The sequence below is a fragment of the Xenopus tropicalis genome, chromosome 5, assembly GCF_000004195.4.
Source record: "Xenopus tropicalis strain Nigerian chromosome 5, UCB_Xtro_10.0, whole genome shotgun sequence".
In the NCBI taxonomy this organism is placed as follows: domain Eukaryota; kingdom Metazoa; phylum Chordata; class Amphibia; order Anura; family Pipidae; genus Xenopus; species Xenopus tropicalis.
Window position 1 is genome coordinate 15,480,151 of NC_030681.2, and position 273,151 is coordinate 15,753,301.

At 42.9% G+C, this 273,151-nt stretch overlaps 1 protein-coding gene across 2 annotated transcripts; it reads left to right on the plus strand.

Moving 5' to 3' along the window:
• Positions 1-68,012: 68,012 nt before the first annotated feature.
• Positions 68,013-211,941, plus strand: hhat (hedgehog acyltransferase). Of its 2 annotated transcripts, none has more exons than XM_031902598.1 (12): positions 68,013-68,072; positions 75,450-75,569; positions 76,413-76,480; positions 80,874-80,987; positions 91,991-92,185; positions 95,627-95,842; positions 100,545-100,713; positions 114,547-114,697; positions 146,475-146,510; positions 159,670-159,871; positions 168,044-168,188; positions 210,664-211,941. In XM_031902598.1, the coding sequence occupies exons 1-12, from the start codon at positions 68,018-68,020 to the stop codon at positions 210,798-210,800; spliced, it is 1,608 nt and encodes a 535-aa protein (XP_031758458.1). In that variant the 5' UTR covers positions 68,013-68,017; the 3' UTR covers positions 210,801-211,941. The 2 variants fall into 2 exon arrangements, with proteins under 2 accessions (XP_031758458.1, XP_002934723.2); XM_002934677.5 differs by having other exon boundaries at positions 68,072-68,160.
• Positions 211,942-273,151: the final 61,210 nt, after the last annotated feature.

Below are 273,151 nucleotides of genomic sequence, written 5' to 3' on the forward strand. Positions count from 1 at the left end.
TACTATTATATGTTCTTTTGCATGATTATCTATAGGAGTCACTTACTGTGACCCTGGGTGGTTAGTGTTAGATCAGTAAGGGGCTCAAAAGCACACTCCTTAGTGCCCATTTGAAACTTGTGTTTTTGTCTGGGCTCTGGCTGCACTCTGAACCTGGCTCTCAATTGGAAATCTGGCACTGGGTGCAGCGCAGGCCCGGACTGGCAATCTGTGGGTTCCGGCAAATGCCAGAGGGGCTGCTGTAAGGTGCCATAGACCAGGGATCCCCAACCTTTTATCCTCGTGAGCCACATTCAAAGAAAAAGTGTTGGGGAGCAACACAAGCATGGAAAAAGTTCCTGGGGGTGCAAATAAGAGCTATAATTGACTATTTGGTAGCTCCTATGTGGACTGGCAGCCTATAGAAGGCTCTGTTTGGCTTTAAACTGGGTTTTATGCAACCAAAACTTGCCCCCAAGCCAGAAATTCAAAAATTGCACCTACTTTGAGGCCACTGGGAGCAACATCCAAGGGGGTTGGGGAGCAACATGTTACTCACAAACCACTGGTTGGGGATCACTGCCATAGACAGTCACTATTTATTGAGCCTTGGGGGGGGGGGGGGTTAGGGCCTCTGTGCATTGAAATGCCGGGGCCTATTTTATATCCCTCTCCGGACCTGACCTATTTTGAATTCCAGTCTGGGAATGGTGCATCATGCCATAGGGCAACCATTTTAGAGAAAAGACCAATGGCAATTCAGAAAAATGCATGGCACAAGTGTGCAAATACATGGCCATTATTGTACATTTTGCTCACTGCCCTTCTCCCCATGGGAGTTTCTTCTCACATGGCCTGTTGCTCTGATTTCAGGGGCCCAGACTAATCTCCTCTCTTTCCTACTCTAACAGCAAGCCTGATTACATTAGCATCCGAGGTTCCGACTAAAAGCACTAAATAGCTACATTCCTCTTGTTGTGCCCTCACATGCCCTGCCTAGCTCATTCCCGTCAAGCAAACACCAGGCCCCAACAACTGAACCTTAACTCTGACGGGGCGGCAAAGAGCCCGAGGCGCTGACAGTTCTATAGCCTGCTGTGACATCCCTGTGTATGCTTTCCTACCAAATAAAGCCAGCTCCAGGTTAGCCTTTTCCCGGTCTCGCATCCGTCTGGCATTGATTTGTGGCTTTTGGTATTTTTATTTACCTAATGATGTCCAGATGGACAGACCTGCTCTGTAAGCACGCACATAGACACACAAGCCCCTTTGTTACATGGAAACTGGCATTTAGTGATGATAAAATCCACATCTATTTTAAACCTGTTTGAACTGACCACAGGTCTCAAAAGGCCGGTTCTGAGCCGGCCTGGGCTTCTGGCTTTCATTTAATGCAAACTGTCTTCATTGGCACACTGGGAATTTGAATATAAAGCATCACAGAAGATAAAAGGAGTCTGACTGTTTTAGGTAGGATGGAGCGGCTGCAAAATATTGACCTGTAAGGTGTAATCCCCTCCTTAGGTGCCAGCACCAACTGTCGGCTACGCCACTTCATATCAGTTGTCTGCTGGCCTGGTGTATCCGGACAGAGCCATGTGGCTATCAAGTCAACAGTGAAGATGTGTATTTTCAGACAGAATCTTATCCTCAGCTGGCTTTAGGACACCAAGAATGTACCGAATCCAGGATTTAGTTTGGGATTCAGCCTTTCAGCAGATTTGGACGAATCCATGCCATGTAAAATCGAAATATAAACACGGAAGTTAAAAGTTTTTCACCACTCGCTTTGCTCACGGTTCCCTTTAACCCATTCGACTGAACCCCTGTATGTGGGAACATGAATTACACTATAAACCCCCTACAGCTATATCTGTTGACTGCAATGGCCATGACCAGGCCCTGCTACTTAATACACGTTAAGATGGCGAGGTCGCAAAGTGAGCGGATCTTCTTCTGATATCCCCACCTACAGGTGGGCGATATCGGGTGAATTTAGGCTAATTGGAATTAGAACTCCGGAAATAGGCACAGTCGGTTCAGGGGGCCCCATCAACGAGCCGATGCGATCTCCGATCCGGCTAAATTTTTTAACCTGCCCGATCGATATCTGGCTGATTTCAGGCCAGATATCGGTCGGGCATGCCCATCGTTAGTGCCCATACATGGGCCGATAAGCTGCCGAGTTGGTCTAAGGGACCGATATCGGCAGCTAGAATCGGCACGTGTATGGGGCACCTTTAGTCTGTCACTTTTAATAGCTGGACATGCTGGGTCCTCAAACCTTCTAGGCAGGCCTAGAACGCTAAGATGGCTGCTAACTTGGAGCTTTGGATTTTCAATGTTTCCTAATTTACAACCTGCATAGTCTTAAAGTATGCAATAAATTAAATCTTAACTAAAAGCAGAATTATCTTACGGCTGTCCCAAACTGCATAATAGGCCTCCCTCTTGGCAGGTGTGGAAGTGGGACTGCCATTCCAATTGCATTGACACGACAGGACTGGTGATACTGGAGATTTTCCGGTCAACATAATTTAAATGGCCACAGGTTGGACATTGCCAGTATATATATATATATGGGAAAATCTGATTTTAGCCAGTTTTTTACCCCAAGGGTCACACCTAGGGGAGAGGGGGGATGATCCAGGGAATATGCCCTCTCTGTCAGGTTCCAGTGTAGTTCAATCACCTTCTATGGAACGATACTTTATGCCTTGTGCTTTGTGAGAGGGAGCCGGCGGTTCCCATTAACAGAAACAGACTTACCTGCCAGATTGCTCAGCGAGCATGAAGGAAATGCAACAGATGATAAATGAGAAAACATGTGTTTGATTATCTTATCCTTCAGTACTAAGAGTATCTCCCAAAACCTGCTTTATTATTTATTATGCAGGTAACACGAGGTCGCCCCGTGCCAGCGCAGGAAAGGAGCTTTGAATAAGGCCCATAAGGTACATGTTATTCTAACAGAAAGGTATTTGTCAGCTCACAGAACATTCAAGAAATTGTTGAACTTTTGGTATTTTATCCTCTTATGTCTGCTCCTATCTTTAGCTCCTTCCGCCTCCACTTGTTTTTTTTTAATTTTTTTTTTTAAATTTTTGTTAGTTTCCCTTTATCCTACCTCTTCTATCTTTTTCTATATGTTTCATCTCCTCTGTATTTGCCACTCATCTTTCTAACCCATCTTTTTTCCTTTTTATTTTTTCGATATCGGCCCCTTACACTGATTCGGCAGCTTATTGGCCCATGTAGGGGCAGCAATGACGGCCCTACCCCACCGATATTTGGCCTGAAATCGGGCAGATATCAATCGGCAGGTTAAAAAATTTAGTCGGATCGGGGAGCACATCAGCTCGTTGATGTGGTCCCCGAACCCTCTGCACCCATTGGCGTTGTTATTATAATTCGATCATTTGGCCTCAGGGCCAATTAGCCTAAATTTGCCGATATCGCCCTCCCGTAGGTGGGGATATCGGGAGAAGATCTGCTCACTTTGCGACCTCACCAAGCGAGCGGATCTTAACATGTATGGCCACCTTAACACTCTACAAGTTACCATCATACTGAAAAAAACAGTGTTTAGCACTGACCAGAAATTCACAGGGGCCTGAATGTACATAGGGAAGGAGTGTCGGACTGGCCCATTAGGATACCAGGAAAGCTCCCAGTGGGCCTAGGTATCAGTGGGCCCTCCTGCTCACCCAACCATTTACCTTGTATGCCTACACCATGGCCATTACTCAACTCAATATGAGAAGAAACAGAATAAATAGAGGAAAGTGTAGATTATAGTATTTAATAAGAATTAATTAAGAAATTAAAGAGAGTGAGTGAACAGGGAAGCAAAGGTGGTCTGGTCTGGTCAAGGTCTAAGGTTTTCTGAAGGTCCCCTGGCACCCTATTTGACACTTTAGGGAGATTCAGTAATGATTCTGGCCTTCAAAGTTGTCCACAGATTCAGACAACAGTCCAGAGAATCTGCTGTGCAGAAAGAAGATGGGGGAGATACTGGTGCGTAGTAGTTGCATTTGGTTAGTAAGGAAGCCCAAAACATATGTGGCATATCTAGCCTACTTCTTTGTTAAGCTTTATTTGGCCTTTAAACTTCTATAGTGACCTATGGTAAGAGAAAAGGGCCATGGGAACCTCTTTAGATTAGAGCAGGGATCCCCAACTTTTCTTACTCGTGAGCCACAGTCAAATGTAAAAAGACTTGGAGAGCAAGACAAGCACCATAAAAGTTCATGGAGGTGCCAAATAAGGGCTGTGATTGGCTATTAGGGGTCTCTATGCACCCTATCAGCTTACAGGGGCTTTATTTGGTAGGAAATCTTGTTTTTATTCAACCAAAACTTGCCCCCAAGTCAGGAATTCAAAAATAACTCCCTGGTTTGGGGGCACTGAGAGCAACATCCAAGGGGTTGGGGAGCAACATGTTGCCCTGAGCCACTGGTTGGGGATCACTGGATTAGAGGGTGCACTGAAACCTGGTACCACCAGAAGATTTTTGCGGTCTAACCTTACTTTTAGAAGTTAAATAAACTTGTTTTATTTGTGTTTATTTAATTTCACTCTGGGCAGGTATGGTTGGATTGTGCCAAGTTCCTTTCTTCAGCATCAGGTTAAGATATACCAGTATGGGTTAATATCATAAGGGGTGCTGTCCCTGTATAGCCATCCATTTCTTTGGCCAATCGTCTCTAGTAACCTCACCAGAATGTACTTGTTCATAACCAATGAAAATTTACAAGTGAACTAAGCTTGAGTGGCTTCCTAGCATCCTGGAGATGATTGGGTAAGATCCATGATCCAGCCACAGAGGACTACTTTGGCAACGGAGATGTTTACTGCTATTTTACTGCTGTAACTTTAGGTTGAATTGGTTTCCCAGAAAATCTAATGCTAAGCATAAAAATGCGACGGAGTTATATTAAGTTAGTTGGGTGTTTGCTGATGCTGGATAGCAAACTAAACACCAGTCTGAATTTAAATGACAATATGGCTGAACTATGTAACTGCATAATGCTCTTTAACTGCCATCTTGTAGGTATGGTCAGCCTAGCAACCAGAAACAGGCCCAAAAACATATTGGAAGATGAACAAGGGATGGATTAAATAAGGTAAGTAAATAAGATTACACTAATACAGGTATGGGACCTGTTATCCAGAATGCTTGGGACCTGGGGTTTTCCGGATAAGGGATCTTTCTGTAATTTGGATCTCCATACCTTAAGTCTACTAAAAAAAGGAGTGTTCCGCATCCAATAAATATTAATTGTATCTTAGCTGGGATCAAGTAGAAGGTAAATCATTTTTAAAAATTAGAATTATTTGCTTATAATGGAGTGGCCTTCCCGTAATTCTGAACTTTCTGGATAACGGATCCCATAACTGTACTACATTTTTAGCTGTACAGTCCTCTTCCTGATTGCTTGGGTACAATTTAGCAAATGTCCCGTTACAAATTCAGACCAATACCTACATACACTGCAAGAAATGTCCTCTTTAAGGCAAAAGCATACAGGATTATTACGGCCACATTTAAAGCTGCTGCAGCTTTTCATAAATCATTTCCAGCAGTGAATGACTCTGTTTGGAAGACAAGAAGCCATAGAGAATTGAAGAGTCATAAACAAATTAAAATGGAATCTGCTCTGAGTGCCGGCCCAGAAGAATTGTCCGTGAGATAAACAAGCTGTCAGGTTTCCGAAAACTTTGGAGCGCAAGGCTACAAATCCAATTATTATCTTGGCCTGGAAAGTTTTAATAAAGTCAATAGATATGTGCCCCCCCCTAATATTATTTGCAGTCTTTGTTTCCCCTTTATTTGCCCACAAGCTGTGGCACGGAATTGACTTTTCGTATGTTATGTTTCAACCTGCATTTTGACTTAATAAACCAATAAATGTGCGTGATTGCTTTTCCAGAATACTGTAATAAATCCTGATGCCAGGACAATTCCACATCCAAACCCTTTATGTGCCTTATGAGCCCTCCTTTTTTTTTTGGTCTCAACGGATCTCAGAAGATTTATAATGCTTTTATTAAGTATAGAACTATTAAACTATTCATTCATGCCCAAAACTGGTTGGGCAGTTTGGCTAATTTTGACCATGCTTCCCAATTGGATATGGATAGTCAGTGCTTGAAATGGGCTAAACAAAAGGGGAGGGGTGCTATATATGAAGCCCCATCCACAATTACAAGCCACACCCACTGTTATAAACTCTGCCCACCAACACTTTCTGGTTTCACCCACTTTAAACCAAAGCCATTTTGCAATTTCTACGTTTATTCAAAACAACTCAGTCCAACAGCAACAGGTTACAAGTTCCAAACTGGAAAACGCTTCATGGTTTTACAACTGATACTGAGACACGGAGAAGTGCTTGAGACTCCCATGGTGCCTGCTGGGGTTTAATGTGCTGATAAGAAATGGCAGTTTTTTATATACATACATCCCTGGTTGGGAAAAATGTGACTTGTCGGTAACTAGTGGTCTTTTGTTTGATTTGCTAGATCAGCAACACCACTCATGTTAGTAGCCACTGTAGAAAATGAGTGTTATTACTATTATTATTATTATTATTATTATTATTAACATTTATTTATAAAGCGCCAACATATCCCGCAGCGCTGTACAATAAGTGGGTTTCATACATTGGACATACAGAGTAACATATAAAGCAATCAATAACCGATACAAGAGGTGAAGAGGGCCCTGCCCAAGAGAGCTTACAATCTACAAATGTTAGTAACCTTAATAGAATATGGATAAAAGTCATTAACCCCAGAAATACCAGTAATCACATTAGAAAATGGATAATCAGCATTAACTCCAGGCATCCCAGAAAACACTGCAGTAAATGAATATAGACATTAACCCCAGATATTCCAATAAGATTACTGCTGAAAAAAACATATGATATTATCCTGCCCAAATTCCAGCTCTGTGCATAGTTTCAACAGGTCATTCTGCCCCGACTGAATATGTTGATTATTCTTCTTGATGGTGGATGGTGCATCAGTGAACCTTCTTGTTGGGTGGATGGGGCATCAATGAAGCTTCTTGGTGGTTGGATGGGGCATAAATAAGCCTTCTTTATCAATGGTGCATCAGTGAACCTTCTTGGTGGGTTGATGGTGCATCAGTGAAATTTTTTGGTGGATGGGGGTTGCATCAATTGAACATTCTTAATGGGTGGATGGTGCAACAATGAACCTTCTTGTTGGGTGGATGGGGCATCAATGAAGCTTCTTTGTGGGTGGATGATGCATAAATAAGCCTTCTTAATCAATGGCGCATCAGTGAACCTTCTTGGTGGGTTGATGGTGCATTAGTGAACCTTCTCAGTAGGTTGATGGTGCATCAGTGACATTTTTTGGTGGGTGGGGGTTGCATCAATTGAACCTTGGTGATGGTTGGATGGTGCAACAACGAACCTGCTTGGTTGGTGGATTGTACAGCAATTATGCTTCTTCATCGAGGGTGCATCAATGAACCTTCTCGGTGTGCTGATGTTGCATCAATGTCGCCTGTGGATTTATAACCTTTACAAATGCCAGTAATAGGCATGGGCTTGTGACCTGGTGTCACTGGTGCTGAAGCAAGTTTAATGGGTATTAGTGCAACACTCTGTACACAGTACTAAGTCTAGCTTGCTTGCAGACTGTATGGAGAGATATAATAATACTATCCCAGCATACCTACGATGTACAGTTTATATAGCCCTCCTCAAAGAGGAGATCTACCCATATACACTATCTTGCTATGGGCACATGGGAGACATGATTACATATCTTACCTTTATCTTTCTAGCCACATTCTCTCTAACAACTTGGCCCATTATTTACTACTTACTACTCCCCCCTCTTAAATAGTGTAATATTTAATCTTTAATTTCTCCATTCATATTGCAGCCACTTGGTGGAAGGTAAAGTCAACCACATCACCATATCGGGTCAATTTCTAACCTACCTTTCTGCTGTGAGAACACAAGTTGGTGGACATTATTGAGGAGGATTCCACAAAGGTTTTGGTGCTCTTGCCATTTTTTGCCACGTCAGGGTATATACCCCTCCTACATAAGCCCATTCTAGACCAATAGCCCCTACAGCATGAAAGCCAGAACACCCACAACACTTATTTAATACATTGATTAAACATCGCTGTCCATTTACCAAGCAGAAGCTCACTTATCCCATTTGTGAAAAGATTACGTTTAGGGCACAACCAACTATCAGTCCATAGAGGTGCCTTGGAGACCACGTGAGTCCAATAGGCCACCATTTGGTCATTTGTAGGTTTGAAAGTCAACTACAATGATAACACAGGTCTTCGGTAACTAACTGGCTCCAAAAATATATTGAAGCCCAATCCCCTTCAAGGTGGATCAGTAATTGGCTCTCAGGCACCAGAGGAGCATTTGACTGACGTGACTTTATTAAAGGGCCACTATCTGAGGGTGATATATTTAGCCACGAAGTACTCAAGAATAGTTAAATCAAAAAAAATAATTGGAAAAAGTAAAATGACATTCCCGGAACTTGTTCCTAGTGAATCATCAGGGACACTCTGCGTTTCTCTTCCAATCTAATATGTATGGGAATTTCAAGTACACCACCCAAGTGACAGCAGCCAATTTCACATCCGTTAAAATAAACAGAGACAATTGCTTTCCCCCCTTTTAATCAGACTTTGTATTTCTTTGTATCTCTCCTCTGTGTATCTGATGCTCAATTGCTCTTGCGTTTTTTGAGTCCTCGGGAAAAAAAAAAGGGGGATTGATGGAACAACATAAAGCTGTCTAATATACATGTGCTCTCGGGGTCTCTATGGCAACTGGCAGTTGCTGGAGATTTTTTTTTTTTGTGTAATAAGCTTCCCATGCCAAGGGGTGCTCTCTGACTCTTATTTTGTTATTAACCCCTTGGCTGCTGGAGCGGTTGGCATCACATTGTTTCTCCTCCCCGCACATCCCTTGGACAAGGTATCCATTATCGTTGGAGATATTTAACTGGTGGGCATCGCTGTTAAACTACCATGTTGCGTAAGGGGTACAGCAGTAGGGGGGTCACTTATTTAATACTATTTGTGTTCAGAATTTTATTGGGGGGGGTGCACTGGAAAATGATGGTGGCCATGATTACCTTGACTTTCCTGGACCCTCCGGCAAATGTAGTTTGTGGGTCCCCTCAGCCGTGTGTATTACCCAGTCCCTTCCATGTAAACTGTGGGGTTAGCTACCCCTATTGCTAAGCCATTATATTTATACATACAAACTCTCAATGTTAGACTGGGTTAACCAGACCCACTAGAAACCTGAGCCAAGGGTCAAGCTTTAGACTGTATAACTTCAACCCTGCTCTATATATTCTCCGTCTTTGCACTGCTGTACCCCATGGGGGCTGGTCAAGGTGCAATTGCACCCCCAATAGTCATGTTACTGTTAAATCTTACCACACTGAACCCAATTCAGGGTTTAGAGAGTCGATGCCGAGTGATGGAACATGCGCACAAGGAGGCAATGCCCAGGACCAACTGCATAAATACAGAGGAAGCTGATCCCGCCGACATGGGGGGGTCCGGGTTAGCTTTCTCTGTAGGGGAACTGGTGAGTGACCTCTGATGCACATGAAATTGTAATTTCTTTGTGTGTTGTGGGTGCCTTGCAATTTTTTTCATGGTGCGTGCCATCCATGATTCAGTGGTTCGGGGGGGGGGGGTCGGACACAACTGTTGGGTAAATAACACTAAGGCACCATTTTGTGCTCTTGAACTTGGTAAATGCTCTGTGTATAAAGTTATATACATTACATAGTTACATAGGGTTGAAAAAAGACCAGAGTCCATCAAGTTCAACCCATCCAAGTAAACCCAGCACCCACAACCCACACCTACCAATCTATACACTCACATACATAAACTATATATACAACCACTAGTACTAACTGTAGATATTAGTATCACAATAGCCTTGGATATTCTGATTGTTCAAGAACTCATCCAGGCCCCTCTTATAGGCATTAACAGAGTCTGCCATTACCCCATCACTAGGAAGGACATTCCCCAACCCAACTGCCCTCACCGTGAGGAACCCCCTACCCAACATCCCCCGGCAGGGCATTCCCCAACCCCCTCACTGCCCTCACTGTGAGGAACCCCCTACCCAACATCCCCCGGCAGGGCATTCCCCAACCCCCTCACTGCCCTCACCGTGAGGAACCCCCTACGCTGCTTCAAATGGAAGCTCCTTTCCTCTAATCTAAAGGGGGGGCCTCTGGTGCGCTATCTGCCTATAATCCCCTCTAATGTACTTGTACAGAGTAATTATGTCCCCTCGCAAGCGCCTCTTTTCCAGAGAAAACAACCCCAACCCTGACAGTCTAACCTCATAGTTTAACCCTTCCATCCCCTTTACCAGTTTAGTTGCAGTCTCTGCACTCTCTCCAGCTCATTAATATCCTTCTTAAGGACTGGAGCCCAAAACTGCCCCCCATACTCAAGGTGAGGCCTTACCAGGAACCTTTAAAGAGGCAAAATTATGTTTTCATCCCTTGAGAAAATAACAAGATTTTTGTGGTTGTGTCTTTATTATTATATTGTTTATATAAAATAATACTGATTTCTTGCACAGTGCAATAAATATATGCGAGGAGGTGGAATAATAATGCGTAATGGCATTTAATTACTCGGGGCTGTCTCCAGCAGGCAGCTAGAATCATTATTTGTACTATTGTGGTTGGGCTGAGAGGCAAAGAAATCTGTAGGAAGGCACAAAACCCTAATGTACAGGCCAAATCATCCCTAAAAAGATAATATGCTTGTCTGTTTTATTTTCTTTTTATTTGCAACTAGGCCGAATAAACAAATGGATAAACAGACTTAAGACGCGCATTAAGGCAAACATGCTCCCTAATTACACAATGCTTTCCAATAACCACATTACATAAGTGAGTTATTAGCCGGCTGGGAAACACCTCTGTGTAATGACACCCATTCCTGCCTTACCAACCCCCAGCTTATATAACACCCGGCTTTCATATCGCATTTCTGCGACTGAATACAAGTCAATCATAGGAATATGGCAAGTACGCCTAAAAGCCTATGCCTTATTTATATTGCTGGCTGGCTATTGTATGAAGCTGTGTGATGTAAAACCTTCATTCCCAGGACTAAATTTGCTCCCAGCATTATAGAGGTCTTGTCAACACCGTATTTTCCATGTAAATAAAATATTTACAATTGTATTTTCCAGTCTGGCTGCAGTCGTCACGAATTCTCTGAATATTTGGCAGTGCCCATTTATACACATGGGGTTGGCCAGTTCAATAGCCAAGAATATCTTAGTTTGACGGGAAAATAAACAGTTTATAAGGATGGTTTATGTTCCATTAGTGTTTGCTGAAATAAGCATTAAGGCAAGAGGACTGTGAGCTCAGAACTAAGCATATTTACACCAGATAGAGTTTCTCTATCACTTGACTTGCATGAGGCTGCTTGCTATAATATAAAGCCTGTTTAAATATGGTGGAGGCGTCAATGGAGATAGGCAGAATAGCAGCGGCCTTTTATATCTTAATGGAAAGACATGACGTGACCTCATGTTTGTATTTATTAGTGGGATACAGGAATAGAACTCTTGTGTCTAAATGAGATAAAGATATACTGTATCCCCCCGTCATTTGAAGTTGTATAACCACCCAAAAATTATGAAAAGAGTTTTCCTAGTCATACTCTAACAGAGACACCAATGCAGGGGTTTTATAAGTTGGTTGCATGTTGGCCATGCCCTGTAATACCCCACTGCCCCAGTTTGAACTCCCAGTTCTGAGGAACTGGTGCCTGTTTACGGGCAGCAATGCAACCCCACCCTTATTGTGTTCCATTGTAAAGTGATGGATATTGGGACTTGAAGTCCTTTGATTTCCATAGTGGGTGGTGAACTGATTCTATGGAAAGCAGAAGGACTTCAAGTCCCAGAATGCATCACATCACAGTGGAGGAAGATAAAGCCTGTCTAATTAATGTCTTATAAGGAAGGCCTCAGTGGAGATAATGCAAAATGGCAGCACTTCCTACTATAATAATGAAAAGACATGCTGAATTTCATCATTTGAAGTTGTATCATCATCCTAAAATTGAAACGTTTGATAAGTTTCCCTTGTAAACCTCTGCCAATGTGGTGATCTTTTTTGACCACCCTCTGTTATGCCTGACCATCCCTTGTTACCTGGCCGGACTGGCAATCTGTGTATTCTGGCAAATGCCAGAGGGGCTGCTGTAAGATGCCATAGGCAGTCACAATTTATTGGACCTGTTGGGGCTGTTTGGGCCTCTGTGTACTTGAAATGCCAGGGCCTATTTTGGATCCCAGTCCAGGCCTGCCTATTACATCTTTGTCCACACCATAGTTTGAGCTCCCAGCTCCATGCAACGCTATCTGTTTCTGAGGTATATTTGGCTGCCTTTTCAATGGGCCTAGAATGAATTCAAGTGCAGAACTACAGGGAGTGGGAAACTAAGAGTGGGGCAAAAATAGACATCTAAAAAAATAATCTGCTGACATGTCTTCTATAAGTAAGTGTGTTGCAACGCAGGAAGCAGAACGAGAGAAGAAAGCCAGTTGGGGTGAGCTTGCATAGGGAACTTTAGGTCACTTGTCAGAATGTTGCAATAATAGAATCTCAGGTAAAAAAAAACAATGTATTGTTCTCCGTAATCTGTTGTAAAACAAGTTTGGGGAGTCTGTCTGATAACATGAACCGCTCCGGACATGTCGCACTCAAAGAAAGCTACCCACATGACTAGAGAAAAATGTAACCGTATATACAGGACAAAACTCTTCCATGAATGAGGCTAGAAATGCTGTATTTTATATATTACCTTTACTGTATCAGCCCAGAGGTTATTTACAACATTGGGCCCCAAGTACAACAATGTGTGCTAACTTGCAGTGGTGTTGGAATGCTGAAAAATAATACACGGAGATGGTGGGATTTGATTCCACTACAAGAGAATTAATGAGGTTGGGAACTGATGTTGGGGATCAGGCCTGCCTCACAGTTACATTATATGGGTGAGTTGGCTTAAGGTCAGGGCTATTGCAGGCCAATCAAGTTCTTCTACTCCCAACTCAGCAAAACCATTCAGTACAGGCCTTGTTTGTGCATGGGGGCATTAGGCCTAATTGTAGAAAAAAACACATAAAGCATAGAATTGTCAACAATGTTATTGCATCCTGAAGCCTTAAGGTTTGCTTTCAATGGAACCAGGGTGCCTTAACAATAAAAAATAGCCTCAGACTATTATTCCTCCTGCACCAAACTTTAGAGTAAGCAATACAGGTTCTGACAGATGGTGAACACAATTCATCTGACCAGAGAACATGTTTCCACTGTCCAATGGTGGCAACTTTTATTCCAGTTTAGCTAAAGCTTGGCATTGTATAAGGCATGGGTCCCCAATCTTTCTTACTCATGAGCCACAGTCAAATATAAAAAGGGCTGTGATTGGCTATTAGGCAGCCTCTATGCACACTATCAGCTTACAGGGGGCTTTATTTGGTAGGAAATCTTGTTTTTATTCAACCAAAACTTGCCCCCAAGTCAGGAATTCAAAAATAACTCCCTGGTTTGGGGGCAATGAGAGAAACATCCAAGGGGTTGGGGAACAACATGTTGCCCCCGAGGCACTGGTTGGGGATCACTGGTATAAGGTATATGGGGATATGAGGCTGCGGCTGGTCACCCATAAACAAATCATTGTTCTTGTGCTGACATTACTTCCGTAGCCAGGCTGAAACCCGGCAGTGAGTTTTATGCAAGGACATAGAATTCTAGAAGAAATTTCCAGAATATTTTTTTAGCTCAAAATTTGTCGAGGGTTGTTATGTAGCTCAACTACTTCATCTGTATGTTGCTAATTTCATCCAATTTCTCTTCCATATTTACCTTATTTTTAACTGCTCCACTGAAATGGCCCTTCCCCCTTTATTCCTTTCCAGATTTATGGCTAGTGTCCATATCAATCTAAATACTTCCATCACCACTATGTGACTTTTATTTCAGCTAATGCTTTGGATGAAGGTTGCAAAGTGACGAGCGAAACGTTGGATTTATCTAAAGGTCCCCATACACCTTCAGATCCACTCGCTTGGCGATGTCGCCAAGCAAGTGGATCTTCTCCCAATTTCCCCCACGTACAGGTGGGCGATATCGGGAGAATCCAGGCTAACTTGATCGTTAGCCTATGGGTATAGGCAAAGTTGGTCTGGGGACTGCATCAATGAGCTGACTAGATTTTATAACCTGCCTGAACGATATCTGGCCGATTTCAGGCCAGATATTGGTCGGGCAGGGCCGTTGGTAGTGCCCATACACAGACTGATAAGCTGCTGAATCAGTCTAAGGGACCAATATCGGCAGCTAGAATCGGCCCATGTATGGGGACCTTAACACTAGCATAAATGTGCATACACATTTTTAAGACCCGCCGAGCGCACCACTGTTTAAGTATAGCTCTATTCATCATATTGGGTGTAAACAAATAAACATTAAACCAGATGTTTTGTGGAAATACAAAGCTTTGTGCTGCTTTGCAGATAATCTATATAGAATAATGGGTAATTACAATGATTACTCAGAAGATTATAAATTAGCTGCCAAATAAACACAATTAACACAACTTTAATATTGTGTCATTGTTATTTGCAGGCACATCAGGAAAATCTATGATTATATTGTCTTTGGCATCGTCCAATTAATGGGACCCCAGCTGGCACGTAAAATGACTAATAATACAAGAAAACAATCGTGTGTTAGTGACTAATAAATGGTCACTAGGACAACGCCTTTGCCACTCAATGGGTACTACAGTACAAAGGACACTCTTATATTTATATGCAAGTTTAGTGTAACTATTATAGATCTAGAACACATTCCCAGGGTATCTTTTGCATGGAGGCCAAACATTGGGCAATCTTCTCCAGTATCCAAGTGATTGGCTGAAGTGACCATACACACATACTGTTTGCCCACTATCCTATTGTTCCATTCATTCTGGTCAACAACCGGCTAGACCTGGGAGAACTTTGCATGTTACCACCATCTACAGGATCCTTTTGGGAGCTATCCTACACACTTATCTTTATTCCCAAAGCCCAATACATGAGTGAGTAAGTGAGTGCGTCCTAAGGAGTGAGTATGTCTGGGAATTATGCACAACTCATTTTAAAAAAGGAGAGGCTGACCTCTACATTATTGTTGTGTCTTGTCATGTTCTAGACAGGCCTTGGTTCCAAGGTCTACACAGACCTTGGTTCCAAGGTCTACACAGACCTTGGTCCCAAGTTCTAGACAGGCCTTGGTTCCAAGTTCTAGACAGGCCTTGGTTCCAAGTTTTAGGCAGACCTTGGTTCTAAGTTCTAGACAGGCCTCTGTCCCAAGTTCTAGACAGGTCTTGGTCCCAACTTCTAGACAGGCCTTGGTTCCAAGTTCTCGACAGGCCTTGGTCCCAAGTTCTATACATGCCTTGGTCCCAAGTTCTAGACAGGCCTTGGTTCCAAGTTTTCGACAGGCCTTGGTCCCAAGTTCTATACATGCCTTGGTTCCAAGTTCTAGACAGGTCTTGGTCCCAAGTTCTAGACAGGTCTTGGTCCCAACTTCTAGACAGGCCTTGGTCCCAAGTTCTATACATGCCTTGGTTCCAAGTTCTAGACAGGTCTTGGTCCCAAGTTCTAGGCATGCCTTGGTCCCAAGTTCTAGACATGCCTTGGTTCCAAGTTCTAGACAGGCCTTGGTTCCAAGTTCTAGACAGGCCTTGGTTCCAAGTTCTAGAAAGGCCTTGGTCCCAAGTTCTAGACAGGTCTTGGTCCCAACTTTTAGACAGGCCTTGGTTCCAAGTTCTAGACATGCCTTGGTTCCAAGTTCTAGACAGACCTTGGTTCTAAGTTCTAGACAGGCCTTGGTCCCAAGTTCTAGACAGGCCTTGGCCCAAGTTCAAGACAGGTCTTAGTTGTAAAGGGACTCAGTTGGTGAGCTTGTCCATAGATGATCAATTGCACTATAGCACCGACAATTAAAATTTACCAAGAAGCCATACATGATAAGGTTGCAACAAGTAATGATAGATCCTTTAAGGACATAGACATCAAGTATAAATGCCATATAAACCTTAATTCTGAGCATAATAATAAGTATAACAATAGAGTAACACATCAGTATTACAGCAGATTGTGTAGTAGTGGGAGACGTTGGGTTTAAAGCACAAATCAGGTAACTGGATCCAGTGGGATAAGACTGCTATTTATGTCCAGTGTTCCAATGGATATGTGGTAAATATATATATTCTTTTCTAGGCAGACAAGATGCAGGGAGGGTAGCGTTAAACCACAAATTCATACACAGACAGGGCTGATGTGCAGACAGACCATATGGCACGCTATTAAATGTACAAAACCCCCCACTGGCTGGGGATGATAGGTATGTGCTGGAACTGCTCTCTGCCAACACTGGCAGCCGCCAAAGTAAAATATGCCCAATGTGTTTTGAATACAACCAGATCACTGAGCTGTGAGAGGGGTTGGCCGGGCTCCAGCTTATAATCACGGGTTTTATGGGGACTCGCCGATGATGGAACAGCTGTGCCAGCCGTGACACGACCACAATAATAATACGGGAATTAGCAGAATAGGGATGGGGCACTAAGTGTCTGCTTTACTGGAAAGTCCTTATAGCATGAAATGCATACGGGGATCAAGTTGTAAGGAGGAGCCACACCAACATGTGGGTCTGAAGCGCCCAATTCTACCTACTGCATCCACATGATATCAGCTCCTTTGGCAATGAATGCAGAGTAGGCCCTTAGAGCATTGATTGCCCCAACCAGCAGGATGGGCCTTGTCATGTCCAGCTCACCACACCTTGTAATAGGAGAATTGTGTTTGTATGTAACATAGGAATGTACAGGGTGTGAGCCTTCTTCCTGTAACAGCAGTGGGAATTCACTAAGGCGGCTCTGCCCTATTTACAGCTCAGACCTGTGTTCCCACAAATGCCTCTCTGGCTACTAACCGGGGAGAGTGGCAGCAAGTAGGATCTTGTAGGAGTAAGCCGCATCCTATTAACTCTTTCTTTGTACTTCACACTACTGTATTACCAGCTCACACGCCAACATTAATTAAAAGCGTAATTATTCTTCTATTCATGAACCCTAAATGGGTTTGAGATGTTTGGCATGTGTAGAGTTGACTGTGTGAATAGAGTATCCCTTTAGTTGTACTTGCATTTATACCTCTGGGAGGGCCACTTCTTAAGCTGCATGTTTGCATGACCACTAGGGGCGCTGTCCCTCTGATATATGGAAATATGTAGAGGTGGAATGTCCGCCCTTTGTAGTCTTACTGCTGTGTGGCTACATGGGCCTCGGACTGGAAGAAAGCAAGCAATCTGATATAGCAGTTTGAGGAGGTTATGTAGCCACATGGGCACAGTTTGCCCCCAAGTACTGTAAAGTGGTCCAGGGCAGTTAGAATAATAAAAGCAAACATCTGACTGAATGGATTTATACATTTGCCTAAGGTACATCATACAGCAGAACCTCAATGTAGGGTTGCCATCTTTTCTTCTGGCCTTTATGGTCAATGGGGGCAGGTCAGAGAATGGGTGGAGCTATGATGTCAGTGGGGTGGGGTTGTGACGTTGTTGGGGCGGGGAGAGACAAGGCCAGTCTCATTTCAGCATGTATTTTACAGGCTAGACCAATGAAATACTGGCCAGGTGGCAACCCTTCTGTAATGTCACATGTATTAGGGCATCAGAGTTAACTTGGGACAGTGGCGGACTGAGATGCCAGGGGCCCACCAGAAAACCTTGGACGTGGGCCCACTCTCTAAATTATTATTCCTATTTTGCTCAGTTAATATCTTTATTATCGTAGTCTCATTGTTCCTCTTTGTTCTCATACAGGAATAGGGAATGGCCATAAAATAGGCCACCAAGAGTTTTTCTGATATCCCCATGGACCAGTCCAACTCCGGCAAATAGAAGCAAGAGGGACTCCTGACACCTGGGCCCACCGGGAGTTTTCCTGGTATTCTGGTGGGCCAGTCTGACGCTGACTTGAGATAATTTTAATTTAGAAAGAAAATGAATTCTAAAAATAAACGCGGAATTTAATACAGGTATAGGACCTATTATCCAGAATGCTCATGACCTGGGATAAGGGGATTGGCAGACCTTAAGCCTACTAAAAAATCATTTAAACATTAAATAAACCCAGTAGGACTGTTCTGCCCCCAATAAGGGGTAATTATATCTTAGTTGGGATCAAGTACAGGTACTGTTTTATTATTACAGAGAAAAGGGAATCATTTAACCATTAAATAAACCCAATAGGGCTGTTCTGCCCCCAATAAGGGGTAATTATATCTTAGTTGGGATCAAGTACAGGTACTGTTTTATTATTACAGAGAAAAGGGAATCATTTAACCATTAAATAAACCCAATAGGGCTGTTCTGCCCCAATAAGGGGTAATTATATCTTAGTTGGGATCAAGTACAGGTACTGTTTTATTATTACAGAGAAAAGGGAATCATTTAACCATTAAATAAACCCAATAGGGCTGTTCTGCCCCCAATAAGGGGTAATTATATCTTAGTTGGGATCAAGTACAGGTACTGTTTTATTATTACAGAGAAAAGGGAATCATTTAACCATTAAATAAACCCAATAGGGCTGTTCTGCCCCAATAAGGGGTAATTATATCTTAGTTGGGATCAAGTACAGGTACTGTTTTATTATTACAGAGAAAAGGGAATCATTTAACCATGAAATAAACCCAATAGGACTGTTCTGCCCCCAATAAGGGGTAATTATATCTTAGTTGGGATCAAGTACAGGTACTGTTTTATTAATACAGAGAAAAAAAAGAATGTATTTTAAAAAAAATTGACTGATCCGATTGTTGCACATCCAGACATAAGGGCACATTCACATCAGGTTTTCCCAGAAATTGGACACTGAATTTGATGCAATTGCCCTGCGTCTGGCACAACTATGTCTGATTCACCAATATGCTTGCAATTGCATGTCTGCTTTACTGTACATCAGGTGCAGTTGTCTGGCGTCAGTTCTGTTGGTCACTCGCATCAGTTCTTGAGGTGTGTGAATGACGTCTGTGCTTTAGCTGCAAGTGTGCTGCGTCTATTGATTCATGGGGCCTAAGCAGCCCTGGTGCTACCGCCTAGGGAGGAGGTGACAGTAGCTCCAGGGTTTGCACGGTGCTGCGCATCAATAGCTGCAACAGGACACAAAGCAGGGAGGACTGATGGATGCTGAGCGGGACTGTATGGAAGTGTGCAGAGCGCATTGGGATGCAAGTACCTTAAATAAAAGTGCTTTCAGATGCCACTCACTGTTGGGAAAAGCGCACATTGCTCACTGCATCTGTGGATGTAAATGAGCCCTACAGTCTGGGTAACAACCTCCAGCAGTTGGGATCTCCCATGCCCTGCTTTATCTCTCCTCTGCATTGTTTACAGCCCCAGCAGCTGCATCTACTGAAGTCTCTGTGGCATCATTTACATCCCAGCACATCATTATTTCTTCGCCATGGAATCAAACTCTAGCCCATCCCTTTCCCCTCATCTTCTCTTATTTTACTTATTTTACAGTTGGACAGTTTCACTGATCATATTTTAAGCCTTGGTGCGGTTCCAGCTGGGGGATGGCTGAGACTGGTATAAGGGGGAATTTTAGGCTTGGGCAGGCAGACAGTAGCTCTTTTTTAGATTAGTAGAGGGGTTCTGGCTAGGAGACTGCTGAATGTCATCACTAAAGGTGGCCATACACGTGGCGATCTGACGATGTTTCGTATGACCATCGGTCGCACGAAACATCGTAAGATCCGCCACACACCATTCAGGGCTGAATCGGCAGGTAAGGAGGTAGAAACAATAGGATTTCTACCTCCTTCTGCCGATTCAGCTCTGAAGGGAGAATTTTGGTCAGGCGCCTTCTATGGCGCCCGATCAAAATTTTCAAACTTGTCCGATCGGCGAGTCGTCCGATATCGGCAGCTTCCTGCGATATCGGTCGACTCGCCGACATGCCATACACGCACCGATTATCGTACGAAACGAGGTTTCGTACGATAATATCGGTGCGTGTATGGCCACCTTAAGTCCTTCTTACTCCTGGTTAACCAGTTTAATATTTGGGCTCAGAACTTTAAGTTGCTAGAGCTTTGCCTTAGATGCAGTTAGGAATGTATGGGGCCCTGGTTGGCTGACCAGGCCATCCTTGTCTGGTAAACCCAAAAATGTAGTTTCAGACTTTTTACACTGCACAGAATCAGCTGGACATGCTCTGTAGAGACCAAAATGATTTGTAGGCAGAACTGTGGTACTTCCATGGTCAACAGATACTGCTTTTTCCAACTCCACCTCTTCCATACTATCAGCGGATAAGGAAAAACTCAACCTGAACCCAACCCTAAAGTGCAAAACCTTAACTTGCAGCCAACCCTACCCAATGTTATATTTATAGGCCCCGCACCCAATGCGTACCTGCGTCGTTCCACTCTGTATGCTTAGGTTCCAAGACTGGGAAGCTTCGGGATCCAAGGATCATGTGTCCCTCAAACAGTTTCCCTAAAGTGTCCTTAGAGTGTCCCTCTGCCATAAAGCAAGACAGGACTGCAGTACAAATAAAAATAACAATAATAATAATAATAATAATAATAGATACAAGCAAATTAATGCCACTAGTGCACATAGAACTCAAAAGGTATTTGTTTTCTGTAAAAATACAGTCTTAAGTAAGTTCTTCAGCATCCCTTTTAGCAGGTATGAATTATATAGGCTGTGAATTAAGACACTGAGGTTTATAATCTAAGGAACACAACTTTTTGCTCTGTGTTTTTTCCTTGCACCCATGCAGGAGTATAACTATAGAGGAGGCAGACCCTGCAACTGTTGGAGGCCCAGAAAGTATAGGGGGCTCAAATGGGCACTGACCTATAAGTAGTTTTTAATATATCTTATTGCCAAAGTTTACAGGGGCTTAAAAATATCTTTGCTCTGGGCCCAGAAACGTCCAGTTACATCTATGAGGGTGACCATTAACAGGGGGGTGGTGTAGGCCAATCAACCCCAACGACCCGAATTTTTCCCCTAAGTAGAAAAAAAGCTTTTTATTTGCTATTAATTTTTGTAATACAAAAGCAGATGTTGGAGATGTGCTGGAGATTGAGGTATGCGCCGTGGGACGCCAAGTTATATTTGCTTAAGGACTGGTAAAAATTCTTTTAAAAAAAGTTATTACTTTCCAAAAAAAAAAAAAAATGTTGGATCCTTTCCGAACATTGCCCGGAAAGCAGGGATCATTTTAATGTGCCTGTGTTTGCTTTTTCTGGACAAGAGGATTGTAAGAATGGATTTGATTAGAGAGCAAATACACAATGCACTTCAAAAGAACATGCAAGAAAGTCCTCAGCGAGCCAACGTGCACACACAGACGGTTACGCCGTGGAATTACAATCCCTCTCGCTCTGGATACTGAGGAATTTCTCATTTCATCAACGTTGGAGGCACAGTGTTTGCTAATTACAAGTCTGTACACTCTTTAATGCATGGATACCAACTGGGAACCTTACCCCCAGGGCCAGTCCCATGGTTTTCTCTTTCTGATCCTGGAAAAGTCCTGTTTTTAGAAACTGACCTATTGAACATTTCTTTTATGGCAGATGGACTTTAGGGAGATTAAAGTGATGGTCAGATTTAAAAAAATATATTTAACCCTACACATGACTATAGTCAATAACTCAGTTTGTCAGTTTTTTGAGTGTTTGGGGCTTAATAATAGGGGTCATTTATGAAGATCCCAGACAGAAGTGTACAGTGTTGGGCTGAAATGGCAGGGGCCCACCAGAAAACCCTGGACCATGGGCCCACTCTCAGAACTTTAATTCCTCCTCTCCTCCCTCAAACTCTTCATTATCCTAGTCTCTATTCCAGGGGTGGGCAAACTTTTTGGCTCATGGGCCACATTTACTCACCCCCGGGCCGGACCGGGCCAGGGCGGGCCCCCTTCTCTCTTTAATTCCAGCACGCCAATGACACCAAGTCTCGTTTGATGAGACTTGGCGTCGTCGGCGGGCCGGATTAAAAAGGCAAAGGGGCCGGATGTGGCCCGCGGGCCGTAGTTTGCCCACCCCTGCTCTATTCTCTACATACTATACTCTATTCTTCCATCTATCATGCTTCCATGTTCCCATACAGAAATAGGGAATGACCATGAAATAGGCTAAATAGTTAGAAGCAAGAAGCCCACTGACACCTGGGCCCACCGGGAGTTTGCCTGGTATCCTGGTGGGCCAGTCCGACACTGGAAGTGTAGGAGCACTAAGGGACGCAAAAGAGCCCTTCTGTCCAGGTCAGGCTGTCAACTACACATTGCGATGGATAAAGAATGAAGCACAAGGTGCAAAGTGCAATGTGGCAGTTAAGGACCAGTCCTGTCTTTTGTCCCACAGGGCAGGCAGAAAGTATAGGATCTCATTGTGTCCACTGCTGGTCCCTAACCTGAGCTTCTATATGATTCACAAGTTATATGACTGGTAGGGAAGCGCCAACGTGCCTCCTCTCATCTGCTCCCCATAAATACAGCAGGCAGCATTGTATTTATGGGGTGCCAGTAGCTCTCTGTGCTCAGAGTGCAGGGACAAATGGAGGGAATTTATATAGGGTAGATGGTAGGGTGCAAAATGCAGAAACATGGCGGATTGCATCTTTTTTTGTGGGTTTTGAACCTTGTCTTTCAAGTCATAAATTACCCCAATGCCAAATTAGCCAAATTTAATTGTGCTTTTTCCCTACCATGATGTAACTTTTTTGTGGGATAAGGGAACCAATGGCTGGGTCTCAAAGACGGGCTTGGCAATAAAGTCTGGAAACAATTGCTATAGGGGGACAATAATTCTGTTGGGACAAGGGAAATTACTAGAAGGTTGTTGTCAGTGAATTTGAGAAGAATGGCAGCTTATTCCAACCTAAAACTAAAAGTTAATTCAGCAAAACCTTATCAGAAGCTGGAAAAACCAAAGGGGAAAAAATATATTTTGTTAAAATGAGGTTAGCTGTAGAGATGATGAAATTTTAATTCTATGAAATCCACTTCGTAGCGTGATGCTATCATTCTCAGCTTGAAGTCGGTTAACAGCAAAAAGCACCGTGAAGCATCTAAATAACCTGAAAATCGTTGATATCAAAGGAGGAAAATTTTATAAAGACAAGTAAGTACTTGTTACTCTCGTCTCTCAAGTGTTAGGCTCGTGGGTTATGTAAGAATATGATTTCTGGATATAGTTTTCACATGTTCCTGCTTGAATAAAGATATCCACGGGGCAACAGACAGTAGACAATAAAGTATGAGGAACACGACAAACCTCTGAAAGATATAAGAGCAATAGGAGCTTATAGTAGCTGAGTAGTTTATGTTGGACTTAAGTTCCCAAACTGTGGGGCCCTCAGGGACCCAAAGCAGGGGAAAAGGCAAGTGCTTTTATCACTCACCAACCTTAGGGTAATGGTACATGGTACATTCTGTTGCCTGGGCTTAATCTCCTCCAATGCAGTCAACAAAAAATAAAAAAAACTTACCTCTGTATTAAGGATGCACCAAATCCAGGATTCGGTTTGGGATTCAGCCAAGATTCAGCCTTTTCCGGCAGGATTCAGATTCGGCCAAATCCATGTGCCTGCCTGCACCGAATCCATATCCGTAAAATCACTTGACTTTTGGTCATCTGAACACAGAAGTAAAAAAACATCGAAATGTGCGCTTTGTGCACGCTTCTGTTTCCGTTTTGTATTCAGCTGAATCTTTTTATGAAGGATTAGGGGTTCGGCTGAACCCAAAAATGGTGTTTTAGGTGCATCCCTAATTTTAGCCCAGGTTATTCACACTGACTCCTTCACAAAGGCATTTTTGGATGTTGGAAAAGATTAAGCGGGGGGCACCCGTGGCTGTGCTGTGTGACCTTGTATGTTGGCTGTTTTAATCTGGCCCCCTTAAAATAATTACGGGCCCTGATTAGTTGCGCCCCGTGCGTGCACATGATGTCAGCAAGTACTGGGCACAATCGTATAAAAGGATGCAGCGGGGGAGGCGGGGGACACATGCAGCCGAAGGAAGAAGCAGGAGGTTGCTGGAGGATGGAGCTGGGGCGGAGCCGCAGGGAGCTTTAGGTCGTTGGGGGGGGGAGATGGAGGGAGGATACTGGTGGGAGGATGTTGAGGCGGATGTTGAGGCGGATGTTGAGGCGGATGCTAGGAAGGATGCTGCGGGGGAGCTGGAGGATGCTGGGGTGGGGAGCTGCAGGATGCCGGGGAGTGGAGCTGGAGGATGCTTGGGGGGGGAGCTGAGAGGCCCAGTGATTTCTGATGGCAGCCCTGTGTGTAACGCTGGCCCGTCCCATCTGTAAGTTAATGTGACCCCTGAGCCGAAAAGTTTGCCCACCCCTGCTCTAAAGGTAGACAAGTGCTGGGTGACCCTTTGGGGATCCTATATATTAGCCTGCAGACTGGATTATCAAATGTCTTTTGACTGGTCATACATTTGGATAGGGCTTCCTATAAAGAAGGACAGGTCAAAGTTCTGTTAGGGCCCCTTTCTACTTAATAGACAGGGATTACCCTCCACAGGCTCTAATTAAGCCCTGGGTCTAATAACCCAGGCTCCTTGGGGGGAAAGGACATTCCAGCTAAAGATCACATTCTATTGTTTTAGAACTTCCTTGTCTACAGATGAACTACATACCCATCAGCAAGGTGCATCAGCAGACGTGCACCCAATTTAAAGGTCCTAAGTGCTAGAGGACTAAGTAGCTAAAAGTAACACCCCATAGTGGGTGGATATAGAGCATATCCAGGGCATAGTGGCACCTTGGCTGATGTAAAGAGTAGCACTGTGGGCACAACAGAACCCAGGAATGATAAATAATAGATCCTATAATTCTATATCAAATATAATTAGTGCCATGCATGTTAATTCATTGACAGCTAAACATGAAACCTTCTGTGGTTCAATCTAAAAAGGGGAAGAAAGTTCCTTATTGGCTTTCATCCTGGATCGGCCTGATTGTCATAATTATATATACATACATATAAAAAAAAATAAAAAAAGTTGCACAGTATCTGCCAATGTTGTGTCAACAGCCAAAGAGTTTCACCCCTTCCCAGCCCAAACAATGGAAAATTTATATTTTCTTTTGTTCATCTCACTGGTATGTTAACTACCCTCATGTCTTCTGTGCCTTTGGATGAAGACGTCTTTGTATGGGAAAAAGGAAAAGTTTCCCAGTAGAATAAAAACAAATAAAGAGAGGGTCTTTAACCTCAAAATGGTTTTCTTGTGAATTCACCTCCCTGGCTCTATATATACTAATGAGCCCCAATAAGGATATAACTGGTTTGTAGTCGAGATCTGATAAGCAATGGCCCTGGATAGGTATTAAAACCTATGTGTAATATAGAGCTATTATCCCACTGCTACTATAGGCACCATCTCTCCCTACTATACCTGCTATCCCACAGTCCCAGTCCCTTCCCAGAGGCTATTATCCCCCCACTGCTACTATAGGCACCATCTCTCCCTACTATACCTGCTATCCCACAGCCCCAGTCCCTTCCCAGAGGCTATTATCCCACTGCTACTATAGGCACCATCTCTCCCTACTATACCTGCTATCCCACAGTCCCAGTCCCTTCCCAGAGGCTATTATCCCCCCACTGCTACTATAGGCACCATCTCTCCCTACTATACCTGCTATCCCACAGCCCCAGTCCCTTCCCAGAGGCTATTATCCCCCACTGCTACTATAGGCACCATCTCTCCCTACTATACCTGCTATCCCACAGCCCCAGTCCCTTCCCAGAGGCTATTATCCCACTGCTACTATAGGCACCATCTCTCCCTACTATACCTGCTATCCCACAGCCCCAGTCCCTTCCCAGAGGCTATTATCCCCCCACTGCTACTATAGGCACCATCTCTCCCTACTATACCTGCTATCCCACAGCCCCAGTCCCTTCCCAGAGGCTATTATCCCACTGCTACTATAGGCACCATCTCTCCCTACTATACCTGCTATCCCACAGCCCCAGTCCCTTCCCAGAGGCTATTATCCCCCCACTGCTACTATAGGCACCATCTCTCCCTACTATACCTGCTATCCCACAGCCCCAGTCCCTTTCAGAAAGCCTATTAGTCACATTAATACAGCACAGTACATTAGTGACTGCCCAGTTGGTTGTGTATTTACAAACAGACAGCAGGAGCCTCTGATCCTTCAGTAGAAATCAAATTAGACAACTCAGGCAATAAACTAAAACCCTTTGATTTGTATTCTGTGCTCACTGGTCATTTATGTAACCAGCTGCCAGGAAATGTTGGGAGATTTAGTTGAACAGCAGCTTGCTGCCTGCCTGGCTAAGCATTGTATGTATGTAAACTTTGACTGGACTATTAAAGTCTGAAAAAGCAAAACAGCGTAACAACAGTTTTCCGTTAACTTAGCGCTGCATCGTCTGTGTATTATTAACACACCAAGTAGGCTGTCTCCCCCACTTAGAGCCACTTCACACTGCATAACAAGTACAATACGAATAAAGCCATTAATCTTTCCACATTGTGTATTTCTTCCTTACACTCGACATTTCCATTTACAGTATATTAACTTGGCATAGTGGCACATCCTTCACAATTTAGCCATTTAAAGGTTTGCCATCTGTTCAGCTTCTTCCGAGGTGTTGATGTGAGACAATTCGCTGCTCTTCCTACATTTGAGAATTTGTACAAAATTAAATATTGATGGAGAAAAAAAAGTCTCAAAGTACATTAAACATGGATTCTGATACTTGGGGCTTCCAGATATTTCTCTTGCTTATTGCCCAGTTTAATGAACTATGGAGCATTAACACATTTTATTGGAACTGCCCAGTATTACTTTTTTCTGCTTTTGCCTTCTGTGATGAATTAAATATTTATCCTTACCTTTTAAATAGTCAAAATGATCATCTCCTCCAGGACAATATCTGGATGGACCTTGCTGCTGCTGCAGACTAGCATTTGTTTGCTACAACTACAGGAGTATGGGCAATCCACGCACTCCCAGCCAATGGATAAACTGGATAACTGCTGGTCAGCCAACGTTAGTCTACTGTAGGGATCCCCAACCTTTTTTATTTGTGAGCTACATTCAAATGGAAAAAGTGATAGGGAGCAACACAGGTATAAAAAATGTACCTGGGGTGCCAAATAAGAGCTATGATTGGCTATTTGGTAGCCCCTATGTAGACTGGCAGCCTACAGGAGGCTCTATTTGGCAGTATACTGAACTTATATACAACCAAAACTTGCCACCAAGTCAGGAATTCAAAAGTAACTCCCTGGTTTGGGGGCACTGAGAGCAACACCCAAGGGGTTGGGGAGCAACATGTTGCCCCTGAGCCACTGGTTGGGGATCACTGCTCTACTGTCTACAACACTGTTCGTTAAACATTTTCAGTTCAAGCCCATCTTGAAGTCCAACCTTTGGCAAGGGCCACCTACAGTGTCGGCCTGGCCCACCAGGATACCAGGAAAACTCCTGGAGGGCCCAGGTGTCAGTGGACCCTCCTGCTCAGCCAAGCATTTGCCTTGTATGCCTATACCATGGCCATTACTTTATTCTGTATGAGAACAAATAGAAAAAACGGAGGAAAGGATAGATAATAGAATGCAAAGAGAAGTCATTAAGACTAAAGGAAGTAAGTGAACAGAGAAGGGGAGAGTGGATCTAAGGTTTTCTGGTGGCCCTTAGCACCCCCAGTCCGACACTGGCCACCTAAGCTCATGAAATGAGTACATATACAGGAAAATAGTGGTGTGTCATTGAGTTTCTAGAATATCTAGGACAACAAATACATATTCATCACCAGTTCCCTAACTGGCCTTCAACCTGGGCTTTCTGATGTATCTAGGAGAGCAAATGACCATCATCCCCAATTTTCACCCTAACTGCCCTTCATTCTGAGCTTCCCCTGCTAGTACTTCAAACTCCCCGGGGTGGGGGCAGCCTCACAGTTTGAGAGCCACTGGTCTACATGAACTCCTAGATAGTGATGAGCGAATTTTTTCAGTAGGCATGGATTCGCAGCGAATTTCTGCATTTCGCCATTGGTGAATTGTTTCGCGAAACCTCCGTGAAAATTTGCAGTGGAAAAATGGAAAAATTCGGAAATTTTTTTTTGTTGCGCGTCAAATTGGGCGCAGTCGTGCCAAAAAAAGGGCGTGGTCACATCAAATCAGGCTCGGTTGAGTCAAAAAAGGGCGCGGTGGCGTCAAAAAGTGCAGGCGACAAAAAAATAGACGCGGGCAACAAAAAAGACACGGGCGACAAAAAAAATCACGCGACAAATGCGTTTTGTGAATTTTCTTGCCGTTTTGTGAATTTTATGGCAAAGCGAAACGGGACAGATTCACTCATCACTCCTCCTAGATCCTTCTCCATTAAGCATTCACCTTAATTAATTATATATTAATTATTTAATTAAAACTGAGTCTAAAGGTGCCCATACATTATAAGATCTTCACCCAATAACCCCACCTACGGGTGGGCGATATCGGGTAGCAAGGGACTTAAAAAAAATAATAATCCGATCGTTTGGCCCTGGGGCCAAACGATCGGATTACATTTGAACTTATGGGGCAGTCGGATCGGGGACCGCATCGGCTCGTTGATGCGGTCCCCGATCCGACCGGATTTTCCAACCTGGCCGATCGAGATCTGGCCAATTTCAGGTCAGATATCGGTCGGCCAGGCCGCTCTGCTCTCCCCATACACGGGCCGATTAGCTGCCGAATCGGTCCAAGGGACCAATATCGCCAGCTATAGTCGGCCCGTGTATGGGGACCTTTAGGGAGATGGTCTTCCTGTAATTCTGGGTTGTGGATCTCCAGATAATTGAACAATTAATCTGTCTCTTGTATATTTTTCAGATGATTTTTGCTTTGGGCCCCTGGGATTTCAGGGCTCTATCAATCCTGGCTCTCCAGCTCTTTTTTTTCTCTCTCTCTTCCATCCAGTAATATAAATAATAAGAACCCTGGTGGCCTATCACCGAGTAGCCTTGCAGTTAGACAGAAGGTACCCCCCCCCCGGTTATGTGGTTAGGGCAGGGGCAGTTACACGGGCACACAGCTACCAGCTTTACAACTTTCTGGTGTCAGGAATCAGAGATGGAGGGGAAGGGGATACACAATGTAGCTTATCAAATGTATTTGATTTTAAAAGATTAATTGCAATCATTAATCCTCTTTTGTAATTTTTCACTCCATTTAACTGATCTTCAGTACATTAAATAAGCATTAACAGAGTAATTAGGCATTTCTCAATCTGGCAAAGCCTCCCAACTAAAATTATTTTACTGTTTCGCTTCTTTCTATTTTTCATTTTTTTTTTTCTCAAGCTCAGCGTGTACTTAATTTTGAGGGTTTGCTTTTTAATTATTCATCCATAACTGATTTAAATATAATTTAAATACAAATCAGTCTGTTGAGGTTCACTGCTTTTTTTTTTTTCAAGCTAAAATGAAATTTGGGAGTTTCATTTAATATTCTTCGGCTGCAACTACAAATCCCAGCTTCCCCTCTGGGGGGCAGTCTCAGCTGAGGGGCTATAGTGCTAATATTTATGGAAATCTCCCAAATTGGCACTAAACAAGAGCAGATCTTTCCTGATTGGCCACGCAGGTTGCCTGTGCAAAAGGACTGCATCAATGACCCAACAGAATATTTAAACCTAAGAGATATCCAGCCAATCACTGGCCTGATACCATCACTTTGGCACACACATAAGGCTGATTCTGAGTTGGCAGCCAGTTTCAATCTTTTGAAACTGGCTTTTCTTACTTGTTTGAGCTTCATTCATTTTTGACGTTGCCCATAGAAACCAGTCAGGTCTTTCCTTCAGTCTTCTAACATGCAGAAGACTTGGTTGCTATTGTCAACAGCACTTATGCAGTTTGCAGGGTCAGACTGGAGCACCAGGAAAAAACCTGGTGGGCCCTGGCCCTTGTGGCCCAGACTCAATCCCTGTTGCCGCTTCCCCAGACGCCGGTGTCCCGCCCCTGACGCACTGAAAGTAAGTTTTACTTATGAGCGTTCAGGGAAGGATGTCGGGCGGGTGGCATGGGCTCCTGCGGAGGGGGTTAGGGTGGCGAGGCGAGGCCCTGTGGGGGGCGCAGAAGATGCGGTGGGGGCACCTTACTTGTTGTAAGAAAATATATGGCCTTTAGATGTATTAAATGGCATGAATATGAGGGCTGAACCTCTAAACAAAGGATGCAAAGTTCTTCACTAGTGATGAGTGAATCTGTCCCGTTTCGCTTCGCCATAAATTTCGCCAAATGGCAAGTTAATTCGCAAAGCAACGACAAATTCTATTTTTTTATCGCCCATGTTTTTTTTTTTTACGTAACCGCGCCCTTTTTTGATGCGACTGCGCCCAATTTGAACTCTTTCCCGTTTCGCCTCGCCATAAATTTCGCCAAATGGCAAGTTAATTCGCAAAGCAACGACAAATTCTATTTTTTTATCGCCCATGTTTTTTTTTTTACGTAACCGCGCCCTTTTTTGATGCGACTGCGCCCAATTTGACGCACAAAACAAAAAATCTGTGCGACTAATTTTTTTGCGCCAAATTTTCATGGAAGTTTTGCAAAACAATGGCGAAATGCGGAAATTTGCTGTGAATCCATGCCTGGCGAAAAAAATTCTTCACTTTTTTCTGACTATCTCTATAAAAGAAGGGATATTTTGCTTTGACACATGGGTCAGACTGGCCTACTGAGAACCAGATGATCGCCTGGTGGGTAGAGATGTAGCGAACTGTTCGCCGGCGAACTAATTCGCGCGAACATCGGAAGTTCGTGAACTTTTCGCGATATTCGCAATTTGGGTTTGCCGCGTTTTTTTTCCGCTGCGTTTTTTCTCGGCCTAAAAACGCCGCACAAACCACACATGGCGTTTTTCAGCCTAGTACTGGTGTAAGCAAATCCCGTTTCCATGGTGCTAATAGTGCGAAATAGCAAAAAACGCTGCGTATTTCCGCTAGGCATGCCAGCTGCCTTTGTGGTTTTACGCAACGCTGTGTCAACAAAGTATTTTTTAGAGAAATTTTTGCCCTTGATCCCCCTCCTGCATGTCACTGTCCAGGTCGTGGCACCCTTTAAACAAATTTAAAATCAGTTTTCTGGCCAGAAATGGCTTTTCTAGATTTTAAAGTTCGCCTTCCCATTGAAGTCTATGGGGTTCGCAAAGTTCGCAAATATTCTCGCTTTTTGGCGTAAGTTCGCGAACGCGTTCGCAAACATTTTTTTGAGGTTCGCTACATCCCTACTGGTGGAATAGAAAATTTCCATTAGACCTTTCTAATTTCTTACATATTCTTATATAACCTCTACAACATGTAGCACTGTCTCCATCCAACTGATGTAAATCCTACATATTAGGTTTCCCCCTGGACCCTAAGGGGCCCAGTCGGACATTGTCTAAAGCAGCCATGTGGAATCTGTGAAAAATGAAAGTTTTTATTTAAGAATAGATGTGAGCCTTTTATTTAAACATCCAGCCAGCAGGGTACCAGTACTAAGGTTTTGAAATTATTCCCACCCCGAGCAGCTGTCGGTGGTTCCAAAGCCTGCCTTATAACAACCAATCAGGCATTAGCTTTCATTATTTTAAATGCAGGATGCTAGTGAAAGCTAATTGGTAATTGGTTGCTATGGGTAACTGTACTGGGGCTAATTTGCACCACGTTACTCCATAAGCCTATTTATATCCATTGTAAATTAAAACCTAAACATTCCACATTTAACCTCTTGAGAGAAAGAGACCCTTCAGGCAGCAATGGGAGTTGAAAATAAATTCTAATAAAAATAATCATCGGCTGCCTCGGCTTACGAGATTGACCTACATAATTGCAAAACAACTTCTATAAATGGCAAAGCCGCTCGTTTAAGTATCTAGACGGAGATTTTTTTTCCTTCTCTTCACAACATCTGCGTTCAGAAGAGAGGAAAAGCTATGTTTGGACTGGCTTTTTTCCATGGCTTTTTTTTCTAAACCTGTCTAAAGCAAAGCAAGTTACATAAACATTCCTCCTCCTTCCATAAATTGGCTGCAGTTCTCGAACAATAGGGTTACTGTGGAGAGAGAAACCGCAGACACATCCCACAAATGCTGGTCAAGCAGCCAAACTGAACTATGGAATCATTCTTTGAAAACCCCAGAAAGGAAATCCAGAGACTTAAGGCGAGACCTTTTATGTTATGCTTGGAAATGTTCCTCTCGTGCTTTCTCCTCACTGGTTTAACGTTAAAAGCCCTGGTGAATGACACATTGCAGGACCTTTGATCCGTCCCAAAAAGATTCAGTCTGTAGAGAGCCAGTAAATTGGAATCTCCATACAATGCAAGAGCACCATTCGTATGGAAATAAATAAGATAAAGGTGGAATGGCCCTTGATGGGGAGAAATAGCTTGTTAGTGGCATGAAAGAGACGAGAACTATTATATGAAAGATGTTGCAACTCTTCAGAGGGATTTGACTTAATGTGAGAAATTGGCAGCAAACTGGCAAATTAGGTGCAATGTTGATAATTGCAGGGTAGAAATAACACTAAACTGAAGTATGTTGGGGGACTCCCTTAACTGAGATGGATTTGGGGATTTTTGTGGAGAACAAACTGTGTAACTCTAGGCAGTGTCAGTCAGTGGTTACTAAAGCTAATAAAGTGCTGCCTTGCATAAAAAGGGAATTAACTTGAGGGCTGAAAATATAATTTTCCCTTTTAATAGATTCTAAGTAAGGCCTACTCTTTAGTATAGGGTCAGTTTTAGGCCACATACCTTAAGAAGGCGATAGATGAGCTAGAAAAAGAGCAGAGACAAAGGGTAATGGAATAACTGAACTACAGGAAAGTATCTAAGTTGAGGTTGTATTCCCTAGAGAAGAGGGGACATGACACATTCTTAACAAATACTTGAGACGATACTATAGAGAGATGGTTGGGGGTTGCCTTTCACATAGAAAGGATTAAAGAACTAGAGGTCCCACCTTTTGACTTGAGGAACAGAACTTCACTTAAAGCCAAAAATGTGGTGAGGGGAGCGAAGTTGAGAAACGCCCTCTCTGGAGAAGTTGTGATGGCAGATCCTATTAATGCCTTACAGAGTGGCTTGGATGGCTTCTTGGACATGAATATGTATAGCATTATATTTTTAAATATTTTGATGTTTGCACAGTGTCACCAAGGTCAGGGTACCAAACAAAAAACAAAATTGTTGCCTAGATATATTAGCAATGTTGCCAACATAGGTTTATATGGCAGAGATAGCTTTAAGTGGACCAAATAGAGTTTACTACCGAATTCCCTACATATTTCCAACCATGCCAAGCCACAGCTATAGTTAGGAAAAGTGGGGCATGGAGGGTAAAGTAAGTCAAGATAGTGACAGTAGAGCATGGCTGTGATGCTGTATAACTCATATTATCAGTGTTGCCCAGTCTGAGGCCTTCAGTTGTTGCTGGGGTCCAACAGCCAAAGGCCCTACTGTACATGACCAGAGCGATGTAAGTTTTGAAACAATCATCTTATGGCATATAATGATGTACATTGGTTTAAGGCAGTGTTCCCACTATTGGACAGTAATGATTAGGACCCTTATTTAATAAAAGGCACTAGTTTGTCTAGGTGCATGATTGTTTCGAAGCTTATAGCATCAACATAATGCTTCCTGCTGATTTGTTGCTATAAGTGTTAAGCCCGGTAGCAAACTTTGCACCTTTATTACATTTTTTCACAAGTATCTGAAAATGACTTTATATTTCACCAACACGAGGAACCTAACGCGGGTTTCCAGGGAAACTTGTTTAGTAAACAGCTCTACATTGAGTAAATAACCTGAAAGTCTGACAACAAGCTGTCATATAACTTTCTCCAGCACACCCCTTAGAAATAGGGTGTAAATGGCACCCCAAAGAGCAGGTATACTCAGTAGGAGGGAATAAAGGCAGCACATTGCCCATTAGTGTAAAATGTAACATGTATTTTTGAAATGTAACTGTGAACATTTTCTCTTTTATCAAGAGGGGAAAACAGGGGGCTTGCTGTTCAACATTCTGGTCAGGATCCAACATAGGGAACAAATAGCACTTAGCACCACCAGCAATACTTTCTTTCTGGCCTCCTAAAAGTAGGGCTTGTTGCCATATCCTATAGTGATCCTAAATCCCACAACATTTCTCATAAATTGTAAAAGAAAGAGCTTGTTTGGGTGCATTAGAGCCATTTTAGGAGTTTAATCAGGGTCTTTCGTCCACTTCTGGCTTGCATTAGTTCCCCCGTGTGCAAAATGAAAAACTGTACCACTGGAATGGCTCCAAATCCCTTCTCGGCTCCCAAACACACCCACTGTGTGACTCCGTGTCAGCAGCACTCCTTTTCAGAAAAAGCAGCTTGCTAAGGTGGCAAACACAAGGAGGGCTATGTGCCTTGGGAAATATGTCTAGACAGACATTAAACATACGTTCCAGTCCTTATTGGGTTAGAGCAGTGGCTGATAGACTATTTCAGATCAAGCCTCCTTTGTAGGCCCAACCTTTGGTCAAGTCCTCCTAGCTCAAACATGTTTACAGTGATTCAACCATTGTTACAAGAATATACAAAGCAGTAATTCATCTTGTCCTAGGTGTCAAGTGAGTCTGCAAGAGCTAATTGTTACGGACTGTAGTGTATAGGAGTTCGTAACTGCCAGGAGTAACCTCTTAGGCGAGACAGGAGAGCCCTGCCAACCCCAGTATTCACTGATGCCCTTTTGGGGCCCCTGACTTTCTGCGGCGGGACTGACAGGGATCCTACTGACGGCCAAGGTTATTTCCGGAAATGGCGTACAGAGGGGATCAGGAACAAGCAAGGTCAAAAATTTTAAATAGAATAAGGCAGGGGTCAGGAACCTTTTTGGCTGAGAGAGCCATAAACACCCCATATTTTAAAATGTAATTCCATGAGAGCCATACAATATGTTTGGCCGTGGACGCTGCGGGTTAAGGTAGGGCGGGTCCCAAGGATGCCAGATGCGGATGCGATGCAGAGGAGGGTGTGGCCTGCGCTCAGCGGATAGAAGACATTTTCTAAGGCTTATACACGTCTTATATCCGCCGAGCGCAGGCCACACCCCCCGTTATTTTTTTTATAAAAGATTTGGCAGCGAGCCAGATGCGGCCATCAAAAGAGCCACAACTGGCTCCCCAGCCATAGGTTCCCTACCCCTGGAATAAGGGTTTGCACACAGAAAACACAGACACAGTGGTAGTATTAAAAAAGTAGTCCTCCTTTATATAATATACAGAGGGTTTAACAACAATCAATTTTAATTTGCAAAATGACAGAAAATAACACATAAAATTGTAAGATAATACATACCACAGAATGTGCATAGGCAAAAAAGAAACACACAGGTTAGCGGATACACTTGCCAAAGATCAGAATTACCCCAACGTTTTGGCAAAGAGCTTTTCTCAGGGGGAATCCCTTTGCCGAAACATTGGGGTAATTCTCATCTTTGGCAAGTGTATCCGCTAACCTGTGTGTTTCTTTTTTGCCTATGCACATTCTGTGGTATGTATTATCTTACAATTTTATGTGTTATTTTCTGTCATTTTGCAAATTAAAATTGATTGTTGTTAAACCCTCTGTATATTATGTAAAGGATGACTTCCTCTGTGCTTGTGTTTTCTGTGTGCAAACTCTTATTCTATTTAAAATTGTCTTGGGTGCCCTATATGGGGGTACAATATTTGGGTTCTTTGCACCAAACACCTATATTGGTTTTTTTTTACTGTGAAGTGAGTGCCCTCCATTTATCTATATTTATTATATGTTTTACCCATAGAAACAAGGTCAAAGTTAGGCAAAGGTCAGTGGCAGGCAGTGAAGAATCGTAGGCAAAAAGTCAGGCAAAGGAGGGAAAACCAGGGAATCAATCAAGTGCAAAGCTTAGCGAGGATCTAGGAACACAAAACCATCTTGGGCAATTCAAAACAAACAGAGAACCAATTTTAAATAAAAATTTGGAGCCAAAAGTAATGTTGGTGCGTCTGCCAACGTCACAACGCAACGGTCTAGAGCTACGCTGGAACACAATGGAGATGGACGTGCCAGGGAGCACGCCTACACAAAGGAGCCCGGGGATCGGTGTGCATAGTAAGAAGGTAAGAACACGTGCCACCCCCCCCGGGACTTTTTACACTAATACAGTTAGGGGGTGATTTATCAATGTTCGAATTTAATTTTTCCCATGATTCCAATTTTTCTGCACTAAAACTCCCAATATTCGAATTATGGTTCAAAAACTTGAATGTTCGATAGTCATTAAGTGCAAAAAATCCGAAAACGCGAATGCAGAACCTTGCAAGTTTATGTAGAAGTCAATGGGAGTGGTCCAAGGTAAAATTCAAGCCATTTTCAGTTAGAGTTCTTCTATTCTTTTCGAGTTTGGAAACTCACAAATTCGAGGTATTCGAGTTAATTGTTTTTTGTTATTTGTTATGAGTTTTTCATATTCAGATTGTTTAATTAATAAGCAAACATTTGAGTTATTTTACAATGCGAGTTTATTCAAAGTAGGAAAAAAACTCACACACTTAAACTGGAATGGGGTTCCATTAGTATTTTTCCTAAATTTCATCTTAACTGGCCTTCAGGCTGAGCCCCCCGTGCCGCTGCTGTAGGCCCATCGGGAGGGCCACAGAGTTTGGGAACCCCGACATGTTAGGGGTAACGGGAATGCCTGTGTATCAAGCTAACAAATGAATGAAAAATGTTATCCGAAAAAATAAAACAATTGTACTTTTGCACAGGAATAGCTAGAGGAATAGCAAACAATATTACATTATTTTTAATGCATTATCAGCACTTTTCTCCTCAATGCGAAATAATGGTGGACAACTGTATCAAGCTTTTCTTACCATTCAACCGAGCTGAGCTGTAGAATTCACTGTTTTAGACTGACTATCCTATGGAGTGGGAAGGTCCATGGAAGGTACCATTCCCATTATAGATATCTTCTCATGGCCTATAGTTGATATTTAATGTCAGAGATGCTTGGAGTTTGTATGAGAACCTTTTTCAGATACTTAAAGTTTAATTGCATAGTCTGGAATTGTTTAAAGCTTTTCATTTTTCATGTCATATATGGAAGCAGCTTGTTTTGCTTAAGTATAAGTATAGAATAGATGGTTTGCCAGATTGGAAACAGCATTTTTCTGACCTCAACTGTCAGAGCTTGAACATGGGGGTCAGCATTTTCCACACATGTGGCTACAGTGCCATATTAATGGGTGCCTGGAATTGAAAGTGCTATTGTCTGAAAAGGGGGTTTAGAATTTTCCTTTTTATAACAATGTAAAGTGGTCTGACATCCCTACTATGGGTCCTGAGTTATACAAGAAATAGGATTATTCTATAAAGTCAACTTTGGGATCGAGTAGGAAACTGTCTCAAAGTTACTTTATGGCTATAGCAACAAGGGAATGGGCAATGGGAAAGCCCCTACACCAGCACACTTTCAGGTTCTTTTGCCATTAGATCTACAGGACCAGTTTTAAAGGAGAAGGAAAGGTAAAAACACAGTAAGCTTTTTTTTTTTTAGAAAGGTCTGTGTAAATACAGCCATAAGCACTCACAGAAACGCTGTACTGAGTCCTCTATCAAAAGAAACAGGACTTCTTATCTCCTTTTTTGTAAACATGTTCTTAGGGTATCTGATTTCCTCTCTCAAAATCCTTCATTGCCGGAGTCTGTACAGCTCTCTCCTCGCTCCCTTCTCCTGCTAATCTGAACTACCAGCAGCTAGAGCTGCAGCAGGAAGCTACAAAGACCAAGCTAAAATGGCAGCTGCTATCTTAAACAAAGGGAGGGAGCTTCTAGGGCTGTTTACTCAGGTATGGTAAAGCTTTCTGCAGAATAAATATAGTGTTCTAAGTGGCACTAATGTGTTTAATCTATTGGCAGTAAAATGGCAAAATGGCATTTCACCCCAGCTCCTACCTGAGCTTTTAGATTCTGAATTTTTATAGCCAAGTTTTTCGAGTTTTGTAATCTCGAATTTGAGATTTTTGCAGCAAACAAACTGGAATTGTGGTTAAAACCCATATTGAAATGTTGGTAAATATGCCCCTTAGACTGCTGAATCATATAGCCACAGTATGAGGATATTGCCAAATCATATTCCCAAAGCTACACTTTTTTTTTACAGACAGATCCTTTTAGAACTTTCAGGCATTTCCCACACAAATATTAAGAACAGAAGGTGCTAATTTTATCCATTGCAATAACAATGGATGAAATGAATGAATGCAATCTACGATTGGTCGCTGTGTGGTAGACATGTGCAGTCGAATGTTAATAAAGTTGGTGCCAAGTGCAACTGTCTAGATTCTGAATACCTTCATATAACTAGAAAAGGGTCCCAGTGTTGACCAACAAATAAAGATGACTGTCTGCTCCTTTCCCCCACCCCTGCATTCTATTTTCTGTCTCTTTACTTGGCCTTATCCCAAGTTTCTGCATTCCGATCCCCAAATATTCCCATCTACACTGCAACAATAAAATGGTGCTCCAGCCATTTGTGGGACAACTGTATAAAGCACTGCCATAATTCTTTTCACAAATAGGAAACATACACTCAGATATTTGAGAAAATTCTGCTTTAGGGCATTGGTCACATCAACCCCATGGCTTGGTAAATATAGGCCCCATTGTCCCTAGGGTGGTCAACTTCACTACCAGTTTTAGAGCCTGAGGTTTGCCCCATAGGAAAAAAATTAAACCTGTTTCTAGCCAGCCACAAGAGATGCATGTGGTTTAGTCTGTAAGAGCCTAAACATTTTTTCACCAATACACAAGCCCTGAGTAGCTCAGAAGAAAAAAGCAGATGTTATTAGTTACTTAGGCTTTGGTTTATGTTCTGCTATGAGTCTTACATATAATCTGCAGATATCTGTCCATCAGTGAATCCTATTCAAACTAAGAAAACTTGTTTGTTAATATCAGTAAAGCAAAAGAAAAGTATGCCATTATGAAAACTGTAATGGTTCTTCTGCCAAGTAGTGGTGGGGTGGAAAGATATGTTAGCTTATAGGTCCATGTTGGGTAGTGTTCTTGTTCCTACTGGTATTATTTTACAGGTCTGTTCTGTGTATGTCCATAAGGAGAACTGTCAGTGAGATGATAGGGTAAGACTACTGTTATGATATTGTCCTGTAGAAGGAAAAGGTATACCAAGATGGTTTTAGAGAAAGAAAGGTTCCTTGGGTTATAGAACTAAATTCTGATGAAAATCCTCGCCAGTATCAGAAATAATAAAATAACCTAACAATTGATCATGATGGCAGACACCCCAGTAAAGTCCATAAGAAAAGGGAATATCTACCTCAGTTAAGTAATGGTGAGGGTATGCAGTGGAGACCCTAGGATTTGTGAACCCTCCAAAGCCTTCCTGGTTTCTATCAGTTTCTAGACCTAGTGCAACCTGTGAGCCTTTTATTTTTTGTTGTTCTTATTAATGTCCCCTGGGGATTCAATGTTGCCATGCTCCTCTAAAACCCAAATAGAAATATATAGCTTCAATTCAGCCTTTTACTGGCATTGAAATAACTATGCCATAATAGAAGAAAAAAGTACCTGACGCATCCATAGACTTAGTATGATAATGTTGTCACTTATCTATTGATGATGTGACTTACTGACTTTATGTAGAAAGCAGGTCAACATTAATGGGTGTGCTTTAAAGAATGGGCATTTGATTTGACTTGCTTGTTGTGTGACTGAACTTTCCAATGGCCAATGCAGAAGGGATTTGAACAAAAGTGATTGGGCTGCAGCTTCACACACTTCCAGTGTTGGACTGGCCCACCAGGATACCAGGAAAACTCCTGGTGGGCCCAGGTGTCAGTGGGCCCTCCTGCTCCTAACCATTTGGCCTGCTTCATGGTCATTCCCTATTTCTGAATGGGAACAAAGAGGAGAAATAGATGGAAGAATAGATGCTAGCATGTAAATAAAAGAGACTAGAATAAAGAGGTTGGGTGAGGAAAGGAGGAAAAATAGTTTGGAATGTGGGCCTATGGTCTAAGGTTTTCTGGTGGGCCCCTGGGGTCCCAGTCCGACATTGCACCTTTCTAAAACTGTCCCTGCTCAATCTGATCTCTGGGATTAGATATTGGTCGATGAAATGTTCTCTCTAGACAGACTGAATGGGCATCAACGGGGCTGCAGGGCTCCATTGTCACCCCCACCTCATAGAATAGTCATACATGTCTGGCTAATTAGGCAGGGCGATTGAAATTGGCCGAAGCTTTCCATATATGGCCATTTTGATCTATTTTATCCAACCATACTGTTTACATTCACCTCCTATAAAAAAATATACAAATGCCAATAAAAAGATCCTAAAATTATCAGCCGATGTCTGGCATTTATTACAGATAAAGTCAAGCCGGCTCTTACTTTTAGTAATATCTGCAGAGGTCACTTTAGGCTTCTACATTTTTGCTGCCAAATTTCATGCCTGCCCACATCTTTAGTCCAACTTTCCGACCTCTGAGTCAGTGTCTGAAATCAAAACAAGCAGCTGGACCTTGCAGAGCTTTGCACTGTGGGAAAGTATGGATCAAAATGGCTCCCATTGTTCCAGAGAAATTTTATCCTGCGTGTTTAATATCCTCAACAATTCACAGAATTCTCAGAATTGTGTGCTGGCTGGTCAGCCTTGGGAAATACTAAACTGAATGTAAAATTATAAGGGAAAGTGTTGCCATGGCCGGAAGAATAAATGAATTGTCCATTGTATACACCAATACCTTAGAGAGTCGGAGGGATTTCTTTCAGCAAGAAGGCATTATAACTGCAACGTTTCATTGACGGATGATAATTTGGCCTATACATTTCTTAAATTGACAGTATTCTCATGGTTTCCTTTCAAATTGTTCACCAAGCAGCTAATAAAACTTAAATACTGGGCCAAAAAGTCTCTGAGAATGTAGCAAGTTGCATTTTTATAAAATGAACAAAAAGTGGAGCAAATAATTGCCGTCAGTGATGAGCAAAATTCCTCGCCAGGCATGGATTCGCTGTGAAATTCCGCAATTTGTCACTGGCAAATTTTTTTTTATTTACATACATAGTAACATAGTAAGTTGGGTTGAAAAAAGACATACGTCCATCAAGTTCAACCATAATGCCTATACCTAACCTGCCTAACTACAAGTTGATCCAGAGGAAGGCAAAAAACCCCATCTGAAGCCTCTCTAATTTGCCTCAGAGGGGAAAAAATTCCTTCCTGACTCCAAGATGGCAATCGGACCAGTCCCTGTATCAACTTGTACTAAGAGCTATCTCCCATAACCGTGTATTCCCTCACTTGCTAAGAATCCATCCAGCCCCTTCTTAAAGCTATATAATGTATCAGCCAGTACAACTGATTCGGGGAGGGAATTCCACAACTTCACAGCTCTCACTGTAAAAAATCCTTTCCGAATATTTAAATGGAACCTCCCTTCTTCTAAACGGAGTGGGTGCCCTCGTGTCCGTTGGAAGGACCTACTGGTAAATAAAACATTAGAGAGGTTATTATATGATCCCCTTATATATTTATACATAGTTATCATGTCACCTCTTAAGCGCCTCTTCTCCAGTGTAAACAGACCCAACTTGGCCAGTCTTTCTTCATAACCGAGACTTTCCATACCCTTTACCAGCTTAGTTGCCCTTCTCTGGACCCTCTCTAGCTCAATAATGTCCCGTTTGAGCACTGGAGACCAAAACTGAACAGCATATTCTAGATGGGGCCTTACCAGTGCTCTGTAAAGGGGAAGAATAACCCCCTCCTCCCGTGAATCTATACCCCTTTTAATACAGCTCAGAACCTTGTTTGCCCTTGCAGCTGCTGCCTGGCATTGCTTGCTACAGCCAAGTTTATTATCTACAAGGACTCCAAGGTCCTTCTCCATTATGGATTTGCCTAGTGCAGTCCCATTAAGGTTATACGGGGCTTGCATATTTTTACATCCCAGGTGCATGACCTTACATTTATCCACATTAAATCTCATCTGCCACTTAGCTGCCCAGATTGCCAGTTGGTCAAGATCCTGCTGCAGGGATGTCACATCCTGGATAGAATTGACTGGTCTGCAGAGTTTTGTGTCATCTGCAAACACTGATACATTACTCATAATACCCTCCCCTAAGTCATTTATGAACAAATTAAACAAAAGTGGACCCAGTACAGAACCCTGAGGGACCCCACTGAGAACCTTACTCCAAGTAGAGAATGTGCCATTAACAACCACCCTCTGTACCCGATCCTGTAGCCAGTTTTCTATCCATGTGCAAACGACTTCACTAAGACCAATAGACCTTAGCTTAGAAAGCAGTCGTTTGTGGGGAACGGTATCAAATGCTTTGGCAAAATCCAAATAGATTATATCTACTGCATCCCCACTGTCCAGCTTCTTACTTACCTCATCATAAAAAGCAATTAAATTGGTCTGACATGACCTGTCCTTCATAAAGCCATGCTGATTACTGCTCATAATGCCATTCTCCACTACATAATTTTGAATGTGATCCCTTAACAAGCCTTCAAATAACTTGCCCACCACGGATGTCAAACTTACAGGCCTATAATTGCCAGACTGAGATCTTATTCCCTTTTTAAATATGGGAGTGACATTCGCCTTCTTCCAATCACTAGGTACCATACCTGATGAAAGAGAGTCTGAGAATATCAGAAACAAGGGCCACTGCAATTCTGCCCCTAGCTCTCTCAGTACCCGAGGGTGTATTCCATCTGGCCCAGGTGCCTTGTTTACATTTATCGTGTGTAACCCTTTAAGCACCATATCCTGTGCCAACCACTGTGTAGTTGGAGCTGAGGCAACAGTGAAGCTATTGGGTGAGACTTGGCCCACTGGCTCCTCTACTGTATACACAGAAGAAAAGAACTGGTTAAGCACATCTGCCTTTTCTGTATCCGCTGTAACCATATTGTTATTATAACTCAATGGGGCCACACCCTCAACCTGCATCTTTTTACTATTAATATACTTAAAAAACTTTTTGGGGTTAGTCTTGGCCTCGGCCGCGATGCGCTCCTCATTTTCTATCTTTGCCTTCCGGATTGCTGTTTTACAACACTTGTTATAGTGTTTATATTCATTAAACGCAGCTACTGTCCCCTCTGACTTATATTTCTTAAAAGCTTTCCTTTTTTTCCCTATTAACTTCTTTACCTCAGAGTTAAGCCCCATAGGGTGATTCTTAACACTTCTACTTTTTCTTATTAATGGAATGAATTGAGAACAGTAATGATTTAATATCATTTTAAATGACAACCATTTCTGCTCTGTATTTTTATCAGAAAACATAATGCCCCAATCTATGCCCTGAAGCGCTGCCCTTAAGGAGCTAAAATTTGCCTTCCTAAAATTCAGTGTCTTTGTTGCCCCCGTGTAAATTTGTTTCCTGCACCAAACATCAAATGAAATAACATTATGGTCACTATTACCCAGGGGTTCAACCACTTGCACATTTGCTATACGTTCTGGGTCATTAGAGATCACTAGATCTAGTATAGCATTGTTCCTGGTTGGCTCCTCAACAACCTGTGACATAAAGTTGTCGTGCAGCAAGTTTATAAACTTGTTCCCATTTACTGTCCTGGCAGTACTATTGCCCCAGTCAATATCAGGGTAATTAAAATCCCCCATTATTATCACTTGCCCCAAACTAGCAGCCTTTTCTATTTGCAACAGGAGCTGGGCCTCCTCCTCTTCGCTTACATTAGGGGGTCTATAGCATACCCCTACAATTAGCTTGGTAGATTCTTTACTATCTGTGAGAAGCTCAACCCATAAGGATTCAGCTCCCTCTGTTACCCCCATCACTTCCTCCTTAATATTTGCTTTTAAGTCGTGCTTAATGAACAGACACACTCCTCCTCCTTTCCTATTGCCCCTGTCCCTCCGAAACAATGTATACCCCCCAATATTAACAGCCCAGTCATGAGACTCATTCAACCAAGTTTCAGCAACACCAATCACATCATATTTCCGCTCCAACGCCAGTACCTCCAGCTTGGGAGCCCAGTGTGGATTGACAGACTACAGAAGGCTCTGTTTGGCAGCACACATAGTTTTTATGCAACTAAAACTTGCCTCCAGGCCAGGAATTCAAAAATAAGCACCTTCTTTGAGGCCAATGGGAGCAACATCCAAGGGGTTGGGGAGCAACATGTTACTCGCAAGGCACTGGTTGGGGATCACTGACATAGAACAAGTATATTGGTGTTTACTAACATGGCACAATGCGCACAGTGAAGTTGTTAGACCCAATGAGCCACGAGGCAGCATGGACGCAATGGCGCTCAGTGTAACTATTCAGCAGTGCAAGTAGCGGGATTGAATGCTACTGGCAATTTTTGGTCCTAAAATGAAAGAAATGGTTGTACATAATTACATACACATTAGTGGTACAGGTATAGGACCCATTATCCAGAATGGTTGGGACCAAGGGTATTCCGGATAAGGGGTCTTTCTGTAATTTGGATCTCCATACCTTAAGTCTACTAAAAAATCAATAAACCATTAATTAAACTCAATAGGATTGTTTTACATCCAGTAAGGAAGACTTTCCGTAATTTGGAGCTTTTTGGGTAAGGGATCCAATACCTGTACTTGCTTGCAAGTATTTACAATACATCAAAAGGGGAAGGACAGCTGCAATGGTGCTAAGCCCAACTGTGTGGAAGTGACCACATTTGCACTTTTGGTTGCAAATTACTGTAAGGATCATTTATGAGAGCGAGTGCAAGTGCAGTCGCAGTAAAATGGATGCAATGGATAAATGTTGACCCTATATATTAAAGGTACTTAAGACTATGCTTTTGTGTCCATTGCACTCCGCACTTTGCACTTGAACTCAACTGCATGCAATTCATCAGAGCCGGCTGAACAGGTGCAGGTTGTAAGAAGCATGTATAGGAGCAAAATACCTTTGTAAATAGCAAGTCTGCATATTTTTGCTTCAATTTGAGCACTTGTTTTCATAAATGAACCACTATATTTCCACTCAGAACTAGTTCCCTTACTTAACTGGTCTTAGCTGGTCATCATACATGTATGATGAAAAGGGAGAGATGTTGCAGAACTATAGCTCTCCGCTGCACAAACAGGATTTGTGGATGCCAGAAGTTCTTAAATCAACTTAACAAATAGTTTTTTTCCATTGTTTAATGGACAAAGTACTCACAAAGGAGTGTGTTTACTGATAAATATCACTGGTGATGTTGCTCATAGCAACCAATCACATTTTTAACTTGTAGCTGACTCTTTAAATCTAATTGCTGGGGTAGGGGTGGGGGTTAATCCTACAATGAGAAAATGCCATTAATAGCCTTATTTGGCTAGACACGCCCCAATGACACACCCACTGGATTGTTAGGTAATGAGGTAATGAGCCCTTCTGTCATGTTGTAATAACACAGCAGTAAAGCAAAGGGGGGCTGTGATAAACTACTTGCATAGTATTGTGGGTACAGTAACTTCTGATTTGTTTATTTATTCCTGTCATGGAAGGTAGGACGAGGAAGTAGAGAAAAGAAAAGTAAACAATGGAGTGACAGGAACTGGCTGTTGTAATTTAGAGAAATGGCAAGGGAGCAGAAATATTATTCTCAATGAAAATGGCAACATAGGCAAGACTAAAGCTTGAAGCCTACCCAGTAACACCTCCATAGGCACTTGGAGGAAAAAGCATTAGAAAAATAGTATCTCCAGTGGCCCCAAATCCCAGGCCTAATAGGGGTGTGGCTTAGCTGGGGAAGTGGGTGGGATTTGGGCAGATCAGGGTAATGTCTGGATGTAACTGGGTGTGGTCAGTGCAAAATGGTGAGTGTTCTAATTTGTCCCTCAAAACCAGGACAAGCCTTTTCCAAAAGGTCCATCACTGTGAGACAAGACTGTGAGGTTACTGCTCATATTATTATTAATCTTCATTAGAAGAGTTGCCCTTGCTGCTGTTCATGCAGTTGGTGGCCTGTGATTTCATCATATAAATGCCACCCAGTTGGGCTACTACTTAAGAAGCAGACCCTGCAGGGGGGCCCAGGAGTGTTGAGGGACAAATAAGGCCCTAAATAATGAGCACTATCAGCTATTAACTTCCCAATGCTTTGGGGCCCTAAATAGAATTTGCTGTGGGGCTCAGTAACATCTAATTAGAACACTGGTGACACCAGAGCCATCCTGTGTCTGTTGAAATGCTATGGGGGGGGGGGGGCACACTTTGCTTCTCATAAAATACAAGGGGTCCTTACTGCGTTGGTTATGAAATGCAGGGACCAAAGCGTGTCATGAAATGCCTGGGGTTAGACTGTGCCACAAAATGCTTGTACCTAGTGCTTCCAAAAAATGTTTGGTATTCCCCCTCGGCATAGTTACAAAGTAGGAGTATTCCTACCTCTTTCCATTTTTCAGATGTTGGAGCCTATACCAATGCATGGCCCCTATAGCCACAGTCTGCCCCCTGGGGATTTAGAAACCCCCCTGGGTGCAGGGTCATTTTAATAAATGGGCAAAAGGGGCATTTGCTCAAGGCCCCAGGATAGGGGGCCTACTGGCACATATTTTATATGGGATAACTTTTGGCAGAAGCATCCTGAAGAAATGGCAGACCTCTAGTTCTACAACATGGTTATTCTTAATTCTTTGCCTTTTTTTCTTGGGTATCATGTCTGCTTCAGTAAACAGAGAACATTTCTTTATCGCCTGCCTTACTATATTGAACTTCACATGCTTGAGGGTTATTCTACCACAAATTTCTTAGGGCAGTGGGGGCCCAGAAATTAAATTTTGCCCAGGGCCCATTGGTACCTTAATGCGGCCTTGTCTGGGTGTCCCACAGAATGCTGCCTGCCAACCACACTATTTGCAGCACACACAACAACACATCACCACAACTTGGCATGAAGCAGATTGGGCAAAATGGTCGCAAAATATGGCACCGCTGCTGCATCAAAACAACCAAGACAAAGGCAGCAGTATCAGCTACAGCTCTTTAAGCCATCACACTGGAAGGAAGCTTTGCAGTAGTTTAAATGGGACTTGGCCTTTCATATTTCAATGCTGCTTGCCAAATAACTGTTGGCAGTTACAGCCTACTCATACACTAAATGGCTCTCAGGCTTAAGATGCTAATTATTCGTGGTATGTTGCTGAGAGATCCGACCAGATGAAACACTGAGATATGTCAAGCAAATGTGCTAAAGATGCCACGAGTGATTTAATGTGTGAATCCAAGGTGTGTGGGAAGGAAATGCTCATTAATAGCCCTGATTGATTTCCTCCTTGCCAAATGCTGCCATGTTGGGCCAAGCAACCCTGCGCTCAGCACTACTGCACAGTAAAAACAAAGGCTTTGCTTATGTATATGTCTGACTGCTAAGTGAGAAGTACACCATCCCGACCTGGGGGGTACATTCCACTTCACAGACAAAAAAATACATTTTTTTTTTTGAGAATAAAAGGGAACCATCACTCCAACAGTAATATCCAGCATGTTCTGCCTGGCTTAGACCTGCTCTGATCCCATGCAGGGTGTGGTTCAACGTTCCTGTGGTTTTACAAGCAACTGATGCTGTCCTCTGGACTGAGATTGTGCAAAACATATTCAGAAAAATCAAATCCTTCTCCTTATGTGAGTCTGTTTTCCTGCTCTTGGTCCAAATCCTTTAAATTGGTTATTTTCCCCCTAGGCCAGCCCTTCCGTACCACCGTGAATGCATAATGCCTAGTCTCATTGTTAGATATTACTCGTTAGCTTTTTGCATTCTTTTCACACTGTGAATAACTATTTCACAATTATGTTTGCACATTAAATGCACGAGTCTTGTTCAGCTTTATAAATATAAACACGGACAGGGCAAATATGTTCACTGTGCAAATAATTCTGTGCTGCACAAACTTTATAAATTAGCCCCTATGTCTAGAAATGTGCCCAGTGTGCTCTGGACTGTTGTCACTTCACCAGAAATTATCAGAACATTAGACAGACAAGTTAAAACTGTCCATGATCCATGAACCCCAAACACTTCTTGCCCCAACACTTCTTGCACTACACTGCATTATATGAGGGACATGTCAGACGCTTGCTGGGACTGAAAAATCAGCATTCTGTTTTGATTCTAATGAAACATGGAGGAACAAAAGTATTTTGTAAGTCTACCACTTTTTTGTAAATTCCAATAAGTTAGTAGTAATGTTAGGGTCTCCCTAAACTATACGAATAAGACATTATATTATAGTCAGTTCCCTAGTGGGTCCCCAGCATCCCCAACACCTTCACAGCAATCAAAGAGAATGCCGAATAGTTATACCGTTAAATGAATGCTTGTTGCACAAATGTATTTATAAGAAATGATGCACTCTGAAGTATGATACACATAGGAGTTCTGAAGACTTTACAGGTATGGGACCCGTTAACCAGAAACCTGTTATCCAAAAAGTTCCAAATTACATGAGGGTCCATAGACTCCATTTTGAAAAAACAATTCAAAATTTTTAAAATGATTTCCTTTTTCTCTGTAATAATAAAACAGTACCTGTACTTGATCCAAACTAAGATATAATTACCCCTTATTGGGGGCAGAACAGCCCTATTGGGTTTATTTCATGGTTAAATGATTCCCTTTTCTCTGTAATAATAAAACAGTACCTGTACTTGATCCCAACTAAGATATAATTACCCCTTATTGGGGGCAGAACAGCCCTATTGGGTTTATTTAATGGTTAAATGATTCCCTTTTCTCTGTAATAATAAAACAGTACCTGTACTTGATCCCAACTAAGATATAATTACCCCTTATTGGGGCAGAACAGCCCTATTGGGTTTATTTAATGGTTAAATGATTCCCTTTTCTCTGTAATAATAAAACAGTACCAGTACTTGATCCCAACTAAGATATAATTACCCCTTATTGGGGGCAGAACAGCCCTATTGGGTTTATTTAATGGTTAAATTATTCCCTTTTCTCTGTAATAATAAAACAGTACCTGTACTTGATCCCAACTAAGATATAATTACCCCTTATTGGGGGCAGAACAGTCCTATTGGGTTTATTTAATGGTTAAATTATTCCCTTTTCTCTGTAATAATAAAACAATACCTGTACTTGATCCCAACTAAGATATAATTACCCCTTATTGGGGGCAGAACAGCCCTATTGGGTTTATTTCATGGTTAAATGATTCCCTTTTCTCTGTAATAATAAAACAGTACCTGTACTTGAACCCAACCAATATATAATTATTCCTTATTTGAGACAAAAAGTTTTTTAACGTTTAAATAATTTTTTAGTAGACTTAAGACATGGTGATCCAAATTAGGGAGAGACCCCTGGATAACAGGTCCCATACCTGAATAATGATATATGGCTGAAGGCCTTATCATGGAATCCCTAGGTAATCTTATCATTACCAGCAGGGAATCCATCATACTATCTTGTATTGTTGGTCCAACTCTGGTGTCATATAAGATTACTGGGACATCCCACTCATTGGTTATGCTTGTTTTATGTTAAGGATTGGACTAGACCTCCAGACATCAAGCGAAACACATTCTGATGCTTCCCAGGCCCACTGTGTGTCTCGCTGGAAGCCAACCACGTTCAAAACAAGCTACGCAAAGCGCATGATATATTTTATTTTTCTTTCTGTTCTACCATTTCAGCATAATTGAAACCAGTTTACCTTTGTGAGCATAACAAGCTACCCTGGAAAGTGGTAATAGAATTAGCTTTTATGCTTTTCCAAGGGCATACATACCACATTTCCTGTCACCACTCTACACTAGTAATACAAAACAAATGTGAGAATGAAGAAAGCCTTTAGTGGTTACCAAAACCCAATGCATCTGGTTTATATCTTATAATCTCAAGAGGTAAATAGAAGCAGTATGCTAAATGTATATTAACCCTTTTCAGGGCTAGCAATAACAGCTTATTAAGCTTCCTGAGTCTACTGTAATGGCTTCAACAGAGTGTCCCAACACCAAGCCCCTGTGCCACACTCAGGACACCCATGCCGGGGTGCTATTTTCTTAAATATCTGCCATTTTTGTTAAAGTTGGTCCAAGGTGATACATACGTTGGAAGTAATTAATGGTAGGAAGTTTAATTAACTAAGCAAAACCCTTGTTCATTGTTCCAGAAAAATCTCATGACAGTTCCACATTACTTTCTTGGTCGTCCTTTCCTCTTTTGCAGTATCCAGCCATATTTGTGACCACTTCCAGACAATGAATGCAAGGGTGCTTGTGTTCTGGGAGCACAGCATTTGGGGAGGGAATTCCACAACTTCACAGCTCTCACAGTAACAAATCATTTCTGAATATTTAAATGGAACCTCCCTTCTTCTAAACGAAGTGGGTGCCCTCGTGTCCATTGGAAGGACCTACTGGTAAATAAAGCATTAGAGAGGTTATTATATGATCCCTTTATATATTTATACATAGTTATCATGTCACCTCTTAAGCGCCTCTTCTCCAGTGTAAACAGACCCAACTTGGCCAGTCTTTCTTCATAACGGAGACTTTCCATACCCTTTACCAGCTTAGTTGCCCTTCTCTGGACCCTCTCTAACTCAATAATGTCCCGTTTGAGCACTGGAGACCAAAACTGAACAGCATATTCTAGATGGGGACATATTCTGCCAACAGGTACCACTTTGGGGAAATAATTGATATGTTCCAATACAAGACTAGCTCTGCTCTCCACTCATTAGCAGAAACCATTAGAACATATTATATAAACCTCCATACTTGTGTAACCCCTTTTTAGCTCTAAAACAGGCCAGGACCCGCTAGAATGGCTATAGACTATAGGGACTCTAACACACAGGATGGGTCTTCGCTTTATGGAAGGTATGAGAATGGTACTGATACCATTCATACTGATCTGACCTAAAATGGTTTCTACATACAACCAATATCAAAGGCACCACAATATGGGTCACTATATTTTCCCCCAATATACTGTATAAAAGAGGCTTCAGTTCACACATTTATGATTATTAGAAATGCAAAGTCACTATATCAGTGTCAGGTGGGACCCAATATGGTGGTTCCCAATGGCTGACAGTGCGCACAGTAGGAGGCAAGGTGGCTGGCTGGGTTGCCTAAGCCCCCGGTTGGCTCAATGCCCACCCCTGCTGAGGGGATGCTATTTCAAAGAAATAAAGAAATGGAGGGATGGAATCTCTCCATATCCCACCCCAATTCCAGCATTAAAGTAACCAGAACATGAAGTAACCAGAATAGAAGTTTGTTTTGAGAGGCTTAGAAAGGCATTAAACTTATTTTACAGAAACCACAGATAGAAAAGCAATGGGATGAGGCACAGGCAGCTTGCAGAGATCGCTAAGATATGGAAATGATGTTTGCCAGTGCCAGTATCGCTTTAAACAGAGTTAACCATTCTTTCACTTATTATTTGACCAAATTCTTTATTTTAGCACAAAATTATTGTTCCATACTTGAGCCGTAACTGCCATTATTGTGGGCGACAAATTAAAAGTCTGAATGATTTTCCAGATGGGAGATTACAGCTTTTTTTGTGTTTTACTGGAAGAACAATCTTTTTGCAGTTTACAAACCCTGAACTAAACACCATGTTTGGAAATTGTGTGCAAAGAAACGGGGAGAAACAAAACAAAAAAACAAAATGAGGAGAGTCTTTTAGAAAAGGCATTGTCTGCCCAGGAATGGTCTGATGTGGAAAATTGTTGTACAGTGATCCGACTTGGCTTCTCTGCTTAGGAATTGTACCCGTTATGTAACAGCCTTCACGGAACAGGTTTCCAAATATTCAATTAGAATTAGAAGTAAAGACAATGATGTCTGATCAAATGAAAACGTGAAGGCTTAAAAAAGAATGATGAGTAGTCTTTAGAAAAAGGTATGAAAATGTCTAATTTAGCCCAATTTATACTGACCAGTTATACATTTAGAACACAGTCAAATATTGTGCTCAGAAATGTTTTCTTTTTTTTTAAAAGGAATTCCCTTTTTATTAAACTTTATAAAGGGACTTACATTGTAACATAGTAAGCTAGGTTGAAAAAAGACATACGTCCATCAAGTTTAACCATAATGCCTATATATAACCTGCCTAACTGCTAGTTGATCCAGAGGAAGGCAAAACCCCATCTGAAGCCTCTCTAATTTGCCTCAGGGGGGAAAAAATTCCTTCCTGACTCCAAGATGGCAATCGGACCAGTCCCTGGATCAACTAGTACTAAGAGCTATCCCCCATACCCCTGTATTCCCTCACTTTCTAAATACACACCCAGCCCCTTCTTAAAGCTATATAATGTATCAGCCAGTACGACTGATTCGGGGAGGGAATTCCACAACTTCAAAGCTCTCACAGTAAAAAATCCTTTCCAAATATTTAAATGGAACCTCCCTTCTTCTAAACGGAGTGGGTGCCCTCGTGTCCGTTGGAAGGACCTACTGGTAAATAAAGCATTAGAGAGGTTATTATATGATCCCCTTATATATTTATACATAGTTATCATGTCACCCCTTAAGCACCTCTTCTCCAGTATAAACAGACCCAACTTGGCCAGTCTTTCCCCATAACTGAGACTTTCCATACCCTTTACCAGCTTAGTTGCCCTTCTCTGGACCCTCTCTAATTCAATATTGTCCCTTTTGAGCACTGGAGACCAGAACTGAACAGCATATTCTAGATGGGGACATATTCTGCCAACAGGTACCACTTTGGGGAAATAATTGATATGTTCCAATACAAGACTAGCTTGCTCTTCACTCATTAGCAGAAACCATTAGAACATATTATATAAACCTCCATACTTGTGTAACCCCTTTTTAGCTCTAAAACAGACCAGGACCAGCTAGAATGGCTACAGAGCATAGGAACTCTAACACACAGGATGGGTCTTCGCTTTATAGAAGGATCAAGTGGGAGGTAGTGCAACTACAACTTACTTATGCTGTGTGAAAAAATAAGTAATAAATAATGCCAGAAGGTTATTGCAACAAAACCTAAACAGAACTTTATTGTCTGAGACAATAGATCTACAGGGATGGATGTAATACTCACAAATGCAGATGTTGATAAATAGAGACAGGTTCAATAACAGAGCAAGCAGAATAAGGATTCACCACTGTGTCCTTAATATTTCCACCTTAAGTGGTAAAGATCCTATAAAGCAGACCTGGATACCCCCTGATACCCTTGTCACTACTGCGGCCCTTTCACTAAGGCAGCAGTGCCTTTTATGAAATACTCCCTGCTATCTCTCCTTGTTGGAGCAAAGAAGCTGCTCTTGCTAGCTATTTCTGATCTGACTCACTTTCCTAAAAAGTGCTATAACATAAATCTATCCAGCACTATCTTATCCTTGTTCACGGGGTCCCTGTTCCCCAACTTCTCCAGTGGTAAAGTCCATCTGGGGCCAAACAGCTTTACTAGGGCCTTGTTGTACCCAGGCTCAATGAACATCCACCTGAGTCAACAGATGCAGGCCAAAGGGAAGGATCCACCCCCCATTATCCAGAATGCTCGGGACCAAGGGTATTCCGGGTAAGGGGTCTTTCCGTAATTTGGATCTTCATACCTTAAGTCTACTAAAAAAATCAATAAAACAGTAATTAAACCCAATAGGATTGTTTTGTATCCAGTAAGGATTACATCTTAGTTGGGATCAAATACAAGGCACTGTTTTATTTTTACAGAGAAAAAGGAAATCAATTTTAAAAATCTGAATTATTTGATTAAAATGGGGTCTATGGGAGACAGGCTTTCTGCAATTCGGAGCTTTCTGGATATCAGGTTTCCGGATAACACATCCCATACCTGTACCTGTGCAGGAAGTGGTCATAAGCTATGGGTCAATAATGTACAATATGTAAATAGCAACAGTAGCTACACAGGCACCTGCCCAGCAACAGGAAAACTAGGAAGTGCAGGGTTTAAAGCCATAGGGGAGAGTTAACCCTATGGGTCCCTACATTACTGTCAACACAGTCCCACAGTCTCTGGTAAGGTCACTAACCAACCCCATATTTCTAACCCCTGTCATTAACCCCAGATATGCTGGATCATCATGGATGTTCTTAAAGACCCGGTGGGCAGATGGCATTTCTATCAGCCAGGGAGAAGTCTGGGAAGAACAGGGTATCTGAATGTATTGTAAATGTGAAAGCGCCAGCAACGAAATCATTATACATCTAACATTCTTAAGGGCTCTGGCACATGGGGAGATTAGTCGCCCGTGACAAATCTCCCTGTTTGCGGGCAACTAATTTCCCCGAGTTGCCATCAGTTGCCATCCTACAGACGAACATGTAAGTTGCCGGTGGCATGGCACATGCGGTGGCGCGATTTCGGCAAATCGCCGAAAATGCCTCGCGAGGCAACTTCGCCTATTTGCCGAAATCGCCTGTGCAGGGTGTACCATCCCACTGGTGACTTACATGTTTGCTGGTGGGATGGTAGTTCGGGGAGATTAGTCGCCCGTGACAAGGGAGATTTGTCGCGGGCGACTAATCTCCCCGTGTGTCAGAGCCCTAAGACACAGTGGGCTACTAGTAGCAGCTTCTTTTTCATGGCTACTAAACTCCAGAAAATCCCCTGCCATAGACAATACTGAGAATTGCCTCCGCTTAAACACATGTAGAGACAATTATCAGTAAATGATCAGCATTGTCTGTTCCTGTAGCTGTGACAAGTAGCTGCTACTAGTAGCTCCGTGTGTCTTCACCCTAAAGCTACACTGATTGTAGGGCTGTCTGTAAAAGGTCTTTTTCACCTTTCAGGAAGACCTTGATTCCAAACATCACTCTTCCCCCTTAAAATAAAGGAATAGAGAAACAAGCAGAGGAATGGTGCAGAGATTCCCATTCGGCCTAAAGTAACCACCCATGGAGACAGCTGCTTCCAGCTCTGGGCATATCACGGAAATCAGATATGGGGCCGACATTCTGGTTTGTTGCCAGAAAAAAAAAAAAAGAGCTACTTTCATAGTCCCCACTGGGAGAGAATAAAAAGCCAGACCGCAGGGATATAATGGGAGAAAGAGCTATATTCAGTGTTAAAAATGCACTTACATAACCTTCACATCTTGAGAATCTGAAACCGCAAGAGTATTTTCCACTGCTCTCACGTGTTTATAATTTTTTTTCTTTAGCTGTGTTTTTTCCTTTGTTCATTAACCTCTTGGGGGCCACGAGTATTAAAGTATAACGTTACAATTGCCTCCTCTAAACATCAACGGTTATGGAGTAAATATCAAGGGATAACCATGCAATCCTCCCCTTTAGACATGTACAGGGCCTCTGACAATGTAGGAAGCTTTGGGCCCCATCTGAGCTTATATAGCAGGGATATGCTGCTTTTTGACCTCTGTTGTTGAATTGCAACTCCCATCACAGTCACAGCTGTCCAGAAGCTGAATGTTACAATGGGAATTGGGATGTCCAATTTATGGCTTTTCAGCTTTTGCTGACATCCTTTAGCAAGAAGATAAAGGCCATAGCAGAATATTTGGTCAAATGTAATCATTTCCTATTGAGACTGAGGGGTCCCAGTACTTAATTCACTGTTTGTCCTGGCTGGACACATTAAACATGGATAGGAAATAGGATAGTATAATCAGAGAGGACATGGTTGCTCTAACCTTCCTGTGCCCCTGCTTATGATTGCTCACATTACAGTTATCACAACTGTAGGATAGTATTGTTTTGCTCTGACTACAACCTTCCTTACAACTTACTGTAGCCCTCCTGTTGTGTTATAGCCCCATAACTGGAAGGTTAACTGCTCCAACAGGGACATACTGTAAATTGAACTTTTCTAGCAGCTTGTATGCAGAGATTCCATACATTTATTTCAGCACAGATATTCCCCTGCGCAATTCTGCAGGAAACTTGATTGAATAGAATGCACTTTTATTCTCTTATTATTCCCTATGGCTATCCTCCTCTTAAGAAATCTAATATTATGAATCTATATTCAGAAAACCACATATTGAAGGTGGAAAGTACAACTGTCAATTCCGCATCTTTGGCTCTCTGCAACTAGGCAAGGGGTGCCTTTAATATATTACACGCCTTTCTGCATGAAATTACCCAGAAAATTGAAGCCGAGGAATGAAATGTTAATAAATACGCCTAATTTTCCTTTCACCCCTTTGCTAAGCATTGGGATTCGGTTCCTTTGTGGAAGAATGAGCACTGTGTTTAGCCCTATTCATTAGCTGTTCAGTAATAACTGGGTTCAACGGGGTGGCAGCTCAGTTCCTTATACGCCAGTACAATAGAATACCCGTAGATTGGGGGTTTTACTGTGGTGCGCTTTGGTATTTTACTAGATTCTATACATTAATTAGCATGTGTCCCCGGATCAGCACTTACATGAGGTTTCATACGTTCCATTCATCTAATGGGTTACCTGTTCCTCCCATATCCAGCGACTCCCACTCTCTGTTGCTATATGGTTGCTATAAGGGGTAGTTATCTTAACACTGAATCTAATGCCAACTGCCCAGTCACAGTGCCACGTACCTTTGATGGAGAATGGAGTTTGATTCAGCTCTCTGATGCCCCATATAATTATCACAAGTCTCTTTAAATGAGAATATTGAAAGGGAACACCCTGCATAATTTGGATTTTATCATCTTGGAGAGGCACTGGCTGAGAGACAGGTCTGGCCTGGTTGATCTGATATAAACCCAATTCTAATGTGAAGTGCAATACTTAATGGGGCTATAATACAAATTTTGTGTTACAAATCAAAGGAGAGGGGTGTATGACCAAGAACCAGTTGAACCACTTATTGCTCTGGGAAACGTCTGGATTTCTACCATTTTCTTTTATTCAACCCTGGTGTTTGGAGACCCATCATTCAATGTTTTCTAGCACTGAACTGATTTGTGCTGAAGATTAATTTGTCTTGCATTCTACTGGTCCTGAGGCCGTATACCCCCTTCCTCTATGCTGGTGACAGAAAAGCCTCTGGTCTACTCTAAAGTCTAACCCTTTTGCTAATGTTGCATTGGACCATGTCTACATACTGTATAGTGGACCTCAATTTATATACTTTATTAGACCAAAACATGTACATAATATGCACACAATGTTATATTATAGGCAGTGCTTGTACCTTACTATATAGCATTTTCCTTGTACTTACAGATCTCACCCAGGATGTGCTGTACAGTCCATTCACAAGAACCCTGTGGGCTTATCAGTTTGCATGCTATAACAGATAATAAAACATAATACTTCCTATCACGTGGACAGTTCTGGAACTCATCACCCATATTCTGTTGTCCAGTAAGGGAAACATTTTGGACTCGATCTAGTGCATCCTGAACCTTTTATTCTGTGTGCTGTATCCAGGGCCAGAGTTAAATAGCAGGTTCCTGGCATTGGATGAAGGTGGGGAACATAACTAAGATGTCCCAAATAATAGCATAAATCAAAGATGTCCACTGTGCAGCTCTCCAGCTTGTTTTATACTTTATATCTTCAAGGGATCCCTCTGATGCTGCTGTTCAGCTTTAGCTGGTGGACGTTCCAGTACAACAACATCTGGGCAGTGCAGAATTGATTCAGTTGTTCAGTACAGGGCAGAGGCTGGTTACCTGCATACCAAGCCATTCACAGTCACCCCCAAGCAGTGCCTGTCGATTCCGCCATCTCAGAGCTGCTTTCATCATTGTACATTTCCCCATACAGCAAGCGTCTCAAGCCTATATTCCATCTCCCTTCTATTCTTTTCATGTATTTTGGGTCTCATTATATATAGTGCTACCGTTTCTAGTGACTTGATACTTCCATCCTTAAATCACTCTAAAAATACTCATCATTGTGATTGGTGCACGCCAATAAATAATGTAAGAGGCTAGAAAATGAAAAGCTCTGACAATCTTCTATGTGGCGTCTCCTGCTTTCATATGTCACAGATAACTTCAAGACAGTCACAGGCATAGCCATTAACCATTTGGTATGAAATTCCCGTGGTGATACAAGGGCCTGATTAGTCAAGTAACATTTTCAAGCCCTTCTTTTACTAAGGTCCTACACTGAGGGCTCCAGCCCCTGAAAGGATTCCCAGAGCATTTTATAGGGTGTCATTTAGGTCATTTTAGGTTAATTGTTGTTCTGGATTCTACTTATACCCACAACGTGTGTCTATATACAGTATCTAGTAGAATTAAGTCTAAAACAACTAGACTTTTCTGAGTTTTTCTTGAAAACGTTTCACCACTCATCCGAGTGGCTTCTTCAGTTCAACATAGGAATTCCCTACCAGTCAGAAAAGTCCAGTTGTTTTAGACTTAATTCTACTACATACTGTATTTCATGACCTGGATGAATGAGAATCTTCATAGACAACATGTGTCTATAGTCTTTATATGGGCTTTATAGACTATTACTGACATTCAGGTTATCCAAGTAGTATCATTTCATTTCAGGTGGACAAGGTTTCTGGGGAAAGAACCCCCTTCCTCAGGCACATAACATAGAAGGTTGGCTACCCAGATCTACCCAGCACACTGTCTTTGGTAAGATTCTTCTCTGTTAGCATCTAGGCTCACACTCTTGGCAGACATTATTACCTGTGGTATGAATCTTTTAGGGACGTTGAAGGGAAAATTAGGAAAGATGAACCAGGCTCTAGGGCCATCAAGTCTATGAGAGAGTGCAAACAGGTTTGCAATGAAGCCCAGAGACATTTTTAGGGCATGGAAGCTTTTTTTTAAATGAAAACCTTTTGAAGGGTGTGTTGGAGGGTTTGGCATTTGCCCTTGGCACCAACATATAAGAGCACCGTATTACTTTCGATCAGTCACGTGTGTGGGCAAAGCCTGTAAAAGCCTATGGCTGGCACTGAGGAACGAATGATCACTATAGGTGCCAAAACACACCTAAGAAAAATAAGGGATTAGACTGTACGTCAATAATCTATGGCAGACAGTTGGGTTGTGTAATGTTTATTTTTTCATGTCTTATCGCAGACGACATTTCATTTATTTTGTGATTAAGTCTATAGCTGATCTGAAAACCTACACACAAGCTGTTCTGAGCCAAGGTCTAGAGATATCCCCACTCTGTGTCCAACTCATGATCGGTACCTCAGAGCTGTGGCATTTTCTCAAGGTCAGTGTGGAACCAAGGTTTATTTCCTTCCCAGCCCTAGATGGAATCAGTAGAAAGAACCTAAGTAAATAGATGGTAGCTTTCCGCTGTCAGCTTTTAGCACACTTTGGATATTGGTATTCTAAGACAATGTACAGTTGATGGTACAATGTGCAGTGAAGGTTAGTGCTATGACAACCGTAGACCTTCACTCACTTTACCTCCTATGATTTTGACTCAGTTTGCAGTTTTAACCTAGTCTAAACCACCATTGCATTGGGCTGTCTGCCCACTTCCTTAGTTATCAATAGAAATGATGGTACTGAAGAGGAATTAGATCTAAAATAATCCAAGACTGGATCATTAACACCCTACTGAGATGGGGTCAGTTGAAATCTCGGTGAATGCAGTACAATATTAGTCGGTGGCACCTTTTGGTTCCTAAGAAGGAACAGAAAACACAGTGATCATTTAGATCAGCAGTTCTCAACCTTTTGGGGTCAAACGACCCTTTCACAGGGGTCGCCTAAGACCATCAGAAAACACATATTTCCGATGGTCTTACGAATAATTTTATGGTTGGGGGTCACCACGACATGAGGAACTGTATTAAAGGGTCGCGGCATTAGGAAGGTTGAGAAGCACTGATTTAGATGGTTTCGATGGTACCTAAATCATTTTTCTTGGCTGTTGTCAAGTTCAAAACTGGGCTTTTGTGCATTTGCCTTAAGGCCCTGTTAATAATAGTTATTTTAGTTGAATGGTGTCATTTCTCTCTTAAGAATTAGACTGTGTTTCTTTGCCATGGTGACAGATGAGAAATAATGTTGGGTTTTGGATATCATAGTTATTGAACATCTTACATTTCAATAATAATTCAGCAGAGATAGGAAAAAACTGCAATAGAAATCTATCATTTTACTTTCAGGCCTCGATGAGGTGAAGGGATAAATGCTGAAAGAGTCAGAGACGCTGATAGAATACACAAATAGGTGTCTGGTACCTCAGTGTCTTCACATGACCCAGTGTTCTAAATACAAGTTACCAGGCCACAGGGCAAAATCATTTTAGCAGTTATTTGATCGCTTTGTTCCCATGCTGGACAGGGAGGTCGCAGACCCTGTCCCTCAAGTAGGCAAGATCTCTCAATGTAGAAAAGCATGCCAAACACTGGTGTAGTGCCAGTTGACCAATAGATAATGAGAACGCAATTCTGTGCATAAGACAGTGAATGAGATAACTTGGTCCATTGCTCAAGTCCCATGACTCTAGCAGGAGATAAGAGGTTAAAAGTATTTTCCCTGGGCAACTCTATGTCAACACTTACTTGTATAGTCCCTCCCAACTGCTCCCATCAGAAGGATCCGACCCAAAGCTTTAAAAACCCAACCCTACCCCCAATCCTGGCTCACATTTTGTTTTGCTCCCATTGGAAGCAATTTTTTTTTCTTTTCAGCCTTGGGAAAGCATTGGTCTTGCATCCTAGGGACTGGGGATTTTTTGGTCCTTGTGATCTTTTTATCCCCCCAAGCACATTACCTCATTTGTTTGGAGTCTTTGATGTCTAATCTCTGGGATTAGGTAGGTCACTGTGGTGCTATGGTAGATGCCACTTGGTTGTCCTTGATCCATGTGCCCTCCCAGGATGCTGATAGTAGGTCTGGTAGCAAGTGCTTGTCCCCCCATATGTGTGCCTTACTGGGCTTGCTAACAAAGCGTTCGGTGGCAGTGATGTGTGTGGAGGTGGCAGTTAGCTAAGCATTAGGGGGTTTGGCTATCCTAACCCACTGGGGGACTCACTCCTGGCTGGGGAGTCCTGGGTTTGCCTTGGTGGCAGTGGGTTAGCACTTAGCAGATGAGGTTAGCAGGTGAGGCAGGCTTAATTAGGGGCCTTTCTTTTCCCTTATACAACATATATATATTATTTTACATGGAGGATTTTAGGTTTCAGAGCCAGCTGCCTCCCTCACAAGTCCTTTCCAAGGTTGAGGCAACTTACAAAAAGAAGGTGCATAGAGGTAATGCTCAAGATGCAAGCCTGATTTCCAGAGTCTCTTAACGCTTGGAACTGTTACCCTCCCAATTGGGGGTATTAGCCTGCTATGTCCTGGTACGTGTTGACATGGAGTTGGCCAGCGAAAAGGAAAAATTGTATCATGCTTTCCCTGATTTTCCTTTCCTGAACAACTCCATGTCAGCAGTTTCCCACCCTTTTCAGTAGTTTCTAGAAGCTTATTACTAGACACCGGATTGGGGGTAGGGTTGGGCTTTTAAAGCTTTGAGGAGGGTCCCTTTGATGGGAGCAGTGGGGTGGGGCTATCCCCGCAACATGGAGTTGTCCAGGAAAGGAAAATCATCATCAGTTTTATACAATATCCCTTTGTGTCTTGCATGAGAGGCATCTAAAAGGTATCAGTGTGATGTAATAGGCAAAGGTGAAAATCCCCGTTAATCCTTTTATTCCTTTGCTGGGGTCAAATTGATACATGTATTCAGATTATCCTTGTCTATATCATAAAGCACAACATTACATAAATGGGCATTTACTTACTGTTTCAGTTTGAATAAAATTGGAATTTTACTGAGGGGAATTTTTTTCTTCTTTTATGAAAAGTCAGATCAAAATGTTTTCACTGGTGTCCAGTAGATCCATTATCAAGAAACCTGTTGTCCAGAAAGACCTGAATTGCGGAAAGGCCGTCTCCCACAGACTCCATTTTAATCCAATAATTCAAATATTAAAAAATGATTTCCGTTTCCTGGTAATAATAAATCAGTACCTTGTACATGATGCAAACTAAAATATAATTACCCCTTATTGGGGGCAGAACAGCCCTATTGGGTTTATTTAATGGTTAAATGATTCCCTTTTCTCTGTAATAATAAAACAGTACCTGTACTTGATCCCAACTAAGATATAATTACCCCTTATTGGGGGCAGAACAGCCCTATTGGGTTTATTTAATGGTTAAATGATTCCCTTTTCTCTGTATTAATAAAACAGTACCTGTACTTGATCCCAACTAAGATATAATTACCCCTTATTGGGGGCAGAACAGCCCTATTGGGTTTATTTAATGGTTAAATTATTCCCTTTTCTCTGTAATAATAAAACAGTACCTGTACTTGATCCCAACTAAGATATAATTACCCCTTATTGGGGGCAGAACAGCCCTATTGGGTTTATTTAATGGTTAAATGATTCCCTTTTCTCTGTAATAATAAAACAGTACCTGTACTTGATCCCAACTAAGATATAATTACCCCTTATTGGGGGCAGAACAGCCCTATTGGGTTTATTTCATGGTTAAATGATTCCCTTTTCTCTGTAATAATAAAACAGTACCTGTACTTGATCCCAACTAAGATATAATTACCCCTTATTGGGGGCAGAACAGCCCTATTGGGTTTATTTAATGGTTAAATGATTCCCTTTTCTCTGTATTAATAAAACAGTACCTGTACTTGATCCCAACTAAGATATAATTACCCCTTATTGGGGGCAGAACAGCCCTATTGGGTTTATTTAATGGTTAAATTATTCCCTTTTCTCTGTAATAATAAAACAGTACCTGTACTTGATCCCAACTAAGATATAATTACCCCTTATTGGGGGCAGAACAGCCCTATTGGGTTTATTTAATGGTTAAATGATTCCCTTTTCTCTGTAATAATAAAACAGTACCTGTACTTGATCCCAACTAAGATATAATTACCCCTTATTGGGGGCAGAACAGCCCTATTGGGTTTATTTCATGGTTAAATGATTCCCTTTTCTCTGTAATAATAAAACAGTACCTGTACTTGATCCCAACTAAGATATAATTACCCCTTATTGGGGGCAGAACAGCCCTATTGGGTTTATTTAATGGTTAAATGATTCCCTTTTCTCTGTAATAATAAAACAGTACCTTGTACTTGATCCCAACTAAGATATAATTACCCCTTATTGGGGGCAGAACAGCCCTATTGGGTTTATTTAATGGTTAAATGAATCCCTTTTCCTGGTAATAATAAATCAGTACCTTGTACATGATGCAAACTAAAATATAATTAATCCCTTTTAGATTGGATTTAAATTATGTTCAAATGATTTTTTAGTAGGCTTAAGGTCTGGCGATCCAAATTACGGAAAGACCCCTTATCCGAAAACCCCCAGGTCCTGAGCATTCTGGATAACGGGTCCCATACCTGTATATGTTTTTATTCCAGGTATTAAAGCATTCTTGAAATGTCCTTATTGGTTTACCTTTGGTCTATATCTGGTCTAGATCTGGAGTGGGAAAGACCATTAAAAGCTACGGCCAAATTCAGAAATTGGTTTATGGTCGATTATCTACAGTTAGCCGAAAATTAATATAATGAGAAAAGGATCGTTTTGCCCTGTTTAGAAAGTGAAGTTTTTGAACACAGAAGAGTCATCTGTTTCTCCTGTCAGTTCTAAGCATGGCAACATCACATGACCTTGCTTGTCCCATTAAATTAATTTTCAGCTGATTGGCTATAATAAGCAGCAGGTGGCGCTGTTTATAGGTCTAGTTTCTAGTTAAGACTATAAAAAGACTATAAGAATATAAAAAAATAATTAATGTAAACTGTGCTTAGAAGAGTGCTCTGGGCAACGTTACAGTTAGGAGGGTTTACATTTTCTTTAACATAAAATATCTGGAAGTTGAGCTATAGTTAACCGTTCAAGGGCCTCTTGATACAAAAATAGCCAAGAATGCCTGGGGCAAACTCAACGTTTTTCTGTTTCTTTCCGTTGCTTTCATTAGTCCTAAAATGATCCAACTGTTAATTGTAGCCCAGAGGCAGGCAGACAATAACACCGCTAAGGTGGTTTTTCCCATATATGTTGGACTTGAATCAAGTCCTACCCAACCTGCTGAATCAGCTTTTTCCCCTCATTAGACTAAGAGCTGAAACTCTATCTATCTACACACAAGATAAAGACCCAGTGGTTTCTCAAAGGCATTGACTGAGCCTGCCAACACCACCTAAATCAACTGTGAATTCCATAGTTTCTATGCCCTTATTGTGAGGAACCATTTCCTATGCTGAAGGTGCAACTTCATTTCCTCTAGTTTTCAGGATAAGTCCATCTGTCAGCCATGTAGATTGTAGAGTATTATGAAACGTTTCCTTCAAGGTTCCTTAGAATCACTCTTATTTCTTATTGTGCCTTTCTTTTGGGTAAGGGTGAAGACACACGGAGCTTCTTAGTAGCAGCTACTTGTCGCGGCTACTAAACCCCAGATAATACCCTGCCATAGACAATACTGAGAATTTCCTCTGCTCAAACACATTAAGGGGCAAATTTATCAAAATGTGAGATAAGAGTTTAACATTTGCCTACTTTCTATTCATCCCTATGGGAAGTGTATTTATCAATGAGTGAAAGTTCCACATTTGATAAATACACTTCTAAAAATCCCATAGGAATGAATAGAAAGTAGGTAAATTTTTTATGGCAAGCTCTTATCTGACATTTTGATAAACGATCATCATTGTCTATTTTAGTGGCCATGACAAGTAGCTGCTACTAGTACTACTACTAGTAGTAGTGGCTACAAAAAAGACAATGCTGAACATTTAATGATACTTTTACTATTTTAGCAGAGGCAATTCTCAGTATTGTCTATGGCAGGGAATTTTCTGGCATTTAGTAGCCGTGACAAGTAGCTGCTACTTAGTAGCTCTGTGTGTTTTCATCGTAAGGGCTGTGGCAGACGGGGCCAAGGTCCTAAGGGCTCATTTTCGGCGATTTGCCGAAATCACGCCGCCGCGTGTGCCATCCCACCGGCGACTTACATGTTCACCGGTGGGATGGAAACTGATGGCAACTCGGGGAGATTAGTTGCCTGCGAACAGGGGGATTTGTCGTGGGCGACTAATCTCCCCGTGTGCCAGAGCCCTAAGTGAAGACACACAGAGCTACTAGTAGCAGCTACTTGTTGTGGCTACTAAAAAAGACAATGCTGATCATTTACTGATAACTGTCTCTACGTGTGTTTTAGCAGAGGCAATTCTCAGTATTGTCTATGGCAGGGGATTTTCTGGAGTCTAGTAGCTTTGAAAAAGTAGCTGCTACTAGTAGCTCAGTGTGTCTTCATTGTAAAAGTCCTTTCCAATCCTTGTTTTAATTTACTCAATGCCCATAATATACATGTGAACAGGTCCCTGTAACAATGCTGCATATTATTTATAGGATTAGAACCCAACACACAGATTAAAAGAACGCAGTGATCACATTTTCTGCTAAAATAAATAAACCAACCTTCTTTTGTCTGTTATATTTTCTGTTAATAACATTGCCATCAGGTTACATCCTTACAGGCTGGGTGGCAACCCAAGGGCCAGTGCTCATCATAGACTATAAAAAGGCAAAGTTACATTACAGAAACTACAGTAATAGGCCTGCCCAGACAGGATAGAGGCCTTACAAGAAGCAGTATTTGCATAACTATAACAAACACCAAAAAGACTAGCCCTAACAATTAAGGTGTAGGCAGAAAAGGCTTAATGTTTTCATGATTGACGTAGATTTCACGTCAAAAATGTTGTGTAGATTCAATGTCAGTCTTTGCTGGCCTCTTGTGGCCAAACTACCAATTGCACCCCATCATTTATGCAGTTTAGCGCCAGTAGTCCCATACATCTGTGTCTCTGTTTTTCATTAATAAACTTCCCCTTTAATTAGTTGCATGCATTTTATATTATTAGCAAATATATAAACCTGTCATTTCCACTGGGAACATGATTTCAGATGCTGTTTTTCCTTCTGTGACAGCGACTGATTTACAAGGACAGTTTGCTGGAAATGACTGCAATATTCCAGCTATACAAATCACAGCGGTGCTGGGCTATTGCACATCTGAGCTCTTTGTGGCTATTAAAGTAATATGTCATTCTGACACTAGGGAGGACAAAGTCTGTGTTGGAATTTATGAATGAAGGAGATAATCACAAAGCGGTGTAGCTTTCCACGTGACCATCAGGGTATTAACAAATGTGACCCCATACCAACAACCATGTAGCATTCAGTGTGCACTAAAGATGCATATTTCTACTTTCTAAATGCTGTATCTATAATGTGTGGCTGCCCCCTTGTGGGGCTTGGAGCAATGGCAGAAAGGTTCTACCTTGGAATGCCGACATAGTTACTCATTAAGCGGTCCCCAACCTTTTTTGCACCACAGACCAATTTTTAATTAAGAAAATGTTTCATTGTTGATGTGGGTGGGCTACATCATGTTAATATAATCATTTCACCCTAGGGCCACACAATCACACTGCAATGAAGGTGATAGGAACAAGGTTGGACTGGGCCGCCAGGGCACTGGGAAAAACCTGGTGGGCCCTGCTGGCCCAGACCCGATCCCTGCCGGACGGGCTAGATTTTTCGTTGGATCAGGGACTGCATTGGTTCACTGATATGAGCTTTCCTCCAACTTTTACTATCCAGGGTCAGACAGGTGGTGGGTGCCCCTGCGGGGGTGTGAAAGCCACAGCAGGGGCCCCTGAGGCAGCTACGTAGTAGCAGCTACTTGTCACAACTACTAAATGTCAGAAAATACCCTGCCATAGACAATACTGAGAATTGCCTCTGCTAAAACACACGTAGAAATAATTATCAATAAAGGATCAGCATTGTCTATATCTGTAGCCGTGACAAGTAGCTGCTACTAGTAGCTCTGTGTGTCTCCCTGTTTGCGGGCGACTAATCTCTCCGAGTTGCCATCAGTTGCCATCCCACCGGCGAACATGTAAGTCGCCGGTGGGATGGCACACACAGCGGTGCGATTTCGGCAAATCGCCGAAAATGCCTCGCAAGGCAACTTTGGCGATTTGCCGAAATCGCCTGCGCAGCGTGTACCATCCCACTGGCGACTTACATGTTCGCCGGTGGGATGGTAGTTCGGGGAGATTAGCAGGCCCGGATTTGTGGCGAGGCCACAAAGGCCCGGGCCTAAGGCTGCACAATTTTAGGGGCGGCATGTCGCCCCGCCACAGCGAAAATTTTACACTTTGCGGTCATACGGAGCAATGGGGACTTCTCCCCACTGCTCCGTATGGTAGTTTGAATGGCTGCGCATACGCACTTGCGTCTGCGCGGTGGTGTGGTCGCAAAAATTTCGATGCGCTACATGCTTTTTGTTTCTTTTTGTTCCGCTTTTCAAATGTTGGGAGACATGCCAGGGTACGGCCATCTTAATTGTTGATGACTTGGTTAGGAGGGGGTTAACTCCATGTGACTCCCTAATATTTTGAGTGAGTTGAGGTGTCTGCTATTTTTATAGGACAGGAGGGCTTAAACAATCCACACAGGATTTTATTGCAGGATTTGGATAGTTTGTGCCAATGGTATTAACACTGTAAGTGTGACTTTCTTGCAAGTCTAATTATGCAACCCCCGGTTTTTAGCTTCATAACTACTACTGCAAACTATTTCCACAGACCTTTGTCTCTTAATAAACCGAACGGAAGACTGCCCAATCGGAAAGCAGATTTCAACAGGCTTTCCACTTCAGGCCAATGAGAATAACTCACACACGGAATGGCATAGGCTGCTGTGATTTATAGGGCGGGGTCTCTCTCTTACACATGCACTACGAGTCATACGAGCTTGATGCATTGTTTACATAGTGGAGGGAGCGAAGAGTGACGGGTCTTACAGCGAATGAAATCCCTAGAAAAGCCCCTGATGTTCCTGACAACCAATGAGGCTACGGGGGATGGGCTGAGAACTCTTGTGCAAGGTAGGCAGGCTCAGCAGCAGAGCACTGAATATGAAATGAAAATGCAGGATGGATATACATGAATGAAAGGCGGAAGGAGAATAACAAGGTATCTGATCTAACTTATACACCTTTGATTCCACCTTGTTATCTTTCTTTTTACCTGTAAACATGAAATAAATTGATTCTGTGCCTTACCACTGAGTTTCTCATTTGCAGGGCTGGTATTAAAGGGGCTGTTTAGCTTTTACATTCACTTTTAGTTGAAGGGATATTCTTGAACTATTTGCAGTTGATCTTCATTTATTATATGTTGAGGTTTTGGAATTATTAAGCTTTTTGTTAAGCAGCTTTCCAGAATGTCAGCAGCTATATGGTTGCTAGGGTCCAGTTTACCCTAGCAACAAGGCAGTAGTTTGTATTTCTGTTGTGTATGGCCATCTTTATATGGATGGTCTCTCTCCTACATATGGTGCATATCTTTTGGTATACTGTTGAACCTGTGTTGTCTATTGCCTTAGTATTTGTTGTTCTCAAGTACCTCACTCAGTGTATGTGAGCTAGTGTTAATTGAAATCAGTGGCTATATACAGGATAGATGTGTGTATTTATTAATGATGTTGCTGAACTTGGTAAAAAGTGCCTGTCCATGGAACCAAAAGGAAGACTAACTCTCATATCAGCTGCAGTAAGAACAAAGTCAGACACAGGGAAAAAATTATTATTGTTACAGTTCAACAACACACAGGGGCTGTAACACAGGGGTTAAAATTTCTGAGTGCATTAATACCTGGACAAACAGTATACACATGGTAATGACTTTAATTAACCACAAACAATTAACAGTTTAATTTCAAGAACACAGAGAAAAGGGAATCATTTAACCATTAAATAAACCCAATAGGGCTGTTCTGCCCCAATAAGGGGTAATTATATCTTAGTTGGGATCAAGTACAGGTACTGTTTTATTATTACAGAGAAAAGGGAATCATTGAACCATTAAATAAACCCAATAGGGCTGTTCTGCCCCAATAAGGGGTAATTATATCTTAGTTGGGATCAAGTACAGGTACTGTTTTATTATTACAGAGAAAAGGGAATCATTTAACCATTAAATAAACCCAATAGGGCTGTTCTGCCCCCAATAAGGGGTAATTATATCTTAGTTGGGATCAAGTACAGGTACTGTTTTATTATTACAGAGAAAAGGGAATCATTTAACCATTAAATAAACCCAATAGGGCTGTTCTCCCCCAATAAGGGGTAATTATATCTTAGTTGGGATCAAGTACAGGTACTGTTTTATTATTACAGAGAAAAGGGAATCATTTAACCATTAAATAAACCCAATAGGGCTGTTCTGCCCCCAATAAGGGGTAATTATATCTTAGTTGGGATCAAGTACAGGTACTGTTTTATTATTACAGAGAAAAGGGAATCATTTAACCATTAAATAAACCCAATAGGGCTGTTCTCCCCCAATAAGGGGTAATTATGTCTTAGTTGGGATCAAGTACAGGTACTGTTTTATTATTACAGAGAAAAGGGAATCATTTAACCATTAAATAAACCCAATAGGGCTGTTCTGCCCCCAATAAGGGGTAATTATATCTTAGTTGGGATCAAGTACAGGTACTGTTTTATTATTACAGAGAAAAGGGAATCATTTAAACATGAAATAAACCCAATAGGACTGTTCTGCCCCAATAAGGGGTAATTATATCTTAGTTGGGATCAAGTACAAGGTTCTGTTTTATTATTACAGAGAAAAATGAAACCATTTTTAAAAGTGAATTATTTGATTAAAATGGAGTCTATGGGAGATGGCCTTTCTGTAATTCTGAACTTTCTGGATAATGGGTTTCCGGATAAGGGGGTCCGATACCTGTACTGTAAATAAGAAAAAGTGCATGACATTTTTGGGGGAAAGCAGGATTTACTTTCATTAATACTTTGCAGATCTAGGTTAATTACTTTGCCATCTAGAATCTGGCAAAATGGATTTGAGTGAAATGGGGAAGGAAGAGTAAAGTTCGGCCTTTAGTAAATTACCGAATTTTTATTTCTTCTCTGCAAAAATTCGCCAGCACCTGTTAATAAACAGACAAATGCTCAGCGAACTGTCTTTTTGGCAAATTTTCGCCAGAAAAAAAGACAATTCTCACTTTATTGAACAGGCAGTGTTAGGCAATGTTTTATCCAAGAGGGTGAGTGGGGGGAGGAAAGTAGACACATTGGGGCCATGTCCTTAAGGAATACTGTCATGGGTTGAACATGTTTTTTTTAAAACGCATAATTTAATAGAGCTTCTCCAGCAGAATCCTGCATTGTAATCTGTTTTTCAAAAATACAAACTTTTATGTATGTAATTTTGAAATTTCACATGGGCTAGCCATATTCTATATTTCCCAGGGTGCCACAGCCATGTGACCTGTTCTCTGATAAACTTCAGTCACACTTCACTGCTGCGCTGCAAGTTGGAGTGATATCTCCCCCCCCCCCCCCCCCCCCAGCAGCCGATCAGCAGAACAATGGGAAGGGAGCAAGATAGCAGCTCCCAGTAGGTATCAGAATAGCACTCAATAGTAACAAATCCAAGTCCGGCTTGGGACTCCTTCAGTTACATGGGAGTAGGAGAAACAATAGGTTAGCTGAAAGCAGTTCTAATGTGTAGCGCTGGCTCCTTCTGAAAGCTCAGACTCAGGCACAATGCACTGAGATGGTGCCTACACACCAATATTACAGCTACAAATACATTTGTTGGTTCAAGAATAAAATGTTTAATGGCAGAGGGAATTATTTGCTGTGTAATGGTGTAATTTAAAAATAAAAAGTATCCCATAAAAATCATGACAGTATCTCTTTAGCTTATCCTAAGAACCGGGCTCTGTTGTCTCTCCTGACACTTTTCTCTAAGCTAAAGACCAGATTTTTGATCTGTCACTTAGTGCAGAGAGCAGCAATCCCCTTGCTCTGTATATGAACACTAAGGGGCTGATTTACTAAGACACGAATTCCGACCGAATTGGAAAAATTCCGATTGGAAAACGAACATTTTGCGACTTTTTCGTATTTTTTGCGATTTTTTCGGCGCCTTTACGACTTTTCGGAAATTATCGTGACTTTTTTGTTACCAATACGATTTGCGCGAAAAAACGCGAGTTTTTCGTAGCCATTCCGAAAGTTGCGATTTTTTCGTAGCGTTAAAACTTGCACGAAAAGTTGCGCTTTTTTCGTAGCGTTAAAACTTAAAAGGCGCGACGTTTTGCGCAAGTTTTAACACTACGAAAAAATCGCAACTTTTTGCGCAAGTTTTAACGCTACGAAAAAATCGCAACTTTCGGAATGGCTACGAAAAACTCGCGTTTTTCCGCAAAAATCGTATTGGTAACGAAAAAGTTGCGTTAATTTTCCGAAAAAATCGCAAAATACCGATCATTACGAAAAAAACGCAATCGGACGCATTCGGCCCGTTCGTGAGTAAGTAAATGGGCCCCTTAGTGGTACGCTCTTGCACCCAGGGGATTAAATTATTACCCCTTTAATGCTTCTGGTTAGTTCATTTGCTATACTGATGTTTACTGGGCAAAATGTGTTAAAAATGAGTTAATGAATCAAAAAGACAAAGTGCAGTGTTTATAATCTATATAATATTTCTCTATAATGTCCTTTTGTTGTGATATTAAATGCAATGGTGTATGGATAATTAAAACACATCATCTCTCTAATCAGGTATCTAAACAGATTTTTTTTCTAAACAGATTTTTACGCTGCAGTGCCATTATGTGCACTAGATGGCATTATCTTCCTGTTGGAATATCTCTGATTAATTTGCATCAAAGAACTCTAGGGGGCAGTTTCAGAACATAAGATTATATTCATGTACTATAGCTGTGTAAAATTCTGTCCATGCTTGTAAACTATGGAAATGATCTAAACAGAGGTCAAGAGCATCTTTGGGGGTGTTGGTACATGGACAAAGGTATATTTGCAGTCACTACAGGCAGGTAGAGTGCTAGCAGTTATATTGCTGTTGCCATCTCTCCCTACTATACCTGCTTCCCACAGCCACAGTCCCTTCCAGAGGCTATTATCCCCCCACTGCTACTATAGGCACCATCTCTCCCTACTACACCTGCTATCCCACAGCCCCAGTCCCTTCCCAGAGGCTATTATCCCCCCACTTCTACTATAGGCACCATCTCTCCCTACTATACCTGCTATCCCACAGCCCCAGTCCCTTCCCAGAGGCTATTATCCCCCACTGCTACTATAGGCACCATCTCTCCCTACTATACCTGCTATCCCACAGCCCCAGTCCCTTCCCAGAGGCTATTATCCCCCACTGCTACTATAGGCACCATCTCTCCCTACTATACCTGCTATCCCACAGCCACAGTCCCTTCCCAGAGGCTATTATCCCCCCACTGCTACTATAGGCACCATCTATCCCTACTATACCTGCTATCCCACAGCCACAGTCCCTTCCCAGAGGCTATTATCCCCCCACTGATACTATAGGCACCATCTCTCCCTACTATACCTGCTTCCCACAGCCACAGACCCTTCCCAGAGGCTATTATCCCCCCACTGCTACTATAGGCACCATCTATCCCTACTATACCTGCTATCCCACAGCCCCAGTCCCTTCCCAGAGGCTATTATCCCCCCACTGCTACTATAGGCACCATCTCTCCCTACTATACCTGCTTCCCACAGCCACAGACCCTTCCCAGAGGCTATTATCCCCCCACTGCTACTATAGGCACCATCTATCCCTACTATACCTGCTATCCCACAGCCACAGAGGCTATTATCCCCCCACTGCTACTATAGGCACCATCTCTCCCTACTATACCTGCTTCCCACAGCCACAGACCCTTCCCAGAGGCTATTATCCCCCCACTGCTACTATAGGCACCATCTATCCCTACTATACCTGCTATCCCACAGCCCCAGTCCCTTCCAGAGGCTATTATCCCCCCACTGCTACTATAGGCACCATCTCTCCCTACTAAACCTGCTATCCACCAGCCCCAGTCCCTTCCCAGAGGCTATTATCCCCACTGCTACTATAGGCACCATCTCTCCCTACTATACCTGCTATCCCACAGCCCCAGTCCCTTCCCAGAGGCTATTATCCCACTGCTACTATAGGCACTATCTCTCCCTACTATACCTGCTATCCGACAGCCCCAGTCCCTTCCCAGAGGCTATTATCCCCCCACTGCTACTATAGGCACCATCTCTCCCTACTATACCTGCTATCCCACAGCCCCAGTCCCTTCCCAGAGGCTATTATCCCACTGCTACTATAGGCACCATCTCTCCCTACTATACCTGCTATCCCACAGCCCCAGTCCCTTCCCAGAGGCTATTATCCCCCCACTGCTACTATAGGCACCATCTCTCCCTACTATACCTGCTATCCCACAGCCCCAGTCCCTTCCCAGAGGCTATTATCCCCCCACTGTTACTATAGGCACCATCTCTCCCTACTATACCTGCTATCCCACAGCCCCAGTCCCTTCCCAGAGGCTATTATCCCACTGCTACTATAGGCACCATCTCTCCCTACTATACCTGCTATCCCACAGCCCCAGTCCCTTCCCAGAGGCTATTATCCCACTGCTACTATAGGCACCATCTCTCCCTACTATACCTGCTATCCCACAGCCCCAGTCCCTTCCCAGAGGCTATTATCCCCCCACTGCTACTATAGGCACCATCTCTCCCTACTATACCTGCTATCCCACAGCCCCTGTCCCTTCCCAGAGGCTATTATCCCCCCACTGCTACTATAGGCACCATCTCTCCCTGCTATACCTGCTATCCCACAGCCGGTGTTTAGTAAACCACTAACAGTGTTTCAGTTTGTTAATTCTGCTTTGTTTTTCAAGTTCTTAACTGGTATTGCTACCTTCCCTTGCCTTGATATCTGCACTCAGCTTGGCTGGTTTCCCCTGAATGCTCAGTCAGTATAAGACAATTATTATCCACTTGTCCGCTGATTATATATTTCCTGCCACATCTCTTAGTTACATTTCAGGCAGGCTAGCCTTCTCTCAAGTATTGTGCAGTATTAATAGTAATAATCAATAGTTTGTGCAGTTCAGAGCTCCCAAACCTCGTCATGGTAAGACGCAGCCGGGACTCAGGGAGAGTCAGTATCACTTTCCAGAGTCTGTCAGGGATAAGACATTCTGTTTTTATGCCGTTATGTTTTGCTGTTTATTTTCACTTATCCCTTGCTGCATTGTGTTTCCTACCCATCAGCCTTCCCGCTGTTTCCTCCCACTCATGTCACCCAACTGTTCCATTCTTTCTCACACCTACACATTTTTTCCACTTGATTCGTGTAAATCTATAAAGCTTTGCCTCGTTCCCCTCTCTGCGGAGCCCGCAGGCTGTTTCCAATCTTGCGAGGGAGATTCAATCACTTTCCATTGCCGTTTCATCACCCAGTGTGGCATCCCCATGCACAGAGTGTTTGTAACACCTGGTTTTCACTGACGTGAAATGTTGAGGTGGGACTCGGGCTCCATGTCGCTCTGGAAATGAAGTGTAACGCTTTAACAGGTACAGTGTTGATTGGACATAAAGGAGACGTACCGTATAGGATAAACAAAAAACTGGTTTGACTTTGGGCTAAAAGTTAATTATATTTGTAAAAATGGCCCCTTTGTCAGAGCTCCCTATAGATCCTTTCAGGTCCCTGTGTGTGTTTCAAATGAGGGGTGGGCGTGTTCCTGCCAGAAGCACAGTAGGAAAGAAGTAGCCAATCACAGCCATGCAGTCACACAGGCAAAGACACGCTTCAGTTCCCTATCAGGTCAGCCTAGCTGCTGATTGGCTCCCCGTGCTGCCCGTTCACCTGCACAGCCTGGAAAGCAGTAGGAAGTGGAACAGATGGGCGGGACTAGTGGGGTTTTTGGAGATATTTTCAATAAATCAGCCAGAAACACTACTTTTTAAGGGAGAACTAAAGCTTAAATAGGCTTAAAATGTTGTACTTTATGTTTTGCGCTTCCATACCAGCCCTAGGCGAACACAACTCTTTATAAGGGAAGATCTGTGCCTCCATAGATTCCCCCCAAATAACCCCCTATCTTCTTTTCTGCTGATTCCCTGCACTTACTCATGCTCTGTGGGAAGACCTATATCATTACTACTGTAGAGATGCTAAACCTGTAAGCCAGTGCAGTCAGTTCAGTATATAAAATAAGGCATTTCTAGCCAAATTCATCTTTAGGGTTTGGTTCTCCTTTAAATCATATCCCATCTATATTTTGCTGCTTCCATGTCTGCTTTGAGCCTTTCTTTCTTCATTTTTGAGTGCATTTTGGGAATCATAGAAATTTGTTTTGCCTAATTCTACCATATTCTACTTGCCCAAAGCCCTAGACTCCAGAACTATGAAAGAGGTTCCGCTGCCGCAATGGGAACTGGCCATTTACCTGCTCGTTTCGCTTGGTATCCATGTTTATTCATTTTATGAGGTCTACTTGGTTTCCAAAGGTAAGAACACATTTGCACTGCTTGATATTGGGCTACTGGACACAGACAGGGCCACACAGAATATTATATATTAAATATTTATAAACATTGTTTTAACCCACAGAGATAAAAAAACCATATCTCTCTCCTTTTTTTTAAGCAAACATATACAATAGCCAGTTCCAACAGCAGTACCTGTCATGCTGTTTATATTCTCTGCACTACCTGTTCTGGCTCCTAAACAGCACAACAGAAGCAGCCGTTAATAAAGGGGAACTCCACCCAAACATGACTTAAGATTTTTGAAAAGTAAACATAATTTCAGGCAACTTTGCAATATACATTTCTAAAAATATGCAGCCTTTTCATGACTTTTAATGTAATAATATGGTGTGGAACAGTTCCCTAAGCCCCGCCGCCTGTTCCCCTGCTGATCTGGCTGGCTACTTTGACTCAAATAAATATCACAGTAGTCAATTGTCCTCAGCCTGCCTTCAGCCTGCATCCTCCCAATCCCACAATTCCCAGCACATGTGATGTCAATAAGGAAATGAATATCACAGTGCACAATGCATTGTGGTTTATGTAGTTCCTGCTTGCTGTGGAGAAGTTGTTACAATTTCTAACATCAGTGTTTTAGTCCCTCCCCCCCGCCACAATTTCAAATGATGCAGAAAGAGAAGAACTGTTTTACAGCTGGATTTCAGCACATAAAAATTGCATTTATTCATACTTTTTGAATGAATAGATTACAGTGATATATTAGGGGTTTCTGTGTTGTGCGGAAAACCAGTAGTTACTAATATTGTTATCTAATGCCGTAGTGTCTCCCATTTACTAACCAGATATTTTCTCGTCTCACAGAGCATGAAGAGGAACTTACTCAGGAGTTTGGTCTTGAAGCAGATTCTTTATCCTTAGGCCTAAAAAAGGTAGGTTGGGGGTATGCTTTTTAACACATAGATGGCATAATGAGGATTAAAATGGTTGTTTTTTTTAGTAAATATTTTACTGCAAGAAATAAATAATAAAATGTATTGTTTAACAATCCTCTTATGATGCGAGTATTTATACTTTTGGTACACAGTGTGTGCATGTTATATTCATAAAACCTGCAGGTGTGAACCTACTGAGAGGCAAATCCGTCAGAGCCTTGTCACTATTTGTTTGTTACTAAGTCCTAGTCAGGGCCGGATCTATATTCAGGTACTCAAGGGCACGTGCCTAGGGTGACAGCTGCAACAACCAATTGCAGATTGCCATGTTATAACACCTTCCCTGACAACACAGGCCTCTCCACTGACGTTACCCATCCTGCCCCCAAAGTCACCCTGCCCAGTCTCATTAAAGGTGGCAACACTATGTACTGTGTATGCGCTAGGGGCATTTGGGGGTCTGGTGTCTGGGGCAACACCTTTCCTAATGTTTGGGATGAAAAGAGGACAAAAGAACCTTAGAGCTAATGCCGCACAGGGATGACTCTCGGCCTGTGGAAAAACGGAGGCCAAGAATCAGCCCCTGCGCCCTGGGTGATGGCACCCAGAACCATTGTGTTGGCCCGGGTACAGGCACCCATGGCGGATATCGACTCTGAAATGCAAACTCTTCACTGATATCAGCAATGTGAGCCTTTATCTGGTCCAATCATGATTCCAGGAGCAGGCAAAGAAGACCGCTGATGCTAGGGTAGGGGCTGATGAGAATAAGCCCTGTGTGGCAGCAGCCTAATGAAGTAAGGAGATCTAGCTAAGTAAAAACCTTCCCTTATGTACTAACAAAAGTGCAAATGTTCCCCAGTGTTTGAACCAATAGACTATATAGACCGGTAGACTAATAAAGGGATGGATCCTTTTTCACCAGAAATGAACATATGTAAATTTACATTAAAGAATTATAGGGCTGTATTTACTGTGCCACAAGCTGCTGCAGTGTTTAGGGGGGCAGATTTGAGCCTCATACACAAATGCACAAAAGGGCTATTCTGAGAATAATTTTGAATTATTTAACTTTTTGTTCAGCAGCTCTCCACTTTGAAATTCCAGTAGCTATCTGGTTGCTAGGGTCTAAATTAACCTAGTAACTAGGCAGTGGTTTGAAAGAGAGACTGAAATATGAATAAAGGAGGGCCTAAATAGAAAGATAAGTAATAATAAAAAGTTACAGTATAATAGTAAGCTCACAGAGCAATAGTTATTTTGGCTACTGGGGTCAGTGACCAGTAGATAATAAAAAATTAAGACCAACTGAACACTTGCTCGGAATATGCCATTCTGTAACATACTAAAAGTTAACCTGAAAGTGAACCACCCATTTAAACTTTACCTGTAGCCAGTACAAGGAGATAAAAATAGTGCACATTATTTTCATAATAAAAAAAGGTTTTGTCTAAGATAGTAAAAAAAAAAAAAATAGTTCTATTTCAATTAGGAGATTTAAAAAAAAATAAAAAAATAAAGTAAAATCTGCCCTGCGGTGTGTTCAGCACATCGTACCCTTCCCTGTACTTACCCTGCGGCTGTCCCTGATATTCAGAATTTCTTTTGCACGCTCTGTTTAATTCCAGGCACTTCTGCTGATTGCCGCAGCGCCCCGCGTGTACCGATAGAGGTCACGGGTTACTAAATTTCGCTGCTTCCGCTAATTAAATTAAACTACCTGAGCAATATGAAAAAGCTCATTACCCAGGTTAAATGGCCACAGAAGCATTGCTGCCCTGAGCATTTAAACAGCAAGAGGACAGATAAATTGCCCCAGTAATTGCCAGGTTGTAGTTGCTAAAAAGAAAGGTATATGAACACAAAATGACCATTTGGCATAAAGGACAAGTCAACCCAAAATATAATTTTTGGCCAATAAAAGAAAACAAAATTCTAAGCCACTTTGCAATATACAATACATTTATTACACATTTGCAGTGGTGTTTGACTTACTTGTATATAAAATTGCTATTAGGGTGAAGACGCACAGAGCTACTAGTAGCAGCTACTTGCCATGGCTACTTGAATAGACAATGCTGATTTTTTACTGATAATTGTCTCTATGTGTGTTTTAGCAGAGGCAATTCTCAGTTTTGTCTATGGCAGGGTATTTTCTGGAGTTTAGTAGCCATGAAAAAGTAGCTGCTACTAGTAGCTCTGTGTATCTTCACCCTTAGAAGCAGTGTTTGCCTGTCCTTTTCTATTCTCTGCCCCGGTGGCTCTGGCAGGATCTAGGAGTTCAGCAAATGCTGCTTTCAATGGCAATTACATTTACAAATAAAAAAACACGAAACATGCTCAATAAATTCAAGTTGCTTGGAATTATGTTTTCTTTTATTAGACAAAAAACTTATTTTTGGGGTTGACATGTCCACGATGCAGTTGACTTGATTATGCATTGTAAAGGCTATGTCAGGTACTAGTGCTGCTTGCTGAATATTGTAACGTGCAGAAGAATAGTGCCGTGATTGAGGAAGCAATCTATTTTCTTATTTTAGGTAATACATTTAATTTAAATAGAATTCTTATTCATCCCCTCTGAATATAGGACTTCTAGAAGACAAAACCTATACAGATATTATTGTTTCTATGTTACTTACTGCATATTAGGTAAACTGTCTGAGGGCATAACTGATGCCCAGATACTTGATATGCATGGCTAGGACTTGCTGCAAGTCATCCCTTGCCCGAGGCACTCTGCTTGGCTTCCATACAAACAGCACTGATGTACAATCTTCTTATATAAGAAGTGCTGTAAGGATAACCAACAATATTCTCAAGTGGATGACTGACTTACTGATGGCCCAGATGACTGGCTGATGGCCCAGATGACTGACTGATGGCTTAATGACTGACTGATGGCTCAGATGACTGGCTGATGGCCCAGATGAATGGCTGATGGCCCAGATGACTGACTGATGGCCCAGATGACTGACTGATGGCCCAGATGACTGACTGATGGCCCAGATGACTGACTGATGGCCCAGATGACTGGCTGATGGCCCAGATGACTGGCTGATGGCCCAGATGACTGACTGATGGCCCAGATGACTGACTGATGGCTCAGATGACTGACAGAGCGGGAGGGAGTCGCTCTGTTCAGTGAGAGAGTGAGTAAGTCTCATTTATAAACATTGGGCAAAGTTGCACCCTGGCAGTAACCCATAGCAACCAATCAGTGGTTAGTTTTTTCCAGCCAGCTGCAGTCTGAACACTGAAAGCAGTCATTTGATTAGTTGCTATGAGTTACTACCCAGGTGCAAATTTGCCCTGTGTTTATAAATGACCCACATTAATATCAGGTGGGTGTGAGCAAGTGACAGTTGTAAGGTGGCAGACAGTTTGGGGGAGGTGCAGCAGAGGTGGGAAGAGGTGAAGGTTTGAACAGTCAGGGGTGGGCTGATAGGATGCAGGGCTATGAGGAGATATTAACAGAGACCACAGACTCCATAGCGAGATCTTCTCCCGATATCCCCACCTACGGGTGGCCGATATTGGACGAATTTAGGCTAGGGCCAAACGATCAAATTAAGACGACGGTAATGGGTGCAGTCGGTTCAGGGCTGCATCAACGAGCCGATGTGGTCCCCGAACCAACTACATTTTTTAACCTGCTTGATCAATATCTGGCCAATTTCAGGCCAGATGTCAGTCGGGTAAGCCCGTCATTGGTGCCCCTACACGGGGCGATAAGCTGCCGAGTCGGTCTAAGGGGCTGATATCGGCAGCTAGAATGGGCCCGTGTATGGCCACCTTAAGGGGAACTATCGTGCCTTTATGGCTCATACTAAAAACACTTGTGTAGTAGGTTCTATTGCAGCCTAATTCTGTCAGTTCTCCCTAACTTGTTCATCAGAATGACTTGCAAGTTAGGGGAAGGGTAGAAGGCAGGAAGGGGGGGACACCTGTTTGCCTCACCCCATTCACCCTTCATCATAAGAGAGCTGCTGAATGCGTGCAGACCTGTATTCTTGAGGGGGTCGCAGGTCTCTGCACTTCCTTTTGGAGCTCAGAGACCTGTGACATTTTTGTTCCTGGGACAGGGCAAAAAAAATATGGCGGATTGCACCTGGTTTGTGCTTTGTACCATGCCCTGCAATTAATAAATGACTCCTGTGGTCTGCACAAGATGTTAGAATATGGCCTGACTTTTAAGGGTAAATAAATTACATTTACACCCTACTTATAAGTTGGGACAGTTCATTTGGAATGTGAATAGTTTAGTTACTGGATGAACTAGTATTTAGGAAAGTTTAGCTTGAATAAAAGGTTGAACTTGATTAAGTTTATGTATCATTGGTATTGTTTATTAATATTTGTTGATTAAATGTATTACTTTCTTATAAAGGATGCCACGGATTTTGAATGGAGCTTTTGGACAGAGTGGGCTCGTTGGCCTTTGCTTTATCTGCTGCTGGGTCATGTGTTGGTTTCACAGCTCTGCAGGCATTGCTTTCAACAGGTATGTCTTTATTAAAGGAATATATATATATAATATATATAAACCAATGCCTTTTAGTCAGGAAAATGACATTTTAAAACCATTTTATTCAGTACTAAATTTTGCAGTCTACTTTGTGGTGACATTACTCACGTATTTATTTACCAGCGGTGCCATCAGACACACAAAGGATACAACGTTAAAATAATAATAATAGTATTTCTGCATATACAGGTTGTGGTTTGACGTATTCAACTGTCTTTAGGTTTTCTATTGTTACTTCATGTCATTCCTAAATGTCACATTCTGCCATCAGATGCCTGTACTGTAGTTAAAGGAATACTGTCACAGGGAAAACATGTTTTTTTTCAAAACAAGTCAGTTAATAGAGCTTCTCCAGCAGAATCCTGCATTGATATCCATTTTTCATAAACACAAGCAGATTTTTTTACATTTCATTTTGAAATTTCACACAGGGCTAGCCATATTCTTCATTTCCCAGAGTGCACACATAGATCCATACTGACCTATCTATACACTCACATACATAAACTATATATACAACCACTAGTACTAACTGTAGATATTAGTATCACAATAGCCTTGGATATTCTGATTGTTCAAGAACCCATCCAGGCCCCTCTTATAGGCATTAACAGAATCTGCCATTACAGCATCACTAGGAAGGGCATTCCCCAACCCCCTCACTGCCCTCCCCGTGAGGAACCCCCTACGCTGCTTCAAATGGAAGCTCCGTTCCTCTAATCTAAAGGGGGGGCCTCTGGTGCGTTGATCGTTTTCATAGGAAAAAAGAACCCCCCTATCTGCCTATAATCCCCCCTAATGTACTTGTACAGAGTAATCATGTCCCCTCGCAAGCGCCTCTTTTCCAGAGAAAACAACCCCAACCCTGACCTCATAGTTTAACCCTTCCATCCCCTTTACCAGTTTAGTTGCAGTCTCTGCACTCTCTCCAGCTCATTAATATCCTTCTTAAGGACTGGAGCCCAAAACTGCCCCCCATACTCACGGTGAGGCCTTACCAGGGACCTATAAAGAGGCAAAATTATGTTAGCAGCTCCCAGTAGGTATCAGAATAGCACTCAATAGTAAGAAATCCAAGTCCGGCTTGGGACTCCTCCAGTTACATGGGAGTAGGAGAGACAATAGGTTAACTGAAAGCACAATGGCGCCTACACACCAATATTACAACTAAAAAAAAATACATTTGTTTGTTAAAGAATAAAATTTTAAATGGCAGAGTGAATTATTTGCTATGTAAGCAGTGTAATTTAGAAATAAATATTATACTATAAAAATCATGATATTATCCCTTTAAATGTATTTATAGAAAGCAGGGGTCATGTAAAATTCTAATAAGGTTTAGTTTTAATATTAACCTGTAATGCATAGCAGCCAGGAAAGAAGAGTTCCTGAGAAGTCCAACCACCCAGCAATAATATAAAGTCTCAATATGGGCATGTCCTGGTATATTATATGTGTAAATAAATGTTAGCATATCTTTAGTAAATACCCCTTGCACTAAGAGAGAGGAAAAAAATCAATGGTTGCAGGATATAGCGGTTCTGTAAGGCTATTTCCATTAAACACACAGCGCTTTGCTTTGGGCTTAAGTTCCCCTTTAATGGTTTGTAAGTGCATTGTTTCCAGTTACATTTTGCTCTCTCGGGGGCTCATTTCCACGCTTCATGCTAATTAAAGGCTGTCCGTCTCTACACAATCATGTAGTCTGTGTTTTATGAACCACATTACTCTCATCTCCTTCCCCAGTCATTTCCACTGTAGCTTTCAGTTGCGAACGTGTGTTGCAATTTCTTTTTGTCAGGGAAAGAGTCCCATCGGGATATTAATTTTCCAGTAAGCATGATGTCCTTTAAATAAATGCGTGCGGTTGGTTGCAGTGGGGTTTTAGTACTACTCATTTTGATTGATAACATTAGTTAAACCCAAATCCAAGTTAAAGGGAAACTGCCCCATTTTGAACTGACTTTTTTTCCTGAATGGAAATGTTAAAGGGGAAGCTCACCTTCAGTAAAGTCCTTCCAGTGCCAATATCGGTATAATTTTAAATAGCTGAGCATTCATTATATTTGCATTGAAACAAAGCCAATCTCAGTGCATATCTTATGTGCATATTGCCAGCCAATAGGATTAATTCTTTGCAGAGTAATAAAGATTTGGGCCAAGTGCAGTAGCATTGGAAGCTACACTGGCCTAAAGGTGGACATTACACGGGCCTATAAAAGCTGCCAAGGGACCGCGTCTGCAGCATATTGCCCCATGTATGGGGCCCTCCGATGGGCCTACCCGACCAATATCTGGCTGAACATCAGGCAGGTGTCAATTTGGCAGGTTTAAAATGGAGCGCATTGTCTCGTTGATGTGGTCCTCATCCTGACGTCCTGCATCCCATCAGTGGGATGCCATTATTTAAAAAGGGATCTCGTTCTCAGCCTGAAAACTATAGGCCTGTTAGTCTGACATCAGTAGTAGGAAAGCCTCTGGAAGGGGTAATAAGGGATAGGATAGTTGAATACATTGCAGTTCACAATACTATTAGTTTGTGCCAGCATGGTTTTATGCGTAACAGATCTTGCCAGACTAATTTAGTCGCCTTTTATGAGGAGGTGAGCAGGAACCTTGATGCTGGAATGGCAGTTGATGTCATCTACTTGGACTTTGCTAAAGCGTTTGATACAGTACCTCACAGAAGGTTAATGATCAAATTGAGGAATATTGTGCTAGAACATAATATTTGTAATTGGATAGAGAACTGGCTGAAGGATAGAGTACAAAGAGTGGGGGTAAATGGAACATTTTCTAATTGGGCCAGTGTGGTTAGTGGAGTACCGCAGGGGTCAGTCCTTGGTCCTTTGCTTTTTAACTTGTTTATTAATGACCTGGAGGGGGGCATAGATAGTACTGTTTCTATTTTTGCTGATGACACTAAATTGTGCAAAACTATAAGTTCCATGCAGGATGCTGCCGCTTTGCAGAGCGATTTGACAAAATTGGAAAACTGGGCAGCAAACTGGGAAATGAGGTTCAATGTTGACAAGTGCAAAGTTATGCATTTTGGTAGAAATAATATAAACGCAAACTATCTACTGAATGGTAGTGTGTTGGGGGCATCCTTAATGGAGAAGGATCTAGGGGTTTTTGTAGATCACAAGTTGTCTAATTCCAGGCAGTGTCATTCTGTGGCTACTAAAGCAAATAAAGTGCTGTCTTGTATAAAAAAGGGCATTGACTCAAGGGATGAAAACATAATTTTGCCCCTTTATAGGTCCCTGGTAAGGCCTCACCTTGAGTATGGGGGGCAGTTTTGGGCTCCAGTCCTTAAGAAGGATATTAATGAGCTGGAGAGAGTGCAGAGACTGCAACTAAACTGGTAAAGGGGATGGAAGGGTTAAACTATGAGGTTAGACTGTCGAGGTTGGGGTTGTTTTCTCTGGAAAAGAGGCGCTTGCGAGGGGACATGATTACTCTGTTCAAGTACATTAGAGGGGATTATAGGCAGTTGGGGGATGTTTGTTTTTATGGGAAAAAAGATCAGCGCACCAGAGGCCCCCCCTTTAGATTAGAGGAATGGAGCTTCCATTTGAAGCAGCGTAGGGGGTTCCTCACGGGGAGGGCAGTGAGGTTGGGGAATGCCCTTCCTAGTGATGTGGTAATGGCAGATTCTGTTAATGCCTATAAGAGGGGCCTGGATGAGTTCTTGAACAAGCAGAATATCCAAGGCTATTGTGATACTAATATCTACAGTTAGTATTACTGGTTGTATTTATAGTTTATGTATGTGAGTGTATAGATAGGTAAGTATAGGTTGTGTGCTGGGTTTACTCGGATGGGTTGAACTTGATGGACAATGGTCTTTTTTCAACCCTATGTAACTATGTAACTATGTAATGTGATCTGATATTGGCCGCCTCAGGGTGGGCATATCAGGGAAAGATCTGCCTGTTTGGTGACCTTGCCAAACAGATCTTTAAGTGTATGGCCAGCTTTACGTACCCCCCTCCAGTATTGATCAAAGCAGTGGAGCAGAGTGCACGGAAAGGGTGGAACAGAGCTGAGGCATGCCGCAGTAAGGTGGTGGGGCAGTTGTGGCCAAGATGCCCTTGGATAACTTAGGATCCAGGTTGGCATCTCTGTGTTCTCTGTTAGGCACATACATTTTTTGGAAAAGGGATTTTTAAAAAATTACTCCATGCTGGAGGAACCTTATTTAGACAAGGACAACCCAATTGCATGGACTTTATTCAAGGTGAACTTCCCCTTTAAGGAATGCAAATTTAATTATATGTTTGTTGCTTCTGCTAAAAGCTGCTCATTGGTTACTTTGGGTTAGTAAATGAGGGACAAATCTTACTGTTACTACATATCTCCCGCATAGGGTTGCCAACTCTGCCGGCTAAAAAAAACTGGCAGGGGTGATGTCATGGGGGGCGGGGAGGAGGTGGGGCTGTGACATCGCGGGGTGAGGCTATGACGTGGTGCTCGGCGATTGACCAATCGCCCTGCCCTGTTTCTTAATTAGGGAACCCGGGCAGGAGGTTTTGACCTGGTCTTTCCTGGTCAAAACCGGACAGGTGGCAACCCTACTCCCGTAGATATTACTGCTGTTTACACATTTGTGATTGGACTGCTCTAATGCTCCAATTTACTTGAATTTGCTTTGCCCCAACCACTTCCATACTAATCCCAAGAGTCAAAAAAAGTGAAAGATCCATGCTAGCTCTGACACAGTTTGGCTTAGCTATAAAGAGCATTTATAGGAAAGCTGCAGCTGATTAAATGGGCAGAGGGTATAATTTGGCTTGTTTTTACGAGCGCCGAAGCAGGAAGCCGTGGCTTTATTACGGACAGAAATGTGCCAGCGAGTAGGCAGATATTTCTATAATGTTTATGCGGCTGCGTCTTGAAATCACACGACTGGCGGAACAGGGAACAAAACAGAAAGAAAAGGTTAATTGAACATAAGAAAAGCAATTTCTGCAGCCGGACAAATGGAAAGCAAAGTAATTACCAATGAGGGCATGATTAGCTGGGAAAGAAAGTGTGTTGGTACCCCCTATAGTGATTGCACCGTACGGCATTTCAGGGCCAGTCATCTATGGAAATATTTTGTGTTCTGAGGAGTTAAGCATTTGCACCCTACAGGAGACAACTGTGCCAGCCTGGTGCCTCTTGCTCCCAGAAAAACTCCTTAATAGCTACTCATTCAGATGCATATACCCCAGGGGCGCTGGAACACAATGGCACCGCACACCTGTTTACAGTGGTGTGAAAAACTATTTGCCCCCTTCCTGATTTCTTATTCTTTTGCATGTTTGTCACACTTAAATGTTTCTGCTCATCAAAAACCGTTAACTATTAGTCAAAGATAACAAAATTGAACACAAAATGCAGTTTTTAAATGAAGGTTTACGTTATTAAGGGAGAAAAAAAACTCCAAATCTACATGGCCCTGTGTGAAAAAGTGATTATAAGTGAAAAAGTGATAAAAAATAACTTAACTGTGGTTTATCAATTTCAAATTTCAATATCAATTTCTGTAGTCACCCCCAGGCCTGATTACTGCCACACCTGTTTCAATCAAGAAATCACTTAAATAGGAGCTACCTGACACAGAGAAGTAGACCAAAAGCACCTCAAAAGCTAGACATCATGCGAAGATCCAAAGAAATTCAGGAACAAATGAGAACAAAAGTAATTGAGATCTATCAGTCTGGTAAAGGTTATAAAGCCATTTCTAAAGCTTTGGGACTCCAGGGAACCACAGTGAGAGCCATTATCCACAAATGGCAAAAACATGGAACAGTGGTGAACCTTCCCAGGAGTGGCCGGCCGACCAAAATTACCCCAAGAGCGCAGAGACAACTCATCCGAGAGGCAACAAAAGACCCCAGGACAACATCTAAAGAACTGCAGGCCTCACTTGCCTCAATTAAGGTCAGTGTTCACGACTCCACCATAAGAAAGAGACTGGGCAAAAACGGCCTGCATGGCAGATTTCCAAGGCGCAAACCACTTTTAAGCAAAAAGAACATTATGGCTCGTCTCAATTTTGCTAAAATACATCTCAATGATTGCCAAGACTTTTGGGAAAATATCTTGTGGACCGACGAGACAAAAGTTGAACTTTTTGGAAGGTGCGTGTCCCGTTACATCTGGCGTAAAAGTAACACAGCATTTCAGAAAAAGAACATCATACCAACAGTAAAATATGGTGGTGGTAGTGTGATGGTCTGGGGTTGTTTTGCTGCTTCAGGACCTGGAAGGCTTGCTGTGATAGATGGAACCATGAATTCTACTGTCTACCAAAAAATCCTGAAGGAGAATGTCCGGCCATCTGTTCGTCAACTCAAGCTGAAGCGATCTTGGGTGCTGCAGCAGGACAATGACCCAAAACACACCAGCAAATCCACCTCTGAATGGCTGAAGAAAAACAAAATGAAGACTTTGGAGTGGCCTAGTCAAAGTCCTGACCTGAATCCTATTGAGATGTTGTGGCATGACCTTAAAAAGGCGGTTCATGCTAGAAAACCCTCAAATAAAGCTGAATTACAACAATTCTGCAAAGATGAGTGGGCCAAAATTCCTCCAGAGCGCTGTAAAAGACTCGTTGCAAGTTATCGCAAACGCTTGATTGCAGTTATTGCTGCTAAGGGTGGCCCAACCAGTTATTAGGTTCAGGGGGCAATTACTTTTTCACACAGGGCCATGTAGGTTTGGATTTTTTTTCTCCCTAAATAATAAAAACCCTCATTTAAAAACTGCATTTTGTGTTTACTTGTGTTATCTTTGACTAATAGTTAAATGTGTTTGATGATCAGAAACATTTAAGTGTGACAAACATGAAAAGAATAAGAAATCAGGAAGGGGGCAAATAGTTTTTCACACCACTGTATTTAGAATTTGCGTCCTGTTGGCACAGAGCCACCCATATGTAGCATTTCTGGGGTTATTTCCTCTTCCTGAATCAAATGTGCTTCACTCTTTTACTGCCAAAATTCTATGCACAAGCAAATTGTGTTGGATAATTTTAATTTGCACCCCATTGCTATAGAGCAGCAATCCCCAAACTTTTTTTGCACCAGAGACCAGTTTCATGCAAGATAATAAACTAGTATGTTATATAATTTAATTATGACATAATGTAGATGTAGTTATTACATTTTATTTATATATACAATATAATACATAAGACACAATCAGTGGGAGACCTAAGCATGTTTCTCTGCAACTCGATGCGCCCAGCCCCTTGCTCTTCTTACTCCCACCTAAGTGGTAACATTCCCTGCTACTTAGAATGTATTTGGTCCTTGTTGCGATCAGTAGAAAGTTTCCTGGGATTTGCACCTGACTCTTCAGCACGACCCTCCAGTGGTTTGCGGCCCGGTGGTTGGAGACCGCGCCGCCGCGTGTGCCATCCCGCCGGCGACTTACATGTTCGACAGTGGGATGGCGGGTCATGGCAACTCGGGGAGATTAGTCGCCCGCGAACAGGGAGTTTTGTCGCGGGCGACTAATCTCCCCGTGTGCCAGAGCCCTAACAGGTAGAGGGGCTGCAGGTAGCGCAGTAATCATTAGAGGGGCAGGTATAGGTGCTGCAATTTGGAGCACAGGGATTTTTGTAAATTCTGCTTTGTGCAGGTATGCTTCTGCCCTCCACAGAATAAATGACCCCTAGGGAATCATGTAAGCTTCCTTTGTGGGTGCAATATGCAAAGTTCTAAGATCCCCATGTTTATCTTTAATACAACTGCTTCACCAGGGCTCCCCACTCCCCCCCAGGGGTCCCTGACTACCCGCGCAGCCAACTTCCCCTGCCCCATGGGCATATCTTATACTTCTCTGCAATCTGGAGAGGGAGGGCAGTGGAAAGTGGCAGGTCTGGGTCAGTGGGGCCCACAAGAGGCCCACCAGTTTTTTTCCCAGTGTTCTGTTGGCTCAGTCTGACCCTGGTAAGAGGTAAGTAAAGGGGATGTAGGGGGGCAAGTACATTACAAGAGAATAGCAGCGCTAGAGTTTATGTAGGCATCGTGACATGTTCCTGTTAAAATTGGAACTTGTCACTGTCACTTTAAGGAACGGATATAGCCACATTGACATTTGATATTAAGCTATGTGTGTTTTTTTTGCATTTTTTATATTAAACTTCCACTTTATTTCTGGAGTGTTTGGAATATTGCCAATATATCCATTCACACAAACACACCGGTGCAACCTGACTGTGATTCATTATCCTCCGCTCCTTATTCACTATATTCAGATGTTTGGCTGACACATAACAGCATCAGCTCAGCATGCCACAAGATTCACATTCATTATTTATTGTGTTCAATAGAACCTATGGGAAGGTTTTGTTACTACTTTACAAGAACCTGAGTCGTTTATACAATCTGTTAAAAAGCAAATCATTCATGGATTAATAACCACGCTACTCTGCTCTGCTTATCTCTTCCAAAAAGTCATTTGGTGATAAGATTATATTTTTGATTTATTTTAGGAAACGTATCAATTCCTTGCCACAAAATTAATCACGGCTGGTTTATTCTATGGGGGGGGGGTGTTACATAAATACAATGAACATGAATTCAAGCGTACAAATCAGGTACAAGTTACGACTGAGATAGAAAATGGAACAAGGAAAATGGATCACTCATGGGTTCTCATGGGGCAATGCAAAGAGACTGCTGGTGGAGCTCAGGGTATCAGCCGAGAGTCTCAGGTTTCCCATGGAGACAAATGGAGCCATTTACAAAGCGGGATGCAGTGTGCAAAAAAAGTCAGCAAGAAGCATTCTGTTTTGGGGTGCAGAGACCTGCAGATATCCCCTTGACTAGAGAGCTGGCTGTAACACTCTATCCATAACACTCTATCCAAGAGGGGCAGGTTGGAGTATGCACAGCGCTGGATTTCAAAACTGGGCTCCCAGAGGCTGCCCCTTTCCCCTGACAGCCACGTCCCTCCTCCCCGCTCCCCTCCCCATGATCGAGAGCAAGTGCATCCTTTCGGCTCACACACAGAGCCAAGGGACAAGGCAGATAGAAATTTCCAGTGCGCCTAGACTCTAGAGCTCAGAATGTGAGCAAAGTCCAGGTGCGGCTAAATTTGTGCCACCCTAGGCTTGGCCCTTTGTGGCCTTGCCACAAATCCGGGCCTAATTAGGCACGTAGGTGTCCCCCATCCTCACCCTCAACTTGTGAGTTTAAAAGTTGCACAAGTTAGGGATCAGCAGTACGCAGGCCTTTGGAGGGTCCAATGCAAGGAACAGAGTGCAGCTTTACCAGGGGTGCAAGTGCTTTTAATATGAACACTAAGGGAGTGCTCATGTGGAAAACATCCTACACAATGGGGCTGATTTACTAACCCACGAATCCGAATGGGAAAAATTCAGATTAGAAAACTCTGCAGCTCCAACCCGGCCCAAGGAAAGTCTCCCATAGGGCTCAATGGCACTCTGCAGCTCCAACCCGGCCCAAGGAAAGTCTCCCATAGGGCTCAATGGCACTCTGCAGCTCCAACCTGGCCCAAGGAAAGTCTCCCATAGGACTCAATGGCACTCTGCAGCTCCAACCTGGCCCAAGGAAAGTCTCCCATAGGACTCAATGGCACTCTGCAGCTCCAACCTGGCCGAAGGAAAATCTCCCATAGGACTCAATGGCACTCTGCAGCTCCAACCTGGCCGAAGGAAAGTCACGATACCGAAGCTTGAATGAATCCGAAACTTTCGTACTCGGCGCGATGGCTACGAAAAAGTCGCAACAATTCGCACAAGTCGTAACGCTACAAAAAAGTCGCAACAATTTCCGAAAAAGTCGTAACGGCTACAAAAAGTTGCGGCAATTTCCAAAGAAATCGCAAAATACCGATCATTATGAAAAAAACGCATTCGGACGCTTTTCGGACGTTCGTGGATTAGTAAATGTGCCACAATGTGTGTTATGACCCTTATGTCAACCAGTATTAGGGGAAATTTCAAGGATTAATAGTTAACATTTCTACATTGCAGCTCTGTGGTATCCTAGGTTTGGTCCCAGCCAGGACACTAGCTGCCATGACATTGTATGTTCTCATTGTGCTTGCAGTTTTTATCCTAGTCTCCAAACTCCTAGGGGTCCATTCATGAAACCATGAATTTTGGGTGGTTAAAAGCACAATTGGAAAAAATTCGGAGTAACAACGATAATTTCTGATGTACGGAAATGTCACAAAAATTATTTTCTTGGTCTTATGAAAAGATTGTGGTTGCGTTCTGAAAGTCACAACATTTTTGGATTGGAACGTTCGTAAACAGCACGAAACCCTTTCTGGATTTAAACCTTCAATGTATGAATTTGGAAGCCTTCCATAGGGCTCAATGGCACTGGCCAAAAGAAAGTCACAATACTAAAACTTAAATGAATTCCGAAATGGTCTTAGTCTTTGCGGAAAATACGACTTTTTCGTGGAAGTTACTGAAAACCACAAAACAGTTGTGGAATTTAACGATATTATCGTGGACATTACGAAGAGTTCTGTGCATTAGAAAAAATACGTTTTTTTTCTGAAAAAAAATTGTGCTTTCATGAATGGGCCCCCTAAGGTTATCTGGATCCTGATAAATGTACTATGGGTTTCCTTTGGATACTCTGGTTTTGTCCCACACTCTATGAGGAGTTAGTTAACTGGCTTCTAAAACAGTTGACCATTGTGTGTGTACAAATGTTGTAGGGACCTTATATTATAAGCTCAAAGCCCAGAAATTAGGGTCATGTTGTGTATGTTTTGTATGTTCATCTATGGCCAATGCACAGGAAATACTTGGGGCTGATCATCCTCACCATATTCTTGCCTTGTACCCGTAAATGTGATATTGTCCCAGTCAACATGGCAAATTCTGTGTATTTTATACAGTATATTTATATAGAACCAGAACAGTGGATCTATCCAATGCACTTTAATAACCCTTGCACAGTGAATCAGTCAGTCATTGTGGGCATTTTTCATTACAGATTCACCCTTGGTTCCTGATGGCGTATGGTATGTTTGCTTGCTGGCTGCTACTGGGAGCCAAAGGACTGGCACTTATATTCCTGAATATCTGTGTTTCATTCGCCGTAGCCCAGCTGAAAATTCCATTTTTAATATGGCTGAGTTCAGTAATTATGCTTTTAATGTTGCATGTCAGAGCTGTGGAAGATGTCCAGGTAATATATATGATGATTATTATTATTTATAAAGTACTATATGACTGATAAAAAATTAAAATGCTTTATTTAAACAAATTAAAGCTTCCAAACCAAAATTTGTTAAAGAGCCCCACACAACAGAGAAATCCCTTATATACCTGTATATATCACTGTAATCTGTTCCTTCAAAAAGTAGGAATAAATACCATTTTTATATGCTGAAATCCAGCTGCAAAACGGTTCCTCTCTTTCTGCATCATTTGAAATCCTGGCAGGGGAGGAGGGACTAAAACACTGATGTTACAAATTGTAACAACTTTTCCCCGGCTTACAGACAGCATACAGGGACTACATAACCCACAATGCATTGCACTGTAATGTTACTTTGCTTATTGACATCACGTATGCAGGGAATTGTGGGATTGGGAGGATGCAGTTATTCTTCTTCATAAGGCTAGCAGCTGCATACCTGTTATGTTAAAAGCATTCTGTCATGATTTTTATGGTATGCTTTTTATTTCTAAATGACACTGTTACATAGCAAATAATTCCCTCTGCCATTTAACATTTTATTCTTGAACCAGCAAATGTATTTGTAGCTGTAATATTGGTGTGTAGGCGCCATCTCAGTGCATTGTGCCTGAGTCTGAGCTTTCAGCCAGCGCTACACATTAGAACTGCTTTCAGCTAACCTATTGTTTCTCCTACTCCCATGTAACTGGAGGAGTCCCAAGCCGGACTTGGATTTCTTACTATTGAGTGCTATTCTGATACCTACTGGGAGCTGCTATCTTGCTCCCTTCCCATTGTTCTGCTGATCGGCTGCTGGGGGGGGGGGGGGGGAGATATCACTCCAACTTGCTGCGCAGCAGTAAAGTGAGATTAAAGTTTATCAGAGCACAGGTCACATGACTCTGGCACCCTGGGAAATGAAGAATATTGCAATTTCAAAATTAAATATAAAAAAATCTGTTTGTGTTTTTGAAAAACAGATTACAATGCAGGATTCTGCTGGAGAAGCTCCATTAACTGATGGGTTTTGAAAAAAACATGTTTTCCCATGACAGTATTCCTTTAATGCCCTCTGTGCATGCCTCATGTAAAATAATAAATGTTCCTTCCCACCTTTGCATATCGTTAAAGGGGTGGTTCACCATTAATATAACTTTTAGGATGTTATAGTATGTCCTATTCCTAGCGACTTTACAACTGGTCTTCATTTTTTTCTATAGTTTTTTTAATTATTTGCATTTCTCTTCTACATGTTTCCAGTTTTCAAACAGGGGTCACTGACCCCGGCAGCCATAACCTATTGCTCTGTGAGCTTACAATTTTATTATTATTGTTACTTTTTGTTTCTTCTATCTATTTATTTTTTTATTATTCTACCTATTTAGCCTCGCTGCTATTCTTCTTCCAGTCTCTCATTCAAACCACTGCCTGGTTTCTAAGGTAAACAAGACCCTAGCAACCGGATAGCTGCTGAAATTCCAAACTGGAGACCTTTTGAACAAAGAGCTAAATAATGGACAAGCAACAAAAAAAATAAAAAATGAAAACCAGTTGCAAATTCTCTCAGAATATCAATGTCTGTGCCAGACCAAAAGTTATTTAATAGGCTGTGGGGCAAAATATAGTCCTTGGTACCAACACCCCTAGTCATCATTTTATTATATGGTATTATATTATACTCTTTTGTGTTGATTTACATCAGGGCAAGTTATTACCATACTGAGCCCTTGAGGTTATGAAATCTACACAATATTTTCTGGATGCTTTGTGCTGCCGGTACATTTCCATAGCACGTTGCTCTTACTGGATAGTCCAATGGAAAGGGCTTTGTGCGGAACCTCAGGCTTTTAATGATAACCTGCCAGTCGCTGGCGCAGGATTTCCCGCCGTTACCTATTGTTCTGTCAGTGAGCCGTAGAACTGACTGCTTTGTGGGAACAAAACCCTGATCTGACATACACTGAACCGGCCCGATTCTTCCTTTGCAGAACAGATGGATAAAACAAGCTTTGTTCTTTATAGTGTCCCAATGTGCTATAGGGTTTGATGCAATAAACCGATGGACGGTGTGTTTATAAAGTCACTATATCCTAAAGGTGTTGGTACTAACCTAAGTCAGAACATTGCAGAATGTTTGTACAGGTATCGGACCCCTTATCCGGAAACCCGTTATCCAGAAAGCTCCGAAAGGCCGTCTCCCATAGACTCCATTTTAATCAAATAATTCAGAATTTTAAAACTGATTTCCTTTTTCTCTGTAGTAATAAAAAAGTACCATGTAATTGATCCCAACTAAGATATAAATAACCCTTATTGGATGCAAAACAATCCTGTTGGGTTTTATTGATTTTTTAGTAGGCTTAAGGTATGGAGATCCAAATTACGGAAAGACCCCTTATCCGGAATACCCTTGGTCCCAAGCATTCTGAATAATAGGTCCTATACCTGTATATGTAAACGTTAAAGGGGTGGTTTACCCCTTAGTTAGCTTTTAATATGTTGAAACTGGTCTTCATTATTATCTTTTCAGCTTTCAAGTGGGGGGGTCACTGACCCCGGCAGCCAAAAACTATTGCTCTGTGAGGCTACAATTTTATTGTGACTTTTTATTATTTATCTTTCTATTCAGCCACTCTGCTATTCATATATCAGTCACTCTCTCAAACAACTCCCTCGTTACTTAGTTAAATTGGACCCTAGCAACCAGAGCTGCGGAACAAAACGTTAAACAATGAAAAAACTACTAACAATAAAAAATGAAGACCAATTGCAAATTTTCTCTGAATAGCACTTTTCTACTTTTTTCATGCTAAAAGTTCATCCAAAAGTGAACAACCCCTTTACAAAAGTGCTGTTTTTTTAAGTTCAACTTCTTGCTGGACCTTGTGGCTTATTTACTAGCTTACTTTGGGTCAGTGGGCTGCTTTTGCCTTCCTAAGTTACAATCACTGGGGGTGGGGGGTGTCAAATATTAGTCACCCCCCCCCCCCAGTTATTGTAATCACTTACCTGATCCCTTGGGCCGGTGCTCCGTTAGGGGGAAACTGCACCGGCCTGTGGTACTTGTGAGCGAGTGTTCCTCTTCCTTCCATCTTTTTTCTTCACAGTAATGTGAAAAAGTCTTTTTTGTTAAAGTTCAGCTTTTCACTCATTTGCAGCTGGATTTCAGCATATAAAAATTGTATTTATTCTAGGGATGCACCGAATCCCGGATTCGGTTTGGGATTTGGGCGAATCCCGGCTTTTCGGTTTGGGTTTGGGCCGAATCGAATTTATTCATAGCTCTGTTGATGAACAGATTACAGTGATAGGTATATTAGGGGGTTCTTTGTTGTGTGGAGGCTCTTTAACTAATTTTGGTTTTGGAAGCTGGAGTTCCACTTTAATTAAAAAAAAAAAGTAGAAGCATATTTTATAATAGTGTAACACTATATGTATATTTTTCAGCGTGGCTGGTACGTGAGTGAAAATGAATATTACCTACTCGTGTTTACTATGACTGTGCGCTGCTTATTCTATACAAGCTTCGGCCTGGAATGGTGCTCTGAACAGAAGCTAAATCCAGCCAGCACCTACTCCTTCCCCGCTATGCTGGCTTATGTCTTTTACTACCCCGTGTTCCACAATGGCCCAGTTATAACATACAATCAGTTTGCCAAACAGGTATGTATTCTCACACTTCTGCCTTCTGTAGTGCTTTCAGAAAGGATCATTAAGATTTTGCTTTAAAGGGATGCTCTTTGGGTGCTCCTTATTGCATTCTCCTTAGAAATGTTGGATGATATTTTCAAATACTCTTATCTGAGAAACCACTATGGCTACCACTGCACGTTGCCATTGTCTTTAACGGTAATCCCAAAACCCAAAATATGCCCTGTGTCTGCAGTGACAGGTGGTTGCTAATAAGTTTAATGGCAGTCTGCAAGGGAAAGTCTAAGGCTAATGCCAAACGAGGCGTAGGGTGGATATTTTGCGCAAGCGGAAAAATGCTTGCAGAAAATTACGCCCAACGCCTCCTTATTGTGCCTTCACCCAAATGAATAGAATACGCTCGGGTGCAGGCACATGTAGTGGAAATACGCATAAAAACGCGAGAGTTTGAAAGTCTCGCGTTTTTATGCGTATTTTGGCTACATGGGCCTGCACCCGAGCGTATTCCATTTATTTGGGTGCAGGCACATGTCGGAGGCGTAGGGTGATATTTTTGGCAAGGGCTTTTCCACATGTCGAAAATATCCGCCCTATGCCTCGTCTGGCATTAGCCTAAGCAATATTAAATGGGCAGAAAAATGTAAAATAATGTATTATAGAGTATGTATGTGAAAAGAAAACTAATATAGATTCACTGTACATATAAGGCAGGGGTTCATATTAATCTGTTATGGAATTGTTTATCTTTGGGAGTGCTAAAATGCTCCTTTGGCTCCCAATATAACTTGTTAATTAAAATGATTTAGCAAGAGATAAAATGCCTTTCTAGTGTCCTAGAGACAGTACTCTACTGGAACGCAACTTTCTGTGATGAGACAGTGTGTAAATTGGGATTATAGCCTTTAGTAATAGCAAACAAAAAAAAAAACATTTCTGGGAGCTAAAGTTTTCTAATTAGAACAAATGAGCGTTAGAGTATATCTAAAACATATAACCAGATTGGTTTAATTTAGGAAAATTAGATCCAATCAGTGTGATTTCATTCTTAGGTTGAAGGACCATTATATGTTTATGTATTTATTTTTCTTTGGCCAAATCAGCAGACTATTTGCTAATGCAGTGACCCCAACCAGTGGCTCGGGGGCAACATGTTACTTACCAGCTTCTTGGATGTTGCTCCCAGTGGGGCATCAAAGCAGGTGCTTATTTTTAAATTTCTGGCTAGGAAGCAAGTTTTAATTGCATAAAACACAGTACAGGTATGGGACCGGTTCAGGATCGGACTGGGCCGACCCTTGCTGCGCTCCCTCTGCCCGACCGCTCCTCCCGATGCATTAAATTACGCATGCTCGGGGGAGGACGTTGGGTGGGGGGCGCTGCAGACTTAGGGGATGCGGCTGGCGGGAGTCCCGGTGGGCCCTTCACCCCCAAGTCCGACCCTGGACCATAATCCTGTTCTGAATTACAGAAAGGCAATCTTCCATAGATTCCATTTTAATCAAATAATTCACTTTTTTACAAAGTATTTCTTTTTTCTCTGTGCTTGATCCCAACTAAGATATAATTAATCCTTATTGGAGGCCAAATAATATCATTAATTTTAATTTAGTTTAATTACTGTTTAAATAATTTTTTTAGTAGACTTAAGGTATAAAGATCAAAATTATGGAAAGACCCCCTGTCCCGAGCATTCTGGATAACAGGTCCCATACCTGTATAATGCTTAGCAGAGCCTTCTGTAGGCTGCCAGTCCACATAAGGACTATCAAATAGCCCATTATAGTTCTTATCGGCACCCCCAGGAACTTTTTTCATGCTCCCCAACATTTTTCCCTTTGAATGTGGATTAGGGCTATAAAAGGTTGGGGATCCCCGTGCTAGTGTATGGGGCCAATGACCTCTCCACGTGATATTTGATCTGGACAGGCATTGGGATTGGGAAATCTAGTTGGCTGAGGACCCCTTAGTTGATTTTATTGTTGGTTCATGCTACAAACGCTAGTCATATTTATTAACTAACATGTATTTTTGATATCAGAATGCTGAAGTGTGCATCTGTTGTTGACTGTGAATCACATGAAAGCACCTAGGGGCACATTTACAAAAACATAATACATAATTTCTCAATTTTTTACATTTTCAAACTCAACTAAACTCATTTCCTCGAATGTTTAACATTTACTAAAAAAATCCAATAGGAAAAGTCTGTGTGAGAAAGAGTTGCAAAAAGCACTGAAACCGCAACATTTTTGAATTGTCGCACAAAAATCTGAAAACCATAGAGTTTCGAGACAAAAGAAACAACTTCTGCCAATGACTTCTACATGAACTTGGCAGGTTTTATGGATTTTTAGCCGTTTAGACACTAGACGCATAGTAAATCTACAAAAATAGTGGGAAAAAAAATCTGATGGTTCGTAAATGGGCCCCCTAATCTCTATGTGTGTCTTGATCTCCTTTCAAAAATATCCAGGAGGCATGGCTTAAGTAGAAAACCAAGAATATACTGTACGTTTGCCATTTAATCCCTGTAGTTAGATGTGCCGAATATACTGTATGTATTTCTGCATCAGTTCAGTGTAAGAGAATTACTTGCCCTCGCTGCCTTTATTTGGGTTACACGATGTGACATGCCAGTGACAGATACAATGAAGAACATTGCTCTCAGCGGTCATGCTGTTAAATGGAAAATGGCTTGGAAACAAATGAATAGTGACACTTAGGAGCTGCACTGCTGGCGGGGCACATACCTTGTCCTTAGTGACATATTCCTGCGTAACTGACGGCATTACTTTACCATATACAAATTCTATAGTTCCGCGAGTCAGTACTTAGTGACTGTCATAAAGTTCCACATTCATAAAGGCCCAGTAATCAAACATTCATATCACTGCAAAATTGATAATGGCATCATTGGATACTTATTGGACAGCATTGTCTCAGCCGTAAGACAAAAAAAAACGATGCCTATGACTGGCTGTCGGAAAGGTTATTAGGACAGGTATTGGACACTGTTTTCCTGATGGCAGTAGTGCAAGGGTTACACTTTTTTGGTAAATGCCAGACATTTGTGGAAACGAGTTTATTCGTGTTTTAAAATAAAAAAAGTAAAGCTGCGTCTTAGAGAGTTCTCCATCATGGAGCTGATTGGTCCCTGTCAATGTGTCAGAGAAGTCATCACATCACAATAGCACACAATATCCTAATGCCATATTTTTTTGGCACCAGAAGTCTTGGCTTTTTTCTTGGCACTTTGCCCATTTGTACTGTAAGCCTCTTGATAGTTCATGGTCAATTTCCAGGAATTGATGCTTGCTTCCCCCCTTGCTCTCTCTCCAAGCCTACAATCAGGCCTGCTCTAAGGAGACGCTCCTGAGCCTGCACCTTAGGATAATGGCACATATAATGCTTAGTATTTGTCTGAAAAAGTAACTATAAATTGGCTGAAAAGTGCACAGAATCATTTTCTTTGGCTCCCATTTATTTGAATAGAAAATGGCTAGAAGCTCCAATACTGGGGCTTTTCAGTCTGAGAACTATTTTTCTCTCTAAACAGTGCTAGGAGAGGACTAGGACAAGGACTAGGCAGTGGAAGTCAAGAAAACCATGTGTTTCAGTCCCAAAAGGAAAGGTGATGTTATAGGAGAAAGCACACAAAGGGGAGGAGGGCACCAAACCCTTGAGATCTGACTGTGGGCCGGTGGTCAAAAACCGCATCAGTCAGATTTTCTTAGTATGTGGTTTACTAAGTAGGCCAGGGGTCCCCAACCTTTCTTACTCGTGAGCCACAGACAAATGTAAAAAGGCTTGGAGAGCAACACAAGCACCATAAAAGTTCATGGAGGAGCCAAATAAGGGCTGTGATTGGCTATTAGGCAGCCTCTATGCACACTATCAGCTTACAGGGGCTTTATTTGGTAGGAAATCTTGTTTCTATTCAACCAAAACTTGCCCCCAAGTCAGGAATTCAAAAATAACTCCCTGGTTTGGGGGCACTGAGAGCAACATCCAAGGGGTTGGGGAGTAACATGTTGTCCCTGAGCCACTGGTTGGGGATCACTGAAGTAGGCCAATGTTTCTTTGTGTTGATCAGGTCACATAATAGTATGATGGTGATTCTGAAGTACTTCCTACTTATTTATAATTTAGATTTATAGTACAGTCAGTGGGAAATCGCCTCTGACAATCCGGGAGAAGAAAGGATACACCTTGTAAGTGCTGTGGATCCAGTGAGACCAAAGGAAGAAGATGTTTGTTATAATATAAAGACGCTCATACTTGAGCTTAACCTGGTCAGCCTGGTCACCCATTGAGCTTGTTTGACACACAGGCCCAGTGGATGGAAATAGTGCAAAGGGGCGGCACATAGTATGGCTGCCTTCCTATTGTTCTGAGCAGCAAGTGAATAGAAGGACTGCTGCTCCTCTTCCCTTCCTCATCTGCCAATACAACATCAGCTGGCCAACATGGTGCATCAGCAGCTGAAATATTTTAACCTGCCTGATTCTAGAACCTACTCTTATCTATTGTATAGGAATATGGGTCAGGCTCAATAGGGCATTTGCCAAAACTTTTTGGCACAATATTATTGGTACTGGCCAATGTAACAAGGATCCAACTGCAGCCGACATTGGTTTGTAGTTAGTTTCATTTTGCTTACTGATTTCTTTAGATTTAAATGTTTATTTTGATTTCTTTTTCTTTTTTTTTTTAGATGCAAAGCCAACAAAAAAGAAATTCCAGCCCATTGATCTATGTGTTACTAGACATGGCCCGGTTGTTCCTCTGGTGGGGGCTGGCAGAGCTCATGATCCACCTAATGTATATGCATGCATTATACAGCAGTCATTCTCTGTTGGAGACCGTATCCTGCTGGGCCTTAGGTTTGTATAAATTAAACATTATCTTCCAGTTGTCATCCTACCAGCGCTCGTTCTTATAGTCCTTAGTTTTCTTAGCATAATGGAATGGAGTGGAATTTTAGCATGTCCCTGTACAGGATGGAGGTTTTTACACTGGTGCCTATAAAAATTAAGTGTACAGAGTAATTCATGGGGTTGTTTACCTTTAAATTAAAACCCTGTTTCACTGCACTGCTCAGCCAAACTTTAGTTGTTGCTGGAATACAAATCCCAGAATAATGTAACATATAATGAAGGGTGAGGCATGCTGGGAGCTGTAGTCCAGCAACTTCAGGGTTGTATTTTTAAACCAATATTGCACAATAAAACGTATCGAAATCTTGTCCCCAATCCTCCACAGCCAGCACCTGTTTTAAAATGCAGAAAATCCTCCAATGACAGTGTAAGTCTGGCTCCATGTTCGTTGTTCCTGCAGTTGGAGTTGGGAGCAATAAGCAGTTTCCCAGCACTGAACAAGCCTGTCCTTTATCCCCATATTTGATTACAGTGTATAATAAAGATGAATACAAATGACATATTTCTCTGTATGAAAGATAACAGAAACATGGCTGACGTAGTGCTGGGAATCAGCATTCTCAGTGATGAATTCTTTTATCATTTTATTGAAGATTTTAATCTTTTGAATTCTCATTGGTGAATTTTTTTGCATCTATAATTTTTCAGCAACCTCTATAGATAACTAGGGGGCGCAGTGGGGCAGTTTTGCGGTTGGATTTATAAAACCAAGTGATATTTGTGTCTCCTGAACAGAATATATTTGTTGCAGACCATTATAGACATACTCAATCAATTGCAACTGACCCTTTAAAACAAGTAGCAGGTTGTAAACTAAGCAGGATCAAGCAAGACTGATGGATATCTTTAATTAAAGGACAGAGCCTACAGAGATGAGATAAACTGCTGACATTTCATGGTATTGCAATTAATGATTCTTTCTGAGACTGTACGTGAATTTGAATAGGAAGGGAACGGCTCTTATAAGGGGACACCTTATCATCCATACAGGTACAGTTTCAATTGCAGCATCTGGGGCACTTACTGTCATTTCCCCATTGGGTACATCAGAAGAATCACCAAATACTGTTTTATATTTAATACTTTTATGCACACCCCTTAGATCCCTGTGTGCTGAATTAGAAATGTTTACTAATCCTACTCTTTTTACCATGTTTCAAATAGCTATACGTAATGCTTAAATACGTCCCTTTCCAAGGAATGTGGAAATAGCTGTGAATTTCATTATTGTAACAGGAGTAAAATGTATCTAAGCTTTTAACACAGTTTATCATTGGATAGCAAAAACATTGATGATTTCCTCTCTCTTTTCGCTTTATTCTCCTACCAGAAATAATAGGATTATGGTAGGGCTGAGCTGGGATCAGATTTATTGATATTTTAGTTGAAGCGGAATTCAACACTGGTACAGACCAGAAAAAAAAAGCCAAAAAACAAAGTTGTACTAAAATGAAGCATTTCTGTTGAAATGTTATAAGTATACGTTTTCAAGCTTCACCTATTTTATCAGCTTAAACACTTTAGGGCTCATTTATGTACGTAAGGGCAGTGGGCAGTGTAAGCTTTTCCCCTCAGTCAGTTGTGTAAGGGTGCAGACACGGAGCTACTAGTAGCAGCTACTTTTTCACGGCTACTAAACACCAAAAAATCCCCTGCCATAGACAATACTGAGAATTGCCTCTGCTAAAACACATGTAGAGACAATTACCAGTAAATGATCAGCATAGTCTATTTTAGTAGCCAATACAAGTAGCTGCTACTAGTTCTACTAGCTCCATGTGTCTTCAGCCTAAAATCACTTTTATTAAATGTACTTCTATCAAAATGCACTCCTTGCAGTTATGTACAGTTCGGCACCGTTCAGTCCTTCCTGCCTTCCATTCCAAATTGGGCACTTTTATGCCTATTGATGCATGGAGCTATTGCCTTCTCCTACCTGATAGTAGCTCCAGGGTTTCCTCAGTGCCCTGCATCAATAGACACAGCACAATTGCACCTAAAGAGTAGGGGGCACACATCACCCATGCACCAAACACCAGAAGTATCACTAGGTATTGGGCATCTATTGATGCATTTGGTAAATTTGGTAAATCAAATGCAACTAGGCTAGGTGCAGCTCAATCATGTCAAGAAAATTGCCCATTTGCGTCCGTAATGATGCTGGAATTCTGGGAAAAAAATGGTCAAGAGAAGTGAATGTACTTTTCTATAAATTGGTCCCTTACTTTGGACCCTTTTTTTAAAAAATTTTTACGGGACCATATTCATTTCAAAATGGCCTATAGTTGTTCTTTCCAACTATACTTTAGTACTGTATACATTTTACCTTTGGGTGCATTAGATATTCAGGCCATGAACCAGTGGATTGTATTTGGTCGTTTTTGACTTTAGCAAACTGCTGTATTCAAAAATCCGGTTCTAGTAGGGTTGAAAAGGGGGAATGGTGCAGGCCCTATCCGTGCAGGTCATTAGTGCAAGTTTATTTAAGTAAAATTTCGAGTTTGGTTAAAGTCTCAGAATGCAACGTGACTTTTTACTTCTTTTGGGTTTTTTTTTTTAGCAAACAAATATGATTGTGTAGGTTTTTTAAGCTTTTGTTCCCCTTTATATTAACTTTTGGTATGCTATAGAAAATCTTATCCCTAGCAACTTAAAATAAAATTAAATTTTTTTTAAATATTTTTTGTATTATTTCTTCTGAATAACAGCTTTTAATTGGGTGGTCCTTGACCCCAGCAGCCAAAAACGTTTTCTCTGTGAATGTACAAGTTTATTAATACAGGTATAGGACCCATTATCCAGAATGCTCGGGACCAAGGGTATTCCGTATAAGGGATCTTTCCGTAATTTGGATCTCCATACCTTAAGGGGCTGATTTACTAACCCACGAATCCGACCCGAATTGGAAAAGTTAACTTAACGCTACGAAAAATGCGCAACTTTTCGCGTAAGTTTTAACGCTACGAAAAATGCGCAACTTTTTATGCAACTTTCGTAATGGATAGGAAAACTCGCGTTTTTACGCAAAAATCGTATTGGTAACGAAAAATTCGTAAAGAATCCGAAAAAATCGCAAAACATACGAAAAAATCGCAAAATACCGATCATTACGAAAAAAACGCAATCGGACTCCATTTGACCCGTTCGTGGGTAAGTAAATCAGCCCCTAAGTCTACTAAAAAATTAATAAAACATAAATTAAACCCAATAGGATTGTTTTGCATCCAATAAGGATTATTTATATCTTAGTTGGGATCAAGTACAGGTACTGTTTTATTTCTACAGAGAAAATTGAAATCAGTTTTAAAATTCTGAATTATTTGATTAAAATGGAGTCTATGGGAGACGGGCTTTCCGTAATTTGGAGCTTTCTGGATAACGGGTTTCTGGATAAGGGGTCCGATACCTGTATTGTAAATTTTTATCCCTTATTTTTCTGTTCATCGTTATTTTGTGTCATCGCATTGGATATTTTTAATTGGTGGGTGGGGCTAGTGCTCTTAAATACTGATGTGTATTGGAAATTCATTACTGCCAAAGGAGCACAAAATGCATAAGGCATAAGCAGCACAGGGCTGGTATGTTTTAGAAGATGATCAATTAATAAAGACTTTTTTCATTTTATTGTTTGCTGTGGTTCCCCTTTAATACTGGGGCCTTGTTTGCACTCCTTTGTTTATATTTTACAGTAGGAATATCCCCCAGCAACTCATTTTAGTACTATGGTCCTTAGTGCTTATCCAAACTCAATCCAAACCTTTAAAGTCCTGTGATTTTACTGGAGGAAAAATGATTCATTTCCAGAGGCTGAAGAACATTTTTTTTGGGCAAAATGACTTTTATACATCTCTGCATTACATTTCTCAGTGTAGTTTCCATTTTTAAAAATGGCCAACTCTATATTTTACTGTCTGTCAGTATTGACCGAATTCTATTTACTGTGAAAAGTCAATGTGCTGCATAATGTATTCCCTTCTATAAATAGCCTTAATGGCAAGTCAATTTCACTCTGTAACGATGGATTTATTTTTGAAATAATGGAGATTCAGCAATTATTTTCTAATCTAAGACTTAATGGTGCGGTGCCAGAAGGTGGCAGCAGGGACCTTACAGTGCCAAGTATTAATTTAGCAACTACAATTTATCTCGTTACTACTATTCATTCTGTACGAAGAACATACAGTGTCTTTGCTTTTCTTCAGTTATAATTTTGTTAAACTTGAGCTTTTAGCCTTTATAAATTTACTTTCCCCTTGTTCAACACTTAGAAGATGATCTTATAATATATGCATTACATTTATGCAGTAAATTAAATTTACTTTCCCCTTGTTCAACACTTAGAAGATGATCTTATAATATATGCATTACATTTATGCAGTAAATTAAGTAAAATAACTTTATCAAGATCTTTAAGCATAGGTATTAACAATAACAGCTTTTTCTATCCATGTTTATAAATATTGCAGTGATGAAGCATTATGTTTGTTTGCAGATTCTGGAAATTCTGGCTCAATTTGCTGAAAATGAGCATAATATGTGCTTAATATATTTCGGAGAGTGCGGCCAACTTGCTCTTGATCATTTGCCAGTACCAAAGAATTGGCCTTCGTGTAGCTTTATATCTAACCATAAAGTAATATCTAATCACAGCCATTCAAGCACGCATTCAAGTATTGTAGAGAGTAGTATTTGGCAGATGGGTAGGTGTAAGGGAAAGAAATGGGTGAGAAAGCTCTAAGCCAGCAGTTCATCTCCGTAGGACAAGTGCTGATGAAAGTGTTTAATGCAATACAGGCTGAATGTTGACCAAGGGTCAAAGAACTGATTGTGTGTACCTAATCTGTGTGTATACCAGGCTTATTTTGTAATAAAGGATTCATAAGCCCAGTGACTGTGGAAGAAAGATAGGGCTGTTCATTAAACTTTGTTTCATTTTGGTCGAAGGGGATGTGAGAAGTTGTTTTTATATTCCTTCTATTTAAGATATGGATTACATTGTGAGGGCAGTCAGAACTTGTGTTGATCTGAAGGATGAAAAAGGACAAGGTCAAAATAAGATGGAATGGTCATGGGATACATGAAGAGTAATGGTTTGTCGAGAGAATGAGGTTCTCAAAATGTAATTGAGAATGGGAGCAGGTTTCTGAGAAAAGAACAGAAATATCATTCTGCCTAAGAGTTGACTTTTGGGTTATTCAGGGAACTTTAAAGGTATTGTGTGTTATACAAATTGTACTTGTATTCAAGAACACAAGAGGGCAAAATGTTGGAAGTGACAGGGAAATTCTCTGTAGTATTTAGATTGAGACACACGTAGGATGTTTCGGTGGATTTTGCTTTGTTTTGCGGGAGAAGGACATGTAATAAAAGTAGCTGCCATTCAGTTGTTGAACAGTGCAATTATTACTGTATTAGGTCTCTGCAGATGTGGGCCCGTGTCTACCCTAGGAGTTGGAGGTCATCTAGGCTTATCCCTCACAGATCCTTACAAAATAAAATGTGATATGGCTTTTACCAGCATCACTGAATGGAAACCATATGACTCAATATAGATTCTATTTCAAATTAGGATTTTTTTTGAAATAGTTGAACTTGATAGGTCTTTTTTCAACCCTATGTAACTATGTTCAGTTATATGTCACATTTTTTAAATTGTTTGCAAAAAGGAAGAAAAAATAAGACTTTTACTTACCTGTGAATGGCTGGTTAAGTAAATAAAGAACTTTGATCATTTGCCCTTAAGTGTAGGAATGTTACAAAAGATTATCCAGCAGGAGAGGATCAGGCACAGGAACAGGTTACACTGGAATACTTAGGCTGAAATGCCCCGGTGGAATATATCTACAGAGCAGCCAGATGGAACATTTGTAAGTTTTTGAAGGCTCTAAGGACTGAATGTCCAATTCTTACAGTATGTGACTTTGAACAGATATCTTAAAAGGAGCTGTAGAAATAAGCTTGTTTTGTACAAAAGAACCACTAGTGCTATTCACAACTATATGTTCAAAGGTTCCAGGAGCTTAGCAGGGCTAAATATAGGCAGCGTTTCCATTTTTTTTCCATTAAATAACTTTTACAACCTCCTTTTTTTAATAAAACACTTATAAATTCTGGCTTGTGATGACACTGACTCTACGATCTTTGTGTGGAAGTGAGTATGAGCCGCTTATGCTTTATACCTATATGCCACATTGGCGTCCCCGGGCACAGTGCATGCATCAGCAGCGACACAGCGGGTGTTGGCCCCATAGTGTTTATTCTGGACATTCTTTTGATTAATATAAGGAATGTTGTACTGGAACCTCCAGTAAAAAGCTGTGTAATCAACATATGAGTAACATAAATTGTTGGAAACAATCAATGGTCGTATAGTGGACTGAATAAATGAGCAAATTGATATCTCTTACAAAAAGGCTTGCAGGCATTTTGACTTGATTACTGGCAAATGAAACAAGACTGTAATGAAAAGCCTTAGAGAGAGAATGACAAGGTGCTTCAAGGAAAGAAAATGGCTGGGAGCCTCTAGAACAAACGGGAGATTAGGCTCTATCATTAGATCTTGAGCTTGTGGCCAGTAGATCCTAGCAGAGCTAGAGTTGTCCATAAACAACTATTACAGGGTAATCTTGTTATAACAAGTCTTAAGTTTGCCTACATCTAGCAACCAATCACACGTTTGTTTTCAAACAGTCTGAACCAGCGGTTCTCAACTTGTGGTTCGGGACCCCTTTGGGGGTCGAACACCCCTTTCACAGGGGTCGCCTAAGACCATCAGAAAAACACATATTTCCAATGGTCTTAGCAATAATTTTATAGTTGGGGGTCACCAGAACATGAGGAACTGTATTAAAGGTTGAGAACCACTGGTCTGAATATTAAATGCTGTCTTCTGATTGGTTGCTATGGGTTACTAGATAAGTAGAAATGAAAGACCATTTATTATATTTCCTTCTAAGTTACTTAGCGATGTACTTCTCATTCAGATTAAAACAGCAAAAACTTTTGTAAGGGTTTTTTTTCAGTGTAATTTCAGTAAGCATTTTTTGGGGGGCAGATTTATTAAAATGGGAGATAAAACCTCTCCGCTGAAAAATTCACCCTCTTTCTATTTATTTCTATGGGATTTTTTGGAGTGAAATTATCAAAGGGTGAAAATGAAGGGGTCCATTCATGAAAGCACAAATTTTTTTTTTCAGAAAAAAATCTAATTTTTCTAATTTAAAGAACTTTTCATAATGACCACGTTAATATTGTTAAAATTACACAACTTTTTCGTGGTTTTCGTCAACTTCCACGGAAAAGTAGTATTTTCCGCAGAGACTACGACCATTTCGGAATTCATTCAAGCTTTGGTATTGTGATTTTTTGTACAGGTTGGAGTTACAGAGTGCCATTGAGTCCTATGGGAGACTTTCATTGGGCCGGGTTGGAGCTGCAGAGTGCCATTGAGCCCTATGGGAGACTTTCCTTGGGCCGGGTTGGAGCTGCAGAGTGCCATTGAGCCCTATGGGAGACTTTCCTTGGGCCGGGTTGGAGCTGCAGAGTGCCATTGAGCCCTATGGGAGACTTTCCTTGGGCCAGGTTGGAGCTGCAGAGTGCCATTGAGCCCTATGGGAGACTTTCCTTGGGCCGGGTTGGAGCTGCAGAGTGCCATTGAGTCCTATGGGAGACTTTCCTTGGGCCGGGTTGGAGCTGCAGGGTGCCATTGAGCCCTATGGGAGGCTTTCCTTGGGCCAGGTTGGAGCTGCAGAGTGCCATTGAGCCCTATGGGAGACTTTCCTTGGGCCGGGTTTGAGCTGCAGAGTGCCATTGAGCCCTATGGGAGACTTTCCTTGGGCCGGGTTGGAGCTACAGAGTGCCATTGAGCCCTATGGGAGGCTTTCCTTGGGCCGGGTTGGAGCTGCAGAGTGCCATTGAGCCCTATGGGAGACTTTCCTTGGGCCGGGTTGGAGCTGCAGAGTGCCATTGAGCCCTATATGAGGCTTTCCTTGGGCCGGGTTGGAGCTGCAGAGTGCCATTGAGCCCTATGGGAGGCTTTCCTTGGGCCGGGTTGGAGCTGCAGAGTGCCATTGAGCCCTATGGGAGGCTTTCCTTGGGCCGGGTTGGAGCTGCAGAGTGCCATTGAGCCCTATGGGAGACTTTCCTTGGGCCGGGTTGGAGCTGCAGAGTGCCATTGAGCCCTATGGGAGACTTTCCTTGGGCCAGGTTGGAGCTACAGAGTGCCATTGAGCCCTATGGAAGGCTTCCAAAATCATACATTGACGTTTCAAAGCCAGAAAGGTTTTCACGCCGTTTATGATCGTTCGGATCTGAAAATTTTGAGACTTCGGATCGCAACCACAATATTTTTGTATGACCAAGAAAATAATTTTCGGGACATTTTCGTACATCAGATATTATCGTGGTTACTCCGAATTTTTTCCAATCGTGCTTTTAACCACCCAAAATTCATGGTTTCATAAATGGCCCCCCTAAGAGTTCACCATTTGATACATATATTCTAAAACCCCATAGGAATGAATAGTTATTGGGTAAATTTTTCTGTTATGAGCTCTAATCTGACAGTTGGATAAATCTGTTCCTTGATGGGGTACACCCTGCTCCAATAACTTTAATGGTAAAGTCTGGGCACCCCTGCTTTAATACAGGGGAGTTTTGGGTAGTCATTTTCTCTGACCATCTGAAATATATTCTCTGTGGGGGAAAGAATTTATGGCTTTTCCAACAATTTTACAGGGCGGGTTTATGTCTCATTACAGACAGAGACTTACTGTCAGGATCAGCGGGATTCGAACCCCACTTGGGGTGTTCCTGACGGCATGCATTTGCCTCTATAGCCACTGGAGGCATTTGGGCTCTGTCTGTTTCTTCTCTTGTCTCCTACTTTCTGTCTGCTCCCTTTCCTCCGCCCACCTCATTAACCTCACGTGTTTCCCATCTCCTAATCTTCACCCTTTATAAGCCTTTCCCTGACCATTGCCCCTTGCTTAGTCATTAATTGTCTCTCGTGACCCTGCCTTCGTGTTCCCTGTTCCTGTGTCTTTTCTTGTTCCCACTGGTTCCAAGCTCCAGTTCCGTGTCCTGATCCTGCCTTCTGCCTTGTTCCTGAGTCCTTTCTAGTCCTGCCTTGATTTCCCGGTTTTGACCTTGGCCTGTCCTTGACTTCGCTTGACTGCCGCTTGCCCTGACCTTTTGCCTGTTTTTGGATTCTGCCTTTGCCTGCCGTTCTACATTCAGTTTGTATATTCGTTGTGTGTTCGGTTACATCGCTAAGTTTATTAAAGTTCTTCACTTTCAACATGGCCTCCGACACCAGTTTTGTGACTTATGGTTACACTCCGGGTTACCCAGTCTTCAGGCTCCCACCTTCCTGGTACTCCACAGTGTCTCCTCAGGGAGATCGTGACACTTACAAACAGTCAATACATGAAAACAAGTCAACAGACATTATAAGGGGTGTATATAAAGTATCACTCTAGAAGTTCTCTCTTAAATGAACTTTATTCTGCGTAAATGAACAAAACTGAAGCAACATTTTGATGAATCTTCTATTTTATTCTTCAAGTTTCATACTCTCTAGATGACTATAGGGTTCAGTGACCCTAGAGCAGATTGAGTGTAAGCCTAGATCTTTACTGTTAATATTATTTATTGATCGTCTTTGTGTTCTATTCCAGGGTTAGTGACCCTTGCAACCAGAATACAGTATAAATGCCAAAATAAAGAACTGTAGAGCAAAAAGATGACAAAAAGGCCACATTGCAGTGAACTTTTCCGATGATATAGGCATTTGTATATTGTTTCATTGTCTCTGTTTAGTGCATTTGAAAGGAAATTATGTTTCTTTGTTCTGCAGTCGTACAGTTGGAAAATGAAAACAAAACATAATGATGTTCACATCTGGGCAAAAACTTAACTCTCTACACATTTAGCAGTCATCTGTGCTTTACCTTGTCACTTTTTTGGTTTGAAAGGCTCTTATTTACTTTTCTAGGTAACTCAGTTTTGCTCTCTCCTCCCTTATGTTTGACCCTTATTCACTTTTCAGTGGCTATTCTATCCTCAACGGACTCCCAGGCTTTACTGCAGTCATGCTTCCCTTTACCACCCCTGGTAAAACTCGCAGTACAGTAGCAGGGTGCTATAGTCAGCTCATCAACAATAAGAAACACACTATTCTTGTTTTCTATATTTAGTACCCTTAATTATTTTCATAAAAATAGTAGTATGTGCTATTGGGTAATCGTAGATAAAAAACTGCCATTTTAAGTACTAATTGCCGCTTCCTGGGACCATTTGGTTCACAGTGCACACAAACAAGCCAAGGCACACTTAGTACATGGTAGGGCCCATCAGCCAATGAATGGACAGAGTTCTGCCTTTTACCCCCACACTACTTCCTGTTACAGTTAGAGCTGCATTATTTCCTGTCAGCTGATCTCTGAGGGAGCACACAGCCCATCACTAAATGGCGGCTCAAGGGAAAGGATGTAAAAGAGCAATATTTACTGATATATATATTCCAGTTCAGCAAGACTATCAATTGGCTAAGTATTCATTCTGGGGGTACAGTTTTCATTTACACCTTTCTCTTTTTCAGCTCCTTATCCTGCGAGTTTCATCCTTGATCCTTCTGAAGGAATTAGCAGTCAACCTTGTCAATATTTTTCAGATTGTACCTCCTAAGGCATTAACACGGTAACACAGTGGGGCTCATTTATAAACACTTGGCAGATTTGTGACAAATCGTAACCAATCAGTGATTAGATTTTTCCAGCCAGCTGCAGGAAGAACGATTAAATCAAACTTCTGATTGGTTGCTATGGGTTAGGGCCTAGGTGCAAATTTGCCCAGTGTTTATCAATGAGTGCAAGTTATTCTTCCCCCCTCATGTGTCAATGTATTTAAGTTACACATTACCTTTATTTTAATGTCTGTAACCTCTACAAGCCAAGGGCCCCTTTCCTCTAGTATCACTTAATGTTTGACTTTGAATCAGTAACAGGAAGGGAATTTAATAGAGAGAAAAATAATAAAGTCAAAGTCAATCTGCAGATAAAATCTAATTAAAAGGAAAAGTTCATTAGTGTGATGAACGGTGCACCCTTAAACTATAGGAAACACTTGTTCCATTTCATAGACAAAAGATCATTTTTATGGATTTGGCAAATCACGTAATTCACTAAGTGTTAATAAATATGTTTTAACAACTCCCTGGACAAAAATATATAAAAAAATCCAAAACATTGTTTGTATCCTGAGAGTTTAGTTCAGAGGCTATACTTGCCTTTGTCGTGTACTTTCTAATATCCCTCAGATATGAATTCATTGCTGTAGTCAATAGCAACATCCTCTCGGGCCTATGCCATATACTTGCACTAAATCCCTTTTGAGGTCACTGGCTATTTTTCTCCAAACTGATTAAATACTTGCTGCTGAGCATGAAGAAGGCAAAAAAAAAAAGAGGTGGACAAGAAACTGTAAATTGTAATGTTAAATGTAGGCATCAGCTCCGAAGGCCTTTTCTATTAGCTTATGATAAATTCATATACAGGGTATAATGGTATCATTTAAAGCTTTATGCTAGCGTTCGGAAAACAAAGCATGAAAAACAGCAAGACATTTCCCCAGTGCTGTGGATTATAAAGACATATAGGAGGCAGGCATTTAATTTGTGCTCAGGCCCCTTTACTGTCATGCAGCTCTAGTCAAACCCCTTATAACAAGGTTGCAAGTATATGACAAACATTGTCATTACTGTTCTGCACTGCCAAGAATATCTAGGAGATCTAATAAGCTCTCTTGCCAACTTTACCTTAAGTGACCTTCAGTCTTTCACAACTTTGAGGAACATCTGTTACAGAAAAAAAAACATTCTCCTTCCATCTCAACAAAGCCACTCTCAGGCTAACCCAAGGATTCTAGAACCGATTTATGGTTATGCAACTAGGCTACCCATTCCCAATGCTTTTTCCACTCCCAACCCTTCTGCTCACAATCCCTATGCCAAAGGCAGCAAAACTGGGGACAGGGCAGGTAGGAGGTTTAACAACTACTAGCCTGTTCCACAAACTCCCATGCAGATTCCATGTTTCTGTTAATTGAGACTGTCGATATTGTTGTTTTAAAATTAAGCCATAAACACTTATATATTAGTTATTATAATAGAACAAAGATTTAGAACAGGACACAGGCACAGAACATTGTAGGATGATTTTAGACATCAAGACCAACGGCCATTCGATTTGCTTGGGTCTTAGAATGTTTACATAGAACACGGAATGCATCTGTTGTCTCTTGTATTCATAGTTCGAGGCTAAGAAAGTCACAAATAGTCTCAGAAACACCAACTACACCAATAACATTTAGGACACTGCTGATGTAGATGATTTATTTTACCAGAGAGATACCTTTTGGGGCTATTGTGCTGAGACAGTTAAGCCTTTCCTAAAGATGGACACAGACACAGTTATGCTAAAACAAGGATGATGATTGGATGCTATAGGATCAGCCCCATGTAGGAAGAAATGGTTAAATGATAATTTTTTGGTGGCAGATTTATCAAAATGTGACTTTAGAGCTTTATACATAAAAACCCATCCATGTTCTATTCATAACTATGGGATTTTGAGAAATACATTTCTAAAAATCCCGTAGGAATGAATAGAACATGGGTTTTTCTGTAGTGAACTTTTATTTCACACTTTGATAAATCTGCCCTTTTGTATTGAGATTTATTCCTTTCACATTCTCACAAGCTTTCAGGACGTATGAGCTATTATTTAATACTCTGTATTAATGTATACCTCAAATGAAGCTGTTTCAATTCGAGTAAGAATTTATTTAAATCCAAGAGTGACAAGAATCATATATCACTAATGGAGAATCATATGGGAAGACGAGTACATATGAACCCGACATTTTGAGCATGAATACCACATTTTGGAACATTAGAATACGAGTCCACAGGTGGCATGCCATGTTTTATATTTTTGGCTGCTTAAATGCAAGTACCCTTTATAATTCTTAATATTCTGTAGGTCCAGACTGGGATTCAAAACAGGCCTTAGCATTTCAAGTACCCAGAGGCCCAAACAGCCCCCCCACAGGCCCACTAAACAATAACTGTCTATGGCATCTTACAGCAGCCCCTCTGGCATTTGCCAGAATCCACAGATTGCCAGTCTGGGCCTGGGTCCTGGCATTCCAAGTACCCAGAGGCCCAAACAGCCCCCACAGGCCCACTAAACAATAACTGTCTATGGCATCTTACAGCAGCCCCTTTGGCATTTGACAGAATCCACACATTGCCAGGCGGAGTCTTCCACTAAAATTTCATTAGAACACCAAAAATTAGTCCTACAGAGTATGAGGTTTCATAACAAGAACTGGTATTCTTAAGTCATTATCCTATCAAAACGTGTAGTTTTGTTGCCACTTTTGACTTGGTAACAGCGTCTTACTGCATAGCTTTTAATTGGCGTCTTTGTCTGGGTACAAGCCAGCAATGTAAATGATAAATTACAAGCTTTGTTCTTTAGAGTTCATTGATTTTTTAAGTTTTTCTATCAGACTCACAGCAAACACTTTTAAAAAAAAACTCCCCAGCAGGATGGATATTGAAAGCTTTGCCCATGGTGCAGCCTCTTTGCGGAGTCTTGTTATAGCAATTTGCAGTAACAGTGGTGCCACTTTTGGGACTGATATTGCCACCTGGACTAATTTAGGAAACCAGCTATTTTTGTGTTCTAGAGATAAACATTTTTTTTGTTCTTGCAGGTGGACTGGCCTTGGCTCAAGTGTTATTCTTTTATGTGAAATATCTGGTCCTGTATGGCCTCCCAGCCCTTATTGTACGATTGGATGGACTAGATCCTCCGGCTTTGCCCCGCTGTGTTAGCACTATGTACAGCTTCACGGGAATATGGAGGTCAGTTGGGTGTTTTATTCCAGGCAGTGATTTTTTATCATGGAATAATAATAATAATAGAATAAACCTGTAACTTTTTACTACATTTTTTCATGCTAATCAGTAAGGAGTAGTAGTATTTAACAAGCTTATACACCTTTACAGTGGATATTGTAAATTGGGTTTGCTTGACATGGCTATTGGCTTCTAAAGAGAAAGCAATAATTTAGTGTAAAAGGTTTTTTTCTTTTATAGAATAGGTACATACATTTTCTAAAGGGCTGGGCTAGTGGGACACCAGGAAAAAAACCCAAATTGGGCCCCGGTTTAAGTTTCTTCCTTCCAGAAACATAGTGGCCACAAATAAAAGGAACGAGACTTGGCATGCACGGTGAGGGCAGATGGAAGTAGAAGAAACACGACATGGCGTGCGTGTGGGTTTGTAGTGATTGGAGGAGTTCCCATCTGGGGTGGAGGTCCCCTGAGGTGGCAGCCCTGGTGGGACCTAGACACCACAGTCTTAATCTGCTAAGGGGAATGGTTCTACAGAGGTGGTTATTGTCCAGCTTGCCGTTTCAGCCTAGCATTACATGACCTAGTAGTCCAGTTGTGTGACCTCTTTTCTCATAGTGATATAGAGTGATGCCATGCTATACAAGCCCAATAAGAGGGTAATGGTGACCCTTTGACTTCAGAATCACCTTCTTCATATGTTGACTGGCCTGTATGGATTTCAGTATGAAAAACATGCCGAAACATAAGCACATAAGTGCTTATATAAAGGAAATCTGTCTTTAATTCATACACTACATAATTCATGTAGATTTATTTGTGGCATGATATTATGTGAAATAAGCATATAGATGTGAGTATAATATATATATTATTCATGCAACTTGTGGGGAATGCAAAGGTCATGTCTGTTTGGCAAGGCATTGGCACTCTTTGCATGGTGGACCTCTTTAAAAATATAGATGGACAACAGTTTTGGCACCCCATTCCTTTGAGTGGGAGAATAGTATATTTTTGTACATAAATGTTCTCACCAAACCTAAGATACACAGATTTAAAAGGCTTTTGTAGTATTTTAGGTAAACAAAAGTGCTAGTATACAAGTGTCATTGGAAACAGTGCAGCAAATACACCCATTTCTGGGGGTACATTCATGGGTCCCACGCTATTTGTGGCACTTCCTTCTTCACTTTATCCTTTATGTTTTGAAAATAATATTAATATGTATTATATATTTATATACATATATTCATCTCCGATCATATCATTTCCTTCCCCAAATAAGATATGTTCTTGTAGTTTTCACACTGAAAAAGATTTTCTGGATCAGAATTCTTGTACTTTGATTAGAACAACTCATTAGTCTATGAAATCCAGTCGGTAATAAATGTAGACTGTTGTTGCTGTCTGACCTTCGCTGACTTTAATTCTGCACTTCACACACTCCCAATTAATTCCTGACTTTAATGGCATAATCCTCTACGGACGGCAAGGTTGACAAGTGGGTGAGTGGGCAGCGATTCCGAATGTGAGGCAGAGACTGCAGAAACTTTATTGTGTATAGATCTTCCTTAGTGTCTGTATCAGGCCCACAAAAAAACATGTAAAGATAGACGTCCACAAACTAAGTAAATGTTTTGGAACAATGAAAATGTATAATGTATCTATATGGGCAGTAATCTTATGGGAATTGTAAAGTGGGGCATTAAGAACAACGTATATGGAGCTCAGAAGACCCAGAGAGGTCATTGTGTGCCCACTGAGCAGTGACATCGGCTTGTTATGGGAGCTCAGAACGGAACCAGGGTTGGTTTCCAGAATGGAACAAAAGATTGGAGGTCTGTGCCATGATCTTGCTTTTGGATGTGTGACTCTTAACTAATATAATAATAGTACGCTGTTTCATATTAGGTTTAGGACAAGCACTATCCTTCGCTTAAAGGAGAAGGAAAGGCTAGTAAAGAGTTAATCTCAAGCTGCAGGCATACCTTCAGTTCTCTCAATAGTGCCCTTAAGTCTCCCCATATTTCTCCCGTTCAGAAGCCAAACAGGAAGAAAAAAATGTGTAAAGAATGCTGAGCTGTGTAAAGAAAGTTCCCATAATGCCTTGCTCCTGCACAGACACCCAGACCAAGTGAACATGCTCAGTTAGTAAGACTATGGGGCAGATTTATCAAAACACGAGTTTGAATCCCGAATGGGAAAAATTCGGATTGGAAACGAAAATTTCTGATGATCGCAAATATCACGAAAATGCTTACGAAAAAATCGTATTAGTCACGATAATATCGTATTGGCGATCTGAAAGTCACGGAATTTTCGTACCGAACCATTGCAAACAGCGGCAGAGCCTTTCCGAATTTTTCGTGCGGGCGCTCGGAAAAATTGCACGTACGCGAAAAAATCGTCGCGAATACGCTCGGGTCATTGTAAATCTCCCCCTATGAGTCAACTTCCTGCTGATTGGCTCAGGCCCCCATTCCTAAGGAGGGGGGAGTGAGTTCTTAGCATTCTTTGCGTGTCTCTGGCAGAGGAAAATAGACACAACTAATCTTTAGACAGAGGTCTCTTACTCTTACTTACTTAGTTTTTACCTTTCTTTCTCCTTTAAAAGGTTCAGAACTAAAGCTGGCCATACATGTTACAATTACGATCTTTCCTGCGAGCACTGGTTGGTACCCTCCATTGACGTTCAGGGCTGAATCGTCACATATGGAGGTAGGAACAATAGAAATTCTCCCCCTATCTGACAATTCAGCCCTAAATGTAGCTTTTGCTCGGGCTCCTTCGACGACGCCCAAACAAAATCTTTTGTCTCGCCCGATTGGTGAGATGACGGATATCCAAGGCTTTTAGCAACATTGGTCATCTTGTCGATCCACCATACACACTTAAGCCTGTTTTTAGTTAATTTCGGGCCAGCCTATTATCAGTTATATACATTATATTATACATTTTCTTTAAATAAGTCAGAAGCGTGATTTCAGATTTCAAAGTGCTTAATGCTTTAAAATGAATGCACTTGAGATATGACAGATGTGATATTTTAATAATATACACAACCCTAATAAATTTCAAAGCTATGCAAATGTTTAATATTTTAGAACAGTACTTGTAAATTCTGTCTGAGACTTACAGTGTGTGGGAGTATCTTCCTTGTCTCTGTGCGCGCTCGTCAAACTCGTTAGGGCTTGTGTGCAGCCCGTGATCTTTAATGACAGTAGACTGGTGGGGGAAAAAGAATTTCATAGTACAGGATCTAGACATCTGTGATTTTTGACACTTATGGAGCTTTATACATGGAAGTTTTCTTTGTTTTAAAATTGAGATTTTATAGAGGGCTTCTGTAGATCTTTAAATGGGGCCACCATTGGGTTGCTCTGATGTAGATTTGGCAGGTCTGGGATGGAAATTGATTTAAAATAGGCTTTTAGACACATTAAAGCACTGATCTAGATTCCTGCATAGGATTTGTGACTCCTTCCTTCTGACCCCCTCTTGTTGAGGGTTACCTTAGGCTTCTGACTTTTGGACATATTTAAGTCTTGGTTCTTAAGCTGTGATTTCACCTTTTATTACTGGACTTTGACATGACTGGAAGCACTGATATACTAGAGAAGTGCTGTCCAAGTAGTAGGCCAATTATTTCTCATATAACATGTTCAGGGGCCGGATTGTATTATAATGATGATGTCATACAGAGAAGTCTATGGAGACTTGGGGGCCAGTCTGCTCTAAAGACTCATTGGCTCCATAATTTTCATATAAAGTAGATCAAGTAGACTTGAGTTACAGATCCAGGGTTGAACTCGGCTGGTGGGACACCAGGAGAAAACCCAGTAGGTCTTGCCGACCCAAATCCGATCTCTGCCTGTCCTCCCCCATCACTCCCTGCTGCACTTTCTCCCCCAGTTGTGGAAAGTAAGTATAAGGTGTGCACACAGGAATGGGGAGGTGCTGGTGGTGGGGGGCCCCAGAGGGAGTGTGGGTGCCGTGGGTTAGCACCTGCTCATTGTGAAAGGCACAAGAATAGGGCAATAGACTGGCATCTAAAGTGACCCTGCATTGGGGTTAGTAGGAAAGGAGAGAAATTATTTATCAATAGATAAAAAGATATACATTATATAGAGCTCAAATAATGTATGGTAGTTTCCCTTGCTTCAACTAGATGATATTGCTTGAAATGGTCCTTTTCATTGATGGATAAATTACTTTACATAAATTCTACATTAATTACAACAACTAAAGGACTTGGCCCCAGTGTAAATAGGTAACTCTACCGACAAAGACAAGACATGAATGTTGTGGTCATAGCCTCATTGCACCCCACCTGAAGGTTTCAAATTTAGGTAAAATTTTGCTGTATGTAAGTCTACTGCTTCAACAAATCCAAGCCGGTAAGAAATAACTGTTAGGAAACATCTCAGAAGAACAGAAGCTCAGCTAAACCAAAGGTATAAAATGAATGGTGCAATAAAGGCATTTGCGTATGAGAGTTCAAGGGAGAAGGGTCATGTAATTAATCAAGGTATTTTGAATATAAGGTCAGACCTCATTACACAACTTGATCAATCAATACATTAAAGTATGGTCTGTAAGAAGAAACCATTAATCTACCAGAGGTGAAAGTTGATGGTAACACAAGTTGGTTGGACACTAGAGAATTAGATAATGTGTAAATGTTATAACTCGATTTCACCGAGGAAAAGAGCTGGGTCATTTAGCTGTGACAACATGTTGCCGTATATATTCATACCTGTCAGTAAAATGGTAGCTAAAGGCTTCCTAATTTCATCAGGGATGTGCTCTAGTAAGTAGGTAATAAACTGGCTCTGACCTCTAACCTGAATGTGGAATTCTGTTACTTGGTGCTGACTCTGTAACATTGTAATCACTTTGCACCAATCGTCTTAATTGCATTTATAAGGGAGCCTTATACTTCTTTATAAATAAGGTCAATAATTGGCTTCTTCGAGACTGATTGGAAGCTGATCAGAAGGTTGGCTAAACAATAAACATAGCTGCATTTGGAACATCCAGGAATAGCCTGGTTTTAAGCCTTTATAAGTGAAGCATTTGGGTATGTTGCCTATATATACGCCTTTAATCAACATGAGCAAAATACAGAGATCTTATTGGGTTTTTTTTCACTATTTTCTTGTTTTTATTTTAAAAAGCAATAAGTAATTACTTTGTTTTTATTCTTCGTTTCTTCTGTATAAACAATCCCCTCCCCTCCACCCGTTGTTGTGTGTGCTTTGACATACTGTATAAGCAGAAGAATGTTACGTACGGAGGTCATCCTCCCAAATATTGTTTGCAAGGAACAGAGAGTAGCAACTAAAATGAGTTTAGTAATGTAATATTTTACTCAAGAAAAAACAAAAAAAATCCATAGGTTCTTCTTATGTAAAGCAAACGGCAAAAAGTACAGTAGAACCCTGATTTTACATACTTAAGTTTAATGGTTTCCCGGAACTGACACAGTTTTTGAAATTTTTTCCCAGATTTTACATTTTCCCCGAATTTACGCTGTTTTGGTGCCATATGCTGGGATTGTTAACATCAGGGTTATACTGTATGTTCAACACAAGTCCTATGTATTGTTGAACTAGATGATATACTATGTACTTTTGAACTTACCGTATATACTCGAGTATAAGCCGAGTTTTTCAGCACCAAAAATGTGCTGAAAAATTAACCCTCGGCTTATACTCGAGTCGGATTAAATAAAAGCAGGAGAGATCTCACTTGTAAAAGCCCCTGGCAGCCAGTTGTCCCAGGGGGGAGCTGGGGGATGTTGCGTGGAGCTGGGGGATGTTGGGGAGAACGCTGGGGGGAGCTGGAGGATGTTGGGGGGAGCCAGGGGATGTTGGGGAGAACGCTGGGGGGAGCTGGGGGATGTTGGGGAGAACACTGGGGGGATCTGGAGGATGTTGGGGGGAGCCAGGGGATGTTGGGGAGAACGCTGGGGGGAGCTGGGGGATGTTGGGGAGAACGCTGGGGGGATCTGGAGGATGTTGGTGAGAACGCTGGAGGATGTTGGGGAGAACACTGGGGGGAGCTGGAGGATGTTGGGGAGAATGCTGGAGGGAACTGGGGGATGTTGGGGGGAGATGGAGGATGTTGGGGAGGATGCTGAGGGGAGCTGGGGGATGTTGGGGAGAATGCTGGGGGGAGCTGGAGGATGTTGGGGAGAAAGCTGGGGGGAGCTGGAGGATGTTGGGGGGAGCCAGGGGATGTTGGGGAGAACGCTGGGGGGAGCTGGGGGATGTTGGGGAGAACGCTGGGGGGAGCTGGAGGATGTTGGGGAGAACGCTGGAGGATGTTGGGGAGAACACTGGGGGGAGCTGGAGGATGTTGGGGAGAATGCTGGAGGGAACTGGGGGATGTTGGGGGGAGCTGGAGGATGTTGGGGAGGATGCTGAGGGGAGCTTGGGGATGTTGGGGAGAATGCTGGGGGGAGCTGGAGGATGTTGGGGAGAACGCTGGGGGGAGCTGGAGGATGTTGGGGAGAACGCTGGGGGATGTTGGGGAGAATGCTGGGGGGAGCTGGGGGATGTTGGGGGGAGCTGGATGATGTTGGAGAGGACGCTGAGGGGAGCTGGGTGATGTTGGGGAGAATGCTGGAGGGAGCTGGAGGATGTTGGGGAGAATGCTGGGGGGAGCTGGGGGATGTTGCGGGAGCTGGATGATGTTGGGGAGGATGCTGGGGGGAGCTGGAGTATGTTGGGGAGGATGCTGAGGGGAGCTGGAGGATGTTGGGGAGGATGCTGAGGGGAGCTGTCATTTTATTGGTATCTATTTTGATTATTGAAACTTAGCAGTAGCGGCTGCATTTCCCACCCTAGGCTTATACTCGAGCCAATAAGTTTTTCCAGTTTTCTTAGGTAAAATTAGGTACCTCGGCTTATTCAGATTCAGATTCAGATCGGCTTATACTCGAGTATATACGGTAATAAATATCTAGCAGCCCATAAACTTTGCTCAGTGAGGCTACAGTTTTATAGTTATTTTCATATTGTATTACTTTTCCTTCTATTCAGGTCCTCTCCTACTCATATTCCAGTCTCTCATTTAAACCACTGTCTGGTTACTAGGGTAATTTACATTCTAGCAACCATCTGCTGAAATTCCCACCTATAGTTTCAATTGAGAACAATAAGCTATGGGGCAGATTTATCAAAATGTGGGTTTAGAGCTTATTACATAAAAACTCACTCACGTTTTATTCATTCCTATGGGATTTATACGAAAGTATTTATCAGTGGGTGAAAGTTAGAGTTCACCATTTTATAAATATGCTTCTACAAATCCCATAGGAATGGAATTCCAAATCTGCCCCTATATGTAATGGTAAATCAAGTCTGGGTTGATATTACATTACTAATTTTATTTGAATGGGTTACTAAAATATTTAGACCTTCACGTATTGATTGAGATGCCCAGAAATGCATAAATAAGTGAAAATTGATAACTTTCAGAATTGATTCATTCATTGCCAATCTATATTGAAACCCAGTCAATGTATAGGGAAGGCGATTGGTGAATTTACTAATGTTCACATTTCATTCTCAACATCAGATCACGTTCAATTGATTTGTTTTCTTGCTGTAAGAGCTCTGAAGTAATAGAATATCCTGCAGCTTGTAGGGAATTGTGGGTCAATTTCAATTATGTGAAAAAACAAACACACATTTACCTGTGCACCTTCTGAATTATGATCCCCTTCCCGCACTTACATTTTAAGCCTATGAATCACTGCTTCCCATAGGGCTTCTATCTTTTATCCGTGAAAAGTTATATATCGGAAAAAAACACTTGAGCCCAGGACAGAACAGTAGATTTTCTTTTAGAAGGGAAAAATGTCAGTCCCAGGAGTGACAAAGCTACCCATGGAACCTGTGGGATATTAGTCAGTCTCACCTGCCGAGACATAGGGACGCAATGGAAGCAGAATTATCCAGCCGGGGCTACGGAGTTCAATAGACTAATGGTTTTGTGGGGCAGCACAATGGCAAAATTATTGATAAATATTTAACATTATAAAATCCAACTGCAGCATATCCATTACCATTATGGATGCATGCACTGTTTTTATTGGAATAAATAAGGACAAATCCAGATTAAACCATGTCCTTATAATGCAATGGTTAATTTATTTCAGTGATCCCCAACCAGTGGCTCAGGGGCAACATGTTGCTCCCCAACCCCTTGGATGTTGCTCTCAGTGCCCCCAAACCAGGTAGTTATTTTTGAATTCCTGACTTGGGGGCAAGTTTTGGTTGAATAAAAACAAGATTTCCTACCAAATAAAGCCCCTGTAAGCTGATAGTGTGCATAGAGGCCCCTAATAGCCAATCACAGCCCTTATTTGGCACCTCCATGAACTTTTATGGTGCTTGTGTTGCTCCCCAAGTCTTTTTGGCTCATGACTGAGAAAGGTTGGGGACCCCTGATTTATTATAATGGTAATACCAGTAAAATGTGTCTTTACAATACTGTACAGCTTTTAATATATAGTGAAATTATTCTTTAATTTTGATGTCTAAAATCCTTGTATATGCCCCACTTTACACCAGAAGTCACCCTGGAGCAAGAAGCAACAGAGCCCTATACTTATTACCCCCATTCCCACAGCTTTGCCCCGGATGCAAATGCTCTGTAACTGAGCCCTTAGGGTTTTTAGTGGTTCCTCCACCACTCCCTGAAGTCTAGTTGCCAGTACTTTTGCTAATATTTTGAAGGCCACAGAGATAAACCTTTAGGATTTGCATTTATATGAGGGCTTCCCTGTTTTAAATAATTAATGAAATTGGGACCTATGCACTTGAATTGGGCAATTTTTTACCATCTATGAGAGAGTTGTAGGATAGGAGTCTGAATATCCATGTGCCATTTGACCATTTTGCCATCAGGGCATACAGACTTTCCATTTTCAAAGCTGCCTATTGCATTTTTTACTTCAGGGTTGGTATCCTGTGGTATTAGTTTGGCTACTTGAATGTTATCTAGGTAGTTGCATAGGTCTTGATATGTATAGCTGGCTTTGGAACTGTATAGAGCAGCGATCCCCAACCAGTGGCTCGGGGCAACATGTTGCTCCCCAACCCCTTGGATGTTGCTCTCAGTGCCCCCAAAACAGGGAGTTATTTTTGAATTCCTGACTTGGGGGCAAGTTTTGTCATGGGCGACTAATCTCCCCGTGTGCCAGAGCCCTAATAGTCAATCTTAGCCCTTATTTGACACCTCCATGACCTTTTATGGTGCTTGTGTTGCTCTCCAAGTCTTTTTACATTTTACTGTGGCTCATGAGTAAGAAAGGTTGGGGACCCTTGTAGTACTGGACATCTTCTATCACACACCAAGCTTGTTGCACAGTTTCATGTCATTCTCAGTTACCAGTCTAGGGAATACTGTGTGCTTGAGCTGCCCCCAAAACAAGGCAGCCAATAGATTATTGTGAGTATTTTTCTACATGTGTTAGATCACTGTCCTCTGGTCACAGTCTGGTTTTTACTTTCATGAGCACCATCTTGTTTATATTGTTCCTCAGCTACTATTCCTGAGGTTTAGGCCTTGTGGAATACTCTAACAGCCCTATTTCTAACTTCATTAATTATGCCAATGTAAGTAACCTATTTAAAGCCATGCAGGCCTCCCAGACCTCTAGGGTTGTGCTGGAGTTTTCCTGCCAGAAAAGTTTCAGCTTCTTAGGAAAGGCATTTGAAAAAAATGTGTCATTTGTTCTTGGTGGGGTCCTCCAAAATACTGATCTTGGTGTCTCAGGAATGGATTACTTAGCAGAAGAGGGCACGGTTAGAACAAATTCTGTGGAGGACATAGGATGTTTCTGTTTATTGAAGTCCTGTTAAGTTGGCAAGAATCGGGTCATAACAGAGAAAAAGGGAATAATTTTTAAAAATGTAAATTATTTAATTAAATTGAAATCTACGGGATATGGCCTTCTTGTGATTTCGGGTTTCTGGATAAAGAATCCCATACCAAATCTTATATCTTTCTTACACAGAATGGATAGGCATGGGTAGATTAATCAGCTTGGATTGTCTAGAGAGGACCCCCCACCAACCAAAATTGTTAAGCAGTAAGACCCAGCCGTGAGTGCTCCAAATGTGTTTTGGAGAGAAAGAGGGAGGAGGGAGAGATCAATTATGGCACATTTATGGTAAATGAATATACAGAATGGCCATTCCTGTAGGAACCTGCTGGGTGCCATTATCACATCAAAATGATTTACAGCCAAAATGTTCTCAGATGTATGGGCAGTGTTTTAAGCGGCGTTTTAAGAACACATAAGTATTATTTAACATGACAGACCTGCTTTAAGCTTCAATTAAACTTTCTGCTATGGGGAGAATGAAGTAGAGTGAATTAAAATTTAACATACGGTGAAATAGAATCGCAGTGCATTCCCGCAGCTCCTTACCCCCTTTGAAGAAATTTAGCAAAAGGCTAAATATTGTTATTACTCTGAGTTACAGAGCCATGAATGCAGAACAAATTGCCCTGTATTTCTGTTTGCTGGGAAAGAGTGTGGGAGGCTTCATAATGGCTGCTGATTAATTACAGTTTGGTTTTTGGTATATAGTACAGTCATCAGGAAATTCTCAGTCCGCTCATAACATTCGTAGCTTGTTTGAAAGGTATGGGAGAACTTGCTTCAAGTGAACCAGCCCCGCGTAGAGCGAAATCAATGTAATCATGGCTCAGTTGTGTGACATTTTCATCTCAATTCTTCAAGCCCGTGGGTAGTCACACAGTGCCGCTTTATAGAAAAGATCCTTTGTGGGAAATGCACTTCACACCGCACAAAGCCTCTCTAAATGACATTGTGTCGGAGGAGCCAGGGGTTGGTGTGTGTTTTACCCAAATCAAAAATTTCTTGCTTTTGAGTTCTGACTCCAAGGCAGAACATAAATGAAGGTGAAAAAAACAAATGCTAGAGCTTGCGTTGGCTCATTCCGTATGTCTAATGAGGAGGAACCGTCTTCCAACAGGTCCTGTTCTACCAGAACTTGACGGCAAGGGCACAGCGAAATCGAGTAAATTTCATTTTGGCAGAATGATTTGAATTTAATCTCATTTCAGCGGCTTTCAGTATGCATAACACTGCAAGCTTCGTCTGCGTCAAATGACTTCACTGATTGATAGTGAAATTGGGTCAGGCTGCATGAAAGTTCAACTTTAATATTTCATACTTATTTTCATAGGAATATTGGCTTTTTAAGGGGCACTCGTCGAAATAAAACTTTTAGTCTCAAAGCAATGGATGAGGAGGGGATATATATATTTGTATAAATAGTTAATGCAGTGTTAAGTTCCTCCAGTAGATGACAGTAACCCATAAGGTTGGCCATGCTTGGCTAGGAAGTTTGTAGAGTGTGGAAGGTCCAGAAACCTACAGTGTATAAGGCGGTTGGGTTAGAAGAAGAGTTTATTTGTACTAAGTAAGTTCTTATTAAAGTACATATCCTTTGTAGCCAGTGCATTCTGAGCTTATCCCCAGGTAGGAAGCTGTCCATGTTAAGGTGTTGGTAGGTGATATCCTTTAATAGTGTGCCTCAAAGTTGAGAGGCAGCTCAGTTAGATAGCAAGGGCATCTGACCCCATTGAGAGTGGTATAAATACTATACAGCAGATACTGCGACTGTGTGGGATGGGGGTGGACTGGGTCTTGGATTGGCTGTGGTAGTCTCTCTCCTCAGACTCTTCTACCTCTTTCATTTTGATGTACGCTGCAAATGAGTGGGCAGGCGGTTGAGTGAGTGGGGGGTGTTCAAAGAAAATGACTGTGCACATTGGGCCATTCGAAGGATTTTTTTGCAATTGGGGCCAGGCCTTTTAAGTGTAGGGTAAAACCCCAGAGACAATAGTGCACCAGCTAGGGATATCAAAGACAGCAGGTGTCATTTACTAAGTTCAGGGCTGGGTTGCACCTTGCCCACTGTCCTGCACATGGAAGAATAGCTGCAGCTCTTTGTCCTCCAAAGTGGAAGCCTGCATTGGCCACTTGAAATCAGCCCTGCCTGCATTGGCAGCACTGTATTCATGAGGGATGGGTCCCCAACCAGGGTCAGATTGGGCTGCTGTGACACCAGGAAAAAATGTGGTGGGCCTCGCTGACCCAAACCCGATCCCCAACTGTTGCTGACACTTTGCCATATCCCTCCCCCAATCACACAGAACAAAGTATAAGGTGTATGTACGGGGGGAATGGAGGGGCTGGCAGTGGGTGAGCCGGAGATAGGGCCAAGTTCTGCATGTCGCTCTGGATTTTTTATTGATCTGTTTTTAGGTTCAGAGCACAGCCAAACCCAGGCGCATTAAGGGGCACTTTTGTGTGTAGGTAAGTGGGACCCTACAGGCCTATGAGTGAGGGCGGGTGTAGCTGTGTACTGCTGTGGTGCCGGACAGGACTGAGCTGGGGAAAGAGCAAATGTTGGGTGGCTGCCTCTATCTGGCAACAATACTATGTAGTATCCAGGCCATAGACAGGCACTGGGAGTATGCTACATGTTCACAAATACGTTTTAAATACCTGGGCCACTAGTTCTGAGAGGCTGTACTGGTATGGGATCCCTTTTCGAAAACCCGTTATCCAGAAGCTTCGAATTACTGAAAGACCATCTCCCATAGACTCCATTATAAGCAAATAATTATAATTTTTAAAGATGATTTCCTTTTTCTCTGTAATAATAAAACAGTACCTGTACTTGATCCCAACTAAGATATAATTACCCCTTATTGGGGGCAGAACAGCCCTATTGGGTTTATTTAAGGGTTAAATGATTCCCTTTTCTCTGTAATAATAAAACAGTACCTGTACTTGATCCCAACTAAGATATAATTACCCCTTATTGGGGGCAGAACAGCCCTATTGGGTTTATTTAATGGTTAAATGATTCCCTTTTCTCTGTAATAATAAAACAGTACCTGTACTTGATCCCAACTAAGATATAATTACCCCTTATTGGGGCAGAACAGCCCTATTGGGTTTATTTAATGGTTAAATGATTCCCTTTTCTCTGTAATAATAAAACAGTACCTGTACTTGATCCGAACTAAGATATAATGAATGCTTATTGGAGGCAGAACAGTCCTGTTGGGTTTATTTAATGTTTATATGATTTTTAGTAGAGTTAGGATATGGAGATCCGAATTGTGGAAAGATCCCTTATCTGGAAAACCCCAGTTCCCAAGCATTCTGGATAACAGGTCCCATACCTGTACTATTCTTTATGTTGACGACTGTGACAATAAAGGATCCATGTTTGCTTCATTACATCTATGTGTGCTTTGTATCATTTCCACTGTAAAGGTCTTCTGCAACAACTTTAATGTGAGTGGAGTTCATCAGCTACAGACACATTTCTATTGAGATATGCCATGTATGTTATAGTGCTATAATGGAGCAAGTCAAGCCTAATCTTCTGTTGCATAGACTGCTAGAACCCTATGAAAAGAATATCCTAGATAAAATATATGCCCTAATGCAGCCATCTAATTAACTAAGCATCAGACATTGGTTTTAATAACATTTAATAAAATAATAGTTTCCTTTTAATAGTGTGTGCACGTCTTGCACTAAAGCATTCTGTCCTGGGGTTAAGTGGAATCCCATGGGGCAGGTTCTATTTCTGAGCATGGGGAGACAGCTATTCTCCAGACGGAATTTTTCATCCTGATACCAATTCTTATCTATGTGGGTAGGCCGGTGACTAGATCAGCTACATGCCTTGAGGTATTTTTATGCATGCTTGAGTGAAAGTTACAGGTGACAGGTAGCTCTATCATGTGGAACCCAGCCGCTGATTTAGAGAATCTTTACTTCCCATCCGGTCGGGATATTGCTGGCACGGTATGTGTTCGCCGTTTGCATTTTTACTCCTAAAATGACTGCAATAAATTGATTGAAAATGTTTTTTTTACACCCTAGGGATGAGCAAAACACACCAGCGACTTCTAAATCTCTATGGCTTTTAGTGCTTTCTTGGTGAAAAATGACTGACGGTTTCATGCGGCCAAAAAAAAGTGTTGCAGGCATTTTGTCTAGTCAAGTAGAAAAGTGCCGAATTCCTCAACAAACAGGGATTCATCATATAGTAACAGAGTATATTAAGAGGCCCCTTTATCAATTAAGAGGCCCGTTTAATTCCACTAAAACCATGAATGTCTAGTCATTTATTAAAAGATCCGAATTGAAAAGCCATGAACTTTAAAAATGCAAAAAAAGTGCAGAAAATATGCAAAACCCATGAATTTTTTGCACTTTTCAATGCATGGAGCGTCCAAAAAAATAAAAAACATTGCGTCCCCTAATACTATGAAGCAAAAGAAGATCTTCCAATTAGAAACAGGACAGCCGCTCATTGACTTGTATATGACCTCGACAGCTTTAAGATATATATTTTTTCTCAGTTGCAGTTTTTGCGCATAGTAAATGGTGAAAAAAAACAAATTTTCTACAAAAAATGTGCATGTTTTAGCACAAAAAAACATAAATTGTAAGAAAAATAAAATATGAATGTTTTGGAATGTTGGCTCTTTTTTAAAATTGGGGCTATGGCCGACAGTCAATGCAGTTGGGGGGATTAATTCAGGATGGGTGTAGGAACAGATGCTCTACATCAGGGATCCCTAATCTTTTATATGTGTGAGCCACATTCAAGTGGAAAAAGTGTTGGGGAGCAACACAAGCATGGAAAATGTTCATGGGGTGCAAATAAGAGCTATAATTGGCTATTTGGTAGCCCCTATGTAGACTGGCAGCCTATAGAAGGCTCTGTTTGGCTTTACATTGGGTTTTATGCAACTAAAACTTGCCACCAAGCCAGGAATTCAAAAATGAGCACCTACTTTGAGACCACTGGGAGCAACATCCAAGGGGTTGGGGAGCAACATGTTACTCCTGAGCCACTGGTTGGGGATCACTGTTGTACATAACCGCACCCCACAATAAAAATGTTTGTAAATGCCCCCTAAGTATACTTATTTTTTGAAGTCATGTCTGTTGAGGGTGGTGTGGGTAGGGAATGGAGTAATTTGTTTGTATTCTATCTGGTTGGCTTTTGGCCTTAGATATTGTCTTATATGGCCATCTACATGGATAGTCAGTCAACACCCATCTATTTTTTGTTGTCGGGAATCATGTCTGTTAGGGTAGTTATGGGGCAGGTATGGACTAGGTTGGGTAGGTTTGGGTTGGCAATAGAATCACTTGTTTGTAGTCTAACTGGTTGACCTGTGGCCTTATTAGATATTGTCTAATATGGCCATCTACATGGATAGTCAATCAGTCAACACCCATCTATTTGTTGGAACTGATGGTACCAAGAGCATAAGATAAGTCTATGCAAAGCCTGTGGAGAAACTTGCATGTAGTTCCTCAGCTACCAGGACCTGAGCTTCCTCCTTCCGACATTAAAACATAAAGGGGCATTTACGTGCAGTTTTTTTTCTCCCAGTACGTGTGAATCGCATGGTGTTAGAACTTTATTGGATGCGCCTATTGAGGCAGCTACTTGGGAACCCTGGAACTAGCTCCAGGGTTTCTAGTGCAAGTAGGTGTATTTGCTTATGGTTCATCAGGGGATGAATGGAGTCTGTACGTTAAACATGTATGGCCACAATCCGTCGGCGCGTCCTAACTTTAGAGCAAGGTGCAACTGTTTGATCTCCATTCGAGGATCGCACAGAGCTTCACCCAGAGGCACAAATCATCGGGAAAAGTGCAAAACATTTCATAAGTAAGAGCTATAATCCTTTCCCTGTTATTTGCATTTTATCCTTCAGTGGTTTGAATCTATATCTAATTACAAAATTGATAGCGGCAAATCAGAACTATCGATCTTCATCCCTGGAGGAGACCTTCTCCGGCGGCTGTAATTGTAAAGGGAAGCTGTTGTCTAAAAGGCAAAGTGCCACATAAATACATATTCATAAAAAAAGGATTCTGTTGCGGCATGTATTTCATATTAAATATTTTCCTGGTATACTATAGAGCATCATGACATTTGCTGCCCTGTTGCTCTGCTTATTTATAATGGAATCCTTTCCCTTATATTATTTTCTAGTGTGGATCTATATCTAATTACTAAATTGATAGGGGAAAGACAGAAATATAGATAATAAGAATATCCTTGGGGGAGAGCTGCTCCATCTACTGTAATTTCTATAGATATCTGATTTATAAAAGGGAAACAGGCAATTTCCAGATCTAGTTTATTCACTGAACATTTCATACTAACTTAATAAATGAATTGATAAACATCTCACCTTATTCTCAACACAGAATAAGGTTATACATGCTACACAATGCTACACCTTATGTTTTGGGCCTCTCTTCCAAAGATGCCCCAAGTAGCTCCCCATCTTATGAGCATATCAACTTCAGATGTGCTAGTAAAATCACTGCAGAAAATGGACAATATACACCTTAACACCAGACATGCCAGTAAGATCACTACAAAAATAGACAACACTTTAACCCTAGACATGCCAGTACAATCACTGCAGAAAATGTATAGCAAGCATATTTACTCTAGACATACATAGTAACATAGTAACATAGTAAGTTGGGTTGAAAAAAGACATACGTCCATCAAGTTCAACCATAATGCCTATATATAACCTGCCTAACTACTAGTTGATCCAGAGGAAGGCAAAAGACCCCATCTGAAGCCTCTCTAATTTGCCGCAGAGGGGAAAAAATTCCTTCCTGACTCCAAGATGGCAATCGGACCAGTCCCTGGATCAACTAGTAACATCACTACAGAACAACCAGTAACATCACTACAGAAAATTAACTATAAGCTCTTTAACTGGGACATGCCAGCTAGGTCACTATCAATAGATAATGAACATAGTTACCTCATACATGGCAGTAAGATCACTGCAGAAATGAACTATGAGCGCATTAACCCCAGACTTGGCACTAATTTTCCGGCTGAATGGATTATGACCATATTAACTCCAGATATGCCAGTAAGATCACTGCAGAAATGGATTATGAGTACATTATCTACATCCAGGCATGCCAGTTAGATCACTGCAAAATGGATAAAGTGCATATTAACCCCAGACATGCCAGTGAAATCACAGCAAAAAAAAAAAATGGACAATAAACACATTAACCGTAGACATTCAGTAAGATCACTGTAGAAAATGGCTATATTAAAAGCATTAACTGGTAGAATGCCACCAATTCAACTTTTCTTGTATCTTAGGCTCCCATGCTGCTTGCCCGCCTCCTGCAGCTGAAACTTTTGCATAATGATTAAAGATGGCTGTGTGTTTCACAGTGGAATGCACAGCCTTGTTTACTTTTTTTCATCTCATAAGAAAAGAGAGATTTTGGGTTGCATGACCGGAAAAAGTGGTAAGAGGACTAGGTCAGCTATCTAGTAGGGCAGCCAGTAAATGGGGCCTGACACTGACCCTGCTTAAGGGCAATATTCCAGAGTGGGGCAAGTGCTCCCCTCCGTCTTTATTTGTGGAAGCTCATGCCTCTGATGTACTATGACAGGATGTAAATTGGCTTCAATAAGATTTGGTACCTTATGGCTTGATCTTAGTCTCCTCTACCTCAGGCCCTATGGCAGATCCACCTCCTGATATGATCGAGTACAGAAAGAGACTGAGTACATAGGCCCTCCCCTATTATATACAAGGGAACCAGGAACTAAAACCGTGGGGCAAATGAGGAATATTTCCCTCCCACTGGGCATAAGTAAATGACTGGGACATTCTGGGCAGTAGGGCAAGTTAATCTAAGTTTGCCATATAGGCAAGTACCATGGCTCGAAGAAAAATTGTATAGGTCACACCCACTTTTCCACCACACCCACACAAGGTCATAGCCAGATATTTTTTTCTTATTATCTTAAAATGTAAATTCGCATTGTGCATATTTAATATTGAATTTGGCACCTAAGCATGACTTGATGACATCACACGTCAGCACGTTCCATCGCCGGGAAACCACGTGGCCGCCATCTTGGATGAGGTGCTCGATACAAGTGTTCCCTGTCCTTTTAAGACTTTAATTCTTATGGTTACTTCTAAGGGTCATTGGTGTTTTTGGGCATCTAGAACTGATGGCTCCATATTTATATGAACTTTATTACCTCTTGTGTTTCCCTGAAACAGTAACTCTGCTCTTCTAGCGCCAAAGCCTTGTCTCCATTATGGACAATAAACACATTAACCCCAGACATGTCAGTAAGATCACTGCAGAAAATACCAGATTGAAAGCATTACCTGGCTGCTATCATAAATAGACTCCTGGGAAATGCAGTAAAGATCCTCACATCGTCTTTTCTAAAATGCTTATCCCATCACAGGCTTACTTTGCATTAAGCAGCATAAAATATATGACTTTTTATAGCCTGGGAAATCCTTGATAGCAGTGTAACAGATCGACCCAATCTTTAACATAATTTACCTGCACGCTGGCCGGGCCTGCCTGACTCAAGCTAGCCATTTATTATTCATTAGACGCTTTCATCTGCCGCCGACTTGTCCAGCATTTTATATTACAATAAGTCTATTGTTCCCACCTTTATTGTGCTCCTGTCGGGCAAAGAACGCCGAGCCATTGAGTTATTTTATGATTTGTTTTAGATTATGCAGCAAACAGATGTGCGGAGCGCTCCGTGGCTATGTTTCTTCCTATCTGCGCAGAACACCATCGCTTCACAAGATGAATGAGCTCAAGATGAGCCATTTATTTTGGGGCCGAGAAATAAAAAAAAAAACAAAAACCGATTAAATAATACAAGTGCATTAAAGCCAAAGGAAATCAAACGTAATTTTTTCCCAACATTACTGTTCCGTGCTTATGAATGTTTAATGGAGGAATGAATAAAGGAACGCATTTTCCTGTCCCTAAATATTTCCTCACCTCAGTAATAGGAGTCTGCTGTCTATTTCTGTGCTTTGCAGGCAGGGCCAGCTGTCTAGGTCCTGGCTGGCACGTACGTACTATATATTTTGGGAAGAGGGTTATGCTCTTCATTCTGCATTTAGTGTATTTTTTATTACTACACTGGCAGATTGGATAATCATCATTTTATATTCCTCTAGTGCCTTCTGCCTTCAAGGCCATGCTTGTGCCCAATCTGTGGCAAACATCCTTCTTTGCATTGGCCACTGGGCATCTGCGGCCAGTACATGTTGTGGTGTCACTTTGACACCCTTTTTTTAAAGTATGGAGATGGAAATTACAGAAAGATCCCTTATCTGGAAAACCTCAGGTCCCAAGCATTCTGGATAATAGGTCTCATACCAGTACAGACAAGGGTATAGCCAAGTGTAGTTGGCAACAGAGATCAGGGCAGTCATAGAACAAAAACATAGTAACATAGTAATAAAGTAAGTTAGGTTCAAATTCAACCTTAATATAGGTATGCTCGGGACCTGGGGTGTTCCGAATAAGGGATCTTTCCATAATTTGGATCTCCATACCATAAGTCTGCTAAAAATCATTTAAATATTGAATACACCCAATAGGATTGTTCTGCCCCCAATAAGGGGTAATTATATCTTATTTGGGATCAAGTACTGTTTTATTATTACAGAGAAAATAAGGGGTAATTATATCTTAGTTGGGATCAAGTACAGGCAGGGCCGCCATCAGAAATCATGGGGCCCCTCACAACAACATTTTTGGGCCCCCCTCCTCCCACGTACCGCCCCCAATGGCCCCTCCCCCAGTGACCCCTCCCATCAGTACAAAGGACACACAGACATTGGTAGCAAGGGCCCCCTAAATGATTGGTAGCCAGGGGTTACGTTTTGCATTGGTGCCAGGCAGGGACCCCCTAAAACATTGCTAGCCAGCCCAGGGCCCCCTAAAACATTGTTGGTCTTTCCCCAGTGTCCTCATACTGTGGCCCGCTCCAACATGCTCCAACATCCTCCAGCCCCCCCAGCTCCCCCCTTGCAACCCCCAGTATCCTCCCCAACATCCTCCAGCTCCCAGACTAGTGTCCCCCAGCATCCTCCAGCTCCTCCCCCTAGCATCCCCCAACATCCTCCAGCTCCCCCTAGCATACCCCAGCATCCTCCCCAATATCCTCCAGCTCCCCCAGCATCTCATATATTGTAAAAAGGTGAAACTGTATCCAGCGTGTGAGCACTTAGAAAAGGCAATGGAACTTGCGTTACAAGAATAGGCCAAGAGGTGACTCGGGGGAGGGACATGGCAGGGCTTTGCTGCGGTAGCGGGAGGCGTGTTTTGAGCACCTGTTTTACGTTCCTTCACCTACTTCCTTCGGCTGCATCCTCTCGTCCCCCAGGTTCGCCGCTGCATCCAACCAATCAAATTACCCGCTGACCACCAATGATCCGAGGGCCCGTAATTCTTTAAAGGGGGCCCGTGCTTAAAGACTGTAGCACGGCCGGGCCCCCTTTAAAGCAACGCGATTGCCCGGGCCCGGGACAATTGTCCCCCCTGTGCCCCCCTGATGGCGGCCCTGAGTACAGGTACTGTTATATTATTACAGAGAAAAGGGAATTATTTAAACATGAAATAAACCCAATAGGGCTGTTTTGCCCCCAATAAGGGGTAATTATATCTTAGTTGGGATCAAGTACAGGTACTGTTTTATTATTACAGATAAAAGGGAATCATTTAACCATTAAATAAACCCAATAGGGCTGTTCTGCCCCAATAAGGGGTAATTATATCTTAGTTGGGATCAAGTACAGGTACTGTTTTATTATTACAGATAAAAGGGAATCATTTAACCATTAAATAAACCCAATAGGGCTGTTCTGTCCCCAATAAGGGGTAATTATATCTTAGTTGGGATCAAGTACAGGTACTGTTTTATTATTACAGAGAAAAGGGAATCATTTAACCATTAAATAAACCCAATAGGACTGTTCTGCCCCCAATAAGGGGTAATTATATCTTAGTTGGGATCAAGTACAGGTACTGTTTTATTATTACAGGGAAAAGGGAATCATTTAACCATTAAATAAACCCAATAGGACTGTTCTGCCCCCAATAAGGGGTAATTATATCTATATTTGTCTATACTTCATTTGCACATTTTCCCTTCGTCCTAACTCTAATTAATCTAACATTAGGAGGCAAACATTGATGACTCCTACCTGATTTGTATAACTGGTGTGGAAGGTGCAAGCTTTCCTTTTTTTTCTATTTTGTCTAATTATATCTTAGTTGGGATCAAGTACAGGTACTGTTTTATTATTACAGAGAAAAGGGAATCATTTAACCATGAAATAAACCCAATAGGGCTGTTCTGCCCCAATAAGGGGTAATTATATCTTAGTTGGGATCAAGTACAGGTACTGTTTTATTATTACAGAGAAAAGGGAATAATTTAAACATGAAATAAACCCAATAGGACTGGTCTGCCCCCAATAAGGGGTAATTAAGGAAATCATTTTTAAAAATTAGAATTATTTGATTAAAATTGAGTCTATGGGAGATGGCCTTCCTGTAATTTGGAGCTTTCTGGATAATGGGTTTCCAGATAATATATCCAATACCTGCATCTAAATTATGGCAGCATTAGTCACTCTCCTTTAGTTTCAGAGATAAATGTACATTTTCCCTTGAATTGAACCCTGACTGATCTTCATGGTGAGCCCCCTTCTAATCATTTGGGCCCCAGTTTGGAAACCACTGTCCTATACACTGGCAATAACCTAATAGACACAAGGCTCTATTTCCTATTCTCTGTATAGTCTATTTCCCCTTTAATGTGTATACTTCTAAATGGAATTCTTTAAAAATAATGTTTTTTCATAAGAAGAGCAATTTTTATTCTCAGGATGAACTTGCTGTCCTCACGTGGCATGATCAGAATGTTACGTAAGTCACAGCTCTTGCCTCGGGCTACAGTATCAAGAGACGCTGATCCGTGTGCAGAGTTACATAAAGCAATATTAATTATCCCGGGCCATGATTCTCCCTCTGTGCAATGAAAAAGTCAGTTAGGAAGAAATTATTCCAGTCATTCCTCTAGACATGTTCATTGACTTCAGGTTCCGATGCAGATATGTTCTTTAGATGATTTAGCTTCATAAGGAACCTCTAATTCACCTTACACATTCATGGATTCTCTCTGGTTACCTATAGTTATGTAATAAAGCTAATCTGCTTTAGTTTTGGGCTTTGAAATGTCTCCTCATTATTATGAGGGTTACTGGTCATGGCTAGAAGGAAATAGTCCTTTCTGTGTTCCTTTATTACAGAGATTATGTCATGATTTTTATGGTATACTTATTTCTAAATTAAACTGTTTACATAGCAAATAATTCACTCTGCCATTTAAAATGTTATTCTTGAACCAACAAATGTATTTGTAGCTGTAATATTGGTGTGTAGGCGCCATCTCAGTGCATTGTGCCTGAGTCTGAGCTTTCAGCCAGCGCTACACATTAGAACTGCTTTCAGCTAACCTATTGTTTCTCCTACTCCCATGTAACTGGAGGAGTCCCAAGCCGGACTTGGATTTCTTACTATTGAGTGCTATACTGATACCTACTGGGAGCTGCTATCTTGCTCCCTTCCCATTGTTTTGCTGATTGGCTGCTGGGAGGAGGGGCGGGATATCACTTCAACCTGCAGCGCAGCAGTAAAGTGTGCCTGAGTCTGAGCTTTCAGAAGGAGCCAGCGCTACACATTAGAACTGCTTTCAGCTAACCTATTGTTTCTCCTACTCCCATGTAACTGGAGGAGTCCCAAGCCGGACTTGGATTTCTTACTATTGAGTGCTATTCTGATACCTACTGGGAGCTGCTATCTTGCTCCCTTCCCATTGTTCTGCTGATCGGCTGCTGGGGGGGAGGGGGGGGGATATCACTCCAACTTGCAGCGTAGCAGTAAAGTGTGACTGAAGTTTATCAGAGCACAGGTCACATGACTGTGGCACCCTGGGAAATGAAGAATACGGCTAGCCCCATGTGAAATTTCAAAATGAAATATAAAAAAATCTGTTTGTGTTTTCAAAAAACAAGAACCTCCGCATCAAAACAGAATCTTATTGTGGGAAAAAAAAAAATTGAATTTTTTTTGTGATTTATTCAAAAATATTTCAGAGTGTTTGTTATGTTGAAAAAAAAACAAATCACTGTAAAAACTCGAATTTTGATAAATCTGCCTGGGCAACATTTAAGATTTTTGGAGGGAAAATATTGTGAAATGAAATTTGAGTTTTGAAAATTCAAGATTTATTAAGTATAAAATATGTAAAAAATATTTTACCAGCCAATGGTTGATTTTCAGAGTTTCAAGTCTTTAGATAAATAAGGGCCCATTCAAAATTTTGAAGTTTTCTAGCTTTTTTTTCAAAGCTAATGAAATCATTTTATTATGTATTTATTATAATTTATCATTTTATTATGTAGTATATACAGTATGTATGTATGTATATCTTTATTTATAAACTGCTACTTATGTACGCAGCGCTGTACAGTAGAATACATTAATACAAACAGGGGGTTATTAAGATAATAATAGATAAATACAAAGTATAACAATAAATACAGATAAATACAAGATACAGCTGCAATAAGTTAAGAGTCAAAGACACAAGAGGATGGAGGTCCCTGCCCCGTAGAGCTTACAATCTATATGGGAGGGTAAGAGCCAAAGACACAAGAGGATGGAGGTCCCTGACCCGTAGAGCTTACAATCTATATGGGAGGGTAAGAGCCAAAGGCACAAGAGGATGGAGGTCCCTGCCCCGTAGAGCTTACAATCTATATGGGAGGGTAAGAGCCAAAGACACAAGAGGATGGAGGTCCCTGCCCCGTAGAGCTTACAATCTATATGGGAGGGTAAGAGCCAAAGACACAAGAGGATGGAGGTCCCTGCCCCGTAGAGCTTACAATCTATATGGGAGGGTAAGAGCCAAAGACACAAGAGGATGGAGGTCCCTGCCCCGTAGAGCTTACAATCTATATGGGAGGGTAAGAGCCAAAGGCACAAGAGGATGGAGGTCCCTGCCCCGTAGAGCTTACAGTCTATATGGGAGGGTAAGAGCCAAAGACACAAGAGGATGGTGGTCCCTGCCCCGTAGAGCTTACAATCTATATGGGAGGGTAAGAGCCAAAGACACAAGAGGATGGAGGTCCCTGCCCCGTAGAGCTTACAATCTAATGTATGTATGTATATCTTTATTTATAAAGTGCTACTTATGTACGCAGCGCTGTACAGTAGGATACATTAATACAAACAGGGGGTTATTAAGATAATAATAGATAAATACACAGTATAACAATAAATACAGATAGATATGTTCATTTAGGAGTGTGTATATGTTTGAGGTATTAGCTAGAGCTGCAAATGAATGGTATGTAATGTGCTGATTAAACTCAGCTTTGTTACACAACAGTTGCTCGCTTTAATTGTATGAGGCTCAGCTATGTTTGTATAAGATATGACACAATTAGCGCTGCTTGACATCACACATCACAAAGCACTAGATCAAGTGATGATCGAGCAGAAAAACAGTGCTGGCGTGTCCTAGTTATTATAATTTGTATTATTATTTCTCTTTAAAGCCTAAATAAAGAGTCTAGGCATACACTAAATAATATATATATATACAGTATATGTACAGTCATATGAAAAAGTGCCATAGTGTCATTGTCTTGTTGGAATATCCAACCCCTGCGTAACTTCAACTTGTGACTGATGCTTGAACATTATCCTGAAGAATTAGTTGATATTGGGTTGAATTCATCCCAGCCTCGACTTTAACAAGGGCCCCAGTCCCTGAACTAGCCCCACAGCCCCACAGCATGAAGGAACCTCCACCAAATGTGACAGTAGGTAGCAGGTGTTTTTCTTGGAATGGGTGTTCTTCTTCCGCCATGCAAAGAGCTTTTTGTTATGACCAAATAACTCAATTTTTGTCTCATCAGTCCAAAGCACTGTTCCAAAATGACTGTGGCTTGTCTAAATAAGCTTTTGCATACAAATAGTGACTCTGTTTGTGGTGTGAGTGGAGAAAGGGCTTTTTTTCTCATCACCCTGCCATACAGATGTTCTTTGTGCAAATTGTGCTGAATTGTAGAACGATGTACAGATACACCATCTGCAGCAAGATGTTCTTGCAGATATTTGGGGGTGATCTTTGGCTTGTCTGTAACCATTCTCACAATCCTCCACTTATGCCACTCCTGTATTTTTCTTGGCCAGGCAGACCTCAGAAATGTGAGGCAGTAATACTAACCTCTGAGCCAATGTGCTACCACTGTGTAGCCTGTGGTACATGTAGTGTATGTTACATGGTTTGTCTATGCCCACTGGCCACCCCAGTAGAGTTACATTGAAATCACTAGAATATATAGACCAGCAATTAGCTGACAAACTGGCTTTTTCAGGGTTTTCCATCACTCAGCAACAGGAGGGAGGAGACTAAATTCAGCCATGGAAACTTACAACAAGATGGCTATTTTCTTTATTCATAATTATGCAAGGGGCAATATTTTTATGAAGAAAATGGAGAAAAATGGACCTTGACCTGTACGTCTTCACCCAAGTGCTCTTCACTTCAGTTTGGTGCCACAAAGAAACCCAGGGCTTTTGATTCTTTACTATGCTTGATCTATTCCAAAAAAGCTAAGGTTAACTTTCTTTTATTGGCAATCATAAGGAGGGCTTAAAGCCCACTGCACCAACCAGGGTGCTGACTAGGCATCCACTGATATTAGAAGGGCAATATAACCAAGGTCGGACTGGGGGGTGAAGGGCCCACCGGGGATCCCGCCCCAGGGGCCCTGCAGGTGCCCCCGCCGGGCACCTCCCCTATCCCCCCTACCTGTTCCCCCGCAGGGGCCCCCCTAACCCCCCTCGCAGGGCCCTCCACCCGACGTCCTCCACAGAGTGCATACATTTAACGCATCAGGGGAGGAGCAGTCGGGCAGGGGGAGCGCCGGCAAGGGTCGGGTCTGGGCCACCGGGGCCCACTAGAGCCGGGGCCCACCAGGATTTTTACTGGTGTCCCGGCGGCCCAGTCCGACCCTTAATATAACCCACTATATATTATATAACCACCATAACCAAATATAATTCACTATTTTCAGTCTATTGGCTTCTTTACTAGCTGCTAATAAATTCCAGTGCATGTACAGTGTTGATTGTCCCCTCTAGAGTTGTTTGGAACCTGTTTATTAAAATGCATGCAGGTTTGTGTTGTAATCCAGCAGACGGTAATCGTTGGCTCTTATTGGAATTCAGCGCTGTGATATCTAACCAGCCTGATGGTGATTGCATTCGTCTTCCTTTTAATTAGTTTTTATCTTTCAAACTTTGCTTTTAAGGCTTCTTTGTAGTAAGGCAATCAGCGACAGAGATCATTTATGTATCAATACAATACCACTAAGTATCCACGCTCCGTGCAATTACAGCCCTTAGGGTTTTATATTGTGTTTAATTTCTTTCAGTCTTCTCTTAAAGCAAAGTGATCGTTAAAGGGGATAAAAAGCCAAATGTAACATGCAGCATCATAAAAGTAAACGTCCCACACATAAACTGAATTTACTGTGAATTCAAAGGAAGTTTTGTTCAGAACATACAGTGAGTTGCATATGTATTCAGCCCATAAATTACAACCTACAATTAAAATTGATTTAGTTGGGATTGTTACCATTTAACCATTAAGTTTAGTGTGCTTCATCCAACTTACCTGAACAACATGGAGAAAACCTGCTGGAAGGAATGACCCAAAATCATTCCCATGTGCAAAACTGGTATGTACTTGCACTAAAATATAGCCATAATAACAAATGTCTGCCTTTTTAATGAGAAGAAAAGGTTTAATCACCAGGGTGGTGCCAATTTGTTAGGCATTGCCCATGGAGTATGTACCTTAGAGCAGTGTTTTTCAACCTTTTTTGGGCAAAGGCACACTTGTTTCATGAAAAAAATCACGAGGCACACCACCATTAGAAAATGTTAAAAAATTTAACTCTGTGCCCAGCAGCAGTGCCCCCCTAGTACATTGGTGCCAAGAGCAGTGCCCCCCTAGTACATTGGTGCCCAGCAGCAGTGCCCCCCTAGTACATTGGTGCCAAGAGCAGTGCCCCCCTAGTACATTGGTGCCCAGCAGCAGTGCCCCCCCAGTACATTGGTGCCAAGAGCCAGCCCCCCTAGTACATTGGTGCCCAGCAGCAGTGCCCCCCTAGTACATTGGTGCCAAGAGCAGTGCCCCCCTAGTACATTGGTGCCCAGCAGCAGTGCCCCCCAGTACATTGGTGCCAAGAGCCAGCCCCCCTAGTACATTGGTGCCCAGCAGCAGTGCCCCCATAAGTCAGTGTGCCCTGTGGCCCCCCCTAATACATTGGTGCCCAGCAGCATTTTACTCTTCGGCGGCTTCAGCAGCATCTTCCCCTCACGCGCGCCGCCTCTGCACTTCTGCCTACACGCGACCGCACACAGGCCCTTTTATAACGTTGCGCCCCGTGCGTACTGACGTCACCCGTACACACGGGGCGCAACCAATGACAGGGCCCGGATTTTTTTTTTAAAGTAAAAATTGCGGCCCTGCCTACGGCACACCAGGCAACATCTCGCGGCACACTAGTGTGCCGCGGAACAGTGGTTGAAAAACGCTGCCTTAGACTTTGGGTTGGCTATCCTCTTCAATGAAAAATGAGGTACTATTCTAGTAATGCCACCTTCTCCTCTGCACGTGTGCACAGCCTTTAGGCATCCCTGGGAGAGTCAACAAGATGGTGGCACAGCGCTTACTTTAATGGTACCCATACTGTGCAATCTGAACAAACTGGCAGCCCAGTTATTAAAGGAGAAGGAAAGTCATTTTGGCATTTTACTGCCAATAGATTTGCCACATTAGTGCCATCTAGAACACTATATTTATTCTGCAGAAAGCATTAGAAGCTCACTCTGTTTGTTTAAGATAGCAGCTGCCATTTTAAGTAGCTCCTTGCTTGCAGCTCTAGCCAGATTACACATTTCTAAGGGAGGGAGTTCTTAGCATTCTTGTGGGAGGAGAGGAGAGAGCTGCGCAGACTCTGCCCCAGGAATGAAGGATTTTTTTGAGAGAGGAATTCAGACACTGAAAAACATGTTTACAAAAAAGGAGACAAGAAATCCTGTTTTTCTTTTGATAGAGGACTCAGTGCAGTGTTTCTGTGAGTGCTTATGGCTGTATTTACATAGACCTTTTTGATAAAGCTTACTTAGTTCTTACCTTTCCTTCCCCTTTAAGATTAGTCCCTGGCCCGCCTCTGGTCCTCCCCCAAACCACCACTATCTGCCTAGATCTTACCTTTTTTCGTCCTGGATGTGGTAAAAACTCCCTAGAAATGTGGCAACCCTACTTATGTATTGAATTATAGTTTAACACCCAGATTTAAAAGCCCTTCAAGAGACAACCACATCGACCATATCGGTTATATTTTACATAGATGTTGAGTAGTTTGTTCAGCCTCAGGCATTGTTTGATTGCAAACTGGAATACAGTGAAGGAAGTGAAGGACATATAAGCCTAAAACCTGTTTTATTTTCCTTTTTGTTATTCTCTGCCACTCACTGTAAATATTTTTCATGCTCTAAACACAAATCTTTGCAGATAACTGTTATAATGTTTGGTAAATGGTTGCAGAGTGGGAATTTGGAGTTGTTACTGAATCAATGGAAAACAATTGAATTTTCAATTGTCTCTGAAAGCTGCGATGTATCTGGGGTGGAGCGGCCCTGATAACACCATTACTGATTTCCCTGCTTGGAATGTTGGCTCAGTGTGTCTTTGTAAATGAATGGGGAAAAAAAAATCAATGATGTGCAGAATGTGGAAAATCAATTGCTTTGCCTTATACAACATTATTTGCCTTTTTTACCCGCTGCCTTATGGTTTGGTTATGGTTATATACCTATTCTACTTCATATATTCTACTAATACATGGAGGAGAAATCTATTATGAGTTCTTAAGGCACACATTTCTCCTCTCTTGTGAGAAGCTTTCTTAGGTGCATTAGGGGTGGTCTTTGTTTAGTTTTTGAATTATTTGCCTTCTTCTGCTACATCCTTCCAGCTTTCAAATGGGGGTCTCTGACCCCGCCAACCATAGTTACATAGGGTTAAAAAAAAGACCAGAGTCCATCAAGTTCAACCCTTCCAAGTAAACCCAGCACACACAACCTATACTTACCAATCTATACACTCACATACATAAACTATATATACAACCAGTAATACTAACTGTAGATATTAGTATCACAATAGCCTTGGATATTCTGCTTGTTCAGAAACTCATCCAGGCCCCTCTTATAGGCATTAACAGAATCTGCCATTACCCCATCACTAGGAAGGGCATTCCCCAACCTCACTGCCCTCACCGTGAGGAACCCCCTACGCTGCTTCAAATGGAAGCTCCGTTCCTCTAATCTAAAGGGGGGGCCTCTGGTGCGTTGATTGTTTTTATGGGAAAAAAGAACCCCCCTATCTGCCTATAATCCCCTCTAATGTACTTGTACAGAGTAATCATGTCCCCTCGCAAGCGCCTCTTTTCCAGAGAAAACAACCCCAACCTCGACAGTCTCACCTCATAGTTTAACCCTTCCATCCCCTTTACCAGTTTAGTTGCAGTCTCTGCACTCTCTCCAGCTCATTAATATCCTTCTTAAGGACTGGAGCCCAAAACTGCACCAACCAAAAACTATTGCTCTGTGAGCTTACAATTTTATTGTTATTGTTTCATTTTATTCCCTGTCTTTCTATTCAGTCTCTCATTCAACCCGCTGCCTGGTTGCTATGGTTAACCCTAAAAACTACATTGCTGATGCAATTCCAAACTAGAAAGCCGCTGAACAAAAAGTTAAAAAACAGAAAAACACAAAAAAATGAAAATCAACTGATATTGTCTCAGAATATCAATGTCTATGTCATACTAAACATAGTCCACACAATCCATCTAATGCAAATGTACTTATTTTCAATGGGCAGGGCAGGGTGCAAAATGCCATGTTTTTGCCACGCCATGCCTTAAGGGTTGCACGCTAACTTTGCCCATTGTGCTCATAGAATAAAACTGTGCTACGAAACTGGCGAAAATTGCATTATATTCCCTTATTTGGCAGCAATGAGGAATTTTATTAAAACAATTGTTTCCTGTTGGGTGTTGGCCAGAAGCTAGAGGTGTTTTGTCATTGCATGAAGGGCAAAGGGAGGATAGACATATTGGAATATTAGACACAGAGGTAAAGTGCTCTATGTCACTTTCTCCTTCCTAACTGCCAACATTAAAGCTAATTCAGTTGCTACATATGGTGCTGTTCAGTGTACCATGATATTGGTACAGGCCCGTAATGACCATTTAAGCATCAATTTATTTATAAAAAAAAACCTGCTTTATTATGCAGGTTACTAGAGGCACATTGAGTGTTTTATTGCATTCAGATGGGCAGTGGACATTGCTTTATGTGCTTATGAGACTTCCAGTATATAGGCACGGCATGAGTTTGAGCCCCATTAAAAAAAAAAAAAATAATAATAATGATTTTTTGTGTAATAATGTGTAATAAAAATTACTAAGTTTGCCCAGAAGCAGTAACCTATGGCAAGCAATCAGCAGGCAGGTAGAATTTACTGGTCACCTGTTTAAAAGCAAACATCTTATTGGTTACTATGGGTTACTGCTTCGGGGCAAACATTTGCCTTTTATTACATGGGGGATAGTGCGTAACATTAGCAGGACTGACATGTATTCCTACAGCGGAAGTATTGCTCCCAACAAGACCAACAGCATTCAGCACCACAAGTAGCATACATAGTAACATAGTAAGTTGTGTTGAAAAAAGACATAATGCCTATATATAACCTGCCTAACTAGTAGTTGATCCAGTGATGCCCTGATCCAATATACAGATTGGCTGACTGTGTATATGTATACGTGGAAAGCACTGTCCCTAATGTAATTAACTATTGTAACAGGGCCCGACTGAGCCAGGATAAATCCCAGTAGGCTGGGCTTAGGGGTAATCAGTTTACAGTGACTGCAAGAGGAGGTAATTGGTGAGGGGTGAGGGTCAGCGACAGGGGTGTGGGCCTCTCTAACTGGAGTGGTGGGCTTTGGGTGGCGGCCTCCTTGTGGACCCCAAACACCCCAGTCTGACATTTTATTGAAATGACTCTGCTGGGCAGTGTCGGACTGGGACCCCAGGGACCCACCAGAAAACCTGCTTAGACCAAACTATTTTTGGTCCCCAAACTATTTTTCCTTGCCCAACCTCTTTATTCTCCTAGTCTCTTTATTTACATGCTAGCAACTATTCTTCCATCTATTTGTTCCCATTCAGAAATAGGGAATGACCATGAAGTAGGCCAAATGGTCAGGAGCAGGAGGGCCCACTGACCCCTGGGCCCACCGGGAGTTTTCCTGGTATCCTGGTGGGCCAGTCCGACACTGCTGCTGGGCATCTGTCATCCCCCTGTGCCTGCCACTGGCATGAGTGGCCTAATCAGGCAAGATGAATGTAGGCAAGGCCTGGGCTATAAATTCAACAAAACGAATGAGGATTGCAGTGTTATAGGGCTTTATACGAGGCCCCTCTTGCACAGACACTCATTATCAGGCTGTTTGCCTGTAGCTTTCTGCATTGTCAGAATCCAAGGGAATATAAGTATCTTTTTGCAAATCTATATTTTGCAGGAATTTCAATGTACTAATTCTAAAGAATCTAAATTCATTTCTAAACTTGTTTTCATTTGTTGTTCATTCTTATTTTATTTTAACTTTACTATTTTGTTTCCATCCTTAGGAGTTTTGATGTCGGGCTCCATCGTTTCCTTGTAAGGTAAGATTACTTTTTAGACAATAAGATTTAGGGTGCAGTGGGGTGCACATTGGAAAGCCCAGCTAGTCCTAAGGGGATATTGTATACATTGGATCTCATTTTTTTTCTAGAATTACAGGGGTTGTTCACCTTTATGTTAACTTTAAGTATGTTATGGAATGGCTAATTCTAAGCAACTTTTCAGTTTGTCTTCATTTTTTCTTTTTAATACATTTCTAATTATTTGCTTTCTTCTTCTGCCTCTTTCTAACTTTCAAGGGGGTCACTGACCCTAGCAGGCAAAAAAGTATTGCTCTGTATAATATCCCATGCTCCCATAATATCCCAAAAGTCCCTAGAGCAATCCCCCAAGCGGTATATATCACACATCAGTAAGAAGATAAAGGGCTTTTTGAAGACACAGGGTTTTACATATGAGCTGTTTATGCAATATATTTTTATAGAGACCTACATTCTTTGGTTGTATAGTTTTCCTTTAACCTATCGTATGATCCCAGGGAGTGGTCCTTCTTAAATGACAGATTTTTATTTAGGATTACCCAATGGCACATACCTGTAGTGGCATAACTACTCTGCCGCGGGCCCCCCTGCAAAAAAATCTTGAGAGGCTTGGTGCAGAGTAGCAAACTCACCCTGCACCCCAACACATCCACCCTATGCCCTAACGCGCCCCCCAACCCGGCCTGCCCACTTGCCTATACATCCCCGCTCCTTGCCCGCTCTCCTACCTGGGAGCAGCCGTGGAGTAAAGATTTACATGCAAAATGGAGAAAGCAGACCCCGCGGTCAGGGCCCCCTAGACCCAGGGGAGGGCCGAGCCGACTGGGTTGCCTAGGGCGCCACCTCGCCCCTGTACTTGCGCATCACTTTGTATCGCACCGCCCCCCCCGCTCCACTGTGTGTTGGCGCAGTTTTCGCGCCGGGGGGGGGGGGTGGTTTGGGGGTGCGATACGAATCGCAACGGAGCACAGACTAGAGAGGTGGACAGGAGAGGCTCCTGCCTGGCGCCCCCCCAATAGTTGCGCCCTAGGCAGCTGCCTCTTCTGCCTTCCCCTAGTTCCAGCCCTGCCTGGACCCCCCCTCTATTGGACATATTGGACTACACATATAACTAAAAAAAGTATATTTTTATGAAAATGGTTTATTTAGATGAAACAGGGTAATGCATATGAGTTATTTTATGAGGCCTCCATTGTTCAGGGGTATAATGAGTGACAAAGTGAGTCTTTTATACACAGGCAGGAAATCCTTTGCATTCTTTTCATGCTTTTTCCAGAAGCGGCACAATTTGCCCATAGGGTTCCTTTAAACAGATTTCGATTTTGTATAACCTGAAAAGGGTTCCCAGAGTCACGGTGCTGCTTGCCGGCTAAAACACATCCAACGGAAAAGGGACAATTTGCACCATGTGATGCTGGTACAACAGGTTCAATTGGAGAAATGTTCTGAAAGCTGCAATCTACCATATCATCAAGTGCGAGTGTGCTCCCCTGTATTTTCCCCCGGCTTTTCTTACAGTAGCGCTAGCCTTTCCCCCCAACGTGGCGCTCTGAAAGATGAGACTGCGATTTTAATGAACGTGCCAGTTGGGTGCCTGTTCTTTGCCGACATTAGCAGGTCTGCAATTTTCTGTCAAGGCATCGTGAAATTGGTGCTAATTACTATATTTAAAAGTGCTAAATCCTAAAAGAGTATTGGCGGTAAACAGCAGAAATAAAAAGACAGATATTTCTCTCAGTTATTGCTTTTATTTATTTTTAGTGATCAAAGGGAATTAATCTGCCTACTTGTAACGTATAGGTGTGTCCCCTTGCCTTCCATGGCTGTGTGTCCAGTACAGGTACATTTTATAGTGAATGTAATCTTTTTTGTTTTTGTTTTTTCTTGTTTTTGATGAGGTTAATATAATGTATTTGTTCAGCATCGAGTTGAACCAAATGTTTGTGGCATATGAAAACTGAAAAAGTCATTTAACGAGAATTATGTTTGGGGACATCGTTTAGAGAGTTTTACCTCCTGTATTGCATAAACCAGCTCATATGTCAAACCCTGCTTCATCTAAATAAGCCACATTTTAATAAAAAAGTATACTTTTTTAGTAGTTTGTGCCATGAGGTACAGGTATGGGACCTGTTATCCAGAATGCTCCGGACCTTGGGTTTTCCGGATAAGGGGTCTTTCCGTAATTCAGATCTCCTACCTTAAGTCTGCTAAATAAATTATTTAAACAGTAATTAAACCGAATAATTACCCCTTATTGGGGGCAGAACAGTCCTATTGGGTTTATTTCATGGTTAAATGATTCCCTTTTCTCTGTAATAATAAAACAGTACCTGTACTTGATCCCAACTAAGATATAATTACCCCTTATTGGGGGCAGAACAGCCCTATTGGGTTTATTTCATGGTTAAATGATTCCCTTTTCTCTGTAATAATAAAACAGTACCTGTAATTGATCCCAACTAAGATATAATTACCCCTTATTGGGGCAGAACAGCCCTATTGGGTTTATTTAATGGTTAAATGATTCCATTTTCTCTGTAATAATAAAACAGTACCTGTACTTGATCCCAACTAAGATATAATTACCCCTTATTGGGGGCAGAACAGCCCTATTGGGTTTATTTCATGGTTAAATGATTCCCTTTTCTCTGTAATAATAAAACAGTACCTGTACTTGATCCCAACTAAGATATAATTACCCCTTATTGGGGGCAGAACAGCCCTATTGGGTTTATTTAATGGTTAAATGATTCCCTTTTCTCTGTAATAATAAAACAGTACCTGTACTTGATCCCAACTAAGATATAATTAATCAAAACTATCCCATTGGGTTTATTTAATGATCACTTGGATTTCTTACTATTGAGTGCTATTCTGATACCTACTGGGAGCTGCTATCTTGCTCCCTTCCCATTGTTCTGCTGATCGACTGCTGGGAGGGGAGGGGATATCACTCCAACTTGCAGCGCAGCAGTAAAGTGTGACTGAAGTTTATCAGAGCACAGGTCCCATGATTGGGGCACCCTGGGAAATGAAGAATATGTGAAATTTTCAATGCAGGATTCTGCTGGAGAAGCTCTATTAACTGATGGGTTCTGAAAAAAAACATGTTTCCCCAGAGTATTGCTTTAAGTAAATATTCTTTTTGTTTGCATCTTTATAAATAAGCCCTTTAGTCATGAATGTAAACATCAGCAGTGATTATAGCAAAAAATCTAATAGCGACAGTTTCGTTTCTGCCTGATATAAACAGGGTTTCTACCTGTCTGATCTCTGGGAAAGCAACAATTTAATGAATTCTCAACATTTTTGTTACATTCTGTATAAAGCAGCTGCGACTGTGTGGAATACAGAATTTACATTCACCCTGGGAGTACATGATTTGACATTCTAACTAGGGGAATATTTCTAAATCTAGGCTGTGCTGTATAAAACATGAGCATTCCCATGGAACTCCCTTTATGGCTGTGTTTGTTCTATAAACCCCCAATTCAGCTTTTTTCCATCCGGCTATTATTGATCTACAACTTGCAACTAACTGCAATGATCATCGCATTGACTGGGGTTTTAGAAGAATAACTATTTAGGGGTCATATAGAAATGCAAGTGTAGTGTGCAAAGTGCAATCTTAGGGACAATTCAGCCTGTTTTGTTACCCTGATTTTTCTTACCCATTGACCCTGATTCCAGAATGCTGTTTTTTTCCCCTACAATGCCAGTGCAATCATTGCCATGAGTGGGAGTTGTGTCTGATTGCTCCCCATGCGTCAAAATGTGATAATTTGTGTTTTGATGTGAATTGAACACAGTTGCACTGAAAATTGTCGGCATGACAATTTTTCATTGGCGTTTCATTGGGGTTTCTAGAGTGTGCACTGATCCCCCCCCCCCACAAAAAAGTCTTCGGAGGGGCCTGGCACACAATCCAAGCACTACCTGCCTGCCCACCCAGTTCCACAAATGCCCGTCTTTCATGTTCCCCCTCGCTGCCAACCCCTCACTGCCAACCCCTCACATCCCAACTTGCTAACTGCCCCTCCCTCAAGTCTCCCTCCCGCCCCGTAGCTTTCAGGTAGGAGAGCAGTGGGGAGGGGGGATCGCTAAGGCCAGTGGCAGACAGGGAGATTAGTCGCCCCGCAACAAATCTTTGTTGTCACGGGCGACTAAATGCCATCCCACCGACTAGAATGTAAATCGCATGTGGGATGGCATACGTGTCACTGCGATGTCCTTAAGTCGCCCGAAGTTGTCTTGAGAGGAAACTTCTGGCGACTTTGGGACATCGCAGTGACACGTATGCCATCCCACCGACGATTTACATTCTAGCCGGGATGGCATTGCGGAGAGATTAGTCGCCCGCAACAACGAACACATGGAGCTACTAGTAGCAGCTACTTGTTGTGGCTAGTGCCAGAACATACACTGCCATAGACAATACTGAGAATTGCCTCTGGTAAAACACACGTAGAGACAGTTATAAGTAAGTGATCAGCATTGTCTGTTTCTGTAGCCACCACAAGTAGCTGCTACTAGTAGCTCCATGTGTCTTCACCCCGCGCCCCCAGGAACTGCAGGGTCTGCTTCCTCTATAGTTATGGGACAATGGGAAGTGAAGAAGAGGATGCAATTTTCAGATTTGTATAATCAACAAACCAACCATTACCCATAGTACACACCTTGCAGATGTAGTTTGACTATTAATTGTGGGTGTACCTCTGTGTATAGTCATTTTGCCAAGCACGGTACCTCTATATCCAGGCAACAGATGATTGGCATTCCAGGTATGAGTGGAGTCATTGATAATTCAAAAAAATTTGTCCCCTCATCAGTTGGCCATGTTACAAAATACCCCAAATCTCTAGGGCGTTTGATTCCTTTTTGCTCTCAGTCTCCCTTTCTTTTCCCTCCAGCCAATCAGTTTCAGCTTGAGCCAAGCTAGGGCCCACCTTCTAAACCCTTCATTATTTTGTTATACCCACTCATACTTAACACTTTACTATATTTGCCTTTTTAAAATGGTGCATTTGAATGTGTCGGCCAACAGGGATGAAAAATATGTTTAAAGAAGAAGGAAAGGCTAGTAAAGAGTTAATCTCAAGCTGCAGGCATACCTTCAGTTCTCTCAATAGTGCCCTTAAGTCTCCCCATATTTCTCCCGTTCAGATGATCAGAAGCCAAACAGGAAGAAAAAAACGCTGAGCTGTGTAAAGAAAGTTCCCATAATGCCTCACTCCTGCACCAAGAGCAAGACCGGTGTACATGCTCAGTGTGTAAGACTATGGGGCCGATTCATTAAAACACGATGTTGAATCCCGAATGGGAAAAATTCGAATTGGATACGATAATTTCTGAAGATCGCAAATATCGCGAAAATGCTTACAAAAAAAATTGTATTAGTCACGTTAATATCGTATTGGCGATCCGAAAGTCACGAAATTTTCGTACCGAACGATTGTAAACAGCGGCAGAAGCTTTCCGAATTTTTCGCGCAAGCGCAACAAAAACTGCGACAATACGCTCGGAGCGTTCATGTCTTAATAAATCTCCCCCTATGAGTCAGCTTCCTGCTGATTGGCTCAGATCCACATTCCTAAGGGGGGGAGTGAGTTCTTAGCATTCTTGAGGGAGGGGGGAGCAGGAGAGGGGAGAGAGGAGAGAGCTGAGTGTCTCTGGCACAGGAATACAGACACAACTAATCTTTTGACAGAGAACTCAGTGCAGCGTTTCTGTGAGTGCTTATGGCTGTATTTACAAAGACCTTTCTGATAAAGCTTACTTAGTTTTTACCTTTCCTTCTCCTTTAAAAATGTATTTTATATTAAAGCAACTTATCATATTTGATCTTTCCTATTATTTTAATATTATGCCTGATGATTAAATGTGCAACTTAGCAGATACCATTTATTAAATCATCTGAGACATATTCCTTAAATATTCATTCATCTTATGTGACATTTAATGCATTCATCCAGTGCAGGATATTTGGGGCTATTTATCACAGTCCACAAGCCCTTAATATGGAGCATAAAGTGTGACCACGTTTACAAGAAAAGTCTATACAGCTCAAACCAATGAGCTTTCCTAATGGATATTAAACCTTGAAGAATAGAATGGACTCTGATGGATGCAATCTCCTTCCAAAATTGAGTTTATTTTTGAAAATTGCAGGCATATAATTCAAACAGTTCTGGTGTACTTTCTACTATGACCTGCATATCCTTCCCCTGTTGGAAATGATATATAATTGGCAAAATAATATTCCGTTCAGTGCTTGGTTTGTACAGGGTAATTTATGTGCAAAAGCAGTTTCCAAGAACTTTCTTTTCTTAACATTGGTTCATTCAGAAAAGGTCATGCTACAGATTAAGTACAGGGTATTGCAAACCCTTACATGAAACAGAAGGCCAAGAAGAAACTTGGCCCATTGGGTATATCAGTGGTTCTCTGTCTATTTGCAAAGCTACGTGATGATCTAGGTCAGGGGTCGGGAACCTTTTTGGCTGAGCCATAAACACCACATATTTTAAAATGTAATTTCGTGAGAGCCATACAATATGTTTGGCCACGGATGCTGCGGGGCAAAGTAGGGTGGTCCCAAGGATTCCGGATGCGATGCGGAGGAGGGCGTGGCCTGTGCTCGGTGGATAGAAGACATGTTCTAAGGCTTAGAACACGTCTTCTATCCGCCAAGCGCAGGCCACGCCCCCCGGTATTTTTTTTATTAAAGATTTTGCAGCGAGCCAGATGCAGCCATCAAAAGAGCCACATCTGGCTCCTGAGCCATAGGTTCCCTACCCCTGATCTAGGTGCAGCTACTGATGTAACTGAGGTACAAAGAGGCCAGTTGATCCTTACCCGATTTAGATAGCATTGGCTTCACCAGGTGCCATTTTACTGAAGGGTTCTTGGCCTGTGGGGCATGGCAGGAAAAGGGTCACATGGACAATGACCCACTTTCCATTAACCAGGGATGGAGTACTTGGCTAACATTCAAAATTGTGTCTGTGTGTACAGTTTTTTTTGTGTCCACACAATTGTGCACAAATGAACGATTTGAATGTATGCACCCAATGGCCGTTTTGTCATGGGTGCAATTTATTAACTGGCACAGATGTCTAGGGAGAAACGTATAAAGCCTATATTTTCCTCTAATGTATATCAGTTGGGCACAACTCCCCCACCTAAAGGGCATCATTTGTACTGCATATATCCCCTCTGTTCGCCAGCGTCATCAAATTTTCCTAAAACAAATGGCAGATTTCATCCAGCAGCCATTTTCCCGCTCACACATCATCAGTGATATTTACATCTGCAACTAGCACATGTGCACTGTAAAGTTCATGCAATGCAGAATGCAGGCTTACACATGCAGAACTTACTTTGTTAAAAAGTTCTGCTTGGATTGAGCACCGTAATGGTAAAGCTGAGCTCAGGAGAGGAGGTTAGGAGAAAAACATGTTTCTCCAGCAGAGTGCACAGGTAGAGCAGAGTTTCTATGGAAAGGAACCAACAATGACATCTCTTCATTGGCTGCTAGACTAAAGGGTGTGTTAAGTGATCTGAGCTAAAAGGAACTGAGCATGCCCAGTAGCCAACATCCAAAGTAAATACCTGAGGGAGGGGGGTAGAGTAGGTTAGAGGAGGAGATGGAATCCTAAGTGATTTAGGGAATTCTGCAGCCTTAATATTAACCTTTGAACAACTGTAATTATACATTTCAGAGAGGTTGTTCAGTAATTAAATTTTTGTGTTTGGGATTTACATGTCGTTTAAGCTGAAATTCTGGGAAAATAAATGTATATATTTTGTGCCATTGAATCTCTGTAATTTATGGCATTTGTTTACACCACCCCAGACCTGGCCTAACCCATTCAAGTCAGGAGGAGTATCAATAAATGCAACTACTACAAGTTTTTCAGACTTTTTTCCAAAAGGGCAGAACTACGTCACACAATATTATGCGTTGTACTCAGCCATAAACATAAACATTATTTAACATTATATTCTTGGACTGGATTTACACAATTTTTTCACGATTCATCATACCTGCTTAACTAAGAACAGATATAGATGTTATGAATTTTGGGGCTTTTTATTGTAAAAGATCGGCGCTTCTATACTTAGTATGCAAACCCTACTGTCAAGGAACGCATTATGACAAAGAGTTATTCCTTACCATCCCTTTTCCTACAGTAGTTCTCCGCTCAGTGATGAATTCCCCCCCTATCTCCGTTAATACACTCCAAGCTGTTGTGTTTTTCATGTTTGGAAGCAGATTAATGCATCATAATTGTCTACGAAATAGAAATTGTGGCAGTGCGAATTCTGTTTGGAACTGTGACAAAACTAATTACTTCTGCTGCCTGCTTCATTAGGCTCCTCGTTGGTATGCAACGGCACAGACAGACAGCAGTCAGACAATAGACTTAAGAGTGTTATTGAGCCACAGAAAAAGGAATGCAGAGCAGCGGAGGCTGATTAGTATTGATTTGAATTTTTCCTTCTTAATAAGTTTCATTGCGGTGCGAGACAGGCCTGTGTTTTTGTAATTGGACCATCTATCCTGTTTACATCACCCAAGAATTGAGAGGATTTCCACAGCTGAAAGAAGCAGGAGTGTAATGAGATTTAAAATACAGATAGTGAGTAGTCTGTTAAGTACAAGCGCGGGTTGTTAATAATTCATGTATGGCTAACACTCCAGAATACATAGAACTGTTCCCAGGCCTCTCCCTAGTATCAGATATGTTTGTAAAACAAAAGCCTGTCGGATAAGCGTAAGAGAGTACATTCTGGTACATTTGTAAATGTGTATAAGGCAATAAAGGCTTCTTGGTGCTATAATCAGTGTTAAGGTGCCCATACACGTTCAGATCCGCTCGCTTGGTGATGTCAATCGTTTGGCCCTGGGGCCAATCAATCGAATTGTAACGACGGGTATAGGCAAAGTCGGTCCGGGGACCGCATCAACGAGCCAATGCAGTCCCCGATCCAACTAGATTTTTTTAACCTTCCAGATCAAGATCTGGGCAATTTTAGGCCAGATATCGGTCGGGCAGGCCCGTCGGTAGTGCCCATACATGGGCCGATTAGCTGCCGAATCAGTCTAAGGGACTCATATCGGCAGCTACTATCGGCCCGTGTATGGGGACCTTTAGGCTGATGCCACACTTGGCGTAGGGTTGATTTTTTCGGCAAGCGTAAAAACGCTTGCCGAAAATTCAGCCCTACGCCTGCTACTTGTGCCTGCACCCGAATGAATGGAATACGCTGGGGTGCAGGCACATGTAGCCGATATACGCATGAAAACGCGTGAGAATGCAAAGTCGTAGCGTATCGCATTCATTCGGGTGCAGGCACAAGTAGCATGGGTAGGGCTGAATTTTCGGCAAGCGTTTTTCCGCTTGCCGAAAAAATCAGCCCTACGCCATGTGTGGCATCAGCCTTACAAGTTAAGCTGGGTTGAAAAAAGTCCATCAAGTTCAACCCAGCCAAACCAACCCCAGTGCACATATACACACATATTTATACCGACCTATCAATACACTGACATATATAAACTATGTATGCCAATTTAATACACAAGGGTCTATAATGCCTTCTAATGTACTAGTAAAGTTTAATCATGACCCCTCACAAGTGCTTCTTTTTTCCAGAGAAAACAAACCCAACCCTGACAGTCTAACCTCATAGTTTAAATCTTACCTTTTACTAGTTTAGTTGAAAGTCACCTTCAGACAACAGGCCGAATTGGAACAGCCCCTGTCAGAAAAAACATTGTTGTAAATCATCTTTATTAGGGATGCACCGAATTCCGAATTCGGTTTGGGATTCGGCCAAATCCCAGCTTTTTTTTTTAAGGATTCGGTTCGGCCGGGACCTCGGAATTACCATATGTTAATTAGGATTCGGATTCAGTTCAGGATTCGGCCAAATCCTTCAGAGTGGGTTTGGGGGTTCGGCCGAAGCCATAAAAGTGGGTTTGGTGCATCCCTTATCTTTATTAATTCAAATGTTACATTTTGAAGCTACTGACCAGGATCACCAATCTGCTCTCTGCTGTCTCTGTAGGGGATTTTTCAGACCATGACTTAGCAGGCAGCCAAATGAAAAAGTTCACACTTAACTGGTTCTGCGCATACCATCCCTATCCTACTTCATTTGCTTATCTTAGATACCATTGGCTAGCAAGATCCAGCCAATCGGAGCAATAAAATGCAAATGAAGCAGGAGAGAGAAGGCATGCACAGTAACAAGTTCAGCGTGAACTCCTTGTTGGGGCAGAATGCAAGTTGGTGTTAGCGATCCCTTCCAAAGAGAGAGCAGAGGAAAGAGAGTTTTAGGAGTACTGATCCTGATTGATAGCTTCAAAACTAAGTCATTTTGGCATTTTACTGCCAATAGATTTGCCACATTAGTGCCACCTAGAACCCTATATTTATTCTGCAGAAAGCTTTACTATACCTGAGTAACAGCCTTAGAAGCTCCCTCTGATAGCAGCTGCCATTTTAGCTTGGTCTTGATAGCCTCCTGCTGCAGTTACAGCTGTTGGAAGCTCAGATCACACATTCCTATGGGAAGTTCTTATGGGAGGGGGGAGCAGGAGAAGGGAGGAGGGAGAGGGAGAGAGCAGAGAATTAAGCAGACTCAAGCCTCAAACGAGAGGAATTCTGACACAGAAGAACATGTTCCCAAAAAAGGAGACAATAAATCCTGTGTTTCTTTTGATAGAGGACTCAGTGCAGTGTTTCTGTGAGTGCTTATGGCTGTATTTACATAGACCTTTCTGATAAAACTCACTGAGCTTTTACCTTTCCTTCTTCTTTAAGACAATGATTGCACCCATGTGTCATTCTCATGGTCTTCCTTTGTGGCCTTGGGCATGTTACTATTTTTGGCACCCATAATTTAGATTGTAAGCCCTATGGGGCAGGATCATCTTGTCCCTGGAAAATACAAAGCATTTTTCTGTCACTGTTGGAATATCTGGTAAACTACAAGTTTAACATCTCTGCGCAAACCTATTTCATTTATTATTAAAGACGCCTGTAATGTTTAGCTATAAAGCTGCTTCTCAGGACTGCAGTCATTTATTCCTCCTTTTCAGTGGGTGTTTAACCACCTCAACAAATGAAATGGCATTGATCTTTATTCATTGCGCTGACGATAGGCATTCTCACATACATATATATTGGTAGATTGACCAGTAAAGACGGCAAGATCTTTCATCTTCGATCTGGGAGATGCAAATTTGCTCGTTTATTACATGTAATTAAGGCTATCATCTGAAGATATATTTTCCATACACAATTGATTAGGTAATTAGTAATTAGTTTAATCTAAAAAATTACTGAATTTATTAGTGTGGGAAAAGTGCAAAGTGGTGCTGAAACCAAAAAGAAAATAAATGTAACAGTAGTTGACTGCCCTCAGCCCGCCTTCAGCCTGCATCCTCCCAATCCCACAATCCCCTGCACATGTGGTGTCAATAAGCAAAGTAACATCACAGTGCAATGCATTGTGGGTTATGTAGTTCCTGCATGCTGTCTGTAAGCTGTGGAGAAGTTATTACAATTTGTAACATCAAAGTTTTAGTCCCTCCTCCCCTGCCAGGATTTCAAATGGTGCAGAATGAGAAGAACTGTTTTGCAGCTGGATTTCAGCATCTAAAAATAATATTTATTCATACTTTTCTTTTTAAAGGAACTGATTACAGTAATAGGTATGTTAGGGGTTTCTGTGTTGCGTGGGGCCCTTTGAAAGTCGGAGTTCCCCTATAACTATGTCATTGCCATGTTATCTAACTCACTGTCAATCCATGTTGATAGCAAGGCACCTGTGTTGGATTTATTCATGTTAATATGTGGTTTAGTAGATTTGGGGCATGGAGCTCCAGTTCCTAAACAGACAACTCCTTATCCATGTTGGATATATTAGTAAATATAATATTGTATTATTCTGTTAAATTGGTCCCTCACTTCTGTACGTGTAAAGCGTGGACTATTTGCTATGGACAACGTATCACCTGGTTTCATTAAAATTGCCTGCATGCCTCCTCCTCCCACCCATCATGAATATAGCCAAATGCTGGCTGTATATAGATTTATATATATATATATAGAGCTAGAGTAGAAAGGTCTATGAAATGCACGGGGATATGTTTGAGTTTAGCTCAATTTATTCCATATATTCCTCACATTGCTGCTGTGTTTCTAGGAACACAATAATAATTCAGTCTAGTCCTGCACCCAAACCTTGTGCACTTTTACCTTCCAATTTGGGCCTGTGTGTTACCCACCAACTTAGATAATAAGCTCTTCGGGGCAGGGACCTCCTTCCTATTGTGTCTGATACCAAATGGAACTTAATCTATGTATTTATACATGCTTTGTGTATTTAGTGGGGGTCCTCTCCCCACTGCTCGGGGGGTTGAGCAAATGCGCATGTGCGGTGGGGGGGGGGTGCGAGAGTGGGGGCCTCGGGGCATCCGGATGACAAATCCGGTGCTGGCACTGTGTATCCTTGTAGCTCTTTCTAAATAAAGTCATACATACATATAGTACATAGTAGAGGGTTTGCTACTGACCATCACATTCTGCACTAGATTAAATTTAAAAAGATTCATCTCCCAATTCAGATTTTTCAATGGACTGCTACTGAGTTTTCCAATATGGCCAGCTTGCGGAGGGTAACATCGGATTGATCTGATAGTTCAGCCCTTTGGCCAAATGATCGGATCACATTGACAGGATGCAGGCCGTAGGGGTGAGGACCACATCAACGATGCTGATGCACTCCTCATCCGAACCTGCCTGATCGACTTGGACAGTCGGTTGGACAGGCCCTTCTGTGGCCCCCATACACAGCCCAATAAGCTGCCCCTTTTATCAGCCTATATATGGCCACTTTAAAAGTAGGTGGATGGGGGGCATGTAATATTCATGGGACATGTTTTACAGTGAGTAAAGATGAATGCACCTAGACTGGTCCATTTCTGGAAGGGTTGTCCTGATGCCTGCAGGTGTGTAGCTTACTATGTAGGAAATGGGTAGGATCAGCTTTGGCTTTATGGAATGGATGATGCTCATATCAGAAATGTTGGGTAATGAAATAGCCTGATATATTATAATATAGACTGTGTTTCTCTTTCTGACAGATACATTTATATCCCTCTGGGAGGATCCCAACGTGGCCTACACGGCATGCTGTTGTCCTCAGCCTTAACCTTTATCTTTGTTTGTTGCTGGCATGGAGCCCATGAGTATCTTTGGTACTGGGCAGCACTTAACTGGATTGGTCTCGTCGCTGAGCATGCTGGGAAGAAACTACTTGACATCCCAGTGGTTCAACATGCAGTTGTAAGTAAAAATCACATTTGTTTCAGTATAAAAGCAGTATTATTATATGAATGGTGGGCTAACCTAGTTCGTCTGTGCTTGCTCCACTCAAGGTCTTGATTGCAGATTCAGCTTTGCCTAATGCCCCTTCTCAGGGTGACTGGCTAAAACTTTCTTCTCACCTGTAGTTACCCAAAACTGCCCCATAAATAGAGATAGTGGCCAAAGCAAGAATCCTCTGTGAAGTTACATTTATTCTGCACACAACATGTTCAGGCTTTGCAGGCCCTTAAAGGAAAACTATACCCCCCAAACAATGTAGGTCTCTATAAAAATATATTGCATAAACAGCTCATATGTAAAACCCTGCTTCATCTAAATAAACCATTTTCATATAAATATACTTTTTTAGTAGTATGTGCCATTGGGTAATCCTAAATAAAAAATTGCCATCTAAAATACTAAGGGCCGCCCCCCTGGGATCATACGAGTCACACAAACAAGCCTAGGCACACATACATGCTAGGCCCCATCAGCCAATGAATGGACAGAGTTCTGCCTTTTGCTCCCACACTACTTCCTGTTACAGTTAGAGCTGCATCATTTCCTGTCAGCTGATCTCTGAGGGAGCACACAGCCCGTCACTAAATGGCGGCTCAAGGGAAAGGATGTAAAAGGGCAATATTTACTGATATATATATTCCAGTTTTGTAAGTATTCTTAAATAGGACACAATATAATATAAACTGTTGCATTTATTCAGGGGTATAGTTTTTCTTTAAATAAATAAATGGTGATAAAGAGAGCTGGAAAATTGTTGGGTCTGCCAAACTTCCTGACACACATGAGTTGGCCTGGTTCATGCAACACTATCTTCAGCCTTGTGTAAATCTAATCTCAAAGTGATTAAGTAAAAATGTATGTATGCTTACTAAGAGTGCTGAATACTTTTAGAATTTACATTCATTTTCTATTGCTGTTTCAGAGACATTAGCAGTTTTAGACCGCTAATACCAGCTTGTGGCTAAACAAAAAAGTCAGTCTGAAAGTCGGAGAGTCAGCAACCCTGGGGTTAACAGATTTTATAGGAAGTGCCACTGACACGCATAACCTCAGAGAGAGATTTTGAGCCAAACAGAACTAATTTATAGATATCCATAGAAAATAAATGTTAGTTGCAAAATGCTCACATGAGTATGTTTCCCTATAGAGCCCCACGGGGATTGGATGGCTAAAGTTTAAACTTCCTGTCCAGGCCATCCCATTTACTGGGCATAATGTTTCCTCCTGTTAGATAAAACTGCAGGCACCCACAGCGCCAGATTTCTGTGTAGGGCACCCAGAGGCCTCCCCCTTCTCACCACAAATCCGGGTCTGGGCACCCAAGCTTCTGCCCTCGTTTCTGAAGTCTGCAGCTCACTGACAGCAGGGGGGGGCGGCTAATGAAGAAAGTGCAGCACAGCTGGCCCCCCTAACACCCAAAAACTCACCAGACCTGGGACTGCACCCCCCAAGGCATCCCTGGGAGCAGGACTGGGTCCCACCAGGTTTTTCCTGGTATCCTACTGGCCCATTCCGACACTGAGCCCATGTGATAGAACTCCATGCTGCTCCCCCTCTAGTAAGAGCAGTGTATTTATAATTGTGCATCACTGTACCCCACAGCCTGGGCCACATTACCTGTGCATCTGAAGTTGCTGACTATGATGACCAAAGATGCAGATACTGCTCATATACAAATGGGGATGCAGCCAGTAACCAGTTACACTTAAATGGTGTATTGCATTTATTCATTTATCCCTGAATGCAAATACACATGCCAGAACCCCACAGCACAAAAACTCAATTCCCTTTTCCCTGCTTAATAATCCCCGTGTCTACTGTTGTATTCGTTTGTAAGCCAGTATAATACCAGTTGTATTCGTTTGTTGTGAGTATAATGCCAGTTATATTGATTTATAAGCAGTGCCGCAGAATGATTCTATTAGGGCCATTGTGCTTTTTTATTTTCATTGTATGCGATTCAGTAAGATTACAGAAATCACTACTCAAACCTTAAAGCGCCTCTGTCTATATCTGTTTCATAGGCGGTACAGTTATTAACCCATTACTTACCATGCCCATTTTATATGTGTGATGGACAGTGCTTTATTCAGGGAGGGCCTGCGCAATAACTGATGTTATTCAGATAGATGACTTAACAGGGAACTCCGGCTTCCAAACTAAAAGTTGTTAAAGAGCTGCATACAACACAAAAAACCCTAAAATAACTATTTCTGTTATTTGTTCCTATAAAAAGAATGAATAAATAACATTTTTATATGCTGAAAACCAGCTGCAAAACCGTTCTTCTCATTCTGCACCATTTCAAATCCTGGCAGGGGAGGAGGGACTAAAACACTGACGTTACACCTTCTCCACAGCTTACAGACAGCATGCAGGAGCTACATAACCCACAATGCATTGCTGTGCAGGGAATTGTGGGATTGGGAGGATGCAGGCTGAAGGCAGGCTGAGGACAGGAGACTACTGTTACATTTATTTGAGTCTCAAAGTAGCCAGCCAGATCAGCAGGGGAACAGGGGGCGGGGCTTAGGGAACTGTTCCAAACCTTATTATTACATTAAACATCATGAAAAGAGACATATATTGCAAAGTTGTTGGAAATTATGTTTACTTTTCAAAAAGCTTAGGTTGTGTTTGGGTGGAGTTCCCCTTTAAGGTGGTAATACACGGGTCAACAGACCATGTCAGCAGCTTATCCCACCTATGTATTGGGCCCTCTGATGGGTCTGCCCAACTGATATATGGCCGAAAATTGGTCAGATAGCAATCAAGCTTTAAAAATCCCATTTTAGTGTGGAGAGCATCACCTTGCCGAGGGACCTGAGGGCCTTACCAAATGAGTGGATCTTTCAGTGTTTGGCCAGCTTTACTTACTTTCCTCTACCTCTCTTTCTTTTCAGATATAGCACAGTATAGAACAGAAAATGGGGCATTTCATATGGTAGAGATGTTGATATAATATACTCTGTCATGGCCAACAGCTTCACTGCTGCTGCCAAATCTGATTGTTTGGCCCCCAAGACCAGTGATTGGATCATGATGCGGGCCCATGAGAATATATATATAAGTGCTGTGCCGCCATCTTGCCTTCTTTTCCCAGGGAGCCCTTTTGCCCCACCAGACTCACACATGTGCTGTATACTAAAGTATATTGGGCCAGAAAATACACTCAGAAAATACAACTGTTATTTGTAGAAGGGGTGCACCATGGGTAGAAGGTGAGCAACTAGAATCTGGGGCCTAAGGAGTCAGCATCTTATATGCCTGTGCAGGGGGCACTTTGACTGGCCTATCTGACTGATATCTGGCCAATAATCGGACAGGTTTAAAAATCTTGTTGAAGTGATGACTGCATTGGCTCATGAATGCGGCCTTCACCCCAACGGCCTGTATCCCTGTCACAGTGAGCTGATTGTTTGGCCCAAAGGCCAAATGATTGGATCAGTCCAATATTGCCCACCCCAAGGTGGGGGTATCGGGGAAAGAGCGCATCTTTCAATGTATGGCCAGTTTAAGACTAGAAAATGATAGAAATATGGAAAGACATAGAGACAGTAACAAGTACAAATGAATAACAAATGGTTATTGTCTCAGACTATCACAGAATAACATGTCTGTATAAGATTTGTTGGAAGGTAAGCCTCTCCTTGGCACTGGAATTCTCTATCCAGTTGTACTTGCTATTTCTAATATAAACTGTTGACTGGCCAATTGCTTCACATTAAAGCAGAAAGAGCGAAAAGAATCATCTCATTTTCTTACAGGGAAATAAAAATGCAGTTGGAGTGTTCCTGGGACATCTTAATTAAGTCCTCGTACTTGAGCGGTATTAGCAATCTTCCCGAATACATTGCTTTTCATAAAGTAGCTCTCTATTGGACATTCTTTAATGCCCTTGTTGAAGAGAGAAATACTGATTTAAGTAGGTTTCTTTGTTACTTATTCATACTTTACTGCAACGATGAAGAGGCTGTATAATAAGTCATTTAGAATGTCTAAATTTGTTCCGAAGTTGTCAAAGTGTCATGTCATGGATACATTAGATATTCTAACTAAAACTCTGTGCATAACATTCCTAAACCAGCCCTGTAATAACCTGCACTAGGCCTGGACTGGGATTCAAAATAGGCCCTGGCATTTCAAGTACCCAGAGGCACAAACAGCCCCCCCCAGCCCAATAAATAGTGACTGTCTGTGGCATCTTACAGCAGCCCCTCTGGCATTCCCAGTACACAGAGGCACAAACAGCCCCCCCAGCCCAATAAATAGTGACTGTCTGTGGCATCTTACAGCAGCCCCTCTGGCATTCCCAGTACCCAGAGGCACAAACAGCCCCCCCAGCCCAATAAATAGTGAGTGTCTATGGCACCTTACAGCCCCCCTGGCATTTGCCAGCATCCACAGATTGCTGGGACGGACCTGCACATTAACATTTGAGCATGACATAGACAAGATTGTAGATGATATATTATTATTATTATTATTAACATTTATTTATAAAGCGCCAACATATCCCGCAGCGCTGTACAATAAGTGGGTTTCATACATTGGACATACAGAATAACATATAAAGCAATCAATAACCGATACAAGGTGAAGAGAGCCCTGCCCAAAAGAGCTTACAATCTACATGATGCCTTTGTCATCCTTACCTAGCACTTTGTGTTCAGTTTAGGGTTGCCACCAACCAAGATGTGCTTGGGGGTGGCGGCCATTGGTGATGTGAGAGGGCTGGCTAGTGATGCAAGGGAGCAGGGTATTGGTGTAATGGAGTGGGACAATGACCTAAGGGCAAGAGCAATGATGTAATTGGCACGGATCAGGTCAGGGAAGGGGTAAGACAGACATAGAATTTGGGCCAGATCAGGGTTCAAGCCAGGGATCCCTATCATTTTTTATTTGTGAGCCACACTCAGATGTGGGGAGCCACACAAGCATGAAAAAAGTTCCTTGAGGATGCAAAATAAGGACTGTGATTGGCTATTTGGTAGCCCCATGGAGACCGCTGGCCTGCAGGAGGCTCTGCTTGGGGTAAACCTATATCTTTGGGCTTCCAAAACTTGCCAGAAATGTAAAAATAGGCACATGTGAGCAACATGTTGCCCCCGGGCCACTGGTTGGGGATCACCGGCTTAAGTGGACAGGACAGGGCTGGAACAAGATGGTATGTACATTTGGCCATCATAGCTCATTTTCTGGCAAACGGTATCAACAGAATTAAGGTGTTAAAGTTTAAAATCTGAGATTTAGACAATGCGGCAGAGGCATTTTGAAATTCTCAGGTGTGGCCCTAGTCATTCTGCTTCTGAGCATGATTACTTGCACCTCTGTCCCTTGATACCCCCTCAGGTACCCTACTCTTTTCTTTATATACCAGATCTATTAAAAGGGTGAGAGTGCAGTGCAAGGGTTTTCCATATGACCTTATCCCTGGAATGAATAGAAAACTGACATATATCATACATGACATTTCTACAGCTGCTTTCCGTAGGGGACATTTTACCCATGGCTTTTCTGTGAATAAAAAGCGGGTGCCAATTTAAGCAGAATGCCAGGAGCTATCCAGAAAGGGACTCCATATCCTAAGGTTTCCTTAGCTTCTAATTAGGGGAAGGGAATACATCTTTCTTTTCTGTACCGCCAACACTGCGCTCTTCATTTTCCTTGACAAGGAAAAACTGAAAGTTCAGTAATTGGCAACAGAGGAAGTGTTTCCCTATTTGATGTCCTGGTTCTGAGATGGACTGATCCTTCTGATTGTGGGATTCTTATATATGAAAGTCCACGGGCCCAAGAAATGGCAATACAGCTGCCAGCATAATTCCATTACAGTCAGGATTATTAAAAGATTATGCATTAGGTTTACAGTATCTAGTAGAATTAAGTCTAAAACAACTGGACTTTTCTGAGTTTTTCTTGAATTCTTGACTTAATTCTGCTAGATATTGTATATCATGACCTGGATGAATGAGAATCTTCATGGACATGAATTAGGTTTCATAGAAATATTCTTATTTTGTAGAACATGCTGGAGAAACAATTAACTGCAATAAAGATACACAAAGTGCTGTAGAATGCTTGTGTAACTGAGAGCAGATCATTTACAATGCCCCACTAAATAGGAGGCCGCAATTGGGCATTTTTTGCGCTTTTCCCAATCGTCAAACATTATGTGAATAGCTTAATAGTTGGCTTCCGCACTCCGTTTTAGAGCGCAAGGACCTGCAAGGACCTACTGGCTGGCATTTTACCAGCCCAGGCCAGAGCTGGTATTACACATTTCAGACAATGTATTTTCTGGTAGGTCTGTTGTTCCATCCCCAATTCCTGCTCTGAGGTCAACCCTGTCCTCTCTAATACTGCTCTCCCACCGGCCAACTTGCCAAATGTTTGATATCATTACCTGGATCCATCCCCGGCTGGTATTATTAGTTAAGAAATGTGGCAACACTAAGGTGGAGGTACATAGGCATCCTCCATTTCTAACCCTTGCCTGCCCATTTTCCTAAAGCAAATAGCAGCTTTCACCCGGTGGCCATTTTCCCTCTGATACATAATCAGATACATTTAAATCTGCAAACAGCATACACACACACAGACCCTTAGTCAGCATACATTTCATCAAGAATGCAGGCTCACACAGGCAGAACTGTCTTTGATAAAAGTTCTGCTTTGTTTGAGCTGAGCTCAGGAGAGGAGGTTAGGAGAAAAAAATTGAAGCAGACAGCTGGAGCTGAGTTTCTATGGGAACCAGCAATGCCATCTCTTCACTGGCTGCTAGACTGGGCGGTGTGTTTAGTAATTTGAGTTTAGAACAACTGAGCATGCCCACAAGCAAGAAGTCAAAGCAAATTCCTGAGGGGGGGGCGAGTGGGTTACAGGAGGAGAAGGAAATGTAATTGATTAAGGAGATGTTGCAGATACAAGTTAGGGAGCGGAAGGAAGCACAGCACACATAAGGGCCCTATACTTACCTCCTACCAAAAGGTGGGCAGTAAGGACAGGTTTGGGCTGTGCCCCCTGATGCTGCTCTCTGCACTGAGCGTTGGATTATCAGTCTGGCTCTCTCATAATCCTGGGGGGGGTGCAAATCCTGTTAGATGAGCACTAAGGGATGTGCTCTTGTGCCCCCTATGGGGTTGTAAATGTGCCCTAAGAGCATCAACACAAGAGTTAATGGCCAGGACTCAAATTTGAATTTAGAGCAAGTTCGGGAGTGATTTATCTGGTAAAATGAGGGAAAGAAACAAGGTTAAGGGAGGTCTTCATCCTTTTTCTGCATTTTTTTTTAAATAATTTTCTTCTCTTTGTAAAATAAAAATCTAAGTTAAAAGCTCCCCGGGTTTAAGGTGGCAAGATTTATATTTTTTATTTCATAAAGAAAGCTACTAAAAATGCTATAGTATTAGTTACCCGCAGGTAGAGGAATTATTGAGGGATTTATTTTTTCCCTATTTTTATAAGAACATGAGTGTCCATTAGCCCCTTAATGTTTTATTCCGCTCTGTGGTGTACAATACAGGTATTGGACCCCTTATCCGGAAACACATTATCCAAAAAGTTCCAAATTACAGAAAGGCCATCTTCCATAGACTCCATTATAAGCAAATAATTGTAATTTTTCAACATGATTTCCTTTTTCTCTGTAATAATAAAACAGTACCTGTACTTGATCCCAACTAAGATATAATTACCCCTTATTGGGGGCAGAACAGCCCTATTGGGTTTATTTAATGGTTAAATGATTCCCTTTTCTCTGTAATAATAAAACAGTACCTGTACTTGATCCAACTAAGATATAATTACCCCTTATTGGGGGCAGAACAGTCCTATTGGGTTTATTTAATGATTAAATGATTCCCTTTTCTCTGTAATAATAAAACAGTACCTGTACTTGGGTTCACACTAGTATATTGCCTGTGAGAAGCAAGAATGCCTTGCCTATAGGGCTGCTTAGAGCCATCATAAAAATGATCTCTTGAAAATACAGTAAATATATAATTTTGCCAAAATGTCTCTTTCTGTATCCTGTACCTCTAACTGGGTATTAACTTGCCTAAAACTGAGCCTAAACAACAACTGAAACTCCAAATGATCCAGTAAAATATCCTTTTTTTGTCTTTCCAGGACCGGACTTTGTCACCAAAGATGCATCGGCAAATCCATGCTGCTCTAGCGTCTGTCTCCACAGCGCTGCTCATTCTGACCAACCTCATATTTCTAGGAGGAGAGCAAGTCGGAGCAATCTACTGGAACCGACTGTTTGTGCAAGGTAGAAATTGAATTGTTACTGTGTGCCGTTCTGCACAGATATCCGTGCATAACCACATTGGTTAGAGTCAGTTATTGATTTATCGCAAGTTCAGCTTACACAGTGCTGGGGTCCTACCTTTGATTCTGACCAGGAATGAGTTCCTATGTTCTCCTTGAGTCTACGTGGGGTTTGTCTGTGTGCTACAGTTTTCTCCGAAAACACAATTGTCATGATGAAGTTGACCCTAGTGTGTGTGTATAATAAGTCATTGCATTGTAAACTCCACAACAGCAACAACTCATATGAATAATAAGCAGTCTCTGTAACATGTTTAACATTATAGGGTGTATGTACCCTAAGGCAGGGGTCCCCAACCTTTCTTACTTGTGAGCCACAGTCAAATGTAAAAAGACTTGGAGAGCAACACAAGCACCATAAAAGTTCATGGAGGAGCCAAATAAGGGCTAAGATTGGCTATTAGGCAGCCTTTATGCACCCTATCAGCTTACAGGGGCTTTATTTGGTAGGAAATCTTGTTTTTATTCAACCAAAACTTGCCCCAAGTCAGGAATTCAAAAATAACTCCCTGGTTTGGGGGCACTGAGAGCAACATCCAAGGGGTTGGGGAGCAACATGTTGCCCCCGAGCCACTGGTTGGGGATCACTGTCCTAAGGGCACTAGGGTTGCTCCTGGCTGGTACTTCACTGGCCTGGCCAGTAAAAGTTATAGGGAAGACTGATAAATATATAGTAAGGCTAGTATTTTTTTCCAGAAAAGGCGGCATTAGTGCTCATTCTAGAAGCAGTTCTTCCCCATGGAATGGCCAACCCTGTTCCTACCTTCTACTATAGGGCGAGCGATAAGGGCAACGCCCCATTTTAGTCTTCATCCTCTACCACTGAATGACGTGCCAGTTAGGGACTGTCTGAGGGTGGGAGGGAAGACGCCAACATGCCCCAGACTAGCCTGCCCCTTACACATACAGCACTGCCGAATGCAGAGACCTGCAGTAGTAACACAGTGGAGGAAGGTAGTGAGCAATACAATTGCTGCCTTTATTTGCACTTTGCACACTGCTGGCATAATAAAGTCATACAGTCTGGGTTATCAGAATAACCCCAACATTTTATGGAAAAAAACGCTGCATTGTAGGAAAAAATGCGGCAATTGCACTTGAAATTGCGCTTTGCTCACTGCACTAGCAGATGTACAAGTGCCCTATTGTATTGGGCTGATACACGTCTATGCGAGCCCATATTTGGCTTCGGGGATCTTCACAAACCTGCTCTTTACAGAACCTTGTAAGGGTGAAGACACACAGAGCTACTAGTAGCTGATACTTTTTCACGGCTACTAAACAACAGAAAATCCCCTGCCATAGACAATACTGAGAATTGCCTCTGCTAAAACACACATAGAGACAATTATCAGTAGATGATCAGCATTGTCTGTTTTAGTAGCCGTGACAAGTAGCTGCTACTAGTAGCTCCATGTGTCTTCACCCTAAATGCAGTTTGCTGCAGCTTTTTGAATGTTGTTTCTATTAAAGGTATCTAAATCACTAGATCTTTTTATTAGAAGAGAATGAGATTACCGTATCTTTGTATATCAGTGTTCCCCTACGGGCATGTTATTGTCTTGTAAACATTACACGGGAGCCTCGCAAGCTGCTGACAAAACATAAAAACCTTTGCAGGCTCACTGAAGTGAAAGATATTTGTATTATGGTACAATATACTCACAGCAAAATGATGGGTTGTTTAATGTAATGGCAAGATTAAGTGCTGACTACAGCAAGCCCTCACTGACAGGAGAAATAATGGTACGTTCCATGGACGGATGATACTAAACCACGTATAGATTGAATTCTTTCATCTGATGTTAAAGGGGACCGGTCACCCTAGGAAATGATTGCAAATCCTTTTCTATCAAGTTAGTAGAGCAAAATAAACTTTATTTTCACTATATAAATTATTTCATTTTTTTGCCCTTCAGTCTTGGAATTTACAGTCACAGCCAGAAAGCTTTGTATCACCCCAAAATCTTATGCAATTGCTATCTAGGTGATATCTACGAAGTGCTGAATGGAAAGTAATTGTAATTAAAAATCTGAGCTGTCAATCATATATTGCCTGCCCCGCCTCTATGCCTGCGGCATAGAGGCGGGGTAGGCAATATATGAGTGACAGCTCAGATTTTTAAATACATTTATAACAGGTATGATGCTCATATAATCCCACTACGTAAAGGACTCCTGTTTATCTGTGCCCTGGTAATATCTACCTTGAAAGAACCAAACATGGAGGAGCTTCAATTTCTTTTCATTACTAAATTCCCTTTATTAGGCATGAAATGCGTTAGGCTTTATCATCTTGTAATAAAATGTGACTTTTCCTTACAAGTGATTACCTATTTTTTTTTCAAAGTGTCAGCTGAACTTCATTCCATTTCATTTCCATTGGCTGAAAGTTCCGGTGATATACTTACACCTCTGCCTTATGCCTCCATACCTGCTCTTACTATTACTGGCAATGCAGATCCATGTATATATGCCCAGTCAGAGACTCTGTACTTCAGTAGTCGAGTCTCTTCTATGTAGACCAGTGGTTCTCAACCTTCCTAATGCCGCAACCCTTTAATACAGTTCCTCATGTTGTGGTGACCCCCAACCATAGAATTATTCCTAAGACCATCAGAATTGTGTTTTCCAATGGTCTTAGGTGACCCCTGTGAAAGGTTCGTTCAACCCCCAAAGGGGTCCCGACCCACAGGTTGAGAACCGCTGATGTAGAGCGTATATTATGCAACTTCTTGTTCTGTTATTGGGGAACCCAGCTTGCCCCTCTCATCCTCAGATACCTTCTTAGGGTTTTGCAGTCTTTGGGATTGGCTACCTATTCTACACCCACTGTAGGGTAACATGAGTGATTTTCTCCTTTTTGACATGTTTACCCCTGTTCTCCTACTGATCTGGCTGACTACTTTGAGACTCAAACAAAACAGTTGTCGACTGTCCTCAGCCTGCCTTCAGCCTGCATCCTCCCAATCCCACAATTCCCTGCACACATGATGTCAATAAGGAAAGGAACATCACAGTGCAATGCATTGTGGGTTATGTAGTTCCGGCATGCTGTCTGTAAGCTGTGGAGAAGTTGTTACAATTTGTAACATCAGTGTTTTAGTCCCTCCTCCCCTGCCAGGATTTCAAATGATGCAGAAAGAGACAATGAGAATAATGTGGTTTTGGAGCTGACTCTGTCCGCACTTATTCTTATTTTATTCATTGTGTTTTTAAAAAGATTTCCGTTAAATACATCGGCTGCTTGCACAGACTTGTGTCACTCCTCCCAGCTCCTTCCCGGGACTTTCTTAAACGCTTAATGTAAGTTTTACAGGTTGCCTAGGAAACAGGTGCGTCTGGCAAGTGTTTTAAGTATCTGTAGCACAAAACACTTCCGATAATGAGCCGGGATTTTGCTGGAATTAAAAGTGCCTCATCTTTCGATAATATTTATGTAATGTTTATATATGTTGTTGGATTTCTATTTTCCACTCTTTTCTGGTAATTTTCTTGCCGTGTATGAGATAAAGCCATTCCTATTTTTAATGCAGGGCTGATTGACATATTCCTTTCTCTTAACGGCTCCCATACTGTCTTTGGCTAAATTGGGCCTATGTGTACTTAGTTAGTCTTCTGTCTGCACCCAAATGTACGTTGCATTTAGGCCTCTACCACAATCGGCCAAGATGCCCAATGATGTCACTGCCCCGCCTCTTCCCCGCCCCTGTGATGTCACCACCCGGCCCCTGCCCGGCGAAAAAAGCCAGCAGAGGTGGCAACCCTACAGAGTATACATGAGAGTTACAGGTATTGGATCCAGCTTGTAGATTGTAAGCTCTTTTGGGCAGGGCTCTCTTCCCCTCCAATGTATGTAACCCACTTATTGTACAGCGCTGCGGAATATGTTGGCGCTTTATAAATAAATGTTAATAATAATCTACATTGTGGGACCTGGTGTTTTCCAGATAAGGGATCATTCCATAATTTGGATCACCATACCATGAATCTACTAGAAATCAATGAAACACTAAACCGAATAGGATTGTTTTGCCACCAATATGGATCCATGCAGCTTAGTTACCATCAAGTACAAGATCCTGTTTTATTTTTACAGACAGACTGGGCTGATGGGGCACCGGGAAAAAAAACCCCCAGGACCCGGCCCTCGAGGGCCTCCACGACCTCCAACTACTCAGTCCGCCTCATCTGGCAACTTCTTCCCTCTATTGTGGCCACACTCCAGTCCGACCCTGATTACAGAGAAAAAGGAGGTTATGCTCTAGGCCAGGGATCCCCAACCTTTCTTACCCATGAGCCACAGTCAAATGTAAAAAGACTTGGGGAGCAACACAAGCACCATAAAAGTTCATGGAGGTGCCAAATAAGGGCTGTGATTGGCTATTAGGCAGCCTCTATGCACCCTATCAGCTTACAGGGGCTTTATCTGGTAGGAAATCTTGTTTTTATTCAACCAAAACTTGCCCCCAAGTCAGGAATTCAAAAATAACTCCCTGGTTTGGGGGCACTGAGAGCAACACCCAAGGGGTTGGGGAGCAACATGTTGCCCCCGAGCCACTGGTTGGGGCTCTACAGATAAAAGAGCTGGAAAAGCTAATTACTGGATTTATACCACCAGTATAGAGAATAACCCAACAATATTTTAGTCAGGTACAGTAGCCATGTTGGCAATTATGTTTTATTGGAGACCTGTCCTGTTCTTCTTTCATTAAAAATCCAAAACATTGCCTGAAATCTTGCAAAAGAAGTTATTAATTAAAGGGGAGAATACCTTTAATGCCTATGAGTTAATAAGTTAAGTTAAACTACCCCTTCAAGCTGAAAGTACTGGCTTATTACAAAGCTAACCGGATGTACCCATCACCTGGCCTCACTGTTCCCTGTTCCTGATCCTCATCCCGATCCCGTGACACAAGCTGTGCTGCATACGGTACAATAGCCAGTCAGCAACCTGCTCTATCTAAATCACTGCAGTAGCTCTGGTTCTGCGCAGATTAGGTTCTGCAGAATCGCAGATTGCTGGGTCTCTCGGCACCCGCAGTGCAGCATCTCCGACCTTGGAACAGAGATCAGCTTTAGTTGTGGTGCCGTCCAGTTAAACGGGTGATTCATCTTTAGGTTAACTTTTAAAATGGAATAGACTGGCCTATTCTTGGCAACTTTTCAATTGGTCTTCATTATTCTATTTTTGTTTATAGTTTTTGAATGATTTGCCTTCCTCTTTCTTTCAGCTTTCAAATGGGGGTCACTGACCCCGGCAGACAAAGATCTATTGCTCTGTGAGGCTACAAGGTTATTGCTACTTTTTATCTTTCTCTTCAGTCCCTCTCTGATTCATATTCCTGCCTGCTTGCTAGGTTAAATTGGACTTTAGCAACCAGATAGCTGCTTAAAATTCCAAACTGGAGAGCTGTTCAACAAAAGCTGAATAATTCAAAAACTGTAAGTTATAAAAAATGAAGACCATTCACAAATTGTCTCAGAATAGCACTCTCTACATCAGGGGTCCCCAACCTTTTTTTACCCATAAGCCCGTTGGGGAGCAACTGGGGTACCAAATAAGGCCTGTAATTTACTATTTGATAGTCCCTACTTTCAGCCTACATGAGGCTCTGTTTGGCAGTACAACTGGTCTTTATACCTCCAAAACTTGCCCCCAAGTCAGGAATTCAAAAATAATCCCCTACATTGAGGCCCCTGGGAGCAACATCCAAGGGGTTGGGGAGCAACATGTTACTCCTGAGCCACTGGTTGGGGATCACTGATCATACTAAGGGGCACATTTACTAAGCAATTTTTTTAAAAAAAGTAGATTTTTTTTTTACTTCTAGATATTTTCGAGATTTACGAATGGGTTTTCTCCACTACTCAATTGTTATGATATTTTTTCTTGAAAAATTCAAAAATTACTCCCATAATTCCTGATTTATTAGTTAGTTTGGCAGGTTTGATCGGTTGAGTACCATTAAGTCCTATGGAGGCTTAGCATAGTAGAGGAATAGAATAGTCAGTCACAGCTTGTCCTTGACACATTTTCAAGGGTAAGTTTATCCCATTATTGTTTCTTACTTCACCCAGTTTCAAGTGAAACTTTAACACATCATTGTTTTCCAAGAATGAGTGCCGGCGCGATACTTACGGGTCGGGCAGGTTTGGGTCGACCTTGGCACATCACCTGAGGGTTGTGGGCAGGTTCCGGATGAGCTCTTCCGCTCGCCATCCCGCCCGCAACCTTAGGGCTTTTCTAGCCCACCCCTTTTGTGACATCATTTCGGGGGGGGCGTAGGTCTAAAAATAGAGGGAGGGAGCCGGGTCGAGTTGGGATCGGGCGGGTTAGGGTCGGGCGCGGGTTGAGGAAATCTCGACCTGCACATCACTAGTCTGGACATAACTTAGCATTATCAGGCTGATGAAGACATTCATAATCTACAATCTTTCTCATAGTTATATCCTATTATACTCATAATTTAGCATGAGGGAAAGGTACTAGGAAGATTATCTCAAACTGAAAATTGAAGCTGTGTCATAACTAGGGCAAAGTGTCCATTCTCAGGAAGCCTGCCCCAGGCGAAACCAAGTCCTGCTCTATTTGCAGCCAGCACACTGCCCTGTTCGTTCCTAAATAGAAGTATTTCATGAAAACTTAATACGGGGACATTAAACACTGTTCCTTTGTTTGTCACTCTCCTTTTTGGCATGTATCTCTAGGACAGTTAAATGATAAATTAATTGTATTCTGCTTGATTTGCTTTCAATGACATCTACAGAGGAGCATATTATTCAGCTTGCAGTTTCACCTGGGGGTAAGTCTCCATTGTTCTTCATCCATCTGGCTACTACCTTCTGTATTGCCTTTCATAGCCCTACTCTGGAGTGGTGGTTCCCTATCAAGATGCCAAAATAATGTGTGTTCTTACTTAGGTCACCAGAAAATAATAATAATAAACTCTGTAACGATAACCTCTGCCAATATTAATCTTCCACTATGTAAATCACAATGCCACAGGGCACTGTTAGAAAAGTCCTTTACTAATATAATAATTAACTGTTTTTGTCTTAACTGTCTTTACTATACCCCCAAGTTTCTTGGCATCCTGCGGTTGTGCTTGCTACATACCCCTGGCCACTGAGAGGCATGTAGGCAGAAGCACTGATGACCCTTTAAAGCTTCTAACACCCCAGTAAACATGACTATGTAACATACTTGGTCTTTGGTCAGGCTCCATTTTCAGTCTCATTGGAATCCCGTCTAACTGACCTCAAAACCACGTTACATGCTAAAGGTATAGGATCCATTATCAGGAAACCCGTTGTCCGAATTACAGAAATCTTGTCTCCTATAGACTTCATTATAAGCAAATCTCATTTTTAAACATGATTCCCCTTTTCTCTGTAATAATGAAAGAGGACCTTGTAATAAAACAGTACCTTGTACTTGATCCCAACTAAGATATAATTACCCCTTATTGGGGCAGAACAGCCCTATTGGGTTTATTTAATGGTTAAATGATTACCTTTTCTCTGTAATAATAAAACAGTACCTGTACTTGATCCCAACTAAGATATAATTACCCCTTATTGGGGGCAGAACAGCCCTATTGGGTTTATTTAATGGTTAAATGATTCCCTTTTCTCTGTAATAATAAAACAGTACCTGTACTTGATCCCAACTAAGATATAATTACCCCTTATTGGGGGCAGAACAGCCCTATTGGGTTTATTTCATGGTTAAATGATTCCCTTTTCTCTGTAATAATAAAACAGTACCTGTACTTGATCCCAACTAAGATATAATTACCCCTTATTGGGGGCAGAACAGCCCTATTGGGTTTATTTAATGGTTAAATGATTCCCTTTTCTCTGTAATAATAAAACAGTACCTGTACTTGATCCCAACTAATAATCCTGGAGGCAAAATAATCCTATTGGGTTTAATTAATGTTTTATTGATTTTTTAGTAGACTTAAGGTTTGTAGATCCAAATTACAGAAAGACCCCATATCCGGAATACCCTTGGTCCCGAGCATTCTGTATAAGGGGTCCTATACCTGGTATATGTTAATAATAATAAAAATGTTAATAATTCTGGTCCCAAACAGGTCCCATAGCTGTATCATTTGCTATTGTAGCCTGTGCTCTGAGCCCCCAACAGTATTGATTAGCTGAGTAACTGAGATAGAAATGTGGGCAAAGCCAAATAAAGAGCTCCTCAGCATCTGTAGTATTATAACTGGGTATATAGTGTGAGCTAACAGACTCTGCCTGGGAGTAAATAGAAACGCTCTAAGCAAGTGATTAAAACTCAGGGGAAAAGGGAATACTTAGGTGTGTAGCATATGGCATTATTACATGTGACTTCCTATTATAAAGGAATCATATTATCTAATGTGCCGTCATTTTGTCAAAATCAAAGCAGGATAAAATAAATCTTGGTTATTATGTTGCTATGCTCCACTCCACACGCTCCCCCTGCCTGCCTTGCTGTTCCTACTGCCCGGCGCGGCACAATCCGGCAGGAGTGCACGTCACAGCTTGGCAGGCACAGCGTTGGCAGCATCAGAACCACTTTGCAAAATCAGCGCTCAGCAAGTGCTAACCATTGTTCCAAGGGATTGTGCCAAGCTCCTCTATTCTTATTTACTTGGAAATTCCTGTTGGTCTTTTTTTTAATGTTCTCGGGGGATGGCTGCCAGCATAATTCAAGTTATCATTTTGTCATTTTTAACACTTTTGTCACCCGAAAGTGCCGTACTGTAAAATAATTAGGCTTTTAGCATCCAGAGCTTGGCTGGTGGATTTTTTTTTAACGATCGTCCGTTTAAGACTGATCCATTTTTCTATTTGACGTTCAGTGAGAATCTTAAAATAGCAGTGCTGGAGCTGGCATTGCAGGAAAGACTCCCACATTACAAGGGCCCCAAAACCTAGAATTTAAATGTATGTATGTATGTATAACTTTATTTATAAAGCGCCACAAGGGTACGCAGCGCTGTACAATCTTACAATATACAATTTATAATAAATAAATACAATAAATAAGTATAAATGCACAGGGAGTAAGTGCCATGTGGTATGAGACACAGTAGGAAGGAGGTCCCTGCCCCGTAGAGCTTACAGTCTAAGTGAAATGTTGCACTTCTGCCATTGTGTGGATGAGTGTAGCCTGTGTGTTTCTTAAAGGGGTAGCTCACCTTTAATTTATCTATTATATATATTATGGAATGACCAATTCTAAGCAACTTTTCAATCATTCTTCATTATTTATTTTTTATAGTTGTTTAATTATTTACTTTCTTCTAAAGACTCTTACCAGCTTCCACTGACCCTGACAGCCAAGAAACAATTGCTCTGTGAGGCTAGAATTTTATTGTTACTATTTATAACTTATTTTTCTATCCAGGTCCTCTCCTATTCATCTTCTAGTTTCTCATTTAAAGCACTCCCTGGTTGCTAAGGTCATTTGAACCCTAGCAACCAGATAACTGCAAAAAAATCCAAACTGGAGAGTTGCTAAACAAAATAAAATATCTAAAAAAACACAAATAATAAAAAATGAAGACCAACTGCAAATAGTCTCAGAATATTACTCTCTACATCTACTAAAACTTAACTCAAAAGTGAACAGCCCCTTTAAACTCTGAGGGTGGGCTTATTTGGGAATCAGATACATACGCGCCACAGCCATGGCAATAATTGAAGGTGAACCTGAAATGTTGCTCGGATGGGGAAACAACATGTGAGTTGTAAATAAAGGCATGATCCATGGTATTCATAGTATTCTGTATAAGGGCCAAAGCTGACGAATGTGCAACCTGGAATGTAGTACAGGCAATAATGTCAGCAGGTGAGGGTATATAGCTGGGCTTCTCAAACTATGGCCCGCCGGCCCCCCAGGGTAATTAACCCTGCCCCCGCTGCATCCTCACCCCTGGCAGCGGAGAGAGAGGACTCAGCGGGGATCGGGACAGGAGCTGGGAGAAGGAGGACGGACGGAGCTGGCAGAGAGAGGACTGAGCAGGGAGTGGGAGGGGGGCAGCTGGGAGAGGGAGGATGGATGGAGCGGTGGGGAGCTAGAAGAGGGAGGACTCAGCAGGCAGCGGGAGGGAGGAGCTTGGAGAGGGAGGATGGATGGAGCGGGGGGAGCTGGAAGAGGGTGGACTCAGCAGGAAGTGGGAGGGAGGAGCTGGGAGAGGGAGGACGGACGGAACCGGAGGGTGGTGGTGCTGGAAGAGAGCGAACTCAGCGGAGAGTGGGAAGGGAGGATGGACGGAGCGGGGGGAGGAGCTGGGAGGACGGACGATGTGGGGAGCTGGAAGAGAGAGGATGCAGGAGAGGGGGGACTATAGTCGGGCCCCCCAATGGTCTGAGGGACCATGAACTGGCCCCTTGCTTAAAAAGTTTGAGGATCACTGGTATATAGTAGACTTCCCAATTTCTAGATTGTTTTCAGGATTTCAAGGATGCCTTTAGGCCAGGGGAGTATTTAGGACCAGTGCTGCCCTAGACACCAGACATAAACCCCCCCCTCTTCATTGTAGGCATGACATAAATTCCACAAAGCCCACAACCCCCTACCCCGCCTCACCCTCCCAGCTCCGTTGCTGGAAGTAAAGGTGCCTTATTATAATTACTATAAAATAGTGTTTGAGCTGAGTATGTAAAATGTGTGTATATCAGTAATGTTACTGCAGGGAGCGGTATCCTAATTGGTAATTGTTAGGGGTCATTTCCATAGAACTAAGAGTGCAGCTAAGAGTTTGGCCCAAGGGCCAAACTATCAGATCGACCCAATATCACCAACCTCAAGGTGGGTACATCTGTGAAAGATCCACTCCTTTGGAGACTTCACCAAACACTGACTTCTGTCAGTGTATGGCCACCTTAATATGAGTGCCTGGATGCACACCTACTCTTTAGGGTTAAGACACACAGAGCTACTAGTAGCAGCTACGTGTCATGGCTACTAAAACAGACAATGCTGATCATTTACTGATAATTGTCTGTGCGTTTTAGCAGAGGCAATTCTCAGTATTGTCTATGGCAGGGTATTTTCTGGAGTTTAGTAGCCATGACAAGTAGCTGCTACTAGTAGCTCAGTGTGTCTTCAATCTTATGAATACAGCATTGCAAGCAGCTTTGTATTCATGGGACCCGGCTGGAAACACAACACAGAGACCTGAGGCAATTCATTAAGCATGGAGTGCCACAAATGGTGGGTTTGCACTGTGGGCCTTGCCTCCCTGCTTAGTGTTCCAACAGTTAAGCAAATATATGAATAATGATACTTATATTATAAACAAGGCCGTATTTATATATTTGTTTACAGTTCCAAAAGATAAGTCAACTGCGCTTTTACCAGGGGCTGGGCCCAGATCAGATCCCACCCAAGCCCTGGAGAACAATAATCTTCTAACACACGGAGACTGCACAACAAGTTTATCAGTCGGCACAACTTTGTCAGCACCGGATAGACTTGGCTAAACAAAGAAGATGAATTTATGGCACAATTAGAATCCTGTGTGAGACAGAGCATTACTCTTGTTCTGTGAGAGAAAGTTATCGCAGTCACACAGCCCCTTTCTTGTATCTGCCTCTCCATTCTCTTCCCAATCAGTTGTTGCCTCTAATTCTCTGGGGATGAAAGGCAGCCGGAGTGTTTGCGGATCTTCGTTACACTCAGGTTTGCAGACAGAAATGACAATGAATTTACAGGCCGGCAGCACATTTTATTCTCCCTGTAAATACCCTTCAGTATTAGGAACGGCAGAAAGAAAGAATATTAGTGCTGGTTCAGCGGCGGTGAACTACCCGTGGCTCATTCACTCGTCCAACAAAAGAACATTCTAAGATCTTGAACTATGTGCAGTTCTTGACAAATAGAATTCCAAAATGTTTTAGGACTGGGCAGTCAGTAGTCGGATCTGAATCCTCTACCGTCTGTTTGTATCCAGAAATGAATGGGTTTTCTAACAGTAAAATACCAAATGTAGGACATTAGATCTGAAACATTCTACTGATTTGCTAATAGATAATCAGATCTTGAAATCAGTTCCTTATCCTTTGAAATTTGTTGGACAATTTAATATGTATTTTGCTCAATGGGATGTTTGCAAATGTATTGAGAGTAAATTCATAGGGACGTGTTTATTTTTGCATTGGACACAAATACAGTTCAAGTAAAAATGCAGTTCAAGGTGCAGGGTAAGGGTACAGTATTTTCAAATGAAATTCATAGAGCCCAACGCAGAGCAAATGTTTATTTAGGCCACTCCTACTGTTTGACCATTCTACCTCGACCACACCCACTCATGGTCACAGCTATAAAGTTCAATTTAATATAATTTAGCATACTCCTTCCCAGATGCACTTAATTACCCTCCCACCAGCAGCTGTAAGTCAAAGCTTCACCCATTTTACAGCATTATTCTGCCCCCTTGTGCAGAACTCTCTAGAAAGACGGCAACCCAATACCATATTGCTGCTGTCACATTGCTCTTGCTGTCAATTGGAATGTAGCTCCCTTACAGCATCATGCCAAAGACATTCTTGAGCCAATAACTGCAGGTGGGAAGCTTTTCCCCAAAGACAAAGATCCTAAAATGGAGCCCGTGCCCCAGAAACGTGGACTAATGGGTACTGTAGTTTTATTGGAACTTTGTACTGGCAGGTCACACACCAGAGGTCACTTATATATGTAGAAGTACTGTCATAGGCAGGCAGTGCTGTGTTAAGAGCAAGGTTTCACGCTTTGAGTGTTAGGGGTTCTAGCTGAACTAATCAGTGGGAACCTATATGCTGTGTATCCCCTAGCAAACATAGTGAGGCAAGAGCTGGGTATTTAAAGATTTAATAATAAAAACCTGAAAAGAATAACCCAGCATATAATGAGTTGGCAGAAAAAGTCCATAAGTCGTGGCAGGCAATTGGTCGTGGCAGGTCAGGGTAGGCAACAAGCAAAATGTGTTCATGAACAGACAGAAGGACAGGGCAGGAAAACAAGCAGGAATCCAGATAACCAGAGCCAGAGGGAGTCAGAGAATGGGGAAAAAGGACAGGGCAGGTACAGGATAATCAGGCAGCTTATTCAAGGCATAAGCACAATGATCCAGCCTAGGGTATTGGAGGGGGCAGGTTTAAATATCCATGTAATTGGGCTATTGCCTGCAGCAGGACCATAGAGTCAGCCAGGAAATACAGCCAGGAGCAAAAGTCATTGATATTAACCTCCAGGCCAAGCTGCTGAGCGTTCCTGTGGCACAACCTGGAGGAGGAGCAACCAATATATACAGGGGTCCCTGGTTATGGACCAGGAAGTTCCTAACATTTTGCTTCATTGTAGGAGCTTCCTCACTTTATCCTTCTAGAAGCTTCAAGAGCTACTCCTTAGGGCACAACCAGCCTGTTGTTTATACTTTGCACCCTGCCCCTCGTTTAGCAAATGAGTCTTATAACATGCAATAGATTTTCTCGCCCATTTCATTTTTCGCAAAAGCACTTACTGTCTGAACACAATCAGATTACCTTATAATCATTCACTCCCTTCAACACTTTATCCTTTCCCAAATCATTTTAAAAGGTTATTTACTTGGCAGGATACCAGTTCCATCCGGTGCGTTTTCCCTAAACTCTCTGGCCCTAGGGTTTTGGTTGGGATTCATTTAGACAAGAGCTTGCAGTTCACAGGCAGCCAGAGGGCCTTAAGCTTGACATAACTGATTTAGACCCCAGCTCTTTTTTTATTGAGCTGTTATTTGAAATTTCCTTGTAGCCGGAGGGCCACTAGCATATTGCTGTAATGTATTTATGCAATAAGTCATTTCTTTAGTGGTCTTGTTGGTAAAGGGTATAACGGTTTGGTATCCAGGCCTATTTTATGATTATTTCTTGTCTTCATATTCCTTTTTTTTCATATGTAAAATGAATTTGTCCTATAGCTTCTGTGCACCATAGACCTACCCTGCAGAAGCAGAGGCACAAAGGCTTCTGTGGTCTAAGGCTGACCATACACAGATCATCTATCTCTTTCTATCTATCTAAAATCACAGAATTTAAGGGTGAAGCCGAGATACATACTTTATGTTGCCTTTCAAGGTTAATGGAGTGGAATGTTTTGGCCTTAAGCAAAGCATAAAGTGTCCTATTCTGCTCAGAGCTCTCTCACAATACTATATAATACAATAAACATATTCAGCCATCGACTCCACTCTTCTATGGTGTCATAAACTGCAGGCATGGAATGGTTTATGTTCAACACTTTCCTAAGTTAATTGGTTGCCATTCTAAAGCTTTTCTGCTGAATTGGATTTCTTCAGGTTGTCAAAGAATATTATGGCTGCAATGTTAATCACCGTTGAGCAAATACCCTCCACGAATACATGTATTCAGATCAGAGATGCCTCTTTTATTAGATCACCCGCGGGACCTATTTGTTTATTATTTCTTGGTTAGAGATTGATTTCCTCCGCTGCAATTGCTTATGCCGGCAATTACCATAAATATATTTACAGAATGCAAAATGGGGATGTGTCAAGTGGTTAGTCTTGATTTAAGAAATCAAATCCAGAATATTTTATTTGGGGCCAGTTACATATGATTGTGCCATCAGCTTTCATTTGTTGGTTAAAAGACCTACACAAGTGATCCATAAAATGTAGCTCCTGTAGGTTCACCATGTTGGGATCCAGGCAGACATCTTTAGAACTACACTTTTGACAGAAATAGTAAGCAGAAAAGGAAGGAACATTTGTCCTTTAGAACTTTGACTCATATAAAGCTGTAGGTGGAATAAATGATGGTTCTTTTGGGCTCTGTAATAAAAGGTACAACGTTTGCTTCAGCTGTAGTCATCTATAGCAGGCAATCACAAGGTAGCATTTATTGGTCACTTGTATAAAATCAAACATCTAATTTAAGTTAATATTTTATGGGGATTTGTTTTTTAAAGAGACATTTGTAGTGTATGGGGAGCAAAGTATAAAAAGGTATCTTTTTTTGGTGGGGGGGAACTTATCCTGGTGCGACCAGGTTACTTTTATAAATTTTTCTCCATCAGACACTCTAAGAAGACCATGTGGGTCATTTACGAATGCAAATATAGCATGCAATGCAATGTCGGATGCAAATTGCCATATAATGTTTTCCCTCATGATTCCAGAGTAATTGAATCTGAGCTTGGCGTTGCTTCAACACCAGTTATGCCCAGTGTGTCAAAACAGATGCCTCAGTTTGTGCCACCCTCAGCCTAGGCCTTTGTGGCCTTTCCATAAATCCAGATCTCCTGTGCCATCGCCCTGAACTAATCGGACACAGTGTGGGCGGTTTTGCCCGTTTTCCCTTTCACTTAAATACAGGAGGGTTTCTTTACCAGCAGTGCTATTAGCCCAAAGCAAAGCAGTGACAGCACATAGCACCATGGTGACATCATGGTATCAGTTCAGACAACTGAATTCTTCAGAAGATGTGTCAGGAAGCTATTATCTTGTTACCTGTCCATTGTTCTTTTGATAGGCTGCTGGAAGGGAAAAGGTAAATTGCAATGCAGCGTTAAAGAGTAACTGAAGTTCAACAGAGCAAATGGCACAAGTCACGTGGCTGAGGGCACTTTGGAAAGTAAAGCTGGCCATACACGCACCGATAATATCGTACGAAGCCTCGTTTCGTACGGTATTCGGTGCGTGTATGGCAAGTCGGCGAGTCGACCGATATCGCAGGAAGCTGCTGATATCGGTCGACTCGCTGATCGGGCCAGTTAGAAGGCCATAGAAGGCGCCTGACCAAAATCTGCCTTCAGGGCTGAATCGGCAGAAGGAGGTAGAAATCCTATTGTTTCTACCTCCTTATCTGCCTGTTTCAGCCCTGAAGGTTAGTGGCGGATTGCCACGTGTGTGGCCACCTTAAGAAAATGGCTAGCCTCACGTTAATTTTCAAAATTAAATATTAAAAAAACCCGTTTGCTCTTTTGAAAAATGGATTTCAGTTCAGGATTCTGTTGGAGGAGCCCTATTAACTGATGCATTTAAAAAAAATATATATTTTCCCATGATAGTATTGCTTTAAGATGAATTTCCATACTACGGAATATTTTACTTGTAGGAACACATAAGTGTCTTGTATACGAAAGCCTGAAGCTCAGGGCAGGTAAATGATCTATTAATGTCTCCTCCTAGTCCTTCTCCTTTTTATATCTAATTCTGAGGGAAGAACTAATTAAACTCATTAAAGTTATTTCTTTTCAGCTTAGCGCACATTTAAATCCCCTCGAACATTCCATCAAAGTTAGTAACATGACAAAGGGAATTGAAAAGCTGTTTCTCTGATACGGGCCTGAGCCGGCTTTTATTTACCGCTGAGCGTATTTGTGCCGGATTGGAGGATAAATAGCACTGCTTTACGGGTCTCATCTCGGAACGCAGGCTTTTATGAGTATCTTAGGAAGTGCATCTTCTGTTTACATTTTCTCCTAATGTTTATTTTCAGCTTGCAAAGCCATTATGCGCGAGCTGATGGGATTAAACGCCTGGTTTCGCGCAGACATTGTACTACTTATTTGCATTTGGTTGCAAGTTGAAATCATATTTATTGAGCATTGTCTGCAACAGATAAAAAGGGAACAGAAGCTGTCGAGCGTCTCCCCGTTTTGTCTGGATCTTCGAACTTGGCAAGAAATGAGATAATTGTACTCGGGCGCAGGCTATGATAAGGCTCTGAAAGATAGCTGACGCCGAAATAGATTGGATATTCAAGCCCAATAATTACATTACAGCAAATTGAAAAAAGCAGAAAGGACAAACATTGCACTTTCAGTATTTATTCTGTACAAATGGGACACAGATGCTGAAATACAAGTTGTTCATGTATAAGTGTGTGGGTTATAGCATTACATTACAGAATGATTGTGCCGTCGGTAACGCTCGGGTCCTGGGTTTGATTGTGACCAAGGCTCCCTGTGTCTGCATTGGTTACTTCCCAAAACATACAAGTAGGTTAATTGGCTGCTGAAGAAACTGATCCATGTGCATTTGTATAACTGGGAAGCTCTGCATAATCATGTAAATAAAGCATCATGATAATGTATGTATGTATAACTTTATTTATAAAGCGCCACAAGGGTACGCAGCGCTGTACAGTCTTACAATATACAGAATTACACACAGGGAGGACAAGTGTTATAATAAATAAATACAATAAATATATATAAATGCACAAGGGATAAGTGCCATGTGGTATGAGACACAGTAGGAAGGAGGACCCTGCCCCGTGGAGCTTACAATCTAATAAAAATATACTTTTACTCACAGCCACATATTATCATTTATTAATATAGCACCAACATATTTCAGAGTTCTTTGCAGATATTATACATCATTCCCATCAGTCCCTGCCGCAGTGGAGCTTACAGTATAAGGTCTCTATCACATTCACACACACTGTGGTCAATTGTATCAGAAGCCATTTCAGATTTGCGGGGGAAAGTGGTTTATTCAGAGGAAATGTGATTGTTTCAAGATTGTTTCCAATGTCTGCTCATTTATTATACATATTGGCCAAAAGTATGTGGACACCTGTCTGTCCGACATCTCATTCCCACCAAGGGAATTTATATGAAGATGGTTCTCCGTTTGCTGCCGTAGCAGCCTCTACTTTGCTGGGAAGACTTTCTGTTAGATGTTGGAGCATTGTTGGTGGGGTTCCATTCAGCCACAAAAGTATTTGTGAGGCTGGGCAGTGACATTGGGGATCCAAATGAATTCATCCCACAAGTGTTCAGTTGGGTTGAGGTTAAGTCTCTGTGCAGGTCAGTCAAGTTCTCCTACTCCAATCTCAGCAAACCCAATCTGTATGGTGCATGGGGTTATTAACATGAAAGGGCCTTTCCCAATCAGTTGCCATGGATTTGCCAAAAATGTTGTTGTATGATGTTGTATGAGTTGAAATGATGTCTACATACTTGTGGCCATGCCTCTAAGCATGCTTTCAAACTGTTCTGTCTATTTTGGTGAATAAGGAAGATCATTAACACACAAAACCCAACCATGTTGAGTCCAACAGACATAATTCAGAGGCCTCCTTTTAAATGCACAAGTTTATTCAACACAGAATTAAAGTTTTGCCTATAAGGAGTAGGTGGTTTAACAGTGGAAAGAACGGAGCTGCTGTTTATTTCCTCGCTTGAAGAACAGGGCACATTTTGTTCCATTCTCGTGACAGAAAAAAGAAAATCTAAATTGCTTCTCAGTTTGGTCAACTAGAGGCAAAGAGATAATTGCTGCAGTTCACTGATAATTAGAAATATATTAAATGGAAAAAATGGACTCAGCTGAATTTTGGCTTGCTTTCATTTCCAGTCCATTTTACCCAATTTTATGATGGGTATTTCTGTATGCAACGTGCCAAGGGCAGGAAGAGACTGTAGAACTTATAGGTGATAAATCTAAATACATTTTCTGTAAAGACCGAGGCTGTTCTAAGGGTAAATACCCAAGTGGTGATGTCCATGCTGTTGAGTTTTATAAAGCATTAATCCATATTAATGGCGGGACATTTGTACTGGATTTATGCAATGTTCACATTTCTTAGTATGTTTAGGAAGATCTAAATTATGTGCAAAACCTTAAGTTCTTCAGTAGGAAGGATTCTGACTTCACAAAGCTCACATGAGACACTTGAAATCCAAATTCAGATAATATGTGGTCTTTACAGTGGCCTTGATGTAAAATTCATGACCGGGATGACTGGTAGCAATGGTCGTAGAATACATAGTAAGTATAAGGACATTTCTCTCATTTAAGTAATAGTATAAACTTGCTAGCTGCCCCATCCCTCCTTCCCAAGGAAATACAAGACTGAGTACTTTAAAGGGATTCTATCAAGGGAAAACATGTTTTTTTTTTTTTTTTTTTTACAAAACACATCAGTTAATAGCTCTTCTCCGCCAGAATCCTGCATTGAAATCCAAAACTTATTTTTTAAATTTAATTTAGAAATTTGACATAGGCTTGACATATTCTTAGTTTTCCAGTGCACAGGCATGTGGTTTGTGCTCTGATAAAAGTCACACCTTACTGCGGCACTGCAAGTTGGAGTGAAATCACCCCCCCCCCCCCCCATGTTCTGCAGTCAATCAGCAGAACAATGAAAAGGGAGCAAGATAGCAGCTCCCTGACACCTACATTGCTAAAAATGCTCCCATGCCCCACCTAGATATGTGAAGGGCACTCAATAGTAAACACCCTTGTTTGGTTTAGCCAAGTCATGACTCCTCCAGTTACATTGAGTGGGATTAAAGGAGAATGCAAGTCAAAATTTAAAAAGCATACTGCCCAATAGCCCTCCTATTGTTTAGTAAACACTTTTGGCTCACCTAATCAAATATTTACTCAGTCACACTTACTGCACATTTTCTAGAACAGGCAGCCATCTCTAAAAAGGTATTCTCCCTTCCTTTCCCTCCTTGCTTCATACTGCACATGTGTTTAATTCCCTTCCCCCCTCCCCTCTGCCAGATCCGCTTCTGATTGGCTGGTGGGCATGTGTAGCTCAGAACAGGAGACAGGATCAAGTTACACACATGCTCAGAGAATAGGAAGGCTGCTGCTGGCACCTACAGGAAGGGGAGAGAGATTTCAGTGATGTCACTGTTGGCTTCACACTGCTGTAGGCTGCCAGCACCATATCTCAGAGAAGCAAGCAGGGATCTGGGAATTTAGATATGCAGTAAGTACTTAAAAAGAATGCCTTTAGACTTACTTTTAATTTATATTAACCTTTCCTTATCCTTTAAAATAGCTTTAATGAAAGTAGTTCTAATGTGTAGCGCTGGCTGAAAGCTCAGACTCAGGCACAATGCACTGAGATGGCGCCTACACACCAATATTACAGCTACAAATACATTTTTGGTTCAAGAATAACATTTAAATGGCAGAGGGAATTATTTGCTATGTAAACAGTGTAATAAAAACTGCACCATAGAAATCATGACAGAATCGTTTTAGATGTCCAGGTACGATCTCTGGGGTTCTGCTGATCATCCATGGAAGCTTCTGGTCCCTTCCTTTAGCCTCTTTTCAAAGTCTTCTCCGCATCTTCTTGTTCAGTTAAGCCCAGTGGGATGCTTCATGACCTCCTTTTGTCTCCCTGATGAGTTCAATGCACACAGCACCCTGTTTTTTTACACCTTGTTTTGTGCTCCTAAAATTAAATGCAAAGAGTTGCGACAGAAATTGGGGAGAGGGGGGGTACGAAGGTTAGGGCTTCCTTGTCATGAAGCCAGAAGGGCTACTGTAGGTGCAGGAGCTTACTACATGGAGTTCTTGGTGCTCCTGTTCTTGTACCTAGCCCTTTATAAATGGGCCCTTATATCTATATATATTACACCATGAGGCAGATTTGTCTACTGGATATTCCATATTTTGATATTTCCTTCAGATTTTTTACAGTAACATTTTCCAACCTATGTCTATAGATTGGTCTATTCATAGAGAAAAAATAAAAACCTGTAGGCACATTGTAGAAATATCATAGATAGGTGTTCTTTTCTTATATAAAGGCAACGTAACAAGCTTGAATATGTCCTATGAGTAAGGCCCAAGTTATCAATTATTAAAAAACTATTTTTATTTAATCCTCAAAACTACCAGGTTTCTAAGCATAAAAAATGTATTTTAAATTAACAGAGACTGATATATATATATCTCCAGTGTCATAATTATTTCTCACTGCTATTATGCAGATTTTTGCATTACACATGCAGGCAGAACCCTCAGGGGCTGATAAGTCTGGGGGGGAAAGCAATCTGTAGATCCAGGCTGCAGGTACAACAGTGAAATAATTAGTCAAGTCCTTGAAGTAAATTAGGTCCAGGCAGTGTTACCTCAGATCTGTGAAAAGCTTTGCCTATCAAAGCCTCTCTTTTAGCACAGCACCTCATAATTAAGCCTCCCATTAAAGGTCCCCATACACGAGCCGATTGTAGCTGCCGATATCTGTCCCTTGGACAGATTCGGCAGCTTATCGGCCCGTGTATGGGCAGGAACGAGGGGCCTGGCCGACCGATATCTGGCCTGAAATTGGCCAGATATCGATCAGGCAGGTTAAAAGATTTAGTCGGTTCGGGGACCGCATTGGCTCGTTGATGCGGTCCCCAAACCGACTGCCCCATTGCCGCCATTATAATTTGATCATTTGGCCCCAGGGCCAAACGATTGAATTAGCCTATATTTTCCCTGATATCGCCCACCCATAGGTGGGGATATCAGGAGAAGATCTGCTCGCTTGGTGACCTCGCAAAGCGAGTGGATCTTCATGTGTATGGCCAGCTTAACTTTTTCAGGGCTCGCCAATTCGGTGAGGTATTGGAGCTCAACACTGCGAATCAACTCACACTGAGAATTAATTTATGAAAAACAGAATATAATTGTCTGTCTTTGTGTCTCATTGTACCTTTAAATTCCAATCCAGACATCTATACGAGGGGATATTTTTCGGAGCTTGGAGTGTTTTTTATGGTTTTATCACGTATAGAACACAAGTAGGCACATTACAATTAATGTCACGCTGTGATCACATCTGGTGCCGGCTATGATGCAATTAGCTTGGATGGTGATTCACATTAACAGGAGTTTCTTCAAATATATTTGAGGAACGGGTGAATTTTAGAGTACAGTTTTATTAGTTTTTGGGTTTATGGGAAAATTGTCCATAACTAGGCAGTTGAAAAACATTCAAGGACAGAGCTTATTGCATACAAAGTTATGTATTCTCACAGACACTTTGACTTGTTTTTAGTTAATAGAAGGATAAGGTTGGCCACTGTATGGCACATATCCCAATGTGGTGGAATTGCAGAGAATGCTGAATTTAGGTAGGCTTAAGGTGGCTATATACAGTAAAATGTGCTTGTTTGGCGAGGTCACTAAACGAGTGAATTTTACCCCTAATATGGGTGGGTAATATCATGCTATTGCAATTGTTTGGCCCTAGGCCCAAATGATTGCATTACAATGAAGGTGATATGAACATCGAAGTGAGGACTGCACCAATGCAGCCTTAGATCCAACAGACAAATCAAGTCTGTGATCAACATCTGGACGATTTTTGACCAGATATCAGGGAAGCCTGTTGGAGGGCCCATACATGGGCAGATAAGCTGTCAAATGGTCTGGAGGACCTGAATTGTCTGTGTATGGCCACCTTTAGGGCTCTGGCACACGGGGGAGATTAGTCGCCCGCGACAAAACTCCCTGTTCGCGGGCGACTAATCTCCCCGAGTTGCCTACCCCTGCCATCCCACCGGCGAACATGTAAGTCGCCGGCGGGATGGCAGACGCGGCGGGGCGATTTCCGGAAATCGCCGAAAAAGCCTCGCGAGTCTTTTTCGGCGATTTTGCGGGGAGATTAGTCGCCCGCGAACAGGGAGTTAATCGCGGGCGACTAATCTCCCCCGTGTGCCAGAGCCCTTAATGCCCTTGATACATCACTGTCGCCATCTCAACTGAGATAAACTCTCTTTTTTTCTTCTTTTGATCTCTTCCCTAAACATAGCAATTGAAATAAGTACTTGAGCCTCCTCAATAATAAGGATGGCATGGTGTGGCCTGTCTCAGTGTGTTGGATGCTACAGGTGAACAACTTATCCCATGCTCATTTGGGTGCAGCCTTATGGGATTGCAGGGTTAGCATCATAAACAACCAGGTCCAGAAACCATAAAAGATCCAGAATGGAAACCATAATAGATCCTGGCATTTCAAGTACACAGAGGCCCAAACAGCCCCTCACCATGATTATTAGTGAGGGTGAAGACACACAGAGCTACTAGTAGCAGCTACTTGTCGTGGCTACTAAAATAGACAATGCTGATCATTTACTGATAATTGTCTCTACATGTGTTTTAGCAGAAGCAATTCTCAGTATTGTCTATGGCAGGGGATTTTCTGGCGTTTAGTAGCCGTGACAACTAGCTGCTACTAGTAGCTCTGTGTGTTTTCACCCTGAAGCCTTACATTATTTTGTTTGTTCCTTTGTACAGGAAATATTTTGAATTCTAGTCTGCTAATATTTGTTTTCCTCCTTGAGATGACAGTATGTACAATGCTCAGACGTTATCTGTCATCTTATTAGATGACAGATAAATTCAGCTTAGACAAAATACTGCCTTTGATAATAAAAAAAAAAGCAATTATCGCAAACAGATTACAGTATATGTTTGATAACAGGAGTCATTTTTATACAACAGAACTGAAACAAAGATAAACTCTCTACACTTTTGAGTTGAAATTTACTGTTGTGGTTCTGTAAAACTGGCTACAATGCCCTAACAAATCTGATTGAGCAAAAAAAGCTAATTGAGTAGTACTTTAGCACTATCTGGGGCTCTTTTCAAATGCAAAAACTGCAAAATTAAAAATTTGATTGGCTGATATGGTTGCCACTTTTTGACAACACTAAGTTTAAGGCGGGGCATTGATGTATAAGGGGTGGGCTGTGACGTTTGGGGGTAGGTTTGTGGCATCAGGTGGCAGGGCCATGACTTAAGGTCTTAATTTGGAAATTGGACAGTCAGTTGTTACTTTCTTTATCTTCTGGGCAGCAAAATGGTCAGAATCAATCTGGAAAAGCCCCCCAATGTGTCATTACAGCTGGAACGGTCTTCTTCTTTTCTAAAGAAGGGGAACCCTTGCCAGCACCAGTCATTACCAGCGCTCTTTTGCATAATTGACAGAACCTACTTGCTAGAGAGATAAACCAAAATAATAATGTGGTATAGACTAGGGCAAGGACCTTTTTTTTGCCAATGAGCCACATTCAAATAAAAAAAAAAAAGATGAAGAGCAACACAATCATGAAAAAAAGTACTTGGGAGTACCAAACTTGGGCTGTGATTGGCTATTGGTAGGCCCTATGTGGACAGGCAGCCTACAGGAGGCTTTGTTTGGCAGTACTCATGGTTTTTATGCAACTAAAGCTTCCAGGAGGCCAGTGGGTTGATGAGAAACATGTTGCTCACAAACCACTGGTTGGGGATCATTGGATTAAGGTGAGGTGAAAACATAGCCAAGAGCAGGAAGTGGTGAGAACTGGCAGCAATAATCTGACTCAGGACCTGGCTTTGTGTATGATCAAAGCCAGGAAAGAACCATAGGGTAAAGGACTTGGCCAGGTAATGAGCTACTCAGATCCAGCTTGGGCAAGTATACCCTGCAAGAAACGAGCTTTAAAGAGAAAAGGGTGCCAAAGAATACTAGACACTAAGAAATTATGTTGCAGAGGCAAACCTGCCCCCATCATTGCGGCTTGTGCATCACACCACTCAGTGGTAGAAAGCAACGTAGCGTACACGAGACCTGAAGAGGCAACTGCCTAGACAAATGGTGCTCCAGCGTCCCTTACAGGGAGGATTCTAGGACCTATATTAGGTTGAATGTGAATAAATATGTTTGTATCCATGTACTATGAATATTAGGCAGTTTTGGAATCAAGCAGGTTACACAATTTTATCTGCCCATGGATCTTATGTTCATATGTTCTTCATTGGTTCAGCCCTCGGGCCATTTAGCCAGAAAGGCCTGTGTATGGCCACCTTAAGTGAAATTCTGCCACCAAGTTGTCTTATTTTACTGTCTTGTACTTATGTTCCAGAACAACATCCTTTTTTGTCTTTGCTCCATTTAGCAGTAGCCATATAATGACTGGTAAGTTTAGAACATTTTCATCCAAACTACTGTAATTTTAGAAAACAAACTAAAAGATGTTTCACACTGAGAAATATATAGATTTAAGATGAGAAGAAAACAGACGTGATGTTTACAGCAGTGAGGAGACACACGGTGTTGCTCACAGCAAACCAAAGCTGAGTCTTTAATGTGTTTGAAATTACCATTTACAGCAAGTGAAATTCTCCTTGTAAAAAAGAAACATTTTGGAGGTGGTGGAACATGTTATTCTCATCCCCAAAAGAGATGTTCCTTACTAATCTGAAATCCTAAACTGTACCTATATCTCAGTAATGACTTCCTCCCCCTCATACCTATATGTGAGCAATTTCATTATTGTACAGGCAAAGTAAAAAGCACATGTTGTGTGGAAATTTTCGAAATGGACCAGAAAGGTTACTTTATAAGTGTGGAGCGTAGGAAAGCTACAAAATAAGCCGTTGTATTTCTATCACTGCTTTACGGCTGCATAATATGCCAGAGGGCTCCTCCATCTTGCTGATCTCATCCTGTAGTCTCTGTTTACAGCCTTTAGAGACCTTGATATTTATTCATCTAGCTCTACAAGTAAGCATGGAGCTGCTGTCAAAAATGCCATACCGGATGGCTGGAGAAGAAAAGGTTCTTCTGCACCCCACTAGCCAAACTAGGTGGGCAAGTCTGCAACAGGACCAGCTGAAATAGTTTGTGGCAGGATAGCCATGGGCAATGTTGACGGTGAAGATGTTCACCTAGCTGCATGCAGGAAAAACAATAAAGTGTGTAAGGGCAGGCTGAAGGCAAGACCATCAATAGGAAACCAGAAGTCAGCAGTAGAAACCATTTCTTATGAATGCCAGGCACTGAGAGCAGAAAGCCGTGGCTTATAAAAGCTCTTAATTACAGAACTACCAGCACTTGTTTTTGAGGCAGGCTCATCCACTGCACAGAGCAGGATTCTAGGCCAACTGGAGCCATAAAGACACAGCCTTACAACTACATTGTAAGAAAAGAGTAAACCTTCAGTGGCTCAGTGCACATCCACTGCACCACCTAGAGAGGCCTAAACAGACATGATCCAGTTGAGTCTTTCCTTATGGCCTCTACACTGCCCAGGCCAAGTTACAAACCCCCTTGATAATCTGGTACCTTGTTAATTGGCATCACCCAGTTTGTGCCACATTCTATAACCATAAAAAGGAACTAGGCTACAGTTAGGCTGGCTCACTAGCTGACCCATTGGCCAACGGTCTTCACCGATGAAGATCATATGAAGGGTAACACGCAGTTTGCCGCCTTTCCATTGTTTGCACAGGAAGAAGTGAGGGGAGCCAGCTTCTCTTCCTTATCTGCTGATGCCCCATATTGGACAGTTTTAGAAACTGCTTGATCACTAAACTCACTGATATTCATTGTACATGGAAATCATCTGGGTAAGGTGGGCCATTACACATACGTAAATAATCATACAAACCTTTTTCCTATAAAGTAAAATCCCTACCCTACATACAGTAAATACTACCCTCTACTTTAGTAACACATTTGCCTCTTCTATTCGCTTTATCTAACTACAAAGTCCCGTGCATGATACTTTTCATATCTCTATATTGCACCATTGCTACACAACAGTGGGTTTGCAGTGCTTAAGGACCCATTATATTCAGTTGCTGACCATTAAGACAGTTGGAAAGAACTCAAGGGCATTATTGTAATACAGGATTGTTCTAGTGAGTGCCCTTTGCATAATTTCTTGGGCATGGACTCTTTAATGGGCTTATCAAAAAATGTACAAAAAAATGGTATTTTCATCAAGTGTTTTATTATGTAGGACTGCGGCGTTTTACAAATTCACTTACTATTGCTGAAAAGAGCTATTTCCTCATTAAAATTAGTCACGCACAAATCAAAGGCATTGCCCGATTCAGCTCTGAGTACCCCGGGAATATTCGCCTAACGCTTGCTTACTAAGTTCTCCTTTTGTCTTTTATGGTTTGACATAAATTTGTAGAATTTTTCAAACAGGATTCTCTATCTACCTTTTTTACAGGTTAAAAAGTGTTTTCTTTGCAAATTAAGGGAGTAGGTTGTATTGAATTTAATGTGGAGTCTGTAAATTCGTTGTACACAGGGCTCCATAGATCCATATGTTCAAACTTCTGGCTAGAAGACCTGTCACCTTCCAGTTTTTGATGTTTAAAGGAGAAGGAAAGGCTAATAAAGAGTTAATCTCAAGCTGCAGGCATACCTTCAGTTCTCTCAATAGTGCCCTTAAGTCTCCCCATATTTCTCCTATTCAGAGGATCAGAAGCCAAACAGTAAGGAAAAACGCTGAGCTGGGTAGAGAAGATTCCAATAATGCATCGCTCCTCCCCAGACTGAGCAACTTAGAACTGTAGGCGGCGCATACGCAGAAACAGGAGGCTCCCCCTAGCGTCTACAGCAGCAACATGAACTGCTGAGTAAACAGCCCTAGAAGCTCCCTCCTTTTGTTTAAGATAGCAGCTGCCATTTTAGCTTGGTCTCCTTAGCTGCTGGTAGCTCAGATCACACATTCTGATGGGAGGGGGAGTGAATTCTTGTGGGAGAGGAAGAGAGGCGAGAGCTGCGTAGATGTGTGCCCCAAACCTGAAGAAGCCCTAATGGAGAAAAAGTCTTACACAAAAGAACATGTTTACATAAAAGAAGGCAAATCCTGTGTTTCTTTTGATAGAGGACTCTGGCTGTATAGAGGAATATGACTGTATTTACATAGACCTTTCTGATAAAGCTTACTTAGTTTTTTTTTACCTTTCCTTCTTGTTTAAGTGTCCTCACAGACATACAAAGTCATGGGAGTGCCAGGGGAGGATGTCATCATTTAGAGCAGGGGTCCCCAACCTTTCTTACTCGTGAGCCACAGTCAAATGTAAAAAGACTTGGGGAGAAACACAAGCACCATAAAAGTTCATGGAGGAGCCAAATAAGGGCTGTGATTGGCTATTAGTCAGCCTCTATGCACCCTATCAGCTTACAGGGGCTTTATTTGGTAGGAAATCTTGTTTTTATTCAACCAAAACTTGCCCCCAAGTCAGGAATTCAAAAATAACTCCCTGGTTTGGGGGTCTCTAGTTGGGGCCTCTAGTTGGGGATCACTGATTTAGATCATACTATTGTTATCTCGTTGTCATATGAACTGTGGGATGCAGCATTTTTAAACAAGGCCAATGGAAGAAACATCCATAAAGCAATATATAATATATGCACCAGAGCTAGATTTCTTTGTTAGAATTCAGGCTAATCTTAGTTCATGGGAATTAATGAAACCACGGAAACCTGGCACGCTAACAAGTGCCAAGACCCCAGATTCCTTTTCCATCACATTGCATAGTTTTATTCTGCTGTAGAGTCAGCATTTCTTTCCACCCATCGTCTTCCAGATGATTGCATATAGCACTGGCCTGGCAGTGGAACAGTTAAAGCCGCGGCTCTTGGTTGATCATGATTAGAGAGATGTGCTTAGAGGCGTCTAAACCCCCCCAGAAAAGCATTCTTGTAAATTGTTTACATAGCACCTATCACCTATGTCATCTTAATTAACAAAGAAACCAAAGCAGATTATGGGAAGCTTACATCTTAATACAAGGAAAGTAGGCTTTGTTAAATAGAATCAGATTTATCTGTGGGTGTAATCACCTGTGTCGCTTTCTTCTCTTCTTTCTTTTATTCGTTGCACAGAACACATGGGCTCACAGAGACATACAAGAAGAAACACCTACATCCAGTTATTCTATTGGGATCCCCAACCTTTCTTACTCGTGAGCCACAGTCAAATGTAAAAAGACTTGGGGAGCAACACAAGCACCATAAAGTTCATGGAGGAGCCAAATAAGGGCTGTGATTGGCTATTAGGCAGCCTCTATGCACCCTATCAGCTTACAGGGGCTTTATTTGGTAGGAAATCTTGTTTTTATTCAACCAAAACTTGCCCCCAAGTCAGGAATTCAAAAATAACTACCTGGTTTGGGGGCACTGGGAGCAACATCCAAGGGGTTGGGGAGCAACATGTTGCCCCTGAGCCACTGGTTGGGGATCACTGCTCTTGTGTCTTTGACTCTTAACTTATTGCATCTTGTATTTATTTGTATTTATTTATTTATTTGTATTTATTGTTATACTTTGTATTTATCTATTATTATCTTAATAACCCCCTGTTTGTATTAATGTATTCTACTGTACAGCGCTGCGTACATAAGTAGCACTTTATAAATAAAGATATACATACATACATGAGCACAAGTGCAGGTGTCTAAAATGGACCAAATGGGGGGCAAATTTTGAGGTCATTCCTGACTGCGTCCAGGAACAGTCCTTTGGTTCTACTTGGCTGTCATTGTGTCCATCCTGCCTGATGGATGGTGTGTAGCTGCACCTATTAAACCCTGGAGATGCCGCCAGCCTGGACCTGGGTTGCATAAATAGATGAACCAAACTTGCACCCTGTGAATCGGATTCAAATGCTGTTTTGAACACACAGTCTGGAAGCGATGCAGCCCCCACTCGATGCAAGCTACACCCAATTTGGGTCAAAACAAAACTGCCATTGTGTGTGTTTGACACATCGAGTGCAATTGCAGATGGAATCATGGGGAGAAATGCTGCATTAACAGTAAAAAAACATGGTGATACAGGCAAATAGCCGGCCTCGTGAACTGTTCTGCCCTATTATATTGATGCTAGCTGCTTAATCAGCTTAATGTGTGCTTTTGGCCTAAGGATAGGGCCCAAGTTCAGGGCACAATAAACAATGTCTTTTATTTCTGAAAATCACATCAGGAAACCTGTCTTTCCCTTAGTGAAGCTGAATCAGGATGACAAACAAGGACACAGTAACCTCTGTCGTATGTCAGGAGAACCACTTTTGCTTTAAGATTTGTTCAGCTAACAATACAGTAACATTATTAGTTTATACAAGATCAATCATAATTGCAGTAGGGTGCATTATAAGATGTGTGCTCTATTCCGCCATCGGACTGTGATCGGTACTGTAGCATGCATCTCTATCAACTCAACTGCCACCATGAAAAGTAGCAAGGTATACAGTATAATTCAGCTCCAACTTCCAATCAAATGTTGATCCATAGAAGTTATAGGGTGCACATTGTTCATTTGTCTTTTTATGAGCAGTGCCGATGAGTTTTGGATTTAACATTTTATTGCAGATCCACATGGAAAAAAAATATGTTCAGATATAGAGGGTACAAGTAGCATTGGTGGCAGGGGCAATGGGCAACAATATTACATGAGACTACAGGCAGGGGGCAGTATTGACTTGTAATTCTGCAGTGAGGGCGATTGCTCTTCAGTCCAACAGTGAATGACCCTCATTTTAATTTGCATTTGGCCTACCCTGTCCTTCACCCTCTAGCTCATCCCATGGAAGTCTAAACCTTTATGTTTATGTTTCATAATGACTCTCAACCGTCTGTTGTGATATTAATTACTGAACTGTCATGGGGATGTGAAAATTACTGTGACATTTTTCTTATTAGCCTTATGGGTTTGCAACCAAATGGTTTATCTGTGTATGGCAGGGGGCTGTAAAAAAGTGTACGGGGTATATTGTATCTGTCACCAAGGTGGCTTTAAATTCACTGGTGTCTCTGATGTGCTGTGCTGCCTCCTACAGGGACTCATATAGTTAAAGAACTTCTCAGAAGATCAGACTGTGTGTGTGTAGGTGAGTCTAGAATTTGTCGTTTTTATATTCCATGGTCTTCATCAAGGAGGTTCGAGACAAGCGTATCTGTTGGCATCTGCTTTCTGTTCTGTGGAGACGAATTCAAAAATGGCAAAATGATACTCTGTAAGAGAGGCAGAGCATTCCTTCCTGTACAACATCATGCCTTTATTATTGTGCTCATAGTAAGTGGGTAAATGTATTCATTTACCTGTAAATTTCATCTACTCTGAAATTCGGAAAGGGTCACATCATGGGCTTTCAGTTAGCGTTTTTGTATAGAGCGGTGCCGCACCAAGAAGGGAGAGAGGGCTCTCTATTATCCTATGTTCTATTGCACAAAAATAGTGTGAGTTGTGGGTCATGTACCCTGTTATAAAACTGCAAACGTTTGATTGATTTTTATTGAATTTAGTTACAATAGAATGGCAGAAAGGAAGTCGAAATAGATAAAGAAAAGAGATTGTGGGGAGTGGATGGAAGGAAGATACAAAGGGACTGCTAGCTATTAGAATATAACCAGTGGATGTAGGAATTGGTTGGAGCTAAAGGGTTGTTGTGCTACTATGGGTATCCTCCCATAAGGTAAATCAATACAGTTCCAGCTGCCAGTTTGCTAATTGTATCCATTGGAAGAGTGATGTTGAAGTTGGACCCATTCAGTTGAAGGCTACTGTTCACCTGGGTCTGTTGTTGTGCCACAATACATGTATGTCCCTCCTTTCGTGCAGCCATTCATTTGCTTCTCTCCATGCATTCTTCAGTTTTTTTTGCTTGTTACGGTCCCCCTACACAGGCTGATTGTAGCTGCCGTTATCGGTCCCTTGGACCTGAAATTGGCCAGATATCGATCGACCAGGTTAGAAAATTCAGTCGGATCAGGGACCTTATCGGCTCGTTGATGCGGTCCCCGAACCGACTGCCCCATTGCCGCCAATTATTTCTTTTTTTTACCTACACGCTCCCCGATATCACCCACCCATACCAAGCTGCATTCTGCCAATTTGGCTGTCTTCAAATCAAGGGATCATTGCACAGAACATGGGCCCAACAATATGATCAATCAGATAAGGAGATGACCTGATCCTTCTGCTAATGTGGTCTGGACTGACTGCCAGTGGCTCCCCAATGATCTGATTGCTTTTCCTGTATCTTACATTTTTACAAGCTAAAGGGGACAATGAACAAATATTAGACAGCAAAGAAGAGCTTGAACCCCAAAGACAATTGACTGATTATTTTCTGTTATCATCTCAAATACATAGGTTTGTGTTTTACAAGTTCTTCTCAATGATAAAGTAAGTTAGCAACTCGTCATAGTTATGAGTCACTTCATCTCATGAATTCATCTAATTGCTTGATGCTGGGATAATAGATTTCATGTCTTGCCCATCCTGTACTCTTTCACTTCTGCACAATTTTTAATAATCAGAAATGCAATTTCAAACTCACGGTTCTAATACATTTTCTAGTGGAGAGTCCTTCACTGATGTGTCTGCAGCACTTGAAGACATATAATAATGAATGTTCCCAAAAAAAAAAGTAAAATGGCCCTGAAATATGTTTTGAGTTTCAAAAGTGAAAAATATGCTCCATGTTCATGAAAACAGAATAAATGGAGTTACTGAGATGCAAAACAACATTGCTGGATAAGATAGCACCGAGCATCAAAGATATATCTGAAAGATGTAGGAAAGGAGAACAGGGAGAAATTTGCCAGGGACCAAATGGAAAAGGGCATGAAGTTTGTTTATTAATAGAACAGTCCCTTTTTAAAGGAGAAAGAAAGGTAAAAACTCAGTAAGCTTTATCAGAAAGGTCTATGTAAATACAGCCATAAGCACTCACAGAAACGCTGCACTGACTTCTCTATCAAAAGAAATAGGATTTGTTGTCTCTTTGTTTTCCTGTGCCAGAGACACGCAGCTCTCTCCTCTCTCCCCTCTCCTGCTCCCCCCCTCCCTCAAGAATGCTAAGAACTCACTCCCCCCCTTAGGAATGTGGATCTGAGCCAATCATCAGGAAGCTGACTCATAGTCTTACTAACTGAGCATGTACACTGGTCTGGGTCTCGGTGCAGGAGTGAGGCATTATGGGAACTTTCTTTACACAGCTCAGCATTATTTCTTCCTGTTTGGCTTCTGATCATCTGAACAGGAGAAATATGGGGAGACTTAAGGGCACTATTGAGAGAACTGAAGGTATGCCTGCAGCTTGAGATTAACTTTTTACTAGCCTTTCCTTCTCCTTTAATCAAGCAGATAGTCCTGTACAGTTGTAGCGTCCCTGACTTCTAATATATTTGGTTTTATATATGTCCTGTGTATAACTGCGCATATGCTCAGTCCAGGAGAAAACATCAGGGTGAAGAATAGTTATTACCCAGGTCTGAGGTTAGCTATTATAATCACTTGCCACCCCCTAGTGATCAAGCCTTCCCTTGTCCATTAATCTTTGATCCTATCGCCTAAGAGAGAACATGTTCCTCCAATGTTGACATCATAATCATGGCTACCCAATAGGCAAAGAATAACTTACAAAATCCTAATCATGAATTTCAAGACCCTCATTCCTTTCCCCTTTACTATTCCTCTCCTAGTGTGTCTTCATACATTACTTGCGAACTTCTACATTCTTCCCAGAGCCACCACCTGGTCACACCACTTATTTCCACTGCTGTATCCCATCCTAAAGGTGTCTCACGTGATGCTCCTTAAATCTGTTGCCTCAAACTCTGTAAACTGAAGCACTAATGACCCTCTTGTATATATGTTTAAGCAACCCACTCACAGAACATGATTTATATACAGGTACCAAATGCACAACCCAAAGTAGAAAACTTATCAGTACGAAACAGTGGTCCAGGTGCTGTAGCCCCTCAGCTCCAGGGAGCGGTCAATCTGTATGTAAACCAGGTGTTAAACACCACACATAGGCCAACAAAAATGTATTAAAAATTGGAAAAAAAAACTTTCTCTCAAGCCATTAACCTTTTGTGTCCAAAGCAATATGCATTGTATACGTGTATATCTTGATATATATCTTCTTCTCAGGTCTGTTACCCATGTAGGTACAATTGCAAAGCTCATTGTATCGAGATATGATTCTTGGAAAAGCAGAAAGTGCAGAGCAGATTGGTTTAATGTGCCAACTTAATGGAATGATTCATGTAGAACTGATTGTGGGGGAAGCTCAGTGGGGTTTGCCTCACAGTTTGTCGCTGGTTTAAATGATATTTGACATTGAAGGGTCCAAAAGGTTTCTTTGCCGAGTTGGCACATTATTTAATTCACGGCTTATTGTCAGTGTCTTACAAAGAGACTTTATTCTGGGCTGATCTATTGCTGACACAGGAAACTATTTGTCTGATTTGGTATTTTTCTGTTCTTTGTAGTCAGATTCCCCCATCACCGATGCCACATCACATTTCCGGAACCATTGATCCCTCTGCTCTGTTGCTTTTTCACTTTACAGAAAACGTATCTGTTCATTATACCTCCCCGACACCCCCATGCAAATCAAGGGTATGAGTTACAGTGGGGTGTCCACATACTCCATACTCTTATCTTCTGCACAGCATCTGTTTTTCTGTCATTTACAGAGTTGTCTTGATTTTGTTTTTCATTATTTGTAGTTTTGAAGCTCAGGGCACCAACAATACTTTGAAACCAGGATCAGTAAGAAAACCATAGCGTTTGATTGCATTGCCCCAACATTTTCATGTGTTAGCTAAGAAAAATAAAGAATCTGTAACTTTGCGTCATTGGTTAAAGAGAAACTCTATTTCATTTGTAGGCTCAGCAGGGTTCCCTTTTATTTGTTTCTCCTAAATCTCATAGAACATTTCCATGGAACATTCTTTCTTTGCATAATTACTGTGTGCCAGTAAGCAGCCATACTGCCCGTGTCAGCTGATGCATTCTCACTCTACTTGACCTTACAGGCATATCACAAACAGAAATATTTATTTTCCCCAAATCTTACCCTAACTGGCCTTTAGAGTGCCCCCAGCATCTATTCTGCCCCCCGTTCCCCCAATGTGTGGGATAACAAAAAGAGATGTCCCTCAGAGGTAGAGATTGGTTAGAGATTGGTTAGAATAGTTGGCCATACACTGAAAGATCTGTTCATTTGACGAGGTCTCCAAACAAGTGGATCTTTCCCCAATATTCCCACATTGATGGGCTGCAGTCCGTTTGGACGAGGGTTGCATCAATAAGCCGATGTGCTCCTCATACTGATGGGATATTTAAACCTGCCCAATAAACATCTGGCCAATTTTTGGCCATATATTGGTTGGGCAGGCCATCTGAGGGCCCCATACTCTGATTAATAAGTTGCCAGCTTTTATCAGCCCGTGTATAGCCACCTTTAGTGCTGCTATTTTACAATACATTTTAAATGTAGTTAAGCCATTGCTTCCCAAAACTGCAGGGCTGCTCCTCTACTCCGGGGGGCACATGGAACAGCCCTACAGTTTGGGAGGCAATGGCTTAACCAGATATAAAATGCATTGCAAGATAGCAGCACTAACACCAACCCAATCTCTACCCCTGTGTTGGGCAGAGCTCAAATTAAGAGAGGCGGGGGGGCATGTAGGCCCAAAGGCTGACAGTAAGGACTGGGCTATCTGCACCTCCGAACATTGCTTTCTTTATTGAGTGCTGGCACTGAGTGCAGACTGCAGCAATTAGGGGGACGCAAGTGTTTTCCAAATGAGCATTTAGAATCACACTCTTGGGGCCCTTAGTGCTCTTGGACCCCTGGGGTCATAAATGTATTCATGTATGTACTCTCTACTACCCAAGATGGCCACAGTATTTTCACATATATGAGCTTGAAATATGTTATGGGGAATCTCCTAGGGATCTTATGAGCTCTCAATCCATTCCCCCGCAAGCAATAGCATCTCGCCTAATAATTATGTGGTCACAGAGCTTGTGACCTCCAATGCCTGCGAGACGCAGTAGACACGGCCCGTGCTGATATGGCAGACTGCCAAGGAAATGACCCGCAGTGCAGAACAGTAAATTAGAGTTAGGTACTCAGTGACCTTTGGGCCCTGCTAACCTGGTTTGGAACCTCAATAATAAAACTTGTCCAACCAGCTCTTCACACAGCGCTTTCTGTATTGTTGCACACAACAGCGGTTTTCCGCTACACAGGGAGCCGTTGCCAATCAAGTGAAAACAATTGAAAGGCACCTTCTGCCCCGTCTTTTCTATCAGATAGACGCACGGGTCAAACTTATTTTTAAAAACGCACGTAATAGAAACATTCTTGTAAGGATTTGTGCAATATCAGCATCACGCTGCAGAACAACTAAAAATGTATTTCCTTTGGGGACGTTTAATTTCAGGATTCCTAGTATTTGCTTATCAAAACCCGATCTGGATCAGCCTGCTGGTTAGAACCATTCCCTTAAGCTTCAGAACAAATCTTGATGAAATTCATTTATCCATATTGTTTATTCTACAAACATTGTGCCAGCATTATCAGTTTAGTCAGTGATCCCCAACCAGTAGCTCAGGGGCAACATGTTGCTCCCCAACCCCTTGGATGTTGCTCTCAGTGCCCCCAAACCAGGGAGTTATTTTTGAATTCCTGACTTGGGGGCAAGTTTTGGTTGAATAAAAACAAGATTTCCTACCAAATAAAGCCCCTGTAAGCTGATAGGGTGCATAGAGGCCCCTAATAGCCAATCACAGCCCTTATTTGGCTCCTCCATGAACTTTTATGGTGCTTGTGTTGCTCTCCAAGTCTTTTTACATTTGACTGTGGCTCCCGAGTAAGAAAGGTTGGGGACCCCTGAATTTAGTTTACATCTTAATGGTAGAATGTTGCCCTTTAATTAACTCTTTTGCATTTTTTTTTTGCAATAGGGATTATTTTTAAATTCAGATTTAACTTTTTTACTCAAAAAATTCAACAGCTAAACCCTGCCGAGCTTCCACAGAAGTCAATGGGAGATGTATTTTCAGAATTGAGGCAATTTATATATACAGGTATCGGATCCGTTATCCAGAAACCCATTATCCAAAAAGCTCCGAATTACGGAAGGCCTGTCTCCCATAGACTTCCAATATTATGTCCTTCCTTTTGATTGGCCAAATACGATGGGAGTTTGTCATTTCATACATTTGTTTGTGGGAGAATCCTGATCTAAATTTCTGCCGCTGTTTTGCTGCCTAGAATACAGACGGTGATGTTGGCAAACATCTACATTTCAATTAAAACCTAATGAGTTGCTTTGGTTAGGCATATTTTTAATTAAGACATGCAGCACTTAATTGTCTTCATTAATGCAATTATGAGTAATGAAAGTGAAATGTGACAAGACTCCGATATTATGGCGACAATGTGGGAAGAACGATTATGTAGGTTTTATGGGCAACTGGGCGCTCTCTCATGTATCAGTAACTCACACTGTTAGACACTTTGCTTTCACAGCTCAGTGAGGCTTCACTGTACACACACTATGATCAAAATAGGAGAATATTAGCTATATAACCTGGAAATACTGAAAAGCTTATTCACATTAGCATTAAAGAATGTAATTGATTTTCGTAAAGCTGTAGCCAAGCCAAGGCGAATATATTGTATAATAGTCACGCCTTCTTACTTTCATGTTAGGGGTTTAGCCTTCTACATAATTGCTTGGGCAAAAGGCTGATTTATGCGAAAAGATAGTCCCAAGGAAAGATTAGCCAAAGCTTTAAAGAATTCCGAAATGTTCATAGTCTTTGCGCAAAATACGTTTTTTTTTCATGGAAATTTAACGAAAACCACGAAAAACTTGTGGAATTTTAACAAAATTTTTCGCAGAAATTACGAAATGTTCTAAAAGTGAAAGAAAAAGTTAGAAAAAATACGAAATTATCTCAGAATTGTTTAGTAAAAGTTTCTTTAGATAATCTACTAATTATTTGAGCTACAGTGCATGACTAAAGGGGTGAATTCTTGTAAAACTGGCAGGGTAAAGATCACAGGCTTCACTCTGTTTAGGGGTAGTTGTTCCAACTTGATATATTTATCCCAATAACTACTCTTATAAACCACTTTTCTTCTCTTTCTTCAAAATGCTGTCCTCAAAGTAGATCTTTCATACTTTTTGGTGACTCCTGAGTCCAATAGAGGTAGCCCTGTCTGGTTGGCCAGTGCTTCAACCAAGAGTTTCATTAGTCTCATTGCACTACTACCCTGTATAACACATTAGGGTTGATTCACTAAAGGTCGATAAAATGAGCGCTATTTATAGCATGCGTTAAAAATTAAAAGCATACTTGCGTTAATTAAGACGCGATGTTTGTGTTATTTAAGTCGCAATGAGGGTTTTTCTTGCATTATTTTCCATGCGTGCGTTAATTCCCACTGCGCGTGATATATTTTGCCACCTGCTATATTAGCGCACGTAACCATTACGTTTGTAAAACTACTTTTCTGCAAATGCCCATTTCCCTGCAAACTGGCGGCTGCATCACTCTTTGGCCAACACAGACTTGAATAAATCCCACTGCAAAGTCCATATTGTGTTGCCAAAAGCTCATTAACTGTACTTTTCTATAATTACCGCCTGCCCCAAGTAGGTGTTAATTTTCGCACTAATGCGATATTTAGCGTGTCTAAGGGGCACATTTACTAACCCACGAATCTGAATCCGAATTGGAAAAATTCTGATTGGAAAACGAACATTTTGCGACTTTTTCGTATTTTTTTGCGATTTTTTTCGGCGCCTTTACGACTTTTCGGAAATTGTCGCAACTTTTTTGTTACCAATACGATTTGCGCAAAAAAACGCAAGTTTTTCGTAGCCATTATGTCTTGCGCAAAAAACGCGACTTTTTCGTTGCCATTCCGAAAGTTGCGCAAAATCTGGCGATTTTTTCCGTAGCGTTAAAACTTAAAAGGCGCGACTTTTCGCGCAAGTTTTAACGCTACGAAAAAATCGCCAGATTTTGCGCAACTTTCGGAATGGCAACGAAAAAGTTGCGACAATTTTCCGAAAAAATCGCAAAATACCGATCATTACGAAAAAAACGAAATCGGACGCATTCGGCCCGTTCGTGGTTTAGTAAATGTGCCCCTAAGTGTTTGTGAATCATGCGTTAGTGTTATATCTATGCGAGAATTAACGCAATGCGATAATACTTTAGCGAATTGGTTATTTATCGCGTCAATTTTAACGCAAAAAAACATGCGATATTGCTTATCGACCTTTAGTGAATCCCCTGTGTTTAGGTGTTGGGTCTTTTGGGTGTCTGTCTCAATGTGTTGCTGGGTTTGAAAAACACATGGATGTGAAGTTGATTACATTACTCATCTGCCAATCACTCATCTGCTGACTATATTATATTGTATGTATGTATGTATAACTTTATTTATAAAGCGCCACAAGGGTACGCAGCGCTGTACAGTCTTACAGAATACAAAATTACACACGGGGAGGGCAAGTGTTATAATAAATACAATAAATATATATAAATACACAGGGAGTAAGTGCCATGTGGTATGAGACACAGTAGGAAGGAGGTCCCTGCCCCTTAGAGCTTACAGTCTAAATGGTTGGGTAACATACAGGCACAAATTGGAAGGTAAGAGTGCGCTAGGTATGGGAATTTGCCCTTAATTGTCTGCTCCAGGTTTTGATGAAAACCCAAAAGCCACTAATTTCCAGAACTTCTCTAATATGGATGAACACCCTCATAGACATCTATATTCTAATATTTCTAGCTCCTTCACTGTCCTTGAGTTACAAGTCCCCTGTAAGAAGTGCTTTATAACACCCAGTTGAGACTGTAATGACTGACACGGGAGCAAGACTAATCATGGGTAGAGGTTGGAGACACTGCTTTGAGCTAATAGTCATCAGTACACTCTTGAGCAGGCATGTAGTCCATAATGTTCCTCTACAGGACTCACATAGCAGCTTAATCTGATGCTACTCTGTTTTAAAAGGTTGGTGGGAAGCCAATTAATATATATATAATGAGTTACTGGCCTGTGTGTCTCTGCCCAGTCTTGTGATGAGACACTACTGCTGCTAAGATGCACAATTGCACGTTGCAGTCTCCATTATTAATGACCACTGCCGCCAACACGATGATGAACGACAGCCCGTAGCTCACCTAATTGATTATCCAAATCCATTCGTTTCTCTGTTTTATTTCTCTGTCTCTTTAAGAACGCTCTCGTGTTTGACATGTTATTAAAAAGCATAAGAATAACAATTGTTTTTTACATTGTGGGAAATTATATCGCCGCGCTTCTACCGGCAAATTTGGCTATTAAATGTGACACGGGAAAAATGGCCCATACTGCGAGAGAGATCCCGGTAATTATGCACTATGACACCAATTCCATTCTTGTAGAGAAAAGGTAATTTCAACCCAACGGAATACGCCAGAAGATTCATTAGTCAAAGTCACCTTGAAACTGGAGTTGGAATCGTTCGCATTTCATATGCCGAAATATTACTTAGCAGTAGGGCTTACTGGGCCTTTAAATAATTTAATTTCTTGACAACTTTGCTATTTGCTCAAGCTTAGAGAACAGTGAAGGGGATAAAATGAATATTTTGTTCAGGTTGGAATGAAAACGTAACTCTGAATGAAGTTGAGCTCTCTGTAAATATCTTTTGCATAATTTGGCAATTTCTTTAGCAAATATTCAAATGTCAGATATATATTTCATCCGAAATTTGTAATAAAGATGTTTTTTTCAAAGAACTTCACTTACAGCAAGAGAAGCACTGGCCGAGGTGGCTAATGAGAGGGTAACAGGGCATGGTTGCCCCCAGAGCAAATACAGGGATTTTCTTACTTTGTTGGGTTAAACCTTCCCTTTTGTTGGGTTAAACCTTCCCTTTTGTTGGGTTAAACCTTCCCTTTTGTTGGGTTAAACCTTCCTTTTTGTTGGGTTAAACCTTCCTTTTTGTTGGGTTAAACCTTCCTTTTTGTTGGGTTAAACCTTCCTTTTTGTTGGGTTAAACCTTTCTTTTTGTTGGGTTAAACCTTCCCTTTTGTTTGGTTAAACCTTTCCTTTTGTTGGGTTAAACCTTCCCTTTTGTTGGGTTAAACCTTCCCTTTTGTTGAGTTAAACCTTCCCTTTTGTTGGGTTAAACCTTCCCTTTTGTTGGGTTAAACCTTCCCTTTTGTTGGGTTAAACCTTCCCTTTTGTTGGATTAAACCTTCCCTTTTGTTGGGTTAAACCTTCCCTTTTGTTGGGTTAAACCTTCCCTTTTGTTGGTTAAACCTTCCTTTTGTTGGGTTAAACCTTCCCTTTTGTTGGGTTAAACCTTCCTTTTGTTGGGTTAAACCTTCCCTTTTGTTGGGTTAAACCTTCCCTTTTGTTGGGTTAAACCTTCCCTTTTGTTGGGTTAAACCTTCCCTTTTGTTGGGTTAAACCTTCCCTTTTGTTGGGTTAAACCTTCCCTTTTGTTGGGTTAAACCTTCCCTTTTGTTGGGTTAAACCTTCCTTTTTGTTGGGTTAAACCTTCCCTTTTGTTGGGTTAAACCTTCCCTTTTGTTGGGTTAAACCTTCCCTTTTGTTGGGTTAAACCTTCCCTTTTGTTGGGTTAAACCTTCCCTTTTGTTGGGTTAAACCTTCCCTTTTGTTGGGTTAAACCTTCCTTTTTGTTGGGTTAAACTTTCCCTTTTGTTGGGTTAAACCTTCCCTTTTGTTGGGTTAAACCTTCCCTTTTGTTGGGTTAAACCTTCCTTTTTGTTGGGTTAAACTTTCCCTTTTGTTGGGTTAAACCTTCCCTTTTGTTGGGTTAAACCTTCCTTTTTGTTGGGTTAAACCTTCCCTTTTGTTGGGTTAAACCTTCCTTTTTGTTGGGTTAAACTTTCCCTTTTGTTGGGTTAAACCTTCCCTTTTGTTGGGTTAAACCTTCCCTTCCTCTTATAACATTGCAGTTGTAGCCATTGGCCTTTATTCTAAGGATATCTATGGGCACTCACCCCAAGTACCATATGACTGGGAAGATTAAGCTTCTAGGACTATCTCAGAAGGCAAATGGACATTCTCCCCAGTTTCACCTAGCTTTCAGGTTTGGCCCCCCAGCAAATTCTCTGTGTCCATCAGAGAGCAAAGTTTGAGAATCACAGGCTTAATGTGTTAAGCAGCCATTGTCATTTATCTGGGACTTTCAAAAATAAAACATCAAAAATATTGTACCTACCTGCCCATTTATTTTAATAACTCTCTTTTTTTTTTAAATATGTTTTTTTTCAGTTTTGGAAGGAGGAAATAGCAAATAAGCAACTGTATAGGATATTTTGCTAGATGCAAAGCATCATGGTCAGGGCCGAATTTGAGAATAGGGTGCCCCGAGGCTGCCCCTTTCACCGCCCGCCCACCTCCTCCCCCCACCCCTCATATGTGCGCCACTTAACTCACAAATGGAGCAATGGGGAAAGGACATGCTAAAGTTTCTGCACATCCGGTCCCAATTGCTCCGTATGGGAGCAAAACTTTAGTGTGGCTGGGCAGTCTAGGTGACCTTGCCACAAATCCAGGCCTGATCATGGTGGCTCAGTGGGTTGGGTTCCTGAGATCTGATCTGGTCTAAACTCTCACTCACTCAGTATACTAAGGGAGCAGCGAGTCTTTGAATATGGGGTTTTTCCAGCAAAAACTGTAAGTTGCCCAGGGACAGGGACTGGGCAACAACCTTTCAGCTCTATATAAATAAAAGATGTTAATGTTTGGGAGTGCACCTTTCCCATCCTCTTACTCAAGCTCCTTTCCAGCATAAATATGTCTGCTGCTTCTTCTTTTCTAACCATGAAGTCTTCTGAATGGGCCATAAGGCCACATATTGGGCAGTGGTGCCTTAGTTTGTGTATGTTTGGGTTGGTTTCCTTGGGATACACCAGTTTGCACTACAGAAACCTACTTAATTGAACTGAAAGTTAGTGGCTCTTTAATGCCTCTAAGTTCCCAACTGTAGTATTGTTACATGAACATAAAAGCTTTTTGTATTTATTCCTTTTTTCTTTCCCTCCTACAGGTTGGCCATGGGTGCCACTGACCATTCTCGGCTGCCTATTTTGCTTCTCCCAGGTCGGAATAGAATGGAATCTGTTTTATTTCCCACACTACAAGGGCAGATTCCCTATCTGCTCAGTGACTAAAATAATCACATGATTCAGGTCAAGGTTACTGGACTTTAATAGGTTCTTCCGAGAAGATGATTGCAAAGGCTGACATATATATATGGTATGATATATGTGCAGAAGCAAATACATGCATAAATGCATACATGTCAGTATTAATAGGGTTTGTATTCTGTATTAAGGGTAACCTCTCCCATCTACCTCGTTTAAACACTTGGAATGTGCACTTTGCAGGTAGGGTGTCCTTATAGATATAGATGGGCAATGGTCTGAATACAACAAGGTTTGGCTAGCTCCTTTGGATCACTGTTATAGGCCGCTGAGCCTCTCAGCTGGTACAGTCATTTCAGTGTATAACATACATTTCTAGCCATATTCCTTTTTAGGTTTGAGTTCTCCTTTGACATCCTTAGTAGTCTATATATATATATATATATATATATATATATATATATATGGATCCAATGCTTCCCTTCTAGAAAGTAGAAGTCTGTAACTTTGTAGAGACTTGTAGAGCGAGAAGACAAATTCGTGACAATTTAATAAACATGACGCTCACTAAAGGAACAGACAAGCCGAAATGACCTTTAATTGGCTCACCGTAGAAAATGAGTCTTGATTGACCTGTCTGCTGGAAAAATAAAGTCACTGAGAGCGAAGAATAAGTCACCGGGTTCCTGCTGTGAGTGGTGATTAGAGCCTCGTGTGATTAACATCCCCATGTTGGTCAGTTCCTGCGGTGCATAAAGCAGCCAATGTCATACAGCAAAGCCGCCACTCCGAGGCGCTCTCGGCTCCCACTGCCGCTCATTCCCAGGCTGATGAAGTCTGACCTGATGCACAGAGCTTAGCTAAGGAAGAAAGCCATTTCTTATGGACATACGTCTTTCCTTCAAGCTGTGTTTTTACATTGGGTCGTTCCGTAACGATGAGACTCAGAAGTTTATTAATGGAAAATTATATATTTGCTGCCAATAATTATTTTCAATTACCTCCGCGTTTCTCCCCTCTAGGTTTCCAAACCCTTTGGGATTCATGGGGAATAGTTTAATTGCTAATTTCTTTTGTAATTAAATTTGATTAAACAGAATAATTGAACCGGCTACATTCCCCAAAGTTGCCCTCACCTGGCACTCGGGAAATATGCAGGTTTTAATTATATATTCCCTTTATTTCCTTTTTATTGCTAACTTTGGGTTTTTGTGATTGAAAGCTTTCTAGGATCTGTTAAAAATATATTACTACAGGTATAGGACCCCTTATTCAGAATGCTCGGGACCAAGGGTATTCCGGATAAGGGGTCTTTCCGTAATTTGGATCTTTATACCTTAAGTCTACTAACAAATCAATAAAACATTAATTAAACCCAATAGGATTGTTTTTCATCCAATAAGGGGTAATTATAAGTAGGAACAATTGTGTACCATTCACCAGAAGAGGCAGGATGGACGCATTGGCAAGCATGCAGAAGTGAAGGAGTGTGTTTGGACACAAGTAAAGGAGAAGGAAAATCTGAAAAATTAAAAAAAACTCAAATGAAAAAAATACCTGCATAATTTTTGCCTATGACAACTCCTACTGACTATGAGAACTTCCAAGCTTTTAAATGCCAACGTTTTTATCGAGTTTTTTTTTTAATGTTTTTGAAGGCTACTGAATATTGGGTTTATTTAATGGTTAAATGATTCCCTTTTCTCTGTAATAATAAAACAGTACCTGTACTTGATCCCAACTAAGATATAATTACCCCTTATTGGGGGCAGAACAGTCCTATTGGGTTTATTTCATGGTTAAATGAGTCCCTTTTCTCTGTAATAATAAAACAGTACCTGTACTTGATCCCAACTAAGATATAATTACCCCTTATTGGGGGCAGAACAGCCCTATTGGGTTTATTTCATGGTTAAATGATTCCCTTTTCTCTGTAATAATAAAACAGTACCTGTACTTGATCCCAACTAATATATAATTACCCCTAATTGGGGCAGAACAGCCCTATTGGGTTTATTTAATGGTTAAATGATTCCCTTTTCTCTGTAATAATAAAACAGTACCTGTACTTGATCCCAACTAAGATATAATTACCCCTTATTGGGGCAGAACAGCCCTATTGGGTTTATTTAATGTTTTATTGATTTTTAGTAGACTTAAGGTATGAAGATCCAAATTATGGAAAGACCCCTTATCCAGAATACCCTTGGTCCCGAGCATTCTGGATAACGGGTCCTATACCTGTAGATCACAAATATTTCACAGAGCGGTTGTGTGATGTATGAGTATGAGACTTGCTGGTTACACGATGGTTTGAATTTATAGAAATTGTTGTCGTCTTTGATAAAGAAGTTTCCTGCTCTTATCTGGTTTATCCCTACACTATATCAGTACCAAATGAATGGAGGTGCAGGTTGTGTACACTTAGTTGACCTGTAATGGTTTTTATTACAAGCCCATAAAACCAGTATGAATTTCGGCTATACACAGCCTTAATACAATATGGCTACACCCATCTGGTTTCCATGGCCACCCACAATGAATCCTGATGGTGTCCATGTCACACTCACAGTAAATATGCCGACATAACTGCAGTATAGACATTGCTGTGACAATATTCCATAGGATATTTAACCCCTTCTTGGCTGTAGCCAAGCCAACAGCACAGCTAGTGTAGGTTTAGAGCATGGGGTACCTGCGACTCAATCCTTTAGGATGGGCCTTCGCTAAGTGGAAGTGACCAAACTGAGCTATGGTGTAGTGCAACTACAACGCACTATAGCTGTGTGCAGCGCAAAGTAAAAAAAGGGCGCCAGAAGGTTCTTTGTGATAAACCAGAATGTAACTTGTTTATTGTCCAAGACAATGATCCACAGGGTTATAGCAATACTCACACAGAGGAGATATCAGATAATTGCACAGAAGATAGAAGAATATGGTGTCCACCAGTCTAGCCCACCTCAGCCGAGGGTGGGGAAGGTAAGGACCACCAACCAGCCTGGCTCAGTATCTGTATCCTCAGGGTGCTCCTTAGCAGCTCAAGGATCCCTCACAGCCGACTATGGATCAGGGATAGGAACTGACCTGATACCTGTGTCTTAACCGTGTCCTGCTCTAAGGCAACAGTGCCTGTAGGTAAGAATACTTCCAGCTAATCTCTCCTGGTTGGAGCCGAAACTGCTCTTCCTAACTAATCTCACTATCTTACTTTCCTAGAAAGTGCTCCTACAAATTATCCTGATATTTACTATTCCTCATTCACGGGGTCCTTGTTCCCTGACTTCTCTAGAGTAGATACAGCCTCTAAGGTACTCACTTTACTGGGGCCCTGTTGATCACAGGCTCGGTGGAACGTGGGTCAGCAGATGCAGCCAAAGAAGATGACCCACTCCCCTGCTAAGCACTATATCAGAGTGCCAAGGGAGTGGTCTCCCTGTTAACCAATAAGATACATATGCAAAAACTATAAACTGATACTTGTGTCTTTGCCCAGTAACAGCACAAACCAAGGAAGCTGTAGGGGTTTAAAGCCATAGGGGCATATTGACCCTATGGGTCCCTACAGATACAGTGTAAGGGATGCTCGTGGAGGCCACACAAATGATCTTCGCTTACGTCAGGAAATGGTACTGTTATGTTCCAGACATACTGGAAAAACCAGACACTTTTTAAAAAAAAAAGATTTAAATTGTTGGAGACATAATTGGAGAAGCTTTCCTTGGGAAAAAGAAGTTGTGATTGTGTCAATTACGCTGCTTTCTCTGCTTTCATCTTCTGTTTCAAACAATCAAAGCAAACTGTGGGATTATCTGCATTGAGAAAGGCTTCTTTGTGCCCAGACCAGTATGAGATACTGACAAACAAGCGGCATCATGTGCTATTTATTATAGCCGCTTCTTGCTTGGTGTTCCGTTTGTGTGTTATGGGTTTGTTCTAGGTAACAATAATATTTGCAACTTGTTGCTTTAAACTTAAGGGCAGTGACACACGGGGAGATTAGTCGCCCACAACAAATTTCCCTTGTCGTGGGCGACTAATCTCCCCGAAATGCCATCCCACTGGATAGAATGTAAATCGCCAGTGGGCATATGCAGCGCCGCGATTTTCCCGAAATTGCGGAAGTTTCCTCTCAAGGCAACTTTGTCACGTATGCGATTAACATTCTAGCCGGTGGGATGGCATTTCGGGGAGATTGGTCGCCGCGCCAAGGGAAATTTGTTGCGGGCCACTAATCTCCCCGTCTGTCACAGCCCTAAAGGGTGGGATTTATTAAGATTTTTCAACTTCCGTGTTTATGTGACAAAAAAATCACGTGATATTAAGGATTTGGCTGAATCCGAATCCTGATGAAAAAGACTGAATCTCGTCTGAACACCGAACTAAATCCTGGACTCAGTGCGTCCCTAGAAAAGAGGGGAAAATGCAACTTTTTCATTTTGTCGCACAAAAACCAAGACTTTTTCGATTTGTCCCAGAAAAGCCAGGGTCACAAAAACCTAAAAACTTTAAAATCATGAAGCAAAGAAAGATATAAATGGGATAAATGGGACATGTGCCATTGACTTCTACATGATCTTGACAGGTTTAGCCACTTACACCATGCCCTGTAGTTCAGTGGTCACCAAGCTGCGGGACTAATTTAGCTATTGGACCCAGAGCAGCTGCTGGTTGTCCAATCCTGAGGTCCACTTAGGGTGAAATTTGGTGAGAATACCTATTAAGTTATCCTAGATTCAACTGAAAGACCTGGGCATCAATTTTGGTGAGATTTGGGGTGCACCTTTCTGTCCTATACATTTTGGCTGAACTTCTGGTAACCAGTTATTAGTTACGGGGGCCCTTGCCAAATGGGGGGCCCTAGAAGAAGGCTTAAAAGAGTCTGAAACCTCTGAAACAGGAATTATAAAGTATTTGGCTTATTGGTTTCCACCAAATGGAGCCTCCCATAGCGTCCTGGCAACACTTGGCCATGGAGAGCTCCCCTTAATATAAGGAGCAGAAGGTGCAGAGCTATATTCAAGCCTGAATGGACATTTCATTATACTTGTCAAGCTTGGAAATTTAATGAGCAATAACTTCACTAGAACGTCATGAAAACGTTTTGTTATTTCTAAATAAATAACTATAGACTAATTAGATTGCTCCGTTCTGCCTTATGGGAGTTATAAATGAACATCAACATCACTTTCTCTTGTTTTTCTTGCTGATGTTTTGTGAAATATTTGCTTATATAAAGCTACAATGCTACAGAACCATAATCACATTGATAATGTTCCCTCTTAGAAGAGCTGGAAAATAAAAGGATCCTTCCTCAGTCTTGAAGGTGGTGTTACCAAATATTGAAATAAAGGACCCTAAAGGATTCCCAGAAATTCCATATTTTCCCATTTATCTTTTTCCTGGCTGTCATGGTTTTCCTTCGTGGATCTATTTTGACAGCCCAGCTGACCTGCCCCTGTTTTATGGGCTTATTTTTCAGTACAGGTATAGGACCCATTATCCAGAATGCTCGAGACCAAGGGTATTCTGGATAAGGGGTCTCTCCATAATTTGGATCTCCATACCTTAAATCTACTAAAAAATCAATAAAACATTAATTAAACCCAACAGGATTGTTTTGTATCCAATAATGATTAATTAAATCTTAGTTGGGATCAAGTACAGGTACTGTTTTATTACTACAGAGAAAAGGGAATCATTTAACCATGAAATAAACCCAAAAGGGCTGTTCTGCCCCCAATAAGGGGTAATTATATCTTAGTTGGGATCAAGTACAGGTACTGTTTTATTATTACAGAGAAAAGGGAATCATTTAACCATGAAATAAACCCAATAGGGCTGTTCTGCCCCCAATAAGGGGTAATTATATCTTAGTTGGGATCAAGTACAGGTACTGTTTTATTATTACAGAGAAAAGGGAATCATTTAACCATTAAATAAACCCAATAGGGCTGTTCTGCCCCCAATAAGGGGTAATTATATCTTAGTTGGGATCAAGTACAGGTACTGTTTTATTATTACAGAGAAAAGGGAATCATTTAACCATTAAATAAACCCAATAGGGCTGTTCTGCCCCAATAAGGGGTAATTATATCTTAGTTGGGATCAAGTACAGGTACAGTTTTATTATTACAGAGAAAAGGGAAATCAGTTTTAAAATTCTCAATTACTAAGCTTTCTGGATAACTGGTTTCCATATAAGGGATCCCATACCTGTACTGGAATTTGTTTTTCTAAATTAATTTCTCAGATATCGAATGCTCGCTTATATATTAATAAGGAAAATTTGATTTTGCAAATATGGCTTGACTTTCCCTAGGACAACTCATATTGACTTTTATAAAAACTCACAAGCTTTTAGATGCCAAATTTTTACAGTTTTCAGGGTTTTTTTGCACCTAATAAATACCAGACATTTGAGTTTTTGAAACATAATTTGAGTTTTTTTGTGCAAAAAATCTCGAATTGTGAAAAAAAAAAATCAGAATTGAACGTTGAGAAAGTTCCCCCAACTCAACCTGCCCAAAGAGCCAATCCCATGGAACTGACACACAGGAGAAGTCATGCTAAATCAGAGGTAACAACATGCTAGACTGGAAGTGACATCATTAAAGAGGGCGGATCACCCTAGGAAAGAAAATTTCTTTTGTTTTTTTACATTAATTTCTTCCATGAGCTGCTGCCTACCTGACTCCCTCTACTGAGCAGTAGCAGACCAATAAAACAGGACTGTTCCACATAAATCTCAAGTGTTGTGTTGTGGCTATTTGTTAAGGTGGCCATACACGGGCCGATTCTAGCTGCCAATATCAGTCCCTTAGACCGACTCGGCAGCTACTCGGCCCCTGTAGGGGCACTAACGACGGGCCTGCCCGACCGATATCTGGCCTAAAATCGGCAGATATCGATGGGGCAGGTAAAAAAATCTAGTCGGATTGGGGACCGCATCGGCTTGTTGGCCCCAGGGCCAAATGATCGAATTAGCCTGGATTCTCTCGATATCGCCCACCCATAAGTGGGGGATATCGGGAGAAGATCCGCTCGCTTGGCAACATCTGAAGGTGTATGGCCACCTTTACCCAACATTCAACCAACAATACCACTCATTAAGAACAAATAGGGCATAATAAATAATCTCCTTAAATGTATAATATTCTTTCCTGATTAGCTCCCAGTTTATGTGAGAATAACAAACTGTATGTGCCAGTGCGCTCTCTACGAAATGTGGCACAGACAATGCCAATTCATCACCGAGGACAGTTCTACTGAACCAAAGCCAGACAGATTTCAAATGGAGAGAATAAACTTTGACTTGGCAGATAAGAGGAGTAACAGTTAAACTGAGCAATGGCTTCAGTGCTAAAGAGTCATTAAAATCAAATTCATCAAGCCTTGGAACAGATATACTCCTCAAGCTCATCCAAATCTCAAGAACAAATCTAGCCGAGAATATGAATGGAAAACACCAGTATGTGCAACAATATCTTTTCCTTAGTTCGTTATTAGTAATTAAATCCAGAAATTGTTCAACAGGTTTCAAGCAACATTATATTATATTAGAGAAAACAGTTTGGCTTTTTGAGTAAATCAAGGCTATCATATCCTGATCACTACCGGCAATGCTTGATGTTTGTCCATAATAAGCAAATATATACCGGCAGTAGCGATGAGCAAATCTGTCCTGTTTCGCTTTGACAAAAATTTCCGCAAAAAATCCGCGAAACAGCGAAAATGTCGCATGGAAAAAAAATTGTCGCCCAACTATTCTTTTGAAGCCTGCAACTATTCTTGTGACTATAGTCCCACTTTTTGTAACCTTGAGTACATAGTCACCCAGTGACTGACTGTGCAAAGTTTGGGAGCCCTGGCATCAAACCAATAAAAATCAATACGTGAAATCTAATTGGCTGTTGGTTGCTCCGCCCACTTTTCAAACCTAAAACTGCAGTCCCCTAGTGACCAACTGGGAAAAGTTTGGGGACCCCGGCGTTATTACTGTGAAAAAGGCAGCAGGTTGGATTTCCGCCAAGTCAATAGGTAAAATCTGATTGGCTGTTCACAGCCCCACCCACTTTTGGGCATCCAACAATCATCATATTTTCATTCAGGCTGAGCCCATGACTGTGTGATTCAAGTTTGGGGAGTGTAGCCTCAAAGCTGTAAGTGTGGCAGCAATTTCCCCATAAAAGTCAGTGGGTGAAATTTGATTGGCTGTTGTTGGCCCCTCCCACTTTGGGGTCATCCAACAAATGTTGCTGTTTTATTTGGGGTGACTCCATGATTATGTTATTCAAGTTTGGGAGGTGTAGCTTCAAAGCTGGCAGAGTGGCAGCAGTTTGAAAATCTTCCCTGTCAAAGTCAAAGGGAAAATTGGGGGGTTCGGAGCGGCGCCACAAAAAGACGGGGGGCGGGATCACTTAGAAAAGCACAAGCAACCTGCTCCGCTATAGGGCGAAGAAGTGTGGGGAGTTTGGGTGTTGTACCCCTAAAACTGTAGGAGGAGGAGTGTTTAGAAAATGGGGGGCGCTAAGAAGAAGAAGGGGAAGAACAGTCTGTGGGGTTTCAGCCCAACACAATAAAATACCTCTTTATGGAATTAATATTTTACAGCAAAATGTTATTTGCAGAAAGAATATGGATCAAACAGAATTTCAGCTGAAGGGAGGATGTCGGGCAGAATTATACATTTGCAAAAAATAAAAGGGAGTAAAATGATACAAAAAAAACCCCATTTCAGTGCAATTGGGGTGAGAAAAAATGTCCATTAACTTTAATGTATTGGAAGTGAGAAAAAAAAACCCATGTAAAAAAAGTTGCATGAGGTAAAAACAAAAATGGAAAAAACACAGATTGGCTTCAGCGCATTTCACAAATATTTCAGCAGTTTCACGGGTTTTGCAGCAAAGTGTAATGGGATAAATTCACTCATCGCTAATATTTACATTTATGGCTTTACCTCTTATACAGTGCAGCAAATGTGGCGATTTGGCGGTAGCGACATGGCAGAAATGATAGGTCCTATGTGGTACAGGTATGGGACCCTTAATCCAGAATGCTCGGGACCAGGGGTTTTCTGGATAAAGGATCTTTCTGTAATTTGGATCTCCTACCTTAAGTCTGCTAAAAAAAACTTATTTAAACAGTAATTAAACCCAATAGGGCTGTTCTGCCCCAATAAGGGGTAATTATATCTTAGTTGGGATCAAGTACAGGTACTGTTTTATTATTACAGAGAAAAGGGAATCATTTAACCATTAAATAAACCCAATAGGGCTGTTCTGCCCCCAATAAGGGGTAATTATATCTTAGTTGGGATCAAGTACAGGTACTGTTTTATTATTACAGAGAAAAGGGAATCATTTAACCATGAAATAAACCCAATAGGGCTGTTCTGCCCCCAATAAGGGGTAATTATATCTTAGTTGGGATCACGTACAGGTACTGTTTTATTATTACAGAGAAAAGGGAATCATTTAACCATGAAATAAACCCAATAGGGCTGTTCTGCCCCCAATAAGGGGTAATTATATCTTAGTTGGGATCAAGTACAGGTACTGTTTTATTATTACAGAGAAAAGGGAATCATTTAACCATTAAATAAACCCAATAGGGCTGTTCTGCCCCCAATAAGGGGTAATTATATCTTAGTTGGGATCAAGTACAGGTACTGTTTTATTATTACAGAGAAAAGGGAATCATTTAACCATTAAATAAACCCAATAGGGCTGTTCTGCCCCCAATAAGGGGTAATTATATCTTAGCAGGAGTATCTGACCAAAAAGATTTCTATAAACCGATACAAATTTGCTATTGACATTTTGGGAAACATTGGACTTTCCACATCTGTTGTGTTTTTGTGCATAAAATAAAATATGTTTCTGGTGTCTGTGTTTATATTATACAAAAATGTATTTTTTTTTTCATTCTTTTTGTATTTTAGTAACCAATATCCTGTTATGGAATTACAAACGTTCCATCACGTTCTGAAAGCTTAGTTTACCCTGAAAAAAAAAATGATATATAGATTTCTTTGGTAAACTAAAATGGCCCCCATAAAATGCCCCTAAAGTAAAAGATCACAAAATCTTTAAAAACTACCTGGCAATACAAGTGCCAGCAACCCCAAATTTTCTGGTAGTGAAAGGGTTAAAGACAATCCTATACTTGTAAACAGATTAGTTTGTTGTTTAGCTCTATTGTGTGATCACCATAGCAACCGCAAGTAAACAAAAGCTCATTAGTATGCGGTCACCATGGCAACACTGATAAGATCTGTTGGCTTATCTTCTGTTGTGTGGTCACCATAGCAACCGCATTGTGACATCACTGATAAGCTCATTAGTATGCGGTCACCATGGCAACCGCATTGTGACATCACAGGAAGAGGCTATATAAGCCCGACACTGGGCACAGAGCTCAGTTGGAAGTGGGACTTGCTTTGAGCAACATCTGCCGACAAGAGCTCAGCAGTAGACCAGACAAGATTGAGCGGGCATAGACAGGACAGCACAAGACAGGACGGGACGGAGCGGGCGTACACAGGACAAGACAGGACAGAAGAAGCAAGGAACAGAGGCAAAGATCAGGAGTGAGGAGCCACGGGACGGAGTTGGCGTAGACAGGACCAGACGGACGGGAAAGAGCAAAACGGGCGAAGACAGGACGGAACCAGAAAGGAAGGGACAGAATGGGACAGAGCGGGCATATACCGGACGGTTCCAGACAAGACGGAGCGGACATAGACAGGACGGGACCAGACATCATGGAGCAGGCGTAGAAAGGACTGGACAAGACAGGATGGGACGGGACAGAGCGGGCGTATACCGGACGGGACCAGACATGATGGAGCGGGTGTAGACAGGACGGGACAAGACAGGACAGGAAGGGACAGAGAGGGCGTAGATAGGACGGGACAAGACAGGATGGGACGGAGCAGGCCCAGAACAGACGGGACCAGACAGAACAGAACAAGACAGGATGGGATGGAGCGGGCGTACACAGGACAAGACAAGACGGGAGAAGCAAGGAACAGAGGCAAAGATCAGGAGTGAGGAACCACGGGACGGAGTTGGCGTAGACAGGACAAGATGGACGGGACAGAGCAGAGCAGGTGAAGAAAGGACGGAACCCGACAGGAAGGGACGGAATGGGACAGAGCGGGCGTATACCGGACGGGGCAAGACAAGACGGAGCGGACATAGACAGGACGGGACCAGACATGATGGAGCGGACATAGACAGGACTGGACAAGACAGGATGGGACGGGATGGAGCGAGCGTATACTGGACGGGACCAGACATGATGGAGCGGGCGTAGACAGGACGGGACAAGACAGGACGGAGCAGGCGCAGAACAGACGGGACCAGACAGAATGGAACAAGACAGGACGGGACGGAGCGGGCGTACACAGGACAAGACAAGACGGGAGAAGCAAGGAACAGAGGCAAAGATCAGGAGTGAGGAGCCACGGGATGGAGCTGGCGTAGACAGGACGGGGCAGAGCGGGCGTAAACAGGACCAGACAGGATGGGACTGAGAAGGCATAGACAGGACGGGACTGAGCGGGACGGAGCTGGCGTAGACAGGAAGGGGCGGAGCGGACATTTACCGTACAGGACAAGAGCAGGACAGAGCTGGCGGGAGTCTCCGACCAATAAGATTTCTATAAACCAATACAAATTTGGTACATGGGACTTTCCACATCCACATATCCTGTTATGGAATTGCATTCCATCATGTTCTGAAAGCTTAGTTTACCCTGAAAAAAAAAATGATATATAGATTTCTTTGGTAAACTAAAATGGCCCCCCATAAAACGCCCCTAAAGTAAAAGATCACAAAATCTTTAAAAACTACCTGGCAATACAAGTGCCAGCAACCCCAAATTTTCTGGTAGTGAAAGGGTTAAAGACAATCCTATACTTGTAAACAGATTAGTTTGTTGTTTAGCTCTATTGTGTGATCACCATAGCAACCGCAAGTAAACAAAAGCTCATTAGTATGCGGTCACCATGGCAACACTGATAAGATCTGTTGGCTTATCTTCTGTTGTGTGGTCACCATAGCAACCGCATTGTGACATCACTGATAAGCTCATTAGTATGCGGTCACCATGGCAACCGCATTGTGACATCACAGGAAGAGGCTATATAAGCCCGACACTGGGCACAGAGCTCAGTTGGAAGTGGGACTTGCTTTGAGCAACATCTGCCGACAAGAGCTCAGCAGTAGACCAGACAAGATTGAGCGGGCATAGACAGGACAGCACAAGACAGGACGGGACGGAGCGGGCGTACACAGGACAAGACAGGACAGAAGAAGCAAGGAACAGAGGCAAAGATCAGGAGTGAGGAGCCACGGGACGGAGTTGGCGTAGACAGGACCAGACGGACGGGAAAGAGCAAAACGGGCGAAGACAGGACGGAACCAGAAAGGAAGGGACAGAATGGGACAGAGCGGGCATATACCGGACGGTTCCAGACAAGACGGAGCGGACATAGACAGGACGAGACCAGACATGATGGAGCAGGCGTAGAAAGAACGGGACAAGACAGGATGGGATGGGACGGAGCGGGCGTATACCGGACGGGACCAGACATGATGGAGCGGGTGTAGACAGGACGGGACAAGACAGGATGGGACGGAGCAGGCGCAGAACAGACGGGACCAGACAGAACGGAACAAGACAGGATGGAACGGAGCGGGCGTACACAGTACAAGACAAGACGGGAGAAGCAAGGAACAGAGGCAAAGATCAGGAGTGAGGAGCCACGGGATGGAGCTGGCGTAGACAGGACCAGAAAGGTCGGGACAGAGCAGAGTGGGCATAGAGAGGATGGGACCAGAAAGGACGGGACAAGACAGAATGGGACGGATCGAGACGGAGCGGGTGTAGACCGGAAGGGGCCAGACAGGACGGGAAGGGTAAGAGCGGGCGTAGACAGGACGGGACTAGACAGGACGGGATGGAGCGGGCGTACACAGGACAAGACAAGACGGGAGAAGCAAGTAAGAGAGGAAAAGATCAGGAGTGAAGGCAAAGATCAGGAGTGAGGAGCCACGGGATGGAGCTGGCATAGACAGGACGGGGCAGAGCGGGTGTAGACAGAACGGGACAAGACGGGAGAAGCAAGGAACAGAGGCAAAGATCAGGAGTGAGGAGCAATGGGACGGAGCTGGCGTAGACAGGATGGGGCGGAGCGGGCGTTGACAGGACGGGACAAGACAAGAAGGGAAGGGTCAGAGCGGGCGTAGACAGGACGGGACGGAGCGGGCGTAGACAGAACAGGTCCAGAAAGGACGGGACGGGCGTAGACCAGACGGGACCAGACAGGACCAGACAAGACAGGACGGGATGGAGCGGGCATACACAGGACTAGAGAAGAGGGGAGAAGCAAGGAACAGAGGCAAAGATCAGGAGTGAGGAGCCACGGGACCAGACGGGACAGAGCAGAGCAGGCGTAGAAAGGACGGGACCAGACAGGATGGAGCGGGCATAGAAAGGATGGGACAAGAAAGGATGGGACGGGACAGAGATTGCGTAGACAGGAAAGAGCGGGCGTAGACAGGACGGAGCAAGACAGAACGGGAAGGGACAGAGAGGGCTTCGACAGGACGGGACTAGACGGGAGAAGCAAGGAACAGAGGCAAAGATCAGGAGTGAGGAGCCACGGGATGGAGCTGGCGTAGACAGGACGGGGCAGTGGGGACGTAAACAGGACCAGACAGGATGGGACAGAGAAGGCATAGACAGGACGGGACGGAGCTGGCGTAGACAGGAAGGGGCGGAGCGGGCGTTTACCGTACGGGACAAGACAGGACGGAGCTGGCGGGAGTCTCCGACCAATAAGATTTCTATAAACCAATACAAATTTGGTACATGGGACTTTCCACATCCACATATCCTGTTATGGAATTGCATTCCATCATGTTCTGAAAGCTTAGTTTACCCTGAAAAAAAAAATGATATATAGATTTCTTTGGTAAACTAAAATGGCCCCCCATAAAACGCCCCTAAAGTAAAAGATCACAAAATCTTTAAAAACTACCTGGCAATACAAGTGCCAGCAACCCCAAATTTTCTGGTAGTGAAAGGGTTAAAGACAATCCTATACTTGTAAACAGATTAGTTTGTTGTTTAGCTCTATTGTGTGATCACCATAGCAACCGCAAGTAAACAAAAGCTCATTAGTATGCGGTCACCATGGCAACACTGATAAGATCTGTTGGCTTATCTTCTGTTGTGTGGTCACCATAGCAACCGCATTGTGACATCACTGATAAGCTCATTAGTATGCGGTCACCATGGCAACCGCATTGTGACATCACAGGAAGAGGCTATATAAGCCCGACACTGGGCACAGAGCTCAGTTGGAAGTGGGACTTGCTTTGAGCAACATCTGCCGACAAGAGCTCAGCAGTAGACCAGACAAGATTGAGCGGGCATAGACAGGACGGCACAAGACAGGACGGGATGGAGCAGGCGTACACAGGACAAGACAAGACAGAAGAAGCAAGGAACAGAGGCAAAGATCAGGAGTGAGGTGCCACGGGACGGAGCTGGCGTAGACAGGACCAGACGGACGGGAAAGAGCAAAGCGGGCGAAGACAGGACGGAACCAGACAGGAAGGGACGGAATGGGACAGAGCGGGCATATACCGGATGGGGCCAGACAAGACGGAGCGGACATAGACAGGACGAGACCAGACATGATGGAGCAGGCGTAGAAAGAACGGGACAAGACAGGATGGGATGGGACGGAGCGGGCGTATACCGGACGGGACCAGACATGATGGAGCGGGTGTAGACAGGACGGGACAAGACAGGATGGGACGGAGCAGGCGCAGAACAGACGGGACCAGACAGAACGGAACAAGACGTTCTGAAAGCTTAGTTTACCCTGAAAAAAAATGATATATAGATTTCTTTGGTAAACTAAAATGGCCCCCATAAAACGCCCCTAAAGTAAAAGATCACAAAATCTTTAAAAACTACCTGGCAATACAAGTGCCAGCAACCCCAAATTTCCTGGTAGTGAAAGGGTTAAAGACAATCCTATACTTGTAAACAGATTAGTTTGTTGTTTAGCTCTATTGTGTGATCACCATAGCAACCGCAAGTAAACAAAAGCTCATTAGTATGCGGTCACCATGGCAACACTGATAAGATCTGTTGGCTTATCTTCTGTTGTGTGGTCACCATAGCAACCGCATTGTGACATCACTGATAAGCTCATTAGTATGCGGTCACCATGGCAACCGCATTGTGACATCACAGGAACAGGCTATATAAGCCCGACACTGGGCACAGAGCTCAGTTGGAAGTGGGACTTGCTTTGAGCAACATCTGCCGACAAGAGCTCAGCAGTAGACCAGACAAGATTGAGCGGGCAAAGACAGGACGGCACAAGACAGGACGGGACGGAGCGGGCGTACACAGGACAAGACAAGACAGAAGAAGCAAGGAACAGAGGCAAAGATCAGGAGTGAGGTGCCACGGGACGGAGCTGGCGTAGACAGGACCAGACGGACGGGAAAGAGCAAAGCGGGCGAAGACAGGACGGAACCAGACAGGAAGGGACGGAATGGGACAGAGCGGGCATATACCAGATGGGGCCAGACAAGACGGAGCGGACATAGACAGGACGGGACCAGACATGATGGAACAGGCGTAGAAAGGACGGGACAAGACAGGATGGGACGGGACGGAGCGGGCGTATACCGGACGGGACCAGACATGATGGAGCGGGTGTAGACAGGACGGGACAAGACAGGACAGGAAGGGACAGAGAGGGCGTAGATAGGACGGGACAAGACAGGATGGGACGGAGCAGGCCCAGAACAGACGGGACCAGACAGAACGGAACAAGACAGGACGGGACGGAGCGGGCGTACACAGGACAAGACAAGACAGGAGAAGCAAGGAACAGAGGCAAAGATCAGGAGTGAGGAGCCACGGGACGGAGTTGGCGTAGACAGGAGAAGACGGACGGGACAGAGCAGAGCGGGCGAAGACAGGACGGAACCTGACAGGAAGGGACGGAATGGGACAGAGCGGGGGTATACCGGACGGGGCAAGACAAGACGGAGCGGACATAGACAGGACGGGACCAGACATGATGGAGCGGACGTAGACAGGACTGGACAAGACAGGATGGGACGGGACGGAGCGAGCGTATACCGGACGGGACCAGACACGATGGAGCGGGCGTAGACAGGACGGGACAAGACGGGACGGAGCAGGCGCAGAACAGACGGGACCAGACAGAATGGAACAAGACAGGATGGGACGGAGCGGGCGTACACAGGACAAGACAAGACGGGAGAAGCAAGGAACAGAGGCAAAGATCAGGAGTGAGGAGCCACGGGATGGAGCTGGCGTAGACAGGACCAGACAGGACGGGACAGAGCAGAGTGGGCATAGAGAGGATGGGACCAGAAAGGACAGGAGAAGACAGGATGGGACGGAACGAGACGGAGCGGGTGTAGACCGGAAGGGGCCAGACAGGACGGTAAGGGTCAGAGCGGGCGTAGACAGGACGGGACTAGACAGGATGGGATGGAGCGGGCGTACACAGGACAAGACAAGACGGGAGAAGCAAGTAACAGAGGAAAAGATCAGGAGTGAAGGCAAAGATCAGGAGTGAGGAGTCACGGGATGGAGCTGGCATAGACAGGACGGGGCAGAGTGGGCATAGATAGAACGGGACAAGACAAGACGGGAGAAGCAAGGAACAGAGGCAAAGATCAGGAGTGAGGAGCAATGGGACGGAGCTGGCGTAGACAGGACGGGACAAGACAGGACGGGAAGGGTCAGAGCGGGCGTAGACAGGACGGGACTAGACAGGGCGGGACGGAGTGGGCGTAGACAGAACAGGTCAAGACAGGACGGGACGGGCGTAGACCAGACGGGACCAGACAGGACTAGACAAGACAGGACGGGATGGAGCGGGCATACACAGGACTAGAGAAGAGGGGAGAAGCAAGGAACAGAGGCAAAGATCAGGAGTGAGGAGCCACGGGACCAGACGGGACAGAGCAGAGCAGGCGTAGAGAGGACGGGACCAGACAGGATGGAGCGGGCATAGAGAGGATGGGACAAGAAAGGATGGGACGGGACAGAGATGGCGTAGACAGGACAGAGCGGGCGTAGACAGGACGGGACAAGACAGAACGGGAAGGGACAGAGAGGGCTTCGACAGGACGGGACAAGACGGGAGAAGCGAGGAACAGAGGCAACGATTAGGAGTGAGGAGCTACGGGATGGAGCTGGCGTAGACAGGATGGGGAAAAGCGGGCGTAAACAGGACCAGACAGGATGGGACAGAGAAGGTATAGACAGGACGGGACTGAGCGGGACGGAGCTGGCGTAGACAGGAAGGGGCGGAGCGGGCGTTTACCGTACGGGACAAGAGCAGGACGGAGCTGGCGGGAGTCTCCGACCAATAAGATTTCTGTAAACCAATACAAATTTGGTACATGGGACTTTCCACATCCACATATCCTGTTATGGAATTGCTTTCCATCACGTTCTGAAAGCTTAGTTTACCCTAAAAAAAAAATGATATATAGATTTCTTTGGTAAACTAAAATGGCCCCCATAAAACGCCCCTAAAGTTAAAGATCACAAAATCTTTAAGAACTACCTGGCAATACAAGTGCCAGCAACCCCAAATTTTCTGGTAGTGAAAGGGTTAAAGACAATCCTATACTTGTAAACAGATTAGTTTGTTGTTTAGCTCTATTGTGTGATCACCATAGCAACCGCAAGTAAACAAAAGCTCATTAGTATGCGGTCACCATGGCAACACTGATAAGATCTGTTGGCTTATCTTCTGTTGTGTGGTCACCATAGCAACCGCATTGTGACATCACTGATAAGCTTATTAGTATGCGGTCACCATGGCAACCGCATTGTGACATCACAGGAACAGGCTATATAAGCCCGACACTGGGCACTGAGCTCAGTTGGAAGTGGGACTTGCTTTGAGCAACATCTGCCGACAAGAGCTCAGCAGTAGACCAGACAAGATTGAGCGGGCATAGACAGGACGGGACCAGACATGATGGAGCGGACGTAGACAGGACTGGACAAGACAGGATGGGACGGGATGGAGCGAGCGTATACCGGACGGGACCAGACATGATGGAGCGGGCGTAGACAGGACGGGACAAGATGGGACGGAGCAGGCGTAGAACAGACGGGACCAGACAGAATGGAACAAGACAGGACGGGACGGAGCGGGCGTACACAGGACAAGACAAGACGGGAGAAGCAAGGAACAGAGGGGAGCCACGGGATGGAGCTGGCGTAGACAGGACTGGACAAGACAGGATGGGACGGGACGGAGCGAGCGTATACCGGACGGGACCAGACATGATGGAGCGGGCGTAGACAGGACGGGACAAGACAGGATGGGACGGGACGGAGCAGGCGCAGAACAGACGGGACCAGACAGAACAGAACAAGACAGGACGGGACGGAGCTGGCGTACACAGGACAAGACAAGACGGGAGAAGCAAGGAACAGAGGGGAGCCACGGGATGGAGCTGGCGTAGACAGGACGGGGCAGAGCGGGCGTAAACAGGACCAGACAGGATGGGACAGAGAAGGCATAGACAGGACGGGACTGAGCGGGACGGAGCTGGCGTAGACAGGAAGGGGCGGAGCGGGCGTTTACCGTACGGGATAAGACAGGACGGAGCTGGCGGGAGTCTCCGACCAATAAGATTTCTATAAACCAATACAAATTTGGTACATGGGACTTTCCACATCGACATATCCTGTTATGGAATTGCATTCCATCACGTTCTGAAAGCTTAGTTTACCCTGAAAAAAAAATGATATATAGATTTCTTTGGTAAACTAAAATGGCCCCCATAAAACGCCCCTAAAGTAAAAGATCACAAAATCTTTAAAAACTACCTGGCAATACAAGTGCCAGCAACCCCAAATTTTCTGGTAGTGAAAGGGTTAAAGACAATCCTATACTTGTAAACAGATTAGTTTGTTGTTCAGCTCTATTGTGTGATCACCATAGCAACCGCAAGTAAACAAAAGCTCATTTGTATGCGGTCACCATGGCAACACTGATAAGATCTGTTGGCTTATCTTCTGTTGTGTGGTCACCATAGCAACCACATTGTGACATCACTGATAAGCTCATTAGTATGCGGTCACCATGGCAAGCGCATTGTGACATCACAGGAACAGGCTATATAAGCCCGACACTGGGCACAGAGCTCAGTTGGAAGTGGGACTTGCTTTGAGCAACATCTGCCGACAAGAGCTCAGCAGTAGACCAGACAAGATTGAGCAGGCATAGACAGGACGGGACGGAGCGGGCGTACACAGGACAAGACAAGACGGAAGAAGCAAGGAACAGAGGCAAAGATCAGGAGTGAGGTGCCACGGGACGGAGCTGGCGTAGACAGGACCAGACGGACGGGAAAGAGCAAAGTGGGCGAAGACAGGACGGAACCAGACAGGAAGGGACGGAATGGGACAGAGCAGGCATATACCGGATGGGGCCAGACAAGACGGAGCGGACATAGACAGGACGGGACCAGACATGATGGAACAGGCGTAGAAAGGACGGGACAAGACAGGATGGGACAGGACGGAGCGGGCGTATACCGGACGGGACCAGACATGATGGAACGGGTGTAGACAGGACGGGACAAGACAGGACAGGAAGGGACAGAGAGGGCGTAGATAGGACGGGACAAGACAGGATGGGACGGAGCAGGCCTCGAACAGACGGGACCAGACAGAACGGAACAAGACAGGACGGGACGGAGCGGGCGTACACAGGACAAGACAAGACAGGAGAAGCAAGGAACAGAGGCAAAGATCAGGAGTGAGGAGCCACGGGACGGAGTTGGCGTAGACAGGACCAGACGGACGGGACAGAGCAGAGCGGGCGAAGACAGGACGGAACCCGACAGGAAGGGACAGAATGGGACAGAGCGGGCGTATACCGGACGGGGCAAGACAAGACGGAGCGGACATAGACAGGACGGGACCAGACATGATGGAGCGGACGTAGACAGGACTGGACAAGACAGGATGGGACGGGACGGAGCGAGCGTATACCGGACGGGACCAGACATGATGGAGCGGGCGTAGACAGGACGGGACAAGACGGGACGGAGCAGGCGCAGAACAGACGGGACCAGACAGAATGGAACAAGACAGGATGGGACGGAGCGGGCGAACACAGGACAAGACAAGACGGGAGAAGCAAGGAACAGAGGCAAAGATCAGGAGTGAGGAGCCACGGGATGGAGCTGGCGTAGACAGGACGGGGCAGAGCGGGCGTAAACAGGACCAGACAGGATGGGACAGAGAAGGCATAGACAGGACGGGACTGAGCGGGACGGAGCTGGCGTAGACAGGAAGGGGATGAGCGGGCGTTTACCGTACGGAACAAGACAGGACGGAGCTGGCGGGAGTCTCCGACCAATAAGATTTCTATAAACCAATACAAATTTTGGTACATGGGACTTTCCACATCGACATATCCTGTTATGGAATTGCATTCCATCACGTTCTGAAAGCTTAGTTTACCCTGAAAAAAAAATTATATATAGATTTCTTTGGTAAACTAAAATGGCCCCTATAAAACGCCCCTAAAGTAAAAGATCACAAAATCTTTAAAAACTACCTGGCAATACAAGTGCCAGCAACCCCAAATTTTCTGGTAGTGAAAGGGTTAAAGACAATCCTATACTTGTAAACAGATTAGTTTGTTGTTTAGCTCTATTGTGTGATCACCATAGCAACCGCAAGTAAACAAAAGCTCATTAGTATGCGGTCACCATGGCAACACTGATAAGATCTGTTGGCTTATCTTCTGTTGTGTGGTCACCACATCAACCACATTGTGACATCACTGATAAGCTCATTAGTATGCGGTCACCATGGCAACCGCATTGTGACATCACAGGAACAGGCTATATAAGCCCGACACTGGGCACAGAGCTCAGTTGGAAGTGGGACTTGCTCTGAGCAACATTTGCCGACAAGAGCTCAGCAGTAGACCAGACAAGATTGAGCGGGCATAGACTGGACGGGACGGAGCGGGCGTACACAGGACAAGACAAGACAGAAGAAGCAAGGAACAGAGGCAAAGATCAGGAGTGAGGTGCCACGGGACGGAGCTGGCGTAGACAGGACCAGACGGACGGGAAAGAGCAAAGCGGGCGACGACAGGACGAAACCAGACAGGAAGGGACGGAATGGGACAGAGCGGGCATATACCGAACGGGGCCAGACAAGACGGAGCGGACATAGACAGGACGGGACCAGACATGATGGAACAGGAGTAGAAAGGACGGGACAAGACAGGATGGGACGGGACGGAGCGGGCGTATACCGGACGGGACCAGACATGATGGAGCGGGTGTAGACAGGACGGGACAAGACAGGACAGGAAGGGACAGAGAGGGCGTAGATAGGACGGGACAAGACAGGATGGGACGGAGCAGGCCCAGAACAGACGGGACCAGACAGAACGGAACAAGACAGGACGGGACGGAGCGGGCGTACACAGGACAAGACAAGACGGGAGAAGCAAGGAACAGATGCAAAGATCAGGAGTGAGGAGCCACGGGACGGAGTTGGCGTAGACAGGACAAGACGGACGGGACAGGGCAGAGCGGGCGAAGACAGGACGGAACCTGACAGGAAGGGACGGAATGGGACAGAGCGGGCGTATACCGGACGGGGCAAGACAAGACGGAGCGGACATAGACAGGACGGGACCAGACATGATGGAGCGGACGTAGACAGGACTGGACAAGACAGGATGGGACGGGACGGAGCGAGCGTATACCGGACGGGACCAGACATGATGGAGCGGGCGTAGACAGGACGGGACAAGACAGGATGGGACGGAGCAGGCGCAGAACAGACGGGACCAGACAGAACGTAACAAGACAGGACGGGACGGAGCGGGCGTACACAGGACAAGACAAGACGGGAGAAGCAAGGAATAGAGGCAAAGATCAGGAGTGAGGAGCCACGGGACAGAGTTGGCGTAGACAGGACAAGACGGACGGGACAGAGCAGAGCGGGCGAAGACAGGACGGAACCCGACAGGAAGGGACCGAATGGGACAGAGCGGGCATATACCGGACGGGGCAAGACAAGACGGAGCGGACATAGACAGGATGGGACCAGACATGATGGAGCGGACGTAGACAGGACCGGACAAGACAGAATGGGACGGGATGGAGCGAGCGTATACCGGACGGGACCAGACATGATGGAGCGAGCGTAGACAGGACGGGACAGGATGGGACGGAGCAGGCGCAGAACAGACGGGACCAGACAGAATGGAACAAGACAGGACGGGACGGAGCGGGCGTACACAGGACAAGACAAGACGGGAGAAGCAAGGAACAGAGGGGAGCCACGGGATGGAGCTGGCGTAGACAGGACGGGGCAGAGCGGGCGTAAACAGGACCAGACAGGATGGGACTGAGAAGGCATAGACAGGACGGGACTGAGCGGGACGGAGCTGGCGTAGACAGGAAGGGGCAGAGCAGGCGTTTACCGTACGGGACAAGACAGGACGGAGCTGGCAGGAGTCTCCGACCAATAAGATTTCTATAAACCAATACAAATTTGGTACATGGGACTTTCCACATCGACATATCCTGTTATGGAATTGCATTCCATCACGTTCTGAAAGCTTAGTTTACCCTGAAAAAAAATGATATATAGATTTCTTTGGTAAACTAAAATGGCCCCCCATAAAACGCCCCTAAAGTAAAAGATCACAAAATCTTTAAAAACTACCTGGCAATACAAGTGCCAGCAACCCCAAATTTTCTGGTAGTGAAAGGGTTAAAGACAATCCTATACTTGTAAACAGATTAGTTTGTTGTTCAGCTCTATTGTGTGATCACCATAGCAACCGCAAGTAAACAAAAGCTCATTAGTATGCGGTCACCATGGCAACACTGATAAGATCTGTTGGCTTATCTTCTGTTGTGTGGTCACCATAGCAACCGCATTGTGACATCACTGATGAGCTCATAAGTATGCGGTCACCATGGCAACCGCATTGTGACATCACAGGAACAGGCTATATAAGCCCGACACTGGGCACAGAGCTCAGTTGGAAGTGGGACTTGCTTTGAGCAACATCTGCCGACAAGAGCTCAGCAGTAGACCAGACAAGATTGAGCGGGCATAGACAGGACGGCACAAGACAGGACGGGACGGAGCGGGCGTACACAGGACAAGACAAGACAGAAGAAGCAAGGAATAGAGGCAAAGATCAGGAGTGAGGTGCCACGGGACGGAGCTGGCGTAGACAGGACCAGACGGACGGGAAAGAGCAAAGCAGGCGAAGACAGGACGGAACCAGACAGGAAGGGACGGAATGGGACAGAGCAGGCATATACCGGATGGGGCAAGACAAGACGGAGCGGACATAGACAGGACGGGACCAGACATTATGGAACAGGCGTAGAAAGGACGGGACAAGACAGGATGGGACGGGACGGAGCGGGCGTATACCGGATGGGACCAGACATGATGGAGCGGGTGTAGACAGGACGGGACAAGACAGGACAGGAAGGGACAGAGAGGGCGTAGATAGTACGGGACAAGACAGGATGGGACGGAGCAGGCCCAGAACAGACGGGACCAGACAGAACGGAACAAGACAGGACGGGACGGAGCGGGCGTACACAGGACAAGACAAGACAGAAGAAGCAAGGAACAGAGGCAAAGATCAGGAGTGAGGTGCCACGGGACGGAGCTGGCGTAGACAGGACCAGACGGACGGGAAAGAGCAAAGCGGGCGAAGACAGGACGGAACCAGACAGGAAGGGACGGAATGGGACAGAGCAGGCATATACCGGATGGGGCAAGACAAGACGGAGCGGACATAGACAGGACGGTACCAGACATGATGGAACAGGCGTAGAAAGGACGGGACAAGACAGGATGGTACGGAGCAGGCATATACTGGACGGGACCAGACATGATGGAGCGGGTGTAGACAGGACGGGACAAGACAGGACAGGAAGGGACAGAGAGGGCGTAGATAGGATGGGACAAGACAGGATGGGACGGAGCAGGCCCAGAACAGACGGGACCAGACAGAACGGAACAAGACAGGACGGGACGGAGCGGGCGTACACAGGACAAGACAAGACGGGAGCAGCAAGGAACAGAGGCAAAGATCAGGAGTGAGGAGCCACGGGATGGAGTTGGCGTAGACAGGACAAGACGGACGGGACAGAGCAGAGCGGGCGAAGACAGGACGGAACCCGACAGGAAGGGACGGAATGGGACAGAGCGGGCGTATACCGGACGGGGCAAGACAAGATGGAGCGGACATAGAGAGGACGGGACCAGACATGATGGAGCGGACGTAGACAGGACTGTACAAGACAGAATGGGACGGGATGGAGCGAGCGTATACCGGACGGGACCAGACATGATGGAGCGGGCGTAGACAGGACGGGACAGGATGGGACGGAGCAGGCACAGAACAGAGGGGACCAGACAGAATGGAAAAAGACAGGACGGGACGGAGCTGGCGTACACAGGACAAGACAAGACGGGAGAAGCAAGGAACAGAGGGGAGCCACGGGATGGAGCTGGCGTAGACAGGACGGGGCAGAGCGGGCGTAAACAGGACCAGACAGGATGGGACAGAGAAGGCATAGACAGGACGGGACTGAGCGGGACGGAGCTGGCGTAGACAGGAAGGGGCGGAGCAGGCGTTTACCGTATGGGACAAGACAGGACGGAGCTGGCGGGAGTCTCCGACCAATAAGATTTCTATAAACCAATACAAATTTGGTACATGGGACTTTCCACATCGACATATCCTGTTATGGAATAGCATTCCATCACGTTCTGAAAGCTTAGTTTGGCCCCCATAAAACGCCCCTAAAGTAAAAGATCACAAAATCTTTAAAAACTACCTGGCAATACAAGTGCCAGCAACCCCAAATTTTCTGGTAGTGAAAGGGTTAAAGACAATCATATACTTGTAAACAGATTAGTTTGTTGTTTAGCTCTATTGTGTGATCACCATAGCAACCGCAAGTAAACAAAAGCTCATTAGTATGCGGTCACCATGGCAACACTGATAAGATCTGTTGGCTTATCTTCTGTTGTGTGGTCATCATAGCAACCGCATTGTGACATCACTGATAAGCTCATTAGTATGCGGTCACCATGGCAACCGCATTGTGACATTACAGGAACAGGCTATATAAGCCCGACACTGGGCACAGAGCTCAGTTGGAAGTGAGACTTGCTTTGAGCAACATCTCCCGACAAGAGCTCAGCAGTAGACCAGACAAGATTGAGCGGGCATAGACAGGACGGCACAAGACAGGACGGGATGGAGCTGGCGCCCACAGGACAAGACAAGACGGGAGAAGCAAGGAACAGAGACAAAGATCAGGAGTGAGGTGCCACGGGACGGAGCTGGCGTAGACAGGACCAGACGGACGGGAAAGAGCAAAGCGGGCGAAGACAAGACGGAACCAGACAGGAAGGGACGGAATGGGACAGAGCGGGCATATACCGGACGGGGCCAGACAAGACGGAGCGGACATAGACAGGACGGGACCAGACATGATGGAACAGGCGTAGAAAGGATGGGACAAGAGAGGATGGGACGGGACGGAGCGGGCTTATACCGGACGGGACCAGACATGATGGAGCGGGTGTAGACAGGACGGGACAAGACAGGACAGGAAGGGACAGAGAGGGCGTAGATAGGACGGGACAAGACAGGATGGGACGGAGCAGGCCCAGAACAGACGGGACCAGACAGAACGGAACAAGACAGGACGGGACGGAGCGGGCGTACACAGGACAAGTCAAGACGGGAGAAGCAAGGAACAGAGGCAAAGATCAGGAGTGAGGAGCCACGGGACGGAGTTGGCGTAGACAGGACAAGACGGACGGGACAGAGCGGGCGAAGACAGGACGGAACCCGACAGGAAGGGACGGAATGGGACAGAGCGGGGGTATACCGGACGGGGCAAGACAAGATGGAGCGGACATAGACAGGACAGGACCAGACATGATGGAGCGGACGTAGACAGGACTGGACAAGACAGGATGGGACGGGACGGAGCGAGCGTATACCGGACGGGACCAGACATGATGGAGCGGGCGTAGACAGGACGGGACAAGACAGGATGGGACGGAGCAGGCGCAGAACAGACGGGACCAGACAGAACGGAACAAGACAGGACGGGACGGAGCGGGCGTACACAGGACAAGACAAGACGGGAGAAGCAAGGAACAGAGGCAAAGATCAGGAGTGAGGAGCCACGGGATGGAGCTGGCGTAGACAGGACCAGACAGGACGGGACAGAGCAGAGTGGGCATAGAGAGGATTGGATCAGAAAGGACGGGACAAGACAGGATGGGACGGAACGAGACGGAGCGGGTGTAGACCGGAAGGGGCCAGACAGGACGGGAAGGGTCAGAGCGGGCGTAGACAGGACGGGACTAGGCAGGATGGGATGGAGCGGGTGTACACAGGACAAGACAAGACGGGAGAAGCAAGTAACAGAGGCAAAGATCAGGAGTGAGGAGCAATGGGACGGAGCTGGCGTAGAAAGGATGGGACAAGACAGGACGGGAAGGGTCAGAGTGGAGCAGATGGAGCGGGCATAGAGAGGATGGGACAAGAAAGGATGGGACGGGACAGAGATGGCGTAGACAGGACAGAGTGGGCGTAGACAGGATGGGACAAGACAGAACGGGAAGGGACAGAGACGGCTTTGACAGGACGGGACTAGACGGGAGTCTCCGACCAATAAGATTTCTATAAACCAATACAAATTTGGTACAAGGGACTTTCCACATCGACATATCCTGTTATGGAATTGCTTTCCATCACGTTCTGAAAGCTTAGTTTACCCTGAAAAAAAAATGATATATAGATTTCTTTGGTAAACTAAAATGGCCCCCATAAAACGCCCCTAAAGTAAAAGATCACAAAATCTTTAAAAACTACCTGGCAATACAAGTGCCAGCAACCCCAAATTTTCTGGTAGTGAAAGGGTTAAAGACAATCCTATACTCCGAACGAGACGGAGCGGGTGTAGACCGGAAGGGGCCAGACAGGACGGGAAGGGTCAGAGCGGGCGTAGACAGGACGGGACAAGACAGGATGGGACGGAGCAGGCGCAGAACAGACGGGACCAGACGGAACGGAACAAGACAGGACGGGACGGAGCGGGCGTACACAGGACAAGACAAGACGGGAGAAGCAAGGAACAGAGGCAAAGATCAGGAGTGAGGAGCCACGGGATGGAGCTGGCGTAGACAGGACCAGACAGGACGGGACAGAGCAGAGTGGGCATAGAGAGGATTGGTTCAGAAAGGACGGGACAAGACAGGATGGGACGGAACGAGACGGAGCGGGTGTAGACCGGAAGGGGCCAGACAGGACGGGAAGGGTCAGAGCGGGCGTAGACAGGACGGGACTAGACAGGATGGGATGGAGCGGGTGTACACAGGACAAGACAAGACGGGAGAAGCAAGTAACAGAGGCAAAGATCAGGAGTGAGGAGCAATGGGACGGAGCTGGCGTAGAACGGATGGGACAAGACAGGACGGGAAGGGTCAGAGTGGAGCAGATGGAGCGGGCATAGAGAGGATGGGACAAGAAAGGATGGGACGGGACAGAGATGGCGTAGACAGGACAGAGTGGGCGTAGACAGGATGGGACAAGACAGAACGGGAAGGGACAGAGACGGCTTTGACAGGACGGGACTAGACGGGAGTCTCCGACCAATAAGATTTCTATAAACCAATACAAATTTGGTACAAGGGACTTTCCACATCGACATATCCTGTTATGGAATTGCTTTCCATCACGTTCTGAAAGCTTAGTTTACCCTGAAAAAAAAATGATATATAGATTTCTTTGGTAAACTAAAATGGCCCCCATAAAACGCCCCTAAAGTAAAAGATCACAAAATCTTTAAAAACTACCTGGCAATACAAGTGCCAGCAACCCCAAATTTTCTGGTAGTGAAAGGGTTAAAGACAATCCTATACTCCGAACGAGACGGAGCGGGTGTAGACCGGAAGGGGCCAGACAGGACGGGAAGGGTCAGAGCGGGCGTAGACAGGACGGGACTAGACAGGATGGGATGGAGCGGGCGTACACAGGACAAGACAAGACGGGAGAAGCAAGAAACAGAGGAAAAGATCAGGAGTGAAGGCAAAGATCAGAAGTGAGGAGCCACGGGATGGAGCTGGCATAGACAGAACAGGGCAGAGTGGGCGTAGACAGAACGGGACAAGACAAGACGGGAGAACCAAGGAACAGAGGCAAAGATCAGGAGTGAGGAGCAATGGGACGGAGCTGGCGTAGACAGGACGGGACAAGACAGGACGGGAAGGGTCAGAGCGGGCGTAGACAGGATGGGAGTAGACAGGGCGGGACGGAGTGGGCGTAGACAGAACAGGTCCAGACAGGACGGGACGGGTGTAGACCAGACGGGACCAGACAGGACCAGACAAGACAGGACGGGATGGAGCGGGCATACACAGGACTAGAGAAGAGGGGAGAAGCAAGGAAAAGAGGCAAAGATCAGGAGTGAGGAGCCACGGGACCAGACGGGACAGAGAAGAGCGGGCGTAGAGAGGACGGGACCAGACAGGATGGAGCGGGCATAGAGAGGATGGGACAAGAAAGGATGGGACGGGACAGAGATGGCGTAGACAGGACAGAGCGGGCGTAGACAGGACGGGACAAGACAGAACGGGAAGGGACAGAGAGGGCTTCGACAGGACGGGACTAGACGGGAGAAGCAAGGAACAGAGGCAAAGATCAGGAGTGAGGAGCCACGGGATGGAGCTGGCGTAGACAGGACGGGGCAGAGCGGGCGTAAACAGGATCAGACAGGATGGGACAGAGAAGGCATAGACACGACGGGACTGAGCGGGACGGAGCTGGCGTAGACAGGAAGGGGCGGAGCGGGCGTTTACCGTACGGGACAAGAGCAGGACGGAGCTGGCGGGAGTCTCCGACCAATAAGATTTCTGTAAACCAATACAAATTTGGTACAAGGGACTTTCCACATCCACATATCCTGTTATGGAATTGCTTTCCATCACGTTCTGAAAGCTTAGTTTACCCTTAAAAAAAAATGATATATAGATTTCTTTGGTAAACTAAAATGGCCCCCATAAAACGCCCCTAAAGTAAAAGATCACAAAATCTTTAAAAACTACCTGGCAATACAAGTGCCAGCAACCCCAAATTTTCTGGTAGTGAAAGGGTTAAAGACAATCCTATACTTGTAAACAGATTAGTTTGTTGTTTAGCTCTATTGTGTGATCACCATAGCAACCGCATTTAAACAAAGGCTCATTAGTATGCGGTCACCATGGCAAGCGCATTGTGACATCACAGGAACAGGCTATATAAGCCTGACACTGGGCACAGAGCTCAGTTGGAAGTGGGACTTGCTTTGAGCAACATCTCCCGACAAGAGCTCAGCAGTAGACCAGACAAGATTGAGCGGGCATAGACAGGACGGCACAAGACAGGACGGGACGGAGCAGGCGCAGAACAGACAGGACCAGACAGAACGGAACAAGACGGGACGGAGCGGGCGTACACAGGACAAGACAAGACGGGAGAAGCAAGGAACAGAGGCAAAGATCAGGAGTGAGGAGCCACGGGACGGAGCTGGCGTAGACAGAACCAGAGGGACGGGACGGAGCAAAGCGGGCGAAGACAGAACAGAACCAGACATTAAGGGACGGAATGGGACAGAGTGGGAGTATACCGGACGGGGCCAGACAAGACGGAGCGGGCGTAGATATGACGGGACAAGACAGGATGGGACGGGACAGAGCGGGCGTATACCGGACGGGACCAGATATGATGGAGCGGGCGTAGACAGGACGGGACAAGACAGGACAGGAAGTGACAGAGAGGGCGTGAATAGGACGGGACAAGACAGGATGGGACGAGCAGGCCCAGAACAGACGGGACCAGACAGAACGGAACAAGACAGGACGGGACGGAGCGGGCGTACACAGGACAAGACAAGACGAGAGAAGCAAGGAACAGAGGCAAAGATCAGGAGTGAGGAGCAATGGGACGGAGCTGGCGTAGACAGGACGGGGCGGAGCGGGCGTGGACAGGACAGGACAAGACAGGACGGGAAGGGTCAGAGCAGGCGTAGACAGGACGGGACTAGACAGGACGGGACGGAGCTGGTGTAGACAGAACCAGACGGACGGTACAGAGCAAAGCGGGCAAAGACAGGACAGAACAAGACACTAAGGGACGGAATGGGACAGAGCGGGAGTATACCGGACGGCGCCAGACAAGACGGAGCGGGCGTAGACAGGACTGGACAAGACAGGATGGGACGGGACGGAGCGGGCGTATACCGGACGGGACCAGATATGATAGAGCGGGCGTAGACAGGACGGGACAAGACAGGATAGGACGGGACGGAGCGGGCGTATACCAGACGGGACCAGAACTAATGGTGCGGGCGTAGACAGGATGGGACAAGACAGGACAGGAAGTGACAGGCAGGGCGTAAATAGGACGGGACAAGACAGGATGGGACGGAGCAGGCCCAGAACAGACGGGACCAGAAAGAACAGAACAAGACAGGTTAGAGCGGGCGTACACAGGACAAGACAAGACGGGAGAAGCAAGGAACAGAGGCAAAGATCAGGAGTGAGGAGCAATGGGACGGAGCTGGCGTAGACAGGATGGGGCGGAGCGGGCGTGTACAGGACGGGACAAGACAGGACGGGAAGGGTCGGAGCAGGCGTAGACAGGACGGGACTAGACAGGAGGGGACGGAGCGGGCGTAGACAGAACAGGTCCAGACAGGACTGGACAGGCGTAGACCAGACGGGGCCAGACAGGACCAGACAAGACAGGATGTGATGGAGCGGGCATACACAGGACTAGAGAAGAGGGGAGAAGCAAGGAACAGAGGCAAAGATCAGGAGTGATGAGCCACGGGATCAGACGGGACAGGACAGAGCAGAGCGGGCGTAGAGAGGACGGGCCCGGACAGGATGGAGCAGGCATAGACAGGACCGGACAAGAAAGGATGGGACGGGACAGAGATGGCGCAGACAGGACAGAGTGGACATAGACAGGACGGGACTAGACGGGAGAAGCAAGGAACAGAGGCAAAGATCAGGAGTGAGGAGCAATGGGATGGAGCTGGCGTAGACAGGATGGGGCAGAGCGGGCGTATACCGGACGGGACAAGACAGGATGGGACGGGACAGAGCAGGCATAGACCAGACAGGACGGAACGGAGCGGACGTACACAGGACAAGACAAGACGGGAAAAGCAAGGAATAGAGGCAAAGATCAGGAGTGAAGGCAAAGATCAGGAGTGAGGAGCCACGGGACGGAGCTGGCGTAGACAGGACGGGGCAGAGCCGGCGTAAACAGGACCAGACAGGATGGGTCAGAGAAGGCATAGACAGGACGAGACTGAGCGGGCGTAGACCAGACAGGATGGAGCGGGCCTAGACAGGACGGGACAAGACAGGACGGGATGGAGCAGGCGTACACAGGACAAGACAATTAACAGAGGCAAAGATCAGGAGTGAGGAGCCACGGGACGGAGTTGGCGTAGACAGGACCAGACGGACGGGAAAGAGCAGAGCGGGCGAAGACAGGACTGGACATGACAGGAAGGGACTAGATGGGATAGAACGGGCATATACCGGACGGGGCCAGACAAGACGTAGCGGGCATACACAGGACGGGACAAGACAGGATGGGATGGGACGGGAAAGAGCGGGCGTATACCGGATGGGACCAGACATGATGGAGCGGGCATCGACAGTACGGGACAAGACAGGACAGGAAGGGACAGAGAGGGCGTAGATAGGATGGGACAAGACAGGACGGGATGGAGCGGGCTTACACAGGTCAAGACAAGACGGGAGAAGCAAGGAACAGAGGCAAAGATCAGGAGTGAGGAGTCACGGGACAGAGCTGGCGTAGACAGGACGGGACAAGAAAGGACAGGATGGGACAGAGAGGGCGTTGACCGGACAGGACAAGGCAGGGCTAGACGGAGCGGACGTAGACAGGACAGGACAAGACAGGATGGGACGGGACGGAACGGGCGTAGACCGGACGGGACCAGACAAGCCGGAGCGGGCATAGACAGGACGGGACAAGAAAGGATGGGACGGGACAGAGCGGGCGTAGACTGGACAGGACAAGACAGGACAGGACCAGACAGGACGGGAAGTGACGGAGCGGGCGTAGACGGGACTGGACTAGACGGGACGGAGCAGGCAAAGATAGGACGGGACAAGACAGGATGGGACGGGACGGAGCAGGCATAGATAGGACGGGACAAGACAGGATGGGACGGGACGGAGCGGGCATAGATAGGATGGGACAAGACAGGACGGGGCGAAGCGGGCGTACACAGGACAAGACAGGACGGGACAAAAGCCCTTGTACTGGCCCCATATTGTTAGCCAGTGCATGATCTAGCCAAGATGGTGTAATTCCATTGTTCTGTTTTTCCCACCAGAAAGTTTTTAACAAAGGAGCTCCCAGAATTCCCCTCCAGAGGAGCTGGGCCAGCCCCTCGTAGGTTAATCCCCTCCCCCTATTGATGCTGCAGGTGACCCTGCCAATTGGACCTGCTAGGGTTGGGTTAAGCAGAAGCAGGGTCAGCCTCCTAACCAATCAATCCTAGGGGGTGTGGAAAAGAGGGGAGTTACCAGCAGCAGGGTAGAAACACCAGAGTTTGGGGGTGGAGAGGGGCTTTTTGTTCATCTGGGTGTAACCTCGCTACGGCAGGACACCCTCCCCTGCATTTCCTTGGAATCCTAGGCTGCGGCAAGAAGATTCCCTCCAACTGGATTTCCCTATTCCCTAAGGAAGGATTGTTTGCCTGTGGAATCAAGGTAGTGTTTTCCCAAAAGGAACTTTGTTTATTTCCGTTGGAACTGCCGGGGGAGACTACCCAGTTAATTGTGGACTGTCTGGGTGGGAAAGCTTTGTGTATTGGGGGTTGGGCTAGGAGACTCTGCCTTTGTTCCCTGGAGATTGTGCAGAGGGGGGTTGCCCTGCAGACTTCCTGAAGGAGGATTTGATGTGATTGGGACTTGTGGACCTCCCATACGTATTGCCCTTTCCCTGTTTCTCTACTTTTGGTTGTAATAAACCCCTGTGAAACAACCCTTGTTGCACACGTGCTATTCCCTTGATTGCGCTAGTGGCTCATACGTCGCACTTTGTGTGACAGGAGAAGCAAAGAACAAAGGCAAAGATCAGGTGTGAGGAGCCATGGGACGGAGCTGGCGTAGACAGGACGGCACAGGATGGGACAGAGAAGGCATAGACAGGACGGGACTGAGCGGGACGGAGCTGGCGTAGACAGGAAGGGGCGGAGCGGGCGTTTACCGGACGGGACAAGACAGGATGGAGCTGGCGGGAGTCTCCGACCAATAAGATTTCTATAAACTGATACAAATTTGGTATTGTGGCGCTGGGAGTTTCTGACCAATAAGATTTATATAAACCGATACAAATTTGGTACATGGGACTTTCCACATCCACATATCCTGTTATGGAATTGCATTCCATCACGTTCTGAAAGCTTAGTTTACCCTGAAAAAAAATGATATATAGATTTCTTTGGTAAACTAAAATGGCCCCTATAAAACGCCCCTAAAGTAAAAGATCACAAAATCTTTAAAAACTATCTGGCAATACAAGTGCCAGCAACCCCAAATTTTCTGGTAGTGAAAGGGTTAAAGACAATCCTATACTTGTAAACAGATTAGTTTGTTGTTTAGCTCTATTGTGTGATCACCATAGCAACCACAAGTAAACAAAAGCTCATTAGTATGCAGTCACCATGGCAACACTGATAAGATGAGTTGGCTTATCTTCTGTTGTGTGGTCACCATAGCAACCGCATTGTGACATCACTGATAAGCTCATTAGTGTGCGGTCACCATGGCAACACTGATAAGATCAGTTTGCTTATCTTCTATTGTGTGGTCACCATAGCAACCGCATTGTGACATCACAGGAACAAGCTATATAAGCCCGACACTTGGCACAGAGCTCAGTTGGAAGTGGGACTTGCTTTGAGCAATATCTGCCGACGAGAGCTCAGCAGTAGACCAGACAAGATTGAGCGGGCATAGACAGGATGGCACAAGACAGGACGGGACGGAGCGGGCGCAGAACAGACAGGACCAGACAGAACGAAACAAGACAGGACAGGATGGAGTGGGCATACACAGGACAAGACAAGACAGGAGAAGCAAGGAACAGAGGCAAAGATCAGGAGTGAGGAGCCACGGGACGGAGTTGGCGTAGACAGGACCAGACGGACGGGACAGAGCAAAGCCGGCGAAGACAGGACGGAACCAGACAGGAAGGGACGGAATGGGACAGAGCGGGCGTATACCGGACGGGGCAAGACAAGACGGAGCAGACATAGACAGGACGGGACCAGACATGAGCGGGCGTAGACAGGACGGGACAAGACAGGATGGGACGGAGCGAGCGTATACCGGACGGGACCAGACATGATGGAGCGGGCTTAGACAGGACGGGACAAGACAGGACAGGACGGAGCAGGCGCAGAACAGACGGGACCAGACAGGACAGGACAGAGCGGGCGTACACAGGACAAGAGAAGAGGGGAGAAGCAAGGAACAGAGGCAAAGATCAGGAGTGAGGAGCCACGGGACGGAGCTGGCGTAGACAGGACCAGACGGGACGGGACAGAGCAAAGTGGGCATAGAGAGGATGGGACCAGAAAGTACGGGACAAGACAGGATGGGACGGAACGAGACGGAGCGGGTGTAGACCGGAAGGGGCCAGACAGGACGGGAAGGGTCAGAGCGGGCGTAGACAGGACGGGACTAAACAGGACAGGACCAGACAAGACAGGACGGGATGGAGCGGGCGCAGTAGACCAGACAAGATTGAGGGGGCATAGACAGGACGGCACAAGACAGGACGGGATGGAGCGGGCGCAGAACAGACAGGACCAGACAGAACAAAACAAGACAGGACGGGATGGAGCGGGCATAGCAGGATGAGACGGGACAGAGTGGGCGTAGACAGAACCTGACCAGACAGGACAGGAGAAGCAAGGAACAGAGGCAAAGATCAGGAGTGAGGAGCCACGGGACGGAGATGGCGTAGACAGGACCAGACGGACGGGACAGAGCAGAGCGGGCGAAGACAGGACGGAACCAGACAGGAAGGGACGGAATGGGACAGAGCGGGCGTATACCGGACGGGGCAATACAAGACGAAGCGGACATAGACAGGACGGGACCAGACATGATGGAGCGGGTGAGGAGCCACGGGATGGAGCTGGCGTAGACAGGACGGGACAAGACAGAATTGGACAGGATGGAGCGGGCGTAGACAGGACAGGACAAGACAGGATGGGATTGGACGTAGTGTGCATAGACCGGACGGGACAAGGCAGGGCAAGATGGAGCGGGCGTAGACAGGACAGGACAAGACAGGATGGGACGGAGCGGGCATAGACCGGACGGGACCAGACAAGCCGGAGCGGGCATAGACAGGACGGGACAAGAAAGGATGGGACAGGACAGAGCGGGCGTAGACAGGACAAGACAGGACGGGAAGGGTCAGAGCGGGCGTAGACAGGACGGGACCAGACAGGATGGGACAGGACAGAACGGGCGTAGAGCAGATGGGACAAGACGGAGCAAGTGTAGACTGGACACGACAGGATTGGAGAACGAGACGGAGCGGGCGTAGAAAGGACGGGACCAGACAGGACGGGACGGAGCAGGCGTAGACAGGACAGGACGGAGCGGCCTTAGACCAGACGGGACAGAGCAGGCGTAGACCAGACAGGATGGGACAGGATGGAGCAGGCATAGACAAGATGGGAGCAGACAGGACAGGACGGAGCAGGCATAGACTGGACAAGACAGGATTGGAGAAGAAAGGAACAAAGGCAACAATCAGGACTGACGTTCAAGAGAAGGAGCCAGGGAGGGAAAACAGGGCCGAGCAGCGACGGGACGGAGCAGGCGTAGACAGGAAAAGGACCAGACAGGACGGAACGGGACGGTGGAGGCGTAGACCAAAAACGACGAAGAGGGCCTAGACAGGATGGGACCAAACAGGATGGGACGGGACGGAGCAGGCGTAGACCAAAAATGACGAAGCGGGCCTAGACAGGACAGGACAAGACGGGACGGAGCGGGCATAGACAGGACAGGACCAGACAGGACTGGACGGAGCGAGCGTAGACTGGACAAGACAGGATGGGAGAAGCAAGGAACAAAGGAAAAGAAATATAAAAAATAAAAAATTATTGGTGAACTTTGTATAAAATACTTACGAAAAAAGCTTTAGCTCCTAGTTTTGAACAAAGGAAAAGATCTGGAGTGAAGGCAAAGATCAGCAGCAAAGTGCAAGACAAGGAGCCAGGAAGTGAGAACAGGAGCAAGGAGCGACAGAGCGGGCGTAGACCAGACCAGACAGAACGGGACGGAGCGGGCATAGACAGGATGGAACCAGACAGGATGGGACGGAAGGGAGTGGGCGTAGACCAGACAGGGCGGGACGGGCTTAGACAGGACAGGAGGGGACGGAGTGGGCGTAGACTGGATGGGACCAGACAGGAGCAGGCATAGACTGGACAAGACAGGATTGGAGAAGCAAGGAACAAAGGCAAAGATCAGGAGCGAAGGCAAAGATCAGGAGCCAGGGAGGGAGAACAGGAGCGAGGAGCGACGGGACGAGGCAGGCGTAGACAGGACGGAGCAGGCGTAGACAGGACATGACAGGATGGGACCAGGTGTAGACAGGATGGGACCAGACAGGACAGGACTGAGCAGGCACAGACTGGACAAGACAGGATTGGAGAAGCAAGGAACAAAGGCAAAGATCAGGAGCGAAATGCAAGAGAAGGAGCCAGGGAGCGAGAACAGGAGGGAGGAGTGACAGGACAGAGCAGGCGTAGACAGGACAGGATGGAACAGGATGGTGTGGGCGTATACGGGACGGAACGGGCGTAGACAGGATGGGACGGAGGAAGCGTAGACAGGATGGGACCAGACAGGACAGAACGGGACAGAGCGGGTGTAGACTGGACGCGATGGAGAGGGAGTACAACAGATGGGACCAGACAGGACAGGATGAGACAGAGCGGGCTTAGACAGGATGGGACCAGACAGGATGGGACAGAGCGGGCGTAGACAGGGCAGGACGAGACAGAGCGGGCGTACACCGGATGAGAACTGGATGGGAACAGACTGGATGGGACAGGAAGGGATGGGGCGGAGCGGGCGAAGACAGGACTAGACGCGATGGAGGGAGCGTTTACAGGACAGGACAAGACGAAGCGGGCCCCCAGGGAGTGGGCATAGACAGAACAGGACGGAGCAGGCGTAGACTGGACAAGTCAGGATGGGAGAAGCAAGGAACAAAGGCAAAGATCTGAAGTTAAGGCAGAGATCAGGAGCAAAGGCAAATATCAGGAGTGAAGTGCAAGACAAGGAGCGAGAACAGGAGCGAGAAGCGACGGAGCTGGCGTAGACCAGACAGGACCAGACAAGACAGAGCGGGCATAGACAGGGTGGGATGGAGCAGGCGTAGACTGGACGGGAATCAGGAGCGAAGTGCAAGACACGGAGCAAGAACAGGAGCCAGGGAGCGAGAACAGGAGTCAGGGAGCGAGAAGCAACAGGAAGGAGCGGGCGTAGACTGGAAGGGAACAGACGGGACAGGACGGGACAGAGCGGGCGTAGAGCAGATGGGCCAGGACGGGACAGAACGGGCGTAGACAAGACAGGACCTGACAGGATGGGACGGAGCGAGCGTAGACAGGACGGGACCAGACAGGATGGGAGACAGGATGCCTGCTCTGTCCCATCCTATCCCGTCTACTCTACGCCCGCTCCGTCCCGTCCTGTCCTGTCTGTTCCCTTTCCGGTCTACGCCCGCTCCTTCCTGTCACTCATGTTCTCGCTCCCTGGCTCTGTGTCTTGCACTTCGCTCCTGATTCCAGTCCGGAGAGCTCTGTCCTGTCTCCGCCTGCTCCGCCCCGTTCCATCCTGTCTGGACTGATTTTTTTTATTCAAATTTGCAAGATTTTTTTATACTCAAATTTGAATACATTTAAATATTACATTTACATGTAACTTAACCCCCCCCCCCCACAGGTATGAACATTTCCCCTTATTATAGTCCTCCCCTCTCAGCATCTGTCTCTCTCCCTTCTCTCTTCATGCAGGAGTCAGGAGTCCGATTTGGAATGACAGATCCAGTATATCTTTTAGGGGGGCTCCTTTTGCCTAGAAGATGCCTAGAAGATACTGGGCCTGATTCACTAAAGGGCGATAAAACGTGCGCTATTTTTATTGTGCGCTAAAATTTTTACCGCGGCTTAATTTTGGCGATTTTTCGCACGATTCACTATAAGCATACTCGCGCTTTTTTACGCGCGATATTGCAATTGTTATTTAACTCGCGAAAGACTATTTCAATGTGGTATTTGCCGGTACATGCATCGCCGCATATGAATGGTAGCATAGAAATAGTGTATAAAAATTGTTGCCGCATATAAATAGTGTATATAAATATTAGCCACATATAAATAGTAGCATACAAATGGTAGCATATAAATAGTAGATGCTTATAAATAGTAGCCACTAGTGATGAGCAAATGTGTTCTGGTTTCTTTGGTGAAAAATTAGCAAATCTTTCGAAAGATCCACGAAACGGCAAAAATGTTGTGCGGGCAAAAAAATTGTTGCTGTGACTATTATTTTTTGACACTTGTATCAATTTTTGGATGTGCGGTGAATTTTTGTGTGGCGAATTTTTTCATGCGTTTTGCCATTGGCGGATTGTTTTGAGAAACGCATGAAAAAATCTGCCACGAAAAAAATTCAACGCACGTCCAAAAATTTGCTGCGAATCCATGCCTGGCGAAGCATTTCATCACTTGTAGCCAAATATAAATAGTCGCGCAAATGAACGCACGCCATGTTAGCCATACATGCCAATACTTGCGGAAAATTACTGTATTAAAAATGAACATTTCCCTGCAAACTGGCGGCTGCGTCACTCTAGGGGAAACACAGACTTGAATAAATAACACTGTAAGTCCATATTTTATTGCAAAAAATCATTTACTGTACTTTTGTATAATTTTTCGCCTGCCTGTAGTAGGTGTTAATTTTCGCATAGCCGAATGCGATATTTAGCGCGCAAAAGTTATAGTGAATCATGCGATCGTATTCTTTTCAGCGCGGAAATTAACGCAAAACGGTAAAACTAGTGCGAGAAATAACCCATGCGAAAATGGCGATTTTTCGCACGCGATAATACTATGGTGAATTGCGCGCAAATTATTTTGCGTTTTTTAATGCGAAAAAGCGTGTGATAATTTTTATCGCCCTTTAGTGAATCAGGCCCACTGTATATGAGAAATGACCAGAAACCCCATTGCTTTCTCTACATGCAGGATGTGAGCCAAAATCAGTTGCTCTATTAGCTTCTGTGGAAGTGGCTAAGGGCCACGAAACGCGTCACGCTGAGCAGGGTCTGTTGTGAGGTTGAGCCCATTATGTTTCTTTGATCCTTTTACTATATTAATGAAGACTTTTGTATTTTTAAATCGAAAGGGCTGTTGCTCCATGCTTGGGACTTTATTAGATTATGAAAGAAAAGAGAGTGCCCTTAAATTATATATTGGATCTGTCAATGAAAATCTGATGCCCAACTCCTGCATGAACACAAGATAAAGAGAAACAGCCGCTGAGTGGGGGATAGGAAAAATAAACTTGATTATTTCCGAAATAGGACAGAATTTTTAATTGATTATATTTATTCTATTTCAGTATGAAATACGTATGTAGCTATATTCCATTTTTATTTTCACGAATGGTCCTTTTTAAGGCCTAACTATCCTAAAGTCCTGTCCCTAGCAGCATTTTATATATAATAAAACAGTACCTGTACTTGATCCCAACTAAGATATAATTACCCTTTATTGGGGGCAGAACAGCCCTATTGGGTTTATTTCATGGTTAAATGATTCCCTTTTCTCTGTAATAATAAAACAGTACCTGTACTTGATCCCAACTAAGATATAATTACCCCTTATTGGGGGCAGAACAGCCCTATTGGGTTTATTTCATGGTTAAATGATTCCCTTTTCTCTGTAATAATAAAACAGTACCTGTACTTGATCCCAACTAAGATATAATTACCCCTTATTGGGGGCAGAACAGCCCTATTGGGTTTATTTAATGGTTAAATGATTCCCTTTTCTCTGTAATAATAAAACAGTACCTGTACTTGATCCCAACTAAGATATAAATAATCCTTATTGAATGCAAAACAATCCTATTGGGTTTATTTCATGTTTTATTGATTTTTTAGCAGACTTAAGGTATGGAGATGCAAATTATGGAAAGACCCCTTATAAGGAATACCCTTGGTCCCGAGCATTCTGAATAACAGGTCCTATACCTGTACAAGCTTTTTATAATACTTCCACAAAGAACCAGCACCTGGATGGTCAGTTCTATGGAAATAAGCCAAGTATCATATTATTTACAGCTAAAAACCAAATAGCACATCCAGTAGCGTCCAAGTCCATTAAAAAGCACTGTAGCGCTTAGTTATATGAAGGTGTAAGGTGATTGCCTGTTATGACTCCCGCTTGCTAAAGCAATCATGACATTTCTAAGTGAAAGGTTGTAAGTGGCAGAAAATATGGATCTGAGATGGTGTAGCCTCATTTCTAGGAGACATTAATTTGGAAAGCTAATGTGAAAACAAGTGACTGAATATTGATATAATTACCCCTTGGTATTACTGGTATCCTAGTGGGCCAGTCCAACACTGACTGTAGGATAGGAACCAATCAGCAGCTAGGCTGACCTGATAGGGAACTGAACCCTTGTCTTTGCTTGTGTGACTAGAGGGCTGTGATTGGCTACATCCCTCCTACTGTGCTTCAGTTACAGTTAGGACACGCCCACCCCTCATTTCAAACACAGACAGGGACCTGATAGGATCTATAGGGAGCTCCAATAAAGGGGCCATTTTTACAGAGAGGATTCATTTTTAGCCCAAAGTGAAACCAGCACCGTATATTATTCATAATTGCCTACAAAATTAGAGTTTTTCCATTTATCCTATATTTTTCCTTAGTCCTCTTTGAGCATTTGTTCAGCGGAGGTGGGGAACGCATTTGCAGGACGAAGCACAATTTCAGATACCACATCTGTCCTGCCAATGTAACCCAGTCGAATAAAACCTCAGTATAACATAATGATAAATGCCACGGTCAATTAAATGAGATTTACATCTGTGTTTCTTAAATAAATAACCCCGGTAACAATATCTCTGATGCTCGGCCAGGTCCGTGCCGAGATGCCGGCGACAGAGGGAAGCTGGGAAAGTCAAACCTCTTCGGGGCTACTCATGAGTAATAAATGCACTCACGGAACTATTGTACAACAGCCAATTGCTCTGCGTTGATACATAAAGATTTATGTTCTGATTTGTTGGAAGTCATTTAGAGACGAGCAGAATATTAAATTGCTCCTTTCTGGGCCCTGGCGTTGCCTCCGGTGATACAACCTTCAGATTTTGAGCTATGAGATGTTTTGATTTGCTCATTTGGAAATGTTTCTTTGTGAATATTACATGCCATCTTTATGTCACTGGGCGCTGCACCAATCCTATGCTGAAAATTGCAATTTCACGCACTAATGCCTTTAATTCCCATTTGTAGACTGTTGTTTAGGCTCTCTGTAAACACCAATGTTTGTTTTTTTAAACAAAGGATCTCCATAAAATGTAAATCCAAACCTGTTATAGAATTAGGAGATGGAAGCTATGTTATGAGTGCAAGAGTCTGGCATATTGGGCATTTTTCCTTGGACTTCCTGGTTGCTGGCTACTCTCCCTGATCACTGGTACAGTAGAGCAGCTGGCAAGTACTCATTTCCCAATTATGCTCCTTTTCACTAGGATCCCTGGCCAAGCTATTTTACTCCAGCATCCGTATTGGTGGGTTTGGATCAGCCAGTCAGGGGTGACCCTGCCCTATATTAGTCCAGCCCTCTTCACATTATACACATGAGCACTGAGGCTTGCTCCTCGCTCTTGTTGCTGTTCCTGGCCTTCTTCTTGGCCTTCTTCTAAGCACCGAGGCTTGTCCCTAGCTTGGTTCCTACTCTCCTTCTCAATCTGCTCCTGTTCTTGTTCCTGTTCTGTTCTCTTTCTATCCTTGTTCCTTGCTCCAGTCCTGCTCCAGATTCTTCATCCGCTCAAACTGTCCTCCTCTGTCCCACAATCTTTGGCCGATACGCTTCACTCCTGACTGTCCCAGATCCTGTGTCCTCTCTGCCCTACACACTCCTTCCTGTTCCTGGATCTTCACCTTCCTCATCCTGTTCCTGCATTCCTGTCTCTCCTTTCAGTACACATCTAGCCTATTGTCAATCCTTGCCTGAAGGCTGGGTCAGACTGGGGGGTGAAGGGCCCACCGGGGCCCGCGCCCATAGCCTCTCCCCCCCCGGAGGGGCCCCCCTAACCCACCTCGCAGGGCCCCCCACCCGACGTCCTTCCCCAAGCACGTAAATGTAGCGCGTTGGGGCAGGAGTGGTCGGGCAGGGGGAGCGCCGCAAGTGTCGGATCTGGGCCGCCGGGGCCCACTAGAGCCGGGCCTACCGGGATTTTTCCCGTTGTCCCGGCGGCCCAGTCCGACCCTGCCTGAAGGACTCTTTAACGCCCCCTACCACATCCCTGACACAGAACAACATGAATCCAAAGCTTCTTCGATAGAATTTACATAACATTTCCAGTTAATTGCTTTCTGCAGTTTTAGGCATTTAATACCAGGCAGTATTTTCCAAGTCAGTGTGCCAGTGACCGTAGAGTTAAAGGGGACCTGTCACCCTAAGAAATAATTCGTAATCCTTTTAAATCAGGTTAGTAGAGCAAAATAAACTTTACTTACACTATTTCAATTATTGAAGTTATTTTCCCTTCAGTCTTGGAATTAGTAGTCACAGCCCGCAGGTCGGTGCCATTTTGTGGGCACTGTTATTAAGGAAAGCTTTGTATCACCCCAAAATGTTATGCATTTGCCATCGAGGTGATGTATAGGAAGTGCTGAATGGAAAGTTAGTAATTGTTATTAAAAATCTGGGCTGTCAAACATATATTGCCTGCCCCGCCTCTATGCCACAGGCATACATTTATAACAGGTATAGATGATTTACTTAAAAAAAGAATTTGGGTTTCATGTTTAATCTTCAAAGGACTTTTATTATACAACTTTTTATGTGTGGGTGACAGGTCTCCTTTAACTGACTCTGTAGGTGGGACATAGCGTCACTGACACACCATCTCTGGAAAAGCAGTTGAGCTGAAAGCCTGGTATTAGCAGTCTAAAACTCCGAATATGATATCTCAGAAACCACTAAAAAGAGAAAATGAATGCAAAAGTAAATTGTTAAAATAGTAAATTTGTTTTTTCCAAAAAAACTCCCAATAGTCGAGCTAAAAAACTCGAATGCTCGATATTTATTAAGTAAAACCCCCCCCCACCGAAAACTCAAATGTAAAGCTTCACCATCTAAAAGCTTAGGAGTTTATGTAGAAGTCAATGGGAGTTATCCTAGGCAAAATCAAGCCATATTTTCAATTCTATATTTTTGATTTTATCAAGTTTTTTATTTTTTTTAGAAACTCACGAATTCGAGTTTATTTGAAGTAGAAAAAATCTAGAGTTTACAAACTCTAAAACTGATAAATAAGCCCATTACTCTATAGTCAGATTTTATTTGGGTTCAAATAATTGAAATAATGATCATTTTTTACCCCTAGATTCTGTCAGACATCCCCACTCAACCCCCATTTCATGACTCCGCCCCAACATCATCAAGCCGCCCTCTTGTAGACACACCCCCAACCCAATAGGAACTATACTATATTATTCCATTTTTTTTCTCATACCCATTATTGTTTATCACCTAAATAATTTTCTGCTTTTACATTTTCATGTTATTTTCTCTTTGCCTTTCATCTTCTAAAACAGATTAAGAAATAATAATTGGAATAAACACTGCGCATTCACCGGGAAACCGAAAAGTTGGCATGAGAATTTCCCATTGAGGGGGGAGGTAGCTTGATAAATCCACTTCATGCGTTTATTTTTTCAACTTGAGATATTTATATTGTGCAGAAATTTAATCAGAAATCAGAGGAACTCCAAAAGTAATATAAAATCAATTGTGTGGGTTGATTAAACCCCTTGCAACTCATGTTTAAAAATAGAACTCCGCCGATATTTATAAAGTGAGGCTCATAAAGTCCCAACATGTAGACGGAAGGGAGGAGAAGCGCTGAGACGGGGAAAGGAGACGTTCTGATTGTATTTTTAATGGTGGCAATGAGGGAAAAGTAATATCCGAGGCCTCTATAGAGGGCAATAAAAAGCAATGCGCGGAGCTGGGAACGGCATTCGTTAGTACCATAGATGCAGTAACAGAGTAATATCGCAGTGGAAACTTTGACAATATCACAAAAGCTCAGAAGTAATGAAAAAAGGTCCCTCAAAACATTTCTGTTCAGGGACTGTAGTGACGTTGTCGCCCTTAAGAAGTAAGAAAAGTGAACTGAAAAGGTAACTGGTTGATTTAGGAACATAGCTGCCAATAGTAATCAATCCCCAAACTTGTAGCAGGTCAAGGGGGTAACTTATCAACTAAAACTCCCAAAATCTGAACTTGAAATTTAATCTTGACATAAGAAATGCCAAGAAAACCCATTTTTTCTGTGCTAACATCATATTTAGGTTAAAAAAAAATACTAATTGTGAAAAAAATCAAATGTTAGCAAATGCCTCCCTTACTGTATGATAGGGCTTTGTGGTATTACAGAAGGATAGCAAGTAGAATAGAGAGGAAAAAGAATGTACAACAGTGTTACTCTTTACTATAATTACCATGGGGAAAGAAATTCATTCAGTGGAAATAATGTGTTTTATAGAAAACGATGGTTTTAAGTTGCAGAGGGAAGGAATGGGGGGACCTGAGACATTGTGTAATTTATGGTACATTTCTAGGCTTAATGGGAAGCTGCTCTTGTCTGATAAACAGAAACAAGAATTGGGGCCTCAGGAAATGTCTATGTGGATATCTGGTGTCTCCGGAACTTTTCCTTGAGTTTGTTTTACTTTCTGTGTTGCCTGATAAACTGACTGTGTTATGAGAACCAGAACCAGCACGTCGGTACTCCCAGGAATATAACCAACAGCAAATATGTTTGCTAAGTCTAGAAGTCTGGGCAATTGTGTCTGAAGGAAAAGACTTATGAATATATATATTTTATAAGAATATAAAACTTACTTGTAGCGGAAAACGTTTCCATTTAAAGAGCAACTTTAGCTTAAAAAAGGATAATGGCTAAAAATGATTTATATTATATACTGAATTTACTGTACCAGCCTAGAGGTTCAGCAGCCCTGTAATAGCAATGATCCAGGCTTTAACGTTGTCCAAAGCAGGTCTCCATCTTTTGAGTGTCAGTGGCACTGCACATGCTCAGGGTGCTCGGGGCTGCTGCTTGGATTGCCACCTTCTTCTTTGACTAATACTGGCCTTCTGGTTGGAGCACGGGATGTGATGTCCCTCGGAGCAGAACTATGATGTGAGGGGTGTGGAAATGGGCAGGCTGAGTGGAGACAAGGTGGATGGGGTGTTAAATGGGCAGGGAAATGGGTGGAATGGGAGGGGTTATAGGCAAATCAGAGGTAGGCCCATAGTTATAAAGGGTGTGGAGAGCAGTGGAGAGGTTCAGGGATTGATAGGCCATTACAAATTTGCCAGTAAGTATATTGCTGGTGATGTACTGGCTATGCCGATCAAATACAGGCCGGGTGGCAACCCTAGCTGCTAGTGAGAAATCAAGAATAGGGGGCAGTCCAAAATCATCATTTGCAGAAAGTGAGTTTACATCTGATGCTACAGAAGTGATTATTTATCATCTCCGTTGTTGAATTGGTTGGTTTCTATGCTGCCATACAGTCTGAATGCTCATTTTTAATTAGCTTACATCAAGAATTTTCTGTGTATGCTGTAGGTAAGTCAAAGCAGCTCAGAGCATGTCCTATGTCAGGAAAAAATGAAATAGGGAGGTTCTTCAGAAGCACAGATCTGCCTGTATAGGCGTTGGGTTGATACAAATCTGAAAAAAATATATGGTAAAACACATCTAGCCTAATGTTTTTTAGCTTTAGTTTTCTTTTAATACTTGCAGATAAGGAATTTCCCATAAAAAGACCATATTATAGAGGAGGTCTATATTAAAGGAACTGTAACACATAGGGGCTGATTTACTAACCCACGAATTCGAATCCGAATTGGAAAAATTCCGATTGGAAAACGAACATTTTGCGACTTTTTTCGTATTTTTTGCGATTTTTTCGGCGCCTTTACGACTTTTTGGAAATTATCGCGACTTTTTCGTTACCAATACGATTTGCGCGAAAAAACGCGAGTTTTTTGTAGCCATTCCGAAAGTTGCGATTTTTTCGTAGCGTTAAAACTTGCGCGAAAAGTTGCGGTTTTTTCGTAGCGTTAAAACTTAAAAGGCGCGACGTTTTGCGCAAGTTTTAACGCTACGAAAAAATCGCAACTTTCGGAATGGCTACGAAAAACTCGCGTTTTTCTGCAAAAATCGTATTGGTAACGAAAAAGTCGCGATAATTTTCCGAAAAAATCGCAAAATACCGATCATTACGAAAAAAACGCAATCGGACGCATTCGGCCCGTTCGTGAGTAAGTAAATGGGCCCCTAAAAAATAAAAATTTTTAAAATAATTAAAATATGATGTACTGTTGCCCTGCACTGGTAAAAGTTGTGTGCTTGCCTAAGAAAGACTACTATAGTTAATAGAAATAGCTGTTGTGTAGCCATGGGGGCAGCAATTTAAATTGAAAAAGGAGAAAAGGCACAGGTTACATAAGAAGATAACAGATAAACTGTGTAGAATACAATGGGAATCTATGCTGCTTATCTGTTATCTGCTTAGTAACCTGTGCCTTTTCTCCTTTTTTCAATTTAAATGGCTGCCCCCATGGCTACACAGCAGGGTATTTATATAAGCTGTAGTAGTGTTTATGAAGAAAACACATAACTTTTACCAGTGCAGAGCAATAGTATATAATATATTAATTATTTTTATACACTTTCATTTTTTGGTGTTACTGTTCCTTTAACACAAGGGGGTCCCGTGCACAAAGTATTTGCACCAATACCACTGGCAGGTGTTGGTCCAATGGTTTGGGCAAGGGGTAGGCAAACAGAAGAGGTACATCGCCATTTGCCCTAGACACGTGGCTTCTCTGCCTACCCCTAGTCCCAACCCTAATGAAGTCTTTATCTAGAAAAATGTTCTGTTCAAGGTGGGGTTGTTTGATGGATGTGGCCTGTGCTGAGCTCTAACATGCAGGAAGCAGGAACATGAAATTTCTGTTTTAAAGTCGATCACAGCACCAATACAGTGCCATGTGTTTTGCACTTTGCTCCCTTTCTTGCACATTCAGGGAACATCGACCTTTGTGTGCCCCATGAATACATCAATGTATTTATAAGGGTTCAGTGGGGGGGATGCCCCCTACCCATTCCTGTTGCAGGTTGTAAGGACAGGTTTGCCTTGTACCTACAGGAGCTGTGCTCTCCCTCCTTGGTGCAAGCGCTTTTCACCTAAGAAAATGACCCCTAATATGTCTTAACTGTGCTGACATAATGTTTTAGTAACTGCAGAACTTTTTTTTACAGAATTCAGCTCCACTGTGCCATTAATATAATAAAAGAGGTATGCAGTAGAGGTGTGTTGGATGAGGGTGCACTATTGCAGATTCACCAGAAGTAGAGTCATGGACTGTTTAGTTAAAGACTTTAATAGCAATACATTGTATGGAAGGTTCAAAGCAAAAACAAGAGCAGTGATCCCCAACCAGTGGCTTGGGAGTAACATTTTGCTCCCCAACCCCTTTGTTGTTGCTCCCAGTGGCCTCAAAGTAGGTGCCATTTTTACATTTCTGGTTTTGGAAGCCCAGAGACACAGTCTTACTCCAAGCAGAGCCTCCTGCAGGCCACATGGGGCTACCAGATAGCCAATCACACCCCTTATTTGGCACCCCCAAAGAACTTGTTTTCATGCTTGTGTGGCTCCCCAACACTTCTTTTATCTGAGTGTGGCCATGAGTAAAAAATTTGGGGATCCCTGATTGTTTCGCTTCATCCTGTAGTTTTGATGTGCCCCCAGATACAATGATCATGCTTTTCTTTGTTCTATAATTGTTAATCCTTAAGAGGCCTCATCATAACTGATGTTTCCCAGCGAGCAAAACCCTTATATATTGTGTATATAAGCTCTAACTTTTTAAATGTCCATAAAAACCTTGAGCTCATTAGAGATAATTATATCCAAAAGATGCAAAAGTCCTACCGTAGCTTTTAGTTTACTCAGTGAATACTCCTCAACAGGTAGCAGCCCCCCGTGCTGGCTGTGTAGCTTACAAATATAGTTCAAAGAACCCGGAGAGTACCATTATATGCAGTGAGAGTACCATTATATGCAGTGAAACAGTGTAGTTTTATTACCATTATATGCAGTGAAACAGTGTAGTTTTATTGAGACATCTTTCAGCACAACATGTTTCGGCTCACCAGCCTTCCTCAGGCACCTGAGGAAGGCTGGTGAGCCGAAACATGTTGTGCTGAAAGATGTCTCAATAAAACTACACTGTTTCACTGCATATAATGGTACTCTCCGGGTTCCTTGAACTATATTTAGAGATAATTATATCTGAAGGAAACAAGCCTACTGAATGCCTGACCATGGTATTGCTACTTAGGCACACCTGCTATTGGATGAACTTTATTACATTGTGTTACCATTAGGGAGGGCTTGCACAGGTGTGTAGTGAGGGTGTGTGAAAATCAATTCCACGCATTGTCTTTTCTTTAATTGCTTCTGTGAATCCCGAGCCTCTTCATATTAAAGCTCCCAGTTACTTGGACTCATATTCGACAGAGAAATAGATTCCTCTCCTCAACTGGGCAGCAAAGCCTGCATTTTCTGTTGAATCCAGCTACTAAAACGAAGGAACTGTTTGTCCAACAAACAATTTTAATTTCTGCTTTTGGGCCATACTTTACTCTTTGGCAAGATTAGCCCCATTGTAATTTATGGCATCAACCTACAGTATACCATGAAGTACAGTGTTCACTTGGTACCTCTGAGCTATGTACTGTATAGAAATAATGGGCCCTTTGAGCTACGAGTGAGCCAACACACAACACCTAAAGATATGGTAGGGAACACGGGGGACTGCATTTTAGACTAGACACAGAAACTTGTACAGGTATAGGACCCCTTATCCAGAATGCTCTGGACCAAGGGTATTCCGGATAAGAAGTCTTTCCGTAATTTGGATCTCAATCCAATCTACTTAGTCTACTAAGAAATGAATAAAACATTAATTAAACCCAATAGGATTGTTTTGCATCCAATAAGGATTGATTATATCCTATTACTACAAAGAAAAAGGAAATCAGTTTTAAAATTCTGAATTATTTATTTAGTCTATGGGAGACGGGCTTCCATAATTCAGAGCTTTCTGGATAACGGGTTTCCAGATAAGGGATCCCATACCTGTACAACAATTTGATGGAATTATTTCATTTAAAGAAGTGCATACACACATTCTTTCAATCCCTTGCTTTCAGCTCACTGAATACCAAAACAGGCCCAAAACTCAACATGTCTATACATTGACTTGCACAGGTATTGTGTCTATTATCTTAAATGTCTCCCAAATTTGGTTTCTTTATAGATTTGAGCACCATGCTTATTGGGGGCAGAACAGCCCTATTGGGTTTATTTCATGTTTAAATGATTCCCTTTTCTCTGTAATAATAAAACAGTACCTGTACTTGATCCCAACTAAGATATAATTACCCCTTATTGGGGCAGAACAGTCCTATTGGGTTTATTTAATGGTTAAATGATTACCTTTTCTCTGTAATAATAAAACAGTACCTGTACTTGATCCCAACTAAGATATAATTACCCCTTATTGGGGGCAGAACAGCCCTATTGGGTTTATTTAATGGTTAAATGATTCCCTTTTCTCTGTTATAATAAAACAGTACCTGTACTTGATCCCAACTAAGATATAATTACCCCTTATTGGGGGCAGAACAGCCCTATTGGGTTTATTTAATGGTTAAATGATTCCCTTTTCTCTGTTATAATAAAACAGTACCTGTACTTGATCCCAACTAAGATATAATTACCCCTTATTGGGGCAGAACAGCCCTATTGGGTTTATTTCATGTTTAAATGATTCCCTTTTCTCTGTAATAATAAAACAGTACCTGTACTTGATCCCAACTAAGATATAATTACCCCTTATTGGGGGCAGAACAGCCCTATTGGGTTTATTTAATGGTTAAATGATTCCCTTTTCTCTGTAATAATAAAACAGTACCTGTACTTGATCCCAACTAAGATATAATTACCCCTTATTGGGGCAGAACAGCCCTATTGGGTTTATTTAATGGTTAAATGATTCCCTTTTCTCTGTAATAATAAAACAGTACCTGTACTTGATCCCAACTAAGATATAATTACCCCTTATTGGGGGCAGAACAGCCCTATTGGGTTTATTTAATGGTTAAATGATTCCCTTTTCTCTGTAATAATAAAACAGTACCTGTACTTGATCCCAACTAAGATATAATTACCCCTTATTGGGGGCAGAACAGCCCTATTGGGTTTATTTAATGGTTAAATGATTCCCTTTTCTCTGTAATAATAAAACAGTACCTGTACTTGATCCCAACTAAGATATAATTACCCCTTATTGGAGGCAAAACACTTCTATTGAGTTTATTCAATATTTGAATGATTTGTAGCAGACTTAAGTTATGGAGATCCAAATTACGGAAAGATCCCTTTATCGGAAACCCCCAGGTCCTGAGCATTCTGGATAACAGGTCCAATACCTGTACAATGCAATCTAAGAAGCTTCAACTCTTGTGACCAAATACCTCTGGTGATGAAATGAAAGAAAGGAAGGTACAAAACGCCGTTAACTTATAAAATAGTTTATTACTATCATAAATAAAATTTACCATTTTTTTTTTGTTTGTTTTTACAAATATTATTTGTGCTTTCTTTAAAAATCCCAGCATGAAACATAACATACGTGTTGAGACATTCAGAAACAGGTGATATAACAGATAATATCTTTGCTACCACCGGTTATTAAGGTGACCACAAACATTGTCCTGTAGATGGTTTCCCTGGAGCCGAAACAGATTTTCCCTAGAAGTTATAAAGGCGATGGACATAAGTATAAAAAGCCAAGCAGAAGCTGAGTAATAATTGCAAACATAGAATTAAAAAGGATCAATACATTTTACAAATGAAAAGAAAGTACCATTGGGAATCAAACCTCATGCGTGGTGGGACGGCCTCTATATACTGCTGGTCTCCATTCCCAAAATTTGTACTATGCCTGTTCTCATAGCTTATAGAGCAGGTATCGGAGAAGAAGGGGCCTCCAGATTCACAAGAACTGCTTAAAAATGGAATTTTAATGACAAATCTGTTCCACGTGATGCGCGTTGGACACCATGTGAGTGGGATGAAAGGATACTAAGTGCCAGATGCTTCACTTATGGATGTCATAAGCTTGGGGCTCCCTGTTAGATGTTATTGAGTCATTCAATAACAGTCAGGGGCCTGTAGGGTGTAATTCCTTCCTCTAAACACTACTGTGTATCTTATTGTTATTTTACAGGTATGGGATCCCTTATTCGGAAACCCGCTATCCAGAAAGCTCCGAATTACAGAAAGCCTGTCTCCCATAGACTCCGTTTTAATCAAATAATTCAGAATTTTAAAACTGATTCCCTTTTCTCTGTAATAATAAAACAGTACCTGTACTTGATCCCAACTAAGATATAATTACCCCTTATTGGGGGCAGAACAGCCCTATTGGGTTTATTTAATGGTTAAATGATTCCCTTTTCTCTGTAATAATAAAACAGTACCTGTACTTGATCCCAACTAAGATATAATTACCCCTTATTGGGGCAGAACAGCCCTATTGGGTTTATTTAATGGGTAAATGATTCCCTTTTCTCTGTTATAATAAAACAGTACCTGTACTTGATCCCAACTAAGATATAATTACCCCTTATTGGGGCAGAACAGCCCTATTGGGTTTATTTAATGGGTAAATGATTCCCTTTTCTCTGTTATAATAAAACAGTACCTGTACTTGATCCCAACTAAGATATAATTACCCCTTATTGGGGGCAGAACAGCCCTATTGGGTTTATTTAATGGTTAAATGATTCCCTTTTCCCTGTAATAATAAAACAGTACCTGTACTTGATCCCAACTAAGATATAATTACCCCTTATTGGGGGCAGAACAGCCCTATTGGGTTTATTTCATGGTTAAATTATTCCCTTTTCTCTGTAATAATAAAACAGTACCTGTACTTGATCCCAACTAAGATATAATTAATCCTTATTGGGGGCAGAACAGCCCTATTGGGTTTAATTAATGTTTTTTTAATTTTTTAGTAGGCTTAAGGTATGGAGATCCAAATTATGGAAAGATAATCCCGAGTCCCAAGCATTCTGGATAACGGGTCCTATACCTGCACAATATCAAATTATTTAATTTCGCATTTATCAAGAACATTTCCCAAAGGGGTGTCTTCTGTGGTTTCTTTGCATCTTTCCTTATTTTGGTCTTGAGGACACTTAAATTTTCCTTTCAGTTTAGGAAATGTCCTTACTGATTTATAAAAAAAAAACATTTAGCTTAGCCACCAACTGGCACTATTTTTGAAGGATATCCAGGAAGATTTGAGGCAAGTTAGGGTGTGCCAGGGTGGGTCTACAACAGGGGTGGGCAAACTTTTTGGCTCAGGGGCCACATTGACTTTTATAATTTGACAGTTGGGCCGGCGTTACGCCGTTTCCGCTCGTCAGTCCCCAGACACCAAATCTCGTGTGATGAGACTTGCAGAGTCGTGGGCCGGATTAAAAAGACCAATGGGCCGGATGTGGCCTGTGGGCCTTAGTTTGCCCACTCCTGGTCTACAACATGGCCGAAAATGTTTCACTTTACAGCTTTGGTTCATGTATTATATTTTGAACATTCAAGATTGGACTGGGGTGTGCGATCGAGGAGGGCAGGTGGTGATCGGGTCTGTTTGGTGGGGCCCACAAGGGCCATGGACAACCGGTGTCCCCCCACCCCGAGGCCCAGTTCCACCCTGTGAACATTCCCTATAGTTTGGGTTGTTGGACTCTCATCTTGCTGAATATTAATTTGTGTAGATTTAGAGACAAAGGTAGGATTATTATGGGATGAGATGTAACCAATAGCTAGCATTCTTACAAAGCATTCCCACAATGCAATATCATGTTGTATATAATAGTAGGCCAGGCACATGCAGCCAATCATGCTCTATAGGAGGGTTCTCCATCTGATGTTGATTCTATCATGTCCTGTTGAGGAGAACATACAGTATATCTCTCATGTGTACACACAGTAACTTGGGGCTAACAGCACCCTAGCAAAAGGTGCCCCACACCCATCTGCTTTTCCCACATTTTCTGAATTTTAGTTTTACGCTTTTCTTTTTGTAGGATGCATGATTGTATTTAGTCTTAACTGTGCTCCCAGTAGGAAAAGCAATACCTGTAAGTCCAGTGTCAGACCTACTAGTGTTGGAGTTTTACATCTCCTGTTGCATCTTTACAGTAAGGATATACAGCACATGTTTCTTATTATGGGGGAACAAGTACCACAAAAACAGGGGTGCAACTTGCAGGAAATTGCTGCCTAATTGTTGTCTGGGGAATTAGAGACGCAATCAGTTCCCCTCAAATGATGACCCACTGTGTGCCCATGGCTTATGGCTTGTCCTATCCCTAGTTCCAACCCTATTAACACAAATATTATCCTTAATTGCCTAATAGCCTTAAACCAGCCTACACAAAATGTCTTAAGCAATCTAAGCAACAGTAAAGCACCATCAACAGGGTTAAAGATTGTACTCTTGCTTTCTTCATTCCAGTAGTTGGCCATGAATGTGATAGACCTGACCAACTGGGGTTGTAATATGGAACGATTAGTTGTGTAACTGGGGTTGTAATATGGAACGATGAGTTGTGGAACTGGGGATGCAATATGGAACGATGAGTTGTGTAACTGGGGATGCAATATGGAACAATGAGTTGTGGAGCTGGGGATGCAATATGGAACAATGAGTTGTGGAACTGGGGATGCAGTATGGAACAATGAGTTGGGGAACAGGGGATCCAATATGGAACGATGAGTTGTGGAACTGGGGATGCAGTATGGAACGATGAGTTGGGGAACAGGGGATGCAATATGGAACAATGAGTTGTGGAACTGGGGATGCAGCATGGAACAATGAGTTGGGGAACAGGGGATGCAATATGAAACGATGAGTTGTGGAACTGGGGATGCAATATGGAACGATGAGTTGTGGAACTGGGGATGCAATATGGAACGATGAGTTGTGGAACTGGGGATGCAGTATGGAACGATGAGTTGTGGAACTGGGGATGCAGTATGGAACGATGAGTTGGGGAACAGGGGATGCAATATGGAACAATGAGTTGTGGAACTGGGGATGCAGCATGGAACAATGAGTTGGGGAACAGGGGATGCAATATGAAACGATGAGTTGTGGAACTGGGGATGCAATATGGAACGATGAGTTGTGGAACTGGGGATGCAATATGGAACGATGAGTTGTGGAACTGGGGATGCAGTATGGAACGATGAGTTGTGGAACTGGGGATGCAGTATGGAACAATGAGTTGTGGAACTGGGGATGCAATATGGAACGATGAGTTGTGGAACTGGGGATGCAATATGGAACGATGAGTTGTGGAACTGGGGATGCAGTATGGAACGATGAGTTGGGGAACTGGGGATGCAATATGGAATGATGAGTTAGGGAACAGGGGATGCAATATGGAATGATGAGTTGTGGAACAGGGGATGCAATATGGAACGATGAGATGTGGAACAGGGGATACAATATGGAACAATGAGTTGGGGAACTGGGGATGCAGTATGGAACAATGAGTTGGGGAACTGGGGATGCAATATGGAGAAATGTGTTGTGGAATGTGGATGTGGTTATGTGTATGGTACAGTCAAGTTCATTAACTTACCAAGGGCAATATGGAACCTGGACTGCCCAAAGCAACCAGTAAGTGATTACTTTTGTTCTGAAAGCTATAGGAAGATCAGTAAAAACAAATATTACATTGGTTTCTATGGGTTACTGACCTAGTGCTTTTGTCCAGTGTTCGTAAATACACCCCACTGTGTTTTATACAGGGGAACAGTGTGTCGTGGTACAGCAGAAGTGATATGAATGTGACTGTGGTGTGGAACTTTAGATTTTATATGGTACAGTTTGTAACTGAACAGGGGATATGGGGATGCAGTATGGGTATCATTTATCAACACCGGGCAAATTTGCCCGTCGGTAGTAACCCATGGTAACCAATTAAATTGTTGCATTCATTGTTCTACCTGCAGCTGGCTGAAATAAGCCAGTCACTGATTGGTTGCTATGGGTTACTGCCCATGGGCAAATTTATAAAAAATATTTGAAAACATTTTTTTAATTTTTCTCCAAAATCTCCAATATTTCTAAAGATGTATAAATATGTCTTCAGATATTAAAAACAAATGTTCCAACTCTGAACAGATAATTATTTGAATATGAAACATATGAATATAAGCATCTGCAATCTGCCACATTTTGGGGAGCTTATCCCCTACCGTAAGTAAATTTAAAGTTAACGTTAAAATATATAACTCGATTGAATTCTGTTGCCTTGGCAACCTATAAAATAAACGAGCAACTGAAAGCTCCACTCCACCTCCTTGCTATTGATTTCCGATATAACCAAGAGTAATAAGCAGTGTATTGTAAGGATATGAAAATGGCATAAATATGCAATCATTTTTCAAACTATTGCCGACATATCTGAAGAAATAATGCGGCTACCTTTGCTTCGGGCGCTGACGGGGAAACGTTTAAAGATAAATCAATCTTAAATCCATAACTTTCGAATGGTCTTCTGGCATCATTCCTGTCTCTGCTGACACAGATATATCTGTATGATGGCAACAACCATTCTTTGTATGATTTGTAGCAAAAATGGTAGTTATTAGTGATGGGCGAAATGTTTCGGCAGGCATGGATTCGCGGCAAATTTCCGCGTTTCGGCATTGGCGGATTGTTCCGCGAAACGGATGAAAAAATTAGCCGCGGAAAAATTCGCCTCACGTCCAAAAATTGTCGCCGGCGTCAAAACAGAATAGTCGCGAGCGTCAAAAGAATAGCCGCGCAATGAAATAATAGCCCAGGGGCGACAAAATAATAGCCGCGGGCGACAAAATAATAGCCGCAGGCGACAAAATAATAGCCGTGGGTGACAAAATAATAGCCGTCCAACTAAATAATAGCCGCGGGTGACAAAATAATAGCCGTCCAACTAAATAATAGCCGCGGGTGACAAAATAATAGCCATGCCACAAAATAATAGCTGCGGGCGACGAAATAATAGCCGTGCAACGAAATAATAGCTGTGGGCGACGAAATAATAGCCGTGCGACTAAATAATAGCAGTGGGCGACAAAAGAATAGCCGTGTGACGAAATAATAGCTTTGGGCAACTAAATAATAGCCGTGGGCGACAAAATAATAGCCGCGGGCGACAAAAGAATAGCTGCGGGCGACAAAAGAATAGTCTCGGGCGACAAATTTTATTGTCGCACGACATTTACGCCGTTTTGCAAACTTTCCGCCATTTCGCGGATCTTTTGAAAGATTTGTGAATTTTTCGGTGAAGCGAAACGGAACATATTCGCTCATCACTAGTAGTTATCTAATATTCCAATTAAAATCCCCCAGTGAGACTGCGTCTGTATTGCTGGGTGCTTTATTAGTCAATGTTTTTCACAAATTCTTGCATGCATTGAGTATAACTCTCAGGTAGTCAGGGTCGGACTGGGCCCCCTCCTGGTTTATCATGTGAAAACTCATGGACAAGATTCAATTCAAGGAGAAAACTCTCGCCCATGGACTTCAGTAGACCTTTGGGCCAGATTCAATTCATTAAGAAAAAGGTTTATCATCTCAAAACTCAATTCAATTTATCTGGTTTATCATATATAAACTTAATTAAAGTCTATGGGAAAAAAACTGGAATTGAATTAGGAGAAAAGTTTTTTCTCCTCGAATTATCTTTCCTATCTAATTGAATCTGACCCACTGTCTATCTCTTTTGCAAGTCATTTCATACATACCAAGGCCACCAAAAGGAGACAGGGTCGGACTGGGGGGTGAAGGGCCCACCGGGGCTCCCGTCCCAGGGGCCCTATGGGTGCCCCCAGTAAAGTGCATCCCCTAACCCCCCCCAGGGGCCCCCTAACCCCCCTCGCAGGGCCCCCCACCCGACGTCCTCCCCCGAGTGCGCAAATTTGACGCGTCAGGGGAGGAGCGGACGGGAGGGGGAGTGCTGGTAAGGGTCGGGTCTGGGCCCAGTCCGACCCTGAAAGGAGAACATTATACTGAACTGATCCATTAATCTAATGAAGAATTCAACCTATAATGACAACTCTCACCTTAGGGTCATTGCACATAATTTATTCCCCAACAGCGAAGAAGAACATAAATAAGATCATTCAATCTGTATTTGATTTTACAAAACCCAGATCTCACCATTCAATCAAATGACTCCAACAGCCACGTTGAAGTTTGAACAAAAGGAAAGTTCCTTGAACAGAAAGATAAAATAATACAAATGAATGAGGGGTTACTGCCCCAACAGCCAAGTAACATTGTACATTCCAGTCTGAACAAAAATGCCGAACAAAATATTTTACAAAGAACAGAAATGAATTAAAAAGAAAAATATCAACAGAATGAATGAATTTAGTCTGTAACACATAGAACATTCCCTATTCCAGGCAGGTTTATTTGGGGAGAATGGATGTCACAACGTACCCAGGGTTGCTGGCACAGGCTTCTTATAAAAGCAGCTTTCAAATCAATTTCTATAATAGAAACACTGTTTATTCATCATTATCTCTGATTTATAGTAGAAACGCATCTAGGGAAAGCACAATTTTGCTGTTTTGAACATTCTCCGAGCAACGCCGGTGCCTAAGAGAACAACAACTCTGATAAAAGTCCATAATATTCCTTTTTGCATAAACAATTGATACATTTTTTTTTTTAAAGCTTTTTTTTTAATGGAAATGTGGTCTCCTTTGCAGTCAAACCAATCTCCAAATATTGCTGGAATTATGTGTTAAATGACGGAAAGCGGAGCGAGCGGCTTCCCCAGTGCAGAAAAGGCTCAGGGTCATCAAATGAACGTCACTCACATACAGAACAACGCAGAACAAGGTGACAATCACAGCCCGGAACAGCGAATCATTCGAGACGGTACAAAACATTTATCAATGGAGACGTGTACACATTCTACAGGTTCAAGTTTTATAGTTTTTTTTTGTTTTAAAAAACATGTTCACAATACATGTGAAAAGAAATTAGAAATTGGTTGGTTGGTACCATATATGTACTGAGAAAATACATTGGAAATGCTGAACACCACCGCCACATGGGGAGTTACTTCTGCCTCTGTGTTGGTTAGACACCATTACCCTTTGCCCAATTTACTTTGAGCGGCAATGTCGGGGTACAGGTGCCCCAAAGTGGAGGCTAAATCCAGAGGAAAAGCTAAACAAGCACTAGGAAGTAACCAGACCATATGCGGGTTTTGTGTGGCTAGTCCTTTAGGTTCCAGCACTGTAAAGTGCATATTGCAAGCTCAGGGGATCCAGAAAATCCAGACAATGTGCTCCCAAAAATATTCATTGTATAGATACACACATATATACAGGATTTGCACATGTATATACAGCAACCGTTGTAGTTCATACTGCATGTAGTGCTGTAATAAAAATATTCTTCAGGCACAACAAGTCCCTGCCCCTTAGAGTTACACTCTAAACTGGTGCCTGATTTCCAGGGCAACTTCAGTTGACTTGCCCCATGTTCCACCTACAGCTTTATGACATCTTTTAAACCAGATGAAGGTCACCGTGTCACCCTCCAGCTAGTGCTAAACCTCAGCAACTAAGAGAAAGATATTGGCCAAATGATTGGTTCGGGTACCACCAGAACCGCACAAGTTGAACCCTAATAAAAATGGAGTGGTGGCAAGTTCACTTGATTCAATACTGAGTCACATTGTAGTGCATAATGCTATATCCATGTATAAATGAAAGTTACATTGCATTTTGATATGTTTCATTATAACTTTAGTGGGTATTATGTGCTAACCAAATAGCCCATAGCAACCACTGAAATGTTTAATTTCATTATTCTATAAACAGTTGACCAGTCAAAGGTAACTGCTCACTGGTTGCTGTTGGATACTGGATTGGGGATAAGTTTACTCTTTATGTCATTGCTTCCATAGTTTGCTTCATACACACAACATGGAAGAATCTGATGGGGGAGAAAAGAATCTTATTGGGCGAAAAATGTATTGATGTATATGTCATGCTTTTACTTGTATTCTTACATAAAGCAGTCAAGGGAGTCAATATTTTCATTGATACTTGGACTTCAGCCATTCTATTCATTCATACTTTCCAAATATACATTATTAGTTATCACTTCTAAATCTTTGGGTTTATTTTTAATAGCTACCCCCCCCCCCACACCTCAAATAAATAAAGTTCTGTAATAAGAGTAATTTATTTTCATCAACTAGGCAACAGATGCTGATATAATAGACTGTGAATGTTTGAAGGAAAGTTCTACTGACAAACTGTGATACACAATGAGAAATGTTTAGTCTGACTGTTCCTCTTGTATAAAGGGTATCTCCATGTGTGGAAGGTGGTTAGTCCAATTGTTATTGCTAGCTATAAAAAAACAAATATTCTAACATTTTTATGGCTATTTGGCCAACAGGTACCTTTATTTAACATTAGCCTTTCTGCCCAACCCTCTGGCAATACTGTCACAATGCTTTATGATTTGAAGACCAATTGCACAAAGTCTTGTCACTAGTGATGAGCGAATCTGTCATGTTGCTTTGGCGGAAAATTTGCGAAACTTTGAAAAAAATTGTCAAACTGCAAAAAATTTGTGAAACATGGAAAATGAAGCACGTTAAAAAAATTCTGCATGTTGTTTTCTTTGACATTCCCAAATTTTTTTTTGACGTGCCCGACAATTTTCACGAATTTTTCTGCCCATTTGCCGAAATGCAGAAATTCACCGCAAATCCACGCCTCCTGAAAGATTTTGCTCATCACTACTTGTCACTTAACAACAAAGCTATTGCTCCCTACTCAGCAACATGAGATATTTCATAGAGATAATGGGCCAGATTCAATTCAGTGAGAAAAAGGTTTATCACGTAAAAACTCATGGATAAGATTTAATTTGAAATGCAATTCAGAAAAAAACATATCTCATGGTTTATCACATAAAAACTCTATTAAAGTCTACAGGAAAAAGACTAAAGGGTGTGTTTACTAAGAATGGAGATAAATATCACAGGTGATGTTGCCTGTAGCAACCAATTAGGTCTTTGCTTTGATTTCTAACGTAGATGACTGTTGAAACCTTATTGCTGATTGGTTGCTATGGGCAACATCACCGGAGATTTTTATCTCCAATCTTAGTAAACATGCCCCTAAACCTGTTTTAGAAGAAAATGTATTGCCCTTGAATTGAATCTCGGCCATAACTTTTCACGTGATAAACCATGAGATAACATTGTCTCACTAAATTGAATCTGGCCCAATGTTTTGGAAAAGACCAAGGTTGGATTGACCTACCAGAATGCCAGAGGATCTCCTGGTGGGCCTCAGGTTAGGAGAATTCTTAGACTTTCCCTCACTCCTTAATCCAGCCATGGGCCTATATAAAACTCTATACCAGTGGTTCTCAACCTCCCTAATGCCGCAACCCCTTAATACAGTTCCTCATGTTGTGGTGACCCCCAACCATAAAATTATTCCTAAGACCATCGGAAATATGTGTTTTCCGATGGTCTTAGGCGACCCCTGTGAAAGGGTCGTTCGACCCCCAAAGGGGTCCTGACCCACAGGTTGAGAACCGCTCCTCTATACCATCTGACAGTATCTACATCTACTTGTTGTGAGAGTAGGCCTGGGCGTCTGGTTCTCTAGTGAACCCAAGGAAACCCGATTTCACACAGTAACAAACAGTAACCGGGGAGACTGTTGATGGGAGCGTGTGTCTTTCAGGAAAGAGGAAATCTCTTTAAAACAATGGCATCCCGTTGATTGAAAGCCCGAGGGCATCCTCTCGCCAAGATAGCCATTCACCAAACATAATAAACCTAAACATTCGTTGTATCATCCTTCATAACCCTGAAGGTACATTGGACAGTGAAAGTAATTCATAAGCAGAGAACTTTCCTGTTACCATTGCGCTATTTATCAGGCGGTTTTGTCAGTTCAAAAAATGCTCTCTCCAGTGATTTATGCCGCTCGGTCTCTGGGCGACTATTCTGGAACTATGGAAACTAACATATACATATATTTTCTAAACTACAGTGATCTGGCTCTTTTTTTTTTCTCTAAAAATTGAAAAAAATGGCTTTTTTTTTAAAGTATTTCGATGATATATAAATTATTTACTGTCGATTACAATTTTAAAAAATAGAGTTTGCTTGAAATGAACGAAATAACAAAATATCTATGTCCTTTCCCGTTTGCATTGCGCTTTGAGCAAGAGATACTAAAATACCTACTATCAGCATAGCGCATGCGGAAACATCTCATCATAAAAATATAGTCTGAATGTCACAATATATATGCGCAGGAGCTGCTCACATCTAACCCATAATAATACATTAAAGGGAAAGTAATAATAACATAAGGCTTGAGCTTATACAATATCCTGCATTTTTCTTCCTACAAAGTAATGTGAGTTGTTGATATATTATTCTACTATCATTTTACTTTATTGCTAAAGCTCTACCAGCTTTCTTAACCGGACAGGGGGTGGGGGAGACGTCATGGGGGGGCAGGGCCGTGACATTGTGGGACAGGGAGGAGGTGGAGCCGTGACATCACAAGGGGCAGGGTTATGGCGTGGCGATTAGTGATGGGTGCAATGTTTCACCAGGCATGGATTTGCGGTGAAATGTCACATTTCGCCATTGT

Coding starts and splice junctions, on each gene's coding strand:
- hhat (XM_031902598.1), top strand. CDS start 68,018: ATGTTCCTGACAACCAATGAGGCTACGGGGGATGGGCTGAGAACTCTT. Junction 92,186..95,626: donor GAGCTGTGGAAGATGTCCAG/GTAATATATATG, acceptor TATATTTTTCAG/CGTGGCTGGTACGTGAGTGA. Junction 95,843..100,544: donor ACAATCAGTTTGCCAAACAG/GTATGTATTCTC, acceptor TTTTTTTTTTAG/ATGCAAAGCCAACAAAAAAG.